The sequence below is a fragment of the Haemaphysalis longicornis genome, unplaced genomic scaffold, assembly GCF_048455015.1.
Source record: "Haemaphysalis longicornis isolate Haplotype H1 unplaced genomic scaffold, Haemaphysalis longicornis Haplotype H1 scaffold_107, whole genome shotgun sequence".
NCBI lineage: Eukaryota > Metazoa > Arthropoda > Arachnida > Ixodida > Ixodidae > Haemaphysalis > Haemaphysalis longicornis.
In genome coordinates this window covers 634,618-911,794 of record NW_027526212.1, presented here as the reverse complement: position 1 = coordinate 911,794, position 277,177 = coordinate 634,618, and the positions used below count along the sequence as shown (strand labels likewise).

General features: G+C 48.9%; 1 protein-coding gene and 1 pseudogene across 1 annotated transcript; one reads left to right on the top strand and one right to left on the bottom strand.

Moving 5' to 3' along the window:
- The first annotated feature begins 36,892 nt into the window (after nt 1-36,892).
- On the top strand, nt 36,893-72,859 carry LOC144160576 (uncharacterized; annotated as a pseudogene).
- A 4,137-nt stretch (nt 72,860-76,996) lies between these two features.
- On the bottom strand, nt 76,997-251,853 carry LOC144160571 (uncharacterized). The gene is made up of 5 exons (XM_077691829.1): nt 251,672-251,853; nt 186,538-186,734; nt 142,632-142,789; nt 88,539-88,634; nt 76,997-77,463 (listed from the first exon to the last, which is right to left on the bottom strand). Exons 1-5 carry the CDS (start codon nt 251,810-251,812, stop codon nt 77,108-77,110), a joined length of 948 nt encoding a protein of 315 aa, XP_077547955.1. The 5' UTR covers nt 251,813-251,853; the 3' UTR covers nt 76,997-77,107.
- Between the last annotated feature and the right edge of the window lie 25,324 nt (nt 251,854-277,177).

Sequence of the window (277,177 nt, the reverse complement as noted above, 5' to 3'; positions counted from 1 at the left end):
ACGTACTAGTCCCTCCATGGTCACGGCGCACGTCTAACAGTTTGCCACAAACACACGAAGGCACACTTGTGAATTTTGTTGTCTATGACACCTTAATTTGTCTTATTCTTCGTGGGGAAGACACAACATTTAGATACTATCCCGCCACGGTGGCTCAGTGGCTAAGGCGTTACGCTGCCGAGCACGATCTGGCGGCCGCTTTTCTGAGGGAGGTGAAAAGCAAAAACGCCCGTGTGTATGAGATTTCGGCGCACGTTAAAGATCCCCAGGTAGTCAAAATATTCCGGAGTCCACCACTACGGTGTGCCTCATCGCCTGCGCTGCGTCGGCACGTTAAAGCCTACAATCCATCAACATTTAGATACCATTGGCGCTATCCGTTGTGCACATAAGTTTTAAGGATGCTTAGTTCCGTGCTTTTTTTCACATCAAAATCAAAAAGTAACCTTTTGCGTTATTTATTCTACGTTTGGCGCTATTTATTGTACGTTTAGAAACGAATATTAAGTAAGCGAAGTGCACGTAACTTATCTAAATACTTAGACATACAGATTTTAACGACTTGCCCAGTAGCTGTTAAAAGAATACGAGTTTGTTATACGACGCGCAGCACAAGTCATCTTTGGAGAGTATGTTTTCGTTATCTACTTACATAGAACGTTTACCGCCAAATTCGTAAATCTAACTTCAACGGGTCTTGACTTGCGTGTGTCTCAAGACGGCTCTGACAGGATTCATAAACGTCGCAGTTTCACAAGCGACTTGCGCCGAGCTTGGAGTGAGAAAAAACGAAGTCAGTTGAAAGCCTGCTAAGTAGCTAGCTTGAAGACGACTTCAGACGTCATGCCAATATGGCGGCGTACCGACAAGACGCAATGCAGAGACTCTCTTCATTTGAGTTTGCGTGCCGGGCAACGAACTTGGTCTTCGGACCAATTTATGAGTTGCCGAGGATTCCGTGGTCACTACCGAAGGAGTCACAGAACCCTGTGGAACTCTACGATGCTAACCAGGTTTTGATGCCCTACCGCTTCACCAAATCCACCATGCGGGAGCTGTTCTTGAAGCTGCCGCTGCAGGGGAGCCGCGACAACCGCGGACGTTCGCTCACCCCATTGCTGCAGGTGCTGCTGGCGCTGAGGTTCCATGTGAACGGAACCTTTGAGGTGGTCACCGGCATCCTGATTAACGTGTCGCAGCCGACGGTGTGCCGCGCAGTAAAAAAAGTGACCGGCCTGATTGCGGCGCATGTCTTGAGAGAGCTCGTGCATTTTCCCGCAGCCGAGGAGTACGGCCGCGTGATGCACGAGTTCTACAAAATTGGATATTCCCTCGGTGTCACTGGGTGCATTGACTGCACCCGCGTTCGCATCAAGAGCCCCGGCGGTGACTGTGCGGAGGTGTTCAGAAATAGGAAGGGGGTCTTCTCCATCAACCTGCAGGTGAGTCGTATTTGCAGCTACGAATGTAACATGCGCATGCCTTCCCCACCGTGTGACCTGTAACTCGCGAAACAACACCGAACACGGCACCGCGTGGTGTTCTTACGTGGCAGGCAAAGGAGGTAATTGCGTTGATATTTTTTTTTCTGCTTTCCGTGTTCATATTTGACGTGTTAGCAAGAGACGATTGTAAGCTGCATTTTCCTTGCCTTTCATACTCGGAAGCCCATGAGCAATGATCATGACAAGCCTGCAGGATCACTCAGCATTGTTTTTAGATGCGGAGCGTTTCTTGCTCGGGGGTATGTCCCGCGGCGTCGGCGTCCACACTCACACTACCCATGCGCAACTCTCCTCCTTCCCGCTCTCCAACAGCTGCGCGTTACTCTCTCCACTTCTCTCCTACCACCTGCTTGCGCTTCTCCTGCGTTCTCGCTTCTGCTCTCGCGGCGCATGCGCTACCCTCCTCCTCTAGTCTCCCCTCCTTCAAGTGTGAATATAAAGCGGGCAGAGCACTGCGCGCGTTCAGTGCAGCGCTTGCTTCAGTTGACTCCGTTGATGCGTCCGATGACTTGTGATGGAAGCATCAGTCCCGTCAGTGAGTGGCCTGACGCAAGCAAGCGATTGGAACAGCCCAAACACTAATAGCAACGTTATGTCCACTCAAGACAAAGCTGCGAAGAGAAGGGCACGCGACGCTGAACGCAAACGCTTGAAGCGAGCGGCGGACCCTGAACTTCATCAGCGCGAAGCAGCTTCGAAGCGTCAACGTCGAGCAACGGATTCGGAGCTTCGGCAACGTCAAGCAGCGTCGGTTAGAGAACGTCGAGCGGCGGTACCAGAACTTCGACAATTTCTCCCAAATCCAACTATTAACACAACGGAACGCAACGGAACCCCCCGATGCTCCGCATCCTACTCAAGGCTCCCCTCAGGAACATGGGGTAATTTTTTCTACCTAGCGTTCTCTTTTTAAATATGGGCCCTCTTCTGGCATTATCTATAATTAAAATATAAAAAATAAAGCAAGACCACCTGTGCTCAATTGAGCTTTCCTGGTTTGTTTATATCTTTATATTTCACTTATAGAAGGGTCGGAATGTGCTATAAAGAATTATTCCATGTTTTGCAGAAGCCCAAGCTTTGGTTTGGCAATATATTTAATTCGATGTGTTAATCTCCGTGCAGGCTGTGACAGGCCCAAACCTGGAGTTCTACAACGTGGTTGCACGGTAGCCTGGGTTGGTGCATGACAGCCGTATCTTCGACAACTCGCGTGCGCGAGTCCTGTATGAAGAGAACAGGGTGCCACGACTACTGATATAGGATGGAGGGTATGCGTGCCAACCCTTCTGTTGTGGAAGTAGAGGAGGCAGAAAGGGGCGTGCACACTATCATCATTTGTAAATAAAGGAGGTTTGAAGTGCGTTTCCACTTCTGCCCTACCCTGCCGTCCTGGTTTGCTGCGGTTCACAACACCTTCCTTATGACTCCCTTGGCAGACGCCGGTCCTGCAAACACACCGAGGGGCAGGCAAGTAACATTGTGCATCTTTACTGACACAAAGCATCAGCATACCTGATGACCAACCGGCAAGAAGCAGTTGATAAAATATATGGTGTAGACACCGAGCTGTGACCGTGCGGCAGTGTTCACACTTCCTACCACTGCAGACCCGAAGCAGGCTGCACACGACAAAAACAAGCCCATCAAAATGTTTCTTTTTCTTTTGTTAAAAAGTGACGGCTAGGGCAGGGCTTGAAGATGGTCTGACTTCATGTGTTGAGTTCGCACAGGAGTTCTCAATGACGTGGCCAATCAGTACTGAATCTGTTCTGCCTGTTTCATTGCAAGTGTTTTCTCAGCGGGTGTCGAAGATTTCACCTTCACCTCGTCACATGCTTGAAACATTATGTAGTGTTTAAAATGTTCAATAAGTAAGGTAGCCAGCCAACTTTATGGTTGAGATGAACCTGACTGGGCACGGAGCCTCAACGTTGGCTACTTCGAGTTTTCTGACGGGAACGCACGTACATGCAGTGCCGCTAGTTAGTTAATTGTAGGCATCCAACTCTTTGGTCCCCACCGACTGTTTTCTGATGACAAAGCATGTTGCATGATAATGCACTAAAGCTGTACGTTGGGTACACAATTTGACTTCTTCAAAAGCAGCGCACAGATGAAGATATACGGAGTGAAAAACTAGAGCGCATTTGTTTGGGACTTGTCTCGGCACTGTTTGTACAGAGGTCGAAGCATGTTCAGTAATGTTGTTCTTCTTATAACTTTCGCTTTGTCTACACAAAAAATCCTGAAAATCATCAGCGGAATTTTTGTCAACCACAGGTGGAATCTTTGTTGTCACCGCTGCACGTAGTTTCATCACGTGCATACCTTGTGGTCTTTTCCACCCAGACATTGTGCTGAATCACTCAGCTTTGTTGAAAGCTTAGGTGGAGGACTGTCATGCATTCAAAGCATTGGAACACTGTCAGCAGAGTAACTCGCCATCTCTCACACTCTTCAAAAAGCACGCAGCATGCCTGGCTGGCAAGGTAAAACCAGTGCCTGGACTCACATGCCATTACCACATAAAGTATCGTTTGCTGCCTTGGGTGGAGAAATTTTCCCAACTCGAGCCCCGGTAGTTTGAAGCAACGCAAGAAATAAGGAAATCAGCGCACGCAGGGTGACACCAATGGCTAATGCTGTTTGCAAAGCACAAAATCTTTGGAAAGTCTTGCGAGTTAAAGCAAGTGTAAACACAAGTAAAAGCCGAAACTCCAGTAGATGCGCAAACATGAACACCTCACACTATGCAATGCATTGTGCTTCAAATCACGTAGAGCCTCAGACATTTTAGCGTCCAAAAGCCCTGCCTTCCAAAAATGCCTCCAAAAGCCCTGGAATATGGGCTTTCGGAGGCATTTTGCGAGCGAATGCAGTGCGCCGCCGTGTTCCCTTCAACTGTGGTCGCACTGTGCACAGCCATGTTTCTGCCGAAAAGAAGGCGAGGGGGCTGCTGTAGCAGCCCTATCAGTGCCACGTGCAAGATCACAAAGGGGCTCACTCGAGGCAAGCATCAAGTCACTTGAACTTGGCTGTACTCTGTGTTTGGTGAAGCCTGGTTGGTTGATGCAGTTTTGGTATAGGTTGACTTTTCATGCTTCTAAAAATGTGTTTCATTCATACTTGGAGGAAAATCTTGAATATAAAAATTATTGCAAGCCCTCAATATTGTAACTTAAGTATTAACTTGATTTTTTCAAGTAACTGCTGGTGTTGCTCTTTCACAAGTGCAACAAAAAATCTTTTCAATTAAAGCTGGCACCTTTGAAAGTAGTGTGCATGTTCAGCACGCGCTAGCCGGGAAGAGTACTACAACTACATAATGCAATATGTACCAACAAATTTTTCACGCTTATAGACCTGTATCTCCAGCAAAAACATTGGCTCTTTGTGAAATGCCACATGCACTTTCATGTCTGCTTCTCGTTATGTAGGCTAGTTTGGCTACTCCCCATATGCCACCAAATGAGAGGTGAAGTTGCAATGCGTCCGTTGTTCACTGGTACAACAAGGCCCACATCAAGACCCGCAACTCTGTTGAAAGGGCTTTCGGTGTGCAGAAAAGACGGTTCCCCTGCCTGGATATGAAGCTTCAGCAGAAGCCCGCCCCAGCTGCACGCATACTCGTGGCTTGTGCTGCACTGCACAACTTTGGGCGTGCCAGGATGGAGCTAGAGCCACCAGCTTCTCGAATGCCGACCTGGGCTGGAACCGCGCAGCCAGTGCATCTGCCACCACCAGTGAGCGGAAGGAACTCCCGCGTGGGCTCCCACGAATGGGACCTCCTCACCCAAAGGAGCTTTTCGTAGCTTTTTCCAGAGAGAGAGCACATCTCCATCTCCCATTTGTGACTTTTCTTTACCGTGTTATGTATTTTGCCCAGTGTGTTCATACGTCTTTTATCCTTTTGTGTTACTATATCGTGTCTAGTTTATCATCTTGCATGTTTCATATTTTGTATTGTGGTGCTATGTAATAACTTATTGCCTTGATCTGATTATTTGCTTTGTGTATCATGAAACTTGCAATGTTTACGGGAAGGTAAAACATCAAAAATTTACAATAAAGTTACGGTTTGCTCCTCACTATGTACAGCTTGTGAATGGTGCATTACTTTTTATGTCTGTTACTTGATTACTCACAAGTGTGCATAAGCCAGAAGCTCGTCCTTTTTTATTCTTGCATTGAAGATGTAGGACTCTGCTGTCTCCGTCAAGTCTGATCCTGGTATGTTCTTAGAAGCATTTTTTGTTCATGCAAGGCAGGTTTTTTTGTTTTCACACAAGCCCAACCATTTCCACTCCCCCCCCTTCGTTTGACTGGGAAGCGATGGAGCAACATGCAAAAGCTACAATTTGGCCTTGGTGCAGGTGCCCCAGAGTACAGGTTTAAAGATCAAATTAGAGAACGAGGGTTTTCAGCACATAACATCGTTTTAAGTTGCTCTGTGGCTGGGAACCGAGCCAACCTGAAATCTTGTTGCAAAAAGCAGCTTCTGTGCTCTATGGCCATGAACTATGCTTTCGGGTTCGCTCTTTGCAACCAGCCTGTGGAAATGCTTGGTCATCTAATCACGTGTTTCAAGCGCAGCCTTCATTTCCTCTTTTTGTTCTGTGCCATGCCAGAAAATTGTTTCATAGGGCAGGTCACCTTGTCACTAACAGTTTTTGTTTGATTGATGGTGTTCTTGATCTAGGTCCTAGAAAAAAGAGCATTGGTAGAAAAGTGCATACATGTACAGCCAATACCATGACAATTTGTTTGCTGACTCTCCTCTGTGCATGCCACTTTGTTTACTGCTTCTTAAACCTCACTAAAAAACCTCTGCTTTGCTCTTTGCAGTTAAACAGTATCATGCCCTTGTTTCTTCGAGATTAGCCCCTAGCCCAATTACACTTACCCCAATTTGTTGGATACACCGGAAAGCAGGAAGATTTTCTCTGGAACCTGCAGTGACCGCAAATAATGCGCGTGTGCATGCATAGCATGCATGAGGCCCGGTTAACAAGCAAAATGCCTACGATTCAGCCTTTCAAGTTTTCAATTTATTTTGCACGGCTCTTCATTGGATCCTCGATGCCCTGCAGTGCCTTTTGCAGCTTGGTCTGCTCCACATTTTTCAGAAGTTCAAAGAGTTTAGCTTGGTGTTTCTCTTGATCCTTCAGCTGCTTGATTTGCAGAGTCAGCTTCTCTGTCTTGAGAGCCAATGTCGCGTCGTGGTTCCCCTGCAGGAGCTCTGTGCGCAGCGCATGCTCCTCCTGCATAAGGGTCAGGGGGAGGTCATTCTCGTCCCAGAGCGCCTTGTGGAGAAGGGACATCGAGCCCCTCGATATCATGGTGGGCTCAAAAGGGGGCACTGTTACGACATCACTGGAGGCTGCAGGTGGTATTGCGGCAGCTTCATCATCTTCGTCACGCTCAACGGCATGCTCAATGTCTGCAGCAGCAGCAAATGGCTGCGCCATATCACCGCTACACGAACTTCCTTGTGCTGGCTCCGCTGCAACAATATAATTTAGAAAAATGCATGTTACTTTATCTCCCAATGCTAGTACAGTTTTTTAAAATGGAGCTTTTTATTTATATTTGACGCATGCTGTACCTAGGCTACAAGTAAGTTGTTTAGGTTTGGTGAAACGCCTTTCCTTTGGTTTTTGTATTGTCTTTAATGTCTGTGCTGCTCATGAAAGTCCTTGGACGATCTTTATGGGTGTTATTGCTGAGTTGTCTGGCCTCCACTCACCCCTTCTCCAATCAAATAAAATCCCTGATTATGACAATTGCATGATTTTCCCAGTTGGTGATATAGTTGCAATTCTACAGAGCAACTTGACTGAGAAAATGGTGCTTTGTTCCACTGTATTACATTTTGGGTGAAACATACTTTCTAAAGGCAGGATGAGCAACATTTGCAGATTAGTAAAAGGGTGATTTGTTTGCGGCCAGCAGAATACTTCTTGTTACTATTTTCCCATGTCCAAACAAAGATATGATGCACAGGATGAACCTGGCCATGTGCAGGTTGACTTGGGCACAGTTAAGCAAGGAAATATCGCTTTAAGTTCTTCCAACTGATAAAAACGGTACGAAATGTACTGAGGCCGAATCTAGTGACGCCCAGACTGAGCCTATAAAACAGGGTGTCTCGTAAGCTTATTCACGATTCAAAGAGCATTTGATACGCAGCATGTTGAAAAATGCAACGGATTTGAAGATGGCGTTACTTAAAGGCTGGGGGTATAATTAAGTGATGAAATACCATAAGGCACCCAATACAATGGCTAAGGCATCGTGCCTGTGAGCATGAGTATGCAGCCTTGCACTGTGGCATGCCTCTTAGCTAAAGGGTAGCTTCGGCAGGTAAACCTCCAACATAAATTGGAATAACGTAAAAAGATAAAAGAAAAGGAAGCCGAGAAGTACGTGTCCAAATTGTTGTACTAGAGTAGCACTATTAAGGCTCCGGCTCGCCAGTCACCATCCGCTGTACGAATCGCACAACAGGCTCGGTCAGTACGAGGCCAGGTCTGAATCGTCCCCGTTCTCGATACTGGTGGTTATGTGGCCGGCCACAGCTTCCACCTGGTTGGACGTTGCACAGATTTCTTTGGGACCTCTTCGACCCCCTGAACAAGACCACAAGAATAAAGAACATGGTTTAAATACAATGACTTATTTGGACTAAGCTTGTGCACCGAAACACATAAAAAATAATTGCAAAAAATTCTGTGCACCCGAAAGCAAAAAAAAGTCCCCGCATTTCCCCGAGGGGAAGAATGTGTAAGTGCGAATGCACGAGTTGAATTTGCGCGGTTCGGTAATGTTCGCGAAAGAGAGATCACACACACACACAACTACAAAGAAAGAAAGATGCATTTATTCACAGACACCTATTTGTGTTGTCGTTGTACTTGATTGCTAGAGCGGATCTCAGCTTTGAAAGTTCGTGTCAGTACTCCTTTAAGCGGGTGCATTAGCCCTTCTCACGCCCTTTTCCTGGCCAATCTCCCACGTGGGTATGTGCCATGTCAGCGGCCAGGCAGCGCGCGCCCATCTCCCCCCGTTGCCAAGGAAGACGATGAGATTCCTGGCCAATCCCCCACGTGGGTATGTGCCATGTCAGCGGCCAGGCAGCGCGCGCCCATCTCCCCCCGTTGCCAAGGAAGACGAGGAGCGCGCGCACCCGCAGCTGTTGCTATGCGGACGGCGGCGGACGCTTCAGGCTCGCTTAGGAAGTGCATTCGCACTTAAAACAACGGAAAAAAGTAGTTGCTTGCTGGCAGGGCATTACAAAGCCTGTGTACCAAAATGATTATTAGAGTATATAAAATTCATTTGGTACAAATCACTCTTCCATTGCCCATAAAAAGCTATAAGTAATGAAATGATCGATACTATGCTTAAAAAGGGACCAATGGAACAAGCTATATTCTCGTAAGCCATACAACTAAGTGCTTTTTATCAACACTAGGCATAAAAAATGCGATTTTCGGGCAGATAAGTAGATGAGGCCGGAGTAGTTTTTCAGAAGGTCGCAATTCAGAGGGCGGCGAGGATACATTTTTTTGCTAACTTTGGAGGGGCACGTAATGTGGAAAGTCGCAATACTACTTTCATCAGCTCCATCTGAAAACAGAAAGGTCGCGGTCGTGAGGTGTTAAATGCCAACTGCACTCAAATTCTCGACAACGTAAAAATAATTTCACCTAATAGTACACATAAAAAGATTGCATAAAAACATGAACGCGAGCCACGTGACGTACGTGATGGAACGGAAGCGGCCGCGCTAGAACCGGCGGCCGCTCAGAGCCGCCTTCAAATGCGCGTGGTGGCGTTGCGTTTATCGCTGTTATTTCCACTGAAGGACTCCCACTAGCGTTTGCTCAGGATAATAGAGTTAGGCGCAATCCCGACATCGCGTTGCTATCAATCGAAATGAAGTAGACCTTACGGCAGTTATTTTTCCATCAGAAAAACGGCCGTTGTAGCAATGCTTGACATTGAGAGTAAATAAGCGGGCCCTGATTTACAAAGCTAGTTGCTCGTACGATATCGACAAGAAGCTTTGGTTAGCCGGCTCCTCGGCTGTCTCACCGCTTTCTTTGAAGAGAATAAACCACAGGCGGGCGGAAATACAGCTCCATTTATACTATACATTACGTGCAAATAGCTTCGTGAATATCAGCCCAGTATTTTTGGCCTTGCTGCACATCGAGAATCGAATTATAAAACGGGTCTGAAACTATAAGCGAGCTTCCACAGCCGAATGATGGGCTAAAAAACACCAAAAAAATTACTTATCTACTGCTGTTTTCTACTTTCCCCAGAGGCATGCACTGTTGAAAACATTTTGAGAATAAATCTAGCACTCTTCAAAAGTAAATACTTCATTTGAGAACCGAAAAAAACCCAGTTTGTTGTTTATGAGAGGAGCCCTTTCGCACTTCGCGAAGACGACGGCCGATATTTGTGCGGATGTATTTGTTACCACGAGCAAGGATGATTTTGGTTCACTTAGCGAGTAAGGGAAAAGTCGCAAAAATGTTTATACCCGCGTGTACAACAACTCTAGTTAGGTCGTAAAACTTTTGACAGGTCTAAGGGATGGAGGTGGCGTTGGCCGAGCCCAAATATTGCAAATATAGGACGCGGAAATGCGAGTGGTCCAGAATTTATAAAAGATCCTTTTCTTCTCTGATAGAGGCATTAGGAATGACAAACGTAAGACAAGTGTGCGTGTTGCGCTATTTTTTTAGTGGAAATATTATTTCAAAGTAAAACGAGTTGTGCTAGCTCCAGAACTTTCGCAAGCGCGCGTATAGTTTGTAGGCTTCTAATCTCTTTTGTTGCACTGAAAAAAAAGCGGATATTGCTACCTATGCGGTTGGTTTGAAACATGGATGGCGATGGTGGTACAGCGCGGTGATGTAGGAGAGAAACCGCGGGGGAACGAGTCCCTGCGTCCGGTGGAGCAGCGCGAGCTAGGTCCACGGGACAGGTTGCCAACCTCCGTCACAGGCCACTCAGAACTTGTTTCGGCGACTCTTCAGCAGTTGCAAACGTCGTCTGCACGAAGCTTTTTTGAACGACTTTACCTAGAGTGCTGTGTGCTTACGAAGCCTAGGATTTCGCCAAGGTGATTTTAAGAGCTTAGACTGCGTATTTGTATAAAATTTGGACAAAGAAAAATTTGAGTGCAGTTGACCTTTAAGTCTGGTACATAAAGCGACCGTGCATACGTGACAAACCTTTTATCTGCGCAGTAGTATATCGCCAAATTGCGTAGTTTAAAAAAGTAAAAAGTAAAACAAACGTAGTTAAAAAAAAGCAGAACAAAAGTCATGCTTGTGCACCAAACATTTCATTGGTTGCAGTCGTGTTAACGCACAGGTGCTGTCCGAGGGATCGCTTACCTGTCTTGAAGATTGCCCTTCGTTGCTCCACCTTGCATTTCTGTTTCATGTTAGTTCAGCTCTTCCTTAGTTGCTCGTCGGTCCGGGCCGTTACGGCGTGGCAAGAGTTATAGAGCTCTGCAATTTTTCGCCACGTGTCGTTCTTCATTGACGTCGAAGACACGTCTGTCTTTCGGCATTCTACAACGCTTTTCTACTTATTGACTAACTCAATCAACAAGTATTGTTCACGCTGCGAGAAGCGCGGCGCAGACGGTTTTTTTTGCTTGGAACATGGCAGAGAAACTACCAGGCACAAGCACCCGAACAACACCAACCGTACTAGATTGACTAGAAGCAGCTCTAACCGAACGCTACGATCGCTCCTCGAGTGGATTTGGATGGATCTTTTCTAGCCATTCCACGGTCGGCTTGCTTTTTAAGTGCTTGAAGTCGACTTATATTTCCCAATTTTACCTCAATAACGGAAGTTAAAAAGAAAACTTAGGAAAATACGCAGTTTTCAGTCAGCAAAGTTATGTGTAATGCATCAAGTATATGCTACTCTCACCCCCAGTCGCAACAAACGCAGTCCTCACAGCGACTCGGCGAAGCAAGGCGAAGTCAATGTTTAGAAGGGCAAAGGCCGTCTTGGGTGCGTTTTGGTCTTGCGCGGACTTAGCGGGTCGGATGTCAAGGCCGGTTGAAGTCACATTTATGAATTCGGCGGGTAATGTGGTCCAAGTAATCTTAGCCTCGGTGCAGGTGGGCCCACTCCTTTGGACGCCTACTACATCCAGGTTGGTCTACAGAACATTTTATCTCCGACTTTATGGGAGGATTATGCACGCGTACAAAAGGTTACAAAAGGTTTCATAAAAGTTTAACATGGAGCAAGGTGTGGAAACAAAATAGGGAGTTATTTGAAGAAGCAGCTAGAGAATGGGGTGGTCCTTGTGAGCTTAGAATTTGTTCAAGCAACAACACCGAGGAGCGAAATCGTAGCAGTGTGCTTATGGTGTACTCTGCTTCGTGGTAGGAATGCACCTGCATAGGAGATGTGAAGATACCAAAATTCACCGCCACCTTCAAGAGTGAGTAAACAAAGATGGCTGCTGGTTAGGCAAAACGTTCGTAAAATTCGTGTGCGAAACCGCGAACACCAGTGAATCCTGCTGGGAGAACACGTTTTAACGAGAATCTGTATTTGGTCATGGCTTCCTTCCTTCTTGCCCGTCAAGAGAAACACAATCGCCCAATGTCTGAGGAAGAAAGCGCCATTAGACAGTCTTGGCACTTTGTATTGTTTGTGACTACGGAAATCTTCGAGGTCCGCACCACGTTATAAACGACGTAAAATTTCAGCGGGGACCGCAAAATTATAGCACACTGTAAGGTGCTCATTTTCCTCACGAATCTTGGGACTTGGGCACGAACGCGGCATGTGCAGTGGAAGCGCGAAGAAAGCGTTTATTTCATTTATGTCTCACTTTCAAACGTACGTAGGCTAGGATTCTTTGCATTTTTGGTCTGTATTACAAAAACGTCTTGCGACAAAGCAAACTTTATGGGGAACGCTCAGGAGAAAACGGCTGAAACTCTTGTTTATAGCAGCTTTCACCCAAAACAATTCTAATACACTTGACCTCCCAGAGGACTATAGTATAATGGCGAATTTTATCGACTCTAAAATATTACGTTATTCACAGGGAAGTCAAAATGTGGCTCAATTCCTGTCCTTTAACAATACCTGTGCATCTACGGGAGGGCAACGTGTCATAGCCCTATGTTTGCACGCCGGTATAAAACTCAATTCCTCCCAAGTGTTATCAAATAATCACAAATCCAAAGTCATTCCCGTTACCAAATGATGCGGAAAAGATCAAGGGCGCCACGCATACGGGGAATCGATGTAACGCAATGATTTCATCTCAACATACGTTGGTTGACATGAACTTGTGTGTGGCGCGTTTTCAGATAGAGTTCGCGTTTGACGTAGTGGCTGATCTTTCAGAAATGTAAGCTGCGGCGAGTGCGCTGAGAACTGGTAGACGTTGCTAAATCCCTGAAAGGGCGCGCTTCGCGCGAGAAAGACGATGTGAGTAGCGCGTTGCTAACGCGGCGTTCATGGGTCAGTAATGAGGAAGAAAAAGGAGTGACAGTGCGTTCGGAAGGGTAGATGGCTGTGGCGGGTCTTCTCTGCTTTCAACAGGCGTAACGAGAAATGGTCAGCGTCCGAATTTCCTAGTGAAGGCGCCACCAAGTCCAACCACAGAGAACGTGATAGTCGCAGTGAGTGGGTTTTTCCCGGGCGCTGTGCCTACAGTCATATCCCAGACCTGCCGCTCGGGTGTGGTACGGAGAGGTTAGCATTATCTGGTGCCAATTTCTCCGGCACCCCCCCTAGTTGATATCTCGGCCCCAGAAATATCTCTCTGGAAGACCGCAGAAGGACCAAACAAAACTTCGCTTTATTAATTTGTGCACGTTCTCTAGCGAGATTTGTAATTTTTACGAGTGCGCTGGTAATCAAACTTGACAGCGTAGTATGGCTCTGATTTTCCTACCAGTGCTACCGCCTTTGATATCTTGAACGACGAGGAGACTTAACCGGCACTCCCGATTCCCCGCGGACTTTTTCACTGCTCTCCATTCACTGCCCTTCGATACCGATGCCAGACATCCGAATTATCGCCAGATGGCCGTTCCAGTGGGCTAGTCACACTGGCGCTGGAGCTTTCTTGCAACTTGTAAAGTCCTTCTGACGGATTAGCAATAAGTTGGGCGTCTGCGGTTCGACAGCGGCCAAATTTCTGCGGCACGCGTGGAGCTGGCATATAATTTGCAGAGTGGTTCGTTCGCAGCAACGCCCCATTGTGCTGCGTAGTTTGTGCACTACAGGACGGCAGTTCGTCAAAGCAACTTGCAACCGTATAACCAACAAACATGACCAGCATGCCCCAACAACACGATGCCAAAACGATGCTTTGAAGGTGCCGCTTTTTGTCTCTCGTCTCATAGTGCAATCTCTTGCAGATAAAGTGCAACAGAGCGCTGTACTGGCACTGGCATGGTAAGGTGACATCACGTGTAAGACACAGAAAGTGAATGAAGCATTCACCTTTTCTAGATGGCGTTGTGGCCCATTAGAATTAGGCTTCTACCCTACCGCCACTTCTGCAGCCACTGGTCAGGCATACGCATCGCAAGGCGATATAAAAGCACGGAAGTTTTTTAGCTAGAATGCGGATGCGAGTGTAAACATGGCCAGCTTGTCCTCAGTGATAGCTGAATCTTCAACGGCTGCTAGGTCGCCTTACGTCAGTCGGGTTTTGGTAGTGCACAAAACTTGTGAATTGAGTGTGGGCGAAGTGAGGGCAACTTGCATCATCACAGCAGAGCGTGTTTACACCAAAAAAATCAAAAATACAAAATTTCGGAAATTCATGCCCCAGAGCTGCACGTGGGCTACCAGGCACGTGGTAGCGGATGTCTCCGGAACAATTTAGATCACTTTGGGATGTTTAAACCACGCCGTAATCTCGACGCACTGGCATTTTTGTTTTCTGCTTCCATCAGGTAAACGGCCGCCACGCCGGGAATCGAGCCTGCGCCTTTGGAATCAGTAGCTTAACGCCTTACCCACTGAGCCACTTAGGAATGTTTTCCACCGGGACTTACGCCGGCATCAACATTCCGTGACCCAACTAAAGCCGGGGGCAAAGGATTAACGCCGGCCTCTCAAAAATCAAAGTAGACATAGATATGAGCAAAGAAGAACTAAAATAAAGCCCACTATATATTGCTAATCACATAAGTTTTCAAAATACTTTTCGATATTTTCACGTTTTCGTCTCCCCTGGAAGTTGTAAACGTAAAACAATGGGAAGAGAAACTATTATGCAATGCAACTGCACAGGCCTTAAAAATCTTGATGATGTCTATGAGTTATTGCATTCCAATCAGCCAAGTGTCATGTGTCTCCAGGAAACCCATTTAAACTCGGGGCACGCAAATGTCTTGAATAGTTACATGGTATTTAGGAAGGACAGAGATGGTGGTGGCACATCCTCGGGCGATGTAACCATTACTGCACAAAAATCCTTGGCGTGACAAACTGTCCATCCTAGAGACTGTGGCCATTCGAACCATAATCTTTATTAGGCTTATAACACTATGCTCTCTTTACATCCCTCCTGACTTCCACCTCTTGAGCTCAGATTTCGAGGGTCTGGTAGATCAGTAACCCGAACCTTTTATTCTAACACGTGACCTTAATGCGCACAATTTTCTTCGGGGCTCTTCTCCCACGAATGCCCGAGGTCGCCTGATACAGAAGTTCCTAACATCTTCGGTAGCATGCCTTTTCAACAAAAACACCATAAGTTAAGGCACAATACATACCGAAATCTTGACTTGGGCATTGATTCTGCAATTCCCTTTCCATGTCTTGAGTGGGGTGTGGGCACGGACCTATATGGCAGTGACTGCTTCCCCACTTCACTAACCTAGTTTATCTTCCCATAATAGCTTCAACGAAAAAAGAGCAACCTGGAACACATTTACAGAGACATCTAAACTACACCCCACATCCATAAGACACATACATGTGGAAGAAGCTACTCAACTCCTCACGGCGCACATCCTCGACGCCACCGAAAAGTCCATTCCCCACGCCTCTTGTGCCCCGCGCAACCAGAGGAGGCCGTGGTGGAATGAGGATGTAGGCGGGCGCGAGAGGCCCAGAAAATGGCGTGGGGTATCCTTCGACGGCACTCCACGTCAAGAAACCTCCTTTTGTTCAAAAGGGCAAAGGCGTTAGAAAACCGTGTGCGCCGTGAAGCAAAACAAGATAGTTGGCGTTCATTATGGACACGAATACGCAAACTCAAGGAACAACAGCCTGCCTCTGGTCAGCACAACAGGGGACACACTCGAAGACGAGGCTGACACTCTCGCACAACACTTCCAAGACGTGTCATGTTCAGCACACCACACCAACACTTTCATTAACACAAACAATCGGCCGAAAATAAGCCTATACCAGATAACAATAAGTCAACATCATCTTATAATTCAGAGTTTTCACTGCATGAGCTGAAGGCTGCTCTGAGTATGTGGGAACCCTCAGCTCAAGGCCCAGGCAACATCACATATACATTAATACAACACCTACACGCAGACACACTAGAAGCACTTCTACATCTATATAATAAAAAATGAATTTCGGGGCACATTCCAAAATCTTGGAGGGAGGCCATAGTAGTGGCTTTCTTGAAGCAGGGGAAGGACCTGCCATCCCCCTCAAGTTACAGCCCTGACGAGCGGCCTGTGCAAGCTTCTAGAGAAGATGATAAATCTCAGGCTTATTTACTTCCTTGAGTACAACGGTCTTCTCGAGAGGTGCCAGGACGGCTTCAGGGTGGGGCGATCGACGAACGATGAACTGGTCGCACTTGACACGTACATCAGGGATGCCTTCGTGCATAAACAGCATTTTGTGACTGTGTTTTCGACCTCGGAGAAGGCCTACGTCACCGTTTAGAGTTACGGGATCCTTAGTGACCTCAAGTCATTCGGTGTATCGGGTAACATGTTAAACACCCTTGTTAGTTAATTGTCAGAGAGGACGTTTAGAGTGAGAGTTGGTTCTGCACTCTCAAAGGTTCACGTGCAAGAAAATGGCGTGCCGCAAGGTGACGTGTTGAGCTGCACTCTCTTCCTAATTAAGATGAACTCTCTTGGAAAGGAATTTCCACCTACAATCTCTTATTCTATGTATGTAGATGACGTCCAGATATCGTATAAATAATGTATTATGTCAATCTGCGGGCGTCAAGTCCAGCTTGGTGTCAAGAAACTTGCCGGCTGGGCAGACAAGAATGGTTTTTAATTGAATCCTGCAAAAAGCTCCTGCGTTGTGTTCTCCAGGAAGCCTGGGGTCCATCCGAACACAGACATTACTCTTAATGGCGTGTCGCTTTCTGTGAACAAGGAGCACAAGTTTTTAGGTGTTGTGTTTGAATACAAATTCACATTCATTCCTCAAATCAAGCAACTGAAGCATAAATGCCTCAAAACAATGTGTATCCTTAAGGTCCTCTCACACCAATCGTATGGTGCCGACAAAGAACTCCTACTGCGCTTGTATACTGCTTTGGTTGGGTCTCGTTTGGACTATGGAAGTGTCGTTTATGGGTCGGCGACTAAAACAGCATTTCCAATGCTTGACCCACTGCTACACTTGGGGCTTCGTCTTCCATCAGGTGCTTTTCGCACTAGCGCTGTCCAAAGTCTGTATGTCGAGTGCAACAAGTGGTGCCTTGAGAACCAACGGAGGTACATGGACTTGCTTTATGCGTTTAAAATTTAATCGCTGAATAACCATCCTTTTTATCCCGTCTTGAATGATACATTCACATCTCTTCTGTTTGTAAATCGCCCATCCATTCCACTGCGCTTTTCATTTGGAGTGAGAGAGCGAGCCTCGGATCTCAGCGCTTCGTTTTTAGATTTGTACAGATCATCCTTTTCAGACATTTCACCGCCTTGAAAAGTTCACCCTCTGTCCTGCGGCCTTTCTTTTATGAAACTTGGCAAAAATCGGGTACCACGAGCTGCAATACTGCAGCACTTTCTGTCTCAGCAGTTTAGATACCCATGTGCAGATTTTCAGAACTGCAGAACTGTCATTACACAAGCCCCCCCTAAAACCCCATAGTTAATCTTGTGTTAAACGACATTATGTCGGTCTATGCGCAAAAGCATGAGCTGCTCCTCTGCTAGGTCCCAGGACACGCTGGGGTCGCTGGGAACGACTTGTCAGACGAGAGGGCCGCTGCTGCTGCACTCAGGAACACTGTAGACCTAACAACCGTATCATATACAGACCTCAAGCCACACATAAGACAACACTTGCGCAGAACATGGGAAACCCACTGCAACGAACAGAGAACAAACTACATGTAATAAAGCCACACTGTGGACGGTACACAGCTGACTCACACAACAGACACACGCAAGTCGCCTTGGGTAGGCTGCGGATGGGGCACAACCATGCAACGCACTCGTATCTGCACACGGGATCTTCTAGACTCCAGTGCAGCAGGTGAAGAGAGGCCCTATCCGTAGTTCACGTACTCATTCAATGCAAGCCACTCGAAACCACACGATGCAAACATTTTCCTGGACTGTACAGAGAACACATTCTCCTACGCCCATCACACTTCTTCGCCGACAACCCAATGTTTTCTAACAAGAGTGGTTTTCAGTTTTTATCAGACGTCAAGTTTTTACAGCTTCTTTCATATGATGCATAGTCACACTGGCCCTATACACCAGCCATCTTCATGCATTACTTTTATTTTTACTCGACAATGTAGTATTTAATTGCAGATCTGTCCACATCAAATAACTTTGTCTTTGGCACTCTTTGCCTTTTGTTGGCCTTGCGCCATTAAACTCAAACCACCATCATCATCATGATTGAGAGGGCATGGGAAGGGGCTGCTGCATCGTGTGCCGTAGACTCAGGTTCCAACTTAGAGCTCCCTGCCACTCTCTTTACCCCATTTTCCTACCACTATATTTCTTCGTTACAATTTTTCTGTCTGTCTCTCTCTCTCTCTCTCTCGCTGCCTCTCTTCAAGAAAAGCAAAAAGTTTTTATCCCCGCTGAGATATAACAGAATAAACATTTTGATACACTGACACTGACGCCTCCTCGGAAAAAGCTACCAACAGCTCGCATCAGCAGTATTCCACGCTCACATTTTAACACAGAGAGCCGCAGAGAGTCTTTGTCTGCTCTTGGCCATGGCGATTAAAAACGCTTGCTGCTAGTCTTTCTCTTTTCTATGACCTCTAGTGCTAGTGAAGCATAGAACGAAAATACAGTCTACGTACAAAACGCTCCGTGGGGGTCGAAGTACCGCTGCCGCGCCTTACATTTTAAAATCCAAACGTAGATGTCTCTGCAACTTTTTCTCCTCTAGTATGGAAAACACTACAAAGGGCGCCCGTGTTCGAACTTAAGCCTTAAGTCGAAGTATTGAAGAGAGTTATCTGTGGGCAATTCAAATGTGAATTCCAACCCTTCATGCACTTCTTTGAACATATCCTACACATTCTGTACAATGCCTTCAATATAACCTCCAGGATCCACGCACACCTTGAAATCATCTGCATATCTTAAGCATTTAACCGCACCAACATTCTTAAAGCTCCCTTCCAACACACTGTCTCCCTGTGCCAAATAGATGTCGCAGAACAAGTGCAATGCACGAGGCATGTTGATGCCATCTCTTTGTTTAAACACGGCACAATCCAATTCGATGTACAAGGAGCTTAGATACAGGCCTAACAGATCAAGAAAAGTCTCGGGTTCTCATAGGCATTCATTTTGAAATTTAACGCATCCGTAGAAATCAATGCATTGCTCTACTGCTGACATAACGGTGTGCGTGGTGTCCCAAATATCGATAGAGAAGCACGAAAAAGGTGTACACGCCTTTAAAACGTTCACCACTTCATAGGACTTCCTAACAAGGAACGGGTCATCGATGGGTAGTCTTGCTAGATGCCCTTGCAAAAACTTGTCTAGTGCATTCTGCCACGTTACCTTGACCCTAGAATTGTCCTTAAAGGCTGAGTGTCTTTGTGGGTCTTTATTCTAAAAAATGGCTTCAAGGTCAGCCTTTTACTTTGATGCTTTTCGCCAATTCTTCCAAGCAAAGATCATCGCAAGCGTTCGCGGAGTTGGCCTTCAAAGCTTTAAGTCTCCGCTCGCTGACCTCCCTTGTTTGTTCAAAAATTTTGGGAAACTGCTTCTAGTGCTTTATTTACAACCTGATATTGGTGGTGGTGTGGCGCACATGCTAAAGTTTGTGAAGTGATCTGTGGGTATTGTGTACAAGGTCCCTTTTACTTGCAAAAGCTCATACATAGGACAATCAGGACAATGTATTAATGAGCGGCTGAAGGAATACTGTGCGCTGTGTTAGCAGACGGCCGTATCCGGCAATCAACAGCACTGCGCCAAGCGCAAGCCAATATTTCCCCAAAACGAAGGTGCTCAAGTCCTATGACGGAGTGACACAGGAAATCTGTGAAGCATTCTCTGTGCTTTCGGGCCTCAAGGGTGGGTGCGTTAGTACTCCGTCTGTTTCGTTCGTGGCAAGAGAGACGGAGTATCTAAAAACATTTGTATGAATTGACAAGAGATGCACGCGTTCGGGATGTGATATGTGGTTGCAGGGGTATTTATACATTTTCTTGTTCATTTAACTTTGTACAGTTGCTAGTAGCGCATCAACCATTCTGTGTGTCCTTCTTTCTGTTGTCATCCTGTAAAGTTCAACGCTCTACGTTTCATAATGTCTCGATACCAACTAGCTCAACGCCAAGCCTTATTGAAGATGAAGTACAAGTCGATGGCGACAATTAACAGCGGCATTGGTCACGGCTTGGGATCCCAAAACAGCCACAGGTGGCACATAGCTTTTTAGTGAATGCTGAATCACTCACGAAATTCAGCCTGTCACGGCAGAGACATTCCTTGATATCAGGAATAGTTCCAGGAGCTCTTTCCGCACTGGTGCACGGATAGTGTTACCCAGATCATCACTGGAAACTTCCATAATGGCGACAGAATTTCATTACATTTGCAGTCATAATCTTTGATACCAATGTTTATCGTCCTGCCTAGTGCTGAATTCTCTGATGCGAATTCCGCGATCGTGTTGGGATGTTAGTCGATGATTCAGCATAGAACACTTTTATGTTCCGTCCTGTAGTGGTCAGCTGCAAGTAACCTATTAATCTCCTTTATGCAACGAAAGAGCACTATATTAGGGCGCTTTGTGTTCGCCTTTAGAACGAGGCTAGAATGGTCTTTCCGGTTAAGCATAGTAAATATTTTATGGAGTGCGCTGAAGACGACTGTAGGGGTTACAAAGCGTGCATGAATTTAGAACTCAATCAAGGCTAAATCCCCAGGGGAAAGTAACGCTTGCTTAGGTGGTCGATCGTAATCGAGCCAAATTCACATTCGGCTCCACCTTGCTTGTTTAGGCTATGCTTGTGGGTCTTTAAAACGAAGCTTAATATAGATACGTGAAAGGAAAGTCTGGTTTTGCAATATACGCGAAAAACTCCTTCGGTGAAACCCTATTAGCGCGCGTAAAGAAGACACGTTGGAAAGGAGTTAGAAGTAAGTTGAGAGAGTATGGCTGGGTTTACCCCTCTCTCTGGGGAGCGCGCGAGCAGTGAGCTGCTGCGTGAAGCATAGATAAACGATAACAGGGAGCTGGGGGGGTAGCCACTCGGGGAGAGCAGCGTCAACCTGAGTATCGCAAAAACCGGCCGGACATCACTTCGAATTGGGAAGGCCACCGTCATACCTGCTTGCGAGGAGCAGGAAGCGCACAATACACGGCGTCGCGAGAGGCAGCGGCAACAACAAAAGATGTCAAAACCACGAAACGCTCTTGCGAAAGGAATTTAATGGACCATACATAGTTGCACACGGATAAATACCGGCAGCACGTTAGGGCTTGGCTGATTAACCGTCTGCACGGAGTGCCTGGGTATATTTTTTTTCTAGAGGCTTCAGAGGAAGAGTACGTTTTTTGAGGGGGCTGCAGGACTATGGGTGAACAGGCTCTGTTCACTACGGTGCTGGTCGCGGCGTTCTTTTTCAGTGATTTTTTTGTCGGGAAACAAACTTGGGCAAATGGCCGTAGGGTCATCGGCTGATTTTTCCTTGGCAAGCTTAAATTGCTGGGGACCCAGTGGATGCAGAAAGCATAAAGGGCGCCTACCCAGCACAAGCACATTCACCAAATGTCAGGTATTCACAGGCGGTGTAGTGTTTACCAATTCAATAATTCTCATAATCACAAATTTTGGTTTTGAAAAACCTATAAAAATAACAAACACTGCAACGAGAGCTCATCAGAGCGACATGCGTCGATAAAACTGGGGAATTTCATACCCAGTAGCGTATTTTTTCCCACTCTAATGTCCAGTCCAGTCCAGTATTTCTGTAAGTATAAAACTTTCAGGAAGGTTTCATTTAATGCAGAAGATTTGGGGGAAACTAAGCCAGTGCTTGGCGGGATACACAATTTCTCTCGTTAAAGAAGCCAACCCTGCTTGCCCTGACTCCAGCAAGAACAAGCGGTCCCTCCCCTCTGTTACAGCAAGACCTGGTAAAAGCGCCTTATTTGGCGCTGGCACCAAGACATGGCAACTAGCACAGCAGTGCACAGGGCAACATGTCTCATCTGGAATGCCGTAAAGGAAACACAACTGGACCCCTACAGCATGTGACTCCTTCCCTTGGCTTCGTTTACGGCGATGTTTACCTCGAGCCGAAGTATGAATGTTCCGCCTGCGTTCCGAGGCGATTAGCCAAGCGGGGCAATGTCGGCAAACGGTGATCGTAGAAGTGAGAAAAACGTGGTAATAAGGTTTTGTGGCACAGAGGTGGCCATCAACGCCGGTACGCGTATTTCCAAACGCTTATCTGCACAGAGCACCCACGTGACATGTCTGTTGGCACGATACAGAGCGGTAATTAAACGGCGTCATTGGCGGCGCCCTAAACCTAAAGCGACCTAAACATACCAAATCACTATTATTAACAAGAACAACATGCAGATTTGAATTTAGAAAAAAAATTAGAAAAATAGTTAAGCAATGGGAAAAAAAATCGCGCCAATCCACCCCGTCAATGTGTTTGGAAAGCAAAGCTGTAAACAGCACCCATAACGAGTACCCATGCGACGTCACTTAAATTTCACTCACGTCGCTCTACAAATAGTAAAACTAGAGAGAAGTGAAATGCGCTTAACGACACCATTTATTACTTCAAAGAGATATTCTTGGTATGTTTAAATCAATGCATGATGCATGAACGGTGTTTGGTTGAGTTGTATTGGTGTAGCGCAAGAGTGGAAACATTTTTTATAAAATTAAAGTAAGCTCCAACCCCGGTATTAAACGATCTGACTTCTCCGACTCTGCGCCGCGGACGGAGCCGGCGAGATTTGCGGCAGAGAAGGAGGACTAGGAGGAAGAAATACTTCTGTTCAGATTTCTGAAGGGCCCAGAGTGCAGCCCTGGGGAGCGATTCCTTCTTCTGTGGGGCCCATATGCAGTCCTCGCGGCCTGTGTTCTGTCTACCCGCTGAAGCTGGGTAGGTAGAGAGGGCCTGGACAGCAGCATATCCCATTGCTCTTGTTGGGTAGTTGACGGAAAGAGAGGAGGGTGCTCAGGGCTAAAGTCGCACACCCCGATTGCGGGGCGGAGTGTTCCTACGTCTGAGCAAAATTTACATTCAGCGTCGTAGCGATTCGGATACACTAGGTGAAGACGCGTAGGCTGTGGGAAGGAGCCCGGATTGTATGAGCCGTAGGGTAGTTTGTTGTTCTCTGGAAAGGTCAGGGTAATGCGAAGGTACGGTCTGTCTCAGAAGGCGATAATGCTGGGTTATCTCCCTAAACGTGACAAGCGGGTGACTATGCTCGTGCAGCTCCATAGCACTGGAGGTAAAAGCGTAGGCTTGTTGGGTAGGCGTATTTGTTGCCCTCCATTGAAGCGTGAGGGGGTGTCCAGATGAGTTGAATGGAACCGTTTGGGGAGTGGTTTTTAAGCACGCGCAGTGCAGGTCAGGACACCCAACCAGACTGGTAATTCCAGTAGGCTTGCTGGGAATCGGTGACTACCCTCCGAACCCCTGGTTGAGTGAGTCCCAAGGTGATGGCTGCCTCTTCTGCTGCCGTCATTTCTTCGGTCCTAAGTGAGGTACACGCAAGGGGGTTGGTTCTGGAGGTAGCCAGAATGATGGCGTATTGCTGCCCTCGATGTTTTGAGGCGTCTGTGTAGATAACTGCATGATCTCCACCGAGGGTAGTGTTTAGCGCTTGAGCCCGTGCTTTTCGGTGACCCTCGTTTTGTGAGGGGTTCATATTTTCAAGCAAAGGGGGCATCTTTAGTTTTAGTCGCCAAGAGTCTGGGAGTACGTCAAGCGGAGTGACATTCTGGGCTGCCCAGCCAATCTGGGGAAGCATGCGGTTACGCACCGCAGTTTTGAGTCGGACCTTCTAGTTAGAAAGATGGCCTTCTATCAGCTCTTCCACCGTGTTGTGGAAACCTGTGCTAAGCAGCCTCTGTGTGGACGCACTCATAAGAAGACCAATGACCTGCTCGACCATCTTTCTAATCATATAAAGCATCTCTATGTCTTCCTTGTGGAGAAGAAGACGGGGGGTTGACGTAAGTGACTCTCGAGAGGACAAAAGCTTCAATTAGTCGAAAGGTACCGGATTCCTTTAGGCCTCGCTTCTTGGTGGCAACTCGCCTGATCATGTGCATGATTCGATTAATTCTGTTTTTGAGGCGCTGCCAGGAGCCGTCACTCTTGGTGTTAGCCTCGAGATGTAGGCGCAGGATCTTGATGCTGGGGCTTGGAGTGATGGCCTGGCCATCAAGGTATTCCTTGGTTTGGCGTGAGGGCGGACGACAAGGAGCTGTGATTTTTTACGTGAACACTGGAGGCCACAGGCTTTAGCATATAGGCGCACTAGAAGTGAGATGCCATGCATTGGTGTGAGCTTCCTTTAATTTTTTGTAACTCTTAGCACATGAGCAATGTGCGCACAGGGCTACTAGACGGGCGTGAGTGGTCGCGTGACGCTTTCACGTGGCATTCAGCGAGAGCGCAGGGGGTAAACCCGTAGATGTGCTTGGTGAGTGCACCACCTGTCTTCCCCGTCTTCGCGTGGGCTCGTAGCTAAATCGGTAAGACAACGGGCTCTCACCTTGTTAGTCTATTAGTTCCAGGTTCGATTCCTGGCGGTGCCAGTAAATTCTTTTATTTGTTCTCTGTAGTTTTCTGGTGACACCAACGGTTGCGAAGAACCCTTGAGGGGTAGAGGTAAAAAGCTTTGCTTTAAAAACTAAGACATGCTGGGGCTCTAACGTAAGCCGTCGGAGCCAGTACTCAGTTGTCTACATCGAGCCCACACAGCCCGAACGGCGGACTCCTTTAGCAGGTGCTCGAAAGGCTAGCGTGGGCAGTGACATCACACATGTCACGTGGGTGCTTTGTTCAGCGAAGCGTTTGAAAACGCGCCTCCGGTACAGCGCCGATAAGGGTACGGAAAAATGGAGCGAAACGAAAGGAAAACCCGCGAAATTCCCCAATGTCGTGAACCATTGCACCGCGCTAGCAACAGGAAGAGCAAATGGTGTGGATACGGCGCCAAGATTGCGAACCCGCCGACAACGTGCGGCGGAAGAAAGGTGTCTTAAGCGTCCAACTGGGCATTCATGATCTCGCATTAGCAAAAAAAAAAAAACAGGACTAGATGTTACCCGACCGTGGGAACCCCAGTGAAACCATAACACTTTCAATTGGTAATCCGCTACCGTTTTGGTGGAGTACGCAGCGTTCATCTCTATCCTCCACCTCATCTTGGCTCCTGAAGTGATCGCCTCAAGCTCATGTATCGCACCGGCACGCCCCAGCCCCCGTGAGCCACGGATGTGGCCATTCTCCAGCCTGGCGCCCTCTGCACACGACCCGCTGAGATCAACCGACGTGACTAGTCGCAACATGACTCGAAGACAACGACGTTCTCTGCCCAGTTCTCCGGCGCACCTCCAAGGGCTTTGGACGTTCCTTCGTGGCGTCAGCGTGCATCGCGGGTTTGGGGAAAATCTTCACCTAGCCGGTCATCGTCATGCGTGGCGGCAATGACTACAGTGTTTCTATTAATTTCATCTTTACCACACTGGTTCATTGAGTGTGACCGCGACCGTGGCGGTCGCCTTCAACAAGGGGGCAGTGTAAGGACAAGAAAAGAAGTGGACAGTGGCGCGTAGCACCATGGGCATTTATGCCGTCGACAATGAAGACGGGTAGACTGGACGCTTATGTTGAGCGGTCATGGCCGAATCGTAAATGGATCGCTTCACATCAACGTGGCTTGTGTCATCGGCCCTGACGCCACGCAATAAAACCAAAGGTACGGACTTTGAATTTTCCTATGAAGCACAATATAAACCAGTGTTCAATCCTGTTAGCTATGAAGGTACATTGTTTTGTTTGTGTGAATCTTAAATGAACTTGTGGATATTGGGAGGACACTTGGGGTTCAGGTAAAACATCCTTAGCAAAGAAAGTGCACTGTCGATAACACATTCGTTGTGCGATGTCCCTCACAGCGGTATTTTGGTTCTACACAGATATACTTGTACCAGCAGCCGTGCTATATATTCGTAGCCGTAATTCGTTTGGTTACATTTTCAATGCAGGTTTAAGAATGTATATCCCTCATGTGTTGAATATTCCTCGGTCAAATCTAACGCCTATACCTATAGTCACAAAAATACCATAGTTGTCCCTGTGTGTGGTTTTAATTTTAAAGCAAAGCTTTTTACCTCTACCCCCCAAGGGTTCTTTCGCGACCGTTGGTGTCACCAGAAAACTCCAGCGAACAAATAAAAGAATTTACTTGCACCGCCGGGAATCGAACCTGGCACTAATAGACTTACAAAGGGCGGGAGCCCGTTGTCTTACCGATTTAGCTACGAGCCCACGCGAAGATGGGTCAGACCGGTGGGGTACTCACCAAGCACATCTACAGGTTTACCCCCTGCGTTCTCGCTGAGTCCACGTGAAAGCGTCACGCGCCCACTCGCGCCCGTCTAGCGGCCCTGCGCGCACCTTGCTCATGTGCTAAGAGTTAGAAAAATTAAAGGAAGCTCACAGCAATGCATGGCATCTCACTTCTAGTATGCCAATGGGCTAACACCTGTGGCCTCCAGTCTCACCTAAAAAATCACAGCTCCTTGTCGTCCGCCCTCACGCCAAAAAAAGAATACATTGAAATACTCCGTGATGGCCGGACCATCAGTCCAAGGCCCAGCATCAAGATCCTAGGCCTACATCTTGAGGCTAACAGCAAGAGTGACTTCTCCTTGCAGCCTCAAAAACAGCATTAATCAAATCATACACATGATCAAGCGAGTTGCCACCAAGAAGCGAGGCCTAAAGGAATCCGGTACCTTTCGATTAATTGAAGCTTTTCTCCTCTCGAGAGCCACTTACGTCAACCCCCTGTCTTCTTCTCAACAAGGAAGACATAGAAATGCTTTATATAATGACTAGAAAGGCGGTCGAGCAGGCCATTGTTGTTCTCATGAGTGCGTCCATACAGAGGCTGCTTAGCACGGGGCTCCAGAACACGGTGGAAGAGTTGATAGAAGGCTATCTTTCTAACCAGAAGGTACGACTCAGAACTGCGGTGGGTAACCGCATGCTTCACCAGATTGGCTGGGCAGCTCAGAATGTCACTCCGCTTGACGTACTCCCAGACTCTTGGCGACTAAAACTAAAGATACTCCGTTTGCTTAGACATATGAACCCCTAACATGACGAGGGTCACCGAAAAGTACGGGCTCAGGCGCTAAACACCACCCTCGGTGGTGATCATGCAGTTATCTACACAGACGCCTCCAAACATCGAGGGCAGCAATACGCCATCGTCGTGGCTACCTCCAGCACCAACCTCATTGCGTGTACCTCGCTTAGGACCCAAGAAATGACGGCAGCAGAAGAGGCAGCCATCACCCTGGCTCTCACTCAACCAGGGGTTCGGAGGGAAGTCACCGATTCCCAGCAAGCCTACTGGAATTACTAGTCGGGTTGGGTGTCGCGACCTGCACTTCGCGTGCTAAAAAACCACTCCCCAAACGGTTTCATTCAGCTATCTGGACACCCCCTCACGCTTCAATGGAGGGCAAAAAATACGCCCACCCAACAAGCCTGCGCGTTTACCTCCCGTGCTATGGAGCTGCACGAGGACAGTCACCAGCTTGTCACGTTCAGGGAGATAACCCAGCATTATCGCCTTCTGAGACAGACCATTCCTTCGCCTTACCCGGACCTTTCCAGAGAACAACAAACTACCCTACGGCTCATACAATCCGGGTTCCTTCCCCCAGCCTACGCGTCTTCACTTAATGCATCCGAATCACTACAACGCTGAATGTAAATTTTGCTCAGAAGTAGGAACACTCCGCCCCATAATCGGGGTGTGCGACTTTAGCCATGAGCACCCTCCTCTCTTTCCGTCAACTACCCAACAATAGCAATGGGAGATGCTGCTGTCCAGGCCCTGTCTACTTACCCAGCTTCAGCGGGTGGACAGAACACAGGCCACGCGGACTGCATATGGGCCCCACAGAAGAATGAATCACTCCCCAGGGCTGCACTCTGGGCCGTTAAGAAATCTGAACAGAAGTAATTCTCCCACCTTCTCCTCCTTCTCTGCCGCAAATCTCGTCGCCTCCGTCCGCGGCGCAGAGACGGAGAAGTCAGATCGCCTAACACCTGTTTGGTGCTTTAATTTTATAAAAAAAGTTTCTACTCTTATGCTACACCAATAAAACTCAACCAAACGCCATTCATGCATCATGCATTAATTTAACCTGACCAAGAATATCTCTTTGAAGTAATAAATGGTGTGGTTAAGTGCATTTCACTTTTCTCTGGTTTTACTATTTGTTGAGCGATGTGTGAATTTAAGTGACGTCGCATGTGTAATCGTTATGGGTGCCGTTTACAGCTTTGCTTTCCAACCACATTCACGGGGTGGATTGGCGCGATTTTTTTTCCCACTTGCAGCAGATGACATGACTGCCGACTACAATTGCAAAAATATATATTGAGCGAGTGTTGAAGTACTTGCAGAACCACACAGTGAGAAATAATTTTGGCTTTTGAGCGGCTAGGAGGGCTGCCTAGTTTTTTCCCACACAAGTATCCGGTTAAAAATGTACGCCACACACAACACAGCTTACTGACGTATGTTATAATAATATAAATTTTCACAACAAAGAAAAGCGTAATTAAAGCAAGAACTAAACAACGAATGCGTTTAAGGAAATACCTAAAATTGCTTACGAAGAAAAAGCAGTTCGGGGCTTTCGGTTGCAAAACATTCGGCCTGAAGGGCAGTGGCAGCATGCGTAATAAAAGCTTGTGTCACCTGATGTCTACGACTGTGAAAACTTTAAACTTAAAAATGCTTCTCAAATGTTTTGTGGCGTATCTGTAGGTTTCGGAATGCGCCCCAAGTTTTTCGAGCGTTCTTTGCAGAGAACTGAGTACATTACGGTGGACAAAAATACAAGAAAAATAAGAAAAATGAATTTATGGGTACTAAAAATTGCAACACCAATAAAACGTATTCCAGCTCAGTGAGATAGTAATTTTTCCCCGCCTAAGGAAGAGAGGCATGTGTGGGGGACTTTGCAGTCTCCACAAAATAGACTGTTTAAAAAAAGGCAACACACAGCGATTTTAAAACACAGCACCAAAAACAAAACCAAAACGCAACAGAAAAGAGAAACACACATGAAACAAGCACTGCATTGCATGAAATAAAACTTTATGCAGCGCCAAAGTTCTATAAAGAGTTTTTAGCCTGGGCGGTGGAGTTTATACGTGGCGTGTCGTCCATTGAAGTGCAAGGAACGCAGAACGACGGGGTTTCCTTTCCACATTTCGTTAGCAGTGGAGGCACAAAAACTTGTTCAGTCTGACGTAAGCAGCGTAGTTCTATGTCAGAAGGTTTAAAAGGTCTACAAAAGAAATTTTTAGCAGGGCATAATATAGTTCATTTTTTACATGAGGTACATATACGGATCATTTGATTTCTAGCGCGGTATGTAATATTGTACGCTATATCATGCAGCATGCTATTTATCGCGTTTTTAGGTTGCAACAAGGTGCATGGCCCCAGGTCGTTTTTATGTACATAAGGATTTAAGGATATATCCGCCTAAGCCTTTGTTAACCATTGTTTGTTCTGGCCTTACTAAAAGCTAGCCGAAGGGCATGCAAATGGATACATATCGTCCGTAAGCGCTTTGAAAGCTCTTTCACAGCTACCGTCTATAATAAAGGTTTATCATTTTATAAACTAAGTATTTATTTTTGCAAACAGAGTCAGCAGGTCAGCCAGAAGAATCTGGACAGGAGCTGGTATAGAACAATAAACATTTACTTGCGATTGAGGTCTTGATACACCTGTTCAACAATTCAAGAGAAATTTACCAGGAAGACACCCCACAATAAAAAAATGCATGATATCGGACCTCATAAATGACGCCCTAATGAAATTGCATCACGGAAAAAGAGCGTGCCATATTTCAGTTGGTAATTTCGACCACCCTGTTTTATAACTTCACAACTTGCAAGGACGGAGCAGGTATTATTTCTGCCTCTGTTCCTCCACACAACGCAAAAAATAATGAGCGCATGCTGTTCTCAAAACGTCTTTGCTTACATGATAACCATCAGTTGTGCTGTTGAACCGATCTACGTTGAATTCAATTGCAGCTGTCATGGTCTGGAGGTTTTGGGAATGCGTGCTAGTCTGACCGTGCACTTGACCAGACACAACTAGAAGGGCTAATGGTAGGAAAGTGAAGAAAACTCGTGAGACCATTTCCTACAGCTCTGGCTGTACTGTCGCTAGAAAATTAACAATGTCACCATATGAAGTGTTGCAGCGTTGTATTGCCAGGAAGGTAGTGCAAAAATTGATTTCAATGGGGGCTTTGTTATCTGTTTCTCGATCTTGCGAAAAAAAAAACCGGACAGCAATGTTTATTTCGATGCTAGTAATATTGTTGCTATTGCGGTATCTCTCTCCTGCAGGTGGCTTGCTGACCTTGCTATTGTCATGAAGCCAAAGATGACGCAGTTGTCTTGATGGAAAAAACAAGTTTATTGGAGCGAACTTGTACTCCCCTAACAACTAAAAAATACACAGGCGGCGAAGAAACAGTCAACAAAGTGACGTGACCAGGCGAGTGACGACGATTCGACTGCCGCGGCGTCTGCGACGCAGAAATTTATATTTGGGGGTGAGTGTTTCTCGAAGTGTCAAATTTATTCCAGAACACTGTACATGAAGATTATTATAGGCTGTCGACGTTAGTTCGAAACGCTCTTCCTATCAAAAGAGATAATACGTGCGGCATAAAAAATAAAGAATGGAACAGGTGCTCCACATGGCAGCAGATAACACAGACCGGCGTTAAAGTAGACGTTAAAGTAGACGCAAATATCATTGGAAGTGTTTTCTGTGTTTCTACTCAGGGAATTACGCTGTCGGCGATGCCTATAATGAATCCATCCTTAGTCATTGTTTTGTAAAGACGCTAATAAAAGCCATGAAAGACAAAACTCCATATATCAGGCACAGCGGTAGACAATATCGTTTAGGCGACGGCATTGCGAGAAGCGATGAATGTTGAGTTGAATGAATAAGTACCACGTAAGCTTGCTTTTCTATGGAAATAACTTATCACAGAAATTTTAAGGAAGTACACAGTTTTTTGGTGCACAATGGCACGTGCAGCACATTTCGGCATAACAACCAAGGTTCCAGTATGTCTGAAAACACGTGTACTGCCGTGTACACCAGACAGTATTTTCAATACGCTTCTGTGGCCGGCATTTCAGACGGCAGTGCCAATGTCCTTTTAGCAGGGACTGTATGAAGGCTGGAAAAATAGTTTAGTATGGGATCTTAATTAGGTTTCTTGTGAAACAGTGGTCATAAAGTTTTCGTAGACAACTCAGAACAGCTCTGTTTCCCCTGGCTGACGTGTACGTGCTACATTATTTTTTTATGCATGGGCGTCTCCACATCGTCTGTGAATATCGGCTGTCTCAAGATCGACCAGGGAGGATCATAAAAAATGGCTGCGGCTTAGCTCAGCTAACCTTGGATAAGCAAAGCAAAAGCTTGGCTTAGTCAGGTTGAGTCTTGGTTTCGCTTGGTTAACCTTTGATTTAGTTACATTGCGTCCGGTTCCGTGCAAGGCCCACAGAAGGAGGCCGGGCGAACACACCGTTGCTCTACGCCAGCGCGAGAGGAACGGTGCGTTCGCACGCATTCGCGCTCTACCAGCGCGCGTGCATGAGACGCAGCGGTGGTGGGTGGCTGCCTCGTGCCGCAGAGGCGGTGGCGACTGCTGTCGGCACCCGCTGGAGCCAACAGCGGGCGCGGCGAATGACGCGGTGCGCATCGAGGGGTGTGCCGCCGGTGGTGTGTCTCCGGTCAAAAGATCATTTGCGCGTTTTCCATGAAATAGCTACAAGAAAGTAGTAAAGCGTTGCTTTAAAATTATCTCTGTCGGCACGCTAACGCAGCACTCTCCTGATATCTGGCGGAAAGTGCTTACTGACTCTGTCCCCTCTTCCTCTCGCGAAACATCCCTCCGTGTGCGTCGCGAGACTCCACCCAGAAAGACAACCATAAAAAGGATTTTTAATAGCCGACCATACGATATTTTTGCATGGGCGGAGAGGACGTCGACAGTGAAAATGGCGTCCACGTCACGGCGTGCTGCGCAAAAGCGGACAGGCGTGACAGAAACTTCGACAACTGCAGCTGCTGATTTTAAATGCAGAGCATTTCAGTAACTCACGATGTCACCCGCGTTGGCGTCCGTGGTCCGCATCGCTCGTAGTCCGCATCGCTCCCCCTACACTATATAAAGAAATAATACCTACCGGCGCCAGGTTTCGATCCCACAACTCTGCGGGCGGAACGCAAGGTGCACGTCGCTCTAACCACTGCGCCACAAAGCCGACACAGAGTAGAAGGTTACGAACGCGCCTTATATCCTTGACTCATTCAACCGTTGGCCACAGGTGCGCCCTCTCCCCCGCGTCCTCCTCGCCTTCTCTGCGCTCGCAACACCCTCTCTCGCCGCGTTCGGTTCGCGCGCAAGAACAGGTGGGGCCGCTCGCATCGCGCTCTCTCGCCGCGGTCGGTTCGCGCTTAAACCACAAATGTCGTTCGTGCGCTCTCCGGTCGCTAACATCTGTGGCGTGATCGTGACGTCAACATCACGCGTTCGTGTGGTGGCGCGATTTCGGCGCTATAACACTCTCTCGCGAGGGGCATTGGATTGGATTCGATTGGATTGGCTTGGATTGGCTTGGATTGGCTTGGCTTGGATTGGTTTGGATTTGGATTGGATTAAAGTGGATTGTGTTGGATTGTGTTGCGTCATAGCCGCTCCACGTTGCGTCATAGCCGCGGCAGGGGGTTCACGGCACGTTTCACGTTTCACCATCGACTTCATCGACAATGTCTACGCTGGAAGACAACAATTACAACAACAACAACAACCAATACGTAATCCATACGACTTGCAGGCGCGCACCCCGCGGAAATGCTCTGCATTTGATCGTGCCCCTCGCGAGGGGGATGTTTGCATAATGCGTCGACGCGGGCGACGACTGGATGGGAAACTTTTAGAAATTGCCCTCTGAACCGAAGAAAATGGCGAAATTGTGGTTTTGCGAATTTGGGCTTTTCTCGGTCACCCATTCACATATAGAAGTTTTTTACCCCAGCTGCTGTGATGACTCCAGCAATAATCGTCGGTTCGTAAGATTTTAGTTCTGATGAAGACGCTCCTTGTAAAGGCGTCAGACTTTGTCAGGTGAGGCGGTTAGAATTGTTTTAAATTTCGCGGCGTATTTATAAATAAGACGTGCTTTTACAGACGATAGTCTTTCTTGGGCTACTTAAACCCAGAAATTTTGGTCTGTCTGTATGTCTGTCTGTCTGTCCGTCTGTCTGTCTGTGACCCGATTCCGCCACCCGGCCAAAGCAAAACAATGCATGCGCAATAGTCTTATATAGTCACAGCTAAATCTACCCGTCTATGTCCGGTGAAATGTTCATACTTGTAAACGTTGTTGAAGAAGAACACGACATTACGCAAATATGAGACAACAAATCAATACAGAAGTGATATTTGCAGTGTTCCTTTATAAAAAAATCAAACATGCTTGAATTTGCGAAATTAAATACTTCATGAACTGCAGAAAAAGAGTTTACTCCGCCGTCGCCTGCTGTCGCCCGCGCCACTATAGCTTCTGGGGCCATTTTAAGAAATCAACCGGCAACAGTTACTCAAGGTTCCACTAGGTATGTTCCACGTTCTGCTTGCAACGCACGTGGAGTAGGGAAACGTGGTTCTATAAACGCTGAAGTAGGGCGCCTCGATTAACGCGCGTCTTCGCCGTACGGCAGCGTTCGCATCGAGACACCCGGTTTGGAGCAGTGGAACGCGGGAAATTTAAAATGATTTATGCAAACCTTAGGCGTCTTTACCTTGGGAGGAGCGCGACGCAAGAGGAACAACATGAGAGGTGAGCGGGAAAGCGAAGGGAGGCATTTACTTCGCAAAAGCCGATAAAGACTATCGTCTTTTGACGGCATTTGCAACGAAAGGAGCAGATACGCGGCCAATTTTTTATCTGACGACTGCGGTTTTACTTTCATGTGTTGGGTCGGTTCTGGACAACTGCAACGGGGATATTAGAGAGTTTTAGCTAACGGCTTTCGTCGCTCCGCTCCGGCATCGGCGGCAGGCTCAGCGCAACTGGAGCCAATGCCGTTCGCGGCCAAGCGCGCCATGCATGCGCAATGGGGCTCCCGCTTACTATGGGAGCGGAGCGGACCATGGAAAACAGTCAGCTAAAACTCGCTATTTTGCCAAATACTCCCTCACTGTATCGCGTTATCACCTGACGCTCGTGTCGGAGTTAGCTTGTGGAGCGACGCACTCCGCTTCTCAAGAGCAATGGATTTTTTCTCGTGTTTTTTATCAATTAAGAGATAAGGGTTTTGAGTGAGAACACCAACAAGTATGCGTAGATGCCTATTTGAGAGATACTGACCTACTATCGAGTGGGTCCACAGAGTGGCACAGGCGTGAGGGGAGCTAGGTTTTCGGGCCCGCAAAAACACAAAACTTGGTGTATTGAATGAAAAATGAGGAATGTTGAAACAAGTTGTATATCTTGTAATGCCTAAAAAATTTCTAGGCTCTGTACAATCGCCAATATGTGTCGTGTGCATACGTTTTTCTGCTTCTATGACAATAAACTGGAAATAATTGCACCTTTCACAAAGCTGCTGTTTTGTGTTTGGAAAACCAATATTTACGCTACAACTGCATGCATAGCAATGGTAATTGGGTAGAGTAGCTCAAGAGAAAAAAAGTTTTCTGGAAGCACTTCAAATTGTTCATTTTTCCCCCGCAGCCAAATTAAGAAATGCCGCGCTGTGGACATACACAGCTGGAGGAAGGAAAGCACATCGTGCCGAGACTCAAGTTCGCGAGGGAGGGGGACAAGATGCTCACAAATTCTTAATAATCTACTAATAAACCTCCAAGTATTTTCTTGGTGCATTGGGCCTGCACAATATATGCAGTTGTAATTTTAACAAATGTAACCGAAATCTTCAGCTTACCTTTCAGGGAAAACGTGAGCAAAGTGAAGAGCAACCAGCTCGTCATTACCAATGACATCAACGCACCAATCAGGGATAGAGGACATGAAGACGACGAGCCACAACCTTTGAACTACAGAAAAAGTACACACTTTTAGTTCTAGAGCATATAACATATTCTAATCGTGGTGCGTTCCTTGAATCCACTGTTTAGTAAACACTGGATTTATGTAGGTAGTACAGGTTGCCGGGAGAAATCTCATCACGGCTTTGGGGCTCAGTATCGTTTGCTTGTCTGGAGAGGGCGTCTGCCGCGGTGTTCTGGCGTCCCGATCGGTGCTTGACGTCAAAAGTGTCCTCCGCGAGGTCGAGAGTCCACCTTGCGAATCGACGATTGGTCGCTCCCTTTTGCACGAGGTACGAAAGGCAATAATTACCCGTGTGGACCGTGAAACGTGGGCCTCCTCAAAGATATATCGCCAATTTCTCAGTGACGGCATAGTGTAGAACCATGCATTCCAGCATGTTCGAATGGAGATACCTTTCGTGCTTGTTCAGTGATCGGCTCGCGTACTCGATGATTCGTTCCTTCCCATCCTGTACTTGAGGCAGCACTGCTCTCAGTCCCGTCTGCGAAGCATCAACGTACACGTAGATATCACAGTCAGGGAGGAAGTTAGCTAGGATCGGGGGATTCTTCAGCCTGTGCTTTTGCCTGTCAACGACATCCTGGTTATCGCTCGACGAAAGGCGCGTCCTTCGTGACGAGTCGTCGAAGAGAGTGCGTGAGCTTTGAGAACTCTGGGATGAACTTGCGGTAATGATTGCAAAAATGCAAAAACGAGCAGTTTCTTTCCGTTGAAGTGTGGCTCTAACTTGTCAGTGGCAGCGATCGCCGCGTCGTCCAGGGTTCGTCCATCGGAGGAGATGATGTAGCCAAGAAAACCGATCCTGTCTCGAACAAACTGGAATTTTGTGATGTACATTTTGAGACCGTTGATGATAACCCTTTTCAAGGCCTCATCAAGGAGAGTCAGAGCCTCCGATACAGTTGCTGCACCTTGACTGACGTCATCCATACAGGTTGAGAGGCCATCGAAGGCACGCCGCATGACTCTTTGCATGGTCTGCGGAGCCTTACAAAAGCCAAATGCCATTCGAAGATATTCGTACTTTCCTTGAGGTGCTACAGGCGCCGTTTTGTGGACGTCCTTCGGCATCACTCGTCCTATCAGAAACGCTGACTTCACGTCCATGACAATAAATTATTTTGAGCCTTCTGTCGTGATATCATCAATGATATTCTCCATTATTGGCATCGGGTATGGAGGGTTTTGGTGGGCGCCACCTGCGGCCGAGGCGATCAAACGTGATTCGCATCGGCTCCGTAAATGTTACCAAATTTCGGCGGGCCTTTTGCCCCAGTGAGTCTTAAAAGCTACTATCGTGTTCAGCTTCACACAAGGAGTAGACTGACACCAAATTTGGTGAGTTTCTTTACGGGACTTTTAATGCCCCGAGGCGGCGCCGCCTGTCTAAGCCTACTTCGGGCTTAGCTCGACCCCGGCTCCCGGCCACGCCGGCGGCAGCCGCTAGGCCTAACGCCGGCTGCCCCAACGCATCCGAGGCTTGAGGTGGCCACCGCCATGGAAGTGAGCGACGAGCCCTACCACGGGGATGATGATTTAACGCCAGAAGCAACCATAGTCGACCGATCAACCGGCCGCACCGTCGCCGCCGTGCCGGGAGAGACCCTCACGGCCGACGACACCGCCGGCTGGGTGCTGCCGCGTCGACGCGTCGCCGCCAACGCCGCAGCCAAGCAGCTAGGGTCGACGACGAAGCAAGCATCGCTAACCGGTGAGTCCGCGCCAAGGCCTCACCCAGCTACAACCCCCACTATGTCAAGAAAGTTAACGCTGCAATTACTAAGTCGGCACGCCCGCAGGCATACCGAGGGATGAGCATAAGATTATAATTAGACCGCGGCGCGGACTCCACGCCGGGCGCGTCAGAGCGACAGAGCTCATGGCAGCAATAAGAACGGCCACCGGTATCGCTAGGGACGAAGCCTTACGTGACACCATTTGCCCGAACACGCAGCCGAACATCATCGTTGTGAGCACGCCGTGCGAGGCCCGCGCAGCGAAGTACGCACAGCTACAGTCGTTACGAGTGAGCGAGCAAGAATACGAGGTCTATGCATACCAAGCCGCCCCCGACGGCAGTGCCAAGGGAGTGATACACGATATAGACAGGGAAGACACCGCAGAGGAGATTAGAGAGAATGTAGTTAACGAATACAACCCGCTAGCGCTGGACGCGCATCGCATTGGCAATTCCACGGCGGTGATCGTCCTATTTCAAGGCCTCAAAGTACCGTCGACAGTCAAGTACGGCGCAGTACTGCTGAGGTGTAACCTGTACAGACAACACCCAGAAGTGTGTACCACGTGTGGAAAGATTGGCCAGAGAAGGGACGCATGTCCGCAACCGCACTGACGGGTATGCCTCGCGTGCGGCAAACGCGACGCGCGAGAGGAACACGAATTTGAGTGCAAACCGCATTGAAAACTGTGCGGAGGGCCCCACACGACCGGAATGCAGGTCTGCACAAACAAATTCAAGATCCCATATATCGTGAAACGGCGGCAATGGGAGCGAAAGGAAAGCAGGGCCCCCGGGAGAAAAGACGACCGCAATTTCGTGCCACTAGACATCGCCACGGAGAAGCGAGGGCGCAGCCGAGGGAGGCGCAGCCGCAATCGCGCGCGTGGCGACACCAGCTGTTCCGCCGATCGAGGGGCAAAGGGGAGGAGCCGGAGTAGAAGCGCGTGACGATCATGTGGACGCGTGTAGTGGGCTGACGTAGTCAAGGCAACACCTGCGCGCCGAGCTAGGTGGTGTTGGCCGAGCCCGCTCCCGATCTAGAACGCCGAGCAGAGCAGAACGTGAACGCGTGAGAGTAGGACCACAGATGAATCGCCGAACCACACCTTCTTCGCTGAACACAAGACGTGGCGTTCCGTCGAAGCCAACAGCAAGGCGGTCACTGTTGTCGTGGAGTCTGTTGATTCCCCTCGTGTGCGTGTTGCAGTCTCGTCGTCGAGCAGCGGTTCGTCAGCGTCTTTCGTCTCCTCGTCGGCCCTAAATCCTAATCCTGTTGGCAGCGCTATGTAAGCTTGGTCGCGGCTCATGTTGCGTGGAAGAAACTGGGGTTTGATATAATAATAAAAAAAAAAAACGTTTAATGAATTTATAAAACTGGGATTGCATATATATGGTACCAAGATAGAGGACAACTCGGAGAAAACGTCTGACGCGCTGCTCTGGCGTGGGGCGACTCTGATGGCCGAACAGCACACACACGCACCACGCAAGAGTCCAAAGCTCGCAGCATACACGCTCGTTGGCATAAACATCCGGCCGCGGTCACTGCCGCAGTGGTGGTTTGAAGTGCTTCGTGCTCCGGGCTTGGTCCCCTCGGCAGGCCACAATTATCCGAAGCTTCGGAGACGGCTGCGAGGCAATCGGGTGTCGTTTCCCATTCTCCCAACCAAAATTCGCAGCTTTTCTCAAAATGCATGGCCGCACCTGAAATCTCACAAAATACTCGTGTAATGGCAAGAGCATTCTCCACGCTTGCCTTGTCAGTACAAAATAAAGTGACATCATCGGCATATGCTAACATTTTCACTTCGAAGAACAATAGCGTAAACCCTCTAACACTAATGTCCTGTATTATGCGCATCACATATTAGTTCCAGGTATAAGCAAGGCAGGAGTGGTAATAAAGGGCACCCTTGACGAACCGATGAAAGAAGGTCAACTGGTTTGGTTAGTGAATTGTTGACTAGCACTTTTGTCGAATCATTGGCATAACAAAGTTGAATACCGTCGGTAAGCCGAGACCCTGCGTTCACAAGCTTTGAAGCATGAAACAGGATAGGGTGACTCACACGATCGAGTGCCTTTGTCAAGTCTAGTTGTACTAAAGCTACTTAGGCTGAAGTATCCGAAACACACTCAAGTATAGACCTCACTAAGTGAATGTTAGTTTTGTAGCGAAGACTACGGGACATTCCCTGACAGCGCCATTGCCGCGCATTATCGTGGATCATCATCACCGCCGTGCTTTAGGAACACCTCATCTATCATCATCAAAAGGAGCTTGTGAAGAAGAGGTTCAGCTGGCTCGGCATCGCCCCTTGTCTTCTGACTGCTTCCTCGGTGTTCCTGAGCACCAATAAACCCCTTAACAGTTTGGTGGAGTGTGCGGTGTCATCCCCATCCTGGCCTCCACATCGCATCGTCTCGGCCCGGGCGGAATCGTCCAGGAAACATCGGCCGTGTCGGGCAGCCCCAGCCCACGGCGACGAGCAATCGACCACGTCCCCTGCCCCGTGACCCCAGCCCGTGACCAGCCCGTGACCAGCCCGGCATTTTGACCCTGACGCGCCTACGGAGGTCCACACTGATGCCAGCGGGGTCGGCCTTGGCGCTGTACTGGCCCAGCGAAAGTCAGGCTTTGATGAATACGTCGTTGCCTACGCCAGCCGCACCCTTACCCGAGCCGAATCCAACTATTCCGTGACGGAGAAGGAGTGCTTGGCCATTGTTTGGGCGCTGGACAAGTTCCGGCCCTATTTGTACGGTCGCCCTTTCGACGTGGTCACAGACCACCACGCACTTTGTTGGCTGTCCACACTAAAAGATCCGTCAGGGCGGCTCGCACGGTGGGCTCTGCGGCTCCAGGAGTACGACATAAGGGTTGTATATCGATCCGGCCGCAAACACTCCGATGCGGATGCCCTCTCCCGTTCTCCAATGTCAGTGTCCCACGACTCCGGGTGCCTCCGTGCTGACGACGCTGACATGTCACCACTTTCTTTCTCCGACATCCGAACAGAGCAGCGAAAAAACCCCTGGGTTGCTTCCCTCATCTCTTTGCTTTCTGGCACGTCACCCGCTCACGGATCTCGGGCTCTGCGCAGGCAAGCATCGCACTTCACGATTCGCGACGAGTTGCTATATCGCCGCAACTACGACAGCGAAGGACGGAAGTGGCTGCTTGTTATTCCTCGTCATCTGCGCATCGACATTTGTGACACTCTTCATGCCGATCCCACCTGTGGCCATGCAGGGGTGCTCAAAACTTACCAGCGTATCCGCCTGCGCTATTATTGGCGAGGCATGTACAACTTTGTGCGCAAGTACATCCGATCATGTGCGACCTGCCAACGCCGCAAGTCACCGCCGTCACGTTCTATTGGTCCGCTGCAGCCCCTTCCTTGCCCGGCGAAACCATTTGACCGTGTAGGCATTGACCTGTACGGGCCTTTGCCCTACACAGCCGCCGGGAATCGATGGGTCATTGTTGCGGTCGGCCACCTCACGCGGTATGCTGAAACCGCTGCACTGCCTACCGCCACAGCACGAGACGTCGCCTCCTTTCTATTACGTCGCTTCATATTGCGCCATGGAGCGCCTCGAGAACTCCTAAGTGACCGAGGACGCGTCTTCTTATCCGATGTTGTCGCGAAGCTCCTCACTGAGTGCCGTACTATCCACCGTACAACAACTGCGTACCACCCGCAGACTAATGGCCTCACTGAGCGTTTTAATCGAACTCTTGGAGACATGCTCTCCATGTACGTCTCCTCCGACCACGATGACTGGGACCTTGTTCTCCCCTATGTGACCTACGCGTACAATACGGCCATACAGGCTACAACCGGCTTCTCCCCTTTCTACCTACTCTACGGACGAGAACCATCGTGCACTCTCGACACCGTGCTTCCTTATCGTCCGGATGTCTCGGAGTGCACCCCAGCATCAGAAGCCGCCAAACACGCGGAAGAGTGCCGACAACTCGCGAAAACCTTCACAGCTGAAGACCAGTGGCGGCAAAAATCTCGCCACGACGACACAGCTGTGGCACCAACTTATTCGCCGGGGTCATTGGTTTGGCTATGGATTCCCTCGACCACCCCGGGATTGTCTACGAAGTTTCTCGCCAAGTATCATGGCCCCTACCGCGTCTTGGAGCGTACGTCACCAGTAAACTACATCGTTGAGCCTATGGCCCTCTCTACGGACCTCCGCCGCCGTGGGCGTGAGACTGTCCACGTGCAGCGCTTAAAACCCTACCACGAGCCTCTGGTTTCGTCTGCTCCGTAATTCGCCGCCAGGATGGCGTCTTCTTCCGCGGGGGGAAATTGTAGCGAAGACTACGGGACATTCCCTGACAGCGCCATTGCCGCGCATTATCGTGGATCATCATCACCGCCGTGCTTTAGGCACACCTCATCTATCATCATCAAAAGGAGCTTGTGAAGAAGAGGTTCAGCTGGCTCGGCATCGCCCCTTGTCTTCAGACTGCTTCCTCGGTGTTCCTGAGCACCAATAAACCCCTTAACAGTTTGAATAGATCGCCCAGGGATGCCGCATGTCTGACGGTCGCCAAATAGGAGCTCATTTACATTTTGAAGACGGCTGACCAAAATCTTGGCGAATAGTTTATAATCTACAATACACAAGGAAACGGGACCTTATGCTTCTACTTTACGTAGTTTGTCAGGAAAACTACTTTTCGGGACTAGAACAGTGTGGCCTTCGTACAGCGTAGGTGGAAGATATCGTCTTGTAAGCCGCGCGGTAAACCCGAAGTAAAAATTGAGCCAGCAAAGAACAGAATGTCTTGTAAAATTCTGGAGTGAGAACATAAGGCCCTGGGAGTTTGCCTTTCGCCCATGATTCAATGCTAGACACCAATTCCTGAATTCCAATCCCCTGGTCCCCTTAACTTGTCCTGGTTTATTTTGGGTAGTGAACTAATCAATTTGTCAATAGAGTACTCGCTCGCTATTTTTTTTGGGATCATGGAATAGAGTTCTATTATAATAGGCGAAGGCCATCATTATCCCATTAATGGCATCAATTACTTTTCCTTCATACTCAATTTCAATTTCCTGTTTAGACAGGGCATTGACGGCGCTCATAGCCTAGAGACCGGCAACATGGTTAAACTTCAGCAAAGCTCTGTGATCTCGCCCACCCTAGTGCTCCCCGGTATTTCTCAACATCACACGCCTGTAGCTGCGGCCTGACATTCGGAATGTCATCTATAAATGGACCAGGAAATCGGCTTTAAAGTTCATACAGTTCCTTCAATAATGTATTTAAGTCATTTATGTGGTTTTTCTTTTCAAACGCCATGACTGCAGCCTTTTCAATAGCAGTGACTTTTACTTCGTGCTTAAATAATTCCCACCGTGCGAGCATAGGCATATCATAGCAATTTCTGTAATTTTGCATAATTTCTGGAACAATGCAAAGAAGGCTGATTGGATAGTAACGAATTATTGAAGTTCCATAACTCCCAGTGCAGGCGACGAGTCTTACACTGTTGGCTACCATGTGCAGCAGTCACAAGGCAGTGATCGCTAAAAATACCGGATGCCCAGAGTAGCCATGCACACACGGTAGGGTATCTAACGAAACATAAATACTGTCTAGCCCAGTCTGAGAGGCTCCCTGAAAATGTGTAAAATGATTTTGCAGTCGGTCATTTTCTCCAATGTCAGAAAGGTGACAGTCACGAGAAATGTTTTCCAATATTATTGCGTCGTTATTGTTCGATCGTTGGTGCTTACACGACCTGTCACTCGGGTTATACACATAGTCAAAGTCCCCTAATACCATTAAGTGGCGCTCAGTGACCAGGTGAGTCTCTAATGACAGAAAATATTCCTCCCGTTCACGAGGTTGAGATGGTGCATAAACGACAAGAAACCTCCATGAATGAACCGCGATCATTAGGTCACATACGATTAGGAGCCCCTCCTGATCAGTGGATGCAAATTCCACACCGCATTGGAGGCGCTTTTTCAGAAAGAGCATGCCCCCAGAAGATAACCGTTTGGCGTGGCAGACGCACATTTTGTACTCTGATTGAAAAGGAGCTAGAGCTTCCGCAGTCTCTTCATCCGACTCGATTTTGGTTTCTTGAATAGCCAATACATCAATCTTCCAACCCCGTATTAAGTGAAGAAGTCGGCCTTGACGCCTTTTGTTACGTAAGCCACAGACATACAACATCCCAATCTTAAAGAAAAAAGCACCCACCATGAAACCCTACAGCAGTGTAGCGTCTCTACCTCGCCTACCTCCAGTTCCATCAGGATCTGGAGGCGGGGAAGCAGGAAGGCAACCAGTAATTGCACTTTCCGCAGCCGGGGAGGCAGCGGAAGCTGCCCCTGATTACGATGCAGGGTCGGCAACTAGAGGAGCCTATGAAATTATCATGCCTGTACCAAAGGCGGACGTGGCACCTGTCGCCAAAGCCGTGGATGGCACCGCCGAAGCAGCAGGGGCAGGATTTGAAGCATCCCTGACAAGAAACTTCTTCGCCTGCTTGATCTCCATGACCTCTGGTTTTCCACCCAAAACCTCCACTTCATCAAGTGGCGCAGGTGTCCAGTTCCATTTCTTCATTTTTCGTCGACGGTGGTCGATCCCGGTAAGGTGGTGGCTCGACCCACGTCGCAGACGGGACCGCAACGTTAGCGCCCCCTACTTCATCCTCAGGGGGTACCAAACGGGACGCATCCTCCGTGGACACCGCACGAGCCCTATATCCTGGTCGCTGCTCTGCAACAGCTTCCCCTGAAGAATCCACGACCTCACTTGCATCCATGATGTCAGATGCTACAGTGTCATCTTCCGCTTCACGACCCGAACGAAGCTTGTCTGGATAGGTTCGGACACTTGCTGATGACAAGTGGCCATAGCGGTGGCATTACTTGCAACGTGGAGTTTTGAACCGCCTTCTTATGTTACCTACCCTATCGCAGCGCAAGCAGAGATGGCGGACGCACGGGAGTCAAGATGAGAGACTGTTGACCGTAGACGTCCAGTAGTTACGGCAACGAGTTGACAGAGACTCCATCCTTCAGCGTGAATGACACGTCTCTGTTTCCAGTGCTGCGGGTACCGGAAATATAAAGTATATATTGTAGAATAAGTTTGCTTTTTTCTTTAGTTTCAGCAGTTTAAGCAGCTTAGAGGACTGTGGTATAGCGCTCGTGCAGTAGGCGCCCCCCAAATTTCCACAATGTGTTATGTCTAGCAAGTTCCTTTCTTACACGAAAAAGCGTTGCAGATGTGCGGTCGTGCTGCTGACCGCTGTGCTTGTGCTCCCAGCGCAAAAAGTGCATCATGCACTCTAGTTTTATGCTGTACGATAAGAAGCTTCGGTTGATTATATTGCCTTAGTACGTATATTAACTTCGCGGTCTTTTCTCCCGCCTTCAATTGGCCTGAGGTTTTCGTACTAGCGTACCAGTCAGCCAAGCGTCGCATGTGCGCTTGTGTGGAGCAACTTGGACTTGGAGCTTGATACAGTGTACAAAATAACGAACTAAAGAAAGACACTTCCATTTGTAAACTGGCCGTGGCTTAGCTTCAAGCCAGCGAACCAATTGCGACGACCCGTCGGCGGCCGGCGGACTAAACGGTGGGACAACTGACTCCGTCGGAAGTCGGCGAGCCGTGCAGTAGCGCAGTCAAGCCAAGCCGTTTTTTTCGGACTTAACATGAAAACGCCTAAGGAAAGGGGCGGTGGTACAGCGAGGAGGACAGCATTTTCAAAATGATTTTTCTGGTGAATAAAGCCGCGTAAACGCCGCAAGATCGGTGGAAACATGGCCTACAGACTCCAGACTATAATTAGCGCTCGTAATCTCGCAATGTTTCGAAATCATTTCAGTGTTCCTTTAAGCTCAACGAGTGATATTTGCCCACGTCGACGTTCCAAGCGGGACAGTTGCTGTTCATCCGGGAGGGATTCGCAGCTGCTCAAACGGTTGGAACTTGAGGCGGCAACGGCTTATCTTTGTTTTCGCTCTAATTTTCATTTCTGTTCCGGCTAACGCTTCTTCAATTTCAGCTCTTCTTCCTCTAAGCGAACGCCATGCATCCATTCCATAACGAGTTAACACCTCGAAGGCTTCGACCTTTATTCTAGCGGACACACACGCGGGTGTTTATTTCGCTGCCCAGTCGTAGGCATCTTATTGTCTGTGCTACACACTAACTCACACCCAAACCGCTCGATTGCGGAAGACAGCTGCCATGGTGGATTGAGCCATGAGACTCCCACGTTTATATACCCCACCCTCAGAACGGGTATGTCATCGGTAGCGGCATTAAGCCCTGTTGTGCATGCATGCTTCCTTCCTCCACCCCCAACATGTGCACGCCTAAACCGGACACCCGGGATGGTCGCGTAATTAGGCGTGAAATACACCGGCGAAGGGAGAGAGAAAGACTTTACATACGGCCAGACTAAGATGTATTATTCTTTTGCCAGGGGAACTACGGTCAGCTGGTCGACGAGGACCGTTGACGCGACAATGTCGCTCGGAGTGGCCTTCAAGCTAAAGAAGAATTATGTGCTCACGCAGGCGGTCCAGCGGGGTAAGTTGCTTTCAACCGGCAGGTACCCGCAGCACCCGCAGGTAGTCGGCGACGTGGAACTTGAGGCAGCAACGGCCACGGCTACATTCTCGGTGGCGGTGGATTTCGAGCGTTTTTACGCACATTTGCGGTGATGTTGATTCTCCGCAATCTTTTGATAACGGTTCTACTGCCGCTGTCAGCCGAATGCGGAACTCGTGAAACCGGCATCGGTGATGGCGAGGGCAATAACCATTGGGATAACCGCTGTGAGAGAGGGATTCATGGTGCGGACGAGGAGCCCCGGAGCGGCGCCGAGTAGATCGGCTTTAAATTTTACATGGTGACAAAAACATGTCGATGCACCGCTTTTCAGGTATCAACTTCAGCGTGATTAGCCTGGTAATTTTTATAGAATAGGTCTCCCTAGCCGTCGCCATCATCATCGTAACCTCCTCCTTCTCGTCCTCAGCACCAAGTCGTTCACCATCCTCGGAAAGACCCCAACAATAATCCGGCGGGTTAGCTGCAGTGACGTTTGATTTGTTGTAGCGACACACAAAAAAATCATAGCACTCTGCGCTCACGTTATTTGAGAAAATGTCCTATAGTTGACAATGAGGCTGCAGATTCTCGTTATTGAGATGGAGAACAATGGTATTGGAAAAGAAACTTAGAAACTTACGAAAGAAAATAAAAGGAGGAACTTGTCGCTATTTGGCTAAAAACCGATGAAAGGACTTAAGGGTGGCCATGAAGCCGCTGAAGGTGGCTATGTTCGGCATAAAGTCCCTTCATCGGCTTTTAGCCAAGTAGCTACAATTTCCTCCTCTCCATACTCTGCCTGCTCCTCTCGCGCCGTCTGATAGCTCTGTCCGCCATGATCTTCCTAACCCGCCGCAGCTGAGCGTACGCCCCGCACGTCGGCCGCGTTGCGCGCTGTGTCTTTGTAGTAGCATGAAGTGTCTTAATCATTTATGCATTATAGGATACAGCGGTAACCCTATTAATTTGAGCCCCAACATCAAGTAAGGAATGAAGCTCTGAATATATACACGCCGACTCACCACTCTTAGCGCTTGCACCCTGAACTTCAAGTACTGTCACATGGCAACAACACTTGGGTGGTGACTCAGGTTGAAGCTTGAGGGCATTACATTCAGATCGCGACGGTTTTAAGGCGCCCGAACGTGTTATAAGTCCTTCATCTTTGGATAGAAACTGACTAAGGCCTCTTTCTTAACTGTGGCTAAAGAGAGATGGTTTAATTTCGTTTAAATACCGCGAGGCCTCTTTTTTTTAATGAGCCTTTCGAAGAAATTTGCAGGTTAGGGAATCTTTATGGTCCGTCCAGTGCAGCATTTAGAAGTTAGGAACAGTTCATACATTAGAATGTGTAGTGCATCAATGTGAAACATAACAGAGCTGTTTTACCGGCACACGTTTCGCATTTGTAAAAAATGGAAAAGTATAATAAGCTTCTCCCGGTAAATAAAAGTTTCCCAATATAAAGCCCCGCCCAGTTCAGCATTTATTTCTTGAACTTCCCCTCCCAAAAGTAGTGAAAATTAAAGCCCTGCTCATATTGCGTGTATGCGCGCATAACCATATTATGGTTAGGGTGGCTACATAAAATCTAGCCTAACAGAGCAATAATGCTGTCTGTTCATATGTATTTTTTCCTGAGCGAATATTTACCTGCCAACTTATAAAGAATACAGCTAAACGTAATTCGAACAGAAGTTTTAGTTACTTTTCTGTATAATATATTACTTGGTGCCTAAAATACACTTTGTTTTCTTGCTCATGTTTCTCCTTAATATTGCCAGTGTTCCGTGTACCTCAGATTTTTCTGCAAGATGTACATACTTATGTAGCTGTACGTGATGTACCACACGTGTTGACATTCGAAATCTTAGGACATCATGATTTTTCAAAAAAGATAGTGAAACCGTCTTGCAGGGAAAAAATATTTTTATACAGACGGCTTTCCATTTGCCTTCTCATTTATGGAATAAGTTTGGTCAAAGTGCCACATTTAGCTAATTATCTAATAATGTGCAATGAATAGAGCTTAACATTGCCATGAATGGAGTTGCATTGAATAGCCATGAATGGAGTTGCATTAACTTAACATGAATGGAGCTGCATTGCCATTGCCGCTGAATGCGCGAGTGTTATTTATTCCTTGTTGCTCCAAGCCGGTGACGTTGAAACGAACCCCGGCCCTGGTAACATTGAAGAAGTTGCCACCTAATTAAAAAAAGTTTCCGATGGTCAATCCACCGTTCTTGCTGAACTAAAGGAGTTAAAAGATCAGCTGCAATCCACTGATAAAGTATTAACAGACTTAAGTAAACGAATAACAGATCTTGAGAGCCATTTCAAGTCCCTTTCATCTCTTAAAGTTGAAATGGACAACACAAAGGCTGCCACACTTCAGATGTCCCGCCAGATAGACAGCTTATCAGCCCGAGTGGAAGACTCTGAAAATCGCTCCCGCAGAAACAATTTAATATTCTAAGGCATTCCCGACACTAAACCTTTCCGAACATTTTACTGAACCAGAAAAACTAGTCATTGCTCTTTGTGCTAATCACATGAAGCTGAATATTGAACCAAAAGATATAGACAGAGCGGATCGTCTTGGTTGTCATGCTGTAGACAATTAAAGGCCGATAATTGTAAAACTTAATACTTAAAAAAAAAAAGATTCCTTGAAACGGCCGCAAACTCAAAGATACCAAATACAGCGTTGGCGAAGACTTTTCCGCCACAGTTCGAATTGCTCGTAGGCATCTTATCGCTTTCGCACGGTCCGTCTTGTCCATTTATGTTGACGTTCAAAACCGTACGCATGGGCAAAAATCACTACACATTTGACGAATCGACACAAACGGTTAAAAAATTACTTTAGCTAGTTCCTCGCAATCCACACGTGTGTAATGGCCCCAGATCCACCCCACGCCCACTAGTTTCCCTCTCAGTTATTTTTACTAATATACACAGTTTTCTACCAAAGCGATAGGTCATTTCTAGTCTGGTTTCCTCGTCGAGCAGCAACGTATTAGTTTTATCAGAGACGTGGTTATACAGTGACATCAGCGACTACGAAGTTCTAACAGACCTTCCAAATTTTACAGTATTTCGCAAGGACCGTATAGATAGGCGTGGCGGAGGCGTGGCTATTGCAATCAGCAAAGATATTTCTTGGAATGCAAATAACATTCAGACTGATCTCGAAATTATATGGCTTTGCCACGCAACTCCTGAAACTGTTTTAATTGGTGCCTGCTATAGACCTCCCCACAGCACTCCTGATTTTGCTCGTAAACTTAACGACGTGTTAAATGATGTAACTACTGCATACCCTAAAGCCCGCATTCTTCTTTTTGGGGATTTCAATCATCCTCTCATTGACTGGGTAAACCAAATTACTTTGACGTCAGAAGAACCCGAAGCGCACGACTTTCTTGATGTGTGCCATAACGTTAACTTAACCCAACTTGTAACAGAACTAACCCGCGTAACTCAAACGTGCGCCAATACCCTTGGCTTAATACTAACTGATCACCCTGAGAACCTTTCGTCCGTTTCATATCTTCCAGAAATTAGCAATCACAAGGTAATTTATGCTGAGTTTACGTTCAAACCGGTGTCTCGTCAGAAAAGTAAAAAACTACACGTCTTTATGACAAAGAAAATTACACAGCTATCATTGATGAACTCCGCTCTTTCTTTCCATCATTCGAATCATTATTCCAAAATAGATCAGTGCAAGGTAATTGGAAACCATTTACTTACAAGGTGTATTATCTTGTGAGAAAATATATACCCACATTTAATTTCCAGGCCGACACTCAAAAGCCCCGGTTCACCAAAACATTAAAACGCCTAGAAAACAAAAAGAAACGCCTCTTTCGTTCAGCCAAACAGAAGGGAAGCCAGTGCGCATGGGAAAAATACTATGTAGCCGAACCTAGGAGAGATATGCGGAGCAAAGCACTCTTTCTATAACTGTAACTTGCCGAAGATTCTAAAAAGTGACCCACGCAAGTTTTTTGAAATAATCAACCCTCAAATCACGCAGTCTACTACCTTCACCGATGATGCCGGCAGACCAGTGAGTGACGTTGATTGTGCAAACATCTTTAATAACGCATTTGGATCAGTGTTCACAAAAGAAACAGACCTTCCATTTTTCATGCCGACTTCGACTATCGAACTCTTCATGCCATCCATCACATTTTCCGTGTCTGCTATAATAGCTATAATGAACAACCTAAAGTTGTCGTCCTCCACTGGTGTAGACAATACTAACTCCAAGTTCCTTAAAAACACTGTATGTTTGTGCGGAATATTTATTGTTGGAACTTTCGACGACGATGAGGAGGACGCAAGCAGAGCGCGCAACAGACCCATAGGCGATGAAGAAGAAGACGACCAGGCGAGGCTACAAGATGGACGCTTTATAGACCGGTTCTCTGTACATAGTGTAAATATATCTGCTTTCTATCGACGACGGCCTCCTCCGTTACCTCCCTGGACGTTCTTCCACATTTATGCTTATTGGTTTTGCAGTCACTCGCAACAGGCCAACTGCCCGACGATTGGAAAAAAAGGGAAGGTCATTCTAGTCTTCAAAACCGGTAACAAAAACTCATCTCTAAATTATCGTCGCATCTCCTTAACTTCAGTGCCTTGCAAAATCATGGAAGAAGTCATATTCACTCACATTATCAGTTTTCTTGATAAGGTTAATTTTTTTCATCCTGCACAACATGGCTTCCGAAAATGGTTTTCATGCGAAACTCAACTAGCACTTTTTGTACATGACCTTCGTTCCAATCTCGATAATAACCTTCAAACCGACGCCATATTTCTAGATTTCACCAAAGCATTTGATAAGGTACCCCATTAACGCTTGTTACTAAAACGTTCCCACTTAACCTTACACCGCGCAGTCTTAATCTGGATCCAAGAATTTTGAAATAACCATTCCCAATCTGTGCTTGTAAATGATCAGCACTAGAATTTTATTCCAATTACGTCAGGTGTCCCTGAGGGTTCTGTCCTTGGCCCCTTGTTATTTCTAATATATATTAACGACCTCCCAACGAACTTAACTTGTAACATACGCATGTTTGCTGATGACTGCGTTTTGTACCGCCCAGTAACTAATGTATCCGATCAAATAAGCCTCCAATGTGACCTTAACCAAGTACAGCGTTGGTGTGAACACTGGCAATTGGAACCTAATCCTAACAAATGTAAGCTTATGTCGTTTAAGAGCCGCCATAACCAGCTGACCACTTCCTACATAATTTCTAACACTGATGTTCAACTTGTGCAATCATACAAATACTTTGGCCTAACTTTGTGCTGTGACCTAACTCGGACTGAGCATATCCGGGCTATCATCACAGCTGCTAATCGTACTCTCGGCTTCCTAAAACGTCATCTGCGCAACGCACCTCGCCATGTAAATTACTAGTTTATCAATCCCTCGTAAAAAGCAAGCTCGAATATGCGTCGTCAATTTTGAGCCCACAACACGCGTATCTCATTACTGCACTGGAATCACTTCAAAACCGTGCTACTAGATTCATTCATTCGTGATATGCCTATCACATTAGCGTGTCATTTTTAAAAGTAGAAATTAGCTTGTCACCTCTGTCTTCCCGCCGCCGCATTGCTACCCTTTGTTTGTTTCATAAACTTTTTCGCAGTCCACTTGCAATCGAATGTTACATCTCCCCCCGCCATTTCGCAGATCATATCGCATTGGCCATATCTTTCAAGTTACCCGTCAACATTCCCGCACCGTTACTTTTGCTGCCTGATTTTTTCTTTGTGCAGCGAAAGACTGGAATGACCTCCACCACCATATTGCAGCAATCACCTGTCGATCAACATTTATGCATAGCTTTACAATCCATTTTTCTAAATAGTTCATGGCTTTTTCGTACATTTTTTTGTAACCCCACCCCTCACGTAATGTCCCTCCGGAGACCTTTAAGGTAATAAAATAAAATGAAAAATGCAATTTATGCTGTTATGTATTACATGAACATTGAAAGCGACCTACAATCACCTTCACTGCCCAATTTAGTAAATTAATAGCGAGAACACCTGCATTTCAAGTGTGAATTTATAACATCGCCTTAATACATAATAGTTTAAATTTAAATGTACGCCGGGATTAGCCTTGTCTCGTGGTCAGGAATGCTATTTTGGAACTACAGCTTAACGAACATGGAATGACCAGCTTATGAGACATACTTCATCACTGCCGTATCGGCTGAAGAACGCCCACTAGAAAACTTTTTGCGGATGCGCTGGGATCTCCTTTATGCCTGGTCAAATTCCCCGTAGCAAGAACGCGCAACCGCATATCTAAAAAAAATATCTTCTTACGAATGAACTCAAGTTCCTTCCCGCTTCATGGACACATGCAGCCCTTAAGCAAGCATAACTGATACCTGCGAACATTCACTTGCTCAATTGTGCGCTTTTGTATTTGAATTTAAAATTTATAAAGGTTTGCGGGAGTGCACAAGTCCCCTTTATATCATCCAGATAATTTCACACTGTCTACCTAGGAGTTACCTATTTACAAATATCAAAAATTGTCCCATTTTACTGTGCCGCCTTTCGATGCTGCGCAAGACTGTGCGCTATTCCGGTCTCATCAGAGAGAATGGATAAATCTTGGAAGTCTTAGTTTTAAGAAGCACACTAAGTTAAATAAGGTCGGGGTATTGGTCCGAACGGCGACAATGTGGCTGAATAATACCACCCTTCTGGAAAAGTGTTGTTCTCGGGCCTTATTTCCTAGCCACCGATCGTTACGGTGTTGGGGCGGCAGCTCGGTGAAAGCCTTTGTTTTATCCTTTATCTTTATCCCAGCCTTTATCCCAGATCTTTATCCCAGCTACGAGACGAAGCTTCGGGATTCATTTTGTAGCGTGAGCTACACTGGCCGATGTTGAGCCGTTTCGCCTGGATCCTGGAGAGCCGTGCTGCACATGCGTGAGGAGCAGGCACGCCACACGGCGCACAGAACGTTGCTCGCTGCCCGGCGTCTTCGCCGACCTCCGTTCCGCACGTGGCAGCCCGGTCCACTTGATGATCATGCGAGGAGTGGCCGGGTGTGGAACCGATCGGTCGTGCGTAGCAGCAACACCGGCGTGCGCCTGTGGAACCTGCTTAGCTCTGGGACGGTTGGTGACGCTGCGGCGGAGCCGCTTGATAAATATACATGTGTCACATAATGCGTATACCGTGTATGTGTCATTGAAGCAGCAGTAAGCATGATAATCCTAGACAAACGGGAAAGCTAACAATAACCAGCTGAGCATTAGCTCACGCTACCTATATCCTGACATAGCCGAGCTAAGCCACTGATAATTTTTGTCCACTTCTTGTAAAAACCAAAAACACATATTTGTGGAAGGATTGCGGCGGTACGTTTTTGGCTGTCTACGGGATGTCTGAGCACTTATTAGATATAGCAAGACTCAGGTGCGAGTTAGTTGGTTCATGATCATGAAAAAAAAATGGGCCCATCTCCCCGCGAGGGGGACTCGAGTAAATGCGTCGCATAGGGGGTGGGTGTATCGCGTTAACGTTTAGTGTTTGGGGGGTTGGTGCTATCACGTGTACACCACGCAGCTATCACGCCGCTTGCACGCCGCTGAGTCGCCAACGCACGCCGCTGACGACGAAGTTTGAATGAGTCAAGGATATAAGGCGCGTTCGTAGCCTTTGATTCTGTGTCGGTTTTGTGGCGCAGTGGGAAGAGCACCATGTACCTCGCGTTCCGCCCACAGGTAGTGAATGCGTTGTATCAGCAGCTTCTTGACGTAGTTTGAATGAGTCAAGGATATAAGGCGCGTTCGTAGCCTTTGATTCTGTGTCGCTTTTGTGGCGCAGTGGGTAAAGCACCATGTACCTTGCGTTCCGCCCGCAGGGTCGTGGGATCGAAACCAGGCGCCGGTAACTGTTATTTCTTTTTATAGTGTAGGGGGAGGCTGGCTGCTGCGGACGCCGACGCGCGGGTGACATCGTGAGTTATACAAATGCTCTGCATTTTAAAAAAAACGGAACAGCGCGGAGGAAACAGGACCGAGCAATAGAAACACGTAGAAAACCAATGGGCGCTGACTACCAGCTGTTTATTTTTCTAGTGTAGAAGCAAATGTACACGAAAACGAGTGTTGCAAATGAAGAAGAGGCGAAAGCGGGCAGGAGCGCGCGTCACATTATCATCATCGGTAGGGGTGTTCGAGGACAGCCAATAAAGAAGCACGGATCGCTCCGTCTAGGGCTCCGGGCCGTGACTCGCGCTAGCTTCCTCCACATCTTTGGTGCCGATCAACCCGGGAAATCGCCCTTCGGAGCATCTCCGCGAAGCTTCGTCGATCGACCACCTTCGAACGACTCGTGGTGTCGTCAGGAGCGGCGTCACGCGAGCTCTCAACCAGCTCAACGACCTGCTGCAGCAGCCCTCTCCCGACGCGGCGACCCTTAGCTCCCACGTCGACTACATCGTGCAGCAAGACGCTGAGCTCACGGCACTCGACGGGAAGATCGCCGAGGCAACAGATGATGACGCGCTGGAGCAAGAGCTCGAGGGAGCGGCAGAGTACAACCGCAAGGTTTCGTACGCCGTCTCTCGGGCACGGCTTCTTCTCAGAAATGCCCAGCCGAATGCTCCCGCAGCCAGCGAAAGCGGGACAGCAGCTGCTTCAGCCCATGATCCGACGGGTACGTTATCACGCATCGTGCCTGCGTCACGGCATCGCACAGTCGCCCTTCCGAAACTTCAGATTCCAGCGTTTTCGGGAATTCTGCACGAGTGGGAAGCTTTTTGGGATCACTACAGCGTGACCATTCATGACAACGTCGAGCTGACAAAAATCGAGAAATTCAAGTACCTGCTGACGTACTTGATCGGCGATGCCAGGCGAGCCATCGAGGGTATCCGACTCTCGGAAGCAAACTACGACTTTGCGGTGAGCGCCCTCGTTCAACGCTTTGGCCGTCCAGAGTTGCTCATTAACGAGCATATCAATCAACTGCTGGCATTCACACCGATACGTAGCTCGACGAATATTGACAGGCCCCGCGAGTTGTACGACAAGGTACATTTCCGCGTCAGCGCCCTGGAAGCCCTGGGAGTTCCGCAAGAGCAGTATGCCGTGGTCCTCAACCATGTGCTCCTGCGATGCCTGCCCGATGACATAACCTTGATGTACCAGCAGAGGGCTAAGGAACTGGGACAAGGGTTGGCTGCTGGATCCGCGACGGAGTCCGCGATGAGTCAAGGACATGGTTGTCAGGTGAAGAAACTACTGGAATTCTTGAGGATCCTAATTGAGATTCGCGAGGAAGGGAAGCAAGGGCAGCCTCTATCAACCGCAGCTCATCGGTTCGTCCAGAACTCCGACTTAAACCCCTCAGGACAATCGGAGACACCCGTTACCTCAGCACTGGCATTGACCGCGGAGACCGAGTCCCCAGCCACACCGGCCTGTCCCTTATGCGACAGCCGCGGTCACTAGGTGGCGGACTGCCGGCTCAGCCAGTCGGCGGCCGAGAAGAGGGCACGATTGCGCAACGCTCGCTGCTGCTTCCGGTGCCGCAGACGCAACCATCTGGCTCGTCAATGCAGAGCGTCGCGCAACCTAACCTGCAGTACCTGCAACGGGCGTCACCTCACCGTGCTGTGTGATGTGCTCCGGTCGTCTGACCACACCACGCCCAGACCAACGCCGCAGTTACAAGCTGGACAAGGTGCATCCCCAACAGTGGTGACGGCTACGAGCGGGCACTCCGGAGATACGTCAGTACTACTGCAGACGGCCCGAGCCTGGGCAGAGGGTGCTCGGCGACGTTTAGTGCGAGTACTTCTGGATACCGGAAGCCAGCGGACGTTCATTCGTCAGGATCTGTCTAAAGCCCTTAAATGCACAGTTCTCGACACAGAAGAGGTAGCGTTGGTAACGTTCGGCAGGACAAAGGCTCAGAAGATATTAAGCTGCCGGCGAGTAGAGGTGACGCTACGCGGACATGCTCGCGGAGACCCAATCACGTTAGAAGCCTTGGAGGTCCCTAAGATTTGCTCGGTCACCAGTCCGCAACTCGATAGCGCGACCGTCAATATCCTCAGTGAAAAGCGGTACGACGCTGCTGACGTGTACCAGCCGAATACATGGAAAGAGGATGAAATCGGCATACTGGTTGGATCGGACGCCTACTGGAAGGTGGCCACAGGCAAAATAGACCGAATCAATGCAGATGTCACAGCTGCAGAAACAGCTCTAGGTTGGACAATTCAAGGAACACTCAGATCTACGGCTTGTAGATTTACTAGCGCCATGGTCCTCTCGGGTGGCACATGACGGCGCTTAGAATTTGGCGCACGTGCTGTGTGGCGACGGCGGAACTGCTGTTCCAGTTCATCGCATGAACCCGAGTCGCCTAATGCCTACCCGAGCACTTTCAAAGGATTCAGCACCAAATGCAAAGTAATTGAAGACGTGGTGATGGACAAAGGGGCGGAAGGAACGGATAGCTCTAGCGAGCAAACACCGAAGGAAGAACCTGCCCAGAAGATGCCCACTTATTATTCCACACGTGGACGCAAGAAATATCGATCCCCCGAAATGGGCCCGAAAGAATATGCACCTAAGGATCCGACGTCGAACCCGAGCGCGTTATCGAAAGAGGGCACCGTAAAGGCATGCTCGAGAAGGGTCAGTTCTGGAAGTCCAGCAAAGGGGGAGACGAAGACAAACCGAACGCCCCATGCGTGTTCAGCCAACCGTAAACATACGCATGTGGAGAAACGCCAGAAACTTAGCTTGGGCAGCAGCCGCGAAGGAACCAACAGGCAGAGCGTAGAGCGCATCAGCCGTTTCTCAACGCAAACCGAGGCCAAACAGTGTGCACAGCCATTTGTGTCTGGGGAGCCGGAACGTCAGGTTTCGGGTGGCTGCAGGAACCCTCATACGGTGGCCTGCAACCGGAAGGTTCTCACGCTGTTGACTCAATCCCCAAGCGAAGGATCTCACACGTCGAGTACCGACGATGGAGTTGGACGCCATCGCGATCGTGATCCTGGGCGACAAGGCTCTTCAATTGCAATGGGGACTTCGCCAAGTGTTACCGCCATATGAGAAGTTTCATGTGCAATCTTCCTGTGTAACAACTGCACGTTTTTGAACTCGCCGACTGACCATCTTGGGCGCGCGGGAAGATGTTGCAAATGAAGAAGAGGTGAAAGCGGGCAGGGGCACGCGGCGCATTATCGGCCCCCTCGGCAGGGGTGTTCGAGGACAGCCAATAAAGAACCACAGATCGCTCCGTCTAGGGCTCTGGGCCGTGACTCGCGCTAGCTTCCGCGACAACGAGAACAAGTTTCAATGATACGAAGATACGGACGACAAAAAAGGTAATGGTCAACAATTTTTTCATTACAAGAACCGGTCTAAGAATTACATTTCTTTATGAAAGAGTGACAAATATAGTGTGCTTATGATATCCCCACCAGCATTTGACCGCACCGTCATCCTGAGGCGGTATCGCGAGCAGCGCACGAGGGAGATTCACGAGGCTTTCGTAATCCAAACAATGGGGGATAGGTGCGGGAGCACGCCCTCTATCGAGTTGTACGACAGGGAGATAAGATACCTAGGATCATGATCAACGGATTACACGTGGCTGCTTTAATTTCCACAATCAACTTCCATTTTTTGTGTGTTTATGTTATAGATTTCCTTCTCTCCTCCTTGTTTTTGATTCTAGTATATATTCATTGTTCTTCTAAATAAAGCTCAGTTGGCAGTTCAGCGCAGTATTTGTCTTTACTCCCAGTCGTATCGTTTTTTGGCGCTGTTTTTCTAAGTGGCATCATGCACCAACTAGCCCGTCTCAGTTCACTTGTGCAGAATGAAAGTGAGTTTATGCATGTGGGCGGACCCACGCTGATGGACAAGCTCATCCAAGGTGCTAACTTGAGCTTAAGCCTGATGAACAGTGATCGGTGTTATCCTAGGGAGGATACTGTGCGCACTTTGTGGGATCGGCCGCCAAAGTGCACCATTCTCGAGAAGTGGTCAAGCACATTCTCGGTACCCAGACGGGTCCTAAACCCTATGTGCGCCGGTTGATACCACCGGGAAGTGTCCATCAACAATTGAAGCCACATTGTCAGCATGCGCTCCAACAGTTTTTACAGGGTGTACGTCAAGTCTGTTGGGCGCAAATTAGGGAGCTGATCGGTTGGATTACCAGGCTTCGGTATCGGCACGATATCAGCAGGGAGCCAAGATTCTGGCATGTGACCAGAGCCACACCTCGTTGATGAAGTCGGGAAGATTTCTGAGAGCTGGCTCGTCGAGGTTCTTTGATGATGATGATGATGTTTGGGTTTTTATGGCGCAAGGCCAACTAAGGGCAAAGAGCGCCAAGGAAAAGTTGTTTTATGAGGACGAAGTTATAGTAAGTATATAGTACGAAGTTATAGTAAGTAATTTAACTAAAACATACGTGAAATGACATAAAAGGCAATGAAGATGAGTGCAATAAAGGGCCGAGGTTTTAACATGAATGGTATGTAATAAGGTGTAAAAACTAAAGGCAATGAAGATGACTGGTGTAAAGGGCCAAGGTTTTAACATACATGGTATATAATGAGGTGTAAAAACTTGACATCGTTAAGAAACTTAAAGTACGCGTGTGGGTGATTACAGGGCCGTCCCCTGCGCTGCATGTGTGTGACCTATCCGCAACGTTGCTAAGGCCACGTCGGTGTGTCTGTTGTGTGAGTCAGTTGTGTATCGTCCTAAGTGAAGTGTGGCTTTATTACATGTAGATTGTTATCTGTCTGTTCATTCCATTGTACTTGCCATTTGTTACGAGTGTGTTGTTGATTGTGTGTCTTAAGGTCACTGTGTGGTAGTGTTGGTATGTCTACTGTGTTCGTGAGTGCGGCGGCAGCGGCCCTCTCATCAGCAGCCTCATTGTCAGCGATCCCAGCGTGGCCTGAAAACCAGCACAAGACCACAAAGAGTTTTTGGGCATATATAGATGTGATAGTGTTGAGAACCATATCCACAATTCTGTTTTTGCACGGACCGTGTGATGCCAATGCGCCCACAACACTCAAGCAATTAGTATATATGATGGACTTTGGAATTATGCGTTCAAGAATGTGTTGTGCAATAAGTAGGATGCCATATGCTTCAGCTGAATCAATTCTGGTGTATGTGCTCATGGTTCTGCATGCCACAAAGTTTGGCCCACGAGCAGCACAAGACACCATGGTTGCAGTTTTTGATCCGTAACTATAGAACTCGGCACATTGATGCTTATACTGCAGGGGCAAGAAGTGCTGCAAAATAGCAATTTGTGGCACCCTGGTTTTATCAATTTTGATGAAGGACAAGTCACAAAATACAGGTTGAAGGTGCCAGGGTGGTAAAACGTCAGTAAAAGAAGATGTGTAAAAGTCTAAAAAGGAGATGTTGAAACCCAATGCTTCCTGTCTCACCAGGAGTGAGAACGGCAAAGAAACGGACGGGTGATTTAGAAGCAGTAGAGATGTGGATGTATCATAAGAGGAGGCTTAAAAGGACCGTTATTCAGCGATGAAATTTTGAAAGTGTAGAGCATGTTCATGTATGTTTGTTGGTCTGCAAGGCACCACTTGTTACACTCAACATACAAACTTCGGATGGGGCCAGTGCAGAAAACGCCCGACGCAACGCGAAGCTCCAAGTGTCGAACTGAGGCGAGCATTCTTAATGATGTTTTTGTCGCCGACCCATACACCACACTACCATAGTCCAAACGAGACCGAACCAAAGCAGTATGACGGTCGTGCGTGTGTCCCGACTTCTCCGATCCAGATGGAAAAACTTTGGCCGCAGGAAGTTTTCCCGTGGGAACGCGCGGCAGCATCGGAGAGTACACGTGTTTCCTTTTTCCCTCGGGGCGAGCCAAGCTTCCCTCCGCTTGGCGCGTCCTTGGCGGATGAGCGGACAGCCGCGTCGTCCACCGCCGCTTCAAGCCAGCCCTTCTCGCTCTCCTCCCCGCCGCTGCTCGGACGTAGGAGGAGGAGTTGGAAATAAAGAGGAGCGAACAGAGAGGATCAGGGTTGGGCTTGGGGCGACCGTCTTGCCATTCGGACGCATCTGTAGGAGCAATCCGAAAGTGCGTTCCTCCCAGGAGCCCGCTCGCTGCCAGCGTTTTCTGCCGCGGTCTACACTGCGAGCCCGCCGAGCTACCGGTCCTGCCTGGCCTCCTCTTCCCCACCGAACTACCGGTCCAGAACTGCCTCCCGTTTCTGCCCTAGGATTCACCGTGGAGACGTTTCGAGCCATCGGGCCCACATGGCCTCTATCTCAAGGCCCCGAGACCCACTTGTCCCGTCAGCGTCCCGTCGACGTTTTACCACCCCTGCAACCCGAACGATTCCGCCCAACCTGGTGAGGAAGTCGGCACCACTGAGGCAGCCCATTAAACTAATTGTTAATGTTTTTCGCCCGCGTCAGTGTGTCTCATTTCCTCCAAGCTCTGCGTGGACCCACCTTAAAATAAGTTTCTGACTAACCAATTAACGAGCGTCACAGCAGTATGCAGGCATAGCAGGAGTTCTTTGTCGGCACCATACGATTGGTGTGAGAGGACCTTCAGGATATTCATTGTTTTGAGATATTTATGCTTCAATTGCTTGATCTGAGGATTGAATGTAAGTTTGTGGTAAAACACAACGCCTAAAAACTTGTGCTCCTTGTTCACAGGAAGCGACACGCCATTAAGAGCAATGTCTGGATGCGGATGGACCCCGCGCTTCCTGGAGAACACAATGCAGGAGCTTTTTGTAGGATTCTGTTTGAAGTCATTCTTGGCTGCCCAGCCGGTAAGTTTCTTGACACCAAGCTCGACTTCACGCTTCCAGATTGGTATATTACAAGATTTAAATATCTGGACGTCATCTACGTACATGGAGTATAAGATTGTAGGTGGCAATGCCTCTCCAAGAGAGGTCATCTCAATTATCAAAAAAGTGCAGCTCAACACTCTATCTTATGACACGCCATTTTCTTGTACGTGAACCCTTGAAAGTGCACTACCGACTCTCACGCGAAAGGTTCTCTCCGACAAGAAACTAATAAGGGTCTTTAACATGTTACCCGAGACACCGAATGACTTAAGGTCACTAAGTAAGCCGTTACGCCAAGCGGTGTCATAGGCCTTCTTGATGTCGAAAAACCTCGTAAGACAGAACTGTTTGGGAAAGAAGGAATTTTTTATACATGATTCAAGTGCCACGAGTTGGTCGTTCGTGGATCGCCCCGCCATGAAGCCTGCCGGGCAGCTCTCGAGAAGGCCGTTGTACTCCAAAAAGTACACGAGCCTTCGGTTTATCATCTTCTCGAGAAGCTGGCAAAGCCCACTGGACAGGGAAATGGGTCGGTAGCTAGCGGGAGAGGAGGGTCCTTCCCTTCCTTCACGAATGCAACAACAATGACCTCCCTCCAAGGCCTTGAAAGCTGCCCCGAAAGCCATATGTTGTTGTAAAGGGGAAGGAGTGTTACAAGAGTATCTCCGTGTAAGTGCTGTATCATTGTATACGTGATGTTGTCGGGGCCTGGGGCTGAGGGTTTACAGGTACTCAGAGCACCCCTCAGCTCATGAAGCGAAAATTCTGAGAAGAGGTTGACCTCTTGTTATCTAGTAAAGGCTTCTTTTCGGCCACGAGTTTGTTTCATGAAAGTGTTTTTGTAGTGTGGTGAACGAGTGTGTCAGCCTGGCCTTCGAGTGTGTCCCCTGTTGTGCTGCCCAGAGGCAGGCTGTGTGTTTGCCGTCTTTTGAGTTTAAGTATTCGTGTCCATACTTTCTGTGTGTCTGTGTAGGAGTTGTTTGATGTTATGAATGAACACCAACTATCCAGTTTTTCCTCACGGCGCAGACGTTTTCTTAATGCCTTTGCCCTTTTGAACAAAAGGAGTATTCCCAATGTGGGGTACCGACGAAGGATACCCCACACCTTGTTCTGGGCCACTCGCGCCCGCCTACAGTACTCATTCCACCACGGCCTCCACTGGTTGCGCGGGGCAACAGAGGCGTGGGGAATGGACCTTTCGGCGGCGTCGAGGATGTGCGCCGTGAGCAGTTGGGTAGCTTCTTCAACGTGTAGGTGTCCTATGAATGTGTGGTGTAGTTTGGATGTCTCTGTAAATGTATTCCAGTTAGCTCTTGCTTCATTGAAACTGTTCTGGGAAAATGGACTGCATGGGCCTTTACCTATATATATTAGTGAGGTGGGGAAGTGGTCACTGCCGTATGGGTCAGTGCCCACACCCCAATCGAGACATGGAAAGAGAACTGTGGAGCCAATAGCCCAGTTAACAAATGAGTGTGTGTTGTGTCCTATGATATGGTATGTACGCTAGGCTGTTTCTTGTTGAAAAGGGATGTTGCAGAGGATGTTAAAAATTTATCTATCAGGTGACCTCGGGCATCCGTGCGAGAAGAGCCCCAAGGAGAATTGTGTGCATTAAGGTAGCCTGTGAGAATGTATGGTTCGGGCATCTGGTCAATCAGCGCCTCGAAGTCACAGCTCGAAAGTGCAAGATCAGGAGGAATATATATGGAGCATACCGTTATCCACCTATTAAATATTTTTTGCGCATTGCCTCAAAGTCCGAGTTCAAAGTGACAGGTTGGCATGCTAAAGATTTCCGGGCGATTATGGCCACACCACTGGAAGAGTGTGGGCAGCCATCTCTGTCCTTTCGGAATACGATGTAACTATTCATGAAATTTGTGTTATTGGAATTCAAATGTGTTTTTTGAACACACATTACATTTGGCTGATTAGCCTGTAGTATTTTGTATGCAGCGTCAAGATATTTAAGAAGGCTTGTGCAGTTTCATTGGATTATGTTTTCTCTTCCTATTATGAAGTGTTCGCTACTGGAGTGTGTTGTTCATGAATTGTCTTTCCGGGCTTGGACTCTTGGAGGGGAGTATGGTGCATGGTAAGTGGCCGGTTGGTATGCCGCGGAGCCGGGGCCAGGTGAACATGGGAAGCCTCAGGAACAGAGGGGGAGGACGGAATGTGTGGCATCACAACTACATCAGAGTGCGCAGGCCCGGCGCTAACGTCCGGCTTCGGAGGCGAAGAGCACGTGATTCAGGTCAATTCTTCCTTTATAATCTCCTGCAGACTTGAGCCGAATGTTTGGGCTGCACCACCGGAAAGCTCGATGTCGCCTACCCATGCAGCTCTTCGCGAATGATTGCTCTTACCATGGCTGGTAGGTCGGCTTGATCAGGTACAAGTGTACCGGAAGATGATGGCTGCAGGCGCAAGACCTGGAGATCAGGTTGGCGCTGACATCGTCACGATATCACCCACGGTGGTCGGGTTTTGCACGGCGAGCGCGTTGAACGCAAAGAAAGAATTTCCCTTGAGGCTGTGCTTAACTCGATCAGACTGCGACATTTCTCGGTTCATTCGCTTACGGAGAGCCAAAACGTCTTCAATGTAGGAAGTGTACGACTCGGCGGGGTGCTGAACGCGTGCAGCAAGCATCTTCTTGGCCGCTTCTGGGCGCGAAATGGACGTGCCAAATATTCCACGTATTTCTGCGGTGAACCGCGACCAGCCTGTTTGTTATATCTGCTTGTTATTCAGGTACCACGTCTTAGCGACTTCCGTTAGATAAAAATTCACGCTGGCGACCTTGAGCATATCATCCCACCGATTGAAGGAGCTCACCCGGTTATAATTGTCGAGGATATCAGAAAAATAAAACAGAAACTTGAGGCGCTTGACGATGAACGCTACCGGGGAGCCCTCGTGAGAGCGAGAGTGGACCGATTAGCCGGTGGAGAGGCCCCTAATAAGCGGGCGCTGGGTATAAAACGGGCGAACGCTCGACGTAACCATATAAGGGAGATAGAGTGTGAAGGACGGGTGAAGGGTGATCAGCAAGAGATTGAACGGGCTTTTCATCACTACTACTAAGAATTGTTTGCCTTCCGCAGGGTTGAGGTAGAGGCCTCTAAAACCGAGTTTATTAGTGTTTTCCCAAGGATTGATGAAGAGTACAAAGAAAGTTTAAGCCAGCCTATTGCAGTTGCTGAAGTTGAATGGGCGATCGATAGTTTGAACAACGGAAAGTCTCTGGGTGCAGACGGGTTAACTGCGGCCTTTTACAAAGTCTTCAAAAATGACTTATCGCCACTCTTGGCAGCACTATTTAACGAGGCCTTTGAACTAAAGGCATTGCCACACTCTTACGGAGAAGCGCACACGATACTCATACCTAAAACAGAGGACACGGAAAAACGTAAACATGTAACAGACTATCGCCCTATATCCTTGACTAATGTCGATTACAAAAGTTTTATGAAGGTGCTTGCGCAAAGAATTCAAACAGTCATCAAGAAGATTGTAAGGCCACATCAGACGTGTGGCATAAAAGGACGCACTATTTTTTCAAACACACACAAGGCGAGATGTGTGCTGGTGTGCTGCGACGCTGCCCGAGCTCGCGTGGCTGTTCTCCAGCTTGATATGGAGAAAGCTTTTGATTGTGTGTCCCATGAATTATTGTTGCTGAGTTTAGATGATGTGAACGCTGGAACAGTCATCAAGGAGGGGGTGGCTCTGGCGTACCGGAAGGGCACGACGAGATTAGTTGTAAACAAGACGCTGGGGGCCCCATTAGCGTGGAACGGTCGGTGCGCCAGGGCTGCCCTCTGAGCCCACTTGTTTTCTGCCTGTATATCGAAACGCTCTGCTTGGATATAATTGAAAGTCAACACATTCGCGGGTTACAGCTATGCGAGGAAGAGGTAAAACTTCTGGGATACGCAGACGACATTGCTGTTTTCTGTACGACCAAGGAAAGTGTTACAAAAGCGGTGGACATAGTTAAACGTTTTGGGTCAATCACAGGTAGTGGGGTAAACGGGGGGGAAATCTTTGGTTTCTGGCATGGGGACTGGTTTTCCACACCGGAATGTTTTGCCAACGTGAGCTGGGAAACCAGTCCCGTTAAGTATCTAGGTACGCCACCGGAGTGCTACCAGGACAGCGAACCGTATTGGCGTGCCCGAACGCAGGACATACGCGACAGGGCAGAAAAGTGGAAAGGGGTTTTTATTTCAATGTTTGCTAAAGCGAGCGCTTGGAATTTATTTTTTATTGCCAAAGTGTGGTACGTTATGCAAGTGTTGCACTGCTCGCATTTGAATGTACAGAAAATGCACAGTGCATTTGCTGTGTTTATGTGGTCATCTACTTGGGAAAAGCGCAGTAAAGATAACGTTTTTCGACGCGTCAAGGAGGGTGGTCTTGGCTTGTCGCACCTGTTTGTCCGCCAGTTGGTGAATAGGTTCCTTTTTATTCGCGATAGAAGCGATCCTGTTGTGCGAACAGTTTGCCAGGTGAGGCTGTCTCCAGCGCTGCCGGAATTCGTCGTATCCAGTTCGCACATACAGGGAAGGATTTCAGGATTTTTTAAAGAAGTACTTAGGTTTCTGTCAACTCGCTTTTTGATGGAATATTTGAGTACAGTGTCACGTCGAAAATTATATAAAGATGTTTGCGACAGTCTGTTCCCGGTGTCGCGATATAGAGAACTGTAGAAGGAAGGCCCAGGGCAGGATGCACTGAAAAGAGTTAAGCGTGTGGCTGTAAAACTAGGGGTGAAGTCCTTTTTTTTAAACTTCATTCAGGGACCTTTACTGTGCAAACATGGTTAAAAGCAAAGGGGTTATATACACTGTGGGGTACAGACTGCACAATTTGTAAACAACCGGATAACATAGACCACGTTTTGATACACTGTTGGATGGCGGTTCACTTTTGGGATGTTATGCAGGGAACTTTACACAAAGACTTTTCACTTAACCCGCATGGTATACGGTATTTACCCATAAAAAATAACGAAGGAGACCCCTACGATTTAATAATGCTTCTGGGCCTTCACTGCATATGGCGGGCGCGCACGGCGTGGCTCCATGGTGACGTGGATACCCGACCGGCCCGGCAGTTTCTGCGAGAGAGCGTCACGCAGTTTGTTGAGGGGCTGAGAGTCCAGCAGCGAGTACCAGATTGGTTGGATTTTCTAGAGCCGTTAATTACTCTAAAGTGATGATTAAATGACAAAGCCTAGCCGGAGGCACGGCTGGTATGTTTATGTCGGTGTGTGTTGTACCATATGCAGAGTGTGGTTATTGTTGTGTTGTACTTGTGTGTTGAAGACTGGTAATAAAGAAAAAAAACTGAAAAAAAAGTCCTGCAAACATCTGAGGGTCTCTCTGCCGGATGGTGATCATCCAGGCTAGGGCAAGAGAGCTTCCAGGTGCTGGGACATCAGAAGGGTTGCTCAGATCGCCTTTCGGCATGCGCACAGTGGGAAGATGGACCCGCCGACAGAGCGAAGCTCCAGGGAGAACCCGGGTCGAGCGTAAGTGAATCGAAGTGCGCCTCCACCACGTGCAAGACTCGGACGCGGGAGACTTCATGGACGCGTTTAATGAAGACGCAGTCTCGACGGCAAGCCGTTGCAAAAAGCGAAGATTGGGAAGGCGCGACGATGACAGATGATTGATTGATTGATTGTGGGGTTTAACGCGCCGACGCAACGCAGGCGATGAGGCGCGCCGTAGTGGAGGGTTCCAGATTAATTTTGGCCACTTGGGGATCTTTACGTGCGGCGAAATCTCGTACACACGCGTGTTTTTGCTTTTTGTTTGCATCAGAAAAGGGGCCGCCGCGGCCGGGGATCGAACGCGTGTTCTCGTGCTCAGCAGCGCAGCGCCTTAGCCACTGAGCCACCGCGATGGGTTATACTGATGATGAGGTGGTAGGTGGGATTGACCATTCCAGTAACACAAACATAGCAACAATGACGCGTGTGCTCACAATATTGGTATTCTGGCCAGGTGTGTGTGACACTGTTCTGTGCACAAAAGCTGTGACAGCGTTGGGTCTGCACCAGCTGTACCACGACGAAGGTCCACCGCTTGGGGATCGAACGGGGCCTTCGCCTGGGCCCGGCTTGATGGGGTCTGGATGGCCACCCTGCACGTAAACATCGGCTGCTCAAGCACTGCTCTCTCTGTCGGCGTAAAATTGGTCAAATAAGGTCCGGCCCCCTCGGTGCGAGTTTCGTTTCATTGTTGGAATTGCCCAACACTTGGAAGCGTACAAACGGCCGCCATCAGCGTAGGAACGTCGCTCAGCCACAAACGGTACCAGCGCTTCGCACGCGCTTTGCGACAGTATATCTACCTCATAAGAGGTAAAAGGAAAACGGGAGAGAAAAGTGTAGTAATAGCCCCTATGCCGCTTTAGTGTGCCCGCGTTATCTGGTGCTGTCGCCCTGAATTGTCAAGCGGAGTTTGTACGTCACGTCACTGGTCACATGTGTGTTTGATGTATATGTCTGCCGGTGGTACGGAATAAAGGTTGTCATCCTCTCGCCCACATCGTCGGCGGCTCAGCCCCTTTCCCGGTTCTTGCGGTAGCCCGGCTGTGCTCGGCTTACTGCTAGACCGTAACACGGCATGGTGTGAGAAGTGGGCGTCTTCTGATATTCAGGAGGCGTTGCACCTATCTTTGTCAAGTGGCGCCATGAACAGAAGACAACGGAGTCAAGCAACCACACGGCTACCGCTTGACTTCGACAGGACATCCGAATGGCCTTCTTGGATTCAGCTCTTCGATGACTCCCGCTTCGATGCGGGCTTAAATGAGCGAAGTGAAGAAGCGCACGCTGGGACTCTACTCTATACGATGGAAAGGCAAGCTATAGAAATTTTCTTAACGTTTGCACTACCTGAACAGCAGCAGAATTAGTACGAAATCGTCAAGAAGTAGTCTGACGAACACTTTGTAGCCGCAAGAAACCTAGTTTATGAGATCGTATGTGTTCACCGATGAATTGAACAACTAGGAGAATCAGTCGAGCAATTCGTGAGTGCGTTGTTCACTCTTGCGGGCCGGTGCGACTATCTGGAAAAGGAACGCATTATCCGCGACAAGTTTTTCGTCGGCCTCAGTGATGCGAAGCTCTCCGAGTCACTGCAAGTGGATATCAATTGTATACTAGTCAGAGCTCTGGCAAAAGCTCGCTTGCAGCAAACCGTCCAACGACTACAACCACTGCTGCGGGCAACCAGCTACGAACCTTCGGCAGCGGCAGTCAGCAACCTGCACGCGCTCAGCAACCAGGGACAGTCCCGGAAGAACTCTTCAGGGCAGCGTCCCGGAAGCTCGTCAAAGAACAGCGCACCTGGCATACAAGGTCAGCGCACCAGAGAACAGTCCTACCGACACGCACCCCCGGTCCATGCCCCAAGGAGCTCAGACCAGTACCTCTTGCCCGGCCAGAGCTGCGAAATAGAACTACTGCAGTTGTTCCGGACATTTTGCAGTGGTGTGTCGGACAAAAGGCTGTAGGCGATCGCAAGAAGGTTCACCTTTCTTGCCTCCATATGGGAAAGCGGGCGTATTTTGTTGGTGCGGTGCACGGCGGAACTCTAATTCTCGGTATGCTCATGTTGTCATTAACGGCAGTCCTTTGTCCAATCAAGTAGACTCGAGTGCAGAAGTTTCCGTTGTGCCGTCAACGTTTCCCTGATTACGTACCGGGTTGGACAAGTGCGACATAACCTTAACAAGCCCTGAAAATGAGCCACTGCGTGTTCTCAGAACGTTTCGTGCCAGTATCCAGCGAAAATAACGCACTGTCCGACAAACCATGCACGTGGTCTCGCCCTTACGCTGTATACGTTTGGGTCTCCGAGCGCCGGAAGCTCTTGAGCTTATTAAGTTCGCTGACTCGGTCAGTTGCGCGTCAGCCATCGAGGCTTCCTACCCAGAGCTTTTCGGTGCTCTGGGAGCTATGAAAAGTGAACACAATATCAGACTGATGCAAAATTGAATTTCTTTTGGAATTAACGTTGCGCGTCGCATTGACTTACCTTTGCGGGGCCGAGTTAAGCAGGAGCTGGAACGTATGGAACGAGATGATGTAATCCGCAAAGTTGACGAACCAACATAACGGTGCGCAGGTACCGCGCCAGTACTTAAACCTTGTGGAGATATTCGTATTTGCGTTGGCTTTACGCAGCTAAATAATAAGGTACTTCGCGAGCGCTATGTCTTGCCAACGGTTGAGGCTAGCCTTGGTCTGTTAAGTGTAGCATCTGTGTTTTCGAAGCTGAACACTAACTGGGGTCTTTATCACATCAAGTTGTCGGCCGAAAGCCAGTTGTTAACTACCTTTATAACGCCATTCGGGCGATACTGTTTTCAGAGACTACCGTTTGGAGTAACGTCAGCACCTGAGTTCTTTCAAAAGAAAATGTCGCAGGTTCTGGAAGGAATCCCGGGTGTGGTAAACATGATGGGTGATGGTCAGGTTCGAGGGACAATAATAATTACAAAAAAGAAATTGTAAAGGAGCCTAGTTGTTTATCATGCTGCAAACTGAAACAATACACACCCAATATGGTAAGGAACAACGGGAAACTCACAAACAATGGGTAACGGCGGCAAAATCTGTGTAGGAAGCAGTAAAGAGTGAGCTAATTGGAAAAAAATACACCTGCTCCCCGAAGGGAACTAAGGGGTGATGAAAAGCATCTCGGAGTTCCCAACACCCTCGTCGCGCGCGCGGCCGGTTTAGCGACGCGGTCGCGTTGACGAGCGGCATCCGGATCCGCTTGGCGACGCTGGCATTTCGAAGCGGCTTTTCGTTGGCGAACCGCATCCGGATCCGCTTGGCGACGTTGGCGTACCGAAGCGGCTTCGCTTTCTCGCAGTGTGGGATGCGCTGCTCGACACTGGCGTTTCGAAGCGGCTTTACTTTCGTCAGTTCGCTGACAGAATTGTTGGCGTCCATTCAGTTCATTGGACGAGCAGCAACTGAGGGAGCGGCGCGCGGAGAGGAGGAGAGGAAGAGCAGAGCACGTGCTATCGCACAACTGGTGGGGAGAGGGGGAGAGGGGGAGAGCGGCGTTATCGCACAGCTGGTGGGGAAACGGGGAGAGGTGCCGATGGACGCCGACGGACATAGCCCCGAGCAAGAGATGTTCTGCATCCAAAAGTCACAGTCAGAAAATGAAGCAATTGGTCACAGTAAGTGGCGTTTACCAGCACAGGTCAGAAGTGGCGTTGAGATGTCCAGTTAGAGTGTCGTGGCCGTGATGGTCAAGCGCGCTCCCAGGTCCCGTTGCCCAGTAGCAAACGCAGCTGTTTTGGGCGTCGCTGTCCATCACCACTGCACGGCGAGATGACTTACTCGCAGAGGAGAAGTTCCGAAGGTTGCGCCTGTGAAGGACTTCTTGGCGCACGGCACGGGTCTGGTTGGCCGACCGCCGCGCATCCCGGTCTCTCTCCACATTTCACAGCCTCTCTTCTTTCTCGGTATTCTTTTCTTCCGGGTTCCCTTATGCCGCCAGCCACTTTCGCTGGCAGCTTTTGATTGGCCGGCTCGTCCGGGGGGGGGGGGGGACGGAGGGCGGAGGGTTGAACGACTACGAAAGACGCTGATGATGGTGGCCTAGGGGTGTTTAAAACATACCCCGTAGATCACACCTACGCGTCTTCGTCTTTTTCACTTTATAACAGTGATATGCTGATTTATGGCTGCGATAAGGCTCAACATGACGAGCGTCTGCGTATAACTTTAGACCGTCTCGCGAGTGTGGGCGTTACAATAAACAAGGAAAAGTGTTGTTTTGAATTAACCGAGATAAAGTTTCTTGGCTGTGTGCTTATTCGAGAGCGGATAAAGCCGGACACTGAAACGGTTCGGGCCATCAAGGAACTGGCGACGCCAACTAACGTGTCTGACGTTCGACGGCTGCTCGGTACCGGGCAAGGTTCATGCCATATCTGGCTTAAAAAACGGCGCCGTTACGTCATTTGCTTTTTAAGGGTTCTGAATGGACGTGGGGACCAGCCCAAGAGCAAGCGCTGTCATACGTGAAAGCTGTTATCGGTTCGGCGCACGTCATGGTTAATGACGATGCAAAGTACCCTACGGTTCTTCCGCTGACGTGTCATCAATGGGTTTGGGGCAGTACTGATGCAAATTCAGCCAAACAACGAAAAACGACCAGTTGCTTTTGCCTCGCACTACTTGACGCCTGCTGAAACCAGGTATTCCCAGATTGAAAACGAAGCATTCGCAATGACGTGGACAGCAGAAGGATTCGACGTGTACATTAAGAGTCTTGAAATCGTACGTGAAACCGACCACAAACCACGTGTATCTTTAATGGGAAAATCTTTAAATGTTTTACCGCCTCAAATTCAGCGTTTTCGCATGTGGCTCATGGATACGGCTATGACGTTTTGCATGTCCTGGGTAAGAGACTTGTTACTGCAGATGTGTTATCCGGAGCCCCAATTCGGGGGAAACAAATTGTCCATGCACTGTCTGTTGGTGACGTCAGCAGGCACGTTTCTAACTGTTTGTTAAACGCCATCGAAGCCAACCTTTTTGAAAAAGTGAAAGCAGATCAAGCTGCTGATGAAGTCTGTCAAGCACTCATGACATTCAGCCGGATAGGGTGGCCCAAGTTCTCGTCGCCTTCGACGGCTTTGTGACCATATTGGCAGGAAAGAGCCACGCTGACAGTTGACGAAAGCGTGATACTGAAAGGTGTACGGCTCGTAATTCTGCAAAAATTGCGCACAGAAATTACGCTGGCATGAGAGTCACAAGGGAATCGAGAAATGCAGAGCTCGAGCCTGAGAGTCTGTACTGGCCTGGGTTGAGTTCTCAGCTGAGGGCTTTGGTGATGGATTGCCGCATAGCCGCTGAGCAGCGATAGCAAAGGTCGGAACCAATGATACCGACAACCACTCCATAGCGCCATTGAAAAAAGCTAGGCGCTGATCTCTGCCATATTCAAGGGAAATGGTACTTGGTAGTCGTGGATAATTTTTCTAGATACCCGGAGGTAGCCTTGCTATCTTCTACAAGTGCCACTGTCATCATGCATCTTAAAAGTTTCTTTGTAAGACATAGTATATCCGAGGTCGTTATGTCTGATAACGGAGCGCAATTTGTGTCGCAGGAGTACAGGTTATTCACTCGCAACAACGGTTTTCGCGCTGTGACGTCGAACCCCAGATACCCCCAAGCAAATGGGAAAGTAGAAAGGATGGTCCAAACAGTTAGAGGCCTGATGACAAAAGCGAAAGACCCATATCTTTGTCTCCTAGCGTGCAGGGACACTCCGGGGGCAGGCGGCTACGCACAACGGTACCTGTCCATCCAAGGAGCCTTCTGCCTCAGAGAGTGAGCCTGACCAAGTTAAAAAACGGCGATAAAACCGCCCCACAGTGGCAGAGTACGTACTTCAACCGTCGTCATCGAGCTACTTCATTGCCAGAGCTCGATCAGGGTGCGGAAGTCTGGGCGACAGACTGCAATGCGAAAGCACGAGTCTTGGGTTTTGCTGATCGGCCGGGGTCGCCTGTTGTTAGAACTTCCACGGGCGTAGTTTTGGAGAGAAACAGCAAATTGGTGGTTCGCTTTGTTTCACAGCCGAAAAACTGTGACGACGACGTAAGTAGCTACGGTTTTCCTCAGGCAGTTAGTCGGGTAGAAATCGAACAGGGATCTATGCGTGCTACACACAGCCAGGTACCTAACGATTCATCTAGCCCCTCATTGCCAGTGTCGCGAACTGACCCTACAGAATACAAAACGTGAGATGGTCGCCTTATTCGAAAGCCAAACTGCCATGGGTTCAGTAATTGGGTGTTATTTTCTTCTGTGCATTGTTTCTTTCTGTTATAAGTGCTGCTATTGCGCTGGAGGCGATGCTAAGTTTCTTTGCAACTGTCAACGTACGTAGTCTTAAAAAAGGGGAGATGTGATGGCGCCTATGCCACCTGTAGTGTGCCGGCGTTATCTGGTGCTGTCGCCCTGAACTGTCAAGCGCCACTTGTACATGACGTCACTGGTCCCATGTGTGTTTTATATATATGTATGCCGGTGGCACGGAATAAAGGTTGTCATCATCTCGCCCGCATCGTCGGTGGCTCAGCCCCTTTACCGTTTCTTGCGGCAGCGCGGCTGCGCTTGGCCTACGGCTAGGCCGCAACACGACAAAAAGTTCCAGCTTTATTTGTTTGCTTTTTAGCAAATGAGGCGTCGTTGGTCGTCGAATTATAGCGAAAAAATCTACAAAACGTAAGGTTCTTTGGGTGTTACAAAACTTTATTCAGCCTTTGATGTTTTTTTAAAGGCAAAGAAACTTTGGTCCGCATCTCTGCCCCTCGTTGCAGCCACCCCGCCAAAACGTAAAAAAATTTTGAACAAGACGTGTATATAAGCAAAACTTCCATAAACTACTAAATAACGCAGAACGCTTCATACTTCTCAAAACTCTTCAGCGAAAAGAACGCACCAGGCATATCCATAGCTCGGCAAAACTGGATGCCACTCACTCACACTCACTCAAAAAATGTATATTTATCCTAACGTACTTACTCGCACTTGTACTCGCCACTCCGCCGTCACGACGCGCACTCACTCGCACTCACGCTCGCCACTCCGCCGTTGCTACTCACACTCACTCGCGCTCATGCTGGCCACTCGCCCCCACCACTCGCACTCACTCAAGTTCACGCTTACCACTCCGCTATCAGAACTCGCACTCACTCGCACTCACACTCACCCCTCCACTCTCACCACTCGCACTCACTCCCGCTGACGCTCGCCACTCGTCCTCACCACTCGCACTCACTCGCGCTCACGCTCACCATTCATCCCCACCACTCACACTCGCTCGCGCTCACCACTCATCCCCACCACCCACACTCGCTCGCACTCATGCTCACCACTCGCACTCATCCGCGCTCACGCTCACCACTCGCATTCGCCGCTTACACTCCCTCGCACTCGCACTCACCACTTGCAAATAGCTAGCGAGCGCAAATATTCATATCTCGAAGCGCGCTATCCGCGCCACTAAAATTGCGCAGTCAATTTGCTCTGGAAAACCCTCTAAACGGTTTATTTCAAGAATAATCCCAGGTGAAAAGGGCGCAGAGCGAGTGTCCAGGAAAAACCGCCACGAAAATATTGAAAAAAGCAAGCAAGGCGGAGGAAAGCTACTGGAGCGCTTGGCCTTGAGCGCTTGGCAGAGGCAAGGCAAGGGAGAGACGTGGCGCCGCGTGGTCGCGCCAAAACGGCGCCGCCTGACTTCAGCGCGGGCGTCCTCATGGAGACGAGTTGCCTGGTGCGCGCCTCGCTCCTCGTGCCCCTCCCTAAACGGCCCCAGCCTGCCGCAGAGCAAAACCGCAGCTTGATCCTAAACTACGCCGTCATGCGCCCGCACCGGGAACCGAGACAAGTTCACCTCGAAAGTGTATACGAAATAACGGGGAGAATAAGTCATCGGACACACACACGCACGCACGCTCGCACGCACACAAGCACACGCATGCACAGCAAGAACGCACACGCACGCAACACACACGAACACATACACGCGCACACGCACAGAAGCACACATGCAGGCACACACACACACCAACGCACTTGAACAAGTGCGCGCATGCACACACATACGAACTCGCAAACACGCGCACACGCATGCAGACGCATTCAAGTGAAGGCGCACACGCATGCAGACGCATTCAAGTGAAGACGGCTCGCGTTTGGGTTCCCCCAAGAAGTTGGGGGAACCCAAACGCGAGGCGGTCGCGCGTGGCGAGTTTTAGAAGAGGGGCGCCCCCGACAGCCCGCAACCGGCTTGTGTTGCTCGGGTCGGATCAAGTGATGGGAACTTTAGGCTTAGCGTCGTGGCGGATATTTGATCGCTGCTATCTGTGCAACTGCGAATGACAATCCATAACACGACTTTTCACCACACTATCATCTCCTTTGTGGCATGTGGAAGTTTATTTTAGCTTTAACTGGTGTTTGAGCGATCGGTGACCAAGACATCTGCTTTGCCTGTTTCGGTGCTTCCGCGCAGGTAGCGCCATCGGCCGCTCCGCGCACCGCACGCCGCGGCGATCGGTCGCATCGCCGAACGTCCGCGGCAGGTCAGCGTAGGCTTAGGATCGCGGCAGATATCTGATCGCCGCTTTTAAAATAAGCCCTGAAAACAATCTCTAGCACATTTTTTCATCAAACTAACACCTACTTTCTCGCATGTGGAACTTCCTTTTAGCGATCAGATTGATTCGGAAGAGCAGCGACAAGCGGTTGCTACCGTGGTCTGCACCGGTTCGAGCCGCTGAGTGTGCCGAGCTGGCGTGCGCGGCCGGCGTGTGCGCGGACTGTTTCCGAAGGCAGAAAACGTTTCACGATTGCCTCCTTCATCCATTTCTTGCGAACGACGCGCGGAATCTACAAATTCAGCTCATCGATCGTCGTAGTTGATCGGGTGAGTCGAGAAACGAGCCGCAGGTTTCGCTTCAGCCATGCTCAGGCGCAGTCTCGCTGGCTGCGAGAGCGACTCAAGAACGCTAACTCCAGCTTTGGGGCGCCCGCTTTTTCGGCAAAATAGCGTGCGCGCTAGACGCAAACCCAAAACCCCAAAGACGGCTTGGGTTCTGCGTATGCGCAGTACGAAGCCCCAAGACGCTTGGGGTACGCGGAGCGTTGGGTCCCCCTATTCTAAAACTCCCTATTCACTCACTCACCCACTCAAAAATTACGCTATCCGACTGCCGAGAACGCTCACTATTCGTCACACCACTCAGGGGTCATAATACCCCTACGCCATCGGTACACGGACGACGACGAAGTCCGCGTGAAAGCGAGTATCATAACAGCGCCGCCGTAACAAGTAATGACAAATACTGATACGTTAATACGCCAAGGCCTGGAAAATGAGCTACTGCTTCCACAACACGCAACTCGCCCATTCGAACCGTTTCGCCATTCTGATACGCGAATCTGTGAACATCTGCATTTACCTTTTCAAACGATTACGGGCACTCACAATTTGCGCTTCAGAACAGCCGACCATTTGACAGCTGCCGCAAGCCGGCCAATTATGTGCACCAAGTACTACGGCACTAGACGACGGTGCTTCCTAATGCCTCCATCGCAGCGCTCAGCAGTAGGGGCAATAGCTTTATTGCGACGACGTTACCGACACTAATTCCAACACAAAACGCTGCGAGCCAGAAACATCATTCGACGAGAGTGTGCGCAACAGCCCCTCAATGAGTCATGACAGTGAGAGTATCAGTGCAATATGGCGTCAGACGTCCATCCAAATCGTATTCGTCAATCAACAGGTCACTGGAGAGTTGGTTTCACGGTGCCTGAATTATAAAGGGGAGTAGCCACATATTCTAGAAGCTAAAGGCAGTCGTTCCATTAACTGGTAACTGTGCGTACGAGTGGATATCGCCCGCAGCAATTACCACAGCAAGCGGCTCCTGCGATGAATGCCAACCGCGAGTGATGCTCACCGCGGTAAGCCCCGCACATCGCGCAAGAAGCACGCGTTCACTCGCCACTCATGAGTGGTGAGCGGAGCTCGCCGCGAGTGGAACTCGCACTCGCGAGTGGTGAACCGGGCTCATCGTGAGTGGCGCTCGCACTCACTTGCACTCGCACCCACCATGCCAAAACGACGGTAAGTCTCACTCACAACTCACTCATGAGTGGTGAGTGGGGGGTGTGTGAGTGCACTCATGAGTGAGTTTGCCGACCTGTGGGCATATCTGAAGGAAAACATGACGGCACAACGAATACTAGCAGTGTTCGTTTATGCACGATAAGCGTTTGCCTAAGAAAAGACGAAACGTGGGCGTTGGTTTCACGATCTCAAACACAAAAAACGCGTTAATACAGTATTTTACTACAAAATGCTAAAAACGCTATTGCCCAATCCTTGAGCTGCTGTCTGGAGCGCAAAAGTACCAAACAAACAAACAATACGAAAAGATGGCCCAGCAGCAGCAGCGCTAACGCTCGAAGATTGAATTGAATTCATCAAACATCTGTTGCATGGACAGGCGGGTTGGGGTTGGGGGAGGGGGGGGAGCGAGACGTGAGGGAAACAGCGGAAGGGTTTGCGAAGGAGGGGAGAGTCAGTTACGTGGCAGGTATTGCAGAAGACTATTGACTTTTAACATTTGCAGCGGAGCGAGCAGATACTAGGCCAATATTTGCTAAACCGTTTGTACCGGATGAAATGCATTGTTCGAAATTTAATGTTACGTGAACAATTTATTGTAATTCGCGAACGAGCTAGGCACAGAAATTAAGCACCATGGTACTTTTGGAATCTGGCAAACTGCTTTACCCGACGGCATTTATTGCCAAACCTGAACAAATTTACAGGCCGGCGAAATAACGCTGATGCGGCGTACTTCAAGCCTCCTCCCTCTCCGCTTCTTTTTTTTCCTCCTTGCCTTCCTTCTCCTCCTGTTCCTTCACCGTCTCATCGGAGTCATCGTCGTCTTCTTCTTCGTCTTCATCTTCGTCTTCCTCCTCCTCGTCCTCCTCGCTGCCTTCCTCCTCACTGTCACCATTACCAGACGACGGAACAACCTCTCCGGTCTTGCCCCAGCATATATCCCCCAGGTTAACTGTAGTGACGTTCGTAGTGTCGCAGTAACACTTGAAAAACTCGTCACATTTTGTGCTTTCATTCCCTTTGAAAATGTCCCACAATTCACAGTTTGGCAACGACTCCAGTTTTCCATCATATGGAGGGCCTGGATGAGCTGAAACATATGATACAGTGATGAGAAAGTACGCCAAGTAACCGGTTCAGTGCGTTGGTGGGAAGTATGCAATAGGAATAAATGTTGCAGTTTCGTGAGTTAAATTTTCAAGACAATGTGGTGCAGAAAACAGTAGTTATATAACACTGCGATATGTGTAGGTAGTGCAATGGGTTTCGGCTTGTAATAGGCAACAAGCGGTCACCCTTCACTATTATCAAAGCAACAATCGCTACCCGTACCGAGCTCCCACAAGTTTCAAAAGAAGGCTCGTGCTACAATTTAGAAAGCCGACTGCGGTATAATACTACCGTCTGGCCGATAGAGGCTTCATTGGTAAGATACGCGGGCCAGGCTTTGCTAACCGCCGCAAGAAATAACCATACCTCGAGAACAGCAACTGCTCTTTCTGTTCCGGCTGCCGCAATACCTGTCGCTCTTAGACGACACACCGCAGAATTGGTTACGATTTTCCATTTCGGAAAATGACGGAAATAAACCAGCCCTGAAGAAGAAGAATATTTGTCATAAATATTGGTCGTGACATCCTTGCAATACTGGTTAGTTTAGGACAGCTGGGATTGCTTTATGAAAAGCGAAGCGAAAACGTGGATGAGAGAAACGTGCATTTACTCAAGGATGCACACATTGCTGATAATATGCGTGATTTCATAAGGAAAATAGCCTCCCGTCAAGCTTTGGAGGAGTGGGTGACAATTAGAAGTAATGTCGTTGGAAGATGACAGCTTGCTTCTGGGCTAGTTGGTACTTTACTGTCAATTTAGCGCAGGGCGTTATAAGAAGTAATGTCTTTGGAATGCCACACTTAGGCCCGACTACTGCAAGATGGCTTTGACATGCATGCTTATGACAGTTGTCCACTGACAAGTGAAGTTTGTATAGATCAAAGTGCGCCTGTTCATTTGTTTGGCTGTCCAATGCAAACAACGACACTACTCAAACAATTCAGGGCGTCCAAACCGCTTCATACGTGGTGGCGAATAAATCTGCAATCGCAAATGATCAGAGTTAAGGAAGCAGCTCTAGGCTTGTTCGCATGAACGTGACTTTATCAAGAACAACAACACGCACTGGAGACGTTTACTTGACCATAGGCATTCAGCAAGACAACACGTTGCCTAAGACGCTACCGTTACCACACTGGATTTTCTGTCTTTCATCGCCATCAGCACCCACCACTGCTTCCCATCCGAGCACCTGCGGTAGAGCACCCTAAACTTATTATACGTAGTAAGCTTCGGATGTCTACTACATTTGCTTTAACACCGGAGAGAATCATGCCTTCCATTCCAAACCTTTGCAGTGACCTGATGTGCCACTGTTCCTCCCCGACTTTAGCGGTTCAGCGCCCTCAGGAAATCTGTGAATACCTTTTCGCAGTCAGTTAAAACCTAGCACTGTACACCGGACTCCTCTAGCCCCATCCTTTTAACTTGCCGCGTCTACGCATTAGTGATGACCTGCTTTGTTGAAAGTTTCCCAACTAACAGAAACAAATGAAGAGAATCCGAGCTTCTGGAGGTGAAGGTACTTTACGGAGAAAAAATGTTGCAGACGATATCTACGTTTGGGTGTTAGGATATACGGCTGGACAGCATTACATCGACGCCCAGAGAGCGTTTCGGGGCGCAGTTGCTGTATTTACGATCTACGCTTTACGAGCACGGAAGGTCACCGAAGAGAGAAAATCTAGCAGTAAGTATTTTAATGCGTAGAATTTTTCTTTCGAGTAGCCTCACAGCCAGGACCGCTAAATGCCCTGCATTGTCACAAAACAAAAAATTGGAGGAAATTTGTCATTATTGTAAAAAGGCCCTCAGAAGTTTTCTGTTGAATTGTTAGGTGCCTGTTAATGGGCTTTCTTGGGGGCTTTGTGTTTTTGGTTATGCAATTTAAATAATTGTATTTTGATTGACAATGTCCGCCATTAAACTAGACGTTATTTTCTTCTTTCTTTTTTCTTTTTTTTTTCTTCGCGTTGCGTTTTGTTGCCTGATGTGTTCTTTAACTTATAATGATTACTCACCCCAATATATTGTATAATTGATTGCCATTCACTCGTATTACATGTTGCTTGTTTACTTTATCTAATTTATTGTTTGTTGTAATTCATCGTGGGTCCCGTTACACTTTTTAGCTTTGGGACCCTCGTCTGTATATTACTATTACTGTACTACTTTTTTGAAATGAACAATAAGCTGAAACTAAAACTCTTTTAATAATTTTAATAACATAAATCTCAGATAATGCGCCGGACAAAAGCTTGGAAAAATGAAAAATTAAGCAGAGTAAGACGAATAAATTTTAATAAAAAATGATTTCCCAAAATGAAAACTGTGCATCTTACACATTCCCCCCCCCCTAACCCAATTTTAAGGAAACTATTTCCGAAAAGAGGATTGGAAATACCAATTAAAATAGTGGAATTATTTGAGCCGTGCAAGGCGCTGTATTTCTACATAATTGCAGAGTTTGCTGATGTGACACCTTTAATCGTTATAATAGTGGAAGTGGGGATAATTTTTTAGATGGAAGTTTGAAAAATGAAGAAATAGGAAAAATATGAACAATAAAATCGTGAAATGATCTGACATAAAAATTACCCATCTCATGTATTTTCCCGAAGAACCGAGAACTAAACCGACAGTCTTTAAAAGTACGTTAGAACCGCGAATAAGAAATAAAGAAGTTAAATTCGACGTGAAAGTTGTCACGTTCGGAGCAATAACTCAGTGCGGCCCTGTGGCGCCTTTTCTTGACTGCTTTCTGCATGATCCTGGCGTTGATACCGAAATTAGGCAAGAGAGGTCGCCGCAACTTCGAAAAGGGTAATGAAGAGACACTGCAGACAGTTTTCATTAGTTTGGTGTAATTAATGCGGTAATTAATCTCTCTTCTCTCTTATTTTATATTATTGTATACTTATTTTAAGTCCAACGCGTCAATCTCGTCGCGTAAATCTCGTCAGAAACGTCCCAACGCAAAATTACACCCAACACTTTGCGTATAAGGAACGTGTGCCACTGTTCCCCAATGAGATAGACGTCATCTTCGTAACGCGAGGCACCTAGGTTGGATCCGGTCCTTGGGAAGAGGGTGTTATCTCGAAGCCCATTTTTGGGTTCGTGACGCTGCGTGACTTTGGTGGCTGGATACCGTGACACCGGGTAAGCTAAGACGACATGTCGGGCCCCTCAAAACCTCTGCGCTTCAAAGAGCGCAGACGGACGAACTCTGCAGAACGCCTTGCATATTAAAAAAAACATATTCAGCAAAGTATTGACTCCTTATCGCTATAATGGTATATATTTACATCATTGACGAAAAGACACAACAGGAATCTAAAAACACTATACTAATCCAACGTGTTTGGCTACCCATAGCCATATTTGGCTGTAAAAAGTTGGACTCTACACAAGCGCCATTAGAATTGTGCGCATTAGAAGACAATTCTCTGAATTTGTGCAGATTTTTAAAATTGCAGTCACCCAAGAGACGGCGACACCCTGCGCTTCTGCACCTTAAAATTTCAGTGTGAAAGGTAGCGGCAGCGGAAAGGTGGCAAGTTTCAGCGAGAAGGTGGCAGTGGCACTGGCAGTGTTTCAAAGTGTTTATTCTGTAATGTCTTGGAGCGAAAAAGAGAGAGAAAAAGAGAGAGGGAAGGTATATGTTGAGGAAGAAATTGTTCGGGTTCGGGAAAAGGGGTAAGCATATTGTACGAAGCTCAAGCGATGCAGCAGCTCCTTCACTTGCCCTTTGCAAGCTGGTAAAAGCTGCCTGCCATGTCGGGATAGAAATAGAATATGTAATAGTTGAGTTTTTCGCCGATGAGCGTACCTTTGAACACGGTGAGGTTGCGTACATGATGGGGAACCATGTCGTGAAACGAAGCCAACGAAGAATACGAAAACGAAACTGAAGACGCGCTTTGTGGGGTACGCTCCATTTACCCTGAGAGAAGCATCATAACTGCCATCGTGGGGGTAACTCCCCCCAGACTGTCACGCTTAGCGTGCAATAAGAAGCGGCCAGTAACAAAGGTGAAACTGGTGAGAGGAAGCAGAAGTTGTGTGGGTAGAATGCTTCGGTGACACAGAGGCGTCGGACGCCGGGACTCGAGCATGTAGCCGCGGCTATCTACTGATAAATCCCGCACGTACCGTCAGCAAGTGATCAAGTCAGGCATCGTGAGGGAACGACCGTGCGTCTACGAGGGCCGCGTTCGCTGCAATTGCGAAAGCCCAAAACGTGGTGTACCACCCATGCGCGACCTGGCCCCCACCAATGACGCCATGCCGTGACTGCTCTCTGCCTACACCGCCACGCGTCGCCCGGACTAAATGTGACAGGACTCGTGTGACTGTAAGCCGCGTGCCGTGTTCCTTCTTGTAGTTGAGCCTTGTTTTAGACTTCGGCGAATCATTAACGCCATCGCCTTTTAGATGCAGAGCATCCGATTCACTCGCCTTGTCCCTCCGGCGTCGTCGGCGTTGTCCGCCCCTCGCCCATTCTCCTCGCCGCGCCAGCTGCGCTCTCCGCCGCTCTCGGCCGCTCACCCCCTCTCCTCTCCGATAGCGAACACTCTCTCGCAAGGGGCATTGGATTGGATTCGATTGGATTGGCTTGGATTGACTTGGATTGGATTGGCTTGGATTGGGTTGGATTTGGATTGGATTGGATTAAAGTGGATTGTGTTGGATTGTGTTGCGTCATAGCCGCGGCACGTTGCGTCATAGCCGTGGCAGACGCGCTGGGGCCGGCGCATGTGCAGTACTCTCTCTTCCGCGGTTTCCTCTCCTTCGGGCGCGCTGCGCATATAACCGGTGTGCTGTTCTCCGGCGAAGCAACATCCACGCTTGGCTCAAACACCTAGAGGCTACGCCGCTTTACAAGTACGCCAACGTCGTCATCGACTGGGACCGGCTTGCGCAGTCCCCTCAACGTTATGCGCGCTATAAAACGCGGTCCCTTCGCAGCTCCGCCTATGCGTCGCATCTACACAGGGGTTCCCGCGAGGGGAGGTGGGAGTTTTTTCATACATACTTGTCCTTGTTCCATGCGTCTGGCTTGGGTTGCTAGGGAAATATAAACGCAGGGCCTGGTGCTGTGGTTGTTCTCTTCAATAATCTGTTTTTTAAGAACGTGAGAATATGTACCACAATTTACCCCACTTTTAAGTTAATGTCTGATGTCTCCGCCGAACATCTTCGATTATCTGAATTTGTAGGTATAAGTTTATGTTCATTCTGCGCAAGGTTTGCGATTCGTCGGCATTGGGAACCCTTGTTGCACGGAGAATGACCGTGTTCCTACGCATAGGAAGAGGAGACTGTTTTAGCGTTTTTCGTGGAAGGGACTGAGGTAGTCGGGCTATGGAAACGTTCGGTAAACCCCAACACTGCTTGAATGGGGCAACCTCCCCGTGGGCAGTAGAAGGAGCCGTGCAGCTCAGGGTCCGAACTCCCAGGTCGGGTTGGTGGCCGTTCCAGCTGGGGTCTCTAATGGGGGGCCCCATTTTACATTACCCTGCTTTTTCTCTCTCCCTGTGGGTGTGCTTTATTATCTTACAGAGCTTTGTGTCCGCATGTTCAGGTGACTTTCTTTATTGTGGATGGGAGTATCTTGCTGAAGCGTTTAGGTAATCTTCCTGCAGCCAAGAGTCACATGCCCTTTGGGAGTCTATAAGGATGCTACGTATTAATAACAGTTTGGATCCGACTTTGCTTCGTCGTTCTTGTATGTGTAGGGAGGTCATGCAGATTTCCGGGGCAGTTAACTACGACAATCGCTGAATCATACTTTCGTACGTCCGAAAGTCGTTGTAAATTGTGTTCTCATGATTTTGAAAGTTATTTCGAATGTGCTTGGTGCTCTGTCGTAATGACTGCCCTTGTGTGGTTTTGATCGATGCTTTCGGTACCAAACAGTTTTTATGTGGAGTCGCTAGATGGGTGACGTCCACCACGGCGTCCAATCGTTTCCTTTCTTTGTGGGGGTGGGGGGACGGAGGGGGTGCCTGTTTTTCCTACGATGGCCCGTCTTGATTTTGCTTTCCCAGGTGCTCTATGGGTGCTGCGAGAGTGTTTTCTTGGATTTCCTCAATGCGCTATAAAGATAAGATTTAATGAGTTGTTCCTCATCACAAGCAAAACCAGCTCATCTCCGTCCACTGCAGGCCGAAGGCCACGTCTATGACCTCCGCCCTCTACTCTTCCTTCCTTCCTCCCTTCCTTCCTTTTTTCTTCCCTCTTTCCTTCCCTCTCTCTTTCCTTCTTTCCTTCCTCCCTTCCTTCCTTCCTTGTGTCCGTCAGTGCGTCCGTCCGCCCATCCGTCCGTCCGTCCGTCCGTCTGTCGGCACGTATAAGGCTTCGTATCTGTTATGAAGGCGAATTTTAACTTGACCGCTTGGCACCATCCATTGCTTGCCAAACAAAGCTTGCGGCAGAGAAACACGGGAATAGTCAAGAGTAGTTTGAAAGCTCATGTAATGATTCGCTATGTACTGGGTTTAATTTTAGTTCGTTTCTGCTGAGACTGTCTTATTTGACTTCAAAAGGCTGCCATTAAGGCTGCCCTAAAGTTGACTTAAATAGGCTGACTTAAAAACTTTTTGGCCTGTTTTAGTTAGCTGACCAAATTTTCGTGCCGGCATCAATCTAACTGGCAAACTCACATCGGTGGCTTAGTGGGTTGGGCCTAGCTTTGCTGAGTCCAAGGAGGAGTGTTCGATTCCCGGTCGCGGCGGGAGTTTTCCTGTTGGAAGCAGAAAATAAAAACCCCCATGTTTTGAGATTGCGACGCACGCTGGAGATTTCCAAGCTAGTGAAATAGCGGGAAATGCATCGCAGCCCACGTGTGGCTTCGGCGCGTAAATTACCGAAAATTTATTTTGTAAATTTTCGGTGCACAGCCGCTTTGTTGCGATGGCATAGGTTGCGGGAACAGCTGCGTCCGTGTCTCCCGAGCATGCTGCCACAGACCGGAGGGAGAACAAACTTCACTACGCAGGCGTGGCACCTCCTGAAAATGCGTACTTTTATCGTCTGCGCTGTAAAATCATTGTCGTCTTTTCGACACAAGATCGAGGTGCCACGGCGGCTAGCTGTATTTTATTAAGAGGAGCCTCGGCCTCGGCCTCTGCTGCCTGGCTCATAGCTTCGGGGTGGCGGCGAAAATGCATTTTCGCGGACACTTGGTGAGTACGGCCGATAGCGGACAGATAGCGGCCACGGGAAACTAAAGAAAAGTTGCGGTGACATCTTAGTTTTGGTCTTAAAATGTAAGACGCCATAGTGGTACGTCAACGCGTAGGGAACGTTTTCAAACGGAGATACTGCATTTATTATTTATGCTTAACTAATAACGACGGTCATTCAAGAGGACACGACTAGCTTCAACGGTTTTAAAACGCCGTGGCAAAGGAAAGACAGACGCAGTTTACGCTTGTGTCACTTAAGGTTGCGGGTGCTTGGCGTTGAGCACTTTCAGCCTCTCAATCAGCTCACGCTGATCTTGAGCTGACAAGCTAGGAAAAGCTGCCTCCCATTTCCTCACAAAAACGGCATATGTAATGTTTGAGTCGTTCCCTCGTGAGAATACTCTCGGGCATGGCTGGGTTTCGTGAAAGAGGGTATGTCTTCCACACATGCACAGTTTCCGGTTAACGTCGAATGTTTCCAACCAAACATTTTCGGCCATTTAGATGTGTGGATATACAGATTGGCCTGTTTCCTGCGCAGAGTTTGCGACTCTTCAGCCCGTGAAGGACTGTCTCATTAGACTTAGAAAGAACAGAAGTTCTCTATATTTGGCGAGGAGAGGAGTGTGGCAGTTGCGGTCACAAGGAGCACGGCATGGGAGTTCGCGTGCTTCTTGGCAAGCAGCATCAAATGTTTTAGGTATTCCGCCTGTAATCATCTTTGAAATGTTGCATGAGAGTCTCTAATGATGTTTATGCTTCTATTTGGTAGTTTCAGTGGTTGGATTGCCGGAAGGACTCGTACAATTTCCGCCTGTTCCTTTTCTGTGTGATTGAAGGTCAGGCAGTCATGAAGAGTGCCAGGATAGTCCATTGTGACGATTGTTGCCTCGGTACTTTCGCACAGTTCGGCGCCGGGGAATACTTTGTTTGCATGTTTTCGGTTATTTATTTTATGGAATTTGATCCTGGCTAGTCACCTGTCCTTGCGTAAGTTTGGATCAATGATTTCGGTTGGGAAACGTTTTTATTGGCCTTCGCTGGATGGGTGGTATGTATATCAAGGAGCCCAGCTACTGCTCCGCGAGGGAGAGAGGGAGGGGATGCCTATTTTGGATACGATTGCCCGCCCCGATTTTTTAGAGCCTTTTCCTTCGCGCTTGGAGAATGGCTACACTGATGTCTTCAAAGGTTTTACAACACCCAGTTGAGGACCTTTTCGGAGAACGGAAAAATTGGGTAGGTCGATGGCTGCCTTATATCTGTTTTGATGAAGGTGTTTATGTACTTTTCTTGGGAGAGGGTGCGTTTTTGGTACAACAGGCTGTGCGATAATCAAGTCCCTGCATGAGTTATCGTTTTCTCTTTCACTGCTGGTGTTCCGCTGGCCAGGCGTTATGCAGTGTGACCCAATTTGGTAAAGATTTTCTGTATTTCGGCGATTGTAGGAACGGTTCTCAGGCTTCACAGTAAGGCTATTCTGAGGCGTTTTGCGTGAGTCTTCTCGGTGGGGATATCCTGAAATATTTTTCGGTGTTTTGTTTAGTCATGGCCGCGCAGTGCCATCACGCGTTTGCCCCACCCATTTGGGGTCGTGATGGAACCACGGGAATATCTCAAATAAAATACGAATTTGTGTAATTGAGCGCTGTAAGCTTGGTTTTATTTTTTGGAGATATTTTAGTTTTGTTCCGTTTATAATGCAGGCCTTCCTTGGTTTTTCAAACACTGGCGTTAATCTTCTGCCCCTATTTTTAGTTCGCAGTGTCTAGAGTCGCGTGCAACGGCACTTTAGCTGATTGCTGCAGGCTTGGCTAGAGTGCCATCCGACGACATGCGAATATTTAACACTGGGCTAGCACCAGCCCACGGGTCTGTCGTTGTAGTGTAGAGGATCCGTCTTAGCTTGTTGATCTCATGGTCTGCGGTTCGAGGCCGGTTCTTGCCTCGGATGTTTTTTTTCATTTTTTTAACTGTAATTTTTATGCCTTGGGTTAGTTTTGCTATTTTAAATTATTTCTTCGTGTGCGTTAGGTTATCTTATGTTATGTTTAGGTTAGGTTGCCTAGATTTACGTTATCTAGAGCGATGTATTTCCAGGCGCGGCCATTTTGTCACAAAATGCCGGTGGACGTCGATATAGTGGAGTGCTTATAATACCGTCGGACGGCACTCTAGACACGGCCTTTTTAGTTACTTGACACAATGTTGATGCCGGCATAACAGTGCCATGGGAAAATCGCTTTGGTGTGATGGCATCAGTTGCGAGCACGGCTGACGACGGTCTGTCGAGCAGTTTACGGAACACAGAACCTGGAACGATCTTCTCTGGGCAGGAGCCGCCCCAGATGTATTCACGTATATTTTTCTTCGTCTCCGAGCTACGAGCAGTCTTCACGTTCACATATCGACTGGTGCTTCACGTGATGAAGATCCAGTTTAACTTCCCACCTGCCTGTCTCAGTTGTAGGTAGCTTCCGGTTGGCAGCGGCGGCGTATTTCAGCGCACGCTTGATGAGCACGGCTCTTAGCAAACGGGAAGCACGCACGCGAAAATCGAGAAATGGGCCTAATAGCGCTATCGCGCTGAAGTGGGCCTAATAACGCTATCGCGTTAATGAAGCAAAACCTGCAATGACGAAACAACGCACCGAAAACCAAGCGGCAAGGCCGGCTGAGGGCGTATGAGCCAATACGTGAGAAGCAAACGCGGCAACCCCGTGTTTTGAGTCTACCATTTACATCTTAAGAGTGCCAGACAAGACGTCCCAACGCAACCGAAACTTAAAGCCTATCAGGTGAGTCAACAAAACCGTGATTAGACACTCCAAAAGACCACCAAATCTCATGTCAACTATGTGCGGCGTGCAAGTATTTATCGCCTGTGAGGTGTTGGAGCATTGGTGGACGTTGGAGTCGTATATATTTTGTGGTGAAAGGAGTTTCCTTTTCGAAAATAAAGGGTGTTATCGGCACAGCTGTGGTCGCCACTATGTCCAGCCGAGGGCGACTTGTCTCGCCAAATCGACCGGACCAATCAATTTCTACCACGTACGGCACGCGCCCCTGCTTGGTTCCTTATCCGGGCCTGGCGTTGCCGCATGTAATTCGTGCCCAGAATTCAGTGTTTGGTTTTAGGTAGGTTACCTCAATTGATTGAATGCGTTGAAATTAAGGTGCGGGCCGTCATGGTGACTCAGTGGTTAAGGCGTTGTGCTACTAAGCCCAAGGACGCGGGTTCAATTCCCGGCTGCTGCGGCTGCTTTTTTTGGGAGGCGAAAAGCGAAAACACCCGTGTATACGAGATTTCGGTGCACGTTAAAGATCCACAGGTGGTTAAAATTATTCAGGAGCCTTCCACTACGGCGCGCCTCATGACGTGTGAACTTTTGGCGCATTAAATACCATAATTCATCAGTCTAAATCATGGCGTGTTGTACTTCAGCACACAATAAGATGATTTGGCGTGGTGTGTCTGGCCACAAAAGATTACCAAGCTGTTAGCAGAACACGGTCTGGGATAACTGGGGCGCTGTGGAAGCTGTTGCCAAATTAGGTTTCCAAGCAAGTTACGAAAGGCCTATGAATGCGCTTTCTTTAACGGAGTTGTCTGTCTTTATCGTCCGTTTGTCTTTATCTGTCTTCATTTGTCTGTCTAAGTTGTCTCTCATTATCGATTCGTTGAAAAGAATGAAAAGATGAGGGGAGAAGGGGGCACCAGCCCCGTGGTTTCTCCAGCCTGCGTCCCCTAGTGCAAGTTCCGCCATTTTTTTAATGCAGCTGGGAGTAACACCCGCGGGAAGTAAAAAATTAGTGTAAATATAATTTACAAGCCTGGATTTTGTACTTTGCTTACCTTGAGCGTGCGTGGTATTGTTCAGTAGTTGAACCACTGTGCAGTTCTCTTCAACGTAGAGAAAGCGCCACTGAGGCAGCGGATAGTCATAGACCTCTGTGGAAACATGTAATACAAAGAAATACTTAGGAACACAGTTATTCAGCATGTAGAAATATATTTATTGTAATTGCGGACATTGTTGCGGATATTGTTAAAGTAAATATTGTTATTGACTCCAATTACTGATAATTGATATAATTACCAATATTAGTAATCCCAATGCGCTAATTAGACTTTAGGTGCTGACGAACAGGTCGTTCTCATTCGATTTGGGACGTATAAAAGTAATGTAGTGGCGCACAATATCAACAATGCTTTGATTGACTGACTGATTGATTGATTGATTGTAGGGTTTAACGCGCCAACGCAATTCAGGTGATGAGGTGCGCAGTAGTTGAGGGCTCTGGATTAATTTTGACCACCTGGGGATCTTTAACGTTCGCCGAAATCTCATACACACGGGCGTTTTTGCTTTTAGCCTCGATCAGAAAAGCGCCCGCCGCGGCCGGTAATCGAAACTGCGACCTCGTGCTCACAAACAGTGTTTTAAACTGCTCGAATGAACGCTTAGCTCGAGCACATAGGTGAGTTGTAAATGAACCTAAGTACAATTGAAGTGTTCTCCACGCGAAGCAACAAGCTTTGAGTAAAGCAGAGAACTAAGCAGACCCATTGAGTTCGTCGGCCCTTACGGGAACAACGTGCCATACGAAGCTTAGCCGCCCGTTTTAGTAAGCGACGCTCACATGGCTAGGGATAGGTCCCCGTGTATTTTTTTTTTGTCAGCGATGTACTCCTGAGGCTGCACGTGTTTGCGGAACGCAAACTGTGTTAAACCGGAAGCGGTTTGTTACACCGCGCAGTCATTTGTCCCCACATGTTACAAACGGCTTATATGGTCACATCGTGACCGCGTGGTTAAACACACCGCGATGTTCGTCTTTCTCACGAAAGGATCTCGGGACACGGGCTCGAGAGCTGCACACACCCCGAATGCGTTGGTTAAGTGTTTCTGGAACTGATGCTACCTATACGTTACAGGATGAAGGGGCCCGAGTGCGGGTCGGATCTAGGCTAGTGTTCTCTGAATTGTTCCTCTCTGCATTTTTCCTCTCTGCATTTTTCACCTTGCTATAAAGCAAAGTTATTGCGACTGCTCCGCAGAAAACGGCTGTAGCCGCATGTGTCTTCCTTTGGGAATGACCGCCGTAAATGCCCGCGAGAAAGAACACTTTGTCATGCCATCTACCTGAATTCTGTTTCACCACTATTGCGGGCGCTACGAAGCTTCCTGGCTAGCCACCATCACACAGTAGAGTGGTTAATAATTTTTCTCCTTCATTACCATTGCTGCCACTGATGATGATTGCATTTTTATAGGGCAAAGCCGGCTATAAGAAAAGAACGCCAAAATAGTTCATTACCACTGCGAATCCGGCTGACAACAGAAGTGGCGGGTGCCTATTGGCAACAAGTTCGGCGACGCAGTCTGGCAACACTAGTCAAAACAATCAATATGGCGTCGCAAAATAGGTCCTCCGCAGCAGTTTCGCTTGCGGCCGTACTTACATTCTTAAACTATAGCGTTGATTTGCGTTGTTTTGACCAGGAAGAGCCCATGATTGCAGCCGGCGGCCTTATCTTGATCGGAGCCAATGATCGGAGCAATCAAAACGCCGATATCGTCGCTATGTGCGTCCAAACGTTGGGGGCGACCGAGGCACCGCATCGCATTGAGCGCAAGATGAGTGGCCTCTCTTGGCAACCAAAAAATCGAGAAAAGACGGTGCTCGGGCGCACCAAGGCTCTCAGAGAAGTGCATGTACCTTGCTACGGCTTTCATCAACTGCCACAGGTAAGATATACAGGTTTAACTGCCACTGTTCGGGCTGTCATAGAGCTTCGCCGTAGCCTTATGAATGAACCGTTCGTTTCGATTCAAAGCATGAAAACCCAGTTCAGGATATCATTAGCCACGACAACACGTAAATATAACTGCAAACCATTGCACATATCTGCTCAGTACTGAAAAAAGGTCGGTTTAGGACAAAATAGCTTATATCTAATTGCTGCAAACGTTTCTGCCAAAAATATATGGCTTGTTGTGTCAAGGATTGCATACAACATGCAGCTAACAGGTGCTGGATAAAATTATGAACCCACCATCTTACGCCGTGGCGCAATTGCCTAGGGCGTTGGGTAGCTGCCGGTTAAGTCAGATTCTATGCAACCGGGCTGTGCTCTAAATGGCTCGACATTCGTGGCGCACGTTAAATTTCTGTCACATTTTTTTTTCTCGGAAGTGAGTAATGTTGGGCTTTGAGACCCAGCTTCGAATATTTTTATTTGCAGGCGGCCGCGACGTTCGCTAATTAACAAGTACAAATTCGTACTAATTGGTTAACACGCTCGCGGGACACTTCTGGCGTTTGGAACACGCACAACGTACTCTCTAAAAACGAATAAACTAGGAGTTTACATGAGATTAGATCACGAGGGTGCTGCTTTGGGCCTGTTGGTATGACATGACGGAATCTTGAAGCGCTAGGACACAAGGGACAAGCGAGTGGGACAACACAATGCGCTACGTAGAAATGGACCCGTTGTAGTAGAAATACAGTTCAGGAGGGTGCGGCTTTGGGCCTGTTGGTATGACATGACGGAATCTTGAAGCGCTAGGACACAAGGGACAAGCGAGTGGGACAACACAATGCGCTACGTAGAAATGGGCCCGTTGTAGTAGAAATATAGTTCACGAGGGTGCTGCTTTGGGCCTGTTGGTATGACATGACGGAATCTTGAAGCGCTAGGACACAAGGGACAAGCGAGTGGGACAACACAATGCGCTACGTAGAAATGGGCCCGTTGTAGTAGAAATATAGTTCACGAGGGTGCTGCTTTGGGCCTGTTGGTATGACATGACGGAATCTTGAAGCGCTAGGACACAAGGGATAAGCGAGTGAGACAACACAATGGGCATTGTGGGACAACACATGCTATGCTATGCTAATTCGAAAAATTAGCATGCTAATTCGAAAACACATGCTATGCTAGTTCGAAAAATTTACGTCGTCGCAAAGCTGCGCCAGCTGCCTGAGCTGCCCGGTGGGCTGGCGATCCACGCGCCACGTTTATTTCCGCCTGCTTTCTGTTCCGTTAGGCACATAAGACAACAAAGCTTACCAAAAGAAAATATATATGTCGAAAGTTGGCACTGCATGTTTTTAAAATTTGTTGGAATCAGACATCCCGGAGTTGGGCGGGTCCTGCGCCGCGTGCAACAGGAACAAAAAGCTACAGATGACCGGCTGCAAGCACAGCCGCCGAAGCACAGGAAGGCTGTGCTAGACAAGAAAAAGCCGTCGAGCGCATCTCGAACCCCCCCCCCCCTCCCCCCCAAAAAAAACATAGGCAAGCAAAGGAATTTTTGTGGGTTATATTCTCACTAATAAAACTAGTTACTGTGTTATCGTACATTCTTATGTCATTGTATATTGTGGTTACGTGTACAGCTCGTACCACCCTTGCGAAATAAACGTTTTTGATTTCTGCCAGTCGGACGATAAATTTTTAGTGCGTCCCGAAAATGCGTGCTTTGTGGTGATTTGTGCGACCAATTACCTTGTGTAAACGCGATTACGGAATACCTGAAGAAATGAAATAACAATCAACTTCAGTAATCACAACAAAACCGCAGCATCACCTGGAGCAGCTTCAACTTCAAGTTGCCATTAAACGTCAAGGGAAGTGGCAGACTCACTCTTGAACAGTGGGCGGTTTTCTTACGCGGCCCTAAATTATAAAGCCTTCATGCTTTATGCCTCTCTTTATGACGAGAGAACGAGCTTTTGTAGTCGCAATACTAATCGCAACCGGAGGTTCTGAACAACATTCGATAAAACGAACGACGTCTCTTCAATGAAGGGGCGTTCAATGAAACTGTTTCGGTAAAAGGGACATGCCTTCGATAAAACGGCGTTGGATGAATTGTCACGTACCCGCTGGAGCCGCCATTTTGGGCCGCTCACTCGCTCACCGCCGAAGCAATTAACTTCAAAACCGCGCTAAAATTATCGCCGCAGCGAGTTTTACTGGCGAAGTTTGAACCATCGTACCTGTTTCGCGTTGCTGGGTCTTCTGAGAAACGAAAAAAACTACGCGGGGAGCACGTTGACCCAATTGCGGAGGGTGAGGACCGTTCAAAGGGTGTCTCCACCCTGTACGGCGGCACTGGCATCGAGGCACTCTAGTGCGAATGCGCAGCCTAACCCGTTCGCCGTCATCATGCACGAAAAATGCTTTTCGTGCTAAGAAATCGAGTAATTATGTTTTAGTTGAGATGCCGAGCCCACGGTGCTGCATTGGGATCATTGTCGAATGTGCGCACGTGATGCGCTCTTTGTTGCTTTTGGCGGGGGATGTCGAAACTATACCTGGGCGTCCCACTGCTGACGACTTGCTGGCTGAACTGCAAAAGCTATCTGCTGGACCGAATAAACTTACTTCCGGCATTCCGGATATAAAATACAAAAACAATGGACGTAACAATGACAGATATGCGGAAACGCATCACTGACCTTGAAAACATTGCACTGCCCTTTCATCCATGCGCCCAGAGCTTGATGGGCGAAAGACGCTCACATGGGAAATGTCACGCAAGATCTGTAATCTGAAATCCCGTGTGGAGGACAGCGAGAACTGTTGCGACGGAATAATCTTATATTTTATGGCATTCTGGACGCTTCTAGTACTGAAACGTTTTCAGACTTGGAAGGAGAAATAATTTTTCATTGCTCTGACACACTCAACCTAACAATTCCTCCTACAAAGATTGAAAGATTAAACCACCTCGGGCGGTTTTACGGAGACCGCATTGAACCCATAATTATAAAGTTTCAGTCGTCTAAGACTAAAGAACTCATCCTTTCTAACGGCCGCAAATTCGAGGCCACACGCTTTAGCCTGGGCGAGGACTTCTCCCGTGGCGTATGTCATGCACGCAAACACCTAATTGCTTTTGCCAGAACGAAGTCAACAGCTTTCACTGTACGCTTCAATGCTCTTTTTCTCGGCACTAAACGCTACATGTTTGACGAGACATCGCAGCTGTGAAAGAATTAAAATAGCAATCATGCAGTACTCAACCAAAGCCAACCTCCCCCCAAATTGTCCCCAATTCAGATTTTGCATTTTGTGTGATCTTTAGTAACATTAGAAGTATCATTTCGAAACGCGAACTTATTTGTAATCTGGTTTTGTGATCCAACAGCAACTTGCTCAATTAACAGAAACATTGTTAAGTGACAGAGTCTCTAATGAAGAGGTCTTGTCCGATTTGCCTCATTTTCAACTATTTCGAAGGAATCGGAAAGATAAGGCAGGGGGGCGTGGGGTAGGAGTTCTTATAGCCATTAGCCAGGAAATATCCTGCTCGATAGTTACCATATCACCTGACATTGAAATAATTTGGGTACGTTGTTTTGCTAAGCCCCAGTCAATAATACTTGGCGTCTGTTATAGGTCCCCGAATAGTTGTACTAACTTTCCTATGAACCTAATGATGTATTAAACGAAGTTACAAAGAAGAGTCCCAATGGCCCCGTACTTCTGTTCAGGGATTTTAATTTTCCCGGTATTAATTGGCTTAACCAAACAACGCCATTCGAAGCCCAAGGTGAAGCAGGGGCTTTCCTAGACGTTTGTTTGAACTAAACCTTTCACAAATGGTAACTGTGCCAACTGCGTAACTGAAGAGTGTGAAAATATTTTGGACTTGACACTAACCAGTCGTCCTGAGAGCATGCTCTCGATTACTTACTTACCCAAATGAGTGGCCAGAAGGTTGTCCACGTAGACTTTGCGTTTAAACCTCTAATTCATCAAAACACCCTGGAAACTATGCGAAATTGTGCAGCAAAGCGAAATTATGAAGCGAAATTATGCAGCAATAAATTCGGAGCTTAACGTGTAATGATCTAGTTTGAAAATAAATTTCCATCCCGGTCTATGGAAGAATCCTGGACACTGTTTAACGACAAGGTCAATGAAGTGACTGACAAATTTATTCCGGAAAATCATTTTCCCGCAAACTGCCAAAAGACAGTTTACTGAAATTTTTAAAGGATTTGAAAACAAGAGAAGTGCCTTTTGCGGTAGGAAAAAAGACAAGGAGAATCGCAAAAGTGGCAGATATATTACGAAGCCAAAAAAGCATATTTATGTGCAGTAGAAGACGCAAAAAAGTCGTTTTTTGGCATTGACCTACCAGCATGCCGACTAACAACCACAAACATTTCGCAAGTTCATCTCACACTACGCTCGTGCTCACACAGACGAGATATCGCAATAAACGTCACTCATTGTGAGTCTGTATTTATAGAATTTGACAAATATTTTATTGAGGGTGCGGATACAAAATTGATTCTGGGATGCATCTATCGCTCGCCGTTGTCATCTTTTTCTGGATTTTTGGCTAGCCTTCTCATTGTATTTGAAATAAATTGTCGTTGGGAAACAAAACATTGTTATGGTAGGAGGTATTAACATCAACTTGCTGGATATTAACTGTAAAACGCCCACAAACTACATTGCCTGTTTAAGTGGGTTCGGCTGCGAACCACTAACTCAACATTTTACTAGATGTACGTTCCTTGGCCCTCAAACTCTACTGGATCATACCATATCTAACATACCTCCGGCACCACCCTCTGGAGTTGTCAGTGTCGACATCACCGACCATTACCCCATATTTCTTAAGTTTAGCACTGCCGCGGCAAAAAGCCTCCCGTGTTTTTCGACTTCACTGCTCAACAGAAATAAATTGGTAGAAATCGTTACCTCCACTGACTAGTCACGTAAGGATACCTTACAGGACGCAGAGAAAGCTACAAACGAATTTTTTAACAGTATCCATAGTGCCATATCCGCTAGCACCTCTACAGTGAAATTAAAAAAAAAAGGTGCAAGTACCCTGGCAAACCTTGGGTCACGCAGGAGCTACTACGAAGCATGCGCAAGAAAATGTATACCGCAAGACTAACAAGAAACCTTTTAACTTATCACTAGCTAGGCATTACCAGAATAATTCCAAGGTTTTAAATAATTTGTTCAGGGCCGCTGAAGAACGTTATTACATAGGTGAATTTGATGAAAATAAAAATAATTCTAGAAAACAATGGAAAGTATTCCATAATTTTCTAAAGAGGCCCGCATGCAATGTTTCTGTATGGGAAGTAAAGGAGAAAGGCTTCATTCATAAATCTGGCGACGTTGCTAATACATTTTGTGAATACTTTTTCTCGCTTCTGAAACCACAGGTTTCTTCGTTATATTCAAATATACCCTGTTCTAGTCATACATTTTACCTTTTTTCTGTGTCACCTGAAGAAGTATGCTTAAAAATATTCGGATTGAAAGATACTAGCGCAGGACTAGGATATATTCGTCAAATTAAAAGTTGTTGATGTTATTAGCACGTTAACCAAATAATAAGGCGCATTTTGTAAGGTACAATTTTAACGCAAATTTTAAAAAAGGAAAAAATTGTTCCGGTGTTCAAAAAGGGAGATGGGTTACTAATTTCCAACTACAGGCCGATTTTTATTCAATCAAGCATCAGTAAGATTATTGAGTGGTTGTTCGTACAGCGGTTGAATGATTTCCTCAGAATGTTTGATTGCCTTAAGCCCAACGAATTTGGTTTTAGCGGTGGTAGCTCGACTAATCTCGCACTCCCAACCATAACATATATTATTAAAAAAAATAGTCCTGTACGCTAGTAGGCGCAGTGTTTATCAATTTCACGAAGGCTTTCGGCACAATTATTATTTTGATGCATAAACTTCATTTGTACGGTGTAAGGGGCCCTGCGCTGTCCTTTTTGAGGAGATATTTAATAATTAGGAAAGCCAAGGTTTACAATGGCAAACATTCTTCTAATACCAAAATTATCAATCAACGGGTCCCTCAAGAGTCAATTATTGGCCCCTTATTGTTTAAAATTGATATTAATGACATCTTCGATCATCTTCAATCAGCTCATTGTGTTTTTTACGCCAAAGAAACCACATTATCTTGTGCCCAAAAATTGCTACCGCCCCTTGTTTCATTGCTAAATGGTGCGTTAACAAAAGTCATGGATTCGTGCCACAAGAATCACCTTATTATAAACCCCTCAAAACTAAATTTATGTTATTTAGATCGGAACAGGAGCAGCTTCCCTTTTTACCCGCGATAAATCTGGGTATTGACACTACTCATGTCTCTGACCATGCCATTTTTACTGGCGGTCACCTTGATTGTCATCTCAAATTTCGCAACAACTTCAATTACTTCAGACGAAAAACTGCATATGGCCTTAGATCCCTTATTAAGGCTCGTACGTTTTTTCCACTTCACGCGCGTGGAACTTTCTATTTTGCATTCATTCACAGCCATTTGACATATGGAATTGTTGCGTGGGGTAATACGTATAATTTTCACGTGTCATACGTCCAGCATGTTCAGAGCCAAGCATAATAACAAATAGCTCTGTAATCACGTAGTAATCACATAACCACAAATAGCTCCTTCTATTCCAGCCCTCGCGTACTTCTTGGTCAAAATAACGTTTTGTCAGTTCGCAAACTATTACATTATAACATTATTACTTTGTTGTTCAAACTGCTGACTAATCAGCTTCATTTCCACTTTATTGATTTAAGTTGCCTCACTAAAACCAACCCAAACAGATTTCCTGCAAAATACACCTTTGTTCCTTCAGTTGCCACAAATTATGGAAAAATCACTTCGCATTTTCCCGCTTTTTCAAACTGGATTAGCCTGCCGGATGCAATTAAGTCACTCTCATCTCTATCACCATTTAAGAAACATCTTAAAGAGTTTCTTTTGCAGTTTTGATTCGCACATACGAGTTGTATGAATGTGTAACTTAGTATGTGATTATTTTCAGTTGTTGCACGCTTGTTGTCGGTTTTATCGCAAATGTGTGTTTCGCGTTCTGTACGGCTAGTGGGATACAAAAAGCAGTTTTTTTTATTTCCAGCGTTAGCAACCTTCCAATTCACCTTGCTTGTTTTCTTTGCTTTTTCAATTTCCTTAATGGTGGGCAATATTCGCCCGTTGAGCGGTTTTAGTTTTCGTCTCTGTTGCAAAAATTGTTTAGAGATTTCGCCTAAATGCGTTGTTTCGCTTATTCTTTTTTCTGCACATTATAAATTGTTGTTTTGCTTAAAACTGTGAGTTTAAATATACAATATAGTGTATTGCTTCCAGTTGTTTTTTTTTCGTTTTTCTTCATTTCTTCCCTTTTTCATTTGTATTTTTTTCTTCTCATTTTTTCTTTTAATTGAGCCTCCATAAAAATCTTACGACATGAGTTCTTGGTTTCTATTGCTCTGTTGTACATTAACTCTAGAAGTGAAACTATGAGATTTGTGACTATTTAGTTCTCTTTAGCTCCTTTCACTGTATTTTTTCTATGTAAGTACATATCGAGGATTCGGGTGCAGTATCGACTATAGGGCCCTCGTCTGGATATATCTTCACATGCAACCTTCCTCTTTTACAAGAGTAAAAAACTTAAAAAAAAAACAAAAAAAACGTTCGGTTTCCTGAAACACGATTTGCACCTCGCTCCAAAATATGTAAAATTACAAGCACACAAATTCCTTGTTCGAGTGATACTAGAATACGCATCGCCCATTTGCGACCCTCGACAATCTTACCTTACACATGCCATCGAATCATTTCAAAAGCGGGCCGCTCTATTTATCCAGTCTTCATACTCCTGTACTGTCAGCATATCTAGTTTGAAAGCAGACTCTTGTTTAACGGATCTAGCACTTTGCCATCGGATTGCCAGCCTTTCTTTTTTCCACAAATTTTTCATACTCCCTCCCAAAGCTCCACCTTATATCATTCCCGTAACACGTATGTCTCACCGAACGAGCCATTCGCTCCAAGTTTCTTGGCCACGGAACCGGATTTTTCTGCCTAGTATTTTCCTCTTACAGCACCGGATTGGAACGGCCTTCCGAGAGAAATCGCAACCATTAACTGCCCGTTCTGCTTCATAGAAATCATAAATAAGTTTTTAAATCTTTGGCTTCTACGTTTTACACTTCGGTTACTCGCCCCTTATGCGATACCCCTGGCGGGGGCTTTAAGGAAATAAATGAAATGACATAAGCCCTTTATTTTCCACCGTACATCACTCCTAACTGCCAAAAATTTGGTACTGGGGTATGGGCAGCACGCCAGACCTCCTGTGGGAATGTACGGCACTTAGTGTTTTTGATTGATTGATTGATTATGAGGTTTTTCTCGCCGACGCTACACAAGCGATGAGACGCGCCGCAGTAGAGGGCTCTGGAATAGTTTTGACTACCTCGGGACATTAAATTTGGGCCGAAATCTCCAACGCACGGGTGTTTTGGCTTTCGCTTCTATCAGAAAAGCAGCCACCGAGGCCGGGAGTCGAACCTGCGTCCTTGACCTAAGCAGCACAACGCCTTAACCACTGGAGCACGGTGAACGAGTGTTTCTAGAGAACGCTGTATAAAGGCACTTGGCCTGCTACGACCAGCAAATCATGAAGTTTTGGTTATCCACTTGAATTTCCAACTCACGGGAAGCTTCTGCTGGACACTGCTGATTTGCATCTGAGATACCGGCATTGAGGACTGCTTCTGGCTTTCTTTCTTTCCGTCTTTTTCCCACTCCTTACTTTTGTCCCATTTCCGACTCTGAACCGAGGCCTGGGCTCATAATGAAGACTCTTCCCTCTCCCTGCCTTCAATAAATGTGCGTTCATTCCTTCATTTCCCCTATGCTCCACGTCAGACCAATTCATGTGTCTTGGCTACACACGGCAGTGGTGATGGTGCAGAGCACCATTGCGAGCGATGTGGAGCCGGCGATAGAGGAAACACTTGCTGCGAAAACATTTGCGGCTAATGTCTAGGTGAAAATGACGTATGCGGTCTGCAGACGATGCGCGGTTGTTCATAAGTGAGATCAGCTGTTCTTGGCCACGGAAGCGGTCTTTTTTGTGCGGCCACAAACAAATACACCAGTGCAGAGAGTTGCGTCGGTGATATGCATTACGAGGTTGAATAAATAAGTCGAAGCCTACGCTAAGGTGTGCCTCATAGGCCACTCTCCAGCTGTTGACCTATAAAGCCTTTTTTGCCAATTGTTTAACTAGTGGCATGATGTAGCAAAAGCCTACAAAGCCTCTACAGGACGGTCGGCAATTAGTTCGGCAGTAGTTCGCGGAAAGACGAAGACTGATTATCTGCGTTCCTATGTGCAGCTTCCTTGCTGGCATGAATTATCCGCCTGCAACAGCTCTCCGCTTCACACCGCCTAGTCCCAGCCACGCTGCGCTGACAGTTAAGAGGACACCGCCCCCGCCAACAGCGCCACATCTGCGAGCAGCAACCTGCATAAGGAGCACTCCAGGACGGTCACCAATCAGTTCGGAAGCGGTGCGCAGAAGGACGATGACTGATTATCTCCCTTGCTCTGTGCAGCTTCATTGCCGGCATACATTAACAGCGTGCAACAGCTCTCGGATTTACAACGACTAGTCACCCCAGGCTGCGCTGACAGTGAAGAGGACACCGCCCCCGCAAACAGCGCCACATTTGACAGCAGCAACCTACTAAGGAGCCATGAAGTACGGTCGGCGATCAGTTCGGCAGCCGTGCGCAGAAGAACGACGACTGATTATCTGCCTTGCTCTGTGAAGCTTCCTTGCCGGCTTGGAATAACAGCTTGCAACAGCTCTCGGCTTCCCACGGTCTAGTCACGGCCACGCTGCGCTGACAGTGAAGAGGACACCGCCGCCTCCAACAGCGCCACATCTGGGAGCAGCGACTTCATAAGGAGCCATCCGGGACGGTCGGCGATCTGTTGGGCAGCGGTGCGCAGAAGGAATACGACTGATTATCTGCCTAGCTCTGCGCAGCTTCCTTGTCGGCATGGAATAACAGCGTGGAACAGCTCTCGGCTTGACACCTCCTAGTAACGGCCCTGCTGCACTGACAGTGAAGAGGAAATCACCCCCGCCAACAGAGCCAAATCTGAAAGCAGCGACTGACATAAGGAGCCATTCCGAACGGTCGGCGATCTGTTCGGTGCGGTGCGCCGAAGGACTACGACTGATTATCTGCCTTGCTATATGCAGCTTCGTTGCCGGCATGGAATAACCCCGTGCAACAGCTCTCGGCTTCACACCGCGTAGTCACGGCCACGCTGCACTGACAGTGATGAGGACATCGCCCTCGCCAACAAAGCCACATCTGTGAGCAGCGACTTGCATAAGGAGCCATGCAGAATGGTCGGTGGTCAGTTCGCAGCGATGCGCAGAAGGACGACGACTGGTTATCTGCCTTCCTCTGTGCAGCTTCCTTGCCGGGATAGAATAACAGCGTGCAACAGCTCTCGGCTTCACGCCGCCTAGTCACGCCCACGCCGCGCTGACAGTGAAGAGGACACCACCCCCGCCAACAGCGCCACATCTGAAAACAGCGGCTGACATAAGGAGCTATTCAGAGCGGTTGGCGATCAGTTTGGCAGCGGTGCGCAGAAGGACGACGACTGATTATCTGCCTCGCAGTTTCCTTGCCGGCATGGAAGAACAGCGGGCAACAGCTCTCGGCTTCACACTGCCTAGGCACAGCCATGCTATGCTGAGAGTGAAGAGAAAACCGCCCCCGCCAACAGCGCCATATCTAGGAGCAGCGACCTAAAGGAGCCATCCAGGACGGTCAGAGATCAGTTAGTGCAGTGCGCAGAAGGATGACGACTAGTTATCTGCCTTGCTCTATGCAGCTTCCTTGCGGGAATAGAATAAAAGCGTGCAACAGATCTCGGGTTCACACCGCCCAGTCACGGCCACGCTGCGCTGACAGTGAAGAGGACACCACCGCCGCCAACAGCGCCACATCGGAAAGCAGCGACTCGCATAACGAGCCATTCAGAATGTTTGGCGATCATTTCGGTGCAGTGCGCAGAAGGACGATGGCTGATTATCTGCCTTGATTTGCGCAGCTTACTTGCCGGAATGGAAGAACGGCGTGGAAGAGCTCTTGGGCTCACACCGTCTAGTCACGGCCACGCTGCTCTGACAGTGAAGAGGACACCGCCCCCGCGAGCAGCGCCACATCTATGAGCAGCGACTTCATAAGAAGCCATCCAGGACTGTCGGCGATCAGTTTGGCAGCCGTGATCAGAAGGACGACGACTGATTATCTGCCTTGCTCTGCGCAGCTTCGTTGCCGGAATGGAAGAACGGCGTGGAACAGCTCTCGGGCTCACACCGCCTAGTCACGGTTACGCCGCTCTTGCAGTGAAGAGGACACCGCCCCCGCCAGAAGCGCCACATCTATTAGCAGCGACTTCATAAGGAGCCATCCAGGACTGTCGGCGATCAGTTTGGCAACGGTGCGCAGAAGGACCACGACTATCTATCTTGCTCTGCGAAGCTTCCTTGCTGGAATGAAAGAACGGCGTGCCCCCGCCAGCAGCGAAAGATCTATGAGCAGCGACTTCATAAGGAGCCATCCAGGACTGTCGGCGATCAGTTTGGCAGCGGTGCACAGAAGGACGACGACTGATTATCCCATAGAGTTTCTCATTAACTCACCTAGAGTGGAATCTGGCGCTAGCGTCAACGTGATTCGGCGGAGGCGCTCTACGCCTCCATGAGTGCCGCCATAGTGTGTAGTTCGGCCGGAAGTTCGGCGTGGCTTGGCCAGCAACGACTTTGTGGCTACGTAAATTGAGTTTTTGTTTAAAAAATTGCTGCCAAAAGTGCCGCTGTTAACAAATTTTATTTTGTATAAGACACCGTGTTAGAGGGCTTATGTTTCCAAACAAATTTGGGTGTTACAAAGGAAAAAAAAGCAGAAGTGCTGCCTTTGTCTCACGCCACCAGATACAGCGGGCCGTCCCGGATTTATTTTTAAATTATTACATACTCCAAACTGGGTGAGCTTTTCCTTGATTTTTTTCTAATATTTTGCTGAAAAAAATGTTTAGATTGTCTGAAACTGTGCTTTTGCTTCCTCTCAATACAGTATTATTATCGTATGCTACGCGTTTCAGCAGGCGGTCGTGGGCAGAACAGATGCAACGTAGAGATACAGGAATGATGGAATCGCGTCGTATTTATTTGCTTTGTCCAAGCAGATTTAAATAAACTTAGAGGCGATGCCTATTACCGCAAGTAAGTCTTCAAGCACGCGCGATGAAATTGCATGAATGCGTTAAATGGCAAATAAATCCTGGCTTGTCGAGTAGCTATGTGTTGTCTCATTGCGCTTGGCCAAGGCAGTGAATGCTTCAAGGGGTAAGTAAACGCAGCGGCGGCGACGAGCGATGCGAAAATCGTAACTGAATGTGTGCAGAAAACGGATAGTGTGGGCTAACATAGCTTATTTAGTGGCTGTAGTGTGCGCGGCGGCGGCAAGCGGTATGAACAGGCCGCTGGGACGTTCGCTCGCTTTTTGCTGGCCAGAAGCAGCCCACAAGCGAGCGGCAGCGGCTATACAGTGAACTGTGGCGACGAGCGACGACGACAGAGGACATTGGCGGCAGTGTATTAATTTTTTTTTCGCTTGTCGCTGTCACCCAGTACTCTCTGCTGTTGTACCTTTTGAGTTACGTTTTCGGCGTCGCTTGTCGCCGTCACTGCATGTGGTCACCCCTTCATCTTAAGAAACTCGCCGCTAACGCGAGCACATGCGTTAAGTGCTAATCACCCTGTTATATAGACATATCTGTGATAGCCATTGAATGCCAGAAATTGGCATCCCGAAAACGGAAACGCACACCGAAAACAGAACAAACAAGCACTTCAGAGCCGAGAAGCCTAATCCATAGTCCTTTGTACTAGCCACTGGCTGCCAATCCGATTCACACACTACCCACAATTCCCATGTCGGCGTGCGATCGCAGCGACACTTTCCGCTCTAGGTAATATTGAGAAACTCTATGGATTATCCGCCTTGCTCTGCACAGCTTCGTTACCGGAATGGAATACAAGCTTGCAACAGCTCTCGGGCTCACACCGCCTAGTCACAGCCACGCTGTGCTAACAGTGAAGAGGAAAGCGCCCCCGCCAACAACGCCATATCTCGGAGCAGCAACCTACATAAGGAGCCATTCAGAACGGTGTGCCATCAATTAGGTGCGGTGCGCAGAAGCACGACGACTAATTATATGCCTTGTTCTGCGCAGCGTCCTTGCCGGAATGGAAGAACGACGTGCAACACCTCTCGGGTTCACACGCCCACTCAGGGCCACGCTGCACTGACAGTGTAGAGGACACCACCCCGGCCAAAAGCGCCACATCGGAAAGCAGCGACTGACATAAGGAGCTATTCAGAACGGTTGTCGATCAGTTCGGTGCGGTGCGCAGAAGGACGACGACTGATTATCTGCCTTGCTCTGCGCAGCTTCCTTGCGGGAATAGAAGAACGGCGTGGAACAGCTCTCGGGCTCACACCGCCTAGTCACGGCCACGGTGCTCTGACAGTGAAGAGGACACTGCCCAAGCCAGCAGCGCCACATCTATGAGCAGCTACTTCATAACAAGCCACCCAGGACTGTCGGCGATCAGTTTGGCAGCGGTGCGCAGAAGGACGACGACTGATTATCTGCCTTGCTCTGCGCAGCTTCCTTGCCGGAATGGAATAACAGCATGCAACAGCTCTCGGGCTCACACCGCGTAGTCACGGCCACGCTGCTCCGACAGTGAAGAGGACACCGCCCCCGCCAGCAGCGCCACATCTATGACCAGTGACTTCATAAAGAGCTATCCACGACTGTCGGCGATCACTTTGGCAACGGTGCGCAGAAGGACCACGACTAATTATCTGCCTTGCTCTGCGCAGCTTCCTTGCCGGAATGGAATAACAGCATGCAACAGCTCTCGGGCTCACACCGCGTAGTCACGGCCACGCTGCTCCGACAGTGAAGAGGACACCGCCCCCGCCAGCAGCGCCACGTCTATGAGCAGCGACTTCATAAGGATCCATCCAGGACTGTCGGCGATCAGTTTGACAGCGGTGCGCAGAACGACGACGACTGATTATCTACCTTGCTCTGCGCAGCTTCCTTGCCGGAATGGAAGAACGGCGTGGAACAGCTCTCGGGCTCACACCATCTAATCACGGCCATGCTGCTCTGATAGTGAAGAGGACACCGCCCCTCCAGCAGCGCCACATCTATGAGCAGCGACTTCATAAGGAGCCATCCAGGGCTGTCGCCGATCAGTTTGGCAGCGGTGCGCAGAAGGACGACGACTGATTATCTGCCTTACTCTGCGCAGCTTCGTTGAAGGAATGGAATAACAGCGTGCAACAGCTCTCGGGCTCACACCGCCTAGTCTCAGCCACGCTGTGCTAACAGTGAAGAGGAAAGCGCCCCCGCCAACAACGCCATATCTGGGAGCAGCAACCTACATAAGGAGCCATCCAGGACGGCGAGCGATCAGTTAGGTGCGGTGCGTAGAAGGACGACGGCTGATTATCTGCCTTGCTCTGCCCAGCTTCCTTGCCGGCATGGAATAACAGCGTGCAACAGCTCTCGGGTTCACACCGCCTAGTCACAGCCACGCTATCCTGACAGTGAAGAGGAAACCGCCGCCTCGAACAGCGCCATATCTGGGAGCAGCGACTGATATAAGGAGCCATTCAGAATGGTTGGCGATCAGTTAGGTGCGGTGCGCAGAAGAACGACGACTGATAATCTGCCTTGCTCGGTGCAGCTTCCTTGCCGGAATGGAAGAATAGCGTGGAACTGCTCTCGGGTTCACACCGCCTAGTCACAGCCACGCTATGCTGAGAGTGAAGAGGAAACCACCTCCGCCAACAGCGCCATATCTGGGAGCAGCGACCTTCATAAGGAGCCATTTAGAACGGTTGGTGATCAGTTCGGTGCGGTGCGCAGAAGGACGACGACTGATTATCTACCTTGCTCTGCGCAGCTTCCTTGTCGGAATGGTAGAAAAGCGTGCAACAGCTCTCGGGTCCACACCGCCTAGTCACAGCCACGCTATGCTGAGAGTGAAGAGGAAACCGCCCCCGCCAACATCGCCATATCCGGGAGCATGACCTACATAAGGAGCCATGCAGGACGGTCAGCGATGAGTTAGGTGCAGTGCGCTGAAGGACGACGACTGATTATCTGCCTTGCTCTATGCAACTGCCTTGCGGGAATGGAAGAACAGCGTGCAACAGTTCTCGGATTCAGACCGCCTAATCACAGCCACGCTATGCTTAGAGTGAAGAAGAAACCGCACACGCCAAGAGCGCCATATCCGGGAGCAGCGACCTACATAAGGAACCATCCAGGACGGCGAGCGATCAGTTTGGCATCGGTGCGCAGAAGAACGACGACTGATTATCTGCCTTGCTCTGTGCAGGTTCCTTGCCGGAATGGAAGGATAGCGTGGAAGAGCTCTCAGGTTCACACCGCCTAGTCACAGCCACGCTATGCTGAGAGTGAAGAGGAAACCGCCCCCGCCAGCAGCGCCATTTCCGGGAGCAGCGAACTACATACGGAGCCATGCAGGACGGTCAGCCATCAGTTAGGTGCAGTGCGCAGAAGGACGACGACTGATTATCTGCCTTGCACTATGCAAATGCCTTGACGGAATGGAAGAGCAGCGTGGATTCAGACCGCCTTGTCACAGGCACGCTATGCTGAGAGTGAAGAGGAAACCGCCCCCGCCAACAGCGCCATATACGGGAGCAGCGATCTACATAAGAAGCCATCCAGGAGGGTCAGCGATCAGTTAGGTGCAGTGCGGAGAAGGACGACTACTGATTATCCGCCCACCTCTATGCGACTGCCTTGCCGGAATGGAAGAACAGCGTGCAACAGTTCTCGGATTCAGACCGCCTAGTCACAGCCACGCTATGCTGAGAGCGAAGAGTAAACCGGCACTGCCAACAGCGCGAAATCTGGGAGCAGCGACCTACATAAGGGGCCATCCAGGACGGTCAGCGATCAGTTAGGTGCGGTGCGCAGAAGGACGACGACTGATTATCTGCCTTGCTCTATGCAGCATCCTTGCGGGAATAGAAGAAAAGCGTGCAACAGCTCTCGGGTTCACACCGCCTAGTCATGGCCACGCTGCGCTGACAGTGAAGAGGACACCACCCCCGCGAACAGCGCCACATCTGAAAGCAGCGACTGACATAGGGAGCCATTCAGAACGGTTGGCGATCAGTTCGGTGCGGTGCGCTGATGGACAACGACTGATTATCTACCTTGCTCTGCGCAGCTTCCTTGCCGGAATGGAAGAACGGCGTGAAACAGCTCTCGGGCTCACACCGCCTAATCACGGCCATGCTGCTCTGATAGTGAAGAGGACACCGCTCCTCCAGCAGCGCCACATCTATGAGCAGCGACTTCATAAGGAGCCATCCAGGACTGTCGATGATCAGTATGGCAGTGGTGAGAAGAAGGACGACGACTGATTATCTGCCTTACTCTGCGCAGCTTCGTTGAAAGAATGGAAGAACGTCGTAGAACATCTCTCGGGCTCACACCACCTAGTCACGGTTACGCTGCTCTTGCAGTGAAGAGGACAGCGCCCCCACCAGCAGCGCCACTTCTATTAGCAGCGACTTCATAGGGAGCCATCCAGGACTGTCGGCGATCAGTTCGGCAGTGGTGCGCAGAAGGACGACGACGGATTATCTACCTTGCTCTGCGCAGCTTCCTTGCTGGAATGGAAGAACGGCGTGCAACAGCTCTCGGGCTCACACCGCCTAGTCACAGCCACGCTATGCTAAGAGTGAAGAGGACACTGCCCCCGCCAGCAGCGCCCCATCTATGAGCAGCGACTTCATAAGGAGCCATCCATGATTTCGGCGATCAGTTTGGCAGGGGTGTATAGAAGGACGACGACTGATTATCCACCTTGTTCTGCGCAGCTTCGTTGCCGGAATGGAATAACAGCGTGCAACAGCTCTCGGGCTCACACCGCCTCTTCCTCTTCACCTGATGTCCTTTTCCTCTTCACCTGGTGTCCTCTTCAACTGACAGGGAAGAGGACACCACCCCCGCCAACAGCGCCACATCGGAAAGCAGCGACTGACATAAGGAGCCATTCAGAACGGTTGGCGATCAGTTCGGTGCGGTTCGCAGAAGGACGACGACTGATGATCTACCTTGCTCTGCGCAGCTTCCTTGCCGGAATGGAAGAACGGCGTGGAACAGCTCTCGGGCTCACACTGCCTAGTCACGGCCATGCTGCTCTGAAAGTGAAAAGGACACCGCCCCCGCCAGCAGCGCCACATCTATGAGAAGCGCCTTCATAAGGAGCCATCCGGGACTGTCGGCGATCAGTTTGGCAGCGGTGCGCAGAAGGACGACGACGTATTATCTGCCTTGCTCGCCGCACCTTACTTGCTGGAATGGTAGAACGGCGTGGAACAGCTCTCGGGCTCACACCGCCTAGTCACGGCCATGCTGCTCTGACAGTGAAGAGGACACCGCCCCCGGCAGAAGCGACACATCTATGAGCAGCGACTTCATAAGGAGACATCCAGGACTGTCGGCGATCAGTTTGGCATCGGTGCGCAGAAGGACGACGACTGATTATCTGGTTTGCGCTGTGCAGCTTCCTCGCCGACATGGAATAACAGCGTGCAACAGCTCCCGGCTTCACACCGCCTAGTCACACCCACGCTATCCTGACAGTGAAGAGTTAACCGCCGCCTCCAACAGCGCAATATCTGGGAGCAGCGACTGATGTAAGGAGCCATTCAGAATGGTTGGCGATCAGTTAGGTGCGGTGCGCAGAAGAACGACGACTGATTATCTGCCTTGCTCTGTGCAGCTTCCTTGCCGGAATGGAAGAATAGCGTGGAACAGCTCTCGGGTTCACACCGCCTAGTCACAGCGACGCTATACTGAGAGTGAAGAGGAAACCGCCCCCGCCAAAAGTGCCATATCCGGGAGCAGCGACCTACATAAGGAGCCATCCAGGATGGTCAGCGATCAGTTAGGTGCAGTGCGCCGAAGGATGACGACTGATTATCTGCCTTGCTCTGTGGAGCTTCCTTGTCGGAATGGAAGAACAGCGTGCAACAGTTCTCGGATTCAGACCGCCTAGTCACAGCCACGCTATGCTGAGAGTGAAGAGGAAACCGACCCCGCCAACAGCGCCATATCTGGGAGCAGCGACCTACATAAGGAGCCATTCAGAACGGTTGGCGATCAGTTTGGCATCGGTGCGCAGAAGAACGACGACTGATTATCTACCTTGCTCTGCGCAGCTTCCTTGCCGGAATGGAAGAAAAGCGTGCAACAGATCTCGGGTTCACACCGCCTAATCACAGCCACGCTATGCTGAGAGTGAAGAAGAAACCGCACCCCCAAGAGCGCCATATCCGGCAGCAGGAACCTACATAAGGAACCATCTAGGACGGCGAGCGATCAGTTTGGCATCGGTGCGCAGAAGAACGACGACTCATTGTCTGCCTTGCTCTGTGCAGCTTCCTTGCCGGAATGGAAGAATAGCGTGGAAGAGCTCTCGGGTTCACACCGCCTAGTCACAGCCACGCTATGCTGAGAGTAAAGAGGAAACCGCCCCCGCCAGCAGCGCCATATCCGGGAGAAGCGACCTACATACGGAGCCATCCAGGACGGTCAGCCATCAGTTAGGTGCAGTGCGCAGAAGGACGACGACTGATTATCCGCCTTGCTCTATGCAAATGCCTTGACGGAATGGAAGAGCAGCGTGGATTCAGACCGCCTTGTCACAGGCACGCTATGCTGAGAGTGAAGAGGAAACCGCCCCCGCCAACAGCGCCATATCCGGGAGCAGCGATTTACATAAGAAGCCATCCAGGAGGGTCAGCGATCAGTTAGGTGCAGTGCGGAAAAGGACGACTACTGATTATCTGCCCACCTCTATGCAACTGCCTTGCCGGAATGGAAGAACAGCGTGCAACAGTTCTCGGATTCAGACCGCCTAGTCACAGCCACGCTATGCTGAGAGCGAAGAGTAAACCGACACCGGGGACAGCGCCAAATCTGGGAGCAGCGACCTACATAAGGGGCCATCCAGGACGGTCAGCGATCAGTTAGGTGCGGTGCGCAGAAGGACGACGACTGATTATCTGCCTTGCTCTATGCAGCTTCCTTGCGGGAATAGAAGAAAAGCGTGCAACAGCTCTCGGGTTCACACCGCCTAGTCATGGCCAAGCTGTGCTTACAGTGAAGAGGACACCACCCCCGAAAACAGCGCCACATCTGAAAGCAGCGACTGACATAAGGATCCATTCAGAACGGTTGGCGATCAGTTCGGTGCGGTGCGCTGATGGACAACGACTGATTATCTACCTTGCTCTGCGCAGCTTCCTTGCCGGAATGGAAGAACGGCGTGAGACAGCTATCGGGCTCCCACCGCCTAGTCACGGCCATGCTGCTCTTGCAGTGAAGAGGACAGCGCCCCCGCCAGCAGTGCCACATCTATGAGCAGCGACTTCATAAGGAGCCATCCAGGACTGTCGACGATCAGTATGGCAGTGGTGAGCAGAAGGACGACGACTGATTATCTGCCTTACTCTGCGCAGCTTCGTTGAACGAATGGAAGAACGGCGTGGAACATCTCTCGGGCTCACACCGCCTAGTCACAGCCACGCTATGCTAAGAGTGAAGAGGACACTGCCCCTGCCAGCAGCGCCCCATCTATGAGTAGCGACTTCATAAGGAGCCATACAGGACTGTCGGCGATCAGTTTGGCAGCGGTGCACAGAAGGACCACGACGAATTATCTACCTTGCTCTGCGCAGCTCCCTTGCTGGAATGGAAGAATGGCGTGCAACAGCTCTCGGGCTCACACCGCCTAGTCACAGCCACGCTATGCTAAGAGTGAAGAGGGCACTGCCCCCGCCAGCAGCGCCCCATCTATGATCAGCGACTTCATAAGGAGCCATCCAGGACTGTCGGCGATCAGTTTGGCAGCGGTGCACAGAAGGACGACGACTGATTATCCGCCTTGTTCTGCGCAGCTTCGTTGCCGGAATGGAATAACAGCGTGCAACAGCTCTCGGGCTCACACCGCCTCTTCCTCTTCACCTGATGTCCTCTTCCTCTTCACCTGGTGTCCTCTTCACCTGACAGTGAAGAGGACACCACCCCCGCAAACAGCGCCACATCGGAAAGCAGCGACTGACATAAGGAGCCATTCAGAACGGTTGGCGATCAGTTCGGTGCGGTGCGCAGAAGGACGACGACTGATTATCTGCCTTGCGCTGCGCAGCTTCCTTGCCGGAATGGAAGAACGGCGTGGAACAGCTCTCGGGCTCACACCGCCTAGTCATGGCTACGCTGCTCTGACAGTGATGAGGACACCGCTCCCGCCAGCAGCGCCACATCTATGACCAGTGACTTCATAAGGAGCTATCCAGGACTGTCGGCGATCAGTTTGGCAGCTGTCCGCAGTAGGACGACGACTGATTATCTGCCTTGCTCTATGCAACTGCCTTGCCGGAATGGAAGAACAGCGGGCAACAGTTCTCGGGTTCAGACCGCCTAGTCTCAGCCACGTTATGCTGAGAGTGACGAGGAAACTGTCCCCGCCAACAGCGCCATATCTGGGAGCAGCTACCTACATAAGGAGCCATCCAGGACGGTCAGCGATCAGTTAGGTGCTGTGCGTAGAATGACAACGACTGATTATCTGCCTGACTCAATGCAGCTTCCTTGCCGGAATGGAAGAACAGCGTGCAACAGCTCTCGGGTTCACACCACCTAGTCACGGCCACGCTGCACAGACAGTGAAGAGGACACCACCCCCGCCAACAGCACCACATCTGAAAGCAGCGACTGACATAAGGAGCTATTCAGAACGGTTGGCGATCAGTTCGGTGCGGTGCGCAGAAGGACGACGACTGATGATCTACCTTGCTCTGCGCAGCTTCCTTGCTGGAATGGAAGAACGGCGTGGAACAGCTCTCGGGCTCACACTGCCTAGTCATGGCCATGCTGCTCTGAAAGTGAAAAGGACACCGCCCCCGCCAGCAGCGCCACATCTATGAGAAGCGCCTTCATAAGGAGCCATCCAGGACTGTCGGCGATCAGTTTGGCAGCGGTGCGCAGAAGGACGACGACTGATTATCTACCTTGCTCGCCGCAGCTTCCTTGCCGGAATGGAAGAACGGCGTGGAACAGCTCTCGGGCTCACACCGCCTAGTCACGGCCATGCTGCTCTGAAAGTGAAGAGGACACCGCGCCCGCAAGCAGCGCCACATCTATGAGAAGCGCCTTCATAAGGAGTCACCCAGGACGGTCGGCGATCACTTTGGCAGCTTTGCGCAGAAGCATGACGACTGATTGTCTGCCTTGCTCTGCGTAGCTTCCGTGCCGGAATGAAAGAATTGCGTGGAACAGCTCTCGGGCTCACACCGCATAGTCACGGCCACGCTGTTTTGACAGTGAAGAGGACACCGCCCCCGCCAGCAGCGCCGCATCTATGAGCAGCGACTTCATAAGGAGACATCCAGGACTGTCGGCGATCAGTTTGGCATCGAAGCGCAGAAGGACGACGACTGATTATCTGGTTTGCGCTGTGCAGCTTCCTCGCCGACATGGAATAACAGCGTGCAACAGCTCCCGGCTTCACACCGCCTAGTCACAGCCAGGCTATGCTGAGAGCGAAGAGGAAACAGCCCACCCCCGCCAACAGCGCCATATCTGGGAGCAACGACCTACATAAGGAACCATCCAGGACGGCGAGCGATCAGTTAGATGCGGTGCGCAGAAGTACGACGGCTGATTATCTGCCTTGCTCTGCGCAGCTTCCTCGCCGACATGGAATAACAGCGTGCAACAGCTCCCGGCTTCACACCGCCTAGTCACAGCAAGGCTATGCTGAGAGCGAAGAGAAAACAGCCCGCCCCCGCCAACAGCGCCATATCTGGGAGCAACGACCTACACAAGGAACCATCCAGGACGGCGAGCGATCACTTAGGTGCGGTGCGCAGAAGGACGACGGCTGATTATCTGCCTTACTCTGCGCAGCTTCCTTGCCGGCATGGAATAACAGCGTGCAACAGCTCTCGGGTTCACACCGCCTAGTCACAGCCACGCCATCCTGACAGTGAAGAGTTAACCGCCGCCTCCAACAGCGCAATATCTGGGAGCAGCGACTGATGTAAGGAGCCATTCAGAATGGTTGGCGATCAGTTAGGTGCGGTGCGCAGAAGAACGACGACTGATTATCTGCCTTGCTCTGTGCAGCTTCCTTGCCGGAATGGAAGAATAGCGTGGAACAGCTCTCGGGTTCACACCGCCCAGTCACAGCGACGCTATGCTGAGAGTGAAGAGGAAACCGCCCCCGCCAAAAGTGCCATATCAGGGAGCAGCGACCTACATAAGGAGCCATCCAGGATGGTCAGCGATCAGTTAGGTGCAGTGCGCCGAAGGACGACGACTGATTATCTGCCTTGCTCTGTGGAGCTTCCTTGTCGGAATGGAAGAAAAGCGTGCAACAGCTCTCGGGTTCACACCGCCTAGTCATGGCCACGCTGTGCTTACAGTGAAGAGGACACCACCCCCGCAAACAGTGCCACATCTGAAAGCAGCGACTGACATAAGGAGCCATTCAGAACGGTTGGCGATCAGTTCAGTGCGGTGCGCTGATGGACAACGACTGATTATCTACCTTGCTCTGCGCAGCTTGCTTGCCGGAATGGAAGAACGGCGTGAAACAGTTCTCGGGCTCCCACCGCCTAATCACGGCCATGCTGCTCTGATAGTGAAGAGGACACCGCCCCTCCAGCAGCGCCACATCTATGAGCAGCGACTTCATAAGGAGCCATCCAGGACTGTCGACGATGAGTATGGCAGTGGTGAGCAGAAGGACGACGACTGATTATCTGCCTTACTCTGCGCAGCTTCGTTGAACGAATGGAAGAACGCGTGGAACATCTCTCGGGCTCACACCGCCTAGTCATGGTTACGCTGCTCTTGCAGTGAAGAGGAGAGCGCCCCCGCCAGCAGCGCCACATCTATTAGCAGCGACTTCATAAGCAGCCATCCAGGACTGTCGGCGATCAGTTTGGCAGTGGTGCGCAGAAGGACCACGACGAATTATCTACCTTGCTCTGCGCAGCTCCCTTGCTGGAATGGAAGAACGACGTGCAACAGCTCTCGGGCTCACACCGCCTAGTCACAGCCACGCTATGCTAAGAGTGAAGAGGATACTGCCCCCGCCAGCAGCGCCCCATCTATGAGCAGCGACTTCATAAGGAGCCATCCAGGACTGTCGGCGATCAGTTTGGCAGCGGTGCACAGAAGGACGACGACTGATTATCCGCCTTGTTCTGCGCAGCTTCGTTGCCGGAATGGAATAACAGCGTGCAACAGCTCTCGGGCTCACACCGCCTCTTCCTCTTCACCTGATGTCCTCTTCCTCTTCACCTGGTGTCCTCTTCACCTGACAGTGAAGAGGACACCACCCCGCAAACAGCGCCACATCGGAAAGCAGCGACAGACATAAGGAGCCATTCAGAACGGTTGGCGATCAGTTCGGTGCGGTGCGCAGAAGGACGACGGCTGATTTTCTGCCTTGCGCTGCGCAGCTTCCTTGCCGGAATGGAAGAACGGCGTGGAACAGCTTTCGAGCTCACACCGCCTAGTCACGACCACGCTGCTCTGACAGTGAAGAGGACACCGCCCAAGCCAGAAGCGCCACATCTATGAGCAGCGACTTCATAACAAGCCATCCAGGACTGTCGGCGATCAGTTTGGCAGCGGTGCGCAGAAAGACGACGACTGATTATTTGCCTTGCTCTGCGCAGCTTCCTTGCCGGAATGGAAGAACGGCGTGGAACAGCTCTCGGGCTCACACCGCCTAGTCATGGCTACGCTGCTCTGACAGTGATGAGGACACCGCCCCCGCCAGCAGCGCCAAATCTATGACCAGCGACTTCATAAGGAGCTATCCAGGACTGTCGGCGATCAGTTTGGCAGCTGTCCGCAGTAGGACGACGACTGATTAACTGCCTTGCTCTTTGCAGCTGCCTTGCCGGAATGGAAGAACAGCGGGCAACAGTTCTCGGGTTCAGACCGCCTAGTCACAACCGCGTTATGCTGAGAGTGACGAGGAAACTGTCCCCGCCAACAGCGCCATATCTGGGAGCAGCTACCTACATAAGGAGCCATCGAGGACGGTCAGCGATCAGTTAGGTGCTGTGCGCAGAATGACGACGACTGATTATCTGCCTTACTCAATGCAGCTTCCTTGCCGGAATGGAAGAACAGCGTGCAACAGCTCTCGGGTTCACACCACCTAGTCACGGCCACGCTGCACAGACAGTGAAGAGGACACCACCCCCGCCAACAGCACCACATCTGAAAGCAGCGACTGACATAAGGAGCTATTCAGAACGGATGGCGATCAGTTTGGTGCGGTGCGCAGAAGGACGACGACTGATGATCTACCTTGCTCTGCGCAGCTTCCTTGCTGGAATGGAAGAACGGCGTAGAACAGCTCTCGGGCTCACACTGCCTAGTCACGGCCACGCTGCTCTGAAAGTGAAAAGGACACCGCCCCCGCCAGCAGCGCCACATCTATGAGAAGCGCCTTCATAAGGAGCCATCCAGGACTGTCGGCGATCAGTTTGGCAGCGGTGCGCAGAAGCACGACGACTGATTATCTGCCTTGCTCGCCGCAGCTTCCTTGCCGGAATGGAAGAACGGCGTGGAACAGCTCTCGGGCTCACACCGCCGAGTCACGGCCATGCTGCTCTGAAAGTGAAGAGGACACCGCGCCCGCAAGCAGCGCCACATCTATGAGAAGCGCCTTCATAAGGAGTCATCCAGGACTGTCGGCGATCACTTTGGCAGCGGTGCGCAGAAGCACGAGGACTGATTGTCTGCCTTGCTCTGCGTAGCTTCCGTGCCGGAATGAAAGAACTGCGTGGAACAGCTCTCGGGCTCACACCGCATAGTCACGGCCACGCTGCTCTGACAGTGAAGAGGACACCGCCCCCGCCAGCAGCGCCACATCTATGAGCAGCGACTTCATTAGGAGCCATCCAGGACTGTCGCCGATCAGTTTGGCAGCTGTGCGCAGAAGGACGATGACTGATTATCTGCCTTGCTCTGCCCAGCTTCCGTGCCGGAATGAAAGAACTGCGTGGAACAGCTCTCGGGCTCACACCGCCTATTCACGGCCACGCTGCTCTGACAGTGAAGAGAACACCGCCCGCGGCAGCAGCGACACATCTATGAGCAGCGACTTCATAAGGAGACATCCAGGACTGTCGGTGATCAGTTTGGCATCGGTGCGCAGATGGACGACGACTGATTATCTGGTTTGCGCTGTGCAGCTTCCTCGCCGACATGGAATAACATCGTGCAACAGCTCCCGGTTTCACACCGCCTAGTCACAGCCAGGCTATGCTGAGAGCGAAGAGGAAACAGCCCACCCCCGCCAACAGCGCCATATCTGGGAGCAACGACCTACATAAGGAACCATCCAGGATGGCGAGCGATCAGTTAGGTGCGGTGCGCAGAAGGACGACGGCATATTATCTGCCTTGCTCTGCGCAGCTTCCTCGCCGACATGGAAGAACAGCGTGCAACAGCTCCCGGCTTCACACCGCCTAGTCACAGCAAGGCTATGCTGAGAGCGAAGAGAAAACAGCCCGCCCCCGCCAACAGCGCCATATCTGGGAGCAACGACCTACATAAGGAACCATCCAGGACGGCGAGCGATCAGTTAGGTGCGGTGCGCAGAAGGACGACGGCTGATTATCTGCCTTGCTCTGCGCAGCTTCCTTGCCGGCATGGAATAACAGCGTGCAACAGCTCTCGGGTTCACACCGCCTAGTCACAGCCACGCTATCCTCACAGTGAAGAGTTAACCGCCGCCTCCAACAGCGCAATATCTGGGAGCAGCGACTGATATAAGGAGCCATTCAGAATGGTTGGCGATCAGTTAGGTGCGGTGCGCAGATGAACGACGACTGATTATTTGCCTTGCTCTTTGCAGCTTCCTTGCCGGAATGGAAGAATAGCGTGGAACAGCTCTCGGGTTCACACCGGCTAGTCACAGCCACGCTATGCTGAGAGTGAAGAGGAAACCGCCCCAGGCAATAGTGCCATATCCGGGAGCAGCGACCTACATAAGGAGCCATCCAGGATGGTCAGCGATCAGTTAGGTGCAGTGCGCAGAAGGATGACGACTGATTATCAGCCTTGCTCTATGCAACTGCCTTGCCGGAATGGAAGAAAAGCGTGCAACAGTTCTCGGATTCAGACCGCCTAGTCACAGCCACGCTATGCTGAGAGTGAAGAGGAAACCGACCCCGCCAACAGCGCCATATCTGGGAGCAGCGACCTATATAAGGAACCATCCAGGACGGCGAGCGATCAGTTTGGCATCGGTGCGCAGAAGAACGACGACTGATTATCTGCCTTGCTCTTTGCAGCTTCCTTGATGGAATGGAAGAATAGCGTGGAACTGCTCTAGGGTTCACACCGCCTAGTCACAGCCACGCTATGCTGAGAGTGAAGAGCAAACCGCCCCCGCCAACAGCGATATATCCGGGAGCAGCGACCTACATAAGGAGCCTTCCCGAACAGTCGGTGATCAGTTAGGTGCAGTGCGCAGAAGGACGAAGACCGATTATCTGCCTTGCTCTATACAACTGCCTTGCCGGAATGGAAGAACAGCGTGCAACATTTCTCGGATTCAGATCGCCTAGTCACAGCCGCGCTATGCTGAGAGTGAAGAGGAAACCGACCCCGCCAACAGCGCCATATCTGGGAGCAGCGACCTACATAAGGAACCATTCAGAACGGTTGGTGATCAGTTCGGTGCGGTGCGCAGAAGGACGACGACTGATTATCTGCCTTGCTCTGCGGAGCTTCCTTGCCGGAATGGAAGAAAAGCGTGCAACAGCTCTCGGGTTCAGACCGCCTAGTGACAGCCACGCTATGCTGAGTGTGAAGAGAAAACCGACCCCGCCAACAGCGCCATATCTGGGAGCAGCGACCTACATAAGGAGCCATTCAGAACGGTTGGCGATCAGTTTCGCATCGGTGCGCAGAAGAACGACGACTGATTATCTACCTTGCTCTGCGCAGCTTCCTTGTCGGAATGGAAGAAAAGCGTGCAACAGTTCTCGGATTGACACCGCGTAGTCACAGCCACGCTATGCTGAGAGTGAAGAGGAAACCGACCCCGGCAACCACGCCATATCTGGGAGCAGCGACCTACATAAGGAACCATCCAGGACGGCGAGCGATCAGTTTGGCATCGGTGCGCAGAAGAACGACGACTGATTATCTGCCTTGCTCTGTGCAGCTTCCTCGCCGGAATGGAAGAATAGCGTGGAAGAGCTCTCGGGTGCACACTGCCTAGTCACAGCCACGCTATGCTGAGAGTGAAGAGGAAACCGCCCCCGCCAGCAGCGCCATATCCGGGAGCAGCGACCTACATAAGGAGCCACCCCCGGACGGTCAGCGATCACTTAGAAGCAGTGCGCAGAAGGACGAAGACTGATTATCTGCCTTGCTCTATGCAACTTCCTTGCCGGAATGGAAGAACAGCGTGCAACAGTTCTCAGATTCAGACCGCCTAGTCACAGCCACGCTATGCTGAGAGTGAAGAGGAAACCGACCCCGCCAACAGCGCTATATCTGGGAGCAGTGACCTACATAAGGAGCCATTCAGGACGCTCAGCGATCAGTTAGGTGCGGTGCGCAGACGGACGACGACTGATTATCTGCCTTGCTCTATGCAGCTTCCTTGCGGGAATAGAATAAAAGCGTGCAACAGATCTCGGGTTCACACCGCCTAGTCACGGCCACACTGCGCTGACAGTGAAGAGGACACCACCCCCGTGAAAAGCGCCACATCTGAAAGCAGCGACTGACATAAGGAGCCATTCAGAAAGGTTGGCGATCAGTTCGGTGCGGTGCGCAGAAGGACGACGACTGATTATCTACCTTGCTCTGCGCAGCTTCCTTGTCGGAATGAAAGAAAAGCGTGCAACAGTTCTCGGATTCAGACCGCCTAGTCACAGCCGCGCTATGCTGAGAGTGAAGAGGAAACCGACCCCACCAACAGCGCCATATCTGGGAGCAGCGACCTGCATAAGGAGCCATTCAGAACGATTGGTGATCAGTTCGGTGCGGTGCGCAGAAGGACGACGACTGATTATCTGCCTTGCTCTACACAGCTTCCTTGTCGGAATGGATGAACAGCGTGCAACAGCTCTCGGGTTCACACCGACTAGTCACAGCCACGCTATGCTGAGAGTGAAGAGGAAACCGCCCCCGCCAACAGCGCCATATCCGGGAGCAGCGACCTACATAAGGAGCCATCCAGGACGGTCAGCGATCAGTTAGGTGCAGTGCGCCGAAGGACGACGACTGATTATCTTCCTTGCTCTATGCAACTGCCTTGCCGGAATGGAAGAACAGCGTGCAACAGTTCTCGAATTCAGACCGCCTAGTCACAGCCACGCTATGCTGAGAGTAAAGAGGAAACCGACCCCGCCAACAGCGCCATATCTGGGAGCAGCGACCTACATAAGGAGCCATCCAGGACGGTGAGCGATCAGTTCGGTGCGGTGCGCAGAAGGACGACGACTGATTATCTGCCTTGCTCTGTGGGGCTTCCTTGCCGGAATGGAAGAACAGCATGCAACAGTTCTCGGATTCAGACCGCCTAGTCACAGCCACGCTCTGCTGAGAGTGAAGAGGAAACCAACCCCGCCAACAACGCCATATCTGGGAGCAGCGACCTACATAAGGAGCCATTCAGAACGGTTGGCGATCAGTTTGGCATCGGTGCGCAGAAGAACGACGACTGATTATCTGCCTTGCTCTGCGCAGCTTCGTTGCCAGAATGGAAGAACGCCGTGGAACAGCTCTCGGGCTCACACCGCCTAGTCATGGTTACGCTGCTCTTGCAGTGAAGAGGACAGCGCCCCCGCCAGCAGCGCCACATATATTAGCAGCGACTTCATAAGGAGCCATCCAGGACTGTCGGTGATCAGTTTGGCAGCGGTGCGCAGAAGGACGACGACTGATTATCTACCTTGCTCTGCGCAGCTTCCTTGCTGGAATGGAAGAACGGCGTGCAACAGCTCTCGTTCTCACACCGCCTAGTCACAGCCACGCTATGCTAAGAGTGAAGAGGACACTGCCCCCGCCAGCAGCGCCACATCTATGAGCAGCAACTTCATAAGGAGCCATCCAGGACTGTCGGCGATCAGTTTGGCAGCGGTGCACAGAAGGACGACGACTGATTATCCGCCTTGCTCTGCGCAGCTTCGTTGCCGGAATGGAATAACAGCGTGCAACAGCTCTCGGGCTCACACCGCCTAGTCACAGCCACGCTGTGCTAACAGTGAAGAGGAAAGCGCCCCCACCAGCAGCGCACATCTATGAGCAGCGACTTCATAAGGAGCCATCCAGGACCGTCGGCGATCAGTTGGGCAGCGGTGCGCAGAAAGACGACTGTTTATCTGCCATGCTCAGCGCAGCTTCGTTGCAGGAATGGAATAGCAGCATGCAACAGCTCTCGGGCTCACACCGCCTAGTCAAAGCCATGCTATGCTAGCAGTGAAGAGGAAACCACCCCCGCCAACAACTCCATATCTGGGAGCAGCGACCTACGTAAGAGGCCATTCAGAACGGTTCGCGATCAGTTAGGTGCGGTGCGCAGAAGGACGACGACTAATTATATGCCTTGCTCTACGCAGCTTCCTTGCCGGAATGGAATAACAGCGTGCCACAGCTCTCGGCTTCACACCGCCTAGGCACAGCCACGCTATGCTGAGAGGGAAGAGGAAACCTTCCCCTCCAACAGCGCCATATCTGGGATCAGCGACCTAAAGGAGCCATCCAGGGCGGTCAGCGATCAGTTTGGTGCAGTGCGCAGAAGGACGACGACTGGTTATCTGCCTTGTTCTATGCAGCTTCCTTGCCGGAATGGAAAGAGAAAGAATAAACATTTATTGAGCATAAGTGGTGATGGCAGGGCACTCGCCCGGTGGAGGGCATCCTTATTCCGGGATACCCAGGCTGCGACTTGCCGTCCAGGCCCTCTTGACCAGTTCTTGCTGGTGTCCAAGGTCCGGATCGACCAGACGAGCCATCCACTGCTCAAAAGTTGGGTAGGGGATTCGGGGTAGGTTTGGAGTTTTTTGGCACTCCCATACCTGGTGGTACAGGTTGCCCGGCGTTGCACAGAAATTGCAAAGGGAGGGATACTGAGTCGGGTAGATGGAATGGAGGAGGGTGCTGTGGGGATAAGAATTCGTCTGCAATCGCCGAAGAGTGGCGGTTTCTTCTCTGCTTAATTGAGGATGAGGTGGTGGGAATACTCTTCTGCCGAGCCTATAATGTCCCAGGACGTCTGAGTACCGGAGAAGTGGGTCCGTTTTGATGTCAGCGGAGAACATTCCGTCTCGGGTAATGGCCCGGTGTATGTACGCGCGGGCAGCGGTGTGAGCCGCCTCATTACCGTCGATGGATTCATGCCCAGGAACCCAGACGATTTCCATATCAGGTAGTTCTGCAATATTTTTCAGAATGGTCAGTGCTGGTGTAGAGATGCGCCCCCGCTGATAACTTCGACATGCCGCTTGCGAGTCAGTTAGTATTGTTATAAAGTCCTCGCTGGTCGTGGCAGCCAGGGCAATTGCAACTTCCTCTGCAGCTTCTGTTGAGGCTGTACGCACAGTCATAGCTGTCATTTCCTGACCGGCCGCGTTAACAACGCAGACGGCGTGTGCTGGGTGATTCGGATATGTGGCTGCGTCGCTGAATCTTGTTGTTGGGTTATTTCCATACTTGGCGTTGACGGCTTTAGCTCTAGCGATGCGGCGTGCCTTGTTATGAACGGGGTGCATGTTTCTTGGTATCGGTAGAACTCGGATGTGCTGTCGAATCTCTAATGGAACACGTATCTTGTGGTCTTGCCTGGGTGGCGTCGCATATCCTAGCTGTCGTAAAGTCGTCCTTCCAGTGTGAGTCAGCTTCAGTCGTTCAAGCTGAGAGGTTCGGTGTGCTTCCTCTATCTCCTCCCAACAAATATGTATTCCCAGTTGGAGCAACCTTTTCGTTGATGTCTTTGACGGTAGTCCTAAGGCGATCTTGTAAGCTTGTCGAATTATAGTATTCAATCTGGCTTTCTCCGTTGTTTTAAGGGCAAGATAGGGAGTGCCATATGCGATCCTGCTGATGAGCAATGCCTGTATGATGCGCAGGGTATCCGACTCCAGCAAGCCAAACCTTCTATTCGACACCCGATGTATGAGGTGCATTAGCTGGCTGAGAGTGCGGTTGAGAGGGGCAATTGTATGCATTCCTGATCCATTTTTGGGAATCACAAGCCCTAAAATACGCAGATGAGGCACACTGGGAACTGGTTTGCCCTGTATTGTGAGCTCGGGATCAGGGATGCTTTTCTTCCTCTGCGTAGCTTTCCCAGATATTAGAGTAAGCAGAGCTGACTTCTCTGGGGCGCATTGTAGTCCTCGGGCTCGAAGGTATTCGTGTGCCTTGTCAATGGCTAGTTGAAGGGCGTCTTGTTGCTCCCCCATTGATCCCGTGGGGGTCCAAAGGGTCAAGTCGTCTGCGTAAAGCGCATGCCGTAGATGCGGGATGTCATTGAGTATTCGAGGGAGATCTTTCATTACTATATTGAATAGGAGCGGTGATATCACCGAACCTTGTGGAGTGCCCTTTGGTATTGTTTTAAATGTTCTTGAACGGAGGTGGCCTATTCCGATGGTTGCCGTGCGTCCTGTCAGGAAGGCCGCAACATAGTTATATAGCCTCTGGCCACAGTCAATTGAGGCTAGTCCACGAAGAATGGCTTGGTGGTTAACATTATCAAAGGCTCCTTTGATATCCAAAGCTAGTATGCATCTTTTGTGCGAATTGGAAAGCCTGTCTATTATTTCTTCTTTAAGTTGCAGCAGGATACCTTGCGTGGATAAATGGGGGCGGAATCCATACATATTTGTTGGGAAATGCCCATTATCTTCGATAAACGGGGAAAGGCGATTTTGTACCATGTGTTCTAATAACTTCCCAACACAAGATGTGAGGGAAATGGGTCGCAGATTTCCTGGGGCTAGTGGATTACCGGGTTTTGGTATCAATGTAATGTCGGCGTGTTTCCACTGGGATGGGAGTGTTCCGGCAATCCAATGTTTGTTAATGTATTCTAATAGAGCCTCTAACGCCGTGGTGTCCAAATTTCGTAGCAGCTTGTTTGGAATCTTGTCCTTTCCTGGTGTAGTATTCCGGGTCAAGTTTTGGACGACCGCTTCAATTTCAGCGATCGTGAATGGAGCATCCATTTCTTGGTTGGAGCCACCCATGTACGGTTCATGGGGTAGTGGGGCCTTGTCACTTGTGTCTTCCCACGGTTTCTTTAATTCTTCCAGGAGATCTTCTTCTGTGCCTTGATAATTGTGAATGAGGCGTTTTAGTTGATGCGACGCGGCTGATTTAGTTTCCTTGCTACCCATTAGAGAGCGAAGGAGATGCCACGTGCGACGAGTTCCAAGACTCCCTGGAGAGTCGTGCAAAATTGAGACCAATTTTGTTGACTGAGTTGTCTTGCATAATCGGTGGCTTTCTGGGTCAGGTGAGCGTTACGAATACGGAGCTTCCGATTTGTTTTGCGTTTCTTCCACCGTTTAGTGAGACTCCGCCGGGCTTCCCAAAGGTGCATAAGATGGGCATCTATGGCCGGGCAGTCCTGCGTTAATGTGAATTCTTTAGTCTGTTTTTTTGCGGCTTCCAGCATCTGCTCCGTCCATCTTTCAATTTCATCAATGGGACCTGCTGGTGTCGTCTCTCTAAATTTCCGCCAATCAGTAATGCGGGCTGTTCCTATTTTCCTTTGTTGGGCTGTGTTATGGGGGAGCATCAGCTGTATTATATAATGATCACTGCCCAGCGTTTCTTCCAGGCATTCCCAGATGGGTTCTTTAACACCATAAGTTAACGTCAAATCCGGTGTCGTGTCTCTAGAGACACTATTTTCAATTCTGGTGGGGACATTAATGACATTGAACAAATGTAGGTTATGCTTTCGGATGGCTTCGTATAGCTGCTGGCCTTTTTTGTTATCTCTCGGATAACCCCAGGTAATATGGTGTGCGTTAAAGTCTCCTACTATTACAAGGGCATGGCCTTTTGTAGGTTGCTGTACTGTTTTGAAGAGGAGGTCGATCTCACCGAGTGGTGCAGATGGAGGACTGTATATGTTGAGGATGAAGAGGCTTCCTCGAGTCTTCCTGGGTGGGATGAGTTCGACAAGTGTATAATCCAATGAGGTGGGAAGAGAATGTTTTTGGGCCGTTTGGTTTGCCTGGATGAGGATAGCCGTCCTTGCCTTGGAATCTTCAGTGTATGTTTGGTATCCCCTGAGCTGTATTTCATCTGTCTCCGTTTCTTGCAGTGCAATGACTGTCGGTGCGTGTTGAGATGAAAAAAGTGCTAATGAGTGTTTCTTGCTGCGATACGAGCGGCAATTCCACTGCCATATTGTGGTTGGCTCATTCTGGGGGCTTTTAGGGTTCCCCACTCTGGCAAGGTTCCCATTCATCATCGGTTGTCATTCGGCTGGGCGGATTATTGGTGGAAGAGTCACCGCGTTTTCTGCGATTTTTCCGCTTCACTTCCTCGGCGGCTTCCTGCCTTCGTTCGATTGCTGCAATACGACGTTCAATTTTACTTCCGAGTTCACTGATCAGTGTTTCAAGCCTACTTATATCCATCTGTGTTGGTGTCGGTACGCTGGGTGGCCGTTGCGTCACCTCCAGTGTGGTCGCAGTAGGAGCTACGTGTTGCGCTGGCACCTTCTTGATCGTGTCCAGGTGATTGAGGAGTTCCTCAATGCGTTGCTCTAGTTTTTCCGTGCGGGCTGCCTGTAGCTCTAATTGTTTTCTTAGTTGCTCATTTTCCTTTTCTAGCTGTTGCATTCGAAGATTATCTGCAGTGGGGGCTTGTTGTTCAGGCAATGGCGGAAAATCCTCAGGTACCCTTACTGGGTTAGCAGCAATTGAAGACCAGCTTACATGTGGCGGTGGCTGATGCTGACGTTGGGCATTTTCTTGAACATTCTGGTGATGTAGTTGTTGGGCTGATGGTTGTTGTTGCGGCTGGCGTTGGTATGTTACCGCACTCCTTGCAAGGCGTTCGCGCACGTGAAGTGGTGGTGGAGGCGGACGAAACTTTTTCGGCACTCTTTGCTTGCGGTTAGATGCTCGAGTCCACACAGTTTGCATTTCGGTGCGCATGCGTGCTCAGGCGCAGGGTCGCGTTCGTGACACTGGGCGCACACGGTCGCCTCTGGTGTCGGGCAAACGTCCCGGCGGTGTCCGATATCGCCGCACAGCATGCAGCGCTGCACAGAGCGACGATATGGTCTGCAGCGAGTGAATAGTCCGTGCACTCGGATGTGAAATGGCACATGTGGCCCTTCAAACGTTACCACCGCCGATGACGACTGGCCAAGCATTCTGGCTTGCACGATCCTGGGCCCTGTTGATGCGAGAATGTAGGGCAGTTGTTCTGTTGTTGTGCCGGGGTCTAGGCCATGAATCACTCCCTTGACGGTTCCCGGGAAATGCTTGAAGTATGACAGTACCTTGTATGTCACTGCACCGAGTTGAAGCGTGGTTACGTGGTGGAGTGCTTCCGCGCAGTCTTCGTTTGGCGTACTTGCTACAACTAGATTTTGGATTGCTTGCACTTGTATTATCACTTGATGATTAAAAATGCCTTCGGGAATTTCACTGGCCGCCTGCAGGCCGGCCGCAATTTGTCGATCGCTCCACGAAGCCAGGCGCAGCCCGTCGCGAGGTCGATAGATTATTTTATAGTCCGATTCAGGCAGTCGGGGTGCAGGCGAAGCTCGGGGAGGGCTGGTAGGCTTACCCTGCGATGGGGCCACCACAGATGTGTAGTCGGGGTGCTTGGCTCGGCGTCGGGCGTTTAAGATTTCTTTCCATGGGCCCGGCTGTTGGATCGTTTGGCCGCTGAGTTCGTCGTATTCCATGCTAACTGCTTGGTTGCTCTGCATCGCCTTCGATGGTGATTGGCCGCCCGCCGGGTGCTCCGGCCCGGCAGCTGCAGCCACAGCCGCCGTTGCGGTGTTAGGCCTAGGTGCTGTAAACGCGGTGGTGCGGTCTTCCAAGGCCGATATCTGACGATAGGGTGGCGTAATGGCGTCGAAACTGGTTTCAAATTGCTCAGCGCAACTTCACAGAGCTACGGAAACTGTTCATTATAGTGAAAGTGCGAAGAAAATGCTAGAACTGACCATCGAAGCGAAAGCCCATGCACGATGTGTCTTCTCTGCCGGAATGGAAGAACAACGTGCAACACCTCTCGGGTTCACACCACCTAGTCACGGCCACGCTGCGCAGACAGTGAAGAGGACACCACCCCCGTGAACAGCGCCACATCTGAAAGCAGCGACTGACATAAGGAGCCATTCAGAACGGTTGGCGATCAGTTCGGTGCGGTGCGCAGAAGGACGACGACTGATTATCTACCTTGCTCTGCGCAGCTTCCTTGCCGGAACGGAAGAACGGCGTGAAACAGCTGTCGGGCTCACACCGCCTAATCACGGCCATGCTGCTCTGACAGTGAAGAGGACACAGCCCCTCCAGCAGCGCCACATCTATGAGCAGCGACTTCATAAGGAGCCATCCAGGACTGTTGGCAATCAGTTTGGCAGTGGTGAGCAGAAGGACGACGACTGATTATCTCCCTTGGTCTGCGCAGCTTTGTTGCCGGAATGGAAGAACGGCGTGGAACAGCTCTCGGGCTCACACCGCCTAGTCACGGTTACGCTGCTCTTGCAGTGAAGAGGACAGCGCCCCTGCCAGCAGCGCCACATCTATTAGCAGCGACTTCACAAGGAGCCATCCAGGACTGTCGGCGATCAGTTTGGCAGCGGTGCGCAGAAGGACGACGACTGATTATCTGCCTTGCTCTGCGCAGCTTCTGTGCCGGAATGAAAGAACTGCGTGGAACAGCTCTCGGGCTCACACGGCCTAGTCACGGCCACGCTGCTCTGACAGGGAAGAGGACACCGCCCCCGCCAGCAGCGCCACATCTATGAGCAGCGACTTCACAAGGAGACATCCAGGACTGTCGGCGATCCGTTTGGCATCGGTGCGCAGAAGGACAACGTGTGATTATCTTGTTTGCGCTGTGCAGCTTCCTCGCCGACATGGAATAACAGCGTGCAACAGCTCTCGGCTTCACACCGCCGAGTCAAAGCCAGGCTATGCTGAGAGCGGAGAGGAAACCGCCCGCCCCCGCCAACAGCGCTATATCTGGGAGCAACGACCTACATAAGGAGCCATCCAGGACGGCGAGCGATCAGTTAGGTGCGGTGCGCAGAAGGACGACGGCTGATAATCTGCCTTGCTCTGCGCAGCTTCCTTGCCGGCATGGAATAACAGCGTGCAACAGCTCTCGGGTTCACACCGCCTAGTCACAGCCACGCTATCCTGAGAGTGAAGAGGAAACCGCCGCCTCCAACAGCGCAATATCTGGCAGCAGCGAGTGATATAAGGAGCCATTCAGAACGGTTGGCGATCAGTTTGGCATCGGTGCGCAGAAGAACGACGACTGAATATCTGCCTTGCTCTATGCAACTGCCTTGGCGGAATGGAAGAACAGCGTGCAACAGTCCTCGGATTCAGACCGCCTAGTCACAGCCACGCTATGCTGTTAGTGAAGAGGAAACCGACCCCGCCAACAGCGCCATATCTGGGAGCAGCGACCTACATAAGGAGCCATCCAGGACGCTCAGCGATCAGTTAGGTGCGGTGCGCAGAAGGACGACGACTGATTATCTGCCTTGCTCTGTGGAGCTTCCTTGACGGAATGGAAGAACAGCGTGCAACAGCTTTCGAGTTCACACCGCCTAGTCACAGCTACGCTATGCTAAGAGTGGAGAGCAAACTGCCCCCGCAAACAGTGCCATATCTGGGAGCAGCGACCAACATAAGGAGCCATTCAGAATTGTTGGCGATCAGTTAGGTGCGGTGCACAGAAGAACGACGGCTGATTATCTGCCTTGCTCTGTGCAACTGCCTTGCCGGAATGGAAGAACAGCGTGCAACAGTTCTCGGATTCAGACCGCCTAGTCACAGCCACGCTATGCTGAGAGTGAAGAGGAAACTGACCCCGCCAACAGCGCCATATCTGGGAGCAGCGACCTACATAAGGAGCCATTCAGAACGGTTGGCGATCAGTTTGGCATCGGTGCGCAGAAGAACGACGACTGAATATCTGCCTTGCTCTGTGCAGCTTCCTTGCTGGAATGGAAGAATAGCTTGGCACAGCTCTCGGGTTCACACCGCCTAGTCACAGCCACGCTATGCTGAGAGTGAAGAGGAGACCGCCCCCACCAACAGCGCCATATCCGGGTGCAGCGACCTACATAAGGAGCCATCCAGGACGGTCAGCGATCAGTTAGGTGCAGTGCGCAGAAGGACGACGACTGATTATCGGCCTTGCTCTATGCAACTGCCTTGGCGGAATGGAAGAACAGCGTGCAACAGTCCTCGGATTCAGACCGCCTAGTCACAGCCACGCTATGCTGTTAGTGAAGAGGAAACCGACCCCGCCAACAGCGCCATATCTGGGAGCAGCGACCTACATAAGGAGCCATCCAGGACGCTCAGCGATCCGTTAGGTGCGGTGCGCAGAAGGACGACGACTGATTATCTGCCTTGCTCTGTGGAGCTTCCTTGCCGGAATGGAAAAACAGCGTGCAACAGCTCTCAGCTTCACACCGCCTAGTCACAGCCACGCTATGCTGAGAGTGAACAGGAAACCGCCCCCGCCAACAGCGCCATATCCGGGAGTAGCGACCTACATAAGGGGCCATCCAGGATGGTCAGCGATCAGTTAGGTGCAGTACGCAGAAGGACGACGACTGAATATCTGCCTTGCTCTATGCAACTGCCTTGCCGGAATGGAAGAACAGCGTGCAACAGTTCTCGGATTCAGACCGCCTAGTCACAGCCACGCTATGCTTAGAGTGAAGAGCAAACCGACCTCGCCAACAGCGCCATATCATGGAGCAGCGACCTACATAAGGAGCCATCCAGGACGGTCAGCGATCAGTTAGGTGCGGTGCGCAGAAGGACGACGACTGATTACCTGCCTTGGTCTACGCAGCTTCCTTGCGGGAATAGAAGAAAAGCGTGCAACAGCTCTCGGGTTCACACCGCCTAGTCACGGCCACGCTGCGCTGACAGTGAAGAGGACAGCACCCCCGCGAACAGCGCCACATCTGAATGCAGGGACTGACACAAGGAGGCATTCAGAACGGTTGGCGATCAGTTCGGTGCCGTGCGCAGAAGGACGACGACTGATTATCTAACTTGCTTTGCGCAGCTTCCTTGCCGGAATGGAAGAACGGCGTGGAACAGCTCTCGGGTTCACACCGCCTAGTCACGGCCAGGCTGCGCTGACTGTGAAGAGGAATCCAACCCCGCCAGCAGCGCCACATCTGGGAGCAACGACCTACATAAGGAGCCACCCAGGACGGTCAGCGATCAGTTAGTTGCGGTGCGCAGAAGGAGGACGACTGGTTATCTGCCTTGCTCTATGCAGCTTCCTTGCCGGAATGGAAGAACAGCGTGCAACAGCGCTCGGGTTCACAGCGCCTAGTTCCGGCCACGCTGCGCTTACAGTGAAGAGGACACCACCCCGCCAACAGCGCCACATCTGAAAACAGCGACTGACATAAGGAACCATCCAGGACCATCAGCGATCAGTTAGGGGGGGTGCGCAGAAGGACGACGACTGATTATCTGCGTTGCTCTGCGCAGCTTCCTTGCCGGAATGGAAGAACGGCGTGGAACAGCTCTGGCTCACACCGCCTAGTCACGGCCACGCTGCTCTGACAGCGAAGAGGACACCGCCCCCGCCAGCAGCGCCACATCTGGGGGCAGCGACTTCATAAGTAGCCATCAAGGGCGGTCGGCGATCAGTTTGGCAGCGGTGCGTAGAAGGACGACGACTGATTATCTGCCTCTCTCTGTGCAGCTTCCTTGCCGGCATGGAATAACAGCGTGCAACAGCTCTCGGCTTCACACGTCCTAGTCACAGCCACGCTATGCTGAGAGTGAAGAGGAAACCGCCCCCGCCAACAGCGTCATATCTGGGAGCAGCGACCTACTTAAGGAGACATCCAGGACCGTCGGCGATCAGTTCGGCAGCGGTGCGCAGAAGGACGACGACTGATTTTCTGCCTTGCTCTGTGCAGTTTTCTTGCCGGCATGGAATAATAGCGTGCTAGAGCTCTCGGCTTCACTCCGCCTAGTCAAAGCCACGCTATGCTGAGAGTGAAGAGGAAATCGCCCCCGCCAACAGTGCCATATCTGGGATCAGCGACCTGCATAAGGAGTCATCCAGGACGGTCAGCGATGAGTTAGGTGCGGTGCGCAGAAGGACGACGACTGATTATCTGCCTTGCTCTGTGCCGCTTCCTTGCCAGAATAGAAGAACAGCGTGCAACAGCGCTCGGGTTCACAGCACCTAGTCCCGGCCACGCTGCGCTGACAGTGAAGAGGACACCGCCCCCGTCAGCAGCGCCACATCTGGGAGCAGTGATTTATAAGGAGCTATCCAGGACCGTCCACGATCAGTTCGGCAGCGGTACGCAGAAGAACGACGACTGATTATCTGCCTAGCTCTGTGCTGGTGAGAATATTTTCTTCCCTGGCTAAGGTTCCTGCGCACAGCTGCCGAACACCGCAATCAATTTTTTTTGTGCGATTTGTTTTCTGTGGGTACGACTGCTTTGTTTACACGTGAAGTTAATTGAGTCCTGCTTGTCACGTCGAAGGATAGTGGTGACTTCGCTAAGGCCCTCAACAATCTGAAGCTTGGTCTTCGAGCTCATTTCAAAACATTGAAAGAAAGTGTGAAAAATTCCATTGCCACTTGCCATGGTGTGAAAGAACTCATAAAAAAATGTAGAAACTTCGAAAAGAAGTTCAAGGCTAAGAGAAAAAAATGCGATACTAGAATAAGAAAATCTGATGCTTAACGAGAAGATAGAACAACTAGAACAATACCAGGGGCAACAACATCAAAATAAAAGGTTTACCAGGGGAAGAGGATGCCTTTGACGCTGTGAAGAGGATTGGAGCATTCCTCAAGGAACCATTTACGGACGCAGAGATTGATATTTGCCATCGAGTCCCTACTTTCAAGCCAACCGAACAGAACATAGTGACTCGCTTCATTCGGCGCGAAAACCGAGACAATTTCTTGAAGGAGTCATAAAAGCATTGGGTAACGACTGAAGATTTGGACTTTGGTGAAGACAGCAAACCGGTTTACGTTAACGAACACCTTACTGCCTCGAGCAAAGAGCTCTTCGGTGCTGCAGTCGCTCGCAAAAAGGACGCAACCTAGAAGTTTGTCTGTACGGCAGGTGGAAAAATCTTTGCGCGCAAGGACGAGGACTCCAGGGCTTTGAGGATTGCTAGGCAGTCGAATGTTGATAAAAATCAACTAAGAAACTTATTACCCATGACAATGATATAGTATCGGTCTTTTGGTTATAGACGATTTACAACCAAACTGACGCTACTTTACCACGCAGGAATTTAACAAAGAACATGGAAAACACTGTAAACGATTGTCTAAAATGCACGACAATATTAGGAGTATTAAAAATAAAGTAGATGCTTTTGAAACGTTTTCGCAATCCCTGTCTGTACAATTGGACATTATAGCTATACGTGAAACTTTGTTGACAAAAGAAGATGTACCAGCTCATCTCGAACGTTACAAGTGTCAAGCTTTGATCAGGCAGCAGGGGAGGGGTGGTGGTACAGCTGTCTACGTTAATACTAATTTTCGCCATCAGGTTATCGAGCCATTAAATAGGGTAGTTGAACACATTGAAAGTTTATTAAAGTGTTGAATACGGTTTTTGGTGGGTTGTATAGGCCGCCATCGGGTAACATGGCTGAGTTCTTGCAGTTTGTTGAAACGGTAATCTCTAATATTGAATCCACAAGTTCGCCATTTAAAATACCTGGGGATGTAAATATCGACACCGGTTCTGACAACCCTCAAGCGTGTGAGTTTCACAAACTTCTCGACCAGTATGCCTATAACAATTTAATATTACTACCAACTAGAGTGACCAGTACCAGTGCAACATCTCTTGATGTATGTATTAAAAATCTAGACGCTAGTTGTGTTTCGGCTGGAATTATTTCATGTGATCTGAGTGACCATCAACCTGTAATCTGTTTAGCCCCAGTTACCAATGGCATTGTTAGTATCGCCGAACAAAATAATGTTTTTCGCAACATCGACAATGAAAGCCTCAGTTGCTTTCGTTCCCTCATTGAAAATAAAAGCTGGCTTGATATTTTCCAGAAGCACAGCCCTCTGACTGCCTATGAAAAATGTCTGCACAAATTCGTATTTTGTTAAAACAAAGAATTTCCGTCACGACAGTACAAAACCAAACTTAAAAAGTGAGAAAGCCATGGATAACCGTCAGAGCTGTACAAAGAATAAGGGAAATAAATCGCTTGTGCACGCCTTCATTCGCTGTCGCGAAGCCGACATGTTTGATAATTATAAACAATACAGAAACAAATTGAGCTCCGACCTGAAAAACGCTAAGATACGTTACTACGAAAATAAATTTTACGACATCAAGAATGACACCCGCAAGGTTTGGGACACAATTACGGTCTTATGGGAAGAAGGCAAAGTCAGCATACTGTAAAGGAAATCTTAATAAATGATACCGTTATTAACGGAGAAGAACTTGCAGGTGAAGTTAACAAACATTTTGTAAACGTTGGTGTATAAGACGGGACCAATTCCAATACGACCAGTTTAACAGGAGGTGGAAACCTGTCCGAATCCTTAATGCTTTTTCCAACAACTACGCATGAAATTAAAAAATAATCAAAAGGTTATATAACCATGTCGCCGCTGGTTGCGATGAAATTATGGTTTTGCCTGTAAACTATGTAGCAGGCATAGTTGGTCATTTTATCAGGCATAATAAACAAGGTACTAGAATCTGGCGAATGTCGTGACAAATTAACACCAGCGCGAATTACTCCCGTTCATAAAGGAGGTGGCGAAACCGATATCAATAACTATAGACCCATTTCTGTACTTCCAGTAATGTAGAAAATATTAGCGCGGTTATAAACGAGAGAATTACGAATTTCTTTGAAAAACATCAAGTAATAACACCCTGGCAATATGGCTTCCAAAACATAAATCCGCGGAACTTGCGGTAATTAATATAAAGGATAAAATAATTCACAACATTGCAAACAAATTATACACCATCGGATTATTCCTAGATTTGAAAAAAAGGGTTCGATACAGTACAGCATGACATTTTACTCAAGAAGCTTGAAGCATACGGTGTACGAGTCGTAGCTCTAAAACTAATTAAAACGTATCTTACAAACCCATACCCGCATGTTACAATAAACAAAACAATTATTTCCAAAAAGTTCGGATAGTTCAGTACGGGGTTCCCCAGGGGTCAATTTTGGGTCCGCTACTGTTTCTTGCCTATATAACTGACATTACGGAAATAACAGGATCCCCAGAAATAATTATGTATGCCGACGACACCAATATTTTTTACGGTGGAAACAAAGAAAGTCCTGCAAAAATATGTGAATGCTTACCTGTTAAAACTATCTCAATGGTTGAACCAAAACCGCTTATGCTTAAATACAAATAAAACTAAGTATATAATCTTTAAACCAATAAGTAAACGAGATAAAACTGATGTTAAAATCGTATTTAACGATAACGTGCTATAAGAAGTTACAGAACACAAATTTTTAGGAGTATGGTTTACTGATAACCTATCGTGGAATACACACGTCAGTAAACTGAAATCCGATTTATCTATAGCCATTGGGTGCCTGTATAAAATATACAGTGTTTTGCCGACCTGGTTAAAGCAAAGCCTGTATTATTCACTATTTTACTCCAAGCTGAGCTATGGAATTTTAGTATGGGGTACTCCAACAGCTTCTAACAATTATAGACTAATCATTTTGCAAAACAAAAGTATTACGCATGTTTGAGAACGATCGGGGGGATGAACGCGAGCTTCATATTCAGCCTCTTTTCAATAAACATAATATGCGAAAGGCGGACCAAATATACTACTGTAAACTTTTGCAGTGGATCCAAAAATGTAGTATTTATAACAAAGCACCGGACGACCGCTTTAGGGGGTACAATATAAGACATCCTAAGCACAGGCTGCCTACAACGCGAACCAATTACGGTAGGCCGACGTTACACTTTCAGAACCTTAGCATGTTGAACAGGGGGGATATATTTAGTGATTGTATTCGGTCTTTTGAAAGTTTTAAATATGCATGCAGAAGGTTTATAATTGAAAATGGAGCCTTATATTCACCGGCATAGAACTGTGAGAATTAATTTGCTTAAAATGTGAGTTGTGTATTTAAACAAATTTGCGCATTTTGTGAGATGTTTTACCATTTTAAATGGATGCATCCGGTTGTTTTATTTTGATTTCAAATGCTGCGTAACGCGTGCCCTTTGTTAAGTACTTGGAATGTACTCTTTGTCTTGGTGCATGACATCGAATCGTTCCGAGTTTTTGTTGTTGCTGTTGTTGTTGTGGTTGTTGTTGTTTTTGTTTTGTTTTTTGAAGTATCATTTGAGTTCTATTCAACCTTATGTTGCATGTTTGAATTGTCTATTCTAAGCACTGTGTATCGCATGTCTTTTGTTGCGTGCTTGAGGATACGTTTTCTGCGTTACCTTCTACGCTGAACTGTAGGGGGCAGAGGCTCTGCAGGCATTCCGCCTATATCTCTGCCCCCTCACGGATAGCACCCGTGGAAACAATTCTGAATAAAAAAAGTGGGTGAGTTCCCCGGCTCTCTGAATCGTCTGGAACTGCATCCCGAGATTATCTCCTGGAGACGAACAAGATGAGCAATATGCGGCCGGTGAGCTTCAAGGATCACGTTGGAACTAAGGAGTTGGTTGCTGCCTCTGAACGTTTGGTAAAAAGTCGGTGGTGTCGCATCATTGGCCTGTGCAACCAGGGCGTCCATATGAAGCTTCAATGGACTTCTCCACAACGTCCCCGTTGACGGATAGATGCGCCTTGGGAAGGTCCCGGAACAGGGCAGGGACTGCTGGCGTGTGCCCTGCTACAGTATTTAATCCTCAGCAAACTCTCTGGACACCCTTTTGCTCAAGGCAGGCTTAGGCATCGACAACATCCCGAACCAATTAAGGGTAATCGGCGAGAATGCGCTTGTCGTGGTACCAGGACGTGAGTTGATTTGCCTTCATTGTCACCGAAGCAGCCACCTTCGAGACGAGTGTTGGGTGCCGCGGTGTGCTCTCGGTCGTCGCCTTGGCCCACGACGACGGCCAATGCGTGTGTGCCTACGAAAACGTAGCCGAACGGCAGAAAAAAGTAAGTACTGCCGAATACATCTTGGGCGCTGAAGACGCCGAGGACGCTAGGAAGCGGTGTGCGGGAACGCATTGTCCTGAAATAATGCGCAAGCACGGATTAGTACGGGCGGGAATGGCGTCTAATACGGGAGCGTTTACCGACACCGCTGAAGCATGTCCGTATACGCTAGCGCAAAGCGGGCAAGGGAGACCGCTAGGAATGACTGAGGAACCGGCGAACTGGGCATGAAGGAGCCGCCGGCGTCAACCGCGGCCCAAGCTCGACAGTCGCCGGCAAAACCGAAGTCCACCAATCCCCGAATAGAGACAAGGTTAGACCCCAGTCACGTAGGTAGACTCCAGAGGTATGTGGGGCTGGGGAGCTGCGTTGACTCTGCGCCGCTAGGACACTTCCAAGTACGCGGTACAATTTCGTCAGCAAACTGCAAGCAGGCGCCTTGGCGCTTTCACTGTCTCAGATGCAACCATGGGCTCGTTCTTCATCTTATTACATTGGCCGCGGCGCAGTTTCAGCCTAAATAATAACAGTAACAACTCCACGACGTACCAGGAAATTACAGAGCACTACACACTCGGTCGCAGAACACTTCCATTGCCCCATTCACAATTAACAAAGACACAAGAAACTACGCTATGACTTCTGCAAACAAACACGTATCGTCACCCAGCACTGATGGACCTTATGTTTGCAAATCAACACGAAGTCCAATGCAAATTTTGTACGCAACCAGGAACACTTAGGCACATTATTCTTGATTGCACCCAGAACCCTCATGTGTGACCTGCACCCCTCCCCATTACCCCGACCAGTGGGACACGCTGCTGTCCAGCTCCCTCTTTTGGAATCAGCTCCTGGTGGTTGACAGAGCGGTAACATCAAGGATGGCAAATGGCTACCTGTAAGAAGGATAAACTCCCACAAAGCTCTGCCAAATAACGAAGTATGTCTCTCTCTCTCCACTTTGCCTCGTAATACGTACGGGCTCTGTGTTCGGCAAGAGAATTGTCAGCTCAAAAACGTGGCGGAGGAGAAAGAAATATATATGGCGGGCATTCAAGGAAAAAAAGGAAAAAGGGCCTAAAGTTTTAACGCTTTCACTGTGAATTGTGAAAACTGAACTCACAATCAGTAGAGAACAAGGCCGTCACGGCGGCAGCAGAGGTATTCTACATTTACTATTTACTAAAGCGAACAGCACATTAACTGGCCAGACAAATGAGAACTCCGTAAACAAGCGGCTAGAGAAGAAAAGAAAAAAAGAAGCTTAAAAGCAGTTTAGGCCAATTACTGACTTTAAATGCGAGAGCCGTGGCCGGTTCCGCTGCTATTATGCATTTAGAAAACAGTAGCTGGACAGATTCTTCCGATATCAAAATAGGTCCAGTAACATTTGTCGCAGATAATATTGCGCACCCTCTGTCATATATATTTTATATTTCCCTTTCTACTGGTACCTTTCCTGCGGCACTGAGAAAAGCTAAGGTTACGGTTATTCATAAAAAAGGTGAGCAGAACATTTCGGCAGATTATACACCCATTTCCATTTTTTCTCTCATCTCGAAAGCGTTCGAAAAATTTCTGCATTCACGCCTCTCAAAATGTACACACAAACACAACTTTAATATTGATTCCCAATGCGGTTACGGAACTTGCATTCCCGTATTGATTCCAAATACGGTTTCTGAACTTGATTCATTCCCAATACGGTTTCAATAGAACTTGCATTGTTTTCCCAACAACAATTTCTACTTCAAGAAAACAAAAATTGACGTGGAATATTTTTAGACTTCACAAAGCCTTTTGATTCTCTGAACCACGAACTACTATTACATAAATATCAATTTACGAGATAGGGGGACTGCCCTACAGGTTATCCAATGCTATTTGTGTAATCGCCATCAATATGTAGCTATAAATATGTTTTCTCCAATGCGTAACTGTCTACAGTGTCTCACAAGGGACTATTTTGGGACGTTTTGTTTTGAGTATTTATAGAACCAATACTATAGAGATGGGCACCCGTGTAAAATTCATCGTCCATGCAGATGAACGATGTTATTTAAATGGTAACTTCGACACTTTATTGGTCCAAGGAAATGAAAATTTGGGTAAGAAACTGAATGGGCTTTCTGTAATGACGCGGGTATTAGTAAGAAAAAAACGAAAGCCGTAATATTTCATGCAAAAGGCAAGCAACTAAGTGATTGATTGATTGATTGATTGTGGGGTTTAACGCGCCGACGCAACGCAGGCGATGAGGCGCACCGTACTGGAGGGCTTCGGATTAATTTTGACCACCTGGGGATCTTTATCGTGCGCCGAAATGCAAGCAACTAAGTGCCAGGCAGAGTCTATTCATCAACGGTTGTCCAATCGAAAGCGTAAAGAACTTTAAAACTTTAGGGGTGATATTTTCTGTCAGTTCACTATGGGATATGTGATGTGTTTCCGTTATACATAAATTATCGTGAGTTGTGGGTTTGTTTTACCGCAGTCGTGTTGTACTTCTATCTCGAATCTGACTTATCAGATATCATTCTCTGTTTCTTTCTCTTATACCGCACTGTTTCTTAGTGTGAGGCATGACAACGCACAAAAATATTGAAAGGTTGGCTAGACGGCAAAAGAAAATAAATAAGATAATTGCTAACGTTTTACATGGTTATGAAGTAGATACGCTAAAGAATCCTTTTCGTTTAATTGGTATGGGTAATCTTTACAGCTACCGTTTCTGCAAAGCCTTGAACAATGAAAGAAAGCGGAATTCCAGCCAGCTATTTTTGAAAGGTAGACAATAATAAACATGCGGCGCATTAAAACATTATGCGTATTGCGTTATTTCTCTTGTACGATTGCTTCGGGAAGTTTTGAATCCAGTGCATTGTAGCATTTTCCGACCCCTTCACCGATTGCTGCCTGTAAAACAGCCAAATCCCAGACCCTCTGCTATTGCATTTTCTTGTTATTCAGTTTTGCTGTATGCTGCCCTTGTAAACAGGGGAGGGGGGCGGAAGCTAGTCGAGCTGCCAATAGCAGCTTGTTCTTTTGCAGCTCATGTACTACTTGGAATATGAAATAGGGGTTTTTATGTGTTAATAATATATCATGGTAACACGCTCCAGGGAATGCGGCGGCGTGGTGACTATGCGTGTTACAAGTCTTTCATTGCTTGACAGCTCACGTTCCGAGAAAACATCGTCTGTTATCCGTTTTCACCTGGTCGTCAGTACGGCAGCGCTCCAGTAGAACGAACCTTTTCGAAAGGTGGTGGAGGACCGTTTAGGCCTTTGTCACATTTATAACCGTTATCCTGTAAGCTGGTTTTTGTTATACAATATACGATAGAACTTTTCCTACGAACGTTTAGGCAGAACGCAAGCCACTGTATTCCCCGCGGTTATTGTTTCTTCTGCTAATGAAAGAAGTGGTACATTGAAAAGATATATGAAGGAAGTCCTCGCCTCGTTTATGTTTCTGACTGCCGTTTCCATAAAGTGCCTATCAACCGTATCAAGGAAGACCCTCAACAGGGAGGAGAAGGAAGTGGTGTTCTCGGTGCCCCTATATCGATGATTACACAGTGCTGTTCATCATCGACATGCTTTATCTTGCGTAAACAATGCTGTCAAACGCCCGTGAACACAATTAAGAGGGTGATAGCATTTTTACTAAAAATAGAACATTTTTGTCTGCCTGTTTTTCTCTATCCTCCTCAAATCAGCCACCCAGCCAAGAGTAATATATGGGCTGAGGCGAGAACTGTATACAGGTGAAACGTGCATAAACAACTCTGGTACCATTTCAACACTTGTCGCCATTGCTGAGCAAAAATAAAACAGACAATATTGAGTCAAGACATTAATGATAACTAATGCGTACAGTGCTGTTCTAGTTGAAAATAGATGCGTGCTTACTTACGGCAATATCAAATCGCAACATACAGCTAAAAATAATGTTTTGTGGCACAAATTATGGAATGGGTCACGTGAGAACCTAGAACTTGTAGCGACAAGGTCCTACCGTAACGGGAGGTCCCACTAGAAGGTGAGCGAGCAGTGGAACGCGGTAGAATTGAATTGGTTTGAGCCGACTTCCACCGTGTTTACTGTAGGAGAACCGACACATGAGGAGAAGAATGAGGTGCTTGGGTGGAACAAAGAAAATACATTTACGTGGCAATAGAGGGAGAAGATTATCTTCGTTCCACGGAGTTTTCACCGAATCGCGCAGATACGGAGCCAATTTTTGTTCACGTTACATGCGAACACATCCCCTTTTGAAACTTGAACGGAAGAGAAAGGCTTGTGTGTTGCCAGGCGAAACGTTGCACATTATGTGGAAAACCGCCAACAGTTTGGTTGTTTGAACAGCAAAGATGTTTCAGCCTTTATTTCAGCCGTATATCATTAGAACAAAAACAAGTACAAAAAACGGGCGCAGGTGAGCGTGTGCCTCGTGAGGAGCTCCTGGCTTCAGCTAGACTCGTGGCCTAGCACCACGTGATGAGTTTGCAAAAACATACCTAGAAAAAATTTATTTCCCTTCAAATCTGTGAAGAGTGATGACCTGCGAAGCCGGATGCAGTCCAGGCGGTGCATAACACAAAATACGTTTGCTTGTGCTTTGCAACTGACCATACTTCCAAGCCAGTTAGATGGTTGCAACTTGAAAAGACCAGCTTTATTCTGTGAAACGAACATGGAGCCGTCTGCTTCCCTACCACGTCTTAGGCTCTTATGTTTGTGTAACGAACCGACCCAATCAGGTCGGTTCATTACACAACCACTGAAGAAACTGTACGGCTTGCCTTGGGCCGTTTGACGTCCTCGTTTTAGCCTTCCGCCAGCAAACGGACGTGTCATCCCAGTAGGGGCGTGAAACCTATAGCTGTGTGTGCGTGCCCCCTCCCTCCTCTTTCCAATCCCAACCCATGCACTACAGACTTAACCACTCCAGATTTGCAAGTAGGCTGATGTATGAATCGGCGCTTGATGTGAACATCTATCGCGCTGTCGTCCGAGATGTGGCGAGAAAAGGACTGCAGGGTTCCTTGCACATCGATGTAGATGTTCATTACCTGGCCTCGGATGCCGTACTGACTGCGGCCGTGAGAGAGACGCCTCATGCACACTGACGGTAAACGGGAGTGTCACAAGACGCTCCACTACCATGTTCTGGGCGAGGCGGGTATACCCACCCGAAGGTGGTCGCGTACTTGGGCATGACACTCTTTAGTTGGGCTCCTTGTGTGTTTCGCTCCCCATGCATCCTTAACATTAGAAGGCCTTTGCGGGAAGTTGGCGGACAGCACCCGAAGGTCGGGCTTCTTTCCATTAGAATCTTTAACATTCCCAATTTTGCGGACGTTGTTCTCAAACCAAAATTTTATTGGACACTTACAAACTCACACCGAAATTGCGATAGAGAAACGTGCGTTGGAAATTTGAATTGGCACCCCTGAATGGGCACCTTTGAATTTGCTGCCCTGACTGGTGGCGTGGTAACGGCGCATTCTCGCAGCGCCGTCGGAGCTGCGTTTTTCTGCGTCGCCTTGACGGTTCAACCTTGGCGTGTCGAATCAGATTCCGTTCCTAATCAGTTCGTGATTCTCTGTAGCGACTTTGAGTCTCCCTTCGGCTTTTTCGCCCTTGTTCATCGAATGATCTCTGTTCATCCAGGAAGCGAACTACTAGTGGGCGCCCCATGGTTCATAGGTTCCGCACACCATGAACTGCACAACATTGGAAGCCCTTTGCGGGAAGTTGGCGGCCAGCACCCTAAGGTCGGCCTCCTTTCCGTCAAATATTTGTTTCTAATCTTGTTTACGTGGTTATTGAACCGGAGTGTATTGCACACTTCAAAACGTCGCCCAAATGGCGATCAACGGAATCGTGTCTGAACTCAAGTAAATCGTGGCTCAGTGGCTGAGGCGTTGTGCTGGTTAACACGAGGCCACGGGTTCCACTTCCGGCCGCGGCGGCCGCTGTTCTGATGAAGGCGAAAAGCAAGAACGCCCGTGTGTTCGGCACACGATAAAGATACCCAGGTGATCAACATTACTCCGGAGCCCTCTACTGCGGCACCTCTCATCACCTGCGTTGCGTCGGCGCAGCAATCAATGAATCAGTAAAATGAAGAGTCCTTTTCCCCAAGGCGAACTTCTTCATAGGGACGTTTATTCCTCCTCCTCCTCAGTAAAATGAAGTAAATCGCGCTACATGTTTTGGGGTAGCGGCTTTTTGCTGCTTTTGCGTCCATTCGCGCTACTGTGCTTGCGACGCTGCTTGAATCGCCACCATGATTACACCGAGCAAACGGCACGCATCCGTCCAAATGCGACCTTACAGGGCAGTTGTTCATAACGGTGCTACCGCAATTAGCCGATTGGGAAACTTGTGAAAGACGCATCGGTGGTGCAGAAGGGGTAACAGTTATGGCATACGGGTCCGCGGTTGCGAGGAGGAGCGCCGGAGAGGCGCCGAGTAAATTTGCTTCACCAGAATGAAAAGAGGGTTGAAGGTTGGGGGGATGGGGTTAGACATATACTACTTTGCAGTAAAAAAGGCCGCGATGCCCGGGAAAAACAAGCACACGCCCATAGCGCACAGCCAAAGTTGAAAACGGTGGGTAGTTGTAGCCGTCGCTGCCATATCGAAGTAGACAGCCCCACGGCTTCCGGCGCCGGCGTTGTCGGTCCCTTCCGCTATAGCTCTTAACGGCCTTTCTAACGGCGTGGATCTGCACTGAACAGGCATTCATTTGTTTGAAGCCGAACGTCGGACGGCCGCCGCTGGGCATCGTTCGCCACTTCTAGGGCTTCTTCACTCGTTTTTCACGATATGGAGGTAGATGTTTATGATTGAAATGACCAATCACGTCAGCATGTCTTTGAATAAGGCCGCTCAAAGCAGGCTGATTCGCAGTCTTATCGCGCTCCTATTTAGAGTATCATTCGTTGTCTTATCGGTTTTCGGAAAGCGCCTTACAGCCTTAGAAACATAAGACGTCAACTAAGACTGCGAATAAAATTCGACTGCGAATAAGTCTGTCTTATTGCGGTTCGAGCAAGTGGGCCCTGGAGTACGGCCGGCCCCTGCCCTATCCTGACACACACAGGGATGGCGCATGATTATGTGGGTCGGGAAGTAAAAAGAGGCGCTGGAGGGGAGTGAGCGGAATATTCGGGCCATGTGTTGCGAACGAGCGATTTTCTCCTCACTTGCTCAGAAGCAACTGTCGTTTTCGCGTTATGTGATTCTACAATTCGCTCTCAGAAAAATTAAATAAAACTTTCCGTAAGTGCACTTGTCGTGTCCTCCCGGGCCCTCACGTGACGCTTGCAAAGTGAGGCTGTTGTGATTTACAGGTGATTCGGTTGGTGGTAAATAATGGAGGCTTTATGGCCGGCGCTGCAGCGCCGTGAAACACTTGTGGCGTAGAAGTTTCAAGGGGGCACTTTTGATGAGAATGTTTCACCTTAAAATCTAGAACGATGTTGAAGCGGTGGACGGCATTCTTACCTTCTTTTTCGTTTTCTTCTTTTTCATCCTTTCTTTCTTCTTCTTCTTCTTCTTCTTCTTTATCATCAGGTACAAAAGGTGTCGAATGCAATATGTTGTATCCCTTTGATATGTTGTCGTAGGAAAAATTCATAACCACACTGGTCACCAGCGAGCGACTGGGTAAGAAAGATGCAGACGGAAGCGCCATTTAACTTGGTGCGTCACACGAACTCAGAAAGAAAGCTTTAGTGTTTCAACACTGTAGATCTGCAAGTTCACACAGTTGTATACGTAAATATACATATATAATTTGGGACAACAAAAACTCGCCAACGGCGAGTAGAAACAATAGGAAAGAAAAGTTGGACACATGTGAAGAACGACTTGTGTTCATCAGGGTACGTACAGTACACTCGACCGGTACAGCAAGGGAGATGGGAGCGCTAGGGAGAGGTCCTGTTCCAGCAAACGCAGAAGTTGAAAAAATAAAAAGAGGCCAAGAAGTCTACAATAAAGTTGACTCTGAATTACAGGTGGCCCTCACTTTCCCAAAATATAGCCGTTGCGCTTTACACTTGCGTTGTGGCAGTGGGAGGTAATGGATATGTAGAGGTGCTGCAGAAGTTAAACGGAGCACAAGAGCGTTGGCCGGATCGGAAAAAAAGGCGCCCTAGAAAAACTGCATGCCAGGGCTATGTATGAATGGATGCACCCGTGGATGCACCATGGATAGCGAGCGTGCGCAAGCCCATCCGGCGGGCCCATCTCGACATCCTTATCGCCGGCTCAAGCGAAGCCACGCCGCTCCCCTCGCTGTTCGGAAATTTTCGCAGCTTTATCAACGCCACTAAAAAAATCTGGCACTGCGCGTGCTGCAGACGTGTTGCTCAGCGGCGATCCTTCAGTTACCGCACAAAGGTTCAAGGTATAAGCTGGATAATCCAAGACGAGAACCAGTTCTACGTGTACCACCACGACAGCTGCACATGCATAAAAAGAAGGCTTTCGGAGGTAAAAAATATTTTTCATGCGCGATGTGATCAGGGGCTGTGGCGGACGCTATAAAATGGGTTCCACGTGTTATTTAGGGAAATAAGTAAAATGTGTTAATTGCCTTTTTAATTATTCTAGTTAGGTATTTGGTTGTGATAAGGAAATTGTAGAGGATCATCAGTCAAACCGATAACCATCAATATACGAGAAGCGTGGACAGGAGCAGTTGAAGGTCAACGGAGGAGGCCTTCGTCTGGCAGTGCACTATAGTAGGTTGCTAATGATGATGGTGAATTGCCTCTAGAGCTAGGGGCTCCGAACGTCACTCCACCGGAAGCCCCCAAACGGACCCCAGCGGCTGCAGAGTACCGCAAAACCATGCCTACACCTGAATGTCGTTCAGAGCTGAACACGTCACACGCACTCCACGCTTTTAGATGCGAAGCATCTCATAGTCGGAGCTATGTCCCTCCCTTGTTGTTGTTGCACCATCCACACCCCCACTGCGCATGCTCGGCTGGCTCCTGGAGCGACAGTGTTGCCGGTGTCTTCCTGGACCGGCACGAGACCACCACACTTCCCCTTTAAGGGCTCCTGGAGCGACAGTGTTGCCGGTGTCTTCCTGGGCCGGCACGAGACGATCACGCTTCATGCGCCTTCGACGTTTGATCGTCGTCGGCAGCGGCGTACGTCGGCGAGTCTCGGCGGGCCGTGATTACAACCAGCCCAAAACCATCCGGTGAACGTGCATCGACGTCATCTTCAGCAACCTTAGTGTTCATACACTACAACAGCGTTTGACTTTGCATTTGAAAGACCATAAGGTGGTCATAATCAAACCGGAACACCAAGCACAGCCCTACGTCCTCTACGTTGAACATGATTATGATATTGCTTAAATAAACATAAACTCGTACCACGTTCAACGTCTCTCTCTCTCTCTCTCTCTCTCTCTCTCTCTTTAATGCCTCTTCAGTCTCTCCACTCTAACACCCCCCCTCCAATATAATTACACCATCTTCCGGTAGGGGAACCCTGAGTAGTATGTGAAACAGCCATGGGGTCAACGAAATTTTCCTTTTCGTAGTTCCGGTAAGTGAAAAGTGTGGTAGTTGCCATAGAAACCAAACGGTAAATATAACGGTAGCTACGTACCTCAACCTAACAGAAGACGATCTGAAAACTGATGGGCACCCGAATCGACCCCTAGGCTGCTTCGCATACTACTCAGGGTTCCCCTGCGGGAATATGGCGTAATGTTTCTTTGGATCGACAGGAAAGTATTTGAATCGTGGTGGCCGTTTGGGTGCGGAGACAATGACGCGTGCTCAAACAATATAAAAGAAAATAAAAGGAAAAGAAACGGAGAAGTTTGTAATGTAGAAATTCGCGGTATCATGTTACAGCTCATCAGCATCGGCAGATTTATCATTTGCGCCACAAAACATCGCTGCACTGGCGTATAGCCATATTTTTCGAACGCGGTGATTGCATGTGTAGCAGCCAGGAATGTCGGCTGCCGGACGAGGCGAGAAAGCGGACGTGCGGCTGGTTTGCAGTTTCAAGACAAGACTATATATTTTCCAAAGATGCATACGCCGAGAGTTACCCCCCGACGAGGGAAAGAAGGGGAACCCCCGCGTCCTTCTAAAATAGAGGAAAAAGACCCCCCGAGCAAGCAGGCGGCAACGCCGCAAGGACTAATCCCAGGAATGGGCCGTACAACAAGTTGTTCCCCGAAGCGGGCAGGGAGCAGGTGCCGGCGTCGCCAATACGAGTTTTTCACAAAGGCGCACTGTCGACAGGCCAGCTGGAGATCGGAGAGAGGAATGTTTGCGCGGCGGTGCAAAGCGGCTTCCGCTACAGAGGCTCCGCCCTAGATTGCGGAGCTTTTAAAGAAAGGCAGCAGTTACCAGCTGAATGGCGAAAGGTCAGTGTCCACTGGTTATCACTGAAAACGTACGTGAGACGCTGCATGAACAGAAACCTCAATATGAGCAGGCTTGGAGCGGTTGACGGCGACGACTTCTCGTTTGCCCTGCACGTCGATTGTGATGGTCTTGTTATTACGTCCCAAAACTTTGAAAGGGCCATCGTACGGCGGAGTGAGGGACGGCTTTGTTGCGTCGTGTTCCATGAACACGTGTCGCTGAGTCCATGTCGGAGAAAGTGAAAACCTTTCTGCTGCGGGAGATGCGAGGTGCTAATGGCCTGAGTTGCGCAAGCCATGCGCGCAGCTTCTCGATGTGGTCGGAGGATGATGGGGCGGAAAGTGTCTGGTCGGAGAATAATTCTCCCAGGAGGCGCACTGTTGAGCCGTACACCATTTCCGCTGCGCTCAAGCCGAGCGAGGTCTTCCTTCAACATTGAGCGTAGGCCAAGAAGAATGAGCAGGAGCTTTTCCACCCAGTGCTGGCGATCGAGTATCGCTGTAAGTGCAGCTATGATGTACCTGTGCAAGCGCAGAACGATTCAGTTGCTGTCGGGGCGGTAGGCGGTTGTCTGCTGCAGCCCCGTGTCTAGGAGGGTCGAAAACGGGGAAAAGAGGTTGCTCTGGAATTGCCGTCCCCGGTCAGTGGTTATGCAAGCGGGGCAGCCAAAGCGGGACACCCATGTCTGAATAAAGGCCTGCGCGACCGTCTCAGCTGATATATCCACAATTGGTACATCTGTATCGGCTGTATCTGCTGTATCTGTCGGCTGTATCTGTCGATGCATGTGAGCAGGTATCAGAAACCTTCGCAGGGCGGTAGCGGTCCCACCAGGTCGAGGTGAACGTGGTCAAAGAGCGACTCAGGAGTCCCAAATTCCTGTAGTGGAGCACGAGTGTGGCGAGTTACCTTCACTTGCTAACACGTTTCACATGTCCGAGCCCAACGTAGCACGTCAGGGTTGCCGCCGGGCCAAACGAAGCGTTCTGTCATCGGCCCCTGGGTGGCGCGGACACTTGGTGGAGTGCGAAGTGTTGGAAATTCAGTTGGACGAAAGCTCGTGGGGTTGTCTGGAGGTATCGCAGGCTATTGTGTTCTGGAAGTAGGGAAGTGCAACCTCCGAAGGCACGGTTGAAGATCCCCCACCTTTCAGTCTCGTCAACTCAGTGTCCTCCCGCTGAGCCGCGGCCATCGCCTGGAAGTGCAGGACTTTTGCGCCGGAAGCGTTGACGTGAGACAAGGCGTCGGCTGCTTCGTTTTTGACTCCAGGAACGTGGCGGATGTCTGTAGAAAACTGAGAGATGAATGAGAGCTGACGAATTTGCCGTTGTGAATAGGAGGAACTGTTGCTGTTGAAAACGTAGGTGAGGAAATTTTGGTCTGTCAAGATGTAGAACTCGCGACCTTCGGGGAAGTAGCGGAAATGCTTAATGGAACAATAGATTGCGAGTATCTCCCTGCTACAAGTGCTGGACGGTACTTCTGCAGGCTTCAGGCGCTTCGAAAAGAAGCCAAGCGGCTTCCACTGTGCAGCCTCCTGTTGCTGCAGCACTGCTCCGACCGATGTGGAGAAGGCGTCTACCATGAGGCGTGTAGGAGCGGCCGGCAGTGGATGTATGAGAAGGGTAGCCGCGGCCAGCTCGTCCTTAGCTTTCTGGAGAGCGTTCCGGTGTTCGTCAGACCAACGAAATTCTGGTGCCTTTTGGTCGTCTCGGCGCAGCAGGTCGAGCAATGGCTGGAGTTTTTGAGCACAAGGCGGAATGAACCGCCGCTGAAAGTTTAAGAGCTCGAGGAAATATCTCAGCTTGCGGAAAGATGTCGGAGCAGGAAACTTCTTGACCGCTTCTACCCTCGACTCCATTGGCATAATGCCTTCAGCAGTGATGTGGTGGCCGAGGAAGTTGAGTGCCTTGACACCAAACACGAACTTTTGAGGTTTCAACACCAGACCGTGCTCACCCCGGCGCTGAAAGAGCTGGCGGAGGTGCTGTTCGTGCTCGCTAGGAGTTTCACTGGCCACCAAAATGTTATCCGGGTAGACAAAGATGAAGGGAAGACCCCGGGTGATTTCATCCGTAAACCTTTGGAAGGTACGTGCTGCATGTTTCTCGTCGTAGGGCATACGGAAAAACTCACAGGCCGAATGGAGTTGTTATAGCTGTTTTTGGTATGTCGCCCGGTTCGACGGAGATTTGGTGGTATGCCGCTACGAGGCCGACCTTGCTGTATAAATCTGTACCTGCCAGCCGCGCACTGTTATCGTGAATGGGTGGCAGAGGACAGTGGTCCGGCGTTGTTGATGCGTTCAAGGCTCTGTAGACAGCGCACGGCGCCAGTCGTCCCCGTCGTTTTTAGGCACCATGTGCAGCGGCGATGAATGGTTGCTAGACGAAGGGCGAACAATTCCTAGCTGCAGCTCGGAATCACTGCGTACAGCTTGAAGCCTGTTGCTGGACAGCCGTCGTGGCCGGGCGGTGACTGGCGGCCCGGTGGTGACGATGTGGTGAGTCACGTTATGTTTCACTGGCTTTTCTGTGTGGCCGGGCTTGGTGAAAGAAGGGAATTCGGCCAGGACATGGTGGTAGGAAGATACTTGCTGGAAGGCGCTGGTGCCAGATGAGCAGGTGTTTGACTCCAAACCACGTACTTTGAGGGATGCGTTGTTATCCTTGAGGCAACGGTCACTTACGCTCACATCCAGGTTGAAGTGGCTCAGAAAGTCTGCTCCGAGTGTGGCAATATTAACGTCCACCACCACGAAGACCCAGCGAAACAGGCGCCTTAGTCCGACGTCTATTGTCAGCGAGTGGAAGCCGTACGTATAGCGATGGCAGTATTGTTCACCGCCTGCAGCGACGATATGTTCTTGCTACGTCGGCGATTCTCGGGGGTTGCCCGGACAATAGAGATTTAGGTTCCTGTGTCGACTAGCAGACGCGAGTTGCTTACGTGGTCGACTACAAAGAACAGGTGGCTGGGTGGAGGGCCGATGTCGTAAGTCGCCGTTAATGACTGGCCGGAGCGTTTCCCGGAAACGAGCAAGGTTGAGTGCAGCGGCTAGCACCAGTGCCGAAACGACGGTGGTACCAGCAAACTCTGTCCTGTCTATCTCGAGACTGGCTTCTCTGGCAGAGCTTGGCTGTCTTGAAAGGGATCGGTTGCGTCGTTGCTCGTCCTGTTGGGGAGCGCCAGATAGCAAAAGTTGCTGCATGTTCTCGTTAAGTTGTTTCACTTTCTCCTCAATCCGCGACAGTCGATCTGATTGCTCGTGTGTTCTTGCAGCAGCTATGGGCACGACGTTTAGGCTATAGTATCCCGTGATGCGATCGGCACGTTGCGCTAGTCGATCAAGGGACGTCTCCTTTGAACCCGCGAGAACAACGCGCACCGACTGGGGCAGCCGTTGCAGAAAAATTTCACGAATTAGTGGGAGCTGGCCGTCCTGACGCGCTTGCACACCGAGTAGTTGCCGCATCCGGTGCAGCAGTTGGGAGGGTCTTTGGTAGCACAGCTCTTAGCGACATAAGAGCTGCGGAAGTCTGCTTTCTTCAGGCGCCTCGAGGCGGTCCAGCACCGTCGTTTTGAGGGTGCCATATTTCCCTTGAGGGGGGGGGGTTAAATCAAAATGAAGTCGATAGCGTGGGCGATTTCTGGGGGCAGGGCTGCAACGACGTGAAGGTACTTCGTCGACTGCGAGGTGATGTGCCGGAGCTGAAGACCGGTCTCAACTTGGCTGAACCAAACTTGCGGATTTTTATACCAAAAATTTGGTAGCTTTAGTTCTGTGGCGACGACTGCAGGCGTGGAGGCAACAGTGTTGTCGTCGGAGCTCATGGCGGCGTGTTCGTTGGAGCGTTGTTCGGGTCACCAATTTTGTAGCAGCCGGGAATGTCGGCTACCGGAGGAAGCGAGAAAGCAGACGTGCGGCTGGTTTGCAGTTTCAAGACAAGACTGTTTATTTTCGAACGATGCATACGGCGAGAGTCCCCCCCCCCTCCTCCACGAGGAAAAGAAGGAGAACCGCCGCGTCCTTCTGAAAGAGAGAGGAAAAGGGCCCCCCGAGCGAGCAGGCGGCAACGCCGCCAGGACTAATCCAAATTTAATATCTCTAGTTGACGAAAAAGGTGCAGTTGCACCCCATTCTGAAAGCTGCGTTCCGCTTAATGACGCATTCAAAAAAGTTTTTCTACCATGTCAGCCACATCCCCATTCATATCCCTGCGGTACCGCAATACTTACTTCAATGAAACCACTAGTAGTAGACTGGGTTGGAATAATACCTTTAATTGTCAAGTTAAAGCTTTCCTCATCGTCAGGGGTTGATGGAATAAACTCAAAATTTCCTGAAAAACACCGACATTTATTGTTCCATAATTGTTGCAGAAATTTTTACTCAATCACTTAATTCTTGTGTATTACCTGACGATTGGAAAATTGGCAAAGTAGTACCATTCTTCAAGTCCGGTAATGCACATAACCCCCTTAATTATCGTCCCATATCATTGACCAGTGTCCCTTGCAAGCTGTTTGAACATATCATTTACTCAAGCCTGGTTACATTTCTTGAAAATAACTCCTTTTTTTCACCATGCCAGCACGGATTTCGAAAAACGTTTTCTTGTGAAACTCAGCTAATTTCTTTTACAAATGACCTTTTCTGCACTCTTGATGATGGTCATTATATTGATTGCATTTTTTTGGACTTTTCCAAAGCATTTGACCTCGTCTCCGATCACTTGCTATGTAAAAAACTACGTGATTTAAACATGGATCCCCGTATTCGAGCCTGGATTAAAAACTTCTTAACCGATAGATTACAGTTTGTTACAGCCAATGATTAAGATTCATCTTTCTGTCCAGTCACCTCCGGCGTACCCCAAGGTTCCGTGCTCGGTCTACTACTGTTTCTCATTTACATCAATGACCTGCCTAACACCATTAGATCTCACATTAGATTATTTGCAGATGACTGCGTTTTTTACAGAGTGATTTCTTCTACGGCTGACTCATCAACACTGCAATCTCACCTTGATGCAGTAGGTAATTGGTGTGACAACTGGCAAATGCGCTTAAATACTAACAAATGTAAAATGGTGAGACTTTCGCGACGAACTAATCTTGCTGAAACATTACCTACACTATACACGATTCAGGGACAACCACTTGAAATAGTTACTACTTATAAGTATCTAGGAGTACACATATGTAACAAGTTATCCTGGGAAACACATGTTAATTATATTGTAAGCAATGCTAACCGAACATTGGGATATCTGCGACGTAATTTTTTTATGGCTCCATCTAACTTAAAACTAGTTCTTTACCAGACACAAATCCGCCCTAAACTCGAGTATGCCTGTTCAGTGTGGGACCCTGTGCATGACTACCTTATTAACACCCTAGAATCCGTACAAAACCGCAGCGCACGCTTTATCCTATCTAATTATGCTCGCAAGGTCAGTATATCTTCAATGAAACGAACGCTAAACCTGCCTCCTCTTTCCCTTCGTAGAAAGCTGTCACGGCTTAACCTGTTTCATAAAATCCACCCCTTCAATCCACAGCTAAAAATGAACTTCTTTCCAGTCCAGCATACATATCGTCGCATATAGATCACCCTTTGAAAGTGAACATCCCTCATTGTCGTACTAATCTGCGTTTCCATTCATTCATACCTAAAACATCAGACGATTGGAACCGCCTGCCAAGTGCGATAGCTACAATTACCGATGCGCGCGCATTTCGCTCAGCAATTGAACTACATTTATCTGTAGTATAGTAGTGCCCCATCATGTGTTTATTCCCTTGTGTATTTGTATAGCTCATCTTCTTTTGGCATTGAAAAGTTGTTTTGCCATTTTGCACTAGTGTAAATTGTGTGTTCACCTAGTTTATGGCACTCTGCCGCTTACTTTACAGTATTATTTTTTATGTGCTCTGTATTTTATGCATTTGTTTATTACATTTTCATTGAGTTGTTCTTGTGTTTGTATTTATGGCTTCGCATTTTCTTTGCTGTAAACTTCCCTTTTATGTAGGTATTTTTCCCACTATTTGTACAAACCCCACTGCCTTCAGTAAGGCCCCATGGGCATTGAAGGTACCGAAATAAATAAATAAATAATCCCAGGAGTCGGCCGGACAACAAGTTGTTCTCCGAAGAGGGGGGGAGCAGGCGCCGGCGTCGCCAATACAATTCTTTTACAAAGGCGCACTGTCGACCGGCTGGCTGCAGACCGGAGAGAAAAGAATGCTTGCGCGCCGGCGCCAAGCGGCTTCCGCTACACATGCATGAACACAATAGGAAACCTCACATTAGCCGCACATTTGTATGCTCTACGAAACCGCGGTCATCGCGTACCATCACTTCATACGTTCAAAACGTTGTTGAACCGCTTTTTCACCACTGGAGCGATGCATCAACAAAGGAGAAGACGCAGCCATATCCTTAGCGAAGATTTTAAAACCGGCGTCTTAACCTACGTCAACTGGAAGCTACAGGCGAGTGTAAGAGAAATCGCTAATGCATTTTCAGGCGACGACGGTTCAGTTTGGAGAGTGTTGGGGAAACAATACTTTCCCCCGTGTAACCTGTAACCTCATTCAAACTACGTCCAGAAGCTACTGATACAAAGAAGGCACATGAAGCTGAACGTCAACGGAAACGACGAATTGAAATTAATGGGAACTTCAGTCGACCCCATGGCTGCTTCGCATACTACACAGGGTTCCCCTACGGGAAGATGGTGTAATTTGTTTCAAGAGGAGGCATGTAAAAAGTGAAGTGTATCAAAGAGCTCCAACAAGCCTGCAGTATCTCAAGGCAGAATCACAACAGCCCTGGCCAACGTTCCAGAGGACAAGAATGGGCGTTCTGAACGTTCATTGAAATGTTGCGTCCAGTATGTATTAGTACGTAAGACCAACATTTTCAGCATTCTACTGAGCGTTCCTCCAAAAAAGGGGAGCTTCCTGGCAGCACCGAAGCGTTTGTTGAGCTGCGAGTTGTGAAATCGGTACCTAAGTTCAGAAGTGCAAAAGCCGTAAAACGCTTTACAAAAGCTACCTCGGTTGTACCACAAAGCAAAACGCTTTCAGATAGGGCAATGCATTCGTGGGGTTGCAGTTCGCCGCCGCACTCAGCCGCGACCTCCACGTTTCGTGGGGAGGTTACAGGTCCCCCCCCCCAGGAGGTTCCGATCGCGAGAAGGTTCCAGCGAATGATAGACACGGCGCCGCTTGCCTCTGTTGGGGCTGAAAACGGGTTCAGCTACGGGTGGCATCAGGTCGTAGGTGTGGCATTGCGGGCGCTCAGATGTGCTCAGCTGCCGCACAGAGCTCGTTGCGTGCATCTGGAGAGCTGACGTCCTGAGCTGTGTTAAAATTTCGCACTTACAATGTCGCAAATACAATTATAGGTATTGCTTTGACTTGTGATCCTCTACAATATTTTGTTTACAATCAAACAGCTAACAGAAATAATGATCATACAAGAGTGATCACACAATACTGTTAATTCTTCCTCTAAATAGCACGTGCGACCCGGTCTATAGCCCCCTCTAGGGCCCCTGGTCAGTTCGCTCAAGAAACACAATTTTACCTCCGAAAGACTATTTTGTAAAATGAAATCCTTCCCTGAAGCACCCTGCATATCGGCAGCTTTTGTATCACGCCCCAGTGTTAGATCGATGTCGCCTAAGGCTAAACTCAGCGTCAGGCGCAAAATCGTTCTTCTTTACGCGGAAAAGTGCGGCCAGGGGATCAAACAGGATAATGTAAGTTATGGGGACTCAAACGGCCGGCTTGATGACGCTCCCCGTCGAGGACCTGAGGGCTGTACTTGGACGAAGTCGACAATGTGATCGCTGCTGCAGCCATCGTCGATGCTTTCCAGAGAGTGCGAAAGAAATTCGGGATCTTGAAGCTGAACGCCAGTCAGGGCACAATTTGCAACCGTCTGTAAGACGTCGGTGTAAGCTGGTGCTTGGAGACACAGATGCTGTACTTAATGGCAAAACCAAAAGCAAAGCCTCGAATTTGCTCTCGCTCACGTGCAGTGATCTTTGGACGAGTGGCGTACGGTCGTCTTCAACGACGAATTCACCTTCTCTACGAGATGGGATAAACAGTGGAGTGTATGGCGTCCATACAGGTGGATGTACGCCGCAAGTATATTAATTTGTATTTTCACTTTTTTCTGTATTCATAAGAAATTTACAGGCTGAGGACAGGGCATTGGGTAAGGAGGGCATTTCAAAACTTAGGTAGCGTACAACGTACACGCAGGATCAGTGAAAAAATAAAAGTGTAAATGAAAACGCTCATTTCGCGATACAGGGTGAGGTAGATATGAAGGTATACAGCCCTTGTTGACTTGAACACGGTGAAGGAGGAATACATTAGCTACGAATAAAAGACAGCAGAGCTATAAATCTCCCTAATACGGAATTCGCTCGAATTTCAAGAGCAAGAACATGGTCTCAGGGTGAAAAGAGTGACTAGCTCACTGCGAAATGTATTGGATCAGATATATCTGCTATGCAATCAGGAAGGTCATTCAAAGACTACCAACCGGAGGCGGTGGTGATGAATTGGACGCATTAGTTTGGCCGTATATGCGTATGAAGCTGAACTGATAATGCAATCTCCACGAAAAAGAATCAGATGCTTGTAGCTGAACCCAACTTCGTTTATTGATGTTGACGAGTGGTTCTTTATGAGGCATGGCCGACTAGCGGCAAGAAAAGCGCCAAAAGCACGGTACTTCATGAGACTGGTGTGAAAGTAAACACTACAGCATTGCAGTTAAAATAGGCGTCAGATGAATTAAAAGGCAATGAAGCTGGCTAATGTGAATGGCCAGGTAAGCAGCGTGTATGATAAGAGATGACGTGCGAACATTTGATGTCATTGAGAAACGTGAAGTTGTGCTTATGAGAAATCTGGGGAACGTCACCTAAAAAATACCAGGGGTGCAGAGGAATGTATTCTGTGTACAGCTGTGGGAAGCGTTTATGTCGTGTTGTGTTGGGTGTTGTACATCGTATTACTATGTGATTAATTTCGCATGACTCCTGTGGATCATAAATTAGTCACGTGACTTACCATGACATTTCTAACGTAAAAAGAAGGGGTATCTTAGACATCAAATGAAAGCTGCTGAATTACTTGTTCGCGTAGTATGGAAGAAGAATCTTGGTAAACATGATTCCTTATGATATCGCATGACTCTTATGGGTCATGAATAAGTCACGCGACTTACCATCACATCTTTTCTATCACAACTATTGGCATCATCACTGTGAAATGAACGCTGTTGAATTACGTGTTTACATTATGTGCAAAAGAATCTTGTTATGAGAGAGTATATGCTTATTGAAAAGGCGAAGAGGTCGGCCTGATAAGTTAATATTGGGCCTGCTACTTCCCTCTGGGGGGAGGGTACTGGGGACAGAAAGAAAAAGGAATGAATATGGAAGGTATGGGAGATGACAATGAAAACGACAAATGAACTATGTTGAACTATGTACAAGCAGTAAAACCAACAAACATCTCACGTACAACGTGGCGCTGAATCAGATGCCTACAGTTCATTTTTTAGCACAGTACTATCATCCATGAAAAAAAAAGAAACTGGTCAGACATTATTTCGCAGTCTGTTCAATTTTGCCGCAACCTAGAGGCAAGAACCCAAAGAGGAGTCCCCAAGAAATGTAAGCAGGGCTTTAAAGGCTAGGCTTTGCTTCCTGTTGTCAGGCCAGGTGCCCAAAATCTTTTGTTCGGACAGAGGGCGAGTGTCCAAGCGTAGTAAAGCTTTCTCAAGGTTCATTCGCTCACTAGAGTACTTTGGACAAGCGCTAAGCAAATGTTCGATAATCTCAGGACAACCACACAGAAGGCAGTTTGGGCTGTCCTCTCGTCCGATTGCGTGAAGATACTTCTGAGTCAATGCTACTCCAAGACGCAGCCTGTGTGGCTATGTCTCTTGACTTCGGCGAAGACGAAGAGCATGACTGACCCAGAACTTGCGCTCTGGATCGAGCTTGTGAAGGCGTTCAGGTCGATTCTGCGGGTCCGACGAATGCAAGGCTGCAGCTTGTTTACGTGCTCCCTTAAGCATCGCGTTATCATCCTGCCTTGAGATCGGTATAGACAGGAGTTCTATTGTGGTGTGCCTGCTGTGCTTCTGCATCTGCCAACTCATTTCCCGCGATGCCACAGTGACTTCGTATCTACTGAAACACCACCGTGAGGCCCTTTTCATTCAACTCTTTAAACAAGATAGCGGCATCAGTGGTCAGCTGATTGTACGTGCCTCGCTTCATTGGGTACTTTAATACCTGCAGCGAGGGTTTGCAGTCACAAAAGAAAATCCACTGCTGTGGCCTTTCACTAGAAATGGTGCGGAGCGCTTCGCGTAAACCGACAAGTTCTGCTGCCGTAAACGACGTCCTGTAAGCAATCTTGAAACGTTGGGTCAGGTCCTACCCAGGCATAACCACTGCCGCTGCCGACGAAGACGCCGTGACCGAGCCGTCAACAAAAACATGCGACGCCTCTCCGGACATTTCACTGATGTAAAATAGTGAAAGTTGTCTTAACACCGAAGACGTCCTGTGGGATTTTTTACCGATTTCAGGAATCGACAACAGCACCTGTTATGGTGCAGTGATGTATGGTAAACATGATTCCTTATCATGTCGCATGGCTTTTGTGGATCACGAATTCGTCACGTGACTTAGCATGGCGTTTATTACATCACGAGTAGTGGCATGTTAGGTATCAGATAAACGGTGTTTAATTGATTGTCATTGATGCGCCCAAAAATATTTTCATGGTGAACATGATTCCTTATGATAGAGAAAGACTCGTACGAATCATGAATTAGTCACGCGACTTGCCATTATCGTTTTTAGATCAGAAGTATTGGCCTTATAGGTATCAAATGAACGTTGTTCAATAGTTTGCTCACGTGACGGGGAAGATACTCTTCTCATGGGTAACATGATTGCTTATGATGTCGCATGATCCGTACGGATCATGAATTAGTCATGCAACGTACCGTGACGTTTTTACATCACATGGAATGGAATCATAGATACGAAATAAACGCTGTTTAATAGCTTGCTCGCTTGATGTGCAAAGTAATCTTGTCACGCTAAACATTATTTCTTATGATGTCAAGTGACTCCTATGGATCATAAATTCGTCAAATGACTTACCATGAGGTTTGCAAATCTCGCATATTGGCTTCATGCGTATGTGATAAACGCTGTTGAATTGCTTGTTTACGTGATGTGCTAAAGAATGTTGTCATCCTAAACGTGATTCCTTATGATGTCGCCGAAGTTCCACGGATGAAAAATTAGCCGTGTGACTTACCATGAAATTAACGCCATTGAATGGTTGTTTACCAGATGTGCGAAAAAAAATTGCCATTGTAAACATGATTTATTACCATGTCGCACGACTCCTCTGGATCATGAATGTCACGTCAGTTACATGACATTTCATACATCGGTGCAATGGCGTCAAATGTATCAACTGAATGCGTTTTAATTGTTTCTTTAGGCTGCCTGTCTTTCACAATGACATGTTTTATTCACAGTTTCTGTAACCAAACAATTCAATAGCGTTCTTTTGATACCTACCATGCCATTACATGTGATGTATGAACTGACGTTGCTTATTCATGATCCAGAGGAGTCAAGCGACATTGTAAGGAATCTTGTTCTCGATTTGATTTTTTGCGCATAACCTAAGTACCCCATCCAACAGCGTTGATTTGATATGCATGATGCCAATACCCGCAGTGGCTTATCTAGATGGGACAGCGCCCATGGCAAAGATATTTTTGCGCCCCTCAGGATTATAATGATAGTAATCATCAATACTATAGTTGATGACAGGGTAAGAATGCAGCTCCGCCCACTAGCGTTGTTTGGCCGCTAGCTGACTCTCCGCGGTTAGAAAAAATAGTTCGTTATATTGCAGCTGTTTATACCCATGATTACTAATATGAGCGGCTGACAGTATAACCATCTGATTATGATGTCGTTTATATATGTTTCATTCCGAAGAATGAATGATTTTCACAGGAAAAAGAAAAAGTCATCCTCATTGAAAACTGGCTCAGGAGAAAAAAAATTACTCACTAAAACAAAGGTTATTCTTGATAGACACTATTTCCGGTGTATTTTATGCCTAAATCAAAGCTATCTGTGATTGTTTTACTGTTCGACAACAGAAATAAACATATAAACAACGCGCACACAATTTTGTGGGTCTGAATAGTTCGAATTTCGACCGCTGCACGTCGCTTAGCCGTCGTCTGCTTGGAGAAACATGATCAACATAAAGGCCGACCTCCATGCAGCGAAATGTAGGCGAAAAGGCGGCGAACGTCGCCCGGCGGCGGCCGCTCCGCCGCCGGCGTCGAAAATACGGCTGTTCGTCGGCGATCTACGCGAGCTAGATGTCGAACGCGCGGCGGCGAACGCGACCGGAAGCGGCAAACTGCATTTTGAGGCCGCAGCCAATCACAGCCTCGTACTTCGTTGTACTTCCTGTCCTGTCTTCCTTCGGCGGCGTTCGCCGGGTCACGTTGCATGGAGGTTGGGGTGGACGAAAACTGAGCGGCGCGTCAAACCACGGCGTCCGCCGCGCCAAGTTCGCCGAGAAACTTCGCTGCATGGAGGTCGGCCTTAATGGTCGTCGTTATATTTTTTCGGGCTCGTCGCAGTTCGACTATTTCTTCACTTCGCGTGTGCAATCATTGTCAAGAAATGTAGTCGGTACAATATCTTCCACAGCCATCATCACCGCTAAATCAAGCGTCGTAAACGCAGGGTGCAAGAAAGGGGCGGTTCGTCGCCGCAATGGCTGGATGCAGTGCACGGACTGTGTAAGCCCAGGGTGAAAAGGAAACCAGCGGCGAAAATTCATCGGTGCCTTTCAGAAATCGGCGGCGATATCAACGGGCCACGCATTGTTCTATGCGACTGTTTCGAACGTAGTGACGCACTGCAAACACCTATCGGGGCGACGCACGTAACCGTGGAGGTCGCGATGCCGCATAAGGTGTCCTGCTTGCGAAATCAGCTGTAGGTGCGAAGAAACAAGCGTTATTTTATTCCGCTTAAACGAGACGTCAACACCGTATGGCGCGAGCAGAGAACTGCGGGATGTGAAACGTTACAAGACTAAGCATTTCTACTTCACGAGACACGCGAGTGGCAAGACTCTCTACGTCAGTTGGTTAGACTGACAGTATACAGTGTCATGGTTTCAATCCAGGCGACCATTTCCGAGGTGTTTCCCGGTGATGTAATAAAAGAGCTGCCGGCGTTTCTTTAGTGTCATATCACCACCGCACAGTTCACAGTGGAATGATAACGCAGAGAACCCTAACTGACGCTGAAAATTGATAGCAAAACACCCTTAAGCACTAGCAGCCGCCTAAAAAAAATTCTCCCGCATTTCCCCGAGGGGGAGAATGTGAAAGTGCGAATGCACGGTTGTCGGCCCGCTTGCGGCGCTTGCGCTCGGCCCCCGCAGCCCACCGCCTCGCCGCCTTCTCTTCCATCTCTTCCATCGGGTTTGTAGTATCACGTGTACACCACGCAGTTATCAAGCCGCTATAACGCCGCTGAGTCGCCAACGCACGCCGCTGACGACGTAGTTTGAATGCGTTAAAGATATAAGGCGCGTCACTAACACTGATATCAGCGTCGCGTCCGTGGCTTGGTCGGTAGAGCGTCGCGCTGCGGCCGCAAAGTCCTCGGATCGAATTCTGGCGCCGGATGCTGTTTATTTTATGCACTTAAAAAGAAACAGCATCCGGCGCCAGGTTTCGATCCGAGGACTTTGCGGCCGCAGCGCGACGCTCTACCGACCAAGCCACGGACGCGACGCTGATATCAGTGTTAGTGACGCGCCTTATATCTTTAACGCATTCAAACTACGTCGTCAGCGGCGTGCGTTGGCGACTCAGCGGCGTTATAGCGGCTTGATAACTGCGTGGTGTACACGTGATACTACAAACCCGATGGAAGAGATGGAAGAGAAGACGGCGAGGCGGTGGGCTGCGGGGGCCGAGCGCAAGCGCCGCAAGCGGGCCGACAACCGTGCATTCGTACTTTCACATTCTCCCCCTCGGGGAAATGCGGGGGAATTTTTAAATATAGAGGAGCACTGCAGACGCCGCCGCCGCCGCCGCCGCCGGCGGCGGTGGATGGTTTGGGGTCGTTTATAAAGTGCATTCGCACTTAAAATTACTGTTGCGAGCTTTTATGAAAAAAAAAAAACGAATAGTGACCTACAAATGCATCCGTCCGAAGTTCATTTCCAAGTTGTGCTACATTCAACTTTCATTGGCTTTACACTGATGTGCAGCAGCCTACCGTGAAGATATTTTTATTGTTGATGAGGCTTTTGAAATAGCATACATAAAGAAAATATTCGGTTCAACATGTAGTTGCTTTGCAGCCATGTCATGTCAAGCTTTTGTGGAAGCATTTTAATTTCTGATAATCTTCCCGAAGCCAATAATCTTCTCCTATGTACACCAAACAGTGACGTCGAACACTGACTGCCCCATACGAAACCTGAACGAACAGCTATACATCATCATCATCATCACCAGCCTGTCTACGCCCACTGCAGGGCAAATGCCTCTCCCAGTCTTCTCCAATTACCTCGGTCCTGTGCCAACCGTGACCAATTTATCCCCGCAAACTTCTTGATCTCATCAGCCCATCTAATTTTCTGCCGCCCCCTGCAGCGCTTGCCTTCTCTAGGGATCCACTCTGTTACCCTTAACGACCAGCGGTTATCTTGCCTTCGCATTACATGCCCTGCCCACGTCCATTTCCTCTTCTTAATTTTTACCAATATGTCTTTAACACCAGTTTGCTCCCTGACCCACTCCGCTCTCTTCCTGTCCCTTAATGTTACACCTAGCATTTTCCGCTCCATTGCCCGCTGAGTCGTTCTCAATTTAAGTTGAACCCTCTTAGTCAGCCTCCAAGTTTCTGCCCCGTAGGTGAGTACCGGTAATATGCAGCTGTCATACACTTTCTTCTTCAGCGACAATGGTAGGCTGCTATTCATTATCTGGGAATGTCTGCCATATGCACCCCACCCCATTCTGATTCTTCTAATTATCTCTGCCTCATGGTTGGGATCTGGGGTCACAACTTGGCCTAAGTAGATATATTCGCTTACCACTTCCACTGCCTCGCCACCTATCTCAAACTGCTGTGCTGTCCCGAAGTTATTAATCATTACTTTAGTTTTCTGCATATTAATTTTCAGGCCCACGGTTCTACTCTGTTCGCCCAGTGCAGAAAGCATGCTTTGCAATTCGTCCCCCGAGTTACTTAGCAACGCAACGTCGTCAGCAAATCTGAGGTTACTGAGGTATTCTCCATTAACCCTTACTCCCACCTGTTCCCAATCCAGCGTTCTGAATATTTCTTGTAAGCATGCTGTGAATAACATTGGAGAGATTGCGTCTCCTTGTCTGACACCCTTCCTTATAGGTATTTTACTGCTCTCCCTATGGAGGATGATGGTAGCTGTAGACCCATTGTAGATATCCTCTAGTATTCTTACGTATTGCTCATCTACCCCCTGGTTCCGTAATGCCTGAATGACTGCTAGGGTTTCGACCGAGTCAAATGCTTTCTCATAATCTATGAAGGCTAAATATAGGGGTTCATTATACTCAGCGCACTTCTCTATCACCTGATTGATCGTGTGAATATGGTCCATTGTTGAGTAACCTTTACGGAACCCTGCTTGTTCTTTAGGTTGACTGAAATCTAAGGTTGCAGAGATTCGGTTAGCGATTACCTTGGTAAATACCTTGTAGACGACTGACAGTAAGCTGATCGGCCTGTAATTTTTCAAGTCCATCATGTCGCCTTTCTTATGGATTAGGATGATGTTCGCGTTCTTCCAAGATTCCGGTACCATTGCGGTCTTTAGGCATTGCGTATACAGGTTTGCCAGTTTTTCAAGTACAATTTCTCCGCCATCCTTCAAGAGGTCTGCTGTTATCTGATCCTCACCAGGTGCTTTGCCCCCTTTCATTTCTTTCAAAGCCTTCTTTACTTCTTCGGTCGTTACTGGTGGGATGTCTATCTCCTGTGAACTACTGTCTCGTTCGGCATAATCCTGTATGTCCCGGCTACTGTACAGATCTCTATAGAACTCCTCGGCCGCTGTGACTATTTTATCCCTATTTGTGATGACATTGCCTTCCTTATCCTTAAGTGCATACAGCTGATTTTTCCCCACGCCAAGACGTCTCTTCGCTGCTTTCAGGCTACCTCCGTTTTTTACAACGTATTCGATCCTCTCCATATTATACTTCCGTATGTCAACTGTCTTCCGCTTATTGATTAACTTCGAGAGCTCGGCTAGTTCTATTCTGTCAGCTGCGGTAGAGATTCTCATGGTTTGCCGTTTCCTGATTAGATCTTTCGTCTCCTGTGAAAGTTTACCAGTATCCTGTCTAGCCATAGTGCCCCCGACTTCTACTGCACATTCCGTGATAATGCGTGTAAGGTTGTCGCTGGCTTCCTGTGTCGTAAGCTCGGCTTCCATGTTAAGGGAGGTATATCGGTTCTGCAGCGCGATCCTGAATTCTTCTACTTTATGTCTTACTGTTAGCTCATTTATTGGCTTCTTTCGTACTAGCTTGTTGCGGTCCCTCCTCAAATCTAGCCTAACTCGAGATCTTACCATACGGTGGTCACTACACCTTACCCTTCCGAGCACTTCCACATCCTGCACAACGCCAGGGTGATCGCATAATATGAAGTCTATTTCATTTTTGTGCTCCCCATTCGGGCTCCTCCAGGTCCACTTCCGACTCTCCCGTTTACAGAAGAAGGTATTCATTATCCGTAGGTTATTCCGTTCTGCAAACTCAACTAGTAGGTCCCCCCTGCTATTTCTACAGCCCAGACCATAGTTCCCAACTGCCTTGTCTCCAGCCTGATTCTTGCCTACTTTAGCATTGAAGTCCCCCATAACTACGGTATACTGTGTTTTTACTTTAGCCATTGCCGATTCCACATCTTCATAGAAGCGTTCCACTACTTGGTCGTCGTGGCTGGATGTGGGCGCGTAGCCCTGCACCACCTTGAGCTTGTACCTCTTATTGAGCCTAATTACAAGACCTGCGGCCCTTTCGTTAATGCTATAGTATTCGTCTATGTTGCCAGCTATGTTTTTATTGACTAGAAATCCCACTCCCAGTTCTCTTCTGTCCTCTAGACCACGGTAACATAGGACGTGTCCATTTTGCAGCACCGTAAAGGCTTCACCCGTCCTCCTAACCTCGCTAAGCCCTATTACATCCCATTTAATGCCCTCTAATTCCTCAAACAACACCTCGAGACTTGCTTCGCTAGATAAGGTTCGCGCGTTAAACGTTGCCAGGTTCAGATTCCATTGGCGGCCTGTCCGGGTCCAGGGATTCTTAGCACCCTCTGCTACGTCACAGGTCTGACCGCCGCCGTGGTCAGTTGCTTCGCAGCCGCTGGGGACTGAGGGCCGAGGGTTAATTGGCGTATTCAAGGGAGGTTGTGGCTGTTACTACACCAGGGTGGCCAATCCTGCTCTGGTGAGGGAGTGCGTTGCCGGCAATGGTCGCCGGGATCAGGCCGCACCCCAAGCCCCAATGTGCAATTCCAAAATTGCGTAGTTTTTTTTTTTAACGCGACTGGCTTATTCCGTTTGCGGAGCTAGCTTTTAACCCCTGGGCGCGGGCCATCGTGGTTCTGCATGCTTCGCAGTTAACATTTCGACACGGCGGGGTCATCACTCTCGCAAAAGAAAACGAAAAAGAAAAAAGAAAGCAGCGCGAGCTACATACCGCCGCCCTTTGCTTCCAGTACGTAGCATCGGCAGGGAGACCCTCGAGAAACGCGACTGACTTATTCCGTTTGCGGAGCTAGCTTTTAACCCCTGGGCGCGGGCCATCGTGGTTCTGCATGCTTCGCAGTTAACATTTCGACACGGCGGGGTCATCACTCTCGCAAAAGAAAACGAAAAAGAAAAAATTGGCCATGTATCTGCTCCTATATACAGCTATACAAGTATAAACAGCTATACAAGTGCACTCAATTCTTACTGCACCTATTTAGACAACCACACTCAACAGGCCCAATGATATGAGTATGAACGTGAGATCTAAGTGAATTATTTAAAAATGTGCCGGCATCTCCATGCAAGCATTTCCATTTTATCCACTTCTGCAACCAATCAGTGCACCAAACTGGAACAGGGAGAAGAAATGTTTAATTCTCACTGCCCCTTGTCAAGGTGTCATGGGCTACTGCACAAGCATTTTCTATTCTTACCACACTTTCCAGCCAGCAGCAGCAAAGTGGCACCCTGAAAGCCTGACATTAGATCCATTTTGATGTGCTGCACCAGTGTTTTCAATGCCTAATGCAGCTCTAAAGCCAAAAACAACAGTGTGTACGTGAAAAGCAGCGACTTCACAGCGTGAAGGTGTGGCATGAATTCATTCTAACGTACTACATAAGCATCTTCAACTCTCACCACAACTTCATGGCCAGAAACTACAATGTGTGTGCGAGAGAAGCAGCGATTTCATAGCCTGAAAGTGTGGCATGAATTTATTCTAACGTACTATGTAAGTGTCTTCAACCCTCACCACAACTTCATGGCTAGAAGCTACAATGTGTGCATAAAAAGCAGCGACATCACGGCTTGAAGGCCTGGCATAAACACATTCCAACGTATTTTATTAGAGCTTTCACTTCTTACCATAGCTTTCTAGTCAGAAGGAACAGTTCAACCTTGCAAAGGAGTTACATAGCATCTTGAAGAAGTGACGTAAAATCGTTGCGACCTGCTGAGTAAGTTTTTCCAATTTTTACTGCGTCTGAACCAGCTGGAAGCAACAGTGCGCACAGAAAGCAGCGACATGACACTCTGGAGGCCTGAAGTTGAACCATTTTGATATGCCGCATCACTGCTTTCTATTATTCTTGCAGCTGTATAACCAGAATCAACAGTGCATGCTTGAAAAGTATGAACATAGCATTCTGAAGGGGTGACATACCTCATTTCTACATGATACACAAGTGTTAGCAATTATTACTGCAGCTCTTCAACCTGAACCACCTTCAGTCACTGTTTGAAGGCTGTCCACAGTTGCTGGAATAATCAAAACATCTAAAAGTGGGAAGCGGTGTTGAATCTAAATTAAAGTATGCTCCATAATAAGACGCTCAAACATGTCCTCCACTCTGTATAATAACAGTCTATCATGACAGAGACACTGGAAATCTGAATGTCTGCCAATACACTGTAACCCCTCTGTTGAAACTTAAACTGCACAAGCACCAAAATGCAATCATTAAACTACAGCCATCACTATGAAACACAGCTGCAATAGACAAATTTTTATAACTCATAAAGCCCATCACACAAACTGCATGAAAATAAATGGAAGATAAACTGTTGGTTCCTTCCTACTAAACGCATTCAGCTATATCAAAACAACTTTAACAGCTCCCGACACTTATGAGAAATTCCACACTGCACACGAAATACGCAGCCTCAGTACATGCATAGTCAATTTCTCTGATGCCACTTAGTGTAGCGATGGGAACATACGCACCATAAGCTTAGCAGGCATAATAATGAAAAGCCGCGCGCGTGTGTATTTTTGGCAATGTATAAAAAACTACGTGGTCATGTTGCGGGGCCACACATTTCCGGCTTCCTTCAACGACGTGGTTCAAAATCCACCAATCATGCAGTTTCGATGTTTATTTAGTCCTCTTATACGTTTCAAAAATGCTACTGATGATTACGACCAACCAATGAGTCAAGAAACGAAACGCAACCACATTTAATTACCTCAACAATACTCGCACTCGTTCATACTTTTGTATGTTCGATAATGTGCCCATTGGCACAAACAGAACGCCATAGGCAACCGTCTCTCGCAGGAAGGCAGGTTCATACCGATTTTCTTAAGCTACCCAACCCAGTCTCGGATAATTGTGCACGAACGTTTACTTCTTCGCGAGTCTCTGCAATAATGGTTTAATCATACCTGTTTACGCCAGGGGGAAAAAAACGCCACACCGCTGCTCCGTTCGTACCCCGGCAGGCTAAAGCAATGCGGGAATCGGCAAGGAAAGATACTTTACATTGTAAGATTTGGCAATCGTCTTAATAACGTGTTCGGCTGTACGAGTGGCCGTATCCGGCCAAAAAACACGCCGCACACGTTTTGCACTATCGGCGTCGGGCCGGACGGACACCACGTAGGCCTGCGCTCAACATCGGGCGCAGCCTACGGTCACAGCAACAAACGAAAACGCTTGCAACTTGTCACCACTACTGCCGTAGACGAAAGCAAATCGCATTATTTCTTCACAAAGGTTGCGTTACACCGACACAATTTCCACAATCACACCAGCAACAGATGCAGCTTCGACGCTTTGCCGTTCTCAGATCGAGTTCGTTGACGACGTTCCGAGTACGTAAAACAGCCCACCAGTGCCGCCACGATTTGCTCACGTACGTACAAACCACGACGCGGCAAGACACACACTGGACAGGTGACGATAAGCGGCTTCTTGATGCACTACAGCACATTCGTAACACAAATCGCCTACAGAGCTGTTGGTTCTCGGCAACCTCGTTGTCGCTCGACACCGCAGCAGCGGTGGGGAAGCTGGCGCGGCCATACTGGAAGTAGTTCTCCTTTCAAACGTACGTCGCAGGCGTCACACAAACGGCGAGACGCCATTCGTTGCGGATGAACACAAAATCCCTTTGATCTCGAAAAGCCGCTGCAGAGTTAAGCTGTCACCAACTATACAATATTATCATTATTAACAGCTGTTGTAGAAGCCCTAAGTTCAGTGTTGCAGGAAAAAAAAGTAAAAAAATGCCGAGCGCTCGTGAGCGCGTGGCTTGCGGCGACCGCAGAGTCCCGGCTGCCGCCGTGACTTTAACAAAATAATTACAGCGCTGTCGTCATGCGCTAGTGCGCATGTAGTGCTTGGTATGAGGAACACGAGAATATCGATGCATATGACAATGACTACTACAAGCACAGTGCAAAGTAACGACGGAACATGCAAATAAACAATTTCAAACTTGTACAATTGCGGGTCGATGTGTCCTGTGTGCTCACGCAGAAAGAAGTCCTGCCGCTGTCCTATGGTTCAAGCCTTGCGCGACTTAGTGCATGCGTCGCCAGTTGAGCTGGCGGAAGTCTACAATGCTGAGGATAATGTTCATCCACCACTAACCGCAAAGAAGACGACGACTTCTTCGCAGCGTATGATGACGATTAGCACCACTTATATGTAAATAAACAATGATTGTGAAACTTTAATGTTTGTCCGGCAATGCTGATCTACAACAGCTTCGCCATTCAGGTCTTGCGCATGAGTGCAAGCTTTGCTGAATTTTTAATAATGAGATAAGTGCAAAAAAAGGCCGCCTGGCTGTTCTCAGAAAGCGAATTCTGGGCGATTTCTTGATTGATTGTTCGCAACAGTTGACCATAGCCATCTTAGAGAGAGAAAGAACGATCTTTAATGAAAACTGGTGATTTTCTAGCCGTCTGAGTGCATCCATGCATTGCTGCTGTATAGCCGTCTTAACACGTCCAGGCGTCGTACCATACACCAAAAGGCCACAAGGTTAGAAAAAAAGTGAAAGAAAAAAAACTTTACCTTCCCGGTCACCTGTTGTCGTCTTCCTTGGAACAAAGTACGAGACGCTCATAAATTACGTACAACCACAAAGAAGAGAACGACCATGTAGGCATCTAAACAGCTGTTATCGTGTTTCGTTCATTACCGTGAGATATATTACTCAAAAGTATTTATTGCATACTTCAAATCTGCAGACACTTCGCCCCCATTTTTATTAGTGCTAATGATACGTTCAAAAACTCGTTCCAATAATCCCTGTTGTCTTCTGGCCTGATAATACTGTCTTTTTTTAGGAACACGTTTTTTGAAACGAGTCACTGAAATGATTTCGTCATTACTAACCAAATGATTTAAATGAAGGGCACTTCGTCAAAGCTAGCAAGCAATTTTCTTGTTTTCGAAGAAGCAAACTATTTTATAATATCATAAAACTGTTTTTTTCAGGTTTGTTCTCTTTCCACGCTCACCAGAGCAAGATCAGATTTTTGCCTTCCTCCGAGACACAGCTGCCTATGTGTACCTGTAAATATGGTATTTTTTATTCCACCGGGCATATTATCACACATAAAAAAAACGAAAGCCTGTTCCGAATCATTGTTGCCCACGAATGTCACTGTCAATTTGAGCTTCCTGAAGGACCGTCTCAATTCCACCTACAGAAATTGTTGTAGGGACGGGCAGCCGCTGTATGGCCCAACCGTCGCTTCAGCGAACAGCGCCGCCCGTGGCGAACCGCTCGTCAGTGGAGTGCCGGTGGCGGTCAGCGCAGCGTAGTTATGCATGGATTTCTGTCGTTTTGCTACGGTGCGCCTGGCAAAGCGTAGGTAATCACAATGACTTTTTATGTCGGCAATCCTTGAGCCAATAGGTGACCTTTAAGAGGCATGGTATGTGTGTGATTTACGCCTATATATACTCAATTTACAAATAGCAGACGACGCTCAATGCGCCAAGCTGGAACTCAAGCTGGAAGTTGAAGTCTTCCTTTGTGCAAATGTTTCATGCCTGTATGCCGTTTGGCGGATCGAGGAATATATTGTAGCTAAATGCTCCTAAAAAGCCGGTGTGAAAGCCGATCCAGGAATGCTGCAGCGCTGGCCTTTGGCAGTTGATGACAAAACGACGTCGTGCACAAGCGAAAGATATATTCTTGATGCTGTGGGGCGCCTTCTAAGGGTTACCTCAAAACAGAAATAGTGATTGATGAAGCTTCCGTAGATTCATTAACTACTTTAGAAATGTGTTTAATTTCAGTGAAATACGCTTACTACAGTCATCGAGAATCGTTCACAGAACAAATACCGCTTGACAGTAGAACGTTATTGCTTGTTGTGGAAAAGCATTCCTTTACAAGAATTTTAATGCTTGCTGGCTAGCCGATTATTGGTGTCTCGAAAAAAACAACTGCTGTCTGGCTGAAGTACGAAAGGTAAGGAGGGTGCCGGAAACCTTTACTCAGTTTCACAACTGAAGGCTGCGGTCATTTTTAAAGCTGCCACCTAGCTTGAAAAATCGTGCACTCTCCGTCTAACAAAGATGATGGTTTATCGCAAAGCTTTCTCATGTGTTTCCTTAGTTACCTTCTGGATTTAAACTATGAGTATTTGAGCTTTGAGTTTAACCAGCAGGCAGTTTGGTCTTCTGATCGCTGCGCGTCTTTGACTTCAACGATTTCCCTTTCGATTTCGCACGAACAAAGTTTCGCGTTTAACCATCTTCGGCGTTAAACGGAGGGATGGATGAATTTGCTGTTTAAGTTTGCCCGTCCATGCACCCATTTCCAAATCCTAACTGCTTTCACCATGTCGGCAATGCGTCTGATGCACCCCTATTTGAGGGAACTGCTCGCGCGTATTTGGTTTCTTCAAAGAGCATTACAAAAGCTTTGTAGGTACGCGGTAATGAATACTGAAGCATTAAAAATAGATGCTGACGTTAACACTGCCACACTTTTTAACTATCAGTGCCTGTCTTTATTCCACTGATATGGTGAAATAAGAAGGGGAGTGGGGTGGTTTGTAGCTTGGGCTGTTGGGTGGTTGAATAACCTTGGCTCTTGAAAAAATGACCACTACAATCGTGGGAGTACCGCTGTAGCTGTCAGGCCCCCATGTTGTCGCTGTGTCGCTAACCAAAACCGAAGGCGCAAAGCTCACTGTTACCGAAAGTGTAAAATGCCATGGCGTTTCCACGGTCGCACAGTAGTCGATCTCGCACGTAAATGCCTTTCCTTCAGAGCACACGTATCCACGTATCTTATCGTTAAGGCTGGCGTGAATATCGTAGTCATTGATACCAGTGAAGGTAATTTAAAGTGGTAGAAATTAATACTAATATTAAAAGTTTTATTCCTACTCAGATCGCGCGGAGCCAGGCGCAGAGCGCTGCAAAAAAGCGCTCATGTCAATGTAGCCCAGTCCCAAACTTAGAAACGCCAAATAGGTTTCCTTGCCCGTTAGTGCATTTAAGCAGAACTGAAAACTAACAGTATTTTATTCGTACTCAGAACGGGTTGAGACGAGCATAGATCACTGCAAAAAGCGCTCTTGTGATTGTAGCGCACAATCTTGTGATTGTAGCGCATAGAAGCGTCCGACAAGTTTACGTAGTCGTTATTGCATTTTTGAACCAATCACACCTGTCTAGACTTCGTTTCACTAGACATATCCGCTCACAACACCACCAAAAGGTTCAAAGCACCGAAGAAAACACTGCAAAAACAATGGCAGGCTGCGTATTCCAATGCACCGGCTCATTCCACTAACAGGGGAGCGCCGAGTGGTGGGGCCATCCTTCCAGCTTCCCGGTCCCTATAGTTAAGACTATGCGAATGGTGACGCGAAGTTTGGGTACGACATACCGTACAATACATTTCGGAAGTTCTTCATGTCTTTACATTGACTGGCCAACCCGACGTGAAAGCAGCAATCGCCAATCTAAAATGGCTTCATAAAGATCGTGCGCGTAAACGTCGGAACGGTAAAACTCGCCAAAGGTATAGAAACCCAAAACCGAGCTCAGTAGCGGAACGCTCAGTAGCGGCACTTTTCAGCAATCAGAGTTAACCCCGACATACGAATGGCCTGTAGTACAGACTCCAACCTTGCAAGGTGTTCGTCGAAAGTCCGAGCGAGTACCGAAACGTCGTCGATAGTATTCGAGGCAAGTGTGCCCCTTCAGTCCAGCTAGCACTGTGTCCACGACTCTTTAAAACGTTGCTGGTGCCGTGAACCGCCAAAACTGCATCCCCTCGAACTGTCCGGGGTTATGAATGATGTCTTCTTTCGGTCCCTCTCGGCCACTTCAATTTCCCAGTAGCCTCTTTGCAGATATATCGCAGAGAAGTACTTCGCGTAGCGGGGGCTGTCAAGGGCGTCGTCGATTCATGGCAGGGGATACACGTCCTTTTTGTGATTTCGTTTAGTTTCCGGTCTTCAACGTAAAACGTTAATCTGCCGTCTTTTTTCTTCATGAGTATGATCGGCGCAGCCTAGGGCTTTTCGATGCCAGCATGTCTTCGACTTTTGTCCGGATGGCTTCCCGCTCGTGTGAAGACACGCAGTACTGTGACTGTCTGCTAATTGGGGCTTTATCTTCGGTTATGATTTGGTGCTTCGATAGAGGTCTTCGACGTAATTTTGAGTTAGACGAAAAACACTCGCTGAAGCGGCGCAGCCAAGCCAATAATTTCTTCCGCTTTTGCTGAGGTAGCGCCTGGTACACGTCGAAGAAACGCGAAAGCTTGAAAGCATCTTCGGGTGTGCTTTCAAAGTCGGCGGCCGCGACGATACGTCTGTCTTCCTCGGCGTCCGGTTTCGGGCTACATAGGATCGGGCGGGCGACGGTGGACGGCGGTATAGCAGGGCCTCTTGACCACGAGTTAGAGCTGGGTCGTGTCGACTAACGGCCCCGGAGTAGACTATAGCCTGTGGCTCACTGGGTGCGTCCGAGGGATTAGAACTTCCCAGTGCAAGCGGAACTTTTAAGGGCAGAGCACTTTAGGCGCTCGCCTTGTCGTCCTAGCTCGCTAACTGGAACCAACCATATCGGCTCGGCGTTATGGTGTAGCCTGTCAAGGTCCCTTCGCCGCGGCATAACCCAGAGGATTCGGAAGCCAAGCGGCTATGCCAGGATACCTGGTTCACCTGGTTATTCTTAGCTTGTCTGGTTGTCTAGGATTAGCTGATTATCATGCTTACAGCTGCTTATCATCCAATCAACATCCAATCCAATCCAAACTAACCCAAGCGAATCCAATGCAGTCCAATCCAATCCTCGCGCTTGCACAGCACGGCTCTCCAGGAGCTACGCGCGTCTGGTCACCCTCAGCCAGTGTAGCCAATCCAATCAAATTCAATCCAAGTAACGCTCTTCTCCGCGGTGTACCCCACAGGCTTAGAAAGCCAAGCTGTTTATATAGTCATCAGCATTTGAAACTCGTTAAACGCTGCCGCTTGTTATACATCTTCCCGTTGTTTAGCCCAAAGAAAAATTTACACCATCTTCCCACGAGGGGAACCGCGGGGTAGATGCCACGCATCGGGGGTTGCCGTTGTGTTTCCGTTATGTTAGCGATGTCAGCGTGTGTATTTCTGTTGTTGTGTATCCTATGTACGCAGCAAGTTCACCCCCGATGCGTCGCATCCACCCTATGGTTCCCCTCACGGGAAGATGGTGTAAATTTTTTACCGAGCGCAAGCTGCGCGCTAACGCACAGCTGGAACGGCGACGGGAGCGAGCGCAGCCGAGCGCAAGCTGCGCGCTGACCGCGCTGACGCACAGATGACGCTGCGGTGAGAGCGGCGGAGTGCGCAGCTGCCGGGGCGAGGAGAATGGGGGAGGGATGCGGACTACGCCGCGACAACGACGCGGGACAAGGCGAGTTAAAAAGATGCGTTGCATCTAATATAGGTACAATCATGGGCAATTGAAATAAGAACCGCGAAGCGCACGGCCGAAGATACCGGTGACATCATCTGGCAGCGGCCTTGCAAAGCGCACGGACATGCGCAGTTGAGATTCCGGGTGCGAGGGTGCGTTCCCCACTGCGATATGTCGCCCTCTCCTCTCTTACACGCTCGCTTTGTCGCCATGCCACAAGAGCGCTGAAAGAACTAAAAGTACTACCATCGCTGCAGCTGAATGTGTTCGTCGCGTTGAGAGCAAGTAATACGGCGCGTAATTGCCTGCAGCTGCGGCCAGTGCTTGCGAGGGAAACGCGTGCACGCTCTCGTAAGGCGTACCGTTGAGCTCGTCATGCTTCCTTGAAGAAAAACAGCGCACAGAAATGGAGACAAAAATAAATGCATGCTGCCAAAGTTTTCATGGCACTGCAATATTTTGCGTTCTTGGGGCAGTGGCTCGGGAACTAAACAATGAGCTGGCCGCCAAAAATGCACCTATGTTTAATGGAGTCATGGCTGAGTAATTTTGCGGGTTCGGTGCTTCTCGAAAACAATACATATACCACGATAATTCGTCTCCAATGATATCCATTAACTGCAAGCACTGTGTGAGCTGGGTAATTAACTGGAAGAATTCTAAAATTCCCCCGCATTTCCCCGAGGGGGAGAATGTGAAAGTGCGAATGCACGGTTGTCGGCCCGCTTGCGGCGCTTGCGCTCGGCCCCCGCAGCCCACCGCCTCGCCGCCTTCTCTTCCATCTCTTCCGTCGGGTTTGTAGTATCACGTGTACACCACGCAGTTATCAAGCCGCTATAACGCCGCTGAGTCGCCAACGCACGCCGCTGACGACGTAGTTTGAATGCGTTAAAGATATAAGGCCGTCACTAACACTGATATCAGCGTCGCGTCCGTGGCTTGGTCGGTAGAGCGTCGCGCTGCGGCCGCAAAGTCCTCGGATCGAAACCTGGCGCCGGATGCTGTTTCTTCTTTAAATATAGAGGAGCACTGCGGACGCCGACGCCGCCGCCGACGCCGGCGGTGGATGGTTTGGGGCCGCTTATAAAGTGCATTCGCACTTAAAATTAACAATATTAAGAAGATAGGCAGGTCCAACCATTTTACAGGCCAGTTGTCCTTGTTTACTTTTGGTGGTGCGATTTTTTTTTTGTTTTTTTGGCCGGCAGTTCAGTGCGTCTGCAAATCTGCGGAGCGGGCAGAACTGAGCATGGTTTGGGCATGCCCCAGGTGTCCATCGTTTTTCGCTTTAATTACTGCAGCCCAAATGCAACGCTATGACGGAAATGTGACGCCGGCACACACTGGGAGCAGACGCTCGTGTGAGCCGAGCGCGCAGTGGCCGCAGATACTATCTCGCGCCGCGTCGCTAACAATCGTTTTCAGCGCTCTTGCGGCGTGGCAACAAAGAAAGGATGCGAGCGAGCAGAGTGAGCAGAGTTTCTTAGTAAGTACACTAGAGAGAAAACTGCCCCTTGTAAGCCATGTCGTCGTGGGGGTTCATGGGAAGACCCCCATTTTTGGCTTGGGCTTGGCGTGAGAACTGGATTCTTCAGCGGTTTGTGGGATTTGCTTTCTTCACTATGCATTAACACTTTTACGAGGTATACAAGGAAGCCGAAATCCTCGCTGTTCTGTGGTAGCCGTGTTCGGTGAAACAGCAGAGTGTGCTCGATCACACCTGACGTTGCTCATGCCGCAGTCGAAGGACGCATGACAGAGCGGGTCATATGCCGCCGCAAAGTTTGTAGCCGACGAAAAGAAGAAACAAAACGGTGTTCGACGAAGGCAAGATACGACCTCGGGGATACGACAGATACGGTCGCTTGTACGGGCGACAGATACGGGCGCTTGCTCTACACGTGTCATCGTTCACGGCTGTCTATTATCGCCACGTTTTCTTCTTTCTTGTTAAACTAGTTGGCGGTCGGTGCACCGGTTCACCACGAAGGCAACGTTTTAATAGGCAGGCTCAAAAAACTTTCCAAACTCTTCAAGCAACTTATTATTTGCAATAATGGTATAATTAATAAAATCAGAGTCTCTGATGAGTTTCCCCCCCAAATATTAAGCTTGTTCGTACCCTTGTTCATAAACTTGTCTTGCAGAAAAAATACGCTTTACTTCTTTTTTCCTTAGTTTTAAAAACAGCCTGTTTTTATTTTCCACTTACATATTTGCAAACTATTCTTCGCGTTTTTGTGGCAGTTTTTTTAGATTTGCGGTCACTAAAACGTTTCATTCCAAGCCAATGATGAAACTAAGGCGGTGCAACGTACAATGGCGGACCATGACGACACAGACGGCCTTGAAGTGAGCCGCATAGACGCTAGCGCCAGATTCCTCTCTAGTGTATATGGTAAGAAACTATATGGGCATATCGCAGTGGAACACGCAGCCTCGCTCCCTACATCTAAACTGCGCCTGTCCGTGCGTTTTCCAGGGCCGTTGCTAGGTGACGGCATTGGTATCTTTGGCCGTGCGCTCCGCGATGCGTATTTGAATTGTCCATGACTCTACATTTGAGGAAAAATATACGTAATTAACCGGCAGCGACCGCGTTTCTTTAGTTAAGGACGCTAAACGCCAAATGTGGCAGTGCAACGCCGGCACGTGCGGGCGGAAAAGCACGAAGAGAACATAACTCCCGCTGGCGCAGTTTCAGGCAGGCGGCTCTCGAGCACTGCGAAGGCGGGAAATTTGAATTCCGTGGGGTAATAGCAGTATGCGGAAAACGATGGTAGAGGCCATTATGGCGAATCACTGCTCTACACTCCGGACAGCTTTCACATTGAGTTGAACGGCTTTAATTTTTTTTTTCACTGATCACGTCAGTCAGGGAGGCGATTGGGGTTGCAGCGTTGTATGGAAGAGGATCCGCAGTACTTCGGGAACGACGGCACGCATTGTTTCTCATATAATTCCGTCACGAGTCCAGGGGTGTTGTCGTGGTACGCAAAAAACACGTTGAGTGGTTGCTCGTACTGCCCCGAAAAGCATGTCCAGGGTCCTCTCGATCAAGAAAGCTTCGGGCACGAACTCAGCGAAGGTCTTTGGTGGGTTGCGAATAAGTCCAGCGAAGAGCTCTCGTCTCACACCCCGCATCAGAAAGCACAGCTTCTTCGGGGTGTGCTCGTCGAAACAGCATGTTCATCTCCACAACGAACCTTACAACAGCTTTGTTGGGGTGTTGGATTCGCGTCTGCAACAACATATATGCTCGCTGTGCACGCACGACAGTTGTGAACGTTTTCAAAGATTGTTTTGATTATGGTCGATGATTTTAGCGAGCTCCTGTGATTTTGAAACCAGATTTGAGCCGTGTCCCCAGGGAAGAAGCCGTGTCCCCAGGGTTTTTTGTCATTCCACCATTTGAAAATTCGGACGCAGTTCATCTTCTCCAGCCACTTTTCTAAGTCTTCACCAGAATATCACCGGAACGATGGGAGCTCCCAAGGCTGCTGCATAACGACGGGAGGATTGGCTTGGTTGACCATGGTGTCTGGGTCACGACGTCTGCCTTCTTCATTTTCTCCGGTAGTATACCGTACTCGCGTGGGAGCCCTAGATGTCGGCGGCTGGTACGAGTTGGGCTTGCTTGTCGGCTTGAAGAGGGCTAAGGGTGCAAGTAATACCCTGCCGTGCGGTACAGCAGATATCGCGTGAGCTTTGAGCATTGTGCAAATTGTAATTGATGTGACACGAAAGTTGATAAGTCTCCGGCAATGGTTCCAGTTCCAAGACTGTTCTGCAGTTTATACGGTCGCTTTCGTTGGGACACGCGGTCAAAAGCTTTGTAGAGACCAACAAGTACAATATCAACCGGCGACTCTTGTCTGCTATTAGTGAAAGCTCATGAAAGGTTTCTAGTAATTGGGTTGTAGTTCAGCGGCCTTTGTGCAATTCATGTCGGTTTTTATTCACAACGGTGTTCGCCAAAACAGATTAATATTAATATGGCCTGGAATATTTTACAAGCAGTGTAAGCGTGTGAATGAGGTATTAAAACATGGCTTTGATTTTCTGACTTGTGAACGGGAACTACTTAAGCAATTACCAGCATTGGGCACGTCACACTTTTTAAAGCTTTTGTATAGACAGTAGGTAGTTGTTTTCCAATTTTGTGTATACTCTAAGGATGGGGTTTGGCATGTTCTTAGGACCGCTTTGCCTCCACTATCATGGGCGAGTAAAAATGATAGAATTCTTGCTTCACTTACTCGTCTGTATTTCATCAAGCCTGCTCTTTTCGAAACCAGCGAGTTTGAAGGGTGTAGGATGCCGTTATGGACCTTAAGAGCAGACTTGAAATAAATTATAAAATGCTCAGCTCGTCGAAATAGTTACTAAACAGTTCAAGTAAATAATAAAGGGTTAAAGTCATTTTCTGCCTGCATGCAATGGCGGCAAGTTGGTTCGTTTGCATGTTACTTTATTTTTTTATTGTCATAATTTATTTCAGTACACTCGTGTGAAATTGATGAATTTATATTCCCCCTTACCGTCATTAAATAAAATTTAAGAGCCTGACGTTGCACGCAAGTATAGTTTTATGCCTTTCTAAGCAATGTTTTTTTTTAAGATTTCGAATTTTTTATGCCTTACTCATGATTGCATGATTTGTATCGTTATATAGGGTTTCGCTTCTTTACAGTTCTTGCTTTCGTTGGAAAATATTTAGAAAAACAGAACACTACATTTCACTTAAAACATACCCCAAGCTACGAACTGATGCTATTGGGCCGTTTGAAAAACGGTACAACTATGAATAGTTAAGTTATGTGCCGTTAAATACGCTGGTGTCAACAGCGCCGTCCCAGGGGTATATCCGTGCTTCCACTCTCCCGTTATGTACGCTAGGAAATGGTGACCAGCAGTTTTTTACCTTGCGATCGGAGCCTATAGTGCAAGCATTCCAAACGTTAAATGGGCTTTTTACAGGATGTACCTACTGTGTTTGGGTCATACCTCATATTCCTGGCTTGCTCATGCTAGACTCAGCAGCCCGGCAGATTTGCGTGGCGCAGTTTTCGCAGTACGGCAAGGTAGAAACATGGGAGGCTTCCAGACACCAAATAGGACTGTCACTAGAATGCCCGAAGAGTTCTTATGGCTGGGTCAGCAAAGTGACTCCAAGCGTGATCTTTTAAGTCATGTGATGTGTGCAGCGAACTTTTACCAAGGTACGAGTTATCAATAAACCGGCTTGATATCCGCCAAAGATTGGTCTACCATTTCAAACGGTAGGTGCATAAATTCTTCCATATAACCGTGACGCACAAGCACGAATAGTGGGGTTCTGTTAGTGCTCAAGCTTCATAAAAATCATGGAACTAGCGGAGTAGGGAGAGCGCAAAGCACTTCCGTATGCGGAGAGACATACAAGGAGAGATGTAGAGGCCATAGAACCATGCTGACGTAGAGCACATAAGAAGGGAGAGCTAAAACCACTGGTGAAGAGTAAGATTCACTAGAGACAGAGGTCAATAAGCCATTTCCCTAAAAAGAAACTCGGTGTTGAGTGCAAACACAGTGATTGCACTCACCGTCGTAGCCAAAATAAGGCAGTAGGGGGTTGATACTTACTACCGCGATTTCGTATAAACGCTTGCAGTCTTAAAATTGGCCATACAGTAAAAGGAACGAATATTTGTACAGAACATTACTGCAACCAGAGCACTTTCTCACGAAAAAGCTTCGCTGGGACAGTGCAATACGTGATATTATAAAGAGTAAACGTGTCTGGTTCGTTGAGGAACAGGGTCAGAACGGTTTTGTTCACATGCCGTGTACAATCAATCAATCAATCAATCAATCAATCAATCAATCAATCAATCAATCAATCAATCAATCAATCAATCAATCAATCAATCAATCAATCAATCAATCAATCAATCAATCAATCAATCAATCTATGTATCAATCAATCAAACAATCAATCAAATATGCAAACAATAAATCAAACAATACATCAATCACTTCATGAATGAATCAACCAATCCATAAATATTTATTTTGTGCCCAGGAACAATTACAAAGTCTTCAATCGATGAATCAATAAACCAATTTTGATTTCAGGTCACCAGGAGAAGTTTTGAAGTCTTGGTACTGATACACCCTCTACCTAACATACCAATAACCAACGAAATCAAGACGATTCGTTGCGGCACAATACCATATACGGTATGAAGAGAAGAACGAATAAATACTTAGAAAGCAAAAAGCGTAGTGTTGGCAGCCTCAGAACTGAGTCACAGAAACGTGCAAAGGACAAAAAAGTTGAAAATGTACAAAATAACACTTTCGAACAAAAATTTTCAACATTTTGAAAAGCAACAAAAAATCCGGGTTTCAAGCGTTTACATCCAAACCGATAATGTTTAAACTAGGAAAGTGAAAACAGAGAAGTACACAAAAACATTATGCACACGTTACAAAGACAGTTAAATACGGAAGTAGATTTGTAATGAAGGTATAAGGGTTTTAAACTACAACAGCTGTCAGGTCATTAGGAAACAATTAAAATGTCTCATAAAGAATGTTAAGCTGGTTAGAACAGGCGTTACGATGGTATTGTAGCTTCCTCAGCGGCGAACGCAGGCAGCATAAAGCGTTCATTTTGGAAGCCCCATTTTCTTGCTAAGTTCTATTCGTCGCTTTGGCATTATTACGTGTAACCAGGTAGTCACACAAAATGCCACGACGAATAGGTTTACAACGTAATATTATCTGAGGTCACATTCATCGACGACGAAAGGGAAAAATAGTTTTCCGGAAATACATAATTCCGTTTGTGTTAGCTTACGCTTGGAGAAAACGCTGCTTGAAGATTGAAATAATACAATTTCGAACTTTTTTTGTTGCCGTCACTTTGAACATGCGTGTTGCATTCCGTGCTATTATTGTGTATTCGAGAGGAAGTAGGCAGGTAGACACGCCGTGGTGGCTCAGTGGCTAAGGCGTTGTGCTGCTGAGCACGAGGACGCAGGTTCGATTCCCAGCCACGGAGGTCACTTTTCCGACGGAGGATGAAAGCGAAAACTCCCATGTCTACGAGACTTCGGAGGACGTTAAAATCCCGAGGTGGTCAAAATGAATCCGGAGCCCTCCACTACGGCGCGCCTGATCCCCTGTGTAGTGTCGGCGAATTAAATATCATGTTTAATTAATGTCGTGCAGAACGATAGTCAGCGGCCAATAACTTGTGTCTGGTAAGTTAGAGAAGCGACTGATAGATGGTGTTGGCAGAGATGTCCCTGCCTCGTAGAAGGGGAAGCAGAGGATGATGTTAGCTGTTGGCGGCTGACCGGACTCCATTTTCCACGCCTCGTCTGGCATTTCACAGGCCTTGTGAATAAAGCCGTTTTCCACTTGTTATGTCAACATCATTTGGGGGAGGTGCCGGGTCATCATTGACCTTGACGTGGCGAAAGCACCGAATTTTTTATGCAGCAAGTGGCTTTCCGATCTGCCTCCAGGAGAAAGAGCTTGAACCCACCGGAGCGCACGGGTGCGAAATCTTGTGCAAGTGTCAGTATGTGCCCTGTTTAAGGAGAACCGCCTAGGTTCAGCGGTACCACCGAATAAGATATAAAGAACTTGTATAAGCACTACAGGTGGTTCACAAAGTAGAACAAATGGGAGGCAACCATGCAGGGCGCTAGCAATGTCCTCTTTTTGGACTGGTAGCGCTATGAGGACACATGATAAGGACACATTCCTACATGAGAGAATTTCTGTTAGAAATGCCGGGCTTGGTTTTGGCAACGCCATTTCTGGGAAGGAAAAGCAAGAGGACTCTTGCACAGAGAGCTGAACTTCCAAGCAAGACTTCCACCCGATACCTTGAAGAAGTCCTCAAACCACGCTGCCTTTTTAATTTCTCTACGTCAGATGAGAACGAAGTTTGCCAGTTGCAGATAATAAACTCCCTTATAACTGAGGAAGACCTGACCTCTGGCACTGACATATTTATGGACGCCCGTTTAGGAAGCAAACAATACGACGTATTACCAGAAGCATTTGGAACTTGGCGAGAGTGACTACTGTGGGCAGCCTAAAGACATAACAAGCATAAACAAATTCTGCCGAGCACATTGCTTTGAGAGTCCGTCCTCCTAATAAAGAGGAGCTTGCACAGCAAGGTGTTTGCCTACACCAGAACTTCCACCAGTGTTCTCCTCTTGATCCAGTCTTTCAGCACTCTACATCCGAGATAACGTTACACACTCATAAACACCTTAGGTTCGAGAAAGGATTACAAATTAGCGTACCGTTCACAGTGAAGTCCATGACAACTAATTCGATGAGTCTACCCGACACCAAGCAGTGCGCTACCGCAAGCCTTACCGTACTTTCGGTCAAGCGGTCACATTTTGTCAACGTCACTTTGCAACAACTGCGGCGTCTGTGGCCATTATTAGAGTTTTTGCCGCCGGCATTTCCAGCGATTGCAGCAGCAATTTAAACGAACCAAAACGGGTAACCAGAATAGAGCACTATTTCAGCGGCAGTTCCACCAAAATACGGCGCCACACATCCCTCCGGCTTCTGAGAGAGGCTACATCGAGTCACAGGGTCACGACAGGTCACCGGCTCCGCCCACCACACGAGGAAAATAGGTGCTGCCCCAGATGGGGCTGCCAATCCCTTTGCCCGTCGTTATGTAAAAAAACGGAGTGACTCTGTCTGGAGATAATATAAGTACCGTAGATACAACGGCGCTGCGGTTTCAGTTAAAAGTATCGCGTTTGAAAATCGCCCTGGATCAGAAGTTATGTTTGCCTGTGATCGGAAGGAATGGTTTCGCGGATTCGGAGGTGAGTGTTTCTGTTGTTGGAATCCGTTCAGCGATGATTTCACTCAGACGACGAACTGCCATACGTATCATAGACGACGTCCTGATACCCGGCGCGCCAGCTGTGTCTGTCTCCAGAAAATCTGAAAAGCTTTGCGTGGGAGTTTCAAGGTCCTCGTGGAAGCAGACTTCACAAGTGCCAGTAGGAAAAATTGCCTGAGACCCCACGCTCTAGCTGAAGTCGTTGATGGGTGCAACGAAGTTTTGATGGTTAATGATTCCAGTGAATCCATATTTTTTCACGTGGACGAAACTCGCCCATTGCGACGAACACGTTGCCGTCGCGATCAGGGTTGTGACTTCGACGCCAGACCCACTTACGAGACCACACGAATATATTCTAGCGCATGGTGAACGCCTCGCTTCCGTCTCATAGCCAGAAGGTGCAACTTAGAATGGTTGCCCCTCTCACCGCGGTATGGGATTTCGCTTGAGAGGACCACACAACTTTGCCTGCGTCGCGCATGCAATAACATATTATCGCCGAGAATGCGGCACCAATTCTTCAAAAGCTGTACCATGCGTTTTCTTTTGACCTCAACTAAATAAGTAAACAAACAAAGAGGATGCTCGAAAAGGGTGCCATCCAAGAGTCTCTCAAGTCTGTGGGCGACACCTCTGATACCAGTGAACATGCTTTCCTGAGGGCTATCGTCAGCTTGAAGGTGTCATGCATAATGCATTCCCGCTCCCTCGCAAGGACGACGATGTCATCTGCTTGCCTTATGCATTTTAGCTCTCGTCAAAAGACAGGCAGTCTTGATATTGGCAGGTCCCAGTGCACCCACCGGACAATGAGATGACAGCGCTTGTGCTAGTGTATAGGGACCTCGAATTTCACGTTATGCCTTTGGGTTGTCTAATGGTCCTAATAAATTTCTACACTTTAAGGACGCCATTAAGCCTGCCTGAAAATGGTTCGTCAGAAGGGACTAGTCAGGAACATTTGCACACCAAAATACATTATTGCCTAATTGTGATGTAGTTGTATAATCGTCGAAACATAAAGACATAAAGCCTTTCCGTTACTATGTTTGTGTGTACCGGGGCAGTGAGAAGTAATTGGAGCGCGGGAGCTGTGCCTGAACCTCTCAGCAGCGCAGTGTAGCTGAACTACGGCAAACGAATGAGCGAGAACACACACGCGCGCCTGCCGACGGGTATAGCCCATCATAAAACACTTCGTCTAACCTGGCTTCGGGCATTCTTCCCAGCATACTGGTCTCGGCGATGGCGCTGGTAGCAGAGACACATGCGACAACGTCTTCGGCACACTTCCAGTGCACGAGAGCTGTCGGAGAAGTGGCGCAGTCACAGGGATCTGCAGTGACAGTTTTTTTTCTTCGAATAATTTCAGGCGTGCATGCTATCAGTGCCATCGCCGAGACCAGTACGCAGACAAGAATTTTTGAAGCCAGTTTGAAAGAAGTGCTTTGAAATGTATAGGTGGGCTATCGCCGTCGCAAGGTGTTCATGCGCGTTCTCGACCTTTCGTTTGCCTTCGGTGCACCTACACGGCGCTCCTAGGTGGTTCGGTCACACCTTCCGTGCTCCAATTACTTCAGACGGCACCTGTAAGTTGCGATTCCCCTGTGCATTTGTAGAGACCGATGCTTTCTATAAAACACAGGAAATGTATACATGCCGGTGCTTTCGGGCTATTGTACCATTTTGACTGTGTCATTGTGTACGAATTCGTGGAAATCACTTTTCTTGCTGACACTGTGAGTCTGGTGGCTGAGGAAGGCCACATGCAGGCCACATGCGCCTTTAGTCACAGCTTCCCCTTAGTCTCGTCTAGAGATAAAACTCACCCTCAAAACACAAACCAAGGAATGCATGTACTATTTCGTTTGACTATGGAGTTTAACGCGCCTAGTTTACAACAAGCGATGAGGCGTGCCGAAGTGGCGGTCTACGGATTAAGTCTGACCACCTGCAGATTTTCAACGGCGCCGAAATCTCCAACACACGGGCGCTTTCGCTTTTCGTTTCCATAACAAAATCAGCGGCCGCAGTCGATAATCGAACCCGTGTCCTTCTGCACAGCAGCACAACGTCTGCCAGAGTTCTAAAGTAAGAAAGAAAGCGGGGCGAGTTGGTCAGGCTTCATGGTGAAAAGAAAGCGCGAAAGTACAACTACAACCAGAAAGAAGGACTACAACGGGACGGTGGACTACTATAAGGTATTGAAAAAAAACACGAACATATATACATGAAAAAAAAACTACCAGCGGCTTAGCTCGGCTATGCCAGGATATGCGTAGCGTCAGCTATGATTCAGCTGATTATTAGGTTTCCTGGTTGTCTACGGTTGTCTGATTGTCATACTTACTCGTGCTAAAACGATTTCTAAACCAAACCAATTCAATCCACTCCAATCTAGTCCAGTCCGGTCCAGTCCAGTCCAGTGACTGCTCCTCGCACATGGCTCCTCCCGCAGCACGGCTGTCCAGGGTCGACGTCTGCGGTCGCGACGCAAGCTCCTTTTCCGGCACGAACTAATGACCAGCAGGCCTGCCGAAAATGGTAATCATCTCCCCCTTGCAGCTATCCCAACTATTAAGTCTGGCTGCGTTGGTGTGATGCCACGTCTGCGCCGAACCTCTCCGGTGGAACGAGAGGTTCGCCAGCATAACAGTAGGATCCCAGCGATTGTGGCACCCCGGTACGATAGAAGAAACCAGGATCTCGAGCCCGGCTATGACCAGTGGCGTAGCGGCGCTCGTTGGTTCAGAAGGCGGTGCCATGGTGTAACCTCGGAGATGACGCCCGCTTCGGAGATCCGTGATCACACCTCCGAGTCAGGCGTGTCCACGGCTCGCTTGTACGAAGGAAGAGGTGAGGTAGAGCAGGACGGGGCCGATGCAGCAATCTCCACCGTTTTATACAAGGTAAAGCTGTATTTACAATGAAGTTTTTACGATACTTATTCAGAGGCTAGTTATTACGAACCACGGTGGAAGAGAGCACTGCGCAAGCCAGAGAACGAACGCACGTCACGGTCATCGTCCTCTTCATCTCTTGATGATGATGCCGGCTAGCACACTACATGTATACCGTCCTCTTTGCGGGGAATGTAATTAGTGCCCCGAAACAATATGGTTTAACATGCTCGCTGCTCCCTTGTGCGGGGCTAATCCGAACCATGTGTCAGTTGCGCTGGAGGTTCAAACACGATTAACATGCTGGCCGGCGGTGGGGGCATACTGCGAGGTAGTAGCAGGGTAGCGCATTCTGCCGTAGGTTCACTGATGATGCCAAGACTTCCTGAGATGCAGCGGCAATTCACCGTGACCGAGATGACAGCAGTCTTGATGCGGAAAAATTTCGTATTAGGGAGTGTAGTAATCGGCAGCGCATTTTTTGCACCCATTTGTGGTTCTGTTTATTTTTCCCAATCATCTGATAACCGCGCACTACCGCCGTTAACTGCCGACTGCGCAACTGGGAAAATTCACATTGGTGGAGGCGAGGGGGAAAATAGCTGTGAAAGAGGTGTCAGCGGTGGTGAGCAGGAGCCCCGGAGCGGCGCCGAGTAAATCGCTGACACCGGAATGAAAACTTCAGGAGGTAGGCATATTCTGGTTTGCAGCAAAAAAGATAACTCCACTGCATGAGTTCAGGCATGAAACAGCGACCGGCTTGGAGAACCTTGAGGGGCATGTGCTGATATCCTCTGATGGGTCTGCGCTTTCAGGCAAGGGGGCGGTAGCTGCAGCATTCATCGTGCCTGCCTTCGCTTTAGCCAGGCAATGTCGCCTACGAGTGGCCAGAAGCTCTGCAACGGCCGAAATGAAGGTTTTTCGTTTGGCTGCAGACATCATTGAGGAGTGCCACCAGAATCGCACCAAGAGGAAGTAGCCATCCTTGAATATTCAAAGGCTGCCCTCCTCAGGCTCGGCCGGACCCACCTCAGGTGTCTCGCTATACAACGTCTAAGCAGCAAACTGCCCAGTCTCAGTGCCAAAGGCCTCGCGAACCATCTAAAGTGGCTACCTGCTCACGTAGGGATCAAGGGTAATGACAGGCTCATCGCCTAGCAAAAGACCCGAATCATCCATACATTTCAATGAGTGACGCAATCAGGCCCCTGGACGTCGTGCGGTAACTTATATGAAGACACCTCCAAGCATGCACCCTTACTCCTGAGTAGCATCTGGCAAGCCACCGCACCCGCTTCCTTCGAGAGGAGTGACATAAGCTGACCGAGCTCTACTTCACCTGCAAATCGGCTGTCACTGCTGCGGCGAAAGAAGTTGGGAGCTTGGCATCGCTAGTTATCCGCCTTCCGACACTGTAGTGCAATAGAGGCACTCGCCCTCGCATTGTGCGAACGTCCACAACATTCGCAGGCTCCAAGAGCGGTTAGAGCGTCGTACGCGAAACTGGCACTGCTTTCATGCATCTCTTCCAACATGTTGTTCCCGAAATATCACACATCAAATCGCGAAAAAGCGTTTCGTGCACTGTTGGACTTTTTAAAGAATAGAGGGCTTTTGGAGCGGCTATGATGCTGCCAGTGCTGTCCATGCTGCGCGGCTTGTGAACAATCATTTTGTTCTCAATTTCTTTCTCTTTTTCTCCCTATCCTCTTTCCTGACTATCATCCTTTTAAACGTAGACTTGACTGAGGTGCCCACAACCAGAGAGGCAGTAATCGGCTGAGTCGACTTTCGTTTCTCTTCCTATAAACAACACAGCAATACTCTCTCTTTCTCTCTCTCTCTCGGTTACTGCTACGCCTTGGCTTAACAAAGGTATTTCAAAACAAACACGCTGTATTTTGACTTCACAGCTTCTTCAGAATTACTACCTTTGTTAGCCACTAAATTTCTGTAAGAAAACAGAAAAATCTCTTTCAAGGCTGCGACCTCGTTAAGACTGCGACCTAGGGCCTCGTCAGGAGGCCCGATCAGGCTCGATCAATCGGGCTCGATCAAGTGGGCTCAAACGCATTTTGCCCCGTTTGCCTCGGCAGAAGATTGGAAATTATTCTACCTTGCACGGTGTACTTGTATTCTGCTTAAATGAACAAACAAACAAACAAACAAACAAGACCTGCATCTCTCAATCAGTTTATTTGTTACGACGTTGCTCTTTTAACACAAGAAAGTTATTTCACGCATCTTAAAAACACTTTCTTGCGAAATCCCGCACGAGCAAATCAAATCTCTGCGTTTTTCTTAGAGCACCCCCATAAAATTAATATTTTGACAGACCGCAGAGAGACCTATACAAACACGGCGGTGAGCCGCGCGGAAGCTTCTCAGGTATTACCGATTATGCAGCAACTCTGCACCCGTTTCAACCATTATTAAACCGTAACTGTGTTCATCGCGGTTCCAAAGGTGTTATTTTTATAATTTTGTTACATAAATATAGAGAAAAATACAATACAAAAGAAGAAATTTTTTTTCGAAATTGTTCAATGAGATGCAGTATTTTGTCTCATCAGATATGAACTTATAAATTGTAGCAAAAACGTTCCTTACGATTTCAATGGGCTAACAAAAAACATTGTTGTCAAGACACGGGTGTTGCTATCCGATTTCCATGTCAACGCATTCATGCATATTGTATGATTAAAAGTTATATTTTGTGGATTGTAATTCCTTTTCTGTAGGTACACACTGTCGTGTACGGATTTGGTTATGCCTAGAATTTGAAACGTTGTTGTCTTGTTGAATAGCTGAAACAAGAAAAAACGTGGTTTGTTGTTTGTGCCACCCGACAGTCCAGTTGTCACAACAACACGCTCTATCCGGCATAAATGCACCGTGTGTTTACATTTTTCAAAGAACGTGAAGATGAAATGTAAATTTGGCGAAAATTGTAAACGGCTTGAAGTATACGACCATCGTCACTGCCCCTTGGGTGTAAAAAAAAATATTGTATTTTTCATCTAGCCCATACGATGCCACTGCACTCTGTGGTTGTTTTATTTAGTATTGTCTTTTTGAATGCTTTTATCTTCTTTCCTGAAACAACCGTTTCCTCCGGCTTTAAACTGCAGAGCAGTCAAGGCCGACAGAAGACCTTCCAGCGTAGACAGAAAACTTGAAACCCTCACGAACAAAACGTGCTTAGTACGGTCCCGACAATCGAACCATCGAACCCCGTGAAACCGGCAGCCTAACCACTGGGCAGCCCAAAAGGCCCGAATGGTATGGGATAGCAACGTCGGGGAGCAATAACCCATGCAGCCAACTGAAAAGAAAAAAGGCGCGCTGTGGGCGGAATCGAGCCTGGATTTGACGCATTATGAATTGGGCGTCTATCCCATTGAGTTATCCCCGCATTCTGGGCGCACAGCCGTTCCTTAGGGTTCGTAGTGCGGCCGTCGGGTTTGTACTTTGACGCCGGTTCCAGCAGGTGCTATCGTGGTCCACTTCGGGAAAGATGTCAACGCCTGCGGACGAAACCATCCGGGCCTTCCAGTAATAGAGAACTTTCAGCGGCAAGTTCAGAGATTATGGTGCGGTAATGACATATTGAGTGAAAACTTTGCCCTTACTAAACAACTTGAAATTAAACAGGTCGGCTTCACGGGCCGTGGAAAGAAGAATGGTATGATTAACCTTTAGAGAGCGAAAACAGCTTCCTGGATTAGAAAGCAAAATCGTTGTTTACACAAACAAAAAGAAATAGACTTGGGCTGGCCAAGTAATTAGGAGAAATAACAAACGGTGGAGCACAGGGATGACAAAGTGGACATCGATAGACGGGTCTAGAAAAGGAGGAAGGGCAATTACTCGATGGAGGGACCAAATATGGAAATTTGCAGTCAAACAATGGACTCGAATAGCGCGGAACTGCTCGGTGTGGTTAGAGACAGAGAGGGAGAACTTTATTACAAAGTCATATATGGGTGGTTCCTCAGTCCAGCAGCCCATGTGCTGTAAAGGCTGCTGTAGCCCTGGTCACAAGCAGGAGCCGGTGCCCAAGTCAACAACTGGAAAGCAGTATCTCCCACCACTCGAGGGAATGGGAGGGGTTCAGGGGCAGATGGCGTGAGGTTTTTGTGCAGTAGAATAATAAGTGTGTCATAGTTTCTGGTTCCTGTCAGAATTTACACTTGTCAGAGTACTGCGTAAATGCATACTGCGTAAAAATACTGCGTAAATGAAAGAGTAAATGCATACGGATGGGGTGGGGAAAAGTGCCTCCTTGAATTTGTCTGTGCCTGATTTCTTGGCTTTCGGTCAATGAGGAGTGAGGACTGGTAAAAGTCTGTCTCGTGGTTCGTTAGTATTACGTGATATCTTGTTAGGTGAGGAGAGGTGCGTGAACAGCCCCGGTCTCAGCGGCTCCGAGACCGGGGCTGTTCACGCAGCCTCCCGATGAGCAAAATTGTTGCCCGTCAATGCAGAGTGCAGTAGCCGTCAGGTTATTCCGCAGCTCAGGGAGGAGACGGGAGGCGGGTAAAGGTGGGGTGGAGGATTCATGTGCGCACACGAAGATCATATGTGTGAGGGTACATGTTTAGGGGAGAATATACATGTGACAGGGTATTTGGTGGAGAAGAATAACTGTAGCGAAATTGGGTGAAGAAAGGTGTTTGTCTAGAGTCAGCCGAGTATTACTTCTACTCTTTTCGTAAGCGTCGGGTGAGGAAGTGGAAAATGTTCTGAAGTGCATTAATATTGGGTGATGTGTTGAAATGTGCGGAGGGTAACGAGGCACGGTGTTTTCTCAGACGCCTCGGAGGAAAGTTCACAGCCTTGTCTATGGGCAACGATCTTCATATTGAGGACGAGTTGAGTGAGGAGCTGCTACGTGGTAGAGGCCACGTTACCTGCTGACCGCTTATGACAGACTGCTTGAAAGTCTGTAATTACAATCGTTGCGAAGATTTGAGTGATGGTGAGCGCCACAGCCAATTCTTCCGCGGCCCATGCAGATGGTGTCTTTACTGACGTGCAGGTAACAATCTTATCTTTGGCGGCCACCATGGATGAATGATGGGAAGAATTGGAGTGAGGACAGGTATCGATGAGTGAAACATTCAGATTGTTCGCATAGATTCATTCATTGTATATGCATATTGTCATTGTATATACATATAGTAAAAAGAGCCGCAATAAAAACCGCAACAAGTTTACTTCGAAAACATAACTTAACATCAACGTTTCGGACGGGGACCGTCCTTTATCAAGAGTAATATTATACAGAATGGAAGTGGTTTATATACAGTTCAAGCACTTGAGGTTCCGGAGGCGGTGACATACGCTTAAGATTGCAAGCGAGCAGGAAGAGAGAAAAGCGCGTTGAAACATGAGAGAAAAAGCCAGCAATAAGGAAGCACAAACTAGAAAAGCATAAATATGTGAGAGAGAGGGATGGAAAGGCAGCGGTGGGGACAGGCAAACTAAAAAGAACCGAGAGGACACGACCAACAGAAGTTTAGGAGCGACGGGGCACACATAATTGCGTGGTCGACAGGGATGGCGGACAGGGGCGGCGAGTTGTACCTGCCCGCGGTGAGCGCCGGCGAACAATATGCAAGGGGTGTAATACGTGCGCGCGCTTCGAAAACTCCCGTGCGGGAAGCGTGTTTTTCGTCGGCCGTCAAAGACGCACCGCCATCCACCTCCCCCCACCCTTCCTGCTCAGTTCGGGAAAGCCGTAATGTGTGTATGTGTCGGAGAAACCTGGGAAGAAACAGGCCGCCCCCAGTCGCGCCGGCGACAAGATAAGCTCTCCGAAAGTCAGAATGAGAGTGATTATGTCTGAGTTGGGAGACACGAACCACATTGCATGCAGAGACAGCGAAAATAGTAAGTCAACAGGAGCGATAGGGGACACATAATTGCTTGGTTGACATTATGTGTCCCCTATCGCTCCTGTTGATATATATATACACACACACACACATATATATATATATATATATATATATATATATATATATATATATATACACACACACTTGGGACTGTGGATAAATAAACGAAGGGGAGAACTACTTAAGAACAAATAAGGAGCCACTTAAGAGTAAGGAAAGCGAAACGTAGCTTTAATGAAGCATAGAGCTCTGTGGGTGTATAACAAATATGAAGTAGCGAGAGGAATGTGGAAATCAGTAATGGTTCCGGGCCTCACATTGGCGAAGAGAGTACTCTGCTTAAAATGACACGCTCTTTCATGCCTTGAAGCGAACCAGAGAACGGTCGGCCGTTTGTCCTTAAACGAAATTGAAAACACAACTCACGAAGCAGTGCACGGACATAGGGGGCTTGGAATCGTTTGAAGTTCGAGAAGCTCAGAGTAAAGTACGTTTTCAGGGGAGCTTGAGAGCAATGGATCAACGTAGGTGGATAGCTAAATTTCTTTGCTACCTATACATGAAAAGCGTCGGCACGCATAGGGTAAGGAAGACTAGAAGACTAACGATGAAATACAGAAAGAACAGTGGAGAATCTAGGACAGCCAAGGCAACGAAAAAAGAATCAAGGCAGATAGAAACAGACAAATTTTAAGAAAAAGTGGAAGCAGAAAGTTAGTTTGAGATGTACAGGGAAGAGAAACTCGACATTACACAAGAAAATTTCTACTATAATTATAACGGCTGGTTTGATTTTTCCCCCTAGAACAGGTCGCTTCCTAGTTAAGAGCTTTCTGGGGAAGTAAACACAAAATATTACGATATGCGTCGTCTAGACAATGAAACAGAAACAATGAGGCACATATTGTTTTAATGCCAGTGTATCCATTTAAATCTACACGAAGGAAATATTACTTTCCAGAAGCCCTAGGATATAAGGGGAGTACAGAGGGAGTTACCTTCAAGGCTTCGATGCGAAGAAAAGATTAGAATGTTGTGGACAAAACGCAGAGCGGGAATATTGACCAGGACAGCGCCCAATCGTAAGGAACTATATTTGGTGCCTGCCCTCACAGCAGCGCTAGTGTTAAATGGGAGATATCAATGTGTATATGTGAGATGTTTCCTTCGTTAGCGACACATCTCTAATGAGAACTGAACATGGACGTAATAGATTTTCCGCCTAGCGAAACTCCGTGTGATTAGGATGGAATCTTTTATCACCTTCTTGCTTTTCTTGTACCGCCTTTCGAATTATCTCGTCCCTTCTTAGTAGACATTCGTGTATATCTCCTCCTTCCGTCTCAAGCGCCTAAGTTGTGTAACGCTAGTCCCGAGAACTAGCGGTCAGGAATAACATCATAGTATAAAACATACATATATCAGTTTGTTGTAAAATAACACTGTTGTGATGGGACATACCAGGGAAGGGGAATGACACCGCCTTCTACGATAAAAAGACGAAGCTCCCAAGATCCAGCGGGTGCTGCTCAGGTAGAGAAAGAAGAGCAGATTAACGAGGCACGGGCAGAGAGCGAGCGAGACCATGCCAGGAGAGAAGGTGGATCGAACGGGGCACGTCACTGTGAGAACTCGCGTAAGACGTCCGGTCTACGTGCCACAGCGAGGCAAGGCCGTTGCCAGTCTCTGCAACGGTTCCGGGTGTCGCCGCAAAGGCTCGGTGCGTCGTCGACGGCACGCACTACCGTCTACCGGGCTCCGGCGTGCCGAACGGCGCGTGACCGGGCGTGAGGCGATGTCAAGCCCTTCAGTTGACCCGGCTGAGATTCTTCTGGCATTGCAACCTGTGGAGCCAACCTCGACGAGGCAAGCACCGCTACGAGGGCGACGTCGGCCCCCGCATCCTCATACGACCGAGCATGAGCGGGTTCTGTTCTTGGGACATTTACGCAGGGATGGTCCCCGACCTTGTAGTTGTGGGCAGTGGAGTGGGCCACTTGAGTTGTTTGTCTTAGCTCAGTGTCGCCTCTAACGTTTCGTGTATAGCCCTTCGTCGTTTCTTTAAAACGACTGTCCTGTGAAGTCTCTAAATATAATATCTTCTCTTCGTTCGCACCACGAGCATTCCCTTCATTTCGCGTGATCCGGCCTATTCTTTACGAAAAGTGGCGAGCCTGCCAGGATCATATTTTTAGCATCTGCGGAAATTAGTTGAATGCTGTGTGCGGATGAGTGGTTTGACATTTGGAAGATGGATTTGGACAAGATAATGGCGATAGGATCAGAGCTATGCTTAGCGGGACCCGAACTTAGGGAGTGGATTGAAAACAAGCGTGCGGAGGAGAGAGCTCAGAGGGCAGCCGAGACAAAAGCCCTTAGAGACGCAGCAGAAACGAAAAAGAAAGCCGACGAAAGAGAGCTGGCACGCTTCCAACTTAAGCTGCGCATCCTGGAAGGGGCGCAAACACTCCAGCAGGTAATGAAGAGAGTAGCGCTAGCCCCAACCCAGAGAAGTTGCTACCCTTGCTCGATGAGAGGTGCGACGATTTGCACGCGTATCTGCAAAGGTTCGAGCGCCTAGCAACGGGTCAGGGTTGACCCCAAGACAACTGGGCTGCTGCCATTAGTATGTGCTTGTCTGGGGAGGCTTATTCAGTTAACGGCCGGATGACTGCAACAAAGTCGTTAGACTATGCAAAATTAAAGAACGCTCTGCTGCAACGGTTTAAGTTTACTGCCCAAGGGTATCAGGATAAGTTGCGTAAAGCACAAGCTGAAGATGGAGAAACAGGGAGGCAGCTGACAGCTAGGATATCCGGTTATTTTGACCACTAGATTGATATGACAAATATGCCAAAATCCTGTGAGGGTTCCCGCGACCACGTCATAGCGGGAAGTTCCTTCGCTGTTTCCATAGGAAGCTTGTAGACTTTTTGAAAGAGCGACAGTGCAAAACTCTAGATGACTTGCAGACTACACCAACCGGTTTCTAGAGGCGCAAAACCTCTAAATCTTGGGAAAGGCCCAGATAACAGAGATCAACCGCACAAGAATGTGCAAGACGCAAAAAAGGAGCAACCTCTCACGTGCTTTCTGTGCAATTGTCCGGGACACTACGCATCGGACTGCCCTAGCGTACCGAGAAATACGCCAAAATGCGGTTCCTGCTAGCGTACAGGACACCAATCAGAGGACTTCCAACGGGGGCCAGACGGAGAAGAGCAGTTTGCTGCTTGTGCGGTGACCATGAATTCTCTAAATCATCCGGTGTGCAGCCCGCAGATTGCTTCCGGACAAAATGCGTGTCCTTCCGCCCACGACCACGGTGAAGTCACCGGAAAAGACGTGTTTTGCATGAACGGCATGCCTGTCGTGGAAGGCCATGTTCAAGGCAAGGCTGCTATAGTCTTTCGGGATGCTGCGAGCAATACCGCCATCGTTCTGCGGGATGTGGTTGACGACGGTTGCTTAACCGGAAGAACAACCTGTGTATTGCTTCTAGACGGCTCCATGAACCAATTAGCCCAGGCGATGATCCATGTGGACACTAAGTATTTTGTAGGTGAAATCACCGTTTGCTGTATGTAGCGGCTGATCTGCTATCTTGTCCTCGGGAACCTTCCAGGTGTCAGAGCGGTGAACAACCCCGATCCTCACTAGAAATGTCCCGATGGACGTTCACATAACGTTGCAACGGAAATAACCAAGCAGCTTAGCTATCCGAGCAAGAATGCTTTGGCGTCGGCCGTCGCAAAGGCGACCCCATCGAACACCAAGCCCTGGAAAGCGCTTGTGATTCCTACCACGGCACCGAAAGAGAACCGCTCGCCCAATAGCAGCAAAGCGATCCTTCGCTAAGAAGCTGCTTCAGCAAGAGTGTGCAAACAGTGTCATCAGGGAAAGGAGACACATACCGTTTCGTCAGAACCAGCGACGTCTTACATCGTCACTTCCCCCTTTCAACTGCTAGAAGATTCCAGCAGATCGTTCTGCACAAGTTAAAAAGGGAACCAATACTTCGATTTGCTCACGAAGGCTTCGGTGAAATTCATCAGGGCATACGGAAAACCGTCTCCTGCATCCTATACGAGTTTTACTGACGGGGTCTGCGCGGAGAGGTCAAACGCTTTGTCAGATGATGCGAAGGCTACAAGAGAACATGTAGAGGCATGGTTGGAATGCGACTTACATCTGAGGTACAGCTACCTTCTCACCACGTTGCTGTGTACAAGCAAGGAAAGTGCGTCTTCGTGGTAGCGAATGGGTCTTCCCTACGCCAAGGCATAAGTTGCTCGAACGCACCTCGTCCACGAACCTTAAAGAAGATCGTGAACATTGATACACCTACAACGAAAAGGGGACTGCAGTATTTTCTTACCTTGTCTGGGTGATACCGCAAGTTCATCCCGAACTATGTTCCGAACCATTCCGAACCATTGCCAGACCTTCAACTAACCTTATGGAATCAGCCAAAAGAAACCGGATTGCTTGGGAGGAGTCTCAGGTGGCGGCATTCAACAGCCTGCTGCAAAGTTTTCGTCATCTGTATTGCTCTGCACAACTGGCAAAGCTCAACCTTTTTGCTTCAAGAAGACACAACCCGGACACCAACCTTGGAGCCTCTCGTGTAGGCCACAGTAGGGGCAATCTTTCGCAACTTGTCTCCAAGACACTTACCAAAACAAACAAAAAACGACAATAACCTATTTTCACAATACCTACAATCGGATAAGCATGTCCACAGTTTTGCACTGTACCTTATTGCCATTGTAGAGAAATATTTTGCCTTAATTCTGTCAAGACCTCTCCTAATGTAGGAGGCTACCGCATTTTATTTTTACGTCCCGTAGCAACTTGTATGCGTCCGTGAAACACATTTTCTGCGAGGACAGTGTTTCTGTGTTTGTTGGACTTTTTTGGGACTCTTTTTTGGACTGTAGAAGAGTTGTTCCCCTAACAAGTTTATTAGGCTGGGGGTAATGTGATGGGACGTACCCGGGAAAGGGATTGACACCGCCTTTTACGCTAAAAAGACGAAGCTCCCAAGACCGAGCGGGTGCTGCTGAGGTACAGAAAGAAGATGAGATGAACGAGGGACGGGCAGAGAGCGAGCGAGGCCGAGCCCGGAGACAAGGCGATTGAAGGGGGCACGGCACTGTGAGAACTCGCGTAAGACGTCCGGTCTACGTGCCAAAGTTAGGCAAGGCCGTCGCCAGTCTCCGCAACGGTTCTGGGTGTCGCCAGAAAGGCCCGGGGCATCGTCGCCAGCACGGACTACCGTCTATCGGGCTCCGGCGTGCCTCACGGCGCGTGACCGGGCGTGAAGCAGGATCAAGCCCTTCAGTTGACCCGGCTGAGATTCACTGACGTGGCTATCTGGGAGTGTTGGTTTAACATGATTAGGAGAAGACAGCGCGGTTTACACACGGACACAGGGAAGAGTACTCAGCGCTCGTGTGTGTCAAGTACTCTTCCCTGTGTCCGTGTGTAAACCACGCTGTCTTCTCCTAATCAGGCTGAGATTCTTCCGGCATCGCAACCTGGGGAGCCAACCTCGAAAACGCAAGCACCGCTACGAGCGCGACGTCAGCACCCGCGTCCTCATACGACCGACCGTGAGCGGCTTCTGTTCTTGGGACATTTACGCAGGGACGGTCGTGGACCTTGTAGTTGTGGGCGGTAGAGTGGGTCACTTGAGTTGTTTGTCTTAGCTCAGTGTCTCCTCTAACGTTTCGTGTATAACCATTCGTCGTTTCTCTAAAACCCCTGTCCTGTGACGTCTCTAAATATAATGTCTTCTCTTCGTTCACACCAAGAGAAGTTCCTGTGTTTTGCGTGATCCGGCCCATTCATTACCACTTTATTACCCCGTTCCAGCGGGGATACCACTAGCAATCGGCGATCGTCATCATAATCTTTGTCTCTTAACTGCCCGGGGCCGATATAAGCAACTGAATACAACGCTAAGAAGCAGCGTGCGGTTTCCTGCTTTACCAAAATCGGTCGTTATTTGCTACTGCGGACCACTAACCTGAATGTTTATTCATTGGACCCGGAATAAATGCGGCACGTTTTGTTGAAGAAAAGCATATTTTCATTTTAAGGCAGTGCGAATGTTGGCTGTCTGCGTCGAACCAACTGTTCGTGCTTAGCTCTCTCCCACACGACCCCTGGCATAGCGGCACAGCCGCAAGTGGGGACGAGTAGTGCCGACCGGTGGCACCTTGGGAAGACGTGTACGCCAAATATTCTGTACCCTCGAAAATACTGACTTGAGGAAACATCGGCGTTGTCGGGTTTTTTTAGCGCAGCTGAAGTAGGCTGAGGGTTATAATAAACGTAGCTATGCCAGCATTCGTGTACAAGGGTCGCACCATTACCTCGCCGTGTATACACCAAAACCGTTACGAATACGGACTCGCTGTCGATTGGTGTTGCATTGCAGAGAAATTCATAGGGCAGGCGGACAAGGACAAGAAAAGAGAACACATACACCACTTAGCGCTCCGTGGTGTCTGGGTTCTCTTTTGTTGTCCTCGTCCGCATGCCCTATCAATTTTTTGTGCGATACGAACTTTGTTGGTGTTTGCGGTCACCGCTTGATTGATTAGCTGGGAACCCATGATATTATTTGTAGCCCCCTCTTTGACGTTCGACGTTCAAAGATGAAACTACAAAAAAGTACCAGTTCATTTTTATAAACTTCTGAAGGCGTATCGTGGGGTATTTGCAACACAATTTCCACCAATTAAGGTGTAATTTGTGCGGAATAGCAACTGGCAGCAAAACCTATATTCAGGTTTTCCTTATTTTCTACCTTATTTTAAAAACGCTACGCGTTATATTTTGCATTCATGGTGTCTGTAAACTAATCTATCGATCAAGCACATCTTGCCTTTTGCGTTTTGTGTCCATTTACTGAGCCCAGAAATTTGTTTAATCCATATTGATCAACGCACCAATCGAACGAATTTATATTATCTCGCCACCTGAACTCACTAATCCGCCCCAGTCTACCCGCTAACCCGCACTCATGCACTTTATTCCATGCGTCCGTTATATGAAATGTTGAGCAGATCGAGATGAGATATGAATGCTACCGCATTTATTTAAAAGCGGAATTAAGCTTTTCTTTCGTTTCTCTTTTTTTCTCTTTTTCTTTCTACGTGTTTATGCACTCTTAAGCAGAAAACAAGGAATACAAAGTCACCGCACAAGAAGAAGTGCCCGTGACGTAGAGAGGGGTTTGCATGTCTTACTGCTGTTCGTATATGACGGCTAATCCAACGAGAATACGTGGACGATACAAATTTGTCGTTGATGACGTTCCCGAAAGCTTTTTGAAGAGTGCGGGGATGCATTAAAATTAAGGACACATTGAAAGCGTCATCAAATATTAAGCACCATGCTTATGCAAACCACAAAAATTAGGCCAAGATATGTTGCCTCGTATTATGTTGAAGTTGAAGTTGAGGTTGTTTATTCCAGTCAAGTACAATGGCTGAGGAGGCGGGAAAAAAAGCCGCTGTACTCGCGGCTTGATGGAGCTCCCACCTCCCTCGACACAATCAGCAGAGACGAGACAGGGGAAAAAAATACAAAATACAAAAATGCAATCAAACAACAATAAAAAGAAAATAAAATGCAAACGAAGTAAAATATTCGCTTAAACCAATTACGTCAAATGCTTTGTTGTATTCATGCTCTATTCATGCTCTATTGTAAAAACAAAACATTTTCCGGAGGGTAGTGTAAGACGTAGAGAGAATGAATAAATCGTCCAAATCATATTTATTTAACGCTAAAGGCAAACTGTACGATAGAGTCTGGAGACCGTAATCTGTGCGAGCAGGTTTTATGTGATAGTTTTTATGGTGTCATGTGTAATGGGAAATTACGTTCTCGTGTAAGCTAGTGCTGTGAGAGAGAAAAGTAACATTGTTTTGCATCTCAGTTTTGAATAGTTGGAGAAGGCGAAAGTCGTAAAGGCGATTGACGTTAACAACGCGGTATTAGAAAACAAGGGATTGGAAGATGATAAAGGTGGAACACGAGCAATTGTTCGTAACGCCTGCTTCTGTAATACTAAAAGTTTGTGCACATTTTTGGCAGTTGTGGTCCCCCAATATAAATGACAGTAGTTGAAATGTGACTGAAATACCTACTACACGCGCAAGGCTTGTCTGGCATTGCGGAAAATGGCTGTCCCAGAGCATCAATTCGTTGAACCGTAGTCCTAAGCTTTTAACAACATTAGCCATTTCAATTACATCATTCCCAAGCCTGGGGAGAGCAACGGTGTTGTTCTATACGTTGTTAGCTCTAAACAATACTGCTTTAGTTTTCAGTGAGTTAATTTTCAGTGCATTTTTCACGGACCATTTGTGTAATTTATATAACAGCCGATTAGCCTTAAGTACTAAAATGTCAGCATCAGTAAACGAGAAAATGCGAACTAAATTTACTTATTGTACAAGGAAATAAAATGGGGCTATGCCTCGTGATACGTGGCGACCTTAAGATGCAGGTAAGTTGAAAAAAGCAACTTGTAATTACTGCTTATGAGGGTTCCATGATGATGTGGAGAGAGTGGGCTGACAATGCTGGCGCAGTTTCTCTCTGCAGTGTCTCTATTTTTTCTTTGCAACGGTTCGTGAAAAAAAATTCTCTCTTTACCAGAAACCCTCTCTGCTCGAAATCTAGCGTATTTAGACGCATTCCCGGAACCTGTTCGGAACGGTTCCTTAGATTCGCTCCGGTTAGGGATCAGTTCCAAAATTGCGGAAAAAAATGCGAATCCGGTTTGGGCAAAAACTCAGGTTCGGTTCCGGTGTCCTCCTTGGTTTCTGTTCCGGTTCGACAACGCTGTCAGAGCTGCCCTCACCGCTGAGCAAGCGATGGCAACACAGAGTCTCTCTCTCCCTTCCGGGACACTCTTTCTCTGATAACGAACGTTCAGGCTCTGTCACCTCGTGGCAGTCTTTCTCTGGGAACACCGCGCCGCTGCTGTTGAGAACGCGCCCGCGCCGCGCAAGCTAGTCTACCAAGGCAGTAATGTGGACTCTGGGCAACGTCGCTCCGGGAAGACGAATGCCTTGATGGCCTTGGGAAGGCAGTAGCTTATGAAGCAGTGAGCTAGCGGCTCACGGTCTCTCGTTCTGTGTGGGTGGCCGAGCATTCAGAATGTGGGTACTTTCGACCCGTTCCTCGCCGTAGCCACCGACTGCTCGCGTTGGATGTTCGGTTGATAAGGCGCATTTGCGAAGATTTTTTAAATGCAGAGAATTTCTTTACCTCACGATGTCACCCGTTCTTGGCGTCCGTAGTTGTCTGCATCGCTCGCAGGTGCGCCCTCTCGGCGCGATCGTGGCGTGATAAAGGCGGTTGTCGGCAAGGCTCGAACGCACTCATCGCCACGCTCTCTCGTCAGCCCCGCTCCTACTCGCCTACTCTCCGCTCGCATCGCGCGCTCTCTCCGCGGTCGGTTCGGCGCGCGCGTCGCGGGATCAACAACATCTGTGGCGTCATCGTGACGTCAGCTTTGCGCGCGCGTGGCGCGATCGTGGCGTGATAAAGGCGGGTGTCGGCGAGGCTGGAACGCACTCATCGCCGCTCTCTCTCGTCAGCAGTTGCCACAAGTGCAACATTAACGTAACGCAAACTACATAACTTCGTGCGCCCCCGGAAATGCTCTGCATTTGATCGTGCCCCCCGCGAGGGGGATGTTTCTGCATCGCTTCCCCGTGGACATCGTTTGCAAACCACAAATGTTTGCTGGTACCTTCATATAAATCTTGTAATCTACGTTGGTGAGGCTTATCGGACGATAAGATCCCGCCAATATGAGTTTAGTCGTTCTGCTCAGCACTAATGACGGTCGCCGACGCCGCTGCGGCCAGTCACCTGATCGGAAGCAGACCACCCTCGCAGCCACCCATGCATACGCCGCTGGGTCGTTGCGCCCGGCGGACAGAAACGGCGCGTTCGCCCGGCCTCCTTCTGTGAGCGTTGCAAGGGACCGAACGAGTTTGTGCCGTGGTTGGCAGTACAGCTACATCAAAGGTTAACCGAGCGAAACCAAGTTTTTTAGTGAACGGGCTTCTCTCAACCAAATCAACCAGGCTACTGACCTCTGCATTCCACAAAACGAAAGCCCTTTGCTTTAATAAGAAGCTGGGGATTTTGAATAAAGCCAACATCGAACCGAAAAGGAAGCAGGGCACCTTGGCAAAACAGCTGCGCCTGCCGACGTTGACCTTGTGCACGATTGTTGAGCAACGCGACGTGATATGGCAAAGCGTGCAGCGCTTTGGCTGGATTGTCAAGCAGGCATGTCAAGCAGGCAGGCTGGCAGGAACGTCAAGCCCAGCATGTCCAGCTTGGAGACATCCTCCCGACGTGGTTCTCGGAAGTGACTGTCGCCAATGTGAAAGTAAAAAGAAAAGTGCTCTAAGATAAAGCCGATGCCATCACCTTTCGCTTGGAATTGAAACCTTCCAAGAATTTCACAGCTCTGAAAGCTTTCAGGCATGTTCACCGCTTCAAACAGCCGCACGGTCTGGTATACAAAACCGTGTGCGGTGAAGGAAAGGAAATGGGCGACTGAATGGTGACGACTGGACAGCCGACCCTGCTGGTGGCGCTTCGTTCGGAGACCGAAACACCCGACGTACGTAACTGGGATAAAGCAGGACTTCTTTTTTTTTCGCCTCGTTACGACAGCGTCGCGAGAGCCTAAACAGCCACTGGCTATTCTAGAGTGGGACCTGACAGGCGTGTCATCGTCGGCATTATGATTTCATTACCGTCGACGACGACACTGTCGCTACCGTTGCTGACGAGACGAACAAGCGGGACAAGCAGTCGGTCAGTGAGGGCGGTGACTGCGGTGGAAGTAAACAAGCACCGTACAGGAGGCCGTGCTCAACGAAGTCCAAACGACGTCCAGGAGGCCGTGGGCCTCCAGCGGCGTCTCGACCCCGGCCGCCTCCGCGTACATATGGAGGAGGCCTTCATGAACTTCAAGGAGGAGGTCTGACGACGACGTCTTCCATAACGGGTGGCGAATTGTGGGCACCGCCCCAAACAACCGGCAGGTGCGGTGGGAAACATGAACAGCCAGCAGCGCGGAGGCTTCGGGCGCGTGTGACAGCTATAAAAGAACGTTGCATCCTGCGCACTGGGGGGCAGTCAACCATGAACTGCGTGATACGGAGGTGCTGCGATTCCAAGGACCTAGCAGCTGTTGATAAACATGTTCATTTGATATGTCATCTGAGCGTCTGCTCACTACCGGTTAACAGCAAGCCGTAGTTCGCTGCAGTGGCGCCCAACGTTGGTTTTGCTACCCGTTCGAGAGTACAGGTGCGTTGTGCAAGCCCTAACCGTTTTGTAGTACTTTTCTTACGTTTTCGGTGCCTGGACACCATGGCTAGGGTTTCTTTCATGGCTGCGCGTTTTTTGAAAAGCGCCGGGTGGAACCTTTAGGATTTGCGCATTTGGGGTGCTTTTCGCTTGGGGGCGTGGCTATGTTTTTTTTGTTTGTTTGCTCTGCTTCCTAACGATGAGTGCAGATGAGAACCAAGCCATGAAAGTTCGCTCCGGAACTACCATTGGAAATTCCCAGGCAGCAAAGCATTGTAACCCTGCCCCAGAGATAGCCAAGCAGCAAGGTAGAATGTGTTCAATGCTGGAGGCAGTCGCGAGCCTTTGCGACAAGGTTCCTCTGCGTATTATCTTGCCTCCTGAACCGACAACGACACGACCACAACTGGCCATCCCGACATGCTAGCGATACGATGACCCCCCGTCCGTTACGTATTTCCTCGATGGGCTGGTTGTCTACAAGTCTGCTTCCGGGGCATCGGAGCAGCCCATGCTGAACCGGATATTGCCACTGGCCCAGGTGGGATCCGCACCCTGTTGGTGAAGGCTGCAAGCACTGTTAGAGACTTTGCAGGTGTTCCAAGAAAGATTTCGAACGGAATTCCTACCCCCTGGTCACGAGTGTTGTTTCTTACGCGAACTGAAGCTTAGAACCGAGCACCTCTACGTAAGCCTTCTGGAGTTCGTACGGGCTCTCCAAGATTTTTACCGTAGAGCCAGTCCCTAATCAAGCCAAGGTAAAACGGTTGCTAGGGTTTTAAAGCAATGTCACCCACGTTTTTACCCATACTCGCACAAACGTACTTATGCTACAGTAGATTATATCGCACGTGATGCGGGTTCCGTACAGGAAAGGCTGCTGGCTGAGTTTCACTATGCTCCACCGCCACCCACCACCCAGGCTCTGGAACCGACATGTGCCTTGACCGGGTCTGGCGCATACCAGCTACCATCGGCAGAACCCTTGGATCCCTCCGTTGACCCTTACCTTTTTGTACGTACTGCAGGCATGCAGCCCCATCCAGGGTCGCACAATTCCTTTACTGTCGCAAACAGCGTAAAAGCTTGGCGAGGGCAGCGCAACGTCCTAAGATGCTGGCGGGGGCAGGCAGCCCTAAGACCCTGGCGGGGGCGGGCTGGCGTAAGACCCTGGCGGGGGCAGCCTTGCGTAAGAGCCTGGCGGGGCAGCCCGAAGAAGATGCGTTTCGACAAGAAACTACTAAACCGATGTTTCATGCATCTGATAACTTCGGGTGTTACCAGTGTGGACAGCCGGGTTACTACCAGCGTTCCAGTCCTGTTACCCAGAATGTCACAGGGAAACGGGAATCGCAGGCGACGGTAAGACTGCGAAGCGTAACGCCTGTTGTGGACAAGGTCGCTGGTGATTCCGTCCTGGTCCCGTGAATTGGCCGCGTAAAAGGTACACCTCGGGCATTGGAGCCGAAGGTATATATCTGAGTCCTCGGACAGTGGTCACAACAGTCATAGACACAGGGTCTAGAGTGTGTTTGATTGGAGATGTGATTTACAATCGTTGCAAAGCGAACAAACTGCAATTTAGGCAAGCAAAAATACAGCTCAAAATAGCAAGCAACAGTTTAGTGGAAAGCACCAACACAGTGCGCCTAAGGTTAACATTTAATGCGCGGATACGACGACAACGTTTCCTATCCCTCGAAGGTTTGCCTGTGCCCGTGATCTTAGGAAGAGACTTTATTGCAGGCACCGGAATGCAGCTGGACATCAGCGCCGGCGGCTACATATGTCCGGACGATCCTACGATGGTCCCCTTTGCGGAGTCGCTGGAGCAAACCTCGCATACCACGGATGTTCTCGCCACCGCTGCATTGTTACCAGAAACGCAACTGCAGCCTGTTCGCGACTTCAAAAAAAACACCAATCCAGCGAATGCAGATCGAGGCGATGTTGCTGCAGTTTTACGGCATGTTCACAGAAAAACTGGGAACGACCGAGGTTCTGCAACACCGTATTGACACCGGTAATGCAGGGCCCTCTTGTTGTAACCCGCACCCGATGAGCAATACCAAGAAAACCCTGTTTAACAATGCCTGGACGAACTCATCAATACTTGAGCATTCCGACCTTCCCAGAGCCCGTGGGCATTCCCCGTCATACTGGCACCAAAAAAGACGGCTCGGTACGCGTGAACGTGAACTATCGCGGACTGAAAGTCACGACGGTCAGAGAAACCTACCCAATACTATCGATCCACGAAATATCGTACGCAATTGGAGGCGCAAAATATTTCCAAACACTGGATTGCTCACGGGGCTACTTGCAAATAGAAATGCGCCCAGGCGATATTTCCAAGACGGCAGTTACTTCTCCTAAGGGCCTCGTCAAGATTGTCCGCATGCCGTTTGGTCTTAGTAATACCCCAAGTTCATTTCAATGAAAGATGAATAGAGTACTAGGTGACGCAAAGTAGAAGTGTGCTCCTCAGTATCTGAATGATGTAACCATTTTTCTTCAATTCCTTCGAGGAACACCTACAACACGTGCAGACCGTGTTGCAACGCGTGAGTGATGCGGCGCTTACAGTCCATCCGGGCAAGATACAGCGAGCCACAAGTAAGATAAACTTGCTCGGCTTTGTTGTCAATCGAGGCAATCTTCCACCCAACCCAGATAAGTAAAGAGCAATCATAGAGTACCCTCACCCAGTTATTTAAAAAAAGCTTGCAACGATTCCTCGGCATTGTCGCATTTTACCGACACTTTGTTCCGCAGTGCGGTTCAATTTCAAAGCAACTCAATGGCCTGCTCAAGAAAGGCACCAGGTGGAAATGGCAGAAAGAACAGCGCGCCTTCGAATCTTTTTTGACAGCAATAACCAAGAACGTAAGTTTACAGTTGCCGGACCTAAACAGCTCATTTGTATTAGAGACCAACGGCAGTGACTACGGCCTGGGTACTATGCTTTTGCAGGCATCCGGTAACTCACTACGGCCAGTTGCTGTCGTAAGTCATGCGCTCACCCTGCAGAACGAAATTACTCGGTCGCTGAGAAAGAGTGCCTTGCCATTATTTTTACTTTGACGGAGTTCGATATTTTCCTAAATAGTACTCAGTTCGCGATCCAGACACATCATCCTCAGTCCTGGCTACAGCGACTACAAACCCCAACCTGACGGCTGGCACGTTGGGAACTAACGGTGCAGCACTACGACTATAGCTTCGGGTACAAGAAAGGCTAAACCAATACCGTTGCATGACGCACCTTCCCGCGCCCCAGTGGAAAGAACTACGCAGGTGGAGCCAGAAGAACCACAACAGAGACGGGCACCTCTCCTCGCAGGCGTAGAAGCGACCACGCATCTGCTCTGGGGTACGTTGGTAAGTAAGGAAGACGTCGTGAAAGCACTACAGGAAGGTGGGTTCTGCCGTAAGGTGATCGACAAGTTGGCCGCAAAGGAACCAGCAGACACCGCAAGCTGTCAGGCATTACACTGTTATGTGCAAAGCGAAGGAGGTCTGCTTGTACGCTACATGATAAGACGGCATCACTATTCGGTGTGGTTGTTCCCCGAAGACTACGCAAGTCGTTCATCCGATACTTCCATGGCTCTGCCTTCGCTGGCCACTCCTCCGGTCTGAAGACTTACGAGAAGTTGTGTAATGCAGTAATTTTCCAGGTATGGGGCAAGATACGCTTCGCTATGCCCGTTCGTGCATGGGGTGTCAGAAAGATAAACCGCCGGGTGGTTTGCCCCTTGGCACTGTGAAACCGCAAGATAGTGTAGCCCCATGGCAAGTGGTAGCCTGTGATATCATGTGCCCATTTTGTAGAAGCAACAACGATAATCAACTGCTTCTCGTAGTAGCTGACCATTTCAGCAAATGGGTCGAACTCTTTGCACTTCGCATGCTGACGTCGCAAAAAATATGGCAGCATCTATTGGAGGTTTCCACCTGGTTCGGGTTCTCAGTACGGCTTTTCACAGACAATGCTACGTACTTCACCAGAAAGGTTCTCACAAGTTTCTGTGAGGGTCTGGATATACGTCACGTCCGGACATCCGCCTACCGTTCCAGGCAAACATCACAAAAAGGGTGAATCGAAACCTGATGTTTATGCTCGTTACATTCAAATATCGCCACAAAGACTGAGACGGTAAACTTCACGAAATGGCTTTTGCCACCCGTACTGCCATAAAGCGATCGACGGGTTTTTCGCCAGCCCATTGACCATTCGGCAGAGAATTGGAGTTTCCAATACAGAACGCGCTATACTCCGATTTAACCAGAACACTGCAGTCCGAGGCAATGTTTGCAAAAAGTATGCGTGAAGACTTGGCGCAGGATGTTCGGGAGGCACGAGAACAACTGGATGCAGCGAGGGTAGAGCAATGACAAAATACAACAAAAGGCGACAAGATACCCGCTTTGACGTTGGCGCATCTCGTCCTACGACGGAGTCACCTCTGAGTGACGCAGCACGTGGTATTTCTGCAGCTCTCGCCGATAGTTGGGATGGCCCCTACGAGGTTAGTGACAGATCAAGGTTGTCCTACATCAAATTAAATCAAATCAAAGTTTATTAGTTACATCATAGTGCACAAATACATTGGAGTGGTACAGAAAGAGGTCCCGAAGTGAAGCACTGCCGAGGGGACCTCTTATTATTGAATGTATGACAAGTGATTAATATTAGCGGTTTAGCCATTATTGCAGGCGCACAATTTACAAACAAATGTTCCAAATCGGCAGACATACATCCAAACTTTTATAGCTTATACACCATTACGAACCCGCGTTTAATTTATTGTTCAGGTTATCAGCAGACAAAATAAAACAAAAAAAGAAAGGAAGAAAATATAAAAAGGAAGAAATACAAAAGAAAAGTAAAGGAAAAAAATAAAAGCAAGAAAGAAAATATAGAAAGGAAGCAAAAAAAATTAAAGGAAGAAAAAAAAGGAAAAGGAAAAAGAACGTTTGGTGCAATAATGAATACTTTATAACACACGAATACCAATGTGAAAAACACATGACTATACAAACTACCAATGCTCAATTACTTCATCAACAAAATGGCCACAATAACAAAAACGAGCGCAAAAAACATTTTAAGCAGAAATAATATAACGACATTTACTTAACGCAACATCGATCAGAAATAAAGGAAGGTAACGACAGTAAACAGGAAATAATTGAAAAAAAAATGCCAGGTAGTTTTCAGCAGATATTTCCACAATACGAACGAAGTAGACAACTAAAAGTAGGAAATGATGCGGTTGATTTGATTGATACAGGTAATTCATTCCAGAATTTAATCGCATAGAATGCGACAGTTAGTTTTCCATAGTTGGTGCGTATGTTGGGGAGCAACAAGTTGTTTTGAAGCGCAAAACGTGTTTTGTTGGGGTTCGAGAGGGACGTCTTGCCTAGAATATATATGAAACTGGGGTTGTTTATAACATAATGGGCCGTAATTCCTAGATTGTGTTTTAAAAGACTGAGTAATGGTAGAAAACTAAGCTGTTTATAAAGTGGGGTAACGTGAGCGTTATATGGGCTGTGCGTAATGATACGTACAGCTTGATTTTGAACGTGTTGCAATGGGGCGAGATGAGAAATATATTTAAGTCCCCATGAAGTTATACAGTAGTTTATATGACGATAGATAAAGGCATAGTACAGAGTAATTAAAGTAGAAGTACCAAAGTATGAACGGGCCTTAAGAATGATGATGATGATGATGGTTGGTGTTTAATGGCGCAAGGCCAACGAGGGCAAAGAGCGCCAGAGAAGTTATTTAATGAAAACAAGTGATTACCACAAAAGGTAGGTATAAAATGTCCAAACTGGACATAGTAAGATCGATAAAGATAATGGTGATGGCTGGTGTATAGGGCCAGATGTGATTACGCATGATAGGAAATGAGGTTTAAAAACTTAACATCTGACAAGTATTTAAAAACGCGTTTTACAGAAACCATGGCATCGTCACCTAGAAACAGAGACGGGTGTAGGGGAATATGTTGTCTGTAGAGTTCTCTGAAGTGTTTGTGTCGTGTTGTGTCAAGTGCCTTGCATTGTATGAGTATGTGGACTACGGATAGTCCCTCCCCACACCTGCTACACAGGGGTCTTGGAGATCCCGTGAGCAGGTGCGAGTGCGTCACATGTGTATGGCCTATCCGTAATCTAGCTAAGGTAACTTCAATCTGCCTGTTGTGTGAGTCAGTAGTGTATTGTCCCAAGTGTGGTTTTATTACGTGTAGTTTGTTGTCTGTCTGTTGGCTCCAGTCTGCTTGCCAAGTTTGACGGAGTTGTTGTCTAATGTGTGGCTTGAGGTCTGTGTAAGGTAGTGTTGACATGTCGACTGTGTTTCGGAATGCAGCATTGGCGGCCATTTCATCCGCCACTTCATTACCGCCAATGCCAGAGTGGCCTGGCACCCAACACACAGTCACCCCAAGGTTTGAAGAATAAGTTACCATAATCGTTCTGAAGACAAGATTAATGACATGGTTTTTTGATGACTTTCCGGATGATAATGCACGGACGACGCTCAACGAATCTGTATAAATGACGGATGTAGGAATATGATGTTCAACTATGTGACTTACAACTAGAAATATGCCATATGCCTCTGCCGTAAAAATACTTGTATTAACATTCATTGTTCTACATGCTTCAAAATTGGGCCCATGCGCAGCACAAGACACCGCAGTGGACGTTTTAGATGCATCGCTGAAAAACTCTGCAGCCCTGTATTTATTCTGCAGATGCATGAAATGCTGCAAAATCCCACTTCTTGGTGTCCTGTTCTTATTGTATTGTACGAAAGACAAGTCACATGCTACAGGACGAAGATGCCATGGTGCTACAAGATCAGTGTGAGATGATTTGAATGTGTCTAAGAGGGAGACCTCATGAATAGTCACCTCGTCCCTCACTCTCTGCGAGAAGGGAACGGAAATTGATGGGCGGTTTAAAAAGAGTTTAGTTGTGGATGTATCATTAAAAACCGGTTTAAAGGGATGGTTATTCATTGATGAGATTTTGGAGGCATATAGGAGGTCAACATAAGTTCGCTGGTACGCTAAGCACCATTTGTCACACTCTGCATAAAGACTGTGGACAGGACTGGTACGGAATGCCCCACAAGACAGGCGAAGCCCCAAGTGAAGCACTGGGTCGAGCATTTTAAGTGCTGTTTTTGTGGCTGACCCATACACAACGCTTCCGTAGTCCAACCGTGACCCCACCAACGCGGCATAAAGTCGAAGCAGGAGTTGTTTGTCTGCACCGTACGATTGGTGAGACAGGACTTGTAGAATATTCATTGTTTTTAGGCATTTTTGTTTGAGTCGTTTTATGTGGGGTATGAATGAGAGTTTCTCGTCAAACACAACACCCAAAAACTTGTGCTCTCTTTTTACTGGAATCGAGTCACCAAAGAGTTTTAAGTCGGGATCGAGCAGGATGCCCCGCCTTTTTGAGAATACAACGCAGGTACTTTTAGAAGGATTAAGTTTAAACCCATTTTCATCTGCCCAGCGAGAAAGTTTATTTACCCCAAGCTGGACCTGACGTTCACAAATGGATATGTTACATGATTTGAAAGATATTTGAACGTCATCTACATACATCAAGCAGGATATGGTTGGCGGCAGTGCCTTTCGGAGAGAGTTCATCTTAACTATAAACAAGGTGCAGCTCAATACGCCACCTTGAGGCACGCCATTCTCCTGCACGTGAACGTTTGAAAGTGCCGAACCGACCCTGACACGAAATGTTCGTTCGGACAGGTAACTTGAAAGAGTATTAAGCATGTTACCTGTCACACCATAGGATTTTAGGTCTGCAAGAATGCCATAACGCCATGCCGTATCATAAGCTTTCTCGATATCAAAAAATACGGTCATGCAGTACTGTCTGTGTATAAAGGCATCCTTTATGTAAGATTCCAGTGCAACTAATTGATCATTTGTGGATCGCCCTGCCCGGAAGCCTGCCTGGCAGCTCTCGAGAAGACCGTTGTACTCAAGGAAGTACACGAGCCGACGGTTTATCATCTTCTCGAGGAGCTTGCACAGGCAACTTGTCAAAGCAATGGGCCGGTAACTAGAAGGAGAGGAAGAGTCCTTCCCTTCTTTTAGGAAAGCCACTACTATGGCCTCCCTCCAAGAGCGAGGAATGTGCCCCGAAAGCCAAATCTTGTTATATAGGTGGAGGAGTGTTAGAAGAGTGTCTGAGTGTAGGTGCTGTATCATTGTATATGTGATGTTGTCTGAGCCTGGAGCTGAGGGTTTACAAGTGCTCAGAGCGGTCCTCAGCTCATGAAGTGAAAACTCCGAGTTATAAGAGGAGGTCGACTTATCATTATCACGTAAAGACTTCTTTTCGGCGAATTGTTTGTGTTTCATGAAAGTGCTAGTGTAGTGTGCTGAACTGGACACGTGTTGGAAGTGTTGTGCGAGTGTGTTAGCCTGGTCTTCCAGTTTGTCCCCTGTTGTACTGACCAGGGGCAGGCTGTGTGTCTGTTGTCCTTTTAGTTTGCGTATTCGTGTCCAGACTTTGCGAGAGTCAGTGTAAGAGTTTATGGATGTTACGAATGAGCGCCAACTTTCTCGTTTTGCCTCACGGCGCACACGTTTTCCCATCGCCTTAGCCCTTTTGAACAATAAAAGGTTTCCCGACGTGGGGTACCTGCGCAGGATACCCCACGCCTTGTTCTGGGCCTCTCGCGCCCGCCTACAGTCCTCATTCCACCACGGCCTCCGCTGGTTGCGCGGGGCACCAGAGGCGTGGGGAATAGACTTTTCGGCGGCGTCGAGGATGTGCGCCGTGAGGAGTTGGGTAGCTTCATCGACGTGTAGGTGTCCTATGGATGTGTGGTGTAGTTTGGATGTCTCTGTAAATGTATTCCAGTTAGCTCGTGCTTCATTGAACCTATTATGGGAAGATAGACTGCATGGGCCTTTACCTATGTATGTGAGTGAGGTGGGGAAGTGGTCACTACCATATGGGTCAGTGCCCACACCCCACTCGAGAAGAGGAAAGAGAACTGCGGAGCCAATCGCCAAGTCAAGACATGAGTATGTGTTGTGTCCTATGTTATGGTATGTAGGCTGTTTATTGTTGAAAAGGCATGCTCCTGAAGATGTAAGGAATTTCTCTATAAGGCGACCTCGGGCATCCGTGCGAGAAGAGCCCCAAAGAGTGTTGTGAGCATTAAGGTCGCCTGTAAGGATGTATGGTTCGGGCAGCTGGTCAACCAGCGCCTCGAAGTCGGAGCTCGTAAGTGCAACATCAGGAGGAATGTATATGGAGCATACCGTTATCAACCTATTAAATATTATTAAGCGTATTGCTACAGCCTCAAGGACGGTGTTCAAGGTGACAGGGTGGCATGCTAAGGATTTGCGGGTGATTATGGCAACACCGCCAGAAGAGTGTGTGCAGCCATCCCTGTCTTTCCTGTATACCATGTAACTATTCAAGAAATTTGTGTGTTTGGAATTCAGATGTGTTTCCTGGACACACATTATACTTGGCTGATTGGCATGCAGAATCTCATAAACGTCGTCAAGATTATTCAGAAGGCCTCTGCAGTTCCATTGAACAATATTTTCTCTTCCCATTATTATGTGTTCAGAGCTACTGGAGTGTGACTATTTATGTAGGGTCTTTCGGGGCTTGGACTCTTGGAAGGGGTTTTCTGGCCTTCTCTACTGACCTGGACGTCGCAGCCCGTTCCTTCCGCTGCGATGAAAGCCGGAAGGGCTCGACGTCCATGTCATCATCTGAAGGCAAGGGGGTGCCCAGCGGACTGGGCCCCCTTGACGTGGTACCCTTTCGGGTGTTCTTTGCCTGTGCTGCCAGTGCCGAAGGCGTGGGGAGCACCACAGATGGCACAGGCAGTGAGGCGGGGGAGGGGGTCGCTGCGACTGCCTCCGTCTCCATCTCGTCCGGGCCCTCGCGTGTGCTTCGGGCCGGTAGAGAGGGGGAAACGGTGGGTGCAGCAGCATCCCCACCGGACGTGGATGCCACCACAGCCGCTGCTGGCTTAGCGAGCGGTGCGGAGGCGGGTTGGGCTGCCAGAGGCAACCCAGGGGGGGGGCGGGGGCGGGACCAAGTCCGACTCGCGGTACTGGGTCCCCGCCGAAACCAGACGCCGCTCCGCCCCCCGGCGAGCTGCGTCGGCGTACCTCCCCAGAGGGAAAGAGGCGCACCTCTTCCGCGCCTCTGGGAAAGTGATGTTTTCAGTGACCTTGATGTTAATGATTTTCTTTTCTAATTGGAACTTTTCACATTTTCTGGAGTAGGCCGCATGTGGGCCCTGGCAGTTTACGCAAAGAAGTTGTTGCACATTGCAGTTTTCGGCCGGGTGATCGTGATGGGCGCATTTTGCGCAGGTAAGTCGGCCGCGACAGGTGTTTGTGCCGTGCCCGAACCGTTGGCACTTGAAGCAGCGCCGTGGGTTCGGGATGTAAGGCCGGACTGAACAACGAATGTAACCTGCGTTGATGAATTCAGGAAGGGTCGCCTTGTCGAAGGTTAGGATGAGGTGCTTTGTCGGTATTTGTTTATCGTCTCTGCGGATGGTTATGCGCCTGACCGCTGTTACGCCCTGACTACGAAGGCCCTCCAGCAGGTCAGCTTCAGATTCATTGATTAGGTCATATTCGGAAATCACGCCCTGGGAGCTGTTTAGGCTGCGGTGGGGCGTGACTCGGATGGGCAGATCGGCGATGCGGGTTTGTGCAAGTAGTTTATCAGCCTGATCCTGGCTACTGACTTCAACAAGGATTTCACCGGTTCTTTGTTTTTTGGCTTTATATGATTCGCCGATGACACCTTCAAGAAATTTGGAGACGAGAAATACTGACTTTGAAGCAAGAGGGTTCAACTGGTCAACTGATTCTATTACTAAGAAGCGAGGGTAGTTGTTCGGTTTCGAAATAGTCAAGTTGGGAAGTGGTGGGAACGAAGCTTCGGTGCGACCCCTTTTCGGGGGCCGATCACGTTTGGGGGGGGGGTTTGGAAAATGCCATATGACACATTGGGAAGCAGGGAGACGGGGGTACTTTCTTCTTTGACCTTACCCTGGTAGCCAAAGAGGTCCCGGAGCTCCCTGCCTGGTGAACAGACAGGGAGCCCATCCGCCGGAGCTTGACCTGGGCTCCGACGGCCACCGTTCATGGTTTCTAAGCCTTCACCTATAAACACATTGCCACGGTTGGATCCAGCGTATGTTTGGGGGCTCGGGGTCCGCGGTATCGCCAGTACCGTCACCAAGATTGCTCAAGGTGCCCCGTGCGGGGTCGAGAGTAATGATCTGGTTCAGGAAATGTCAAAGATGGCAATAAAGGAAAAGATACTTCGGTGCGGCCCCTTTTCAGGGACCGATTATGTTTGGGGGGGGGGTTGTAATTACCATAGGGCATAGTATAAAAGCAGGGAGACGGGTACTTTCTTCTCAAACCTTACCCTGATAGCCTGAGAGGTCCCGGAGCTCCCTGCCTGGTAAACAGACAGGGAGCCCATCCGCCGGAGCTTGACCTGGGCTCCGACGGCCACCGTTCATGGTTTCTAACCCTCCACCTATAAACACATCGCCACGGTTGGATCCAGCTTATGTTTGGGGGCTCGGGGTCCGCGGTATCGCCAGTACCGTCACCAAGATTACTCAAGGTGCCCCGTGCGGGGGGGCCTTAAGAAGCCTTCTAATACCATACGCAGTCTTTTTCGCTAATGAATTAATGTGAATATCGCATTTTAGACAGCTGTCCAATTCAACACCCAGGAAAGTGCAATGACTACTGGGAAAAATGGCATGAGAAGAAATGTAAATCGGTAGAATAGTACTTGTTTCCCTCGGCTTTGAGCTAAGGATCATAAACTTGGTTTTAGAGGGATTAATTGCTAAGTGGTTATCATTACACCATGCTACAATTTGCTTCACGTCATATTTTAATTGTTCCGTTAGCAAGTTGATTTGCTTATTCGCGGTGAAGACAGTAGTATCATCAGCGTACAAAATGCAATAAGTTGCTGGACTATGACAGGTTGGAAGGTCATTAATATAAACTAAAAATAAAAGAGGTCTAAGAATTGAGCCTTGAGGGACACCGATGTTAATAGTTTTGCTAGTAGAATTTACTCCCAATATACTTACGGTCTGTTCGCGATCCTTTAAATAACTTTGGATTGTCTTCAAAGCTGGGCCTACTATTCCATATGGATTAAGTTTACTAACTAAGATATCATGATTAATAGAGTCAAAGCTTTAGTAAAATCCATAAATACCGAGCCCACATATTTACCTTCGTCAGTTTCTTTTTTAATTTGATCTACTAGAGTGATTAGAGCAAAGTTAGTAGAATAACCGCGACGAAATCCAAATTGTCTTGGAGTGGGTAAATTAAATTTAAGAAAATATTTATATAGGCGTCGTTCAATTAGTTTTTCTACCACCTTACTGAAAAAGGGCAAGATTGAAATTGGACGGTAGTTGGCTAATTTCCTCCTATCACCCTTCTTGAACACAGGTGTTATCTTACTACTTTTTAGCTCCCGAGGAAAATTCCCGGACTTAAAGATTAGGTTAACAATACCAGAAAACACTTCAGATATTATCGCGGCGTTTTCTTTAAAGCAGTTTGCATGAATGTTATCTTTACCGGGACTAGCGTTTTTTAGATTAGGAATAGTCTCCCGCACTTCACCAGGATTTGTTGGGAAAAGAAAAAAAGACTGTGACACATGGCGCGGGTTATTTAAGCGCTGCGCAGTTGGTACAGGGGCTGGCCGAGAGAAGTATGAACTGAAAGCATTCGCTATGTCGACTGGGTCAGAGAAGACTTTGTCATATCATGTACTTCTGTAATGCTATCGTTATTGGTGTTTTTGTTAAGAAAAGAATTGATCACCCGCCACTGCTTAGCAGAATTGTTACCGGCTAGAATTATCTGTTGTCCGAAGTAGTTTTTTTTGCTTTACGCAGTAAAAGAGAGAGCGTGTTAGAGTATCTTTTGTAACGCTCTTCCAATGCAGTATTATAGGGCTGTCTTTTGGTTTTTCGGTAAGGGTTATCCTTTTTCCTTAAACTTTTAAGTGGGCTATGCGTTATCCAAGGGCACTGGGGTGAGGCGTATTTTTTAGGGGCGAAGCTCCTTAAGTCATGGGTCTGTCCATCCCTTGTGTCTCGTGGTACGTGACCGCCGCATGCTTTCGGAGATGTCGCAAAGTGGGCCGCGTTGCACGCGCAAGAACCGGCTGCAACCGGCAGCGCAAACTCGGCATCGGGAGCGCGAACTTGTCTGTGTTCGCCAACGGAGGCGCGAGCGCACGTGCACTGCGAGGGGGAGATCACGCAAGAGATCACGCCACGAACGCAGGCAGTCGTTCTCGGAGATGGAATGAGACGCAAGGACCTTTGCTCGTTTCCTCTTGTCTTGTTCGGGCACAAGTTCGCCCTAAATAAGAGTTATTTCTTTACCGTTGTGTCCCATCCTACGTGACAAATTGTGGTAAAGGTGCGGGGTAGTCCTCGATGGCGCGGGGTCTTTCACCAGGTCTAGGCCTGGGAGCATTCACTCCGAAAATAAAAGTTGATTTGTACAATGTACGCACACAGTCTTGCGTTTTTCTTAATGATGGAATGGGCGAACTTTCACGGGAGAGTTACGGTTACCGATGATCTCCCCCTTTCGAGCTTCGGCCCACTTATCATCATTCATTCCGTGGATATGGCGTGATTTTTTTTACAAGATACCGTCGTCGTTGAGGCTGATATGCATTTGCCTACTATTAAGAAAATTTAGTGTAAGAAATTTGAGCATCTTCACATGAGTAAACCGAGGACCAATCTGCGTTAGCAATTTGTTCAGAAAAACGAACCTTGTCGAACAGAGATTTCATGGACGGTGTATGTTTTTTAGGGAGGAGACAGTGGAAACGAAGAGCAATAGGATAGTGGCCGGTGATGTCGGTACGTACGATAAATGCGTCCGGCGGGGACAAGAGATTACTAAACGCGTGTTCGATAAGAGTTCTTGGACCATCGGGTGGGCAACGGGTAGGTAAGTCAATGAGCGATTCAAATCCATAACCGTTAAAACAATTTAGATAATCATGTTGGCTTGAGGAATTGGTATCGAGAATGTTGACATTGATGTCTCCCATTACAACAATATTTTTGTTCTCGGATGTAGCGGTATGTAATAGATTATTCAGTTCGCTGCAGAAATTAGGCAATGAGGAGCTAGGGGACCGATAAATACTACCAAATATGGTGTTTCTGGCGTCACTGCGAAAACTAGACTTATCAATTTCAATCCATACTAATTCACAGTAAGCTACATTGAGGGAAAGGTCGTGTCGACGTGCTGGCCAACTGCAGAGAAAAATTTCCCCGCATTTCCCCTAGGGGAAGAATGTGAAAGTGCCAATGCACGAGTTGAATTTGCGCGGTTCGGTAATGTTCGCGAAAGAGAGATCACACACACACACACACACACACACACAACTACAAAGAAAGAAAGATGCATTTATTCACAGACACCTATTTGTGATGTCGTTGTACTTGATTGCTAGAACGGATCTCAGCTTTGAAATTTCGTGTCAGTACTCCTTTAAGCGGGTGCATTCGCCCTTCTCACGCTCGATTCCTGGCCAATCCCCCACGTGGGTATGTGCCATGTCAGCGGCCAGGTAGCGCACGCCAATCTCCCCCCGTTGCCAAGGAAGACGAGGAGATTCCTGGCCAATCCCCCACGTGGGTATGTGCCATGTCAGCGGCCAGGCAGCGCGCGCCCATCTCCCCCCGTTGCCAAGGAAGACGAGGAGATTCCTGGCCAATCCCCCACGTGGCTATGTGCCATGTCAGCGGCCAGGCAGCGCGCGCCCATCTCTCCCCGTTGCCAAGGAAGACGAGGAGCGCGCGCACCCGCAGCTGTTGCTATGTGGACGGACGGCGGTCGCCGGAATTCAGGGTCGCTTATAAAGTGCATTCGCACTTAAAAGAACTCGCTGTGGACCTGAGCACGTCTCGGTCGTTAAGAGGTACCGCCCACCGGAACCCACAGCGCTCCGGGAAAAACACGGGCGATACGCATGGTCCAAGCTTTCCGCAAGTATCGACGCGCCAATCACCGCATTACAATCTGCGTCGTCGGGGACGTACTCAATAGAGTAACATTACTTTTTCTTTGTGCCTTCGCAAGGGATCATAACTGCGACACACAAATCGTACTGAAGTGTTTTCCTTTGTTTCTCTCCTTTTGTTTCCCGCTCCCACTCAAATGCCCCTAACCCCAACACGAACGTGGTTGAAATGTTTTCTCTTCTTTGTTTTTTTCCTTCTCTCCCTTGCTTTCTTTTTGATTTCCTGGCGCTTGCTCTCCTCTTGACGGGGGGAGAAGTGTTTCTCTACGCAGATGCCTCATTGCTGTAGTCACGCTCCTGCACAATGTCTCGTCAGTACCACCCGTACAAGGCTTTACCATGTCAAAGGGCCCCACGCATACGCAGGCCAGTCACCGGAAGGCGATGCCGCACCAGGACGTTCCCTGGACGCTTCGACGTCCTCCGCTGACTGGATGGCAGTCAGCGGAGGACGTCACCACCCGCACGGTCCTCCGACCCGACGGCCACTTAGTCGGATGGCTGCCGCACATGAACTGGGACGACCAGCCCCAAGTGCTTATGGGGCAACCCCTCATCCCCACACACGAACTCTTCTCGGGTCTCACGATTCGGGAGGGGCACCGTGAGGAGCCGCCTCCTGTGTAGACGGCTAATGTGCGCGCTGCCTTGTGCGAGGTATGCGGCATGTTGGAGTATCGCGGCCGCGGCACCGTGCCACCCAGCTGCACAGGGACCATTACCGCGCCGCCCGCGCCGTTGCTGCCACGCCGTTGCTGCCACCGCCCCTCCAGTCAACGCCCCGAACCTCGCGAGAAACGGCATCTAGGAGGCCATGGACTTCCTGCGCGGTCTCGACCCCGCCGCCTCCTCGAGTCCATGGAGGAGGCCCTCATAGACTTCGAACACGAGGCCTAAAGACTACGTCTTCCATGGAGGGGAGGGGTGGTAGTGTGGGCACCGCCCCCAAACAACGGGCACGTGCGGCGGAGAACATGAACAGCCACCAAAGCGCAGGCGCTGGGCGCGTGTGACAACTGTAAAAGAACGTTGCATCATGCGCACTCGGGGCCAGTCGACTACGAACTGCGTGATACGGAGGTGCTGCGATACCAAGTACCAAGGAGCGGTGAATAAACATGTTCATTTGTCATATGATCTCAGCCTCTGCTCAATACCGCTATCAGCAAAGCCGTAGTTCGCTGCAGTGGCCCTCAACGTTGGGCACGACGTGGGGCTCGAGTTAAACCCTGCATGCCCTTGACGAGTTGAGGTTCCACCTCCCAACCCAGGGGATCGTCCGTCATATTAAACACCCTCATGGCAACGGCCGTGCGACACTTCCCCATGGCAAATTTGGCATTGCACTTCAAGGGCGCCTTTGTCGATGTGTCCCATTCAGTCATTTTGGTCCATTGGCGTGGCCACATTGCGGAGAACGAACGTACGCTTACTAACGAGGCTTCCTCACTAAGAGCAAGTGGTACTCCACGTCGGCGAAGCAAAGTCCCGCCCCATCAACCCGGTGACAAGAGGCACTCAAGAAGAAGCCGTACTCTCTCCCATGCCATTTAATATCGTCCTAATCCAACTGCCACAACAATTTGTAACTCTTCAGCACATCAAGCATGAACTTTATGTCGACGACGTGACCGTCTCGACGGGCACAAACTCCTGGTTGGACATAGAAGCGCGCCTTCAGGAAGTGGCCGGTGTGGTCACTCAGTATGCCCAAAACTGCGGGCTTTCATGGAAGCAGTCGTCTTAACTCCTCGTGGTACAACTAGTAAGGCTCAAGCGAACTCACCCTCACCGGTCTAAGAACACCTAGAGGACCACGCCATTCGCCCTCACCTCAAGTCAAGATCATCCTTGGGGTGGTCTTTCAGGAAGATAAACCGAATTATTAAAGCACACTGCGGACAAGATATCCCATAGGCTGTGCAGAGCATGCTCGAAAGGGCGATGCTTTCGGGAAAATGCGACGCTACGTCTCATGCACGCATTCATTGTTTCCCGCCTCACGTACGCATTCCAATCTGTTCTAATCTTGAAGCACGAAGAACAAATTGTCAGCACAATATTCTGATCATACAAGGGAGCACTGTGCCTTCCCACCAATACATCCACCTCGCTACTACTTCAACTGGGTGTCGTATATAAGTCGTCTAAACAAATTGAAGGAAAGCCCTTATAACAATACCAACAGCTTTCTCTCATCAAGGCGGGCCGCCTGGTCGTCAGCATTGGGAGTAGATAAACCCTGCTACCACGGCCCGTTTTTAGAGCCCCTTTTCCGGCCTAACCAGGACATGATTCAAGTCCAACCATTACCGCGTAACATGTACCCTGGAAACCCCTGTGGACGGCATAAAGCTCACACGGACACCATCTCGCGACTGTGCAGACAAGGTGCTCACGCGGTCTTTACAGACGCAGCAGCGTCCCCCTCCTAACCAGCGTTCGCCTTAGCAGTCAGCCCCGCCCAAGGAGAACAGGCTATAACTGCCTCTGTCAAAACTTTCGCCAGCTGAAGTTGAAGAGATGGCAATCTGTCTTGCCATCTGCTCTACCCAGGCCACTGCTGTAGTGTCGTGCAGCCAGCAAGCCTACCGGCATTTGCAGGACGGAACGATTCAGGCTACAGCACGTAAAATTCCACTCCGCCACCCAGGGTAGCGACAGTTCCAGATCGTACGGACTCCGGCCCATCAGCGAGTGAAAGAGATGAGACGGCGGATGACCTCACCCGAGAAATGGCACGCCGCACGACGGCCGAAGAAAACGCTTTCTGGGAAGAAGAAGAAACTTACTTCCATTCTTACAAACGCAGACATGACCCAACATTTACGTCTGGCCTGGTGCATGCTTCCCCACCCCACCGACACCTATCCACGACAACGACGCGGCAGAGACGAAGCTGCGTGTGGGCCGGGGCGTGTAGCCTTGCGTGTTATCTGTAATGGCTGACAGGATGAAAATTTACACCATCTTCTCGCGAGGGGAACCATGGGGTAGATGCGACGCATCGGGGGTTGCCGTTGCGTTTCCGTTATGTTAGCGATGTCAGCGTGTGGATTGCTGTTGTTGTGTATCCTATTTACGCAGTATGTTCACCCCCTGATGCCTCGCATCTACCCTATGGTTTCCCTCCCAGGAAGATGGTGTAAATTTTTAAGCGAGCGCAAGCTGCACGCTGACCGCGCTGACGCACAGATAGCGCTGCGGTGAGAGCGGCGGAGCGCGCAGCTGCCGCGGGGAGGAGAATGGGGGAGGGATGCGGACTACGCCGCGACAACGACGCGGGACAAGGCGAGTTAAAGAGATGCATTGCATCTAAAATTCCCCATTCCGATACAAACACCATTCCTGTAATTTGTCTTGCCGCCGTGTAACAATATTTATGACGCCTTGGAACGGGGCACACACACCATCAGCCTGTATTTTCGAAGAAAGAACAGCTAAGTCCGATAATTTGGGTTAATTTTTGACCAATATAGGCTAAACGTCCAAGCACCAACGAAACTTTTTGCCGCCAACAAAGCCTTCTGTTTGGTTTAAATATGCGTGGTCTTGCCAGCGTGTGGCGGTGCTCGGATGTCCTACCTGTGTTGGAAGCGAATCGTGTGTGTCCTTTCCTTTCTTTTGTATGCAGCACAGGTCTTAGTTTTTATAGGAGAAAAGGTTTCTTCCAGTCGTCATTTTAAGTGCGAAGCACTTCTTAGTCAGGCCTACTCCTGCTTCCACCGCCGTCCTCCGTCCGCAGCCTAGCAACGGAGCTTGCTACCGTGCCTAGCAACGGCGCCGGATTTCCGACGCGTGAGGGCGCTCGCATAGCGCCTCCTCTCTCCCCCCTCGCCTACTGTCGTAAAGCCCTTTTACTACTCTCCAGCTCGCAACACCCTCTCTCGGCGCGCCAGCCAGGCCACTACACTATATAAAAAAAAAACAGCATCCGGCGCCAGGTTGCGATCCGAGGGCTTTGGGGCCGCAGCGCGACGCTCTACCGACTAAGCCACGGACGCGACTTTTTTTTTCTTTATTGCCGTTTGGGCCCGGAAAAAAAGTAAATTAGCAGGGTTATCTATGATGGCGTAGAAATGCAAGAACAGCCTGATATTGAAAAAGCCTTTGTACAGCACTACCAGAACCTATTTGCCTACAAGTCCCCGAAGGAGGGATTCGAGCGGTCCTTCCTAAATTTGTTGCCCCGTCTTGATGAGGACATAACAGAACAATTGGAAAGCCCCATAAGACTAAATGAAGTTGAAGAAGCAATAGATAACTTAAACAATGGTAAATCTCCGGGACCCGACGGGCTAGGTTCGGCCTTTTATAAAACGTTTAAGTCTGTCCTGGCACCTGCCTTGCACAATGTTTTCAGGGTATCTCTACAAAGAGGGGCCCTTCCCCCTACTTTCTCGAAAGCGCACACGATCCTCATACCCAAGAGCGACGACACAGAAGTGCTTGCAAGTGCCACTGGGTACATGCCAATTACCTTAACTAACACTGACTACAAGGTTTTCATGAAGGTTTTAGCTAAGAGATTCCAGACTGTCATTAAGAATCTTGTGGGCCCGCATCAAACATGCGGTATTAAGGGAAGGAGCATCTCTACTAACATTCACATAGCACGAAGTATATTGGAAACTTGTGACATGGATTTCCGAAAAGTCGCCATGTTGCAGGTAGACTTTGAAAAGGCGTTTGACAAGGTGAGTCATGACGTCCTTTTTAAAATACTCGAACATGTAGGAATGGGCAAAACAATTCTAGACGGGGTAAAAATGGCCTACCGGCAGTGCACAACTAAATTCATTATTAACGGGAACCTGACCTCTCCTGTCGATGTGCATGCGTCAGTGCGTCAGGGCTGTGCCCTGCCGTCACTCCTGTTTGCGCTTTATCTTGAACCTTTGTGTGTAAAAATCAACCAAAGTCCTCTAGTTCAAGGTTTTTGCCTTGAATCCTGTGAAGTTAAAGTAATGGCTTACGCCGATGATCTCGTCTTTTTTTGTAATAACCAAGAGAGTGTTAGTAATGCAATGATCATTACGCAAGAATATTGCGATATGACGTGTAGCGCAGTCAACCGTAAAAAGTGTGTTGGGCTATGGCACGGTGAGTGGATCGAAACCCCGCGTGTCTTTAACAGCATCTCATGGTCAACAGAACCGGCATCTTATCTCGGAGTACCCTTAAGGAATTATCGAGCTAGTAACGAGTACTGGGCTGAATGAGCTCAGACAATGCGCGCGCAAACGGCAAAGTGGGAAGGCCGTAGCCTTTCTATCTTTGCGCGCGCAACAGTTTGTAACGTGTTTCTGGTATCAAAACTTTGGTATATCATGCAGGCCCTCGCTTGTGCTCGATTAAATGTTCAAAAGTTTCACCGCATTTTTGCGGTCTTTGTCTGGCAATCAGCTTTTGAGAGGACGAGTAGGAGCAACTTGTTTAGAAAAGTTCAGCCGGGAGGGCTGTCACTAACACATCTATTTGTGAGACAACTTGTTTCCCGTTTCTTGTTCTTAAGGGATCAGGAGGACCCGTTTATCCGTACTTTCTTGCAGCATACGGTCGCAAGCGCTTTGCCCAACTTCGGAGTGTCGTCAGCGAATGTGACCCGTTACTCGGTTAGCCTCTTTTTGAGAGAAGTTGTTTTCAGTTGTCGTTTTTTAATGACTCGTTTTTCTGCTCAATTTTTGGCAGCAGTAAACCGCAAAAAACTCTCCTGTGACATTATCGATTGTCTGTTCCCAGAGCCGATGTATAGATCGTTGTATAAAGACGGCTCCGGACAAGATGTACAACGGAGAGTAAAGAAAATGCCACTGCCTGGTGCTGTGAAAACGTTCTTTTTTAAACTGCATAGTAATACACTCCCAGTTAAAACATGGATGTTAGAGAAGTGTTTATTTTTGCCGTGGGGTGCCGAATGTTCGTTGTGTAAAAAACCAGAAAATGTTGATCACGTATTCATCGACTGTTGGGACGCCGTATTCTTTTGCGATGTCTTGCAGCGTACCCTCAAAAAAGACCTTCCGATAACGGCTCGAGGAATCCGCTTCCTTGATGTGAAACCTGATGTTTTACCATACGATTTGTTTTTCCTTCTGGGTTTACATAGCATTTGGAGAAGCAGAATGGATGTGAGAAATGCAGATGTCAATGCAAAATCGGTGGGCAATCACTTTGTAGAGCACGTGTGTAAACTGCGGGAAGTTTTTGTTAAGCTGGAGTATGATGATGATGTGATCACTGTTATGAACGAACTAGCTGTATTAAAAGTTCTCAAAAACGTAACCGCCAGCTAAAAGCTCGGCGGTTTCTTTGTATGTTCCTTTCTTTTCTCAGCCCTGAGGGCTGATTGTGTAGTACTTGTTTTGTTGTGCCCAAACGGCAATAAAGAAAAAAAAAGTCGCGTCCGTGGCTTAGTCGGTAGAGCGTCGCGCTGCGGCCGCAAAGCCCTCGAATCGAAACCTGGCGCCGGATGCTGTTTTTTTTATATAGTGTAGTGGCCTGGCTGGCGCGCCGAGAGAGGGTGTTGCGAGCTGGAGAGTAGTAGTAAAAGTAGTAAAAGGGTCAGGAGCCCTCGTCAGGCACTCAATGCCTTTAGCTCCTGCCCCTTCAGCAGGGATTGTAACAACGTCTGCTGAAAAATAAAGTCTTCTTCTTCTTCTTCTTCTTCTTTAGGAGAGTAGGCGAGGGGGGAGAGGAGGCGCTATGCGAGCGCCCTCACGCGTCGGAAATCCGGCGCCGTTGCTAGGCACGGTAGCTAACTCCGTTGCTAGGCTGCGGACGGAGGACGGCGGTGGAAGCAGGAGTAGGCCCGACTAAGAAGTGCTTCACACTTAAAATGACGACTGGAAGAAACCTTTTCTCCTATAAAAACTAAGACCTGCGCGGCATACAAAAGAAAGGAAAGGACACACACGATTCGCTTCCAACACAGGTAGGACATCCGAGCACCGCCACACGCTGGCAAGACCACGCATATTTAAACCAAACAGAAGGCTTTGTTGGCGGCAAAAAGTTTCGTTGGTGCTTGGACGTTTAGCCTATATTGGTCAAAAATTAACCCAAATTATCGGACTTAGCTGTTCTTTCTTCGATAATACAGGCTGATGGTGTGTGTGCCCCGTCCCAAGGCGTCATAAATATTGTTACACGGCGGCAAGACAATTTACAGGAATGGTGTTTGTATGGGAATGGGGAATTTTACATGCAATGCATCTCTTTAACTCGCCTTGTCCCGCGTCGTTGTCGTGGCGTAGTCCGCATCCCTCCCCCATTCTCCTCCCCGCGGCAGCTGCGCGCTCCGCCGCTCTCACCGCAGCGCTATCTGTGCGTCAGCGCGGTCAGCGTGCAGCTTGCGCTCGCTTAAAAATTTACACCATCTTCCTGGGAGGGGAACCATAGGGTAGATGCGAGGCATCGGGGGGTGAACATGCTGCGTAAATAGGATACACAACAACAGCAATCCACACGCTGACATCGCTAACATAACGGAAACGCAACGGCAACCCCCGATGCGTCGCATCTACCCCATGGTTCCCCTCGCGGGAAGATGGTGTAAATTTTCATCCTGTCAGCCATTACAGATAACACGCAAGGCTACACGCCCCGGCCCACACGCAGCTTCGTCTCTGCCGCGTCGTTGTCGTGGATAGGTGTCGGTGGGGTGGTGAAGCATGCACCAGGCCAGACGTAAATGTTAGGTCATGTCTGCGTTTGTAAGAATGGAAGTAAGTTTCTTCTTCTTCCCAGAAAGCGTTTTCTTCGGCCGTCGTGCGGCGTGCCATTTCTCGGGTGAGGTCATGCGCCGTCTCATCTCTTTCAGTCGCTGATGGGCCGGAGTCCGTACGATCTAGAACTGTCGCTACCCGGGGTGGCGGAGTGGAATTTTACGTGCTGTAGCCTGAATCGCTCCGTCCTGCAAATGCCGGTAGGCTTGCTGGCTGCACGACACTACAGCAGTGGCCTGGGTAGAGCAGATGGCAAGACAGATTGCCATCTCTTCAACTTCAGCTGGCGAAAGTTTTGACAGAGGCAGTTATAGCCTGTTCTCCTTGGGCGGGGCTGACTGCTAAGGCGAACGCTGGTTAGGTGGGGGACGCTGCTGCGTCTGTAAAGACCGCGTGAGCACCTTGTCTGCACAGTCGCGAGATGGTGTCCGTGCGAGCTTTATGCCGTCCACAGGGGTTTCCAGGGTACATGTTACGCGGTAATGGTTGGACTTGAATCATGTCCTGGTTAGGCCGGAAAAGGGGTTCTAAAAACGGGCCGTGGTAGCAGGGTTTATCTACTCCCAATGCTGACGACCAGGCGGCCCGCCTTGATGAGAGAAAGCTGTTGGTATTGTTACAAGGGCTTTCCTTCAATTTGTTTAGACGACTTATATACGACACCCAGTTGAAGTAGTAGCGAGGTGGATGTATTGGTGGGAAGGCACAGTGCGCCCTTGTATGATCAGAATATTGTGCTGACAATTTGTTCTTCGTGCTTCAAGATTAGAACAGATTGGAATGCGTACGTGAGGCGGGAAACAATGAATGCGTGCATGAGACGTAGCGTCGCATTTTCCCTAAAGCATCGCCCTTTCGAGCATGCTCTGCACAGCCTATGGGATATCTTGTCCGCAGTGTGCTTTAATAATTCGGTTTATCTTCCTGAAAGACCACCCCAAGGATGATCTTGACTTGAGGGGAGGGCGAATGGCGTGGTCCTCTAGGTGTTCTTAGACCGGTGAGGGTGAGTTCGCTTGAGCCTTACTAGTTGTACCACGAGGAGTTAAGACGACTGCTTCCAGGAAAGCCCGCAGTTTTGGGCATACTGAGTGACCACACCGGCCACTTCCTGAAGGCGCGCTTCTATGTCCAACCAGGAGTTTGTGCCCGTCGAGACGGTCACGTCGTCGACATAAAGTTCATGCTTGATGTGCTGAAGAGTTACAAGGTGTTGTGGCAGTTGGATTAGGACGATATTAAATGGCATGGGAGAGAGTACGGCTTCTTCTTGAGTGCCTCTTGCCACCGGGTTGATGGGGCGGGACTTTGCTTCGCCGACGTGGAGTACCGCTTGCTGTTAGTGAGGAAGCCTCCTTAGTAAGCGTACGTTCGTTCTCCGCAATGTGGCCACGCCAATGGACCATAATGACTGAATGGGACACATCGACAAAGGCGCCCTTGAAGTGCAATGCTAAATTTGACATGGGGAAGTGTCGCACGGCCGTTGCCATGAGGGTGTTTAATATGACGGACGATCCCCTGGGTCGGGAGGTGGAACCTCAACTCGTCAAGGGCATGCAGGGTTTAACTCGAGCCCCACGTCGTGCCCAACGTTGAGGGCCACTGCAGCGAACTACGGTTTTGCTGATAGCGGTAGTGAGCAGAGGCTGAGATCATATATCAAATGAACGTGTTTATTCACCGCTCCTTGGTACTTGGTATCGCAGCACCTCCGTATCACGCGTATGCGTGGGGGCCCTTTGCCATGGTAAAGCCTTGTACGGGTGGTACTGACGAGACATTCTGCAGGAGTGTGACTACAGCAATGAGGCATCTGCGTAGAGAAACACTTCTCCCCCCGTCAAGAGGAGAGCAAGCGCCAGGAAATCAAAAAGAAAGCAAGAGAGAGAAGGAAAAAAACAAAGAAGAGAAAACATTTCAACCGCGTGCGTGTTGGGGTTACGGGCATTTGAGTGGGAGCGGGAAACAAAAGGAGAGAAACAAAGGAAAACACTTCAGTACGATTTGTGTGTCGCAGTTATGATCCCTTGCGAAGGCATAAAGAAAAAGTAATGTTACTCTATTGAGTACGTCCCCGACGACGCAGATTGTAATGCGGTGATTGGCGCGTCGATACTTGCGGAAAGCTTGGACCATGCGTATCGCCCGTGTTTTTCCCGGAGCGCTGTGGGTTCCGGTGGGCGGTACCTCTTAACGACCGAGACGTGCTCAGGTCCACAGCGAGTTCTTTTAAGTGCGAATGCACTTTATAAGCGACCCTGAATTCCGGCGACCGCCGTCCGTCCACATAGCAACAGCTGCGGGTGCGCGCGCTCCTCGTCTTCCTTGGCAACGGGGGGAGATGGGCGCGCGCTGCCTGGCCGCTGACATGGCACATACCCACGTGGGGGATTGGCCAGGAATCTCCTCGTCTCCCTTGGCAACGGGGGGAGATGGACGCGCGCTGCCTGGCCGCTGACATGGCACATACCCACGTGGGGGATTGGCCAGGAATCTCCTCGTCTTCCTTGGCAACGGGGGGAGATTGGCGTGCGCTCCCTGGCCGCTGACATGGCACATACCCACGTGGGGGATTGGCCAGGAATCGGGCGTCAGAAGGGCTAATGCACCCGCCTAAAGGAGTACTGACACGAAATTTCAAAGCTGAGATCCGCTCTAGCAATCAAGTAGAACGACACCACAAATAGGTGTCTGTGAATAAATTCATCTTTCTTTCTTTGTAGTTGTGTGTGTGTGTGTGTGTGTGTGTGATCTCTCTTTCGCGAACATTACCGAACCGCGCAAATTCAACTCGTGCATTCGCACTTTCACATTCTTCCCCTCGGGGAAATGCGGGGAACTTTTTCTCTGCAGTTGGCCAGCACGTCGACACGACCTTTCCCTCAATGTAGCTTAGTGTGAATTAGTATGGATTGAAATTGATAAGTCTAGTTTTGGCAGTGACGCCAGAAACACCATATTTGGTAGTATTTATCGGTCCCCTAGCTCCTCATTGCCTAATTTCTGCAGCGAACTGAATAATCTATTACATACCGCTACATCCGAGAACAAAAATATTGTTGTAATGGGAGACATCAATGTCAACATTCTCGATACCAATTCCTCAAGCCAACATGATTATCTAAATTGTTTTAACGGTTATGGATTTGAATCGCTCATTGACTTACCTACCCGTTGCCCACCCGATGGTCCAAGAACTCTTATCGAACACGCGTTTAGTAATCTCTTGTCCCCGCCGGACGCATTTATCGTACGTACCGACATCACCGGCCACTATCCTATTGCTCTTCGTTTCCACTGTCTCCTCCCTAAAAAACATACACCGTCCATGAAATCTCTGTTCGACAAGGTTCGTTTTTCTGAACAAATTGCTAACGCAGATTGGTCCTCGGTTTACTCATGTGAAGATGCTCAAATTTCTTACACTAAATTTTCTTCAATAGTAGGCAAATGCATATCAGCCTCAACGACGACGGTATCTTGTAAAAAAAATCACGCCATATCCACGGAATGAATGATGATAAGTGGGGCGAAGCTCGAGAGGGGGAGATCATTGGTAACCATAACTCTCCCGTGAAAGTTCGTCCATTACATCATTAAGAAAGACGCAAGACTGTGTGCGTACATTGTACAAATCAACTTTTATTTTCGGAGTGAATGCTCCCAGGCCTAGACCTGGTGAAAGACCCCGCGCCATCGTGGACTACCCCGCACCTCTACCACAATTTGTCACGTAGGATGGGACACAACGGTAAAGAAATAACTCTTATTTAGGGCGAACTTGTGCCCGAACAAGACAAGAGGAAACGAGCAAAGGTCCTTGCGTCTCATTCCATCTCCGAGAACGACTGCCTGCGTTCGTGGCGTGATCTCTTGCGTGATCTCCCCCTCGCAGTGCACGTGCGCTCGCGCCTCCGTTGGCGAACACAGACAAGCTCGCGCTCCCGATGCCGAGTTTGCGCTGCCGGTTGCAGCCGGTTCTTGCGCGTGCAACGCGGTCCACTTTGCGACATCTCCGAAAGCATGCGGCGGTCACGTACCACGAGACACAAGGGATGGACAGACCCATGACTTAAGGAGCTTCGCCCCTAAAAAATACGCCTCACCCCAGTGCCCTTGGATAACGCATAGCCTACTTAAAAGTTTAAGGAAAAAGGATAACCCTTACCGAAAAACCAAAAGACAGCCCTATAATACTGCATTGGAAGAGCGTTACAAAAGATATTCTAACACGCTCTCTCTTTTACTGCGTAAAGCAAAAAAAACTACTTCGGACAACAGATAATTCTAGCCGGTAACAATTCTGCTAAGCAGTGGCGGGTGATCAATTCTTTTCTTAACAAAAACACCAATAACGATAGCATTACAGAAGTACATGATATGACAAAGTCTTCTCTGACCCAGTCGACATAGCGAATGCTTTCAGTTCATACTTCTCTCGGGCAGCCCCTGTACCAACTGCGTAGCGCTTAAATAACCCGCGCCATGTGTCACAGTCTTTTTTTCTTTTCCCAACAAATCCTGGTGAAGTGCGGGAGACTATTCCTAATCTAAAAAACGCTAGTCCAGGTAAAGATAACATTCATGCAAACTGCTTTAAAGAAAACGCCGCGATAATATCTGAAGTGTTTTCTGTTATTGTTAACCTAATCTTTAAGTCCGGGAATTTTCCTCGGGAGCTAAAAAGTAGTAAGATAACACCTGTGTTCAAGAAGGGTGATAGGAGGAAATTAGCCAACTACCGTCCAATTTCAATCTTGCCCTTTTTCAGTAAGGTGGTAGAAAAACTAATTGAACGACGCCTATATAAATATTTTCTTAAATTTAATTTACCCACTCCAAGAGAATTTGGGTTTCGTCGCGGTTATTCTACTAACTTTGCTCTAATCACTCTAGTAGATCAAATTAAAAAAGAAACTGACGAAGGTAAATATGTGGGCTCGGTATTTATGGATTTTACTAAAGCTTTGACTCTATTAATCATGATATCTTAGTTAGTAAACTTAATCCATATGGAATAGTAGGCCCAGCTTTGAAGACAATCCAAAGTTATTTAAAGGATCGCGAACAGACCGTAAGTATATTGGGAGTAAATTCTACTAGCAAAACTATTAACATCGGTGTCCCTCAAGGCTCAATTCTTAGACCTCTTTTATTTTTAGTTTTTATTAATGACCTTCCAACCTGTCATAGTCCAGTAACTTATTGCATTTTGTACGCTGATGATACTACTGTCTTCACCGCGAATAAGCAAATCAACTTGCTAACGGAACAATTAAAATATGACGTGAAGCAAATTGTAGCATGGTGTAATGATAACCACTTAGCAATTAATCCCTCTAAAACCAAGTTTATGATCCTTAGCTCAAAGCCGAGGGAAACAAGTACTATTCTACCGATTTACATTTCTTCTCATGCCATTTTTCCCAGTAGTCATTGCACTTTCCTGGGTGTTGAATTGGACAGCTGTCTAAAATGCGACATTCACATTAATTCATTAGCGAAAAAGACTGCCTATGGTATTAGAAGGCTTCTTAAGGCCCGTTCATACTTTGGTACTTCTACTTTAATTACTCTGTACTATGCCTTTATCTATAGTCATATAAACTACTGTATAACTTCATGGGGACTTAAATATATTTCTCATCTCGCCCCATTGCAACACGTTCAAAATCAAGCTGTACCTATCATTACGCACAGCCCATATAACGCTCACGTTACCCCACTTTATAAACAGCTTAGTTTTCTACCATTACTCAGTCTTTTAAAACACAATCTAGGAATTACGGCCCATTATGTTATAAGCAACCCCAGTTTCATATATATTCTAGGCAAGACGTCCCTCTCGAACCCCAACAAAACACGTTTTGCGCTTCAAAACAACTTGTTGCTCCCCAACATACGCACCAACTATGGAAAACTAACTGTCGCATTCTATGCGATTAAATTCTGGAATGAATTACCTGTATCAATCAAATCAACCGCATCATTTCCTACTTTTAGGCGTCTACTTCGTTCGTATTGTGGAAATATCTGCTGAAAACTACCTGGCATTTTTTTTTTCAATTATTTCCTGTTTACTGTCGTTACCTTCCTTTATTTCTGATCGATGTTGCGTTAAGTAAATGTCGTTATATTATTTCTGCTTAAAATGTTTTTTGCGCTCGTTTTTGTTATTGTGGCCATTTTGTTGATGAAGTAATTGAGCATTGGTAGTTTGTATAGTCATGTGTTTTTCACATTGGTATTTGTGTGTTATAAAGTATTCATTATTGCACCAAACGTTCTTTTTCCTTTTCCTTTTTTTTCTTCCTTTAATTTTTTTAGCTTCCTTTCTATATTTTCTTTCTTGCTTTTATTTTTTTCCTTTACTTTTCTTTTGTATTTCTTCCTTTCTATATTTTCTTCCTTTCTTTTTTTGTTTTATTTTGTCTGCTGATAACCTGAACAATAAATTAAACGCTGGTTCGTAATAGTGTATAAGCTATAATTGTTTGGATGTATGTCTGCCGATTTGGAACATTTGTTTGTAAATTGTGCGCCTGCAATAATGGCTAAACCGCTAATATTAATCACTTGTCATACATTCAATAATAAGAGGTCCCCTCGGCAGTGCTTCACTTCGGGACCTCTTTCTGTACCACTCCAATGTATTTGTGCACTATGATGTAACTAATAAACTTTGATTTGATTTGATTTGATGTAGGACATCCTTGATCTGTCACTAACCTCGTAGGGGCCATCCCAACTATCGGCGAGAGCTGCACAAATACCACGTGGTGCGTCACTCAGAGGTGACTCCGTCGTAGGACGAGATGCGCCAACGTGAAAGCGGGTATCTTGTCGCCTTTTGTTGTATTTTGTCATTGCTCTACCCTCGCTGCATCCAGTTGTTCTCGTGCCTCCCGAACATCCTGCGCCAAGTCTTCACGCATACTTTTTGCAAACATTGCCTCGGACTGCAGTGTTCTGGTTAAATCGGAGTATAGCGCGTTCTGTATTGGAAACTCCAATTCTCTGCCGAATGGTCAATGGGCTGGCGAAAAACCTGTCGATCGCTTTATGGCAGTACGGGTGGCAAAAGCCATTTCGGGAAGTCTACCGCCCCAGTCTTTGTGGCGATATTTGAATGTAACGAGCATAAACATCAGGTTTCGATTCACCCTTTTTGTGATGTTTGCCTGGAATGGTAGGCGGATGTCCGGACGTGACGTATACCCAGACCCTCACAGAAACTTGTGAGAACCTTTCTGGTGAAGTACGTAGCGTACATGTAGCGTACAATCATGTAGCGTACAAGCAGACCTCCTTCGCTTTGCACATAACAGTGTAATGCCTGACAGCTTGCGGTGTCTGCTGGTTCCTTTGCGGCCAACTTGTCGATCACCTTACGGCAGAACCCACCTTCCTGTAGTGCTTTCACGACGTCTTCCTTACTTACCAACGTACCCCAGTGCAGATGCGTGGTCGCTTCTACGCCTGCGATGAGAGGTGCCCGTCTCTGTTGTGGTTCTTCTGGCTCCACCTGCGTAGTTCTTTCCACTGGGGCGCGGGAAGGTGCGTCATGCAACGGTATTGGTTGAGCCTTTCTTGTACCCGAAGGTATAGTCGTAGTGCTGCACCGTTAGTTCCCAACGTGCCAGCCGTCCGGTTGGGGTTTGTAGTCGCTGTAGCCAGGACTGAGGATGATGTGTCTGGATCGCGAACTGAGTACTATTTAGGAAAATATCGAACTCCGTCAAAGTAAAAATAATGGCAAGGCACTCTTTCTCAGCGACCGAGTAATTTCGTTCTGCAGGGTGAGCGCATGACTTACGACAGCAACTGGCCGTAGTGAGTTACCGGATGCCTGCAAAAGCACAGTACCCAGGCCGTAGTCACTGCCGTTGGTCTCTAATACAAATGAGCTGTTTAGGTCCGGCAACTGTAAACTTACGTTCTTGGTTATTGCTGTCAAAAATGATTCGAAGGCGCGCTGTTCTTTCTGCAATTTCCACCTGGTGCCTTTCTTGAGCAGGCCATTTAGTTGCTTTGAAATTGAACCGCACTGCGGAACAAAGTGTCGGTAAAATGCGAGAATGCCGAGGAATCGTTGCAAGCTTTTTTAAATAACTGGGTGAGGGTACTCTATGATTGCTCTTCTCTTATCTGGGTTGGGTGGAAGGTTGCCTCGATTGACAACAAAGCCGAGCAAGTTTATCTTACTTGTGGCTCGCTGTATCTTGCCCGGATGGACTGTAAGCGCCGCATCACTCACGCATTGCAACACGGTCTGCACGTGTTGTAGGTGTTCCTCGAAGGAATTGAAGAAAAATGGTTACATCATTCAGATACTGAGGAGCATACTTGTACTTTGCGTCACCTAGTACTCTATTCATCTTTCATTGAAATGAACTTGGGGTATTACTAAGACCAAACGGCATGCGGACAATCTTGACGAGGCCCTTAGGAGAAGTAACTGCCGTCTTGGAAATATCGCCTGGGTGCATTTCTATTTGCAAGTAGCCCCGTGAGCAATCCAGTGTTGGGAAATATTTTGCGCCTCCAATTGCGTACGATATTTCGTGGATCGATAGTATTGGGTAGGTTTCTCTGACCGTCGTGACTTTCAGTCCGCGATAGTCCACGTGCACGCGTACCGAGCCGTCTTTTTTGGTGCCAATATGACGGGGAATGCCCACGGGCTCTGGGAAGGTCGGAATGCTCAAGTATTGATGAGTTCGTCCAGGCATTGTTGAACAGGGTTTTCTTGGTATTGTTAATCGGGTGCGGGTCAATACGGTGTTGCAGAACCTCGGTCGTTCCCAGTTTTTCTGTGAACATGCCGAAAAACTGCAGCAACATCGCCTCGATCTGCATTAGCTGGATTGGTGTTTTTTTGAAGTCGCGAACAGGCTGCAGTTGCGTTTCTGGTAACAATGCAGCGGTGGCGAGAACATCCGTGGTATGCGAGGTTTGCTCCAGCGACTCCGCAAAGGGGACCATCGTAGGATCGTCCGGCCATATGTAGCCGCCGGCGCTGATGTCCAGCTGCATTCCGGTGCCTGCAATAAAGTCTCTTCCTAAGATCACGGGCACAGGCAAACCTTCGAGGGATAGAAAACGTTGTCGTCGTATCCGCGCATTAAATGTTAACCGTAGGCGCACTGTGTTGGTGCTTTCCACTAAACTGTGGCTTGCTATTTTGAGCTGTATTTTTGCTTGCCTAAATTTCAGTTTGTTCGCTTTGCAACGATTGTAAATCACATCTCCAATCAAACACACGCTAGACCCAGTGTCTATGACTGTTGTGACCACTGTCCCGAGGACTCAGATATATACCTTCGGCTCCAATGCCCGAGGTGTACCTTTTACGCGGCCAATTCACGGGACCAGGACGGAATCACCAGCGACCTTCTCCACAACAGGCGTTACGCTTCGCGGTCTTACCGTCGCCTGCGATTCCCGTTTCCCTGTGACATTCTGGGTAACAGGACTGGAACGCTGGTAGTAACCCGGCTGTCCACACTGGTAACACCCGAAGTTATCAGATGCATGAAACATCGGTTTAGTAGTTTCTTGTCGAAACGCATCTTCTTCGGGCAGCCCCGCCAGGCTCTTACGCAAGGCTGCCCCCGCCAGGGTCTTACGCCAGCCCGCCCCCGCCAGGGTCTTAGGGCTGCCTGCCCCCGCCAGCATCTTAGGACGTTGCGCTGCCCTCGCCAAGCTTTTACGCTGTTTGCGACAGTAAAGGAATTGTGCGACCCTGGATGGGGCTGCATGCCTGCAGTACGTACAAAAAGGTAAGGGTCAACGGAGGGATCCAAGGGTTCTGCCGATGGTAGCTGGTATGCGCCAGACCCGGTCAAGGCACATGTCGGTTCCAGAGCCTGGGTGGTGGGTGGCGGTGGAGCATAGTGAAACTCAGCCAGCAGCCTTTCCTGTACGGAACCCGCATCACGTGCGATATAATCTACTGTAGCATAAGTACGTTTGTGCGAGTATGGGTAAAAACGTGGCTGACATTGCTTTAAAACCCTAGCAACCGTTTTACCTTGGCTTCATTAGGGACTGGCTCTACGGTAAAAATCTTGGAGAGCCCGTACGAACTCCAGAATGCTTACGTAGAGGTGCTCGGTTCTAAGCTTCAGTTCGCGTAAGAAACAACACTCGTGACCAGGGGGTAGGAATTCCGTTCGAAATCTTTCTTGGAACACCTGCAAAGTCTCTAACAGTGCTTGCAGCCTTCACCAACAGGGTGCGGATCCCACCTGGGCCAGTGGCATCATCCGGTTCAGCATGGGCTGCTCCGATGCCCCGGAAGCAGACTTGTAGACAACCAGCCCATCGAGGAAATACGTAACGGACGGGGGGTCATCGTATCGCTAGCATGTCGGGATGGCCAGTTGTGGTCGTGTCGTTGTCGGTTCAGGAGGCAAGATAATACGCAGAGGAACCTTGTCGCAAAGGCTCGCGACTGCCTCCAGCATTGAACACATTCTACCTTGCTGCTTGGCTATCTCTGGGGCAGGGTTACAATGCTTTGCTGCCTGGGAATTTCCAATGGTAGTTCCGGAGCGAACTTTCATGGCTTGGTTCTCATCTGCACTCATCGTTAGGAAGCAGAGCAAACAAATAAAAAAACATAGCCACGCCCACAAGCGAAAACCACCCCAAATGCGCAAATACTAAAGGTTCCACTCAGCGCTTTTCAAAAAACGCGCAGCCATGAAAGAAACCCTAGCCATGGTGTCCAGGCACCGAAAACGTAAGAAAAGTACTACAAAACGGTTAGGGCTTGCACAACGCACCTGTACTTTCGAACGGGTAGCAAAACCAACGTTGGGCGCCACTGCAGCGAACTACGGCTTGCTGTTACCCGGTAGTGAGCAGACGCTCAGATGACATATCAAATGAACATGTTTATCAACTGCTGCTAGGTCCTTGGAATCGCAGCACCTCCGTATCGCGCAGTTCATGGTTGACTGCCCCCCAGTGCGCAGGCTGCAACGTTCTTTTATAGCTGTCACACGCGCCCGAAGCCTCCGCGCTGCTGGCTGTTCATGTTTCCCACCGCACCTGCCGGTTGTTTGGGGCGGTGCCCACAATTCGCCACCCGTTATGGAAGACGTCGTCGTCAGACCTCCTCCTTGAAGTTCATGAAGGCCTCCTCCATATGTACGCGGAGGCGGCCGGGGTCGAGACGCCGCTGGAGGTCCACGGCCTCCTGGATGTCGTTTGGACTTCGTTGAGCACGGCCTCCTGTACGGTGCTTGTTTACTTCCACCCCAGTCACCGCCCTCACTGACCGACTGCTTGTCCCGCTTGTTCGTCTCGTCAGCAACGGTAGCGACAGTATCGTCCTCGACGGTAATGAAATATTAAAGCCGACGATGACACGCCGGTCAGGTCCCACTCTAGAATAGCCAGTGGCTGTTTAGGCTCTCGCGACGCTGTCGTAAAGAGGCGAAAAAAAAGAAGTCCTGCTTTATCCCAGTTACGTACGTCGGGTGTTTCGGTCTCCGAACGAAGCGCCACCAGCACGTCGGCTGTCCAGTCGTCACCATTCAGTCGCCCATTTCCTTTCCTTCACCGCACACGGTTTTGTATACCAGACCGTGCGGCTGTTTGAAGCGGTGAACATGCCTGAAAGCTTTCAGAGCTGTGAAATTCTTGGAAGGTTTCAATTCCAAGCGAAAGGTGACGGCATCGGCTTTATCTTAGAGCACTTTTCTTTTTACTTTCACATTGGCGACAGTCACCTCCGAGAACCACGTCGGGAGGATGTCTCCAAGCTGGACATGCTGAGCTTGACGTTCCTGCTAGCTTGCCTGCTTCACATGCCTGCTTGACGTTCCAGCCAAAGCGCTGCACGCTTTGCAAAATCACGTCGCGTTGCTCAACAATAGTGCACCAGGTCGACGTCGGCAGGCGCAGCTGTTTTGCCAAGGTGCCCTGCTTCCTTTTCGGTTCCATGTTGGCTTTATTCAAAATCCCCAGCTTCTTATTAAAGCAAAGGGCTTTCGTTTTGGGGAACGCAGAGGTCAGTAGCCTGGTTGATTTGGTTGAGAGAAGCCCGTTCACTAAAAAACTTGGTTTCGCTCGGTTAACCTTTGATGTAGCTGTACTGCCAACCACGGCACAAACCCGTTCGGTCTCTTGCAACGCTCACAGAAGGAGGCCGGGCGAACGCGCCGTTTCCCTCCGCCGGGCGCGACGACCCAGCGGCGTATGCATGGGAGGCTGCGAGGGTGGTCAGCCACCAGGTTGCTGCCCGGACCTCGTTCTTCGTGTTTCACGCCCGTGCCACGACCGTCCTGCTTCCCCGTCTTCTCGTCCTTCTTCTTCCCTCCGTGTGATTTTCGCTGACCTGAAAACCCGCTTCGCCATCTGTACTTCACTTCTCTGACGAAGAAAACTACGCATAAAACGAGGACACAAAATAAGACTACTTGACACAGACGGCGCAGATTTGGAATTGATTTTTATTTGAGTAAAGAAAAGAATCATGCCGCAAAATTTGATCTAGGAATGTGTGATGACCTAGGGCAGAGAACGAAGATCAGCGATCAACGGAACCAAAACGACAGCCACAAAACTGACCGCAACACGGTTGGAAAGGAACTTACCACTAGTCATGTGGAATTGCTTCGCACGTAATTAAAACAAAACAAGGCGAGAGCCGTGGAATTCCAAAGGCACTGAAAATCACGCCCAAAGGTTCTGTGGAGATACGCGACTTCCGTGTTTAGTAGAGACTGGCTTTGGGTATGGTTGCTTTTTGGTTGTTTATCTTCTCTCTGTGCCTATCGCAACTGCGTAGATTGCAGTTTCCTGCATGATGTGTTTTGTTTACTCAAATAGCGATCAGTTGCTATTCTGGGCCCTGTGTGTCTAGTGCTCTTCTCTTGTGTCTTCGTTTAATGGGCGGTTTTATTTTTCGTAGTGTACCAAGCAGCTCAAGTTTGTATTCTAATTAAATGCGCTTCACGGCCTGCCCCAAACAGCGCCTGTTCACACCGAGTTTTAATTTTGATTTTTTAAGTTTTGCTAGACCTTCGGGTTTCCCTATATAACTCGAAATGGCACGCCTAATTAGCCTTCTGCGTTTGTCGTTGTGAAGGCGAAAACGCAGATACCTACATACACATAAAGTGCACCTACGGAGCACTAACTTGGAATTTATGTTTCAAAATATATAATTCATTATATATGGATAAAAATACACAGGAAAGACAGCTAGACACAATAATTATACAGCGTGTCAGAATAGAAAATACGGGGCTCGTTAATGTAACACACATAGAGGAGCCAACAGTCAAGAACGCCCTGGAAGGTGAAGGGGAAAAGGTGGCCCGTCATTTAATGTTCAAACAGCTATAGTTTTCGCAGGATAGCAAACAGACCTAGAATGCACATTCCAACCTGATGGAAAGATATTGGTGGTACGGGGGTGGGTTGCAGAAGTACAGCGGGCTTTGTCAGGGGAGTATTACTTAACTGGCAATAACGGTGGCTGCGGACGTAGTGAGGGAATACGGAAGTTTGGCTGGCAGAGAGCATTTCGCTTTCATTTTTCAAGTTTGCGTGCAATGCGGAGCTCTCAGGAAGGCGGATCGTAAGGGCACGTTTTGAACATTGTGTGACGTAGGCCAGCATAAATAACGAGGTCAAAATTCCGGGGTCGAAATTTTTGTTGATGAGCAAAGTGCAGTATTGGGCGAGTTGGTTATCCATCATTACTATCCATCATTGATGAGCACGCCGTTTCTTAGGTTGAATGCAGGCAAGGATGGTTTCAAGGTTCTTGGAGTGGCGACGTTGCGTCCCTCAAGGTAGTTTATTTTATTTATCTATCAATTATGTTGGTCGATCATGCCGCGCAACTCGGTGTCGGCTCGTTCATACAAAGCCGGGCCGCTCATCGTCACAGCAGAGCCCCACAATGATTTTGTGGTCAGGAGCGAAAACTATCGGTAGCGTCGCGCATGTCAGGGAAGGGGTATTCTGCGACCCTGCCACCCGCTAGCAAAGCACACTAAAGAATCTGCTCCCCGCCCGAAACAGTTCTTGACAGCGTCGAAATATTTTTCTATTACTCATATTTACTTTCTCATACATCAGGGTTGCGGCATTCGCGTGTGGAGAAGTTTTATTCGCATACCTTCGCAACATATAAACACTTAGGTGGAGCCACTCGTGCCTATATGCAGCAATTACGGATTCACACCCGGCGGCAAAATAATTCGGTGCACTGCAGCCCTGACAAAACGCATCGCCGCGCTATGTTACGTTGTACGTCTGGTGTATAGGTACACATGTGCGCGTGCGCGTTTAACCACGCTCATTATCCTGTCTTTTCTTTTACCTCAGGGGGCAAAGCTTATCATATTCAGTGTTGGGCTTTGACAACATTCCTCGATCGCGCACGCTTTGGCGGCGAATGGTGAGGGGCTGTTTGCGTTGCTCGCTCTGACCCAAACCAGCTCAAAATATTTCTTGACCATGTCGGTGGTGAACTTGCGCCATATTGATTAAATCGCGTATTTGTATTTGTTGCCTAAAACATGCAATGTTTTGGTAACTGAAAAGCAGCACACCAAAGCGTAAGAGAATTGAGGGGAGAAATTGCTTATTTGAATAAAGTCCGATGAAATCTCATCTTGCACACATACTAAAACAGGTATTGATGAGCAAAACCGCAAGCAGAGATCGTCCCATTCGTGGGTTTGACAACAAAGAACAAAAATAAAGAAATCAATAATAGGATGCAATGCACGTGGAAATGATTGGCTCAGACACCGACCCAAATGTTAGCTTTTAGACAGTCAGAAGAACGCTATCTCATTTAAAACTAGGATATCAAAATATTTTTGCAAAGCGTCTTCTGTCAGAGGCAAGCAGATAGACCAAAGCACGGTTCACCCTCGCCATCCCCCCCGTCGAAGGATGTGCCAGCGAGACATGTTGAGCATAACAAGGGAACCCTAGCGCCAAGCACTCACTTTTATCAGCTCAGCCGCTGAAGCGAGGAAGAAGACATGATTGTACACAGGGGTTGGAATAGGGTGCGCACATCCGTGTCTCGACACCAGAAGTGCAACATCAGATAATGTAGCGGTGCATTTGCAACACGCTCCCGTACCCCGGCGTATTTTGCCGCCGTGCGTAGGGGCAGCAGCTTATTTTATTGAGTGAAAGGCAGCGTAAGACTGTGATTCATTTAAGTGTATGTTATTGACGAGATAACGTTATTATGCTCATTTTTTATAATTTTCCCATGGGTGATAGGCTGATAGCTGCCCGCTTCACCGTGCCCATCAAGCGTCCGCGGAAATGCGTCAGCGCTACCACCTGGAAGCTGCGATAAATATCGCTGGGATATGGGTGCTTGCCTCTCGAACATCTCGCACATCGCTGGAATCGGATAAAACATGGAGCAGCGCCAACTAAAATCTGTAAAGGAGGACAATAACACTCTGGTACTGCGGCGATTTCGAAAGAAACAACACGCATTTCAAGCGGGTGCCACGCCTGCACAGTGAAATTTGTTCTACGCTCTTTCGGTGGTAGCATGCTGGTCAGATTCGGTCGTCAGCTGTGCCCGCAACCGGCGCTATCACCTCAAAGCGTCGGACACCGTAAGACAAAAACTCATTGAATTTTCGGTAATTCACGTGCCGAAGCAACACCTGAGCTGTGAGGCGCGCAGTAGTGTAGGGATCCGGGTAAATGTCGTTACTACGGTGATTATTAACGTCCGTAGAAATCTCGACACATGCGAGCATCAGTTTCCTACTTCCATCAGAGAAACGGCCGCCGCGTCCGGGAATTACTCGCGCCATTGGGCTCAACAGCGCAACGCTTTACCCATTGAGCCACCGCGGCGTACTTTCCGCCGGAACTGATGCTGGTATCGGCATTGGGCCCCGAACTAAAGCATAAGGCAAATGCACAGGCCTCTCAAAACTCCACGAAGGCAAATGGTATGAGCAGAAACGAAATAAAATAAAATGTTGCATATAACGTCTATTTACATACATCTGGCTACTTTTTGATATTCCCGCAGTTTTATTTCCGCCCAAGCTGTGTTTCGAAAACGACAACTAGAACACTTCGGCCCAGTTTAAATACACCCAGAACATAGGTACGAATGCCCTCGCTGCCAACAGTCAAAAAAGAATGTTTTTGGTGGCACGTCAAGTGGTAGCTCTCATCTCACAATCGCCAGAAAAGAGAGCAAATTATTTAAAACTTCCAAAGTATTACACGCCAAGCCAAGTGAAGAGCAGGAACAAGTGCAGAAACGTAAAGACTCATGCTGTGCCGATAATGAGCCGAGTACTATCTCACAGCCTATCTTAATACAAACTTACACGGAGCGATGAAAATCAAGTGAAGGCAGCAGATCAGCAGTTCAGACACATATCAGGACAGGATAGTAGGACGCAGTTTTTGCTATGAGACGAGCTGACGAGTGGTGGGTCACCAGGGCAACAGAATTGACACCCAGAGACGGATCGAGAGGGATAAGGCTTTAACTCCATGGAGGGCGAAACCAGGAACGTTCGGAGGCAAAGAATAGACTCGCGGATTCGGAGCCCCAAGGCGGGTGAAGGTCCGTGAGATAGCCTTTGTCCTACAGTGAACCTAGCTTGGCTGTTGATGATCATGGTGACCATAAATAGGTCGCTTCCTAATGCGCTTCCAGAAAGCTTTGGAAGCAAGCAGAAAAACCAATCTCCTGAGACCAAGGGTGTGGCTGAGAAAACAAAATTGGTATGGGTCACCGTATGAAAGGAAGGCAACCCCCTCTCTATCAGACACGTATCGGTTGCACGCCATGATGGACACGGCACTGATCCAGCGACTCCGCACCACAACTCTCTATCAAATACGTAGATCTGAACCTAAACAAGGACAGGCGATTTGGCAGGATAAATTTCATTGGAGGAAGATTCCAGTGTAGTAAGAACACGGTATACACCGACTCTCACACGTAGAAAAGTAGGGCACAGCAACTGTCGTGTATGACAACTCTGGCAATCTTTGTGACTAAATGGCCCTGCAACCTACAGGAAATAAGAAGCAGAGGGTGGAGCCACCCTGTTTGCCAACTGAGGAGAGGATGCATCGAATTGAAGCATAAACACCAGTACAGAGTCTCAAATGGCGTTAGACTCTAAGCTGCAGGAAGAATACTCACACGCTTCTGTAAGATTCTCCCATTCGCAATGAAGATAGTTAAAAACGTCGCCAGGACATCCGAACACTAGTGTCTGGAAAAGAATGACGGATTGACCAAAAGGCACGCGAACTGACGTGCCGTGCACACTCCGTACACAACCGGTGCTCTCCGCTCCACGAACAACGTTAAGAACGTCCCTTGTCGTACGCCTAATAACCCATTGAATACGTGTGGCGTACGATCCTATTCCTCGGGCTACAAGGGGCATCTAAATGCCAAAAAATTGCAAACTCCGAGAAGATACAATTACAGAAGCACCTGCAAATAAATGTGGGTGACGAGCGTGGGTGGTAACATCATGCACCATAATATATCCACTTTGTTTCACGCAACAGAGTAAGACTGAAGAATATATTCATGGAATTGGCCTTTTGAAACATTACGTAATACACATCTATGGAGATATGGGAGTGGGCTACAACCAGCGCATTACCTCAAGATCCGCAGGAGCAGATTGAGAAAGGAAGGGAAGAAGCTGCTGCATCGGGGGCCCTAGATTTCTAGTTCCGCCCTTGGGCTTCCTGCCATGGGTTTACCCCATTTTTCTAAACCCCAGGTAGCTCTCTCTTGTCGGAACAGCCAAAACAGTTAGTTCATCATGGACCTTAGAGAACAAACACTTTTAAACACTTAAACTCCAACATTCACGCCCTAATTAACCAACATCCCGCATACGCAAGCAACGATGCTCAAATCTTAAGCCACGGAAGCACAGAGGGCTTCTGCCTCTACTGAGCCGCGACAATTAAACACCTTTGCTGCTAATCCTTCTCTCTTCGCCTATCTTCAGTGCTGTGAAGCATAGATTGCGATTACAGCAGAGCCGTTTGACAACGCTCCCTGAGAGTCAATGAACCGCTATCGCGTCGTGTATATTAAGACCGAAACGTAGATGAAACCTACAACCTTTTCACATGGGCTTGTGACACCGGCCGAGCCTCAGGTTTTGACGCTGGAAAATATGAGCCACGCAGCGAGTACTGCGGCGACGCCGATCGCGCGAGTTATATGCAATTAGACTAACTATGCCGCCGGTGTTCCCCGCAGCTGCGGTACCAAAAATGAAGCTATCAATTTCCCATAGTTTAAGTCCACGGATGTTAAATTTAGTTCAGTGGGCTTATCGCATAGAGCTTCGGAAAAATTTCGACACACAAGCGGTAAAGCTTTCGTAGTTTGTATACAGGCTGATCTCTAGGATACTAACCCGGACTAACTTGCAGTTCGTAGCCGTTTTGTGTTAATCTTGAAACTTCTTCACTATAAAGTTACATAAGAACTGCACGTGTAAAAGTACGGCTCACATAATAATGTGAAGCCACTCAAGGGCATCCTGGAAGCTGCAAATTCCAAATGCGTTGCCTTTTTAGAGATGTCGCACCCTCTGGGACAAATCCCACTACCGCTTGGATGTTGTGTCGTAAAGTCGTAGTTGAGTCTGCTCTGTCTTCACTTAGCGTGGCAGGCACGTTGAATTTGTTTCAAAACGGCTTAGTCGGGCTCTCCAGTTCAAGTGCCTGATTTAGGAATGAAGACCACAGCAGCTGTGTTTTTGTATAGCCTGCGTACCTTTTTTTGCCGCATGCGCTGACGTGTTTGAGGGGCGCTAGAAGCAGTCGAGGGAAGAAGCAGGTCCACCTCCGCAGACGCGGATACTTCGGATTCCGCAGTTTTTTCTTGCTTCAGACAGAAATTTCGTCAGCACATGCCGGACCAATCATATAACCAGGTGAACGCTTCCGTCACGGGCATCGACTGAAGATGCGAAAAGGTCACCCCCACCACCTGGGCGTCGGCGGAAGAGACCTGGTCTGGCCGCTAGACATACTGTCGCCCGGCCTGCCTTCATCCGTGATGGTACACGGGTGACAGCAATGATGGACGCTTCGCAGGTGCCTGCATCTGCTGCCCTCAGCTGGCAAGCTTCAACGTCCCCGAACCATCCCAGCTGTTCTGGCACCCAGTTAACCCAGGAAAAGCAACCACCGATCATAGACTCCATGGTTCAACAGCGAACCTCATCCCCAGAACCGGCCCAGGGCATGGACTAGGATTCTTCTGTGCCAGCAAGTGAAGTTGTGCCTGCGCCCTGCGCAACGCATACTACGAGAACCGCACAGGGCACGCCGCCACATAAGAAGGTGAAGGCCACCCAAGACGCTTCGACCGCAATCGCTCCTCCTTACAATTCTCCCCCTGCAGTTTACCCCACCCCTCCTCCCGACCGATTATTGCGGGTTCAACTTCCGCGAAATACCAGGTTTGATGTCACCACTATCCTCCTTAAGTCAGTGCAGCGGGTGATAGATCGGTGTCTAGGCACTCAGGATTATCAGGGGTTCATGATTCATAAGGTTGCCAACACAATAACGGTTCACCTCGGCACCCTAGATTTGTGGCATTACCAGCATCCCTACCTCTACTGGTATTAACGTGACTGTGCACTTTTACTTCGCCTCTGGGCCCAATGTAAAACGCTGAGTCATGAACGACCTTCAAAAAAACGACTCGCCGGCGACCATTCTACGTGAGTTACGGTCCCCTGCACATGAGGTGCTGGCTGTCCGACGTATGGGTAAAAGCAGGACTTACCTAGTCTCTGTACGAGGTTTTTCTACCATACCGCAAAGGTTCTATTACAATGGCTGTGTACTGCACCCAAAGTCATTCCGGCCACGAGAAATGTACTGCTATCGTTGTTTTAAACGAGGTCACCAGCAAAATTACTGTCGGAAGGCAACTGTAAACACAGAGAGAATAAACACCGACCGCAAACTATCCTATCGTTGCAGGATTTGCAAGACGAATGACCGTGAAGTAGAATCGGCAAAGTGCACCACTAAACAGCGCGCCACAGCCCGCGCTCGCCGTCGGAAAACCAGTACAGCAAGGGCTACGCTATACTACAATTGATTCCAGGTCCTGGAATCCATTGAGTGCTCTGCTGTAGAAGAGCCTGGGGAACCCGATGCCACAGGTGGTTTGTATTCGGATGTTCTGAAGGGGTCCGAATCTGAAAAGCACAGACCTCCGAAAGAAACGCAAACAGATACCTGGGAGTTGAATGAAGGTGTTTTGGTTGACGAAGAACTTCATACTCAAATAGCCTACCTACCGAAACAGCTTGATGCACTGCGGCAAAGGAAGGCACGCGTAGCAGCTCTCTGTAAAGAAAGCGCTGAAGCGCGTTCACTGCAAGGAACGCAAAGTGTGTCTTTACGGATGCAGCTAAACGCTCAAAAGACAACCCCTGCGATCCAGCTATCTGGACCGCTATACTTGAAACCCTATCCAAGCTGAGCCAACCAAGCTGACCCCATCCAAGCTATCTTATGCCATGGCTAAGCGTCCGTCCAGCAGTGAACCTGTCATCTTACAGTGGAACTGTAGAGGTCTTTCGAATACATCAGGAGAGCTTAAACCCAAAATTAACCCTGGTAAACGTCAAGTGTGGGCAGTCCTTTTAAAGAGTCAAACAAACTATGCCCTCTCCCCCAAGTCATCGGTTATCATACTCGTATCATCCCGGATAACCGCTGTGGTGATGCATGATGCATCTGGAAAAGCGACAGTATACATCGTTAGAAGTGTTCTTCAAACACAAATCAACCTTCAGAAATGGTGTAACCAACAGAAAGAAGAGATGGTCGCGGTTTTAACACGACTAGCCAAAACATCCGTCCTTCTTGTGTCTTTTTATGGAAGGCGAGGCAGAGGACGCCTTAACCTAGGTTGACACCACCACCTTAAGACAACGTACCCAGGTACTCCCTTTCTCGTAGGAGGGGACTTTAACGCCTCACACGCTTGGTCTGGATATGAACACGAGACTAAAACAGGAGTACAGGTTCATGACACCTTCACACGCATGAACTTTTCCTTGCTTAACTCTACCGTACCTACCATACCTTCAACTCGGCCTCATGCACCGGACCTTACGTGGTGGCTTGGCCCCGGGAACCTTTCCTGGAATCCGAAACCGATTGCTTGGGCAAGCGACCATTCGCCAATTTTGATTGGCCTTCACGCGAAACAGTTCCAAACGCTTCGTCGCCAGGTCAGAATTGTTCATTAGGACAACGTCCGCTCTGATGAACGAGCTTTTACGCTAACTGCGGAGAACCTCATTTATCCGCTGCAGTCCGTACACACAGACTCACTATACATGCAACACTGAATGAGAATCAGCCGACGCCCGATATGCACCTCTTTGTACTGTGGACAGAGCGCCTCAGAGCAGAGCTCCAAGCTAATCGCCACCCGACGCAACTCTACGCTCGTGCCACGGCAAACTATATCGCAGCACAAGCTCCACGCTACGACAAGCAGTTATCACGACACTGGTGGCACGACTGGTGCACTGGTCTTGTCTCTAGTACTGGAAACAAGGCCTTATGGCGAAGCATTCACGCCATGAAGCAAGGTGGCAGCGTAATTTACCTATCAGGTAGCATTCGCCTGGCTCTCATCATCAGCCCACATGAGTTTGCGGACAGAGCGGCTGTGAGTGTCTCTCCAAACTACCTACAACCTCCGGCAGCCCCTCCCTGTGTTGACGTACTGGACGTCTCAGGAATAAACGACCTATTGCCGATGGCCGAGCTGATCGCGGCCATTGCAAAATCCAAGGCGCACTCTTCGCCAAAGTATGATTAAATTCCCTATGAGCTATTCAAGAACTTGGAGGGGAGGCCTTGGAAGCACTACTTTACTCGTTCAATGATGTATGGGCTAAAGGTGTCCCCCAACCAAGTGGAAACACTCAGTGGTAGTGCCAATCCCCAACCTCCCACCGGTATTAGTGCATTTCGACCAATTTTCTTGACACCTACAATATGCAAGATATTTGAATGAATAGTGGCCACTCGATTGTCCTGGGAGCTGGAGCACAATAAAAAATACCATCCTGCTCAGGTCGGCATCAGGCAGCACCTGGGTACCGAGGACGGCATGTCTGTTCTGGCTGACGATATTTTGCATGTTTCACCCCACAGCCACCTTGTGTGAATTGTGGTGGCTACCGACATATCCAAGGCTCATGACAACGTGGAACACAAAGAATCCTTAAAAACGTTGAATTTTTGGGGTTCCACTTTATTACACCAAAGTGGGAAACTCCTTCATGTGCTCAAGGACGTTTTCAATACGAGTGGACCGAAAGCCTGTTGGCCTGTTCGAATCGAACCTTGGGGTACCGCAAGGGTCCGTGCTAGCGTCTCTACTGTTCAACATCGCGTTTGCATCATTAGCATGGAAGCTACAAGACATCCCTTGTGTGAAATTTCTCATCTACGTGGACGATGTCACACTGTGGTCTACAAGCCGAGACCTAGGCTTGCAGTGTCGTCATCTGCAGCAAGCCCTGGATGTTTTCTATGCCATTGCGCCATCATCCGGTCTGGAAATTTCAGCGGAGAAGTCTGGCTATGTACAAGTCGCTAATAATGCATGGAGGAAGTTGGCCTCCAAGGCTAACTGTCAACTTAAGATTAGTTCAGCCGCAATACCAGCCAAGGAAGAGCTGCGGGTGCTCGGAGTTCAGATCCACCATTCGGGGTCGGGTATTCGTTGGCTCCGAAAGTCACGGAAATACTCCTCGACGACTTGCACTTGCACTTGTCGCTATTTTACAGCCGCGCTTACTCTACCAGTCACAGTTTTACATACTGACAGCACAACAATGGGCGAGGCTATCACCAGAGAGGCCATGCGCACCATCAAGGCACTTCCTCGTCTCACTCCGATTCTAAAGCACAGGAGCACGCCCACCTCAATACTATCACAGAGCTTGTAAATCACCGTGAAGAAGAAAGAAAGCTCAAGCGTTTTTATGTACCTATGATCGGAGCGCTCCGTTCATATTTTTGTAAGGAGCCTCCCGTGACTTCAACCAAAGACGACCTGCCACCATGGCGCTATATAGCAATAACAACTGATAAGACAACCAAGCTTTGTCGCCGTGAACAGCCAGCGCCAACCCAAGATACTACAGTTCCTGAAGGTTACTGTGTATTGTACAGAGACGCAGTCCTTCTGCCACACGAAGGACGGACCACTTTCTTGAGTTTCACACACTCAGAACTGAAAGGCTTGCGCTACTATTTCAACGACACGCCAGACCTGCTGCTACTGGACCTTGAGTCTGTATATGACGCTATCAAAGCTGGAAGTGCCCTCCCTAACATCAAAGAAGTGCATATATACACAGACTCGCTTAGTGCTCTGAAGCACCTGAAGCAATTCAAGAAGACTCCTGCGATCTGCCAGAACATTCACACCTTTCACATGAGAGCACAGGGAATGGTACGCGTACATTGGGTACAGGGGCACGGTCACAATTTTTGCATCCAATTAGCGGACAATCTTTCGCACTCTCATGTCCCACTTGAACCTGAATCCGCCCCTAGCCCTCTTCCTAGTGATCTACGCTCCCGCCTTTTGGCCATAAAATCTCTCCTGAGAAGGGACACACGGGCCCCGATTCCCCAGTGTGTTTGTTCCTCCCCCCTAATCTTTCCCGGCTGTAAGAAGCTTCGCTCAGGAGGCTTCGGGCTGCGGTGGCTCTCACACATTCCGTCACCTGGACTTGAGGACCCGCACCAGAAGACCCAGGGACATGTCCGAAGTGTCCGCCTCCGGTGGTTGAAGCGGATGTAAATAACTCTTGTGGACGGGTACAGGAATCAGAACAGCTCGGGACAGCGCGCTAAGAGTGGTTGGTCTTCGGTGGGTAAACCGGGGTACTTCAACCGGTGGGTGCACGAAGACCGCTACTGCAGGTCGCTGCTGAACTTTTTACACAAGATCGGACTCCATGCCTACCTTTACACTTGTACACGGTCACCAATTTTATGACTACCTGTGCTTCTGTACCCTTTCTCTTTCTTCTACCTAATGCCTTATCTTTTCTTGATATGCCACATGGCAAAAATGCAAATTAAAAAAAAAGAAGCAGCCACGGGAGCACTTTCGCCTCTTTGCTCTCTGTAATTGTCGGGATTAATTGCCGAATTAGAGCGTGTGAAGCGTGGGCGTGTTCTCGTTGGCAGAATTACGCTCACTGCGAGGTCAATCGTGGGGCAACAGATGGATAGGAAAAGGCGCGATGCGGCGCGTGGAGAAGTTGTACTGTGCGTTTTACGCAGTAAGGTTCTAATTGGTTACGGGTGTACAGTATTACCACGACGGCTGATATATCTGACAAGAGACTGACAGCTCCTTTTCTAATGCACACGCCGTATGGGCAAAGTCAGGCCTACGCAGAACATAATTTCGGTGAGCGTCGTATCAGCAATACTTTAGAGAGGCCGCCTGAGGTCGATGGCCAGCGCTCTGAGTTACTATCAGTCGGTTGGTTATTATTAGTTATGTGCTTGCGCTTTGATAAATACGTTGGAGTTTCAGTGAAAGTGAGAGTGTGGATCAAGAGATTGTTTGTGCGTAAACGTTTGGTTGACGTGGCCAGCACCCCAGTGTGTATTAGCAGTTCCTCCTCACGCTCTTCTGGGACACTTCCTTGAAGGCGTGGTTTTATTGGAACAAAATTGGAGGGTTTGCTGTTTTTAGGATGATCTAAAGAAGCGCATGGCCAGGGTAAGTTGACCGAACAAGAGCGAACTAGGTCAGATGTCAGGATACCGGTGGGACATAAATATGTTTAGCTAAGTGAATTTAAGTATTTCTTTTCGTGTAAATTGTGTACATTCGTTAATTGGCATGTATTGAATTGTAAGCAAATGGCGTCTGTGGATTACAGAGGTCACCCCAAAACCTCACAGGCATTTCGCACTTCATCGCTGCATTAGAGTCCTTCAGTGTCTTTCAATGTATTTTGAAAAGCATTGAAGGACTTTGGCTGTACTGAGCATGCTATTGCAGCGGCAGTCGAAAAGCGGTCTCTACCATATATGACCAAGTGTGACACATCGACAAATTACTTGAAAATGTGGAAACAACCTGCCGATGCCGCCTGATTCCGAGGGAGCCTAGATTCTTCGGCGCAGAGAGGAGGTATCGTCTGCCCCCTCCGTCCTCCCAGCCCCGCCTGCGGTGACTTGGGCGACATAGCAACCTCCTCTCAGAGCGCTGCGGTTGAGGTTCGCGACCAGAAAAGCATTGAGGGACTCCGGTCGGAGTTATCCGGGGGTGGGTATGCGGGTGCGCACAACAGGATTGCGGCGTCGCGTAGTCGAGATGTGTACTAGCGGATGTACTCCCCCCGAAGCGGCAGTTCCATCACCACGCTATGCCAGAGGTGTCCTTCACATTAGCGCGCTAACATAGCTCGTTATAGTCTGTCACCACCTTAAATGACCTGCCATACACCCATGATCGAAATCTAATTATTTCTCATGTGATAACAAGGCACTTTTCACGAAGGCGTGGGTTTTTTCTTCTTTTGACAGACCTCCGCTCGCATACGTTATTATGTTTCCGCCGCAGCTTTGCTTTTCGGACGAAGACGGAACCCAAGCCTATATCCCTTGCGTCGTTGTGGAAATTCGCTCCGCCATTTTCGTGATTTTCTTACTGCATGCGAGCAGAGTTATCAAGATAAAAGAACACTTGCCAGAGTGTTTTATAGTTCTCACATAGGTTACATGTCCGGACACGCTCTCACAGGTGTTCAACCCATTCTTCTCGTTCCTCGGAAAGTGACCCGTGAAATGATGGTGGCGGAGCTCTGGCACTGCCGGAGCTCTGGCATTGTTTGTCATGGCGGCTGCGTTGTTCATAGTAGCGGTAACGATGTCTGCTTTGTTGGCTTTCCTCACAGTAGTTGTGGGGCGCAAACCCCCCCACTAGGGGCGAGGAGGCACTGGCGACACCCTCCTCCTTAGTAGGGCAACGGTGATCCTCGCGTGCCTCCCTCCTTTCTGTACGGAGTGACTTGGGACGTTCGCCGGAAGACTACCAGAGAGGCCGCCGTCGGACGCGCAACACACGGTACGTAAATGCGGTTCGGTCACTTGTGGCCGTTCCTGCATCGTCCGTTGTCTCCCACTACTGTGGGTGACGGCACCCACCAGATCAATTTTCGCCCACCTTGATTGCGTCAGTGCGTTTGTCTAAGAAGTCCGGTGAGTCTCCCGGCATTTTCCGTTCTCGCGGCGGGGTTGCCCGCGTCTCCTCTGTGACAGCTTGCGCCGTCTAAGATCCACGGGCGAGCACCAATTCCGCCCGGTCGAGCCCAGTGGCTTGAAATGTATAGCGGCCACACAGAGCTGACCTTCCCCTATTTCAGCGAGCGTCGCGGGCGGCGACCGCCGGCTGACGCTAAATGATGCCAGAAGACTGCCTGGGCGCACGCTTACGGGTGTGTGTCCCAGGTGCTAGGTATTTAGTGCAGTGTAGTGTTTTAAATGCAGAGCATTTCTTTAACTCACGCATAGCGCCCGCCATCCGTCCGCAACAGCTCAGCGCGCAGGTGCGCCCTCTCCCCCACTCCTCCTGTCCCGCATCACGCTACCCTCCTCGCTCTCAACAACAGGTCCGAACCCTCCCCCTGCACTATATAAAAAAATAATACTTATCGGCGCCTGGTTTCGATCCCACGACCCTGCGGGCGGAACGCAAGGTACATGGTGCTCTTCCCACTGCGCCACAAAGCCGACACAGAATCAAAGGCTACGAACGCGCCTTATATCCTTGACTCCATCAAACTATGTCAAGAACGTGCTGATACAACGTATTCACTACCACCAACTCCCCAAACACTAAACGTTAACGCAATACACCCATCCCCTATGCGACGCATTTACTCGAGTCCCCGTCGCGGGGAGATGGGACCAATTTTTTTTATTGTGGTTGATTGTCCGCGAAATAAACCGCTTAACTCTAAAAGATCGCTTCCCTGTGAAGTGACGTACGATGTACACGCGCGGCGAGAGTCGTGGCTCGCCGTCAAACCCGTCGTGGGCAGAGTCTCTCGGCAGTTCGGTGCTCCGCAAGAGCATTGAGAATAACAATGACATTTATTCTATAATATTCTTTACGCTACGGATTAAATCATAATGTCCGCAATGTCCAGACTCGAGTAGATGACCTTGCGGTCGGCGGCTGGTACGAGATGAGCTTTCTTAGTAACGTGCTCAGGCCATAAGGATCTTGTGATAAAGACATTCAGCGTATCGCGGAAACCTAACGCAAATACAAATAGGGAAGGCGAACTTTGTATCTGACAAACGACGTCGATATTTGAAATTTTAGCGGATTTAACGAAGATGCCGTATTGATGCTCCCAAACTCAAGGAGCCTGCTTTGCGGCCTGCAAGGCGTAGGTGGTTCCCTGGGTCGCTCCCCAAGGCGCAGAAAATAATGATCGTGCACTCTTGTGGAAGCGACATTTTACTTACTGTGTATCCATCCGAAGTGCTGTTGAACCGAGGATGATACGGGTAGCCTATGTCACCGGGAGCAACATTGCCAAGAGCTGGCGATATGAAAATAATCCAAAATCGGGTTAACATTGCTCCTAGTTTTGACTCGACTGCCATTATAAGAACAACTTTTTACATCTAGTGTTGGTGGGCACGTCAGTTTCCCGGAACCTTGTGCGAAAAATCTCATTTCAATTGGAGCTTTATAATCACTTTACAGAAGTGGATAGAAAGAAGATACGAAAAATGTTTTTGGTATTTGAAAAGTGCAGCTGAACTTTCGTCCTTCAGGGTGATATTTTGTTTAAATTGGCGACGTGATTGGTCTTCTCTTGAGAACGCGTGGGGAATCATTCGTATTTTGTTTTATTTTGTTTTTAGGGCACAAAACAAGCCCAATTAAAAATATTTCAAAGGGCGTCAGGAAAGAACAGTTGCGGGTACGTTCGAAACTCTTATGATACATGTACTGTATTTTTACTTTCGTTAACAAAGGAAGCAATGAAATGCCCGACAGACAAAGGCTAATACGCCAATCATAATGAAAGACTAGTTCGAAACGACGTCATTTCGGCCAGTGACGCTTACCAACAGTCAATATCTATGTAAAATATGACAGCGCGCCAAATGACGCGTCAACGCGAAAATATACCGACGAACAGGACCCAACGACGAAGACGAGAAGCTTAGGTATGTCATTATTCCTGGTTTTGTTTTGTTTTTAACGCTCCCTTAATCAATGGGCAAATTCAGCCTCTTAGTTTATTTGTATGACAAATGTATTTGAAAATTATACATGACGTACTCTAGTCTCTTGCAGATTTGAGCGGCTTACGACTTCTCTTGGCATAAAACGTAATCCACTCACATCTTCGGACGCCTGAATGCGGCAACATGACGAGGATGGCCTAGCTAATGTTATTATAGAACTAACTGCCTGAGAGCCACAACGCAGAAGGTTTGTAGGGCAGCTTTTGTTCGCTTCACGGGGTAGTGGTGCCATGAAGAATCTGTTGACGCCCTGAAGCAGGGCAGTTCATGTCCTTGCGCGAGTGTTGTTTATTTTGTCGGTGGATGTCCGAACACCATCATCCCTCTTGTTTACAGTCTGTTAAAACGTGGATGACTACGCCAGCTATTTAAGCACTTTAGTTCGGCTTCTGTCTGAGCACCGGAACACCATAGTCAAACTATTGTTTTGCTCCAAGTGTTCCTTTTTCAGCAGAAATGCAATAACATTATTCCCACCTGCACTTATGCAGGGAATGCTAGTTCGTTAAACCAACAACTTTCCTCATAAAGACACTCCCCACCATATGGATACGATTGAATTGAAAAAGACTTTATTGACAAAGAACCCGCAGGAGGTGGGAGTCGATTAACGGTTACACCTCAGCGCGGCCTACAGTCTATCTCCGTTTGCAGCCTTACTGAGCACTTTTACCTTTTCGCAGCCCGTGCCTTTCAAACACAGTGAAGATCTATTGGATGGCCCACTCTTGGCCCGGCTTGTTCGCCGACTCGATAACTCCTTGAAGTTTCACTGGATACACTTCGAAACTAGCACTTCCCGGTTAGTGGCACAATCCCAGTGACACTGTGACAGCGTGTGCGCCCGTCTCAATAGCCGCATGTTCTCGAGTATTTCGCTTTAGCCGGCACTGTCCTTGGTCGCCAACCACGACTACCACTGGGGACGCCACTCTACATTGGCAGCGCAATGTGTAATAGCGCGTGCCTCCCTGTGGAACGTCTCGTTGTGGTTTGGTCATACGGAAATCCTTCACCTGCGTGCACCGGGATCCACCTGGCTTCCACTACCATTTCGTCCTATGTAACCACTCCTTCGGTGGTCTTGGCTGCCTTGTCCGCGTCCCGTCCGTTCACCATGTTTCGGACAGCTTCCAGGGAATCACATAGGACAGTGTCACACCCCGGCTCGGCCATTTCCAGGGCAATGGCGATTTCGTCTGCACCGGTTTTATTCTCACACCCCACATTCCCAGGTGTGGACACATCCACCGTTCTCGCATTTACGGTAACTGCTCCGTATCTGCCCTTGCCGTAGTCTGCTGCATCTCCACAGCCACTTTCCGGGTCGCCGCTGTACTTCTCGATAAGGTACTTGGCTATGCTCACCACCGCTCACGGTTGTGCTCTGGGTGTGCGTTCGTTGGTACGGGACTCACTAGCATGTTTTCCCGAGCGCTATCCCTGAGCTCGTGAAGCTGCCTCCTCGTGTCCTAGTAACCATACCCAAAGGGATCGAGTATAGCCCGGCCCGTCTTGGTCCCCTCTAGTCTCTCTCGCTGTGCCCCCAACTGCGCGTCGATGAGCTCGTCCACCATGTTGTGAATGGCGAACTGCGTCGGCCGCTTGTTGTTCGTTGACTTCTTTAACCCTAACGCTCGCTTGTACAACCTTCCCATCATGGTGTCAATCTTATTCTTGCCTGTCTGCGACCACTTGTGGTAACCGTCGTGTATGCCATGTGATTTGCCGCGAAGGATTACCCCAGTCTCGCGAGCCCTTCCTCACGCATGCCCACCCGATTCGACGACACACGCTGGATGAGCCGCAGGATACCTGCCATCTTGATCGCTAACTTCTTCATCAGTGTATCTACCGCCTGTGAGCATGCCGGCACTCGGATCTCAAGAACCTCGGGAATTCTGTGACCTGTCTTAGTGATCAGTAGAGATCGGAAGTTTAGGCAATATGCCTATTTTTTCCTGCAGTCCGTATCAAGCCTATTTAACATAAAAGCATGAACTAAGAAAGGGGAGCATTTAAAGCAATAGTTTATTGTGCCTATATTGCCTATTTTGACTATATGAGCTTTTTCCTGCCTATTTTGACTATATGCAATTTTGTGGCGCCTAAAAAGGCCTTTTTTATGTTATATATGTCTTTTTCGGACTTTTTGAGTCGATGTTCGGCAGGCACTGTTCTCGCTTCGGAATCCCGCAACGCGGCGTTTGTTTCACGCCGTTTGCGAGAAAACCCGCGTGCCATGCCAAACACGCCGAGAAACCCAAACCGTGCCCAAGCCGCCACCACCTCGAACTCGCAACCTCGGCAGAGGTGCCAGAAACCCGTGCGCAGCGACACCGCAGGCAAGCTCGCGACGTCACCATGGTCTGCACAAACTGTTTGTGGTATGTCCTTCTGACGTGCTGCGTCCACGCACCAACAGGAAAAACTTCTGTCGACGTGCCCTATCTATTTCTCAGAGAATAAAAAGACAGCAAACAAAGAATGAACGCGGCACAGCCGTGTACATTTCGGTCAAGCCCAAAGACGCCTCATGGGGGAAAATACGGGCAAATCTGAGACGCCGAAGTTTTAAGGTGATGCCACGAACACGTGCACTGTCAGCCGCCGATCACGGGAGAGTCTGCAGGTGGCACGATTAAGTACGCGTAGCACGAATAAGGAACAAGAAACGGAGCTTAGGAATGACGATCTCAGCACTTTACAACTAGTCTACTCGTGACACCGGTCATCTGCCGCGGCCGGGTAACCTTTAAGGGCATATGGGAACCTCGCAAGAAGGGAATTATTTCCAAAGAATTTTGTGTGCTGTGTAATGTTGATAATCGGTATATAGCGCATAGTTAGTGAATAGAGTTATTCCTGAAGCTTCGCAAGTCATCCGCTTCTGCAGAACAGAATAGCTCAGTAATTTCTACGGAAGTATTGTACTTCCCTGTACTATCCATGGGACTCATCTGTGTTATGAAGAAGTGAGGAGCTGGTGCTGCTCCATCAACGAATCAGTACCTGCAGTCAACAACTTTCTCCGAAGCGAAGTTGTGTCGTCAGGCATCAGTTACCGATTGTACCTCCTAAACCAGCGCCCATCGTTACCCTTTAAACAACTAGGCTAAGGGAGGAAAACTATACCATAAACACTCCGGTTTTATCAACAGGTACGCAATGGACAAATGCGTCACAGCCCAAAGTATTTGCCCCACGCTACACTTCAACGTGACAAAGCGCATTCGTATGCTTATTTCGCATTTTCAGCAGAAAGCATTTCAGCAGCTGGGAGATTTGGCGCCATTCTGTCTAAGAATGCTGAGTTCATCTTCGAGGTCTAGGACAGATCCCCCACCACACCATCCCCGAAGGACCGGTTGATTAAATCTGCCTAACATAAACATTCTGAATTCCACCCTCTAAAATAACTGCCGAACATTCAGAATGGCAAAAATATGGGATTTTCCAGATGGAATTAAATTATGGAATGTGCGAAAGTACAAGACCGTTCCCCAAATTTCAGTAGACGTTGAGCGTTGTTTTTTCTTACACAATTAAAGACTGAAAGTGGGTTCAACTTCAAGCAGCAAATCACTGAGATTAGTGTGGTTTTTCATGGTTTTCAGTCTTTTCTATTGGTGTTCAATCCCCGTGAATTTCACGTAAAGTCTAAAATAATAGCTCTTCTGTTGGTAATTTTACGGGAAAAAATAAAATTACTTTCCCGCAGCACATTTTGTGTCCGCGGTTTCACTGCAAGTAAAAAATTGGTGCTAAAGTGTGCTTCTCAAGCAAGAAGGAATTGAGCCTATATATGCCTAACAGGAGTATTTGGTGCCGTTTTATGCCTAAATGGGACTTCTCAGCGCCCATTATAAGCGCCTAAAAACTGGATTTTTCGTGCCTAAAGTTGCGGTCTCTAGTGATCAGATCCAGCCGATCGCAGTTTCTCGGGGGCAATCAAGGTCGCCCGGACTTGTGAGCCCAGTACACCCGGAGGCCTCGGGTGGCAGAACTGCTGCCCCGTCCCTTTAAGCCGCTTGTCGATAGTCAAAACTGCTCTCATAAGCTTTCTCTCGATGCCGGCGTACGTGCCACCTGTCTTCCATAGCGTAATATTGCCATTATAAATGATTTTCGGGAGCCATTGGCACCCACCACCGCTTCGGCGATTCAGATCATGACGATCTTGAACAGTAGCTGTGAGATAACTAACCCCTAAGGCTTACCCACGCTGCCAATATTCCTCTCTGGTAGCTGCATCTGTCCCGCGTGCAACTCGATCTTCCGACCGACAGGAAGTCCTTCATGTATTCTTTACTTCTCTCGCCCATGTTGAGCTTCGTCACCTGCGCCAGAATGGATGACTGCTTTACTAGATCGAACGCGCTCTTCAGGTCAAATCACATGATCACCCTGCTATCTCGTCTAATTCTTGATGATCTCATGCTTCAGTTGTAACACCGCGCCTTTGGTGCTTACACCTTTCCGAATCGAGATCAGGCAGTCCGGATACAGCCCCTCTCGGTTTAGGTAACCTTGCCAGCGGTTCGCTAACACGTGCTCGAGGACCTCCCCACGCACGAAGTCAGTGAGATGGGCCGCGAGTTCTCTATGCCTGATGGCCTGGCCGCTTTCGGGATCAACACAGTCTTCTCGTTCTTCCATTGGATCGGTAGCTTGCTACTCCGCCGGCACACGTTGTATGATCTCGTAAGCACCTCTGTCAACGGGTCATCCAAATTTCGCAGAGTCTTGTTTTGCAGGTCGCCGGCGGGTACAGACTCCGTCTGGTCCCGTTGGCCACCTGGTATTTAGCTCCCGCTGAGCCCTCTTGACATCGGCTGTCGTGATATCTCGATCTAGTTTCTCGTTCGAAACCCCTGTGTACACCGGGTGTTGCTCGGCCTCCGTTTCGGGTAGATACTCCGCACTTAGCCTCATAACCAGCTTGTCCCTGCTGAAGCTGTTTTCGGCTTCGTGCATAACCCAAGCCTTGTGATTCTGCTGGAACAACTTCGTGTAGGTCTCGTCTGATATATGCCAAATCAACGACCAGGACTTGCCTTGATGCAAGCTGCCATCGATGCGGTTGCACACCTTGTCTGACTGCTGTCTTCACAGTAACCCGCTGTGCCTCGCAATAGCTTGGTCCACTTCAGTCACCTTTTTGCGCAGATTCTTGTTCCACTTCTGTTTATACCACCGCTCTTTGATTCGATGAAGTGCGCCAGCTTGCTGTCGAAGCTCAGGATGTCTTCGGCCGCCTCAATTGTCTTAGTAGCTCACTTACATTCTTCGATGTTAACCCGGTCTTTTACCGCCGCCGGGTCATCTCGCCTCTTGTTGCGAAGAACATCCCAGTCGGTGTAATGGTGCTCGATTTTGCGGCCCGCACCGCTGACCAACTCGATCTTCAACGTGTAGTGGTCGCTTCCAAGGTCCTCTCCGGTGTTACGCCATGTCACCTCTCGCCGTTCTTGACGGATGTCAGGTTCTGCGTGTTGTTCCGTTGAGTCGAGGTGCCGCTCGTTCGCGTGAATTGCTTCCGGATAGTGATCATGGTGACTGTCACAAACGGCCGGCCAGGCAGTCAAGTTTTTCATTCGCACGTCCGATATCGCGGCTTCCTGGGAAGGCTAAGGCCATTTTTGGTTCCGCTTCCGCTTTTGGATAACGCTTGTCTGCCTTGTGAGTTCGTTTGTTTTCTTTCGTCATTGATGCTTCGAAAGGGGCACGTCGCGGTGGCGCGGCAGTTCGGCACGCTCGCGGCTGTCTGGTTTTGTTGGGAGCGAGTTTAGTGGACTGGGAGGGAATGGTAGGGTCCAGCATGGGCGGAGTGCGCGATTCCGGGAAGACAATGTCACAATGGGGAGAGCAACCCCGCACTTGCAGGTGCGGCGTGGGGTCGGGGGCCCAACAAAAAATAAACCAATGGGGACGGCGTAGGAGCAAATGTGCAGGACAGTCCAAAGGTCGGGCGAAGTCAACATAAGGGGGTGCGACCGTTACCTTGGGGCAGGCAGCAGATTGAGGATTTAAAAACGTGGAAGTCGCTGAGGAGGGTGTAACGAAAGAAGACCAGCGTCTGGCTTCCGATGTGGTGATCGAGTCGATCAGCGAGACAGTGCGCCCTGATTCTCCTCTTCTTCTTCCCCTACCGTCGCCCCCTGCCTGCGCTCCTTTATTTCTCAACACACTCCCGCCGCCGCCAAGTTGGTTAGGAGCTAGCTGACAGCTTCACGGGAAGTGGGGAAGTCCGCGCCCCACTTCGACCTGTTATCCGGCTTCAGTAGCGGCGCATGACTCCACAGTATCCATGCTTGTAGGCTGGCTGGCGGATCTAGTGGAGCATTTGGCTGGGTGTCTCCGTGCCGTCGACCTCTGTAGACAGCGTTGTCATTCGAGCGCGGCAGTACAAGCCCATAGCCAGCGTCACGGGCAACGAGTGCTTGCTGGGTTGCTGGATCGAAGTGACTTAGGGTATAAAAGTGAATATCGCGAATGTTCCTATGGTCACCCGGGAAGAGAAAGCATGCTCCAGGTTTTCGACCAGAAGGCAGCCGCCGGGATCGAATGGGAAAAGCTGATGCGGACGGTCAAATTTGCAGAGATCATGCGACGAGCGTAATGGCATCGCCGTTGCGTCCACGTCTGATTCGCCTTCCGTGAAGTAATTGTTGTGTTCCAGCGGCGTGTCCGTTATCTCTGGGAACCAAAGGACCTCGCTCTCGCCGGACCCAACACGGTACAAAGGGTCGTTCAGAATCGAGTTGCGCTTGCTGAAGTAGGGGTCGTCACCATAGAAGCATTTGTTCTGCTTCTCCACCAGGATGCTTCCCCACGGGGCCTGGACGAGCGCGGACGAAGCTCGCTTCCGGCGTCGAAGCTCGCTCACGGAGCATCGGAGGAGCAGGCGCTTTGTTATCCCCTGACGCGAGTCCATTGTCTGCACGAAACGCGTTTCTGTTGCTAAACCCAATGAAAACATATTTGACTCGAAACCGGGTTGCTGCACTGCTCTGCTGGCGAAACGAGAAGTACCTCACCGACGTAAAGGTCGCAACAGGAAAGCTCGGAGGTTTTCAAAAGAACAGTCGCATCATCGACTCTAGGGCTGTGGCAGTACGGCTCAGATGTCTCCAGAGCGGTAGTCAAGTCGTCGGAGCGAGGGATGCGGAAGGGCTGTAGTGACGTCTCTGAAGTGAGAATCGCGTCCGTGATGCCAGCGCCCGTCTGGGGCCACTTCGACATCTCCAAAGCAGTAGTCTCTTTGACTAGGCTAGATTCATGGCAGGGCCGCTGGGCCGTCTCAGAAACGATAGCCGCGTCAGCGATGCCGAGGTGCCTGGAGTGTGCTTGAGACTTCCCCGGAAGGGCAGTCATGGAAGCAGCAGGACTGCGCAGTTGCTGGAGCCTCTGTCCCTGGCTGAGCACCTCGGTGTCCTGCTTGGCGTCCTGAAAGGCCGCAGCACCTCCGTCCTCGTTGTCCTGTTCTTCTACCCGCTCACAAGTCATTTCCCGGACGGGCGGCACGTCACCCGAGACCATTGTCCGCCGGGCCTCCTCGGGAAGCGAGCAAATAGTCGAGGTTGCTATTCGGGTAGTGAACAGCGCCGCCCGAGGTTTAAGGACGGGGCTTGCGGAAGAGTCATTGCTTGTGGAGAAGCGTACGCGCGTTCGCAGGGCACAGATACGCTCGTCGTAATCGATCGCTTCCAAAACGTCGGTATCAAATTCTTCATCCTTAAGGTTCTCATGAACTTGAGCGTCGAGTTGGTGAAGGCTCACCTGGTCATGCAAAATAAGGTCGAGGACATTTTGTCTGTCAAGGGCCGTTGCTGCCTGGCTCCGCAGCAAGGTGTCGAGGACTGTCATGGTCCCGGAGATGGTCGCTCGCAGGACATCTCGGCGAATACGAAGAGCGTCCATGGAACCAGTCGATGAAGCAAGACGCTGGGGTTTTGAATACCAAAGGGACAAGGGCGGGCTTGGGCACGAGCCGAAAGGGTCGGCGGCCCAGGGCAAGGCTTCCAGGATAAAGCAGTACGAAGGTATCCAAGCCTCGCGTGCCTAGGAGCCGCTGCGCCGTCGAACGTAGATTCGCTCGTGCGCCGGTTCCCGGGTTTCGGCACCAGAAAATGTGTAACGAAAGAAGACCAGCGTCTGGCTTCCGATGTGGTGATCGAGTCGATCAGCGAGGCAAGGCGCCCTGTTCCTCCTCTTCTTTTTCCCCTACCGTCGCCCCCTGCCTGCGCTCCTTTATTTCTCAACAGAGGGTCCGGGGGTGACGTGGCTTTAGCGGAAGTCCGTCGGTAGGCTTTGGGTAGGACGACCAGTGCCTCGCCTGCGGGATCGAGTTCGCCTCGTCGTCGCACGTCACAAGGCCCACCAGACTCCGGTCCCCAGGCCCCGAAAAGTGTAACCGGCTGCCCACCAAAGCGGACTCTACTTCACCATGACTTTCTGTCATTGAACTTGCGGTTATCCATAGCCACGCAATGGGTTAAAATCTATTTCTCCTCCTAGAGAGCATTTCTTGAGTGGTTTATACTTGCGTACTTGCTATGTTTTTGTTTTCGTTACCTGTGTATTTGGAGTTTTGCGGATGTCTGTTTTTTCTCTTGTCGCGTGCGTAGTTAACTCCGCGCGTTGGCCGCCCCGCGCGCACGTGGTTTCAATGGTATAGCGTGTCGGGCTTAGTGCCTGGGCGCAGAACGCCGATGTCCGCATAAAGGTTTTTTTTTGTTCTTGTCTTTTTTTATTACGCGTTGCCTGTCCCGATGTAATTTTGTTCTGTTTATGCAGTACAAATATTCTGTTTAAAATATACTTGTGCACCCCCGCGAGCTCTCAGTAACTCCAGAAACTCCGGCACACGAGCGCACGCACGGCCACTCTACAAAAATAAATACTGTTGTCGCGCCTCATTTTTTGCGCGAGCAGCAAAAGAGGTCGTGACAATAGGTGGCGTCAGCAACAAGACCCATCGACCACGTGCCGTTGTTTTTGGGGCCCGAGAGGTTCATTCGTTGCTGAAGTAGCCGCGGACTGGCGTGCTTTGTTTTAGAAAACACGGCGCAGGCAAATCTGACAGGTCGCTCTTCGTGGGACAGTCGTTTGACTTGAAGGAAGTGCCCTTGCTGGCATGGTTGTATAGCGAGGAATCATGAATGCGTGAGTGGCGTGATGAGGACCGCGCATACTAGGAATGACAGACTGCTATCCAAGGGAAGTTATCAGATAGGCAGCTAGATTTTTTGGTTCGAGCAGGAATAGAGGAAGCAGCTCGAACTAGATGCCAAGGGTGCCAGGAATGATCTCGAGCGGGAAAGGCAGAGATGCGCGGAAGAATACGAAGAGGAGCTTTGAACACGTGCTGCACAGATTGAGCAAAGAAAACACACTGAGAAGAGAGAGGCGGAACTAGACAGTCAAAGAAAGGGTGTCATCATGGCACAGGCAAGGTTAGACAAGTTGCTCTCCATTGGATGATTGTTTCACGTGGAGGGAGTGCACTTGCTATTGTTGTTTGCCTTTGCCTTTGCCGCTCGAGCGGCAAAGGCAAATTTCTGGGGACGACTACGAAGAGGAGCAGAGGAAAAGTTCTCCAGAGATCCAAAAAAGACGTCAAAGAGAGAAGGAAAAGGCAGAAATAGTGCGTCGAAGGAAGGAGATAGAGTTGGAACAGAAGGCGAAGATATGCAACAGGAAGTGCTTCAGCCGGGGCTTAGAGAAACGACTGTGGGGCGCAGTAAAAGAGCGAAGGAGAGTTTCAGCCGGGGCTCGAGAGAAAAACTGTGGGGCGCAGCAAAGGAGCCGTGCAAAGCTTGAGCCGAAAGTCAAGGCAGAAGACCGTAAAGGTAAGAAACTTCATCGAGGAGAGTGGGCTAAGGCCCTGAGCTTTCATCATAGTAGCGAGATGCTGAATATTTTTAGGTGTATTCGCGCAACAGAAGGTTCCCACTATCAGTTGCTACAGGCGCACGAGAGAGTGATGCAGGGTATACACGAGGCACGTGCAGGCCAGCGCTCACGGAGCCTACACTTCCGTGGGAGAGAGAGGTATTGGCCTATGGCTGTCTGTCATGCTGGTCACGCAGTTGCACATAGGGTTCCGCAGTCATGTGGGCGATTGTCGCATCGTATCCCCTCGGGGACTGGTCACGCGAACTGTTTGCCGAGAAGTGTAATCTGATTGAGCATGTAGACAGGAGGAGGATAAACTTTATTGACAGCAAAGTAATGTGGTGTGGGGCCGTCTGTCCGCACAGTCTTTCGAATCGTCGAACACAGTTTGCGTGTCTGGTTCTGCTGTAGTCTTTTCTTTCTGAGTCTAATGCTTCGAGTGTCTTGGAAGCACAGGAATGGAGTTTCGCTGTAGGGTGAATTTTTTTACGTTATGTGTGTACGTGGATGAATTTTTTGGTGTAGTGCGCGTCGTTTCGTTTTGTGAGTACTGCAGCCCACCTGCGTCTTCTAAGCACGTGAAAGGTCTTTTAGCGGAGGATGCGTTCTTTTCTGTTTCCCTGAGAACGAAGCGTGCGGTGTCTCTCGTTAGGCGTGTTTTGGTAAGTACTAGGGTGTATCAGCGATTAGCACCAACGGTGCGCAAAAACCTGGAGCCGCTGCGTGCGCGAGGTGGTGGCGCGTGAACATGCGCAGTGCAGACGACGGAAAGTGCTCTGGCCGGACCGTGCTCGGGACTGCTTTTCCGCGTTTTAACGATGCATCGGAGCTGTGCGACTAAAGGAACGCTGACTCTCGTCACGGAAGTTTTTTACAGAAAATATCTATACGGGTAGGATCCAGCAAACCGTCTGCGGTAACAGCGCGATGTAGACAAGAATCGCGAGACAGCGTAGCGCAACGTTGCGGAGCCCACTCAAATCCCTGGGATCGTAAAACTGCGCGCCACACCCCCGCCGCATGAAAAAAATTATATAAAAAATTCCGCCATCTCCACGAAGTGAATGATGATGAGGGGCAAAGCTCAAATGATTATAGGTAAAACCATGAAACATTCGCCCACACATCATGTATAGACCCGAAACATTGTTGTAGGTCTTCTTGACGGTGCCCACCATCTGAATGAGTGAAGGACATAAGGCACGTTCGTAGCCATGCTCGCGTCTCCGTTTGTAGCGCAGTGGGAATTGCGCGACGCACCTGTCGTCGCGGCCAGAGAGTCGTGGGATCGAAACCGGGCGCCGGCGCGTCAAGACCCCCACTCCTCGCTCGCAAAGCTTGAGACTTCCCACCGCTCCGTTGACAAGCCCGTCGACGACGTCAATATTTGTGGTGATCATGTAGGGCTTGTTTGGGACGATGACAATCTCAATGGGTAAGTTGGCGAATTCGGTGTGTGACATTTTAGCCCCCTTGGCCGTTGCCTTCTGCAGAGCGCCTTGTGTCGCGTACCCCCGGTTCGTTGTTCTTGTTGTTGGTCCAAAAAAAATGGCTCGTACCCACTCAGGGGGATTGGCCAGGAAATGGGCGCTAACTGAGAGAAGAGGAAAAACTAATTTGGATAAAAAAGGTGAGTATGAACGGGAGTAAAAGGATAATAAGTAAACTGCCAGAAAATAAGGTGCGGTAGCAGATAGAGCTCACCAACTACAAAATCAGCACAAATGAATAAGGAAAGGATTGGCCGAAGGACAATCGTGGAAATTATGTAAGAAAATTAAAGAAAGAAGATTCGGCAACGAAGGGGAGGCAGTGAGCGGGAAGGCAGAGGATACAGGCGCAGACATGTTTTTAAGAGCAGCCCGCCATCTTGAATTAGCGGCTAGCACGGTAGACGGCGTGATTCAAAGATGAATAAATGTACAGCGCGGCAAAGATCCCCGTGTCTTCAGCTCGCAGGAGACGAACGACAACCTCTTCTTCTTCCTCTCCTCCTTGTTGGGTAGCAACAAACGCGTTGAACGTTTTGACCTCTTCGGCCAATCTTAGGTTGGCCAATCCCTAGGGGGATCCTGCCATAATCATGATCAGCGGTTTGTACACGGCAGCACCGACGGACGGGACAGGGCCCGAGCAAGAGGAGCTTTGCTCTAAAATAAAAAGGTCCTAGGGCCTTCATATTTTAATACAAAGCGGCTCATACTTCTTCTTTAAAAAATGGCTGGCGATTATGATACTCCCTAATACGATATTTGGGCGCAGCTGTTCGGGCAGCTCGTTTACCAGCAGCGGCCGACTATGCAATTCCAGTAGTTGCGTCGCTCATTGCTCCGTGAGAACCGGCTGAGATCGCATGTGCACGTTCCACAACAGCCGCTGCAGATGCGCACAACCGGTTGCGTCACTCGCAGTTCGGCACTTACTCCTGATGGCTGCAGTGCATTTGGGCAGCACTCACTCGTGGGTTCGCTCAACGGTGAGCCTCTGCGGCGGCGGCGCGGAGTGCGTCTCAGGAAGGGACCGCAAACTTCGTTTTAGGCCGGGTTCAGGCTGTTGTCGCAACTCTCGTAATATGTTTAAATAATGACGCCATTTCACGTATCAGCAAACCAAACTGCGAGAAACACCGTTTTTTTTACGTCCGTAGCGTACGATACGGCTGTTACGTCGGTAGTCTGAACATAGCATTAAGCGAACGCACATCATTGTCACGCGAATCCCCTCTCACGTTTTTGTCACGTTTTCGCCAAGCGTCCAGAGCGTCGTACGGGCACAACATACTGCCCCTGCCCTTCTCCCACCGCACACTTTCGGAGAGCACTGGCTCGCGCGGCCACGGCTAACCTCACTTCTTTCCCAATTTCACGGCATTCTCCTCCTATAGTTTTTTTTCACTCGTTCGTTCGCCATTGATCGCTTCGTCACGACGCCGCTGACGCGGCTGAGCCCAGCAATTTATTTTCCTTAGGAGGTGAAGCACACTTTAGGGGATTGCTAAAAGCTTGATCTTTGTAAGATAGCTTCTCCACATCGAGTCGTGCACAGTGAATAACGTCAATCTTCAGAGGGAACACGATAACAGAAAGTGGCTTTAGCGCTTGTATTATTGAAACTACACAGAAAAAAATGATGTGAAATATAGCCGCTAAGACGACTCTAACACAACGCCGGGTTTTATGTAGTTTTCAAAATTACATGCTTCACAGTGAGGTTGTAAGTATTGTGAAACTCTCGTCCGCTGTCAATGAATATAGGATTCTACGGGAGAGAAACGGACATCCTCATGTTCGTCCACCGGAACAAAACTTTAGTTCGTAAAAAGTTCGTTCAATTAATTAACCGGGAGCTATGCTCAATGGCAAATTACGAATAAACGCGTTTTGCTTCATGCACCCCTCCGACTACGACCCAGTCAAAGCTCACGTTGAGGCTCGGCAACGAAGCTTTGCTGGTCATCCATCTTCAGAGTGGAAGGGCACTAATTTTTTTCTTTTTCTTATTACCTGTTTAGTGTGCTGCCTGCTAGAGCGATGTGTATGTGGGGAGCGGTTGTGTAAATAGGAATATTATGGTAGAATATTCCTTAGGCGGGAGCAGTGTCACAAATGTCCCGCCATGCCCTCAATTTTTTCATTCGAACGGCCAAAATCACGGCTTCCTGGACAGGTGAAAGGCATTTTTGTTCGCGCTTGCGTGGGGCATTGGTCGCTTTGTGTGTTACTTTTTTTCTTTCTATGTCGGTGCTCAGTAGGGGGCACGTGGAGGGGCCGCGGCAGTTCGGCTCGCACGTGGCTGTCAAGATTTCTCAGGAGGCAATGTCAGTGGACCGGGAGGGACCAGTAGGGGCCATCGTGGGGCGCCTGAGCGATTCCGGGAAGGCGACGTCACAATGGGGAGAGCAGCCCTGCACCTGCAGTTCCGGCATTGTGTCAGGGGCTCAGGGGAAAAGCCAATTTGGGGTGGCGGGGGAGCAAATGTGCAGGACAGTGTGACAGTCGGGCGAAGTATACATAAGGGGCGCGAGCAAGAGCCTGAGGCAGGCAGTCGATTGAAGATTTATCAACGTGGAAGTCACTGCGGAGGTTCCGGGGGTGATGCGGCTTTAACGAATTCCGTAGTTAGGTTAGCGGCGGGACGACCGGCGCCTCGCCTACGGGATCGAGTTCGCCTCGTCTTCGCACGTCACAATGCCGAACACACTCCGCTCTCCGGCCTCCCAAAAGCGTAACCGGCCGCTCGCCGAAGCCGACGACTTTTCCATGGCTTTCGGTCATTGAACTTGCAGTTATCCATAGCTATGCGTAAGGCTAGGATGTATGCCCCCTCCTAGAGAGCGTTTCTTGTGCGGTTTACACTTTTCGCTCTTGCTATGTTTTTGTTGCCCTTGCCTGTGTATTTGGAGTTTTTTGAATGTGTGCTTTTTGTCTGCCTTGTCGCGTGCGAAGTTTACACGTGCGCTAGGCGCCCATCGGGGACGTGGTTCAAATTGTACAGCGTCTAGGGCTTGGTGCCTGCCATCTAAATGTTTCTTTTATTTCCATCTTGTCTTGCTTTTGTCAAGATTTTGCTATCCCCGTGTAATCTTGTCTTATTCATGCAGTAAGATTTTTTTGTTTTAAACGTATTTTGGACCCTCGTGAACTCTGAGTAACTTCAGCAACTTTGGCACACGTGCACACGCACGGCCCGGCCTCCCTGCAAAAATAAATACCGTTGTCGCGCCTCATTGTTTGGTCGATCCGGCAAAGGGGGTCATGGCACTGACCGCCGGCTCGGGTACATCATCTCGCAGGTCCTTGCCCTTGGTCGGATCACACTTGTAGTCCCACGCGAGATGCGAGGCATTGAGGCCATCCGCCACCACCAGTGTCTGTTTGGCGCCTTGGTTGCTCGCCACTCCTACGGTGTTTCCGGTGCTGTATACGTTCACCACGGCCACCCCGCGCTTGCAGCCATTTCTCAGAGCGATCTCGACACACACTTGCTGGCACTTATTCTTCCGGCCATTGTTTATCTCGCGCGCCATGGAACTTAAACCCTTCCTTACCAAGGTATGCACCCCTAGCCCACCGGATGTGACAGCGAAGTGCCTGTACCGTGATAATGTCCGGTTGTTTACCAACTCCTTTGGTAACATCATGACCTCTGGCTTCTTCGTCGTGCGACTGACTTCCTGCTGGAATGACGCCCTCTTGTTTTTAAGGCTTTGACAATTCCACGGGCAGATCGTGAGCGACGTGGTAGCCACACCCGATTTTACTGTGCGATGGGACCATCTCGGCATGGCTGCTGTGCTGGTTGCTGCACTTGTTCTTGTAGATACGAGTGGTTGACGAACTGCCCGCAAGCGCCCAAACTTCTGACTATGTTTAGCGTTTGCTCAACGCCCTCGAAACTCGCGCTGAAGTTGTGTGAACCGCCACTGCAGTAATCATTTCCTGAAGTCTTCAGAACCCTTGCTCTGTTGCAACCACGTTCTGCTCCATCACCGTAGTCAGTTTACTGGCCATTATGGTTATTTTCCTAATCTGGGCCTCGGGGTAGACTTTTGTTGAATTGTGTAACGTCTTTTTTGGCACCTTGGATGCCTCGTCTTCTTCTTCTTCGTCCCTGGCAAACTCCATCTCGGTGGTCTCGTCGGTTACCGCAGTCCCGTATCTCTGGAGTGGACCCTACCTTAGTACCTGCCATGCTACTCGATCACATTATTCGCCGTAATAACTTGCAGATCTCTCCAGATGATTTCAAGCACAGAACTCAGTTCACTGAGAGGTCCGGCAATAGGGTGCAAATAATTGAGGTGGCCCCCATTGTGTATCCCATTTTGAAACAGCGAGATAAGCTTCACATTGGCGTCATGTCATGTGCGTCATGTCATGTGCGTGAAAACTTCTACGTCCCCATGTTCTGTGTTCGGGCACGCAACGCTTCCGTGCCATGAGACCAGCTTCACGTGCAATAACTGCGCTGAACCCCATTGCACATCGCCTTACACAATGAGGGACCCTTCGAAATATGTGTGCAATGAGTGCCGACGGTGGGGTCGCCCGCATGAGCATTTTTTCGGTACGGCTTCCGGCCCCTCCGCGATCGCGTGGATGGAACGGCAGCGTGCGAGGGCGGATTACGGTTGCTAAATTTAATCGTATTTTTCTGTTCAGCGTCCTCTTTTACTCACTAGTTCCCTTTAATTCTTGTTCCCATATTTATTTATTGGCAGTTCATGGCAGCGTTGGCGCGGTTATCCTTTTTGCAAGCAAATTTAGATCACACACGGGCGGCTACGTCGCACTTGATAGATTACATTGAGGCTCGGGCTCTTAACATCATCATAGTGGGTGACCCTTCTGTCAGGCCCGGACGGCTGCCGGGTCTTCCTTGTGCGATCGCTCAAGTGTCACACGTTCCGATCCTAAGGTTATGGTTTTGTTCCAAAATGTGCCCCTTGATGTTTTTCCTGTGCTCACAGCACAACACGTGGTAGCTCTCAGGTTTTCGTCCCGGAACTTCTCTTTTTTGCTCATAGCAATTTATGCGGCTCCCTCAGTGCCAATAAGCACCGTTTTGAGCCAGGTTGCTCAGGTGCTTGTGGTAATGTCAGACACGCAGGTAATCATGGCAGGTGATCTAAATGCTAAGAGTCCTCTCTGGGGAGGGTCGATCACGGACTCCAGGGGACCAGACGTTTTGCCATTTTTGGCGGCACATAACCTGGTGGTGCTAAATGACCCCAGGTCACTACCTACATTTCGGACTGCATATTATGAATCATGGATTGATGTAACTATTGCTACGCAAGCTATGGCTGACAAAGCGATGCAGTGGCGAGTCAGTGACACGCTGACTCTGTGTGACCATCGCTATGTGTTGTTTTCACTGGAGTCGCGGTAGTTGCCGAGCGTTAAACGGCTTAGGCGGGCGGGTCAATTGAGGGTTTTGGCTTCTCTCGAGCGGAAAAGTGGTTTGACGTTGTCGCGCAATGTCACATTAGCGACCCCCATTCTCTGGAGCTAATGATAGAACATTTTTATGACATATTTAATGATTTGTACAAAGCCAACGCCCAAAAAGCAAAACAATATCCCAAAGTAAAGCCTTGGTGGAGCAATGACATTGCTTGTGAGCGCTCCTGGATGCGATCTTGAAGGCGTAGGTACCAGTGCGAATCAGACCCGACTGAGCGCTTAATGAGAAGGGATATTTACTATTCGGCCCTCAGGAAGTACAGATGCCAAATTGCAAAAGCTATGGATCATGCAATACGGAATTTTTGCGAGGAGAATACTAAAAAATTCCTACTTTCCGAACCGTTTGAATTGGCATTTGACAAGCACCGTTCACAGGTTGCCATCCCTTTCCTTCAGACCCCCGACGGCACGTTTACCATGTCTCCTGAGCAATCGGCTAGGTTGCTGTTCCGCACGCAGTTCCAACAGGACTCCGATTCGGTTGATCACACGCGCGAGCGTGACTTGGCTTTGATGCCATATCCGGATCGCCCAAACGATGTTCCGTTCCCGGAACTCGAAGTTCGCTCAATGGTGGAGACAATGAAGATGAGATCGGCAGCCGGCTTAGACAGACTGACGATTACCCTGGTGCGGTTGTTTTATCGGGCGCATCCGTCATTTTTTGTGTTCGTTTTTAATACTGCGCTGCGCTTGGGCCACTTTCTGCCAGTGTGCAAGAGTGGTCGTGTGGTATTTCTTCCGAAGCCTGGTCGACCGCCAGACAATCCCTTATCGTACCGCCAAATCTGTATGAATTCCGTTTTTGGAAAGGTTTTAGAGCGCCTCCTGTACTCCCGTCTCTACTTCTTTCTTGCTAGTAATAATTTAATTCACTCGTTTCAATTCGCATTCACTCACCCAAAAAGCACAACATTGGCACTTTATAATTTGAGATTGGCTCTCCAGGAGCGTCGTAAAAATTGCTATATTCGGTTTTAATTCCGTTAGACTTCCAAAGTACATTTGATTCCATGTGGAATCCTAGTTTTAATTTTTGCCGTCGCCATTCCTGCCCTACGAATTTTTATTTACTGCCTAAATCGTTTCTCTCAGGCAGGCAAGTGGTGTATCGTACCCGGGCAGAGGATGTTACAACGGCCACTTCTATTGGAAGCCCCCAGGGATCGCCTCTGAGTCCATTACTATGGAATGTAGTTTCACATGGGCTCTTACAGACCCAGTTCCATCCCGGCGTTTACGTACAAGCTTATGCTGATGACACTGTGCTTGTGGTTTCCGGTAATCAGCGCAGACAAATAGAACATTTAGCGAATTCGGCCCTGCAAATAGTAAGTTTATGGGCGGCAAGGGTTAAAGTTCGGCTCAATGTGGGGAAGTGTTCCTATATGCTTCTTCCGAACGGACGGGTAAGTATTGCTCGCAGGCTGCCGACTATTCGGTTGGATGGAGTCAGTCTACAGTGGGTTACAGAGATGAAGTTGTTAGCGGGGATATTCGATCCCTGGCTCACCTGGATGCCGAATGCGAATTACCTTAACAGAAAAATTGAAATTACAACTCAAACATTATTGCGGTTTCTACATATGCACTGAAGGATTCCAACTTCAAAGTTTAAACAACTGTTTAATCAATTGGTACTCCATATCATAACATACGCCTCGCCTGCGTGGTGGCCAGATTCACCTTCTCTACACTTAAGGGCAAAGCTGAAATCTGGGCAGCGAGTACCATTGTTGGCCATGTCCGGGGCTGTTCGTACGGTGCGGACGGAAGTCTTGGATGTTCTCACAGGCACTTTGCCCATCGGTGAACGGCGAGACGCCCTCCAATCGCAGTTTCACTTGTGCGAACTCCGGAGTGATACTGTATATGGAAGCCTCGAGTTAAAGGTGGCTGAAGTACAACAGCGCTACGACCCATGGTTGGTACACCCTTCGGAGAAATTGCAGTGCCCATTCGAAATTTTGTCGACGGAACGAGCGGCAGCCATGGCCAGGGTCCCCGGCGTGCACATTTATACGGATATCTCTTTTTCTGGTTTGTCGGCGGGAGCCGCGTTTGTCGCATTCTCTCAGACGGGTAGATTTTTAGTGGCCAAGCGTTTCAAGATCGTTCCCGCTATTGGTGCCTAAACCGCTGCGGTGCTAGCACTTCGGGAGGCTTTCATTCATTTCCTCGGCTTCCGAGGCAATTCGATGCTCTTCTTCTATACGGACTGTTTATCCTTATTATCTGCTATGACTTCGCTCATTACCAAAAGTGAGGATGTGACATAAAGCATCTATTTCGCCGGCTTTCAAATAGACTACGTGTTCGTTTGTATCATGTTAAGGGCCACAGAGGCCTCTTTGGGAATGAGCTCGCGGACCATCTCGCTGTGCGAGCAAGCACTGTGGGAACGCTGAGATCTGGCCAGCGCTCCAAACGGGTTCTTAGATCTATCCTAAATGCCGAAAGTTGGAAGCGTTGGTCAATACAGTGGACATCCATGCATCGTGACATGGAGTTATTCAAATGGGTCCCTGACGTCCTTCGGCCCCCGCCAGATTTCCCCCAGCCTCGCCAAGTCATTTTTCTAATAACGGGACACGGGAGGTTCCCGTTCTATCTTCATCGGATCTCCCTGCTTCCTTCATGCCAGTGTTTTTGTGGAGCCGAGGGCTTGAAAATTGATCACTACATGCTCAGTTGTCCTTGAACAAAATATTTCCGCGACCAACTGGCGTCTGAATGCAATTATGAATTCCATCCTCATGGTTACCCGGCATTGTTGATGAGACAACAGGCAGTAGAGGTACTGCGCGCTATGGTGCGTCATATTAATAGCCATATGCCCTTGACTGATCCAGTCCCGAATTGAGTTGGGTACTCACTGGCCGGCGCTTAGATTTGCCACTGTGATCCCCAAGTGAGCGCGAAGGGGTTCACACTTCGAAGGGAGCTCTCTGCCCTCCAGTTAGCCTCTAGGGCGCTGGTACGTACTTGAGGGAATCACAATGACTGGCCTTTTTTGAACTGGCGCCGCTCTGAAGGAAATGTTTCAGCCATGGCCACTTGGTCGCGACAGTTACCATGAGGCTACTATATGTAGTCGACTCGATGGTGCTTTGCCCAATCACCTTTTCCACGTGCCGCGTTAGGCTAACGCCTAGCGGAGGGAGATCTCTGCCCACGGTCATGCTCATTGAGCAGCGGTTCGTACGTGGAAGGGTTGCGGGTGTGTGGTATAAGTTGGCAGCGCCAACTCTTTCTGCCTTACCGCTGGCCCTGGGTCTTTCCGCATCGGCTCGAGCGCGCCCGTGTTGCCTACTGATGACTATCGATGTTGGGAATCACGTGTATGGTGCCCTAAATCTCAGTATACTTCCACAAAAACTGTGGTTGCCAGCAGGGCTCATTTTTTTCATTTCATCGTATACATGGTGTGTGCTCATGGCACAAGCACGGAGGTATTTAAATTGTAAAAATTCTTGCTGGGCTCTGATTGTAGGGGTGCGTGTTGGGTCTGGCGGGATGCGGTTAGACGAAAACTTACCTAGTGATATAGCCTTGTTTTGATGTAGCCATGCTCCTCTTATTGGCATATTTCAGTTGCAAATAGAACATACTCTGAACAGACCTGTGGTAGCTGGTCATGGGTAGGGATTGGTCGGCATCAGTCTTTTTCTCGCAGGTGGTAGTGTGGCCTCGAGTAGAGATTGTCCAGCATATCTCTTTTTCTCGCTTACTTCGTTCAACCACTTCATGCGGGAATCGACGGCGTTTTGAGGCACTGTTGCAGATTGTCGGGCAACATGTCTACGGGCCTTTATATCGCTTCGACATGTCCCCCACGTCCATCATGCTGACGGATTGAAATTTGTGTTACAGGTTGCTTCTTTCTGTCTTTTTTCTTCTCCAGGGTATGTTTCCTAAATATGGAGATTCTTCAACGTTTTGTACTTTCCCTTTGATACTAGGGAGATGAATCTCTTTTTTTCAGATTTGCTACCATGTGCTTGTGTTGAGTTGGTCTTAGTTACTGTTGCAACAGCGACTAAACAGCTTCGGAAATCGAGATCGTTGGTTGCCTTGATCCCCCTGTCCGTAGGTTGTTGGGTCTGGGTTTTCGTTTCTTTATTTATTTGCAGATATCCTTGGAGATTGAGATCTCGGGACGGTGAACTGCGTCGTGGGGAGTGACGCTCTTTCCGCGCCACTCCTATGGTACAGCTCCAGCGGTGTTGCCGGGGCTTATCTTGGCGGTGCTCAGTAGCGCCCTGGGGACACCTCTTCGTTGTGGCTGGTCTCGGAAGCGGCCGCATGTGGGACCGTTGTGGCTCTATATATGGACTCTAAGCTGATTGGACTTCCGCATCGACTTGAGTTCAGCTGCGCACTCTGAACTCTGCACCTAGTGGAGTGCGGGAAAGGACTTGTGCTTCGTGTTGGCAGTGGGGACCGTGTTGTGGGGCGCGCTTGTGGGCGACTTGGCGGACGGTGTTCTGTTCCTGGTGCAGGACATTGTGGTCGGCAGACTGTGTTGTTTTGGGGTCGTTAACGGGGGTCTATTGTGACTTTCTCGGGACTTTGTAGTTATTATTGTGCTTTATATTTTGGGGAGAGGGGGGACGACTGTGCGCTGCACGTCTTTCTTTTCGGTGATGTATGGAAGGCTTGGCCGGTATGGCAGAACAGTGGGGCGTGGGAGGGTTGGGTTCGGAGTGTTTATCTCAGGCACTTTCTCGCCTTCCGTTCATGACTGAACTCAATGTGGGTGCTCTGTTGCGTTGTTTTCCAGCCGAGCAAAGCAAAAGCCTCACTATTTTTCTTTCTTTCTTTCTGTAACCCATTGGCTTTTTTTCCTAAAGGTTTCGGAGATTCGGCTTCCCGTTCTTTTATTTTGCTGATCGGCATTAACCTGCTATAGCACAGCTGGTGCAGGGTTGTTCCCGTTTCTATTTACGTTGCTTTTATTTTTGTAGGGAACATTAATTTTTGTTCCATTTTTTCCATTACCAGCTGTTCCCATGCCGCACTTTTTTCTTGACGCTGCTCTGCTTGGTTCTGCTGGTGTTGTACCAGCTTCAACTGCACCGGGAGCGCCACCTCGGAAACCGCTCGACACACCCTTCGAAAAATAATAGTAGCACAGCACCTGGATCAACCCGCTCTCATAGAAGAAATTCAAACACTTTCTACCCACCATGCACACATTGAATACTTTCTGTAGAGCATATATCTAATCAACCAGAAGATATGGATACCGTAATTAACTCTGAATTTTCTATGGCAGAAGTCCGGAGGCCTTTATTTCAACTAAACCGCAGCACAGCCTCTGAACCGGATGGCCTACGTATAAAATGTTCATGATCTTCCTGACCGTAGATTAGAAGTGATTTTGATGCACATCAATCGGGTGTGGTTTTCTGGAAGTCTACCGTCAGAATAGAAAGAGGCCCCGTTACCCCACACGGCACAGGAAGTGTGTGCCAAGACCGGCCCGTCTATGGCCGCTTTCTGGCATGTCCGATCAGCATCCAGGTTCTGGCAGCCACTCATTATACCATGAACGGCCAACATCCGGCAACCAGGGCTTCGGTATTTCTCCGGCCGCTACCCGGCCGGCAGCTACCCGGCATCCGGCAGCTACCCGGCAGACATCCGGCAGCTACCCGGCTGCCGGATGTAAAGTTCACTTTCAGCTGCCGATGTTGAGAAAGAGAACGGCTGACGTACGGCTTCAGGGAATCCGTTTTTCCTTCGGGTTGCGGTGCTCAGCCGAAGCACGGCAACCGACCGGCCACAGAATATCCGTATTCTTGTGGCAGTTGGTGTTTGAAAGGAGACCGGCCGGACAACGGCTGTCGCGCATTCGCTCTTTCAACGGTGAACCGCGCGTCTTCGGGCAAACGGTGTTATAAAAGAGACCGGCCGACGTACGGCCCCAGAATGTACGTTTTTAATTTGGTTAGCGGCCCTCGGCCGAAGTACGGCAAGCGAACGTCCACAGAATTTTTTGCAACCGGTGTTCAAGAGGACACCAGCCTACATAGGGTCTCAGGTTATACGTCATTCTTTGGGTAAGTGGCGTACAGCCGAACAACGGCACGCGTCTGGGCGCCGAGAATTCATGCACAGACGTGTTTGGAAGGAGACCCGCCGGTGTTGGGCCAGTTTTTCCCTGGGTGAAGGAACAGCCGTTAGGGAGCCGAATGACGCAGACACGTTTTTCTTCCGTTCGGTGTTTCTACGTTTTAAATGAACGAACATCGTTTGTCAAACAGAATGCGTGTTCTAGGTGAACTGGAAAGGTGCAAGGACTCACTGGACATTACCAGTGAACCGTTTAGCCATAGAAATGCCATTTATTGCACAAAGAAGACTGTGCCACACCGATGGGTGAGCTAAGCCTCGTCAGTCATAGCCGCTACCATGCCTCGCCCGCCGGCTTCGTCGACGCATCAGCTCGAGGCTATTCGCGCCCTGAAGGAATAGAGACCATTGGAGACATCGACCCGGCAGAGATGTCCGACCCGAGATGGAGTTGATTCACCAAAATAAGGGGCTTAAAGGGCGTCGAGCAAGCGGCCACCACGCGGGAGCTCAACCAGCGCCATGTCAAGGACTCCCCACCAAAGAAAGGCAAGGTCGCGCGAAAGTGCAAGTTTGAGGCTACTATTCTTCTTACAGTATTACTGCGAAAAAGAATGTTGCACTATTTTATTGGTGATAAACGAACGTAGAAGAGGCTAAGCTCGTGCATTGGTAGGCTCAATTTTGTGCCCTGCACTGTAACTTAATGGGATTTTATGACTGCCTATTTAGAAACAATGGTTATTTTAAATTTGCCGTAACAACAGTTCCTTGCGAATGACAAAGCCTGGATGTCAATTTAGTTGCGTTGTTTGAAGGTGAGCTTAGCTACACTTGTGATATGACTCATTTGGTTAAGCATAATCGCCAGCATCCTAGCAAGCACGGATTTCGTCAGGTTTTTCCTGCTCAACGCACTTTGTTGAGTTCACGCACAATTGGCTTTAGCAATCGATCAGCTTAAAGTAGTTGACTGGATTTTCTTGTAATGCAAAAAAAGCAGTTGACGATGTTCCATATCACCTTCTCGTTAGTACATTGCGGGCTATAAACAGAACGAATCGGGTATCGCATGTATAGCCGAATATATCTCTCTAAGACAGCAGTCGGTCGCTCTCAATGGTTGTTCGTCCGGATATGTTCTCGTGACCACAGTAATTCCCCAAGGCTCAGTTGCGGGCCCTCTTTCGTTTCCGTTATATATAAATGTTATTACTATTGTCCTCAAATCTTTGTTCAAAATGCTCGCGAATGACTGTGTAGTTGACAGGACTACAGCGAATAAACGTGGTTCCGAATACCTGCAGCATGATTCGAATTTAATAACATCCTGGTGTGCTGATTCAGAAAAGTTATTGAATGTTAAAAAAGTGTGTTAACGTGGCCTTTACAACAAAGCCATCATTCCAATTGAATACGTATAGCGTAAAAACACTGCTTTAAGAACGGTCGGGGAATATAAATGACTAGGATTTTATTTAACGAGTGATTAGAGGTCAAATAGGCACGTTCGCAACATAAAAGTAACGGCTGCACGTGTTTTTAGATTTCTGAGACAAAATTTCAGCGAACGACCATCTAACCTCAAAGAACAACCGTATTTCACTCATAATCGCTGAATGTTGGTGTAATGTACGCATGTGTTTTCTGGGATCCCTGCACCAGAGAGCTGGTTGATACGCTCTAAAACATACAGATCAGGGCAGTGCGATTCGTATTCAGTAATTTAGACAGAGGGAAAGTACTTAGCATGAGGGAAAGTAAA

What these genes read in the sequence shown, in the direction of transcription:
- LOC144160571 (XM_077691829.1), bottom strand. Translation starts at nt 251,812, where the DNA reads ATGGCAGTCGAGTCAAAACTAGGAGCAATGTTAACCCGATTTTGGATT. An exon ending in GCACTTCGGATGGATACACA is followed by an intron (nt 186,735 to 251,671) that starts GTAAGTAAAATG and finishes TTCTTGTTTCAG; the next exon opens with CTATTCAACAAGACAACAAC. An exon ending in AGAAGAAAACGAAAAAGAAG is followed by an intron (nt 88,635 to 142,631) that starts GTAAGAATGCCG and finishes ATGTTTCCACAG; the next exon opens with AGGTCTATGACTATCCGCTG.